Source organism: Anguilla anguilla, chromosome 3 (assembly GCF_013347855.1).
Source record: "Anguilla anguilla isolate fAngAng1 chromosome 3, fAngAng1.pri, whole genome shotgun sequence".
Classification (NCBI taxonomy): domain Eukaryota; kingdom Metazoa; phylum Chordata; class Actinopteri; order Anguilliformes; family Anguillidae; genus Anguilla; species Anguilla anguilla.
In genome coordinates this window covers 60,798,256-61,079,473 of record NC_049203.1, presented here as the reverse complement: position 1 = coordinate 61,079,473, position 281,218 = coordinate 60,798,256, and the positions used below count along the sequence as shown (strand labels likewise).

General features: G+C 42.4%; 24 protein-coding genes and 1 non-coding gene across 48 annotated transcripts; 11 read left to right on the top strand and 14 right to left on the bottom strand.

Annotated features, from left to right (window-relative positions):
- Positions 1-49,097: 49,097 nt before the first annotated feature.
- vimr2 (vimentin-related 2) lies at positions 49,098-60,505 on the bottom strand. Its single transcript, XM_035408767.1, has 10 exons — positions 60,371-60,505; positions 59,700-59,841; positions 58,908-59,057; positions 58,318-58,437; positions 56,239-56,334; positions 55,094-55,222; positions 53,277-53,402; positions 51,574-51,684; positions 51,351-51,475; positions 49,098-50,067 (listed from the first exon to the last, which is right to left on the bottom strand). The coding sequence occupies exons 1-10, from the start codon at positions 60,478-60,480 to the stop codon at positions 50,025-50,027; spliced, it is 1,152 nt and encodes a 383-aa protein (XP_035264658.1). The 5' UTR covers positions 60,481-60,505; the 3' UTR covers positions 49,098-50,024.
- Positions 60,506-61,384: 879 nt separating this feature from the next.
- On the bottom strand, positions 61,385-86,454 carry LOC118223511 (inositol polyphosphate 5-phosphatase OCRL-like). Of its 2 annotated transcripts, none has more exons than XM_035410152.1 (24): positions 85,202-86,454; positions 84,499-84,578; positions 82,513-82,604; positions 81,915-81,953; positions 80,702-80,815; positions 79,453-79,638; positions 78,485-78,737; positions 77,547-77,681; positions 76,844-76,945; positions 76,420-76,534; positions 75,865-75,981; positions 75,200-75,381; positions 74,899-75,010; positions 74,524-74,633; positions 73,964-74,099; positions 73,021-73,131; positions 71,195-71,360; positions 70,617-70,852; positions 69,845-69,868; positions 68,137-68,256; positions 66,742-66,826; positions 65,660-65,787; positions 65,163-65,274; positions 61,385-64,631 (listed from the first exon to the last, which is right to left on the bottom strand). In XM_035410152.1, the coding sequence occupies exons 1-24, from the start codon at positions 85,253-85,255 to the stop codon at positions 64,507-64,509; spliced, it is 2,934 nt and encodes a 977-aa protein (XP_035266043.1). In that variant the 5' UTR covers positions 85,256-86,454; the 3' UTR covers positions 61,385-64,506. The 2 variants fall into 2 exon arrangements, with proteins under 2 accessions (XP_035266043.1, XP_035266044.1); XM_035410153.1 differs by having other exon boundaries at positions 78,485-78,734; positions 85,202-86,453.
- Positions 86,455-87,209: 755 nt separating this feature from the next.
- On the bottom strand, positions 87,210-94,217 carry LOC118223512 (protein eva-1 homolog C-like). 4 transcript variants are annotated; one of them, XM_035410157.1, is made up of 8 exons: positions 93,975-94,217; positions 91,701-91,903; positions 91,248-91,374; positions 90,763-90,915; positions 90,242-90,385; positions 89,595-89,666; positions 89,111-89,200; positions 87,210-88,016 (listed from the first exon to the last, which is right to left on the bottom strand). In XM_035410157.1, exons 2-8 carry the CDS (start codon positions 91,869-91,871, stop codon positions 87,643-87,645), a joined length of 1,131 nt encoding a protein of 376 aa, XP_035266048.1. In that variant the 5' UTR covers positions 91,872-91,903; positions 93,975-94,217; the 3' UTR covers positions 87,210-87,642. The 4 variants fall into 4 exon arrangements, with proteins under 4 accessions (XP_035266048.1, XP_035266045.1, XP_035266046.1 ...); XM_035410154.1 differs by lacking the exon at positions 93,975-94,217 and adding an exon at positions 93,371-93,776; XM_035410155.1 differs by lacking the exon at positions 93,975-94,217 and adding an exon at positions 93,371-93,771 and having other exon boundaries at positions 91,248-91,371.
- A 3,695-nt stretch (positions 94,218-97,912) lies between these two features.
- On the top strand, positions 97,913-103,214 carry LOC118224005 (chloride intracellular channel protein 2-like). Its single transcript, XM_035411152.1, has 6 exons — positions 97,913-98,202; positions 99,477-99,586; positions 100,254-100,379; positions 100,697-100,797; positions 101,270-101,451; positions 101,788-103,214. Exons 1-6 carry the CDS (start codon positions 98,155-98,157, stop codon positions 101,947-101,949), a joined length of 729 nt encoding a protein of 242 aa, XP_035267043.1. The 5' UTR covers positions 97,913-98,154; the 3' UTR covers positions 101,950-103,214.
- A 48-nt stretch (positions 103,215-103,262) lies between these two features.
- Positions 103,263-106,785, bottom strand: urp1 (urotensin-related peptide 1). Its single transcript, XM_035411153.1, has 5 exons — positions 106,662-106,785; positions 104,806-104,934; positions 104,398-104,438; positions 103,870-103,972; positions 103,263-103,450 (listed from the first exon to the last, which is right to left on the bottom strand). The coding sequence occupies exons 1-5, from the start codon at positions 106,762-106,764 to the stop codon at positions 103,419-103,421; spliced, it is 408 nt and encodes a 135-aa protein (XP_035267044.1). The 5' UTR covers positions 106,765-106,785; the 3' UTR covers positions 103,263-103,418.
- A 2,182-nt stretch (positions 106,786-108,967) lies between these two features.
- Positions 108,968-113,950, top strand: c1galt1c1 (C1GALT1-specific chaperone 1). Its single transcript, XM_035408297.1, has 3 exons — positions 108,968-109,123; positions 110,475-110,829; positions 111,465-113,950. The coding sequence occupies exons 2-3, from the start codon at positions 110,488-110,490 to the stop codon at positions 112,074-112,076; spliced, it is 954 nt and encodes a 317-aa protein (XP_035264188.1). The 5' UTR covers positions 108,968-109,123; positions 110,475-110,487; the 3' UTR covers positions 112,077-113,950.
- A 789-nt stretch (positions 113,951-114,739) lies between these two features.
- mcts1 (MCTS1 re-initiation and release factor) lies at positions 114,740-118,517 on the bottom strand. Of its 2 annotated transcripts, none has more exons than XM_035408298.1 (6): positions 118,302-118,494; positions 117,758-117,910; positions 117,373-117,470; positions 115,598-115,731; positions 115,361-115,428; positions 114,740-114,955 (listed from the first exon to the last, which is right to left on the bottom strand). In XM_035408298.1, the coding sequence occupies exons 1-6, from the start codon at positions 118,310-118,312 to the stop codon at positions 114,874-114,876; spliced, it is 546 nt and encodes a 181-aa protein (XP_035264189.1). In that variant the 5' UTR covers positions 118,313-118,494; the 3' UTR covers positions 114,740-114,873. The 2 variants fall into 2 exon arrangements, with proteins under 2 accessions (XP_035264189.1, XP_035264190.1); XM_035408299.1 differs by having other exon boundaries at positions 114,743-114,955; positions 115,413-115,428; positions 118,302-118,517.
- Positions 118,489-133,530, top strand: LOC118222582 (cullin-4B). 2 transcript variants are annotated; one of them, XM_035408285.1, is made up of 21 exons: positions 118,489-118,618; positions 119,402-119,839; positions 120,489-120,604; positions 121,156-121,259; positions 121,722-121,791; positions 121,904-121,977; positions 122,281-122,443; positions 123,953-124,042; positions 124,475-124,557; positions 125,644-125,711; positions 126,054-126,172; positions 127,345-127,537; positions 128,287-128,391; positions 129,357-129,467; positions 129,593-129,678; positions 129,944-130,051; positions 130,168-130,281; positions 130,379-130,484; positions 130,920-131,092; positions 131,245-131,397; positions 131,551-133,530. In XM_035408285.1, exons 2-21 carry the CDS (start codon positions 119,668-119,670, stop codon positions 131,644-131,646), a joined length of 2,304 nt encoding a protein of 767 aa, XP_035264176.1. In that variant the 5' UTR covers positions 118,489-118,618; positions 119,402-119,667; the 3' UTR covers positions 131,647-133,530. The 2 variants fall into 2 exon arrangements, with proteins under 2 accessions (XP_035264176.1, XP_035264175.1); XM_035408284.1 differs by lacking the exon at positions 118,489-118,618 and adding an exon at positions 118,948-118,981.
- A 472-nt stretch (positions 133,531-134,002) lies between these two features.
- On the top strand, positions 134,003-147,218 carry lamp2 (lysosomal-associated membrane protein 2). Of its 3 annotated transcripts, none has more exons than XM_035408290.1 (9): positions 134,003-134,187; positions 136,069-136,184; positions 136,964-137,174; positions 137,317-137,478; positions 138,338-138,531; positions 139,405-139,530; positions 139,855-139,909; positions 140,078-140,245; positions 145,818-147,218. In XM_035408290.1, the coding sequence occupies exons 1-9, from the start codon at positions 134,142-134,144 to the stop codon at positions 145,958-145,960; spliced, it is 1,221 nt and encodes a 406-aa protein (XP_035264181.1). In that variant the 5' UTR covers positions 134,003-134,141; the 3' UTR covers positions 145,961-147,218. The 3 variants fall into 3 exon arrangements, with proteins under 3 accessions (XP_035264181.1, XP_035264182.1, XP_035264180.1); XM_035408291.1 differs by lacking the exon at positions 145,818-147,218 and adding an exon at positions 142,183-145,460 and having other exon boundaries at positions 134,005-134,187; XM_035408289.1 differs by lacking the exon at positions 145,818-147,218 and adding an exon at positions 144,905-145,460 and having other exon boundaries at positions 134,006-134,187.
- A 73-nt stretch (positions 147,219-147,291) lies between these two features.
- On the bottom strand, positions 147,292-155,556 carry atp1b4 (ATPase Na+/K+ transporting subunit beta 4). Its single transcript, XM_035408293.1, has 9 exons — positions 155,314-155,556; positions 155,026-155,096; positions 154,008-154,227; positions 151,535-151,663; positions 151,094-151,198; positions 150,568-150,767; positions 149,295-149,351; positions 149,107-149,199; positions 147,292-148,943 (listed from the first exon to the last, which is right to left on the bottom strand). The coding sequence occupies exons 2-9, from the start codon at positions 155,092-155,094 to the stop codon at positions 148,782-148,784; spliced, it is 1,035 nt and encodes a 344-aa protein (XP_035264184.1). The 5' UTR covers positions 155,095-155,096; positions 155,314-155,556; the 3' UTR covers positions 147,292-148,781.
- On the top strand, positions 154,202-167,762 carry LOC118222587 (transmembrane protein 255A-like). 3 transcript variants are annotated; one of them, XM_035408296.1, is made up of 10 exons: positions 154,202-154,324; positions 158,559-158,701; positions 159,783-159,845; positions 162,060-162,149; positions 162,335-162,400; positions 162,749-162,837; positions 163,106-163,177; positions 163,766-163,928; positions 164,729-164,869; positions 165,166-167,762. In XM_035408296.1, the coding sequence occupies exons 3-10, from the start codon at positions 159,843-159,845 to the stop codon at positions 165,307-165,309; spliced, it is 768 nt and encodes a 255-aa protein (XP_035264187.1). In that variant the 5' UTR covers positions 154,202-154,324; positions 158,559-158,701; positions 159,783-159,842; the 3' UTR covers positions 165,310-167,762. The 3 variants fall into 3 exon arrangements, with proteins under 3 accessions (XP_035264187.1, XP_035264185.1, XP_035264186.1); XM_035408294.1 differs by lacking the exon at positions 154,202-154,324 and adding an exon at positions 156,526-157,180; XM_035408295.1 differs by lacking the exons at positions 154,202-154,324; positions 163,106-163,177 and adding an exon at positions 156,528-157,180.
- A 406-nt stretch (positions 167,763-168,168) lies between these two features.
- On the bottom strand, positions 168,169-175,618 carry LOC118222580 (transcriptional regulator Kaiso-like). 5 transcript variants are annotated; one of them, XM_035408282.1, is made up of 3 exons: positions 175,481-175,618; positions 171,458-174,233; positions 168,169-171,421 (listed from the first exon to the last, which is right to left on the bottom strand). In XM_035408282.1, exons 2-3 carry the CDS (start codon positions 174,229-174,231, stop codon positions 171,145-171,147), a joined length of 3,051 nt encoding a protein of 1,016 aa, XP_035264173.1. In that variant the 5' UTR covers positions 174,232-174,233; positions 175,481-175,618; the 3' UTR covers positions 168,169-171,144. The 5 variants fall into 5 exon arrangements, with proteins under 5 accessions (XP_035264173.1, XP_035264170.1, XP_035264172.1 ...); XM_035408279.1 differs by having other exon boundaries at positions 168,169-174,233; XM_035408281.1 differs by lacking the exon at positions 175,481-175,618 and adding an exon at positions 175,158-175,453 and having other exon boundaries at positions 168,169-174,233.
- Positions 175,619-176,214: 596 nt separating this feature from the next.
- nkap (NFKB activating protein) lies at positions 176,215-180,332 on the top strand. Its single transcript, XM_035408292.1, has 8 exons — positions 176,215-176,679; positions 177,264-177,344; positions 177,513-177,577; positions 177,784-177,873; positions 178,073-178,115; positions 178,207-178,392; positions 178,674-178,823; positions 179,654-180,332. Exons 1-8 carry the CDS (start codon positions 176,327-176,329, stop codon positions 179,826-179,828), a joined length of 1,143 nt encoding a protein of 380 aa, XP_035264183.1. The 5' UTR covers positions 176,215-176,326; the 3' UTR covers positions 179,829-180,332.
- A 385-nt stretch (positions 180,333-180,717) lies between these two features.
- Positions 180,718-184,415, bottom strand: ndufa1 (NADH:ubiquinone oxidoreductase subunit A1). 2 transcript variants are annotated; one of them, XR_004764299.1, is made up of 4 exons: positions 184,174-184,415; positions 183,458-183,547; positions 181,789-183,324; positions 180,718-180,939 (listed from the first exon to the last, which is right to left on the bottom strand). XR_004764299.1 is itself a non-coding variant. In XM_035408300.1 (3 exons), the coding sequence occupies exons 1-3, from the start codon at positions 184,273-184,275 to the stop codon at positions 183,304-183,306; spliced, it is 213 nt and encodes a 70-aa protein (XP_035264191.1). In that variant the 5' UTR covers positions 184,276-184,407; the 3' UTR covers positions 183,219-183,303. The 2 variants fall into 2 exon arrangements, 1 of the variants encoding a protein (XP_035264191.1); XM_035408300.1 differs by lacking the exon at positions 180,718-180,939 and having other exon boundaries at positions 183,219-183,324; positions 184,174-184,407.
- A 429-nt stretch (positions 184,416-184,844) lies between these two features.
- Positions 184,845-189,314, top strand: upf3b (UPF3B regulator of nonsense mediated mRNA decay). Its single transcript, XM_035408288.1, has 10 exons — positions 184,845-185,066; positions 185,648-185,754; positions 185,880-185,986; positions 186,224-186,322; positions 186,424-186,534; positions 186,736-186,779; positions 186,862-187,050; positions 187,363-187,523; positions 187,631-187,976; positions 188,375-189,314. Exons 1-10 carry the CDS (start codon positions 184,953-184,955, stop codon positions 188,498-188,500), a joined length of 1,404 nt encoding a protein of 467 aa, XP_035264179.1. The 5' UTR covers positions 184,845-184,952; the 3' UTR covers positions 188,501-189,314.
- Positions 189,315-192,170: 2,856 nt separating this feature from the next.
- Positions 192,171-193,824, top strand: rpl39 (ribosomal protein L39). Its single transcript, XM_035407482.1, has 3 exons — positions 192,171-192,243; positions 192,658-192,761; positions 193,609-193,824. Exons 1-3 carry the CDS (start codon positions 192,241-192,243, stop codon positions 193,655-193,657), a joined length of 156 nt encoding a protein of 51 aa, XP_035263373.1. The 5' UTR covers positions 192,171-192,240; the 3' UTR covers positions 193,658-193,824.
- On the top strand, positions 192,963-193,096 carry LOC118224430. Its single transcript, XR_004764654.1, has one exon. It is a non-coding gene; the product is annotated as a small nucleolar RNA SNORA69 (small nucleolar RNA).
- A 106-nt stretch (positions 193,825-193,930) lies between the features above and the next one.
- On the bottom strand, positions 193,931-197,513 carry sowahd (sosondowah ankyrin repeat domain family d). Its single transcript, XM_035407481.1, has 2 exons — positions 197,147-197,513; positions 193,931-196,559 (listed from the first exon to the last, which is right to left on the bottom strand). Exon 2 carries the CDS (start codon positions 196,417-196,419, stop codon positions 195,286-195,288), a length of 1,134 nt encoding a protein of 377 aa, XP_035263372.1. The 5' UTR covers positions 196,420-196,559; positions 197,147-197,513; the 3' UTR covers positions 193,931-195,285.
- A 2,975-nt stretch (positions 197,514-200,488) lies between these two features.
- Positions 200,489-223,281, top strand: sept6 (septin 6). Of its 5 annotated transcripts, none has more exons than XR_004764388.1 (11): positions 200,489-200,634; positions 203,391-203,505; positions 206,224-206,419; positions 208,057-208,243; positions 211,258-211,419; positions 212,828-212,924; positions 214,508-214,676; positions 215,018-215,150; positions 215,292-215,482; positions 216,546-216,602; positions 218,524-219,542. XR_004764388.1 is itself a non-coding variant. In XM_035409135.1 (11 exons), exons 1-10 carry the CDS (start codon positions 200,605-200,607, stop codon positions 217,052-217,054), a joined length of 1,284 nt encoding a protein of 427 aa, XP_035265026.1. In that variant the 5' UTR covers positions 200,489-200,604; the 3' UTR covers positions 217,055-217,097; positions 218,524-219,542. The 5 variants fall into 5 exon arrangements, 4 of the variants coding, with proteins under 4 accessions (XP_035265026.1, XP_035265025.1, XP_035265023.1 ...); XM_035409135.1 differs by lacking the exon at positions 216,546-216,602 and adding an exon at positions 217,051-217,097; XM_035409134.1 differs by lacking the exons at positions 216,546-216,602; positions 218,524-219,542 and adding an exon at positions 221,607-223,281.
- A 1,555-nt stretch (positions 223,282-224,836) lies between these two features.
- Positions 224,837-231,439, top strand: nkrf (NFKB repressing factor). Of its 2 annotated transcripts, none has more exons than XM_035410982.1 (3): positions 224,837-225,454; positions 226,897-227,021; positions 228,146-231,439. In XM_035410982.1, exons 2-3 carry the CDS (start codon positions 226,931-226,933, stop codon positions 230,386-230,388), a joined length of 2,334 nt encoding a protein of 777 aa, XP_035266873.1. In that variant the 5' UTR covers positions 224,837-225,454; positions 226,897-226,930; the 3' UTR covers positions 230,389-231,439. The 2 variants fall into 2 exon arrangements, with proteins under 2 accessions (XP_035266873.1, XP_035266874.1); XM_035410983.1 differs by lacking the exon at positions 224,837-225,454 and adding an exon at positions 225,478-226,381.
- Positions 231,440-232,351: 912 nt separating this feature from the next.
- Positions 232,352-238,045, bottom strand: haus3 (HAUS augmin-like complex, subunit 3). 2 transcript variants are annotated; one of them, XM_035410984.1, is made up of 4 exons: positions 236,400-238,045; positions 235,641-236,089; positions 234,835-235,117; positions 232,352-233,801 (listed from the first exon to the last, which is right to left on the bottom strand). In XM_035410984.1, exons 1-4 carry the CDS (start codon positions 237,354-237,356, stop codon positions 233,574-233,576), a joined length of 1,917 nt encoding a protein of 638 aa, XP_035266875.1. In that variant the 5' UTR covers positions 237,357-238,045; the 3' UTR covers positions 232,352-233,573. The 2 variants fall into 2 exon arrangements, with proteins under 2 accessions (XP_035266875.1, XP_035266876.1); XM_035410985.1 differs by having other exon boundaries at positions 234,877-235,117; positions 236,400-237,997.
- A 943-nt stretch (positions 238,046-238,988) lies between these two features.
- ube2a (ubiquitin-conjugating enzyme E2A (RAD6 homolog)) lies at positions 238,989-245,154 on the bottom strand. The gene is made up of 6 exons (XM_035410986.1): positions 244,964-245,154; positions 244,617-244,697; positions 243,896-243,921; positions 241,203-241,292; positions 240,911-240,999; positions 238,989-240,314 (listed from the first exon to the last, which is right to left on the bottom strand). Exons 1-6 carry the CDS (start codon positions 245,005-245,007, stop codon positions 240,186-240,188), a joined length of 459 nt encoding a protein of 152 aa, XP_035266877.1. The 5' UTR covers positions 245,008-245,154; the 3' UTR covers positions 238,989-240,185.
- Positions 245,155-245,221: 67 nt separating this feature from the next.
- si:rp71-46j2.7 lies at positions 245,222-258,607 on the bottom strand. 2 transcript variants are annotated; one of them, XM_035410980.1, is made up of 16 exons: positions 258,175-258,606; positions 257,743-257,863; positions 256,466-256,679; positions 255,587-255,729; positions 255,262-255,421; positions 254,668-254,723; positions 253,530-253,705; positions 252,786-252,896; positions 252,140-252,265; positions 251,214-251,321; positions 250,882-251,040; positions 248,046-248,526; positions 247,842-247,905; positions 247,549-247,727; positions 246,620-246,705; positions 245,222-246,441 (listed from the first exon to the last, which is right to left on the bottom strand). In XM_035410980.1, exons 1-16 carry the CDS (start codon positions 258,355-258,357, stop codon positions 246,331-246,333), a joined length of 2,478 nt encoding a protein of 825 aa, XP_035266871.1. In that variant the 5' UTR covers positions 258,358-258,606; the 3' UTR covers positions 245,222-246,330. The 2 variants fall into 2 exon arrangements, with proteins under 2 accessions (XP_035266871.1, XP_035266872.1); XM_035410981.1 differs by having other exon boundaries at positions 245,451-246,441; positions 250,885-251,040; positions 258,175-258,607.
- Positions 258,608-263,113: 4,506 nt separating this feature from the next.
- slc25a5 (solute carrier family 25 member 5) lies at positions 263,114-266,367 on the bottom strand. Its single transcript, XM_035409786.1, has 4 exons — positions 266,115-266,367; positions 264,097-264,583; positions 263,721-263,861; positions 263,114-263,563 (listed from the first exon to the last, which is right to left on the bottom strand). The coding sequence occupies exons 1-4, from the start codon at positions 266,223-266,225 to the stop codon at positions 263,406-263,408; spliced, it is 897 nt and encodes a 298-aa protein (XP_035265677.1). The 5' UTR covers positions 266,226-266,367; the 3' UTR covers positions 263,114-263,405.
- A 628-nt stretch (positions 266,368-266,995) lies between these two features.
- slc25a43 (solute carrier family 25 member 43) lies at positions 266,996-276,128 on the bottom strand. Of its 2 annotated transcripts, none has more exons than XM_035409783.1 (5): positions 275,708-276,128; positions 274,117-274,358; positions 273,397-273,569; positions 269,869-270,003; positions 266,996-268,179 (listed from the first exon to the last, which is right to left on the bottom strand). In XM_035409783.1, exons 1-5 carry the CDS (start codon positions 275,977-275,979, stop codon positions 267,967-267,969), a joined length of 1,035 nt encoding a protein of 344 aa, XP_035265674.1. In that variant the 5' UTR covers positions 275,980-276,128; the 3' UTR covers positions 266,996-267,966. The 2 variants fall into 2 exon arrangements, with proteins under 2 accessions (XP_035265674.1, XP_035265676.1); XM_035409785.1 differs by lacking the exon at positions 275,708-276,128 and adding an exon at positions 274,664-275,219.
- Between the last annotated feature and the right edge of the window lie 5,090 nt (positions 276,129-281,218).

Sequence of the window (281,218 nt, the reverse complement as noted above, 5' to 3'; positions counted from 1 at the left end):
GTAAGAACCAAGCTATTTTTAGAAAGACAATATGAGAATAGAATGTGACAAAGATTTTTTCTTGCTAATTACAAGCATGTGAAAATTGTGCAGTCATTTACATTCCCTTATTGACATATCAAAAGTAGACAAAATGCTTAAATGTTTACAGTTTACTTGCTATAGGGATAGCTTAATTTAGTTTTGAATAAACGACAGTTGTGTTTCTCTAAATTAATTCAACTATATGTATTGTTTCATTATCATTTTATTTAGCTATGTGCTTAATTACAACGGACTACTAACTAAAATAGTACTGCCGCTAAACTTTGGCTATCGCATCTTCTGGCCTTTCTGGTTGCTTTTGTCCACTGTCCACTGCCCTTCATAGGTTAGTGAATTTAATCTGGTGTTACAGAGAAAAGCAGGATGTGTATCGCTGTTGTCAGAGAAAGCCGCCTAAGAAAACGTGTGACCCCCCCCCCCCCCCCCCACCCCTCCCTCTGCTCTCTGATGAACCCCTATTTCGAGAGGGACTCTGATTGACAGGCGGGCTGGATCCACAGCATGGCTCGTGGTGGGGGGAACGTGGGACGCTGCTCACCGAACACAGAATGAAAACGCTTTACGTACATACTGCACACGAGTGAGAGAGAGAGAGAGAGGGAGGGAGGGAGGGAGGGAGACAGAGAGAGAGAGGGAGGGAGGGAGGGAAGGAGAGAGACAGAGACACAGAAAGAGAGAGACAGAGAGAGAGAGAGAGAGAGAGAAAGACCATCCTTTTCGCTCTGATGCCAGCATGGGGTATTTCAGGCCTGTTATCAGAACTGATTTTTCTGCAGAAAGGAAGGTATTATAAAAGCACTCTGTATGAGTGTTCACTTAACTCAAACTGGGTTAAGTGAACAGCCATTTCTCTTTTTTTACCCCCGTATTCATCAAGTCTTTTTCATCTTTCCGATGAAAATCATTTTCTTTCTTGTATGTATATGCACTATAATCATTTTGATTATCAGAAGTATAATTTTCTTTCTCTCCTTCCAGATACATTATTCTTTTTGTCCCAGGTATAAAATTGGACAGCACCAACCTTTGCAAGTGAGAGAAAGGTCATTTTAAACAAGATTTGAATTTTTTTGTCATGAAACTTCAAAGTAGAAAAACTACTTTGGTGTCTGTTCAGGTGTTCTGGAAAACATCAAATGCATTGCATTGCAGATTTATTAATAAACTACAACTAAAATGCATATTACTGAATTCATTGTTTGTGTAATGCTGCAGGTAATTGGGTAAAATCTTTTGACTGCCATATTCAGGAGTAAGCCGGAGATCAGCGAGGTCAAAGTTCTCGGGCTGAGAGATGGTGTGAGAAAGCAGGTGTGCAAGGCTAGAGTGGAGGAGGTAGGCAGAGAAAAGTGGTTGAAACTACATTATGGTGATGGGGTAACAGATGCCACACAGTGAAATCAGTGTCCAGCTAACCAGGAGGAAAAAAATCAGAGGAACTAGTCATTAAGGACAGCTTTTTTAATGTCCCCTTTCAAGAGCACATGACCTTCAATTTTAAAGACATACGCGGATGTGTATGGATGGAATAGACACAAAGTCCCATTCCTGCCACCCAGGGGCTAGTTGCTATGCTACCAAAGAGGTGGGCAAGCTTACTGTGTGAGGGGAAAGGGCTTCACCAGGGAAGTCCATTTATCAAGTGCTGCCAACCTGCCAGACTCACAAAGGACAACACATCCTTCGCTGGCTTAATTTCCCCCTTTCTGTTTCTTTCTCCTTTCTTTTCCTCTTTTCAGACTTTACTCTGGGGTCTAGACCTTGTTTAACCCCCTACCAGCTCGCTGTCAAAATCAAGCTCTGCAATACTGCATATTTAATTTATCCCATGTTAAACACGGGTGCATCACTGTAACTTATTCATAAATACTCTAATTAGTTAACAGTGGAAAAATTGCTTTATCATATTAGTGGTGTGAAATGTGTAATGTGTTTTTGTAACGTGAAATGTATAATATGTGGACAACATGTGGCAATAAATGTAGGTATGGTTCCACTACAGTAACATGAATACACCTATTTACTTATTTTCACGGTCAGCAAATGAGATAGGAACAACGAGCGGTCAAGACAACACTCTCTTTGTAATTCTTTCCCCCATTTCCTTGTCCGGATTACATCAGCATAAATTAATCCCTTCAGCAAAATGACAGAACTTTTACCAAGAAAGAAGTTAGCAAGTAGTTTGTGCCAGTACTTACTGATTAATGAGGACCAAAATTATGATGATTTAAAAAAGGTCACACCACACCTGCCGACAATATTTTTTTTAAATGAAAGAGAAAATTCACGTAAAAAAACAAAACATATTTTTTACCTAGAAAAGTGAGATAAAATAATTCTAATTGATGTACTGTATTGTAGGTGGGACGAACTCCCATGTCATACAGTATGACATATGTACAGTATTACAATCATTTAAAAATGATCTTTCCACAAAGCCAAATTTGTATCTGGGTTCGTCTAGGGCAGTTGCAGGAATGGCCAATTAATTTCCCTTGGCCTCTCTCCAATTGCCAATAATTAGAAATCTGTGAAGAGGAAGAAGCCATTTTGAAAAGTTAAACAGACACGGTTGAGTGATCTGTGTACAGCATGCTAGGCTTCATTAAGCAGAAATATACAACCTGTCTGCAGAACCCATCTCCAGTCACAGAAAAAAAAACATAATTTTATCTTGCGTCTGTCAGGCGATATCGCCCTATCGCAGAATGTGGCAAAGAGACCAAGCTGTGGCATGCTCTGCCCCTGTACACTCCCTCACCCCCTGCACGCTATGCTCGCAGTGGGATCCATACAAAACTAGCCGGCCATGTGTAAGCTACGCAATGTGTGAACGAGCAAAGCGATCTGAAGCAGTGATAAGAACAAAAAAAATAAAGAAAACAATCCATGACATAGGACGCTGCATTTAGACTACCACCAATCTTGATTTGACTTCCTTTGATCTCCTGTGTTCTGTAGAGGAACTCCGGATAAACAGCACAGTGTCGCTAAGAGACCCCAAAAGGAGAAAAGGGGGGAACGAAACAAAGAATAGGGAGAGCTCAGCAACTACTGCAGCAGGACGGAGGAGTAACTGCCATTTTGATGAAGGATGAGTAAGGAAACATGGCTGCATCCACAGGTCCATGCATCATATGCACATACAATAAAACTGATGTAGAACCTGGCTTTAAAACCTCCATAAATTCCACAGCCATGTCAACTGCGTGTTCACCACAGCCGCTAATAGACACAGGTGACGCAGAGCATAAGACTCGTATCACCCAGGAGAGTTTGTGTCTGGTTGGAGGATAGCGGTAGAGGAATTCAAAGCTAAGCCTTTGTTTGTTGTTTTTAGACATCCAAGGAGAATCTTGTGTCTGAATGGCTTGTGAGGGCATGAAAGATGACATGGTCTATTTTCATGATGTATTCTCTAGGGGTTTGATGGTATCTTCATTGTATGACACAACAGGTACAAGCAACCAAGGAAAAAGAAAAACATTCTGAAATGTTCTACGCTGTAAAGTCTCAATCATTAAGAATTCAGCTCACACAAAAGGTTGTTAAGCAGTGGGAAATCCGGATAATATACCATTGGGACCTTGTGCTCCCAACACACAATGCATCCTTTATTCCACAGACTATAAAAGCAGGTACAGGTAGAGGTTACCTGACAGAAGCGCTGTGATGATTTATGGAGCCTAGATTTTTGCCATGATTTCCATTTAGTTTGATAGATCTGCTCCTGACCTGTTAGCCACTGTAACCTGTCATTCTCTAAATGTGAGACACAGTTAATTCTCTTCTAGCTGACAGTCTATAGCCTTGACAGTAGAGACAACTGGTGTGGAGTCACACAAGGCTGGGGTGAATGGGTGATAATTACGGGACCAAACCAGCTTAAAGATCTGGTTTTAAATTTAGTTGCAAGGTACTCAAAACAAGGTCAAATTGACATTTTCTGCGAGATGTAACAGTGAATATCTGTATATCTGTGCTAATAAGAAAACAGGGTGAAGGGGCTTGTGGCCAGTCGATTGATGGGGCCTGTGGCTTGGATTATGAGTGAGCACTCAAACTGAGCGAAGATGTTGGGATGATGTTCCTTTGACTGAAATTGGGTATTACCGACTAAGGAAGAAATGGGGTAAGAAGGCAATATGAGTGAACCTACCATGTGACATGGTAGATTTAGTCATTTCTTGCTCACATCTCACATCTCGCAAGAAGGGGGTTCCAAAGTCAAGTCCCAGCCAGCAAGATCCTCCCTTTGTGGACTCTGCACATTCTCCTCATGTTCACGTGGGTTTCCTCCAGATGACTCTGGTTTCCTCCCACACTGAAAGACATGCAGGTCAGGTATAGTCCTGCCATTGCCCTTGACCAAGGCACTGGCCTCAGAACTGGAGTTATTCTCCTGGGCACTGAACTGTGACTGCCCACTGCTCCAGAGTAGCCAGGATGGGTTACATGCACATGACAAATGACCCTGTGGGGTTAAATAAAGCTTTTCTTAAGTCTTAACAATCCACACTCTGGTTCATGCATCTGAAAAAAGGTGGGAATAGAAACTTTGCATTTTAGAATTCCTGAATGTTCCAGGCTAGCCCAAAAATCCAAGAACTCCCTCAGAAAGTTAGTGCAGATCTGAAGCTGTCTGTCATGTGTTCAGGTCATCGTCAGATATGGTCTATACAACTCAAGCAGCCCCTTTAAAGAGACTAACCTACATAGCACAATAAGAGCTCTGGTGTATACTGAGGCTGACCTTGTGATGAAAGTATGAATGCAATACTGAAGGGCCTGTAAATGCACTGGTGTGACAGGGAAAGAAAAGTCATAATTTCTGCTCTATCTCGGGGGAGGGGACTGCCGAAATGTGCACAGAGCTCATTTCTCAATTCAATCACAGCGATGATGATAATGTTGTGGTTCGAGGGAGATAAGCTAATCCACAGGCTCTCTGTTTCTTGCTGTGGGTGATGGGAAGCAGTACAAACGCTTGGAAGGGGACAACGGTCACTTCGAGCACCCCTGACCTGCGTGCGTACGGTTCCTCAGATCAAGAACGTCCGACGCACGCAACACAAAAACAGGAGTCTAAGTGAAGATACCACAATCCCTGTCATTTCTTCTTATCAGCCATCCTCAGAAGAACTTCATTTGTCTCCCATCCCCTCAAAAAATGCCCAAAGAACCAACGATCTTGTAAAGTACTCCTGGGTGGTGCTTGCATCTGCAGAACAGCTTTCTCCTACTCACTCATTCAAACATTTAATGAGTGATGAGTTTAACGGAAAAATTAAACATTGTCAGGCTTGAAGGTTAACGATAAGGTAATTTTGTCTTGGGCCTATGAGCTTTTACTTCAGATCTCGAGTGAAAATTTGGAGGGAAAATGATAAACAAAAAAACAAACAAAACTGATAAAGAGGGGGGAATTTTAGTTAGCACCCTTTTTTTAGGTTGACTGAAACAACACGCGCTTCCTTCACTTCCAGTTTTGATATATGAAATATGGACACATGAGAATAAAAATAACTTGTTTTCCAGAGAGAAATTACAATTGGCAGAATAATGACAGGACATATTTCATCTAACTAATAAAACATCCATTCAGGAAGACCTCACTGCGTGTGGGGATAAGCACCAGGTTCTCAATGGCGAAAGGATAGTGAATGTCGTCATTGTTGACCAAAAAAGAGACATAGATGGAATTCTTTTGCTCCTGACTTCCTGTAAACATCCGAGCACTTCCTGTGTCATGGCAGATGTCGAGGAAACGTGGCCGGTGCCCACTGTTAGCATCCTGAGTGACCCATCCCAAAAACTCCTCAGGAATTTGGTCATCAGGGCAGACAATCCAACACCTGACTGCCTGCTGAGAACTATGTAGTCATCTCACTTGCGGAACCATAAATATTCAACAGCCTGAAATGATTATTCAAAATAATTTGGCGCAAACTTTATTAGCTACTTAGTAACCTCTTGCATACCCTTGTCCTTCCCCTGGCATTTTAATGGCTCATGAAATCCATGGTTCTAAATTGAAATGGGCAAGCGTGCCACAGCATACTTTCCTAATCACTTTGAGCAGATTCTCTGCCACATTGGGATGCTTGTTGAAGTGACAAGCTCACATTTGACACAGGTAAGGCATGACTCAGCCATGGCATCAGTTTCTAAATTTTCTGGGTAGACTTGAGAAATATAGGTCTACTGCGTATTCACAGTAGGTCAGCCCAGTATATTAATGCTCAACAAAAGAGGACAAATACAATGCTCAAACACAGAATACCTGATAAAAGTGCAAAAACTGTTCTTCAAATATTTGCACTTTTGCTTGCTATTTCTATGTGTAGTACATATATGTACCTGTATGTAAGTTTTGTAAAGGTCACTTGGGGTCCTTTGATAAATTAATGTGCATTACTATTGTTTAGAATGCATTTTCACTTTGTTTTGGGGACATGGTCAGGAGGCTGGAAACGGAGCTATGGCTAAAGTATTTGAGCATGTTTGTTGAAGTGTTGGGCATACTGTATATAGTTAAAGCAGTAAAGTGTTTGGGCACAAGGGTAACAAGAACACACTGAGTTGTTTGAGCAGCTTATTTTCGGTGTATACGTTCCAAATCTCTCAGCGGTTTGTTTTCTCATGTGTACGTGCCCTGTTAGCTGTCCCGTAAGAATAACCACTGCTCAGTGTACTGTTCACTGCTCGGAGTGATAGTGAGAGAGGTGGCCGGGACGTGTCATTGACAGAGTCGTTTTAATGAGCTTTGGCAAATATCTGGGCTAAAAAAAGGACCCATGACCGATAAGCATCTTTAGATTACACCTCGGGCACCCCATAGGCGAGAGGATTACTTCACATACTGCGAAGGTCTGAAGTGGAAGAGGTATAAATGGAAAGGGGGGGTACTGTTTGTTGGTTCTCAAGTGGGTGACACAGACATGTTAGCCCCCCTCCCCCCCCTGCATGGAGCAATAGCTGGGCTGGAGGGTGGAGACAATGAAGTCAGATTGCCTCTGAACTTAAGTCCCTGCAAGCATTTTTTCAGCCTTACACAGGGAAGATTCTTTCAGCGTTACACAGAACAGATTCTTCATTGATTGATCTCACCATTGGGCTCTGGGGAGCTGTGACCAATAACATAAATAATGATTTAAAAAATAAATTGTAACTAAAAGTTGCATATCATTCATTGAACATAACTGGCCTCCATTCAGAATTTATCTTTTCAAGGGCACTTGACTGCAAAAAACCCTACAGGTGACAACTGTATCATAATGCCCACCGTTAGTTCACCTACACTGCAGAAGTTAAAATGCAGAAAATCAATTTCATATCAACTGAAGTTCTCTAATGAATGCTTCCACACTTTTTTCATTGTGGCAGCTATGCTTTGGCAGTCTGCATTGTCAGCCCTTATATTTTAAAGTGCACAGTCTCTAAGTGTGACAAATGCTAATTCTAATTTAATTTCAGCTCAGAACTAATGCGTGTGGATATTTTCAATCCTTCTGCATAAAGGTGGCATATAATTAAAATTCAGTAGAAAAGCCAAATTAATCTAAATCAGACATTTTTAATCATGCCATGATCTTTCACTAGGCTGTTACTCAATATGTTTGTATTCTGCTGGGAGAAAATGATTTCTCTGTGTCTTGTGATTGTCACTGCGTGTAGGTTTTGTCCACATATGTGGCCTGCCTAAAGGGACTGGTTGGGGGAAAAGTTAATCAGATGTAAAGAGTAAGAACATTTCTTACTGTATTTTAACGCAGGATATTTGACAAAAATATTTTTCGTACCTAATTTCATTTGACCGCTATTAATGGCCACAAGAGATAAGAGCATGTTATAGTTTTTCAGTTATGTGGGTAGATCTACATTTCTCATGAATCAGTTCAAGAAATTCAACCCTTTTCTGTTTGTTGTACAATAAATATATGAGAAATAACAGAATGAACCGGCTGGCCTTGGATATCTGAGAGCTTTGTTCATTGAAAGAATCAAAATTCCAAAACATCAGTTAAAGCAAACAGAACGAGGGATCCAATCACTTCCAGAGTCCGACAGCTTGTTTTCCTGAGTGTTCCAAATGAACTGAACAGGGGTTTGAATGTTTCAAAATGCTGCTTGCAGGGGGAATGCTGTTTGCAACTTGGGAATGTGTGTTGTAAAAAATAGTAAATGGGATATAGTTCTTTACAGTTGGGAATGACAAAAAAAGGAACACCATGCTTTTTCTCTTTTTTTATCTCTTTCCCTCTCCTCTTCTTTCTTCTCCTTCCCTGGCTTTCTCTACAAGAAGCTGACTTAATGCTCGGATTCCTGGCAAGGGTCCTGCAGGGAACTGAGACAAACTTTCGAACAGAATTCGGATTGGGTACTGTCCTAAACCTTGAACACCTTTTCCAAAGAATTTGGTGCCCGCAGGTCCCACCCCCCCCCCCCCCCCCCCAACACCTTTCCCCTTCAGCTTTTCCTGTCCCGGTCTTCTGTGGGAGGGTCGGTGTCTATGTGGGGGCTGCATGTGGGGGAGGCCCCCTTTCCGTGACAGAGGGAGTCAATGATACATAAGCCATGGCCACATGACAGACTGGGTTTAATATCCAAGGCACACAGCACACACAGAAACCTGCAGCAGGCTGCCTCCCAGCACATTTGCGGCTCTACTCAACTTGGCACAGCCTGCCTTTTTTTCGAAGAAAAAAAACCAAAACACACACTCTCTCTCTTTTTCTCACGCACGCACACACACAGCCACACACGCGCGCACATACGCACGCCTCACCGTGGGAGAGCTCAGATAAAGAGGTGCGTTCGGTCTCGGAGTGGCATTTGTCACTGACGCTTTTCTGATAAACGCAGAGTGCGCGCACAGGCACGCAGGCAGGAGTCACGCGCGCAGCCGACGCGCGTAAAAACACACGCACTCAGAAGCGTACACATAGACACGCGCACACACACACACACACACACGCGGGAGGAGCACTCCCTCACTCTCTCTCTCTCTCGCTCGCTCGCTCGCTCGCTCACTCACTCTCTCTCTCTCTCCCTCCCTCCCTCTAGTACACACACCACTATACCATATCAGCCAGTGACTAACGGGGAGCCAGAGGGGAGTGCAGAAATGAATGTGAAGATCCTGACGCTAGTGATTGTGCTGTTGCTGTCTCTGCTGTGTTCTGCTAGTGCCGGTAAGTCAGGGGGGCGCAGGCTGTTACTTGTAGCCTCCCTGTGATGCATTTTCTTTCTCCTTAGCAGCACTGGGTTCAGATAGACAGCTGTAGTTGATCAGTTACCCTGCGTGGTTAATGCTGTTATGTTTCTAAACTGAAGAGGATCAGCACCTGGCTGTGTTCTGTACTGCAGTGCAGTGTTTTTTTAAATGTTGTTGCTGCTGTTGATAGTTTAAAAAATTTTTTTTTTACAGTGATTAGTATTATTATTGAACTTTATTTCAGATGGTATTGATTGCTCAGTTTCGTAACTTGCTTCAGCTTGCAGGGAGGTCAGTGTCTGAGTGTGAAATGCAAAGATTGGCTGTTGCTTCCTCTGTTCTGTGCAGCAGTTCAATACCACAATAGCTTGAGCTGATTACTGCAATTTGCATTTATATAGAAAATTCAATGGTGGTGTTGGGCTCAGTGGCTAGTTGTATTTTTGGCATCATCTTGTGAAAAACAGTACTTAAAATCAGATCAATTTCTTAACTGGCCCTTCACCATATTTGTGCAGTGCATGCAGGCATTTGTCTTGATGTGATCTGATAGTGATATTATATTTGACAACGCTGTAATGATCGTGCTGCCATCTTCCTTGATGAATGTTACATCTTGCATTTCTTGTTGGACTACAAGAACAGCTATTCCTCACACAATGTCTGAATGGGAAATGCAGTTTCAATGCTTTGTCATAGTGAATCTTTGCACATTGCCACTGCACATCTAATACTAGACCAAGCTCAAGTACCATGTACTAAATTTATGGTTTGTCTGTTATAAAACTGCATTGAGTAAATGGTCAAACAGAGGGCAGAGGGCACCATATGTTAAACAGTGCTCACTGAAGCCTAGCAATATGTCAGAGAAAAGCATTCAAAGGAGATACAGGTGCAGTGCAGGTAGCAGCTTGGTGTAAAAAACAACAGTGGAGAGTCTGTGTAAATACCAACATCTCTACAAAGGCTGACACCCTTCTACCAATGAGCACGGTGTTGCATGTGTCTTTGGGGGTGCTGGTTCTCCGAGCGTATCCCAGGTCCAGCATCAAGCTGTGATGAACAAGATTTACTGGTACCCCACACTTCAGGAAGCAAAGGGGGGGGGGGAGGGGGGATGCATTCATTACAGACATGCTATTTTTGTCTCCTCACATGAGTAAATGGGAAACGATTATCGTCCTGCATTACGGTGTCGTTTTTCATGTCCTGCGTTTTCGTCTGGGCTGCGCGTGCCGCTCCAGAGATCAGCAGGGAGAGATCCTCCATAACCGCGGCTCGAGCCGTTACAGGATGTGATTTTTTTATTTATTTTTATAAATCATAACATCAGTCTTCTGCATCCATCCTCAGCTCTGGTTGTTGTTGCGCGAGCGTGCTTTTTCAGCTCATGCCTCCTGACGGCTGTACGGCTGTACAGCGCGTCCTCTCTCCGCTAGCACCAGCTAGCTCCATTGACGGAACTGGCAGCGGACGCTCGCCTGCCTGCCTGCCTGCCTGCCTGCCCGCCCGCTCTGTGCGAGCCCGCGCTCTGCGCCGTCGCGGGGAGGTGTCGGTGGCGGCTCGGCGTGTAGGCAGTGGGTGTGAAGCCTTTCATCTCGAGGACGAAACGCTTTTTTCCGGTTCACCGAGAGTTTGCTGGTTAAAAAATCGTGAGCACCTCTCAATCGTGTGTTGCGTGTGTGTGTGTGTGTGTGTGTGTGTGTGTGTGTGTGGTGTGCGCGTGTTTGTGTGTGTGCGTGTGCGTGCGTGCGTGTGTGCATCTGGCTTCAGTATTCTGGAGGCATGAGCGCTGGCTCTCCCATGCGGAGAGAGAGAGAGAGGAGGGTGGGGACGTGGAACTGAACTAATGGCGCAACAGGCGACGGCAGTCTAATTTAACACATCCTCAGGCAGGGGGATGGCATTTACAGTCGCACGAGCGAGATGAGATCGAACCGCGGCGTGGCCCTGTACATTTCTTATCAATGCTAGTGTCACAGTAGATTGAGAGAAAAGACACTCTAGGATTGATAAGAAATGTACAGGCTCTCAATCTCCTGTGGTAAGGTTTATTTATTTTTTCTCTGGTAGTGTAACCTGTAATGTGATTGATGTTCTCTGTAGGATTCAGAATGTATGAGCGCTTTTCAGAACCCATTTCAGAACCTCTCGGTAGCTCATAAAATAGGCAGACCCCAGCACAGGAATAATATCTTTTTCTACCAGCCTCAGAAAGATATGTGGGTCCTACCATTCATTGTCATGGAAAAAAACGGAAGCAAATCCCTTGATGCACTAAGACACAGAACAGGAAAACAACACACACACACACACACACACACACACTCAATGCTCTTGGGACGTCTAATTTTAGCTGCCTGGTTGACTTCTCACCACAGACCCCACTGAGCAGGTGAGACTATTCCGGTGCCTGGTGCTGTGGTTGTCTGATTGAGCCATTGTCTCTGGAAAAGATTCCCCCTGCGCAGATGGGCATTTCCACGCGGGCTGTCAGCGCCGCCATTGTTTAATGCTAAACTTTGATGCGTTGTGGAGCTGGATCTCGCACCGGCATGGCCGATCCAATCACGCAGCCGTGCATTCTGGGTCACCGCGAGCCACAGAGAGGCCAGCTAAATAAATACGGGGCTCATTAAGCAAACTGCAAGTGTGCAAAGTTCCTTTTCACGGAGGGCCAGGATGTTTTGTGAAATAACACCAATAGACCCGCGGCCAACAGCGTGCCGGATGCGTTAGATTATAATACCAGCACGCTGAGCCAACTCGGCGTTAAGAAGGTGCTTGTGTCCACCGCCATGCGTGTAGGGGCCGTAAAGAAGAGGAGAAAGGCCCGTGACTTTTTTTTCAGACGTCTTGCCGTAACATGATGATGGCAGGCAAACCACGCTGTTGGAAAGGATTGTATGGGATCAGTCAGCAAGTCCTCTGAGGCTGAGACTTTGTTTGATTGATAACAGCTCTCTCTCTCTCTCTCTCTCTCTCTCTCTCATTCTCTCTGATATGCTCTGTATGCAGTGTAGACAGTGATCATGCAGTAACTCCAACAGAAACAGAAGGTAGAGAGAGAGAATGATGCAGCTATAGCCATTGGTCGGATGGCCTGTTGTCTGATAGAGATGTATAAAATGAAGCTCGGAGGCCCAACCGTGTTTCAGCAGGATCAAAGAAGAGTACTAATAGTGTTCTATGGCACCCCTCAAAAATCAGGCATGCTTATAAAAGCCACTTGTTGCATCTGTTAAAATTTAAGGTGGATGATTAGTCATAATAACCCATTTTTCCATGGATACATGCAACTGCTGGTTTCATGTAGCTCTCCAGTGGATTCAGCTTTGTGAATATTTAGCCAATGAATAATCTCACCAACAGCCTTCAGTTCTGCCCAGATTTGTAGGGAGAAAATGTTAGAGAAAGAGAGTGAGGCAGAGACAATGAGAAAAAAAGAAGAAAGTCAGACAGACATAGAAAGGAGAGAGGGGCTGAGTGAGAGAGCGAGAGAGAAAGGGGATATTGTGAGAGGAGAGATAGTAAGACTGTGGGAGACCAGACAGAGAGAGGTGGAAAAAGAGAGGTAGAGAAAGACAGAGATTGAAGGAGTGAGAGAGGAGAGAGATAGAGGGAAAGAGACGGGGGGGGGGGGGGGGGGGGGGGTTGTACAGCAGGCGGTCTGAGAATATGCAGGTCCTAGAGGCTTTCAGTGGTGAAGGAGCGCACGGACACTGAAATATTAAAAAGCCTGTAAAAATTCACAGTTGGTGGTCTGGCTTGCCTAGCTAAATTTGCAGGTGGACAGAAGAGGGAAATATAAATAGGCTAGGAGCAATAATAAAAAACAGGCCTTCAAAGAGCGCTTCTCCGCCAAATCTACTTACATGCAGAGAGGCTCTCCTACGTCTGGTTGCGGCCGTTTTTCACCGGCTGGCAGACCCGCGAGATGCAGCCAGTCGCTGCGTTAGCTACCGTTCCATTCAACATCAAAATGCCTTCTTCTGAGCCAGAAAACTCAGCTCTTTTTCCTGCCAGGTTACAGAAACGAAACCCCCGGACGTATAAAATGTTTACCATACTAACCTAAGCCAAATAATATGATTATTTATTTTTCACTTATCGAACGCATGTGTTGAATGTGTTGCACAGAAATATATTCTCAATTTTATGTGAGTGCACCTGCGATGGACTGGCGAACTGTCCAGGGTGTATTCCTGCCTCTCGCCCAATGCATGCTGGGATAGGCTCCAGCACCCTGACCAGGGATAAGTGGGTATAGATAATGGATGGATGGATGGATGGATGGATGGATGGATGTGAGTGCGCACTTTATCAATGGCAGGGCTAAACTGCTTGCACAAAATATTTTAGGTTGCTGAATGCATGTGCTTCGGAGACTTGCAAGGTCAATTTGCTAAATATGGACCAATGGCATTATACACTTGAGCAGCGCAGACATCATTGACCAAAATTCCAGTTGGAAATGTTTTTTAAATTTTATCAGTCGGTATCTGATACTATCCGAAGATATATCCCTAGGCCTTGTTCATTTAAATGTGAGCTATATAATCAGGGGCCTTGTCAAATATATAGATATGTAAACAAGATACAAACACAAATTTGAAACTGAAATTCATGCCTACTTATGTCGACAGGTGCTGTTCTGCATGTTACGTTCAGCTTAATCTGTTAGGCGGTCTCTTGAGAATTGGAATTCATCTTCATCTACAGTCTTAATGAAACAACAACAATAAAAGTCTGGATTCAATTAACATTTGTCAACTTTGACTTACGCATAAATGGAAGTGTCAGAAATTTTCTTCAACGATTGCACTTTGGTGAGTTAATTCTAATGGCTACTGAACTGGCCAGACTATGCTTGTGAATAAAAAGCTAACACTTGCCTTTATTTGCAAAGCAGTGTTGATTGAATCCAAGCCAAAGGACAATATCTGAGGCCAAACTCATTAATGCCAACACAAGAGCATTTCACAATGATAGAGTGCACAGTAAAAAAAAGGCCTGACTTAAAAAGTGTCTGTCTTGTAATGTGACTTAAAATCGTTTCTCTGAAGTAGAAAATAGCTTGTTTTATGTTACTGTTTGCTAGACAAATGAAATTTTCTTATCCCACTGGCAAATCTTGAAATGCCTCACCCATTGGCAATATTTTTGTCACTAAAATATTTAGCCCAAAGATAAGACAAAAGCGCTTGTGTATTAGTCCATAATTTATTTTTCGTTCATTTTTGCTTCCTGGCCACAGCACAAACTGTGAAGAGGGTAATACTAAGGCAGCAAACATTAATCATTTGTCATCATTTGTATAAATTATATTGCTGTAAGAGTAATTACGAATTATGCAATTTTTGTTTACGATTTGGCATGTCGCTTGTTGTAGCTCTTAAAGAGGTAAATCATTTTTGTATATTTGTTATATTATATTTTTGCTGATAACGATCTTGAATTATTATGCTGGTTCCCTATGAGCGAACTCATTATGATGGCTTGGCAGATATGCGAGCCTAGGCTCACATTACAACACCTACAACACCTTGAAACCGCACTAGTACAGCTAACATTAACTATATTTTGAGATTACGCCTTGTCTCATTGCTAAGAACCACACTCACATCTCAAATCAACATTTAAATGAAACCAGGTAGATCTTTGGTAGATTTCACAGTGATATCAGGAAATAGTTTTTTGCACACTGATAATTTTTTATGCATGGGATAGCTTTTCCAGGGCATGCAGTGGAAGCAGGATTCCCTGGGGTGGTCAAGACCAGACTTGATGCAGTGCTGGATACCCTCTAGAGTATCCAGCTCTGTGTCCACAATACAACACCTGATTAAACTGACTAATTGTGGTCTTCAGTCAAGACACTCATAAGCTGAATCAGGGGTCTTAGCTTAGCGCTGGGCTAAAACAAAAACCCATGCCATCCCTTTACGAAAATGATTGGGGACTCCTGCTCTAGACAGTATTTAAAACAATGGGCCTTGATGGTCTGCCATCAAGGCTCAATACTCACAAGATTTTCTTAGGTTCTTACTGTGTGTGAAATCCATACCTTAAAATGATGAAATACATAAGCTTTTCAGAGTGGTACCCAAAAGAGCCACTGCAGCTATCTTCCCATCATATTTACCTATGCAAATGGTGCAGTGTCCCAGCAGATAAAGGTAATACTCTGCTTAGAAACAAGAACTTACAGTATGCAGTTGATATATATTTTTGCTGCTTCTTATGCAACCTTGCAACAGGTGTCTGATAACATTTTTGCCATTATGCAAAAGAGCTGGCCGCTGGCGTAAACACTCTGTGCGGTTGTTTAGAGCAACAACCATCCCTGGGCTGCAAAATTCATGTTTTTTATTGTTTTTTTAAATGTTGGACTGCTCTGGAGCCACAACAACATTCTTTTTAAGGTATCCAAAACCCTAGAAATACCATTTGCCAGTCTGTGGGCAGAATTATAATTTTGTAGCCTACAGTATCTTCAGCATAGAATGGTTTCACCATGGGCCAACACAGCACAGTACACTCTCAGAAGAAATGGTTCCAAAAGGCTCCTCTGCTTCTACACTGAGGAACCCTATCTACAGCAGTTCAAGGGTTCTTTGTTGAGCAAAATTGGTAAATCTGAGAGCTTTCACAATTTTCACACCTACCATAGAGGATTCTATGAAAAACTTGAAAGTTATCCCCTATGGATACTAGCCAATGAGCCTTTTTTCTGACAATGTAGATCTGAAGTGTACATTTATCTGTAGATATCTCTTCAGGTTAAGTAAAGAGTTTGGGGTACATGGTAAACATACTGGGGAGTGGAAGGTTAAGTCTGTGCTGGGACAGCGAGTGCAACTTTTCATGCACTTATCCTTCCTCTGCGGAGTCGCTGCAGACAATGATGGCCTTCATTTCCCCCACAGTCCCTGTATTATCTGAGCAGCACAATGCCGCATATCAAACAGGGGGAAGCGGCAATGAAAAATGCACTCATCACAACAAAAACAAACCGCGCTGAGCGCCTACGGGGGGTTGCCAGGGGCCAAACCTGTGAGACCCCGAAGGGGGGGGGGAAGGGTTAACTGGGTCCTGCTCTTAGAGAGCCCTAATCACAGATTCAGGGCTTCTGTGCTGAAATTTGTAAAGTGGGAAACCTGATCCATTCCGACTGACAATGTCATTCTTTTTTTTTTTTTTGCTCCTGACTGAGCGCCTTTCATGGCCGCTGCCATGGAAACGTGGGCTGAAAGTCGGCAAGAGATTGGTACCAGTTTCTGCCAAGGCCCCCGAGTTACTGGTGGGCATGCGATAAGCAGCGCTGACTCCAGCTTCAAAAGAAAGGGCAGAATATTTCAGAATGGAGGCTGTTGATTTCGGATGCTGAGAAGGGGAGGGGCTTCCTCGACCCTCTGAATGTATGGACGCTGATGTAATTGGGTAATGGTGACAGAAGCCAGTGCAGCATGACAGACGCTTATTCTGTCCTTTACAAACATTACAAACTGCACATTGGATTTGGATTTTAGAGGGGAATTACACCTCTTATTTCCGTGTAAAAGGCTTGTGATCCTCTTTATGTTGTTCCAGGAGCATCGCTCATTCTGGGTGTGTGGATTAGTGTGTCTGCCGGAGTGAAGTGGAGTCAGTGAAATTCAGCCCAGACTGCATTTTAAAAAATCATTAGCATATATACATACATAAAAAGACATGTGTGCATACTGACTCACACGCATGCACGCAGAAAAACACAGACTCGCCCTCAGAGATGCACGTAATCGTCACTGCCCATGTATGCATGGATACACACAGACAGTAATACTATATATAACTGAAATGGAGCCGGTTTTCTCACTCTTTCACACACACACAACACCATAAAACACACGAAACCACACACAGCTTGCCCATCCCTTATGGACCGTGCACCGCAGTGGTCTGGGCCCTGAGGACGGAGAGAGCTGATTGCAGGGGAAGACGGAAAGAAAAGACTGGAATCCAGGGATGCCCCTCCATTTCTCCCTCCCTTCCACACAGCAGCCTCTCAGCAGCATCACAGTCTCTAGAGCTCTCCCTTTGCGCCCGAGTGACGTGCTATACGCGCTAGCGAGGAGGTTTAGTATTACATTACATTATTTATTTGCGTGGCAGACATCCTCATCCACAGCAACGTATGCCGCTTACGTATTTACATACACTCCATTTAGACGGCTGGGTATTTACAAAGCAGTTCAGGTGACGTACCTTTCCAAGTTCCCTAACGGTTAGACAGTGATAAATATAATAAAAACAGGACACAAATGATAGCACCCGGTATGTCACTATATGATGATGCACCAGATTTGAGCTGTGCAAGGGACTGCTTATGAAACATGCAAGAATGGCTGGAGCAGCCACAAATTAGCAAAGCTTTATCATTTTAAAGGGCTAATCACCTCAGACTTTGACCCTCTTGAGACCCTCTTGAGTCAGAAATAGCCCCCTCTAAAAGTTAGGCTTCAAGCGCATTTAAGACGTCTTTGTTCTCTCGGATGTTCATTCTGCCGCTTTCATCTTTAGGGGGATAAACAAAATAAAAAAATGTGAAGCTCATTATCATGTGCTCTCCACCTCTGACACTGGGCACTTAACTGTTGCCAGGGGTAATAATGAGTCAGACAATGCCCTTGTGAAAGGGATGGCGGGGTTCGCATTTCAAGCTGTGGCCACCGGGGGCGCTAGTCGACAGGCTGCTCGCAGTGCGCTGTGAGTCTTCTCCCTTCGCCATGGTTACCACCAACCCCCCAGTCCCAGGCCACCACTCTCATTTCCACTGTGTGCGGCAGCTGCCTGTTTACGCATACACGGCCCTTCCAGCTTTCGCATTTTTTGCTGCATCATGGAAGAAAACGAAACAGATGGACAAAGTGAGGGAGGAGGAGGAGAAGAAGAAGGAGGGAAGATGAACAGGGGCAGAGAGGAAACGGAAGGAATGTTTTCTAAATGTTTTGTAAAATGACAACAAATCAATAAGTACAGATTGCACTGGAATGTCTCATCAGAAAGCCGTCTCAGGAACAAAACAATTTACCAAAGCCTACTGGAAGAAGAATACATGGAAATGAAAGAGTATAATTTCATACCATGTGTGGTCGGAAATTCTATAAATATACAGCGTATACAGCAAAAATACAATATATGGTATCATGCTTTGCTTACTTTGTTGAAATATATCCATATACAAGAATCTCAGTCCCATCACCTGTTGCTGGTTGAAATTTTCCTTCAATGTGACCTTTTAATATTTGACATCCTAGTGACTGTGTAGTATGAGGTATAACGGATGGGGGAGGGGGGGTCACAGATGTATTCTATTAGACTGAGATTTGTAGCTGTGTCTCTGCATCCTCTCGTGCTGGGCTAGGTAGCGGCAGCTCTGAGTCTATACCTGCCACTCCCAGTCCCATTTTCCCATGATCCCGTCTGCTCGTCTCAGCGACTCTCACACTTCCCTGTGATATACCGCTGCGCCTGCGACGGGGCACGCGATAAACTCTCATCCAGCCCGCAGGCACTCCATCACCCCCGACCCCCAGCTACCTCGCAGGGAAACAGCAGAAGAGGAGGCACGATTTTCCCCCATCTGCAGCAATTGAAAGAGGCCGGCTTGTCAAAGGTGCTGCCGCTTACGGACAGGGAGAAGAGGAGAGGAAAGTGCATGAGGGGAAAGACGAGAAAAATATAATGGATAGCACCTGAGTGGCACAGGGAAGCTGAACCCGGAAGCCGTGGACTGCTCATCATTAGCTTGGAGCCAGTCCAGCTCAAGGCCCACAGGATTTTTAATCTTCTCCTAAGCACATAAGAATACATGATGATGTGAACAGGCCATTTGGGCAGTCTAGAGAGTACCCAGCACTTGAAAACCCAGAGGATCTGTGCCTCTACTACATGATCTGGGAAGCTGTTTTACACATTTGACAACTCCCTGTGTTAAAAAAAAATACTTCTTTTCGTCGATGTAAAATTATAAAATAATTCCCATTTATGGCCACTTGTTCTGCTGAGAGAACTCAACCTGAAAATTCTTTCACAGGTTATTTTGATAATCCCTTTTTTGAATTAAAAAATCTCAATCAAATCCTTTTCCTTTCTTCTTTTTCTTCTTCAAGATGACTTGAAGGAATATCCAGGCATTCCTGAAATTCCCATTATGATTACTCTTCAATTATTGACTTATCGACAAATGAGAACTGGGCCTCTTTGGAGTGGACAACATACCGAATTACCCTCCAAGGTCAGATGGCATGATAGTCGGGACATAGGGATCGTGGGAAGTCATGTTATCCCGTTTTATCTGTGAGCCTCTCTCTTGCTTATCATGAATCCAATAACAAGGGGAGGCTGTTGGGATAGAAAACTTGAGATACTGCATCGTGACTGGTATCAATTAAAGTACAATAAGAGGGGAGAGGGGCCTTACTAGCCTTGTGTGTGTAGTAGTTGGAATCAGATGGATAAACATTAACAAATGGGATTTGCTCTCACGTGGGTCAACCTTTCAGCTATTAACAGCAACAAAAAAAAGAATCCTGTCTTTTATTAGAATTCCAGAAGGGTGTAGGTGGACTGCAAGTCTGGAACAGAGCAACCGGTTGCCAACAATTCGTTCTCTTCCCTAACAGCTAAAACAAGTCCACCTGCCCAAAATCCCGCCGGACAAGGGAAGCTATGCATCATCTCCAGCCTCGTCACCCTGACAGACCTAGCAGCTTTCATTACACTGTGCTTTTGCGAGGTCAGGCTGGCTGAGATTCTTCAGGAATCTCCACTCCCTGTCATGCCGAGGACAAAGCAAAATGACTGACAGCCCAGTCCAGCCCAAACATCTAATTCAGCTCATTAGGGACCAAGAGGTCTGATGGGGAGTTGAGTGGAAGGCGAGAGAAGAGAGTGATGTGGCCCAGTCCCCCTTCAGGCGTAATAAAAGGCATAGTTCATGGGCCTCAGATGCAGATCTTCCAGGCAGTGCTCGTTGAGGTTCTAGTTCCCTAAGCTGAGCTATACAGACTTACTGGGTGAGAATTCGCCCTGGTCAGACAGAGCTGGGTCAGGAACACCAGAGCAGGATACGCTACACGGCCCATGGTTCTCCTCAACTACAGAGGGACAAGCACAGAGAGAACTCCAGCCAGGGCCCTCATGAAAATTTCCTGTCAGTCAGTGAAAGCGTTCCAGAAACAGGGGGCTTTTTCATACATATTAAGCCGTCCAGATTAGAAAAAAATGGACTGAATGCAGACATATTGTGTAAACTACCTTAAATCCTTCGATATCTGGTATAATAACAAGGGGATAATACGAGGATTACATTGCCTTGAAGGAAAGACGGGCTTTCCTTTTTGTGAAACGCTGAAATATGCACAGCAGCCTTTCTCCCATATGGATGAATGAATTAACCCACTGTTCACAGCAAATGTGCAATATCTGCCCCCCAAAAAGAAGATTAATGTGGAAAATGGAATCTGAGATTTCTGGCATTTGGAAAAATGCAAACGCACACGATAAACATTTAAAGCCACGCAGACCAGCCTGGTTCAGAAAAAGGAAATGCACTATTCTTTAAAATCCTTAAAGGCTGATTTTGACAGCTACTCGATGATGCGGGTTCACTCTTTCTTTGCACATGCAAAGGTGAGGAGAGGCGTATGTGGAAATAGCATATTTCAATTATTTCTTCTCTTTCCTTCTGTAGACACAAGGGTTGGCCAGAACAAGAACCTGCTATTTGCTTTCATGATTGCATGCTTTTTACATTCCATTCGGGGGGAAATCCTTTCTTGGCTGGAACAGGGTCAGCTAAACTCGCTAGCATACTGTGGATCTGAGTGCTCCTGCCAGCAAATGTACAATTTCAGCCTCCGATTTTACGCATTGTTTTCAGTTTCAGACATATATTTTCTCTTTATGGTGTATTACAAAACTTTGACTTCTTTGCTAATGAAACACTAGCCATACGAATTACCGGAGAGAAATGCTCTAGACATCCTCCTATTAATGGATATACTGGGTTATGTCTGTCATTCTCCTACAGAGGAGGTTATGATTTAAGCATGTTTACTATTGTCATAAATAATGTCACCGCTCTCTTCTCACCGTTCTCAATGGTTTACTCGAAATTCTTGCGAAGGCGTCCCATCAGCTACCAGCTGTTCCCCTGAGTGCATTAAAACCAGTTCAGCCCAGAATGTTCTGACCCCGCGAGGGTGATATCATTCGGGGTTCTCATCGGGAAAAGCCACATGGAGTCCTCTGTTTTCTTTAAATGGGACGGTGTTTATTTGGCTGGCTGTGAAAGATGCCCCCTCTAATATTACTGAGTGAAGGCTGAGGGGTGGCAGATGGAGTCTGGGGGCTGGAGGGTGAGATAAGAAGAGGCTGCTTAATTGGTAGATGCAGGTACTGTGAGGAAGGTGGATGGATGGTGGCTTCTCCTCATGCAGGGCCACCCAACCCTGTCCCTGGAGATCTACTATCCTGTAGGTTTCCACTCCAACCCTAATAAAGCACACCTCATTCAACAGCTAGATATCTTGTTGAGCTGCTAATTAGTAGACACAGGTGTGCCAAATTAGAGTTGAAATGAAAACCAAACGCATGAACTTGCCACTGACTATTGATTTAACGGTTACTACATACATGACCCATGGCACATACAGCAGTGGCTCAATACAACAACGCAAAACAGTACCTGTACCTGAAAAAACAGGTATAGTTGAAATCAGGACTAGGAAGGTCTTTTACAAGCTCTTCCCAAGCTCTTTGCAAGCTGTAATGTTAAATACGTTACAGGTTTTAATACTGAATGACAAGCAATGATCTTGCTCCAGTAATTACTGAATATCAAAGTCTTGAATTCCCCAGTGCTCTATACTTCGCCCTTGTAATATAGATGAACAAGAATATTCCCAGGGTATAAAAGTTGAATCTAGGACATGAAAGACAACTTCTCCTTATAAAACATGTTACATGATCGAGACAACTTAGAGAGCCTGTTCTGCCATGTGGACCTCTTCAAGATCCCGAAGAGGTCACCAGGCCGTGAAATGGGGATCAAGCAGTTTGTAGGAGGGGAGCTTAAGGAGTCTGGGCACACTTATTGAATGATGACTGGAAACATCTGGCCACACTCAGGCATAACAAACACAGAGACAAACAGCTCCTCCATGTGTCCACATGCCCGAGGCGCACAGCTGCAAGCCTTTGAGCTGCAGCTCCAGTGCTATGGTGCGTCAGACATCTGTCCTCTTAGGCAGGGTGGCAGAGGACGCGACACGTTAGAGCTCGGGTTTCTTCTTTCTAATAAACAAATAAAACCTGAATCTCCGTCTGCTTCCCATTCCGTTCCTCAGCATTGAATGATGAACCTGAAAGCTCGAATCTGGGTGGCCACTGTCACAATAGGCCCACACACACACATTCTATTAAGCAGTTTGAGGTATCTACAGTAGCTAGCCAGCTATTTAGATCCTGAGTGTTTTCCCGCACTTTATGTGCTAGAACAATATGATCTGTTGATGATGCAAAGCACAAGTGCAAAATTCAATTAGTGAAGGACTGGTGTGTGTGCTGGCATGCTGTTCTATCTGGATTTTACACACAGCTGGACACAACGATATGGGATGTTGGTTGACTCCTTTATTGGAGCACTGTAAAAATTTTCATCAAGATTACTTGCAGGCTGCTGCTGTAGTTCATGGCTTTATAAAAAATTAAGATGTCTGATCTAATAAATGGGCAAATTAAATAATTAAGCATCTGGCATGAAAGCCTGAAAAAGATCGGTCCTCGTCTTGCGTGCCCTGCACGGGGCTAGCTTAAAACGGCAAGAACTTCAGAAAATGTTAACGGTTGAAAACCCCCCCAAAAAACATAAAGCATCTCTTTCCCCATGCAGGGCCCATGGCTTCCAGGGAGCAGGGCAGGGGAGCGGAGGAAGGGGGCACCGTGAGGAGGCTGGTGCAGCAGAACCCTGCCAGGGGCAGCCAGAGCCACCGGCCAGCCGGCTGGAAGCGGAGACGCCCCCGACCCCGCCTCTCTCACAAGGGGCCGATGCCGTTCTAGAGAAGGTGAGTTTTTAGCGCCTTACCCACGCCTCTGACATTGGTCATCTGGAGTCACTTCAGTTTTTTTTCTGAGCACTTTTTCAAGCTTTCGTGCCTTCAAAAAAAATCAATATGCTGTTTTTGTTTGCACATTATTAAGGTCTCGCTTTTCTCTTTTTCATTAATTTACCTTTTAAGCACTTTCAGTTTTTCCACCACCTGTTCTTTCTGTTCTTATCAGAGTCTAATGCAGTATCTCCCCATAAACACGGTCATAAGGTCTTCCTCTATGAAAAATCAATGTGCTTTATTTTTATATTTAATGAGGCAAACCACCCGACAGCTAAGTGCATGTTTGCGCTGTGGCAGCTATCCGATGTTCCAACATTTTTTGATATTGCTGACGCATGTGTCTAACTTAATGTGTGAGCAATTCATTAAATGCTCACAAATGTACAGGTTATCACAATGTGCACCAACAATCCCACCCTCTGCTAGAAGATGTTAGTCTGCCAATTCACATTTGTTGTTAGCTGATTATGTTAGCTGGTTATGTTTCTCTCATGAATATAATAAACAAACCCTTCTTAATTCATAAAATTAATATCAATATATTGACATAACACATGTGATTGTATAGCCTATAAACTCAAATACAATACTAATTTAAAATAAAAAGCGCACAGAACATGTTGTCAGTAAGATGGAAAAGTAATTTGTGGTCGAGTGAGTAACAGAATTATGTCTCATGCAGCTCCAAAGCTACTATTCAGCATCTCAGCTAATGGAAAGAATAAAGTGGGGGTGTATACACATCCAAAATAATTACATATGCAAGGTACAGTCTAAATAAATACTAAGGAGAAACAGCATCCTCACAGAGTCCACACAATCAAAGACAACATTTCTACCATGTGGGTCTTCGTCACAAGTGTGGTCGAAAACGTTACGCTTGATTGCACAATAAAACATCACTTTTGGGAGCAGCGGTGTGTGGGTATTGTTTCTCTAAATGAAAAGCAAATTCAGCATTTAACCTCAAGTTTCCAATTCACACAGAGGTCATTGTGACCTCAGTGTAGAACTTGAGAATCTGTGAAGTCTACCCATCCGGAATCCTTGTAGTATCTGGTGGCAGTGGGTAATGTGTGGCCACATGGTAATGATAAGAAGAAACTCTCTCATTGACCACGACTCAATTCTTCAGCACCTCTCTGCCACAACACAGGCAGATTACTGTTGACACAGCAAACCCACAGCTTTATTGGATTATTGGTCTTTCGCACCCCCATTATAATTCTTCTATCAACTCCCACAGATTTATTTACACAGAGAGAAACTCAATATGTTGCTATTGGTGGCAGGAACGACCGACTTTAGACACACTACCTGAATAGGTCATCTCTGCATGGATTAACATTCGTATTAATTTTGTCAGTTAAAACAGTCACTTAAAGACCATCACGAACAACACTTGTGGTGGGAAGGGTTTAATTGCCCTACAGCAATGGAAGGTTTTTATTGCATGATGTTTTGGCTGGGATAATATGAAGTTTGTCCACAACACCTTTTAAGCTGACACCTGAGAAAATATTACACTTACATTTTATGTTGACGTAGCCTGTATGAATTTGCCACAGCTGTTTGAAAGCAGCCGCTGTGTCATTTAATTAAACCTGAACTGGTTCACTGACAGAAACGAAGGACGCAACATGAAACCCTTGGAAAGATTTCTGGTCTATATCAGTTTCAGAACAGGATAATGGATGCAGGTTCTTAGACATCCTGGCAAGGATGATAATATCAACTGTCATGATACTCTCTCAGAGAGAGAGAGAAACGACCCTGGTTCTCCATTTCAGCCCTTAATTCATTCAGATTTCTTTCTCAAGACCAGCACAAGAGTACAATCCTACCAGGAGGTTCAGGGCGCACAACACCATCCTGCAGGGTCCCACCATAAATTAACCTCACGGGAGAAGCAGTTTTAATGAGAAGAACAGGGAATGTCATTCCCCGCTTGGCAGTTAATAGGCTTAAAGAGATGGGAGTGATTGTTTTTTTTCTATTTCTGTGGTCTGCCCTATGTTAGAACCTTCCATATGCTTAATCCAGCCAACTGACCCAAGCGGCGATGATTGAACCGCACAAGGGTGCAGGCTGTTCAGTATTACTGAGACAATGCTAGGCCCCCACTAACTTTGATGCGTTGCTTGACCAATAAAACGCAGGCGTGTTTCTCCAGGAGTCGAGCGGTCAATGCCTGTTTTCAGGGCAGGAATGCCTGTTGCACAATAAGGGACGCCGCGGGAAGCTGTGTAGCTCTATAAAAAGCAACGGCTCAGTGACTCACAATGCAGTCTCCATGAATACCATTTCAGCCTCCTAGAAGGCTTGGGCTTTCTTTTTTTTTTCTTTCTCGTCATGCGCCTCTCCAATAGTTCGTATGGCTCAGTTCATAGTTCACCTCATTCAGGGTTTTTTTTTAACACCAAATCTCACAGACCCAGGAACAAGGCCCAATTTACTCGAACAGATTGCCATGCAAATCCTGAGTGGCTGGATGATGAGCCATTTGGGGCACCCCTAGCATTTATGTCAAATCAACTGGGGACACTGCAGTACCCAAAACGTAGCAAAAAAAACAAGAAGTTGAGGTTTTTCCGTTTCCAGTTTTATATTACATGGTTCACTCTATTGTGTGCTGTGATATGATCTTCAAAGTTTGCTGGAAAAAAAAGATTAGGGGTGTTAACGCTGGTGTGCAGATTACATTCTCACAAAACTGGAAACCAAACCATGCCCCTACATGTCGCTATAGATGTTCTTAAAAACATCAATATAAAAACAGAGTTCTGTGCATGCATGATAATTTGGGCCCTTTATAGCTTCCAGTTTTAAACAAGAAGCTGTCTGTTTGAATGTTGACTAGCTTGCTAGAAATGAAATGCATCATGAAATGCGGTTCAATGTGTCAATATGTAACGTGTGTCAAACCTGGTAATACGATGTGTTGCGCCAGGTTAAATTCTGGACTGGATAAATCTTTGGACAAAGGAATGCTGGAAATGAATTAAACCCTTGTGTTAGGCTAATTTAAAGACCAATAGCAGCATTTTCTCATTTCTCAAGCTAGCTATGGAGTTAGCTCTCCTGAATATGTTTATCAAAACAACTGGATATGGGCCAGTGACATCAACCCTCAACTCATGAATTTTAATGTCTATACAATCCCTTCCATTTCCTACTTCCTGCAATTTCACTGGTTGTTACTGAAAATGAAAATTCTGGTGACACTTTGTAAAATAGAGATAAAAAGTACATCCAATATTAGCAAAGCTCTGCGGTGTGAAGCAAGCGCAGTATCAAGTGTAATTTGTTGTCTTACAGTACATACATGTTCTATGGTGAGATACTGTACAGTATAGCCCTAACCATACTTTTTCATGGAGGAAATGGATAGTGAGGCTGCGGGCCAGGGACATGTCGTGGTCGACCCAGAATAGTTTCCATTGTGTGAGAACCTTCACCCCACGGCTCCTCATTCCTGCTGTGGCAAAGCGATGCTGCTGTCTGGGGGAATTAACTCTTCAGAAGGCCTGGAAAGCTTCAGAGATCCAGGACACACTTCTTAAACCCCTTTATTTAAAAGGCTCTATCTCTCTCCCTCTCTCTCTCTCTTGTTCTCACCCTCTCTCTGTCTCCATCTTCTAACTGATACCGCTTCTTTCCCTCATCTTGAGAGCAAAGCTCGTTCCAACCCGAGAGGGAGGATCCGAGCTGAAGTTCAATGAAGAGCAGAATAAATATATCGAAGGAAAAAAATCTACCCATCTACAGAACCCAGACAATACTTGGAGGAGTACATGGGGAGGAACTATGCTGCCCTTGACCCCCCTCCCCCCCTCCAAAACACCACAGCAGTTGACATAAACAGTACAGTAACCGGGCCGGCAGCCCTTTGAGCCCGAACAGAGCAGAGACCCGGGAATGAGCCCAGATGTTTGAATGGCTGCAAATATTTATTACCTCAAAAAAACCCATTTGTGGGGAGAGCACATCTAAGGAATAAGGAAGAAAGCAACCAATTTCACCCTGCTCAGCGAGGCACGGCAAAAATATAGGCGGGCTATCGCCTTCCAGCAGATGGCCGCTTTCCCATAGATCGAGCCACCTCTGAGGGATTCGCTTTAAAGGGCAGCTTCGCCCAAAAAATTTCCATCGCAATAACAACATCAATATTTCATTAAATTTTCAACAAGGCAGAGAGTGATCCATTATTTTCCTTTCCACGCTGCCTCATTTTCCCAGGCTGCAATGCATGGTGTTTGCACTGTTGCAGGCTAAGAGGGGAAAAAATCCACCGTAAAGAGACTGCAGTTGCAGTAAGTCGAACACAATGTTGCAGAGGAAATGTCTTCTCCTTTATATTAGCTTGAAAAAATATTACAACTGCAAAACATCAATGTGTGCAGTTGCATTGCACCACAATAAAGACAAAGGACAACTGAAAACATCGAATATCGGAGCGTTTGTTGCAACACTTGATTCAGGAGCCAGAGAATGTTCGGTCAAGGTGCAATGAGAGAAGCCAGTAAATATTTTTTTACCTGCCCTAATTGTGAACATTCTGGAAAACTCCCACAAACCGAAACTCTACACTGTCTTTGCATGCAAACTCCCTCACCTGTATGGTTTTCCACTGTGAGATCACTTTGCAATGCAGAATAATGGGCACTGCGATACCCTTGTCGAACAATCATGTAGATACGCAGATATGTAGATCGCCATGCAGATACGCGGCAACATCCTGAAAATACGTAACCGTAGAAATATGCACAGATACATCAAGGCACAAAAGGGGACTCTTATCACACAGCGGGCTATGCTGTCATGTAACTGACCTTAATGGGAGCTGAGTCCAATGGTAACTGGTACAATGATGGGGATTGTGAATTTATCTTGTCTGGATAGAGGATCACCGTTTTTTTTTTCCAGAGTATGATTTTCACAAAAAGAAAAGAGAAAAAATATGATCTCCTGTTAGCAGGAACAAAGCGTAGTTCATGGACAGAAAAGCACCGTCATTGTATGTTAAAAGAAGGAGCCGATTGTTGCTCATTCTACATGATGCATTGTTGATTTATCTCTCTCTGGATTATTTATAAAGGTCGTTTCATATTTGCAAGTGATGGGTCCATTTCCCAAGATGATTTACCGTACGTACCCAAATTAAAAACAGTTCATCCAAGCTTATGAGATGGATCCAAACAGTTGATGGGGAGATCTGAGTGGTTCAATTGTAACATTTTTTTTCCTCTTTTCTTGCAGGCACTGCTGCGGCTGCCCTCCCCCAGGTCTTGATTTTCTGTGCTCTTCCTTTTGTCGATGGGGGAGCTTTGCAGTGGGGGCCTATTAAGCTACCCCAGCCCGAGGAGGGATGTCCACAACGGCCTCCTCCTTCTTCTAGCAACTCTTTGTCTGTCCAGCAAACAGGACAAGCCGCTCACCCACAGCTCAGCAAAGGATCGGAGGGTCGGGGAGGGGTTTCGTTTTGAACCCGGGCTGACAGATTCCCCCCTCCCTCTCTCTCTCTCCCTCTCTCTCTCTCTATATCTCTCTCTCTTACTGTCCCCCCTTACCTTCTCGCTGTGTTTTTCCACCTCGCTTCCTAGAGCCCTTACATCACCAGCCCCCTACGTCACACACTTTTTTGCATGACGTGTGGTCGCCGGGGAGCTCGGTCCCAAACAGTCTTAGTCTTAAAACGCCAGACAGTCTTCATAAGTGTGGTATTCCCATTCTCTCCGAATTCAAAAGCAGTCACGGCCGTGCGCCGTCCGCTTATCGCCGTGCGGCTAATTCTGGCTTAAGGAGTGGAAGAGGTGGTGGAAGCTTTGGGGTGGAACGGAGCAGGTCACCTGTAGGCAACTGTGAGGCTTGTCCGACACTTATTTTAATGTCTAAATACTGCATCTCATTCAAAGCCAGATCAACAGCTTTCAACGAAAAACGCTACTTGACATGCAAATGTCAATCTGAAATATATCTTTTAGAGGTATTTACCTATTAGAATTACTGCTGTTTTTAACTGTAGTCAGATGTCAGGTAAATTCACATTGATAGTCCTCATCAGTTCCACTGCGCCATCTGAACCAGTACATGTACAGTAATATAGGAGTAGAAATTCTGCTTTATTCTGTCATTGTTCATTTGTTCAGAACATGCTTTGATCCAAAGTGACTCACAAATCACAGAACCCATTAAACACCTGGGGGAGGGTTCCTCGTGCATACCTGTATCTTGCTGAAGGGTAAGGCAGCAGTTTCCCACCCGGGACAATGATTCCCAAAAACTTTACCCTCACCTCCTCTCCACACCCCAGCCCAGAGCAGCTGCTCTACACGACTGTTAACTGGCCAGGGTGGTCTGCCCTGACTGCAGACTTCCTCTCCTTTTAATGAAGTGCCAAATAACAATATACTCCACCATGCTGCCAGGAAAAAGACTGGTTACCTCTTATTTTAAGTCTCAAAACACTGACACATATGCATTAAGACACATGTTATAAATCTCCTTGAAAGGCAGTAGTAGCAATCTGCAAATGCACACACACACACACACACACACACACACAAAGGAGGACAGTTCGAAGGAATTAGACCAAAAAAAAAAAAACCCAATTTCAAGCAGTCACTTGAGACTAGCGCGATAACTAAGCCACTGGGTCCAGCCTTCCCACAGTGCACTCTTCTCTGAACAGCTGGCATGAGGCTGGAGTCAACCCTCAGTAGAATGGACAGAGACCTTTCATTGATGGATGCTATGCCTTTTACATTATACTGGAATATGTTACTGTTTTGTTGAGTTAAATTTTTTTTTTCCTCAGGGTGCTGTGATAGAAGCCTATACCAGAGCAAATGTCTACTCTGTGCATTTATTTAAGCAACACAAAAAAAATATATACCTGTACATATATATATATAAATATATATACCTATACTGTATATCTCCCTGCCTATGTATGCACCACTAGCTTTGTGCCCAGATACGGTCCTTGCTATCCAATCTTATTGCCTCTGTCAGGAGCGGTTTACATTTAGTTTGCAGCTTCCATTGTGGAGGTGGTCATGGCTTTGATTATTACGGTCATTAAATTCAACAGCATGATCTCTCTCTCTCGTTTGGGCCTCCCAGAAGGTGCCCAGGGGCATCCACGTTCTGAACTCATTGCAAAACTGACTTTACAATGGAGTCACGCCCTCTGTCTACCATTGGTTTATACAACCCGTTCGGCCTTTTTAAAACAAATGTTTCCAACCTGTAGATCAAATGCCACGCAATCAGCATTCTGGGTTGCGTTGTCTAGATAGGTGAGTTCAGCTCCACTCGACTTCTAACGGGGAGATCTTACGACACCCTACTTAATGGATCGTAGCCACAGGAAAGCTGTAGTTGTAGGAGAAGCTGGCTAAAATGTAGACTTTCCCATTTTCCTACTCCCATTTTGCTATTATATTTCTTTCTGTAAAAAAACACTCTCCAGCCCCTCAGCCCCCCAGCATGAGTGGCTCTTAATAAGAGTGGTAATGCACCCAGCCAAGCTCAACCTGATTAAAAATGTATTAAATCTTAGGGGCAAACTGAATACTAATAAATTCAGCTGCACTATCATTATTTAATTCATCTTCAGACAGAGATGTGGATTTCATTACTATTTTTTTATACAGTAGACAATTTTATTTTCCTCACCCTACCCAATAGTGGGGGAAATCTGGGGCAATATGGTGTAGTTGTCCCTTCACGGAGGATGATTGGGAAGAGGGTTTTGGTTCTGTGAGAGGTTTTCTGGAAGTAACTGGTCAAGTGTCGGCCAATTTTCTGTATCCACACTGTGCTTCATGAATGTATCTCCACCCCCTGCGTCGGTCAAGCTACCCATCCAGAGAGCTGAAGCCAGGCAATGGCATTGTTTAAAACAAAACGTCTTATCCTTCCAAAAAATGTCCCATTCAGTGTTACCAAACTCTGGCGATGGTTATCTTCAGAGCCACAATCCAAAGCCATATATATATATATATATATATATATTAACATCCAAAGCTTTGGCCAAACTTCAAAGCTTCCCCAACCTAATGTTCCTGAGTGGCACTAACTTAACACATTGATTTAGAGTGCGTATTCCTTGGGGTGTGTACTCCCCCAACCCAACCCCCCACCCCCCCCCACCCCACGCACCCCCAAAAAAACCATTTGGCTACTGCTGCAACATTTCTCTGAACGGGCCTGCAAGGCTGCACTTTCGCAATTCCATTATGCTGCTGAGAAAATATATCCTCAAAAACAAGAGTCTCTTGGTATGTGATGGGTTTCCATTGTATGGTGATTATTTCTGTCTGAAACGTGTTTAGCTGGTTGTTCAAAGCCACTCCAAATACAGAGTGGGCAGCTGTATTTTTTGTGATAGTAAAGGTGTGTAAATCAGCCTTTCACTGTTGTTCGATGCAACCCACAGTGCCCCCCGTCAGTGCTTCAGGTTAACGGGCCGTGGCATTAAAAGGACAAATGCGTCCAAACCTAAGATGGCAAGCCAATACATTACGCTCAAAAAAGCAGAGCCATTTTGTTGTGGCTTTTTTCACGATAAAAACCTACAACAGAGAAACAGCCTGCTGTTTTCTTCTCTCTTTTTCTTTTCATTTTGTTCTCTCGTCTTCATTAGATCAGAAGACCTGAGCAATGTTCCTATGCACTTGCAAGCTTGTCTCACTAGTATTACGTTATGTTATGTTTTTTGAAGAGCTGACGATTTCTGTCACTTAGCTCTCATTCGCTTTTGACCGTGCGTGCATCTGGCTGGACACGCGATGAGTGGGAATGAGAGAGGGGGAAAAAAAGACGCATAATTAGAATTGACTGGAGAGGGAAAGAGAGTTGTAGGCAAACACGAGTGACAGAGCGGTTTGGCAGAGGCGTGGGTCTGGGTTTGCTTAATGCAGCGGCCACAGATACATCACCCCCCGAGAGTCAATGAAAACAGCTTCTGCTTTTCATCTCGGGTTGAGCCGTCACCCGAAATTTGCTCCCCCGTCACTTACATTCCCCACTTCTTAAGCAACACCAGGGCTGCATTTAATCAATATATAAGGGAGGGGGGGGGAAAAAAGAAGAAAGTGGCGGTTAGTAATGCAATGCATTTGATTTATTCGTCTTTCCGGCGAGTCCCTCAGTCGGCCAGCCATGTGTGAGCGCTGTATCACGTCCTCTGGATCGAGCATCTGAAACCCAATCCTGCTAATTCACACAAATCCGCTGGCTGAGAAATCTAACAGGATAACTAGATTTCATCTCCCGGAGGAGTGACATAAGACTGAGACTCATCCGTCTCATCCGAGCCTTCAGAGTGAGATTCGGGCTAGTATAGACCGGTCCTCTCGTGTGCCCCAGCTGTGAGGCCAGTCCATCCATCCACACGAGTATAGAACAGACTAAAGATCAACCCTCTAGGCCAACCTATTAGTATTATTCTGTTACAGGCTAAATACCTTGAACATGTTGTATTACTCTCGTTTCTCCTGTTGAAGGTGTACGCTCATAATGCTCACCAGGCCAAATGTATAGTCTCTGTCTCTGTTTTGATGTTGAACTGGGCAAAAATAAATAAATGAAAAATAAATGAATGAATAAATAAATAAAACAAGTGTATCTGAAATGGTTGAAATACAGTGTACATAATTGAACTTTTGGTTTCTAATTTATAAAAGCTTTAGCTCTTGGAGTACTTTTTTTTTTTTTTTTTTTTTCCTTTCATGCGTAGCTTTGTGTTTTTATTTTCTATTTCTGTAAAGTGTGTAAATATATCTTTATGATAATAAGTAATATTAAAAAAATCTTATTTTAAGAAACTGATTCGCATTGTGTCCTTTTTGTCTGTGCAAATGGCTCCAGTATGGGAAAGAGACAGTCTCCTGTAATACTGTATTACTGTTGGCCGCACGTACCAGTTGTGTTTGGTCGCACGGACCACCGTGAGGGGGTGTGAGAGAAGATGCTGAACACTTATAAACCTAAGACAAACAAGCCCGTGAAGACCAAGGCCAAGAACTGTGAGATGAAAAGAATGCATTCATGGGTCTCCATGGAAAACATAGCATGATGGGGCTTTTATGTGCATGCAGGGGGCCAAGGAAGTGGAGGTTAATGAAGACTGCCCTGACACACTAATTACAATACATGCTAGGATTTTGTTTGTGCACATTCCAATTATCTTTAGCAAAGCACTATCTTTAGGATCAACATAAAAGTATTTGGAATATTATTTCTGCATTTATTGAACACCGGCTAAGCACTGACTCCAGCAGCTAGATGAACATACAGAGTATGTGTGTATACATTCTGTAGATCTCCCTGCCTAGAGGTCCTATGTTCCCATATGATTTCTGGGGGGCCTTAGACCACTGCACGCATTAACCAGCATTCGCTGATGCAGTGTGGTTGGCATGGTTTCACAGGCACTACATGTGAACATGAAGTGGAATATGGTACTGTAGCTGTGCTGTCGATATGCTGTAGAGATATGCAAACTCCCTCAGGGACTAAGCATCTCATTAATTACACATCAGAGTCCAAACCATGAACCTTTGTGTAAAATTCCAACCTGCACTCCCATTCAGGAGAAGTTTCCTATTTGATATATAATGGGCTGACTGCTGCCAAGTAGTGATGCTGTGCCTGGGAATCTGGGCTTTGATGTGTCTTGATGTGCTGATAACAAGCAAGACAATTTAGCCTTGTGCTCAACTGCTGATTTCCTGATATGTGACAAGGCATGTTTTTTCACTTACATTTATTATGCAAAACACAAGTCTGGTATCATAGCAAGTTACCAGGCACACCTGCCACCATACTATCGGATAAAGTACCAGAGAACTACTCAGAAAAGAGTATTTTTAATAACCAACCCATTTGTTGATTGCTGATGTGACTCTGATTGTTAGAAAAAAATGGAATAATGCAGCACACTGATTTGGGGTCAGCTCCATTTCAATTCAGCTGGCTCCTGAAATGAACTGAAATTTAATTGAATTAATACACTGAAAATGCCATATAGGATGTTATGGACATATCAGTTCAGCAAATGAGTTAATTCCAGAAATGACTCACTTGAAATGTAATTGGTCCCGGGCACTGATGTTAGCATTAAGAGGAATTCCCCTATAAGTTTAATCAGTCTTCCCTTATTCAATCTACTTTGAAAATGCATCGCACAGAATGTGTATACTTTCCTGGACCTAAAAAAATGATGCACATAAGTAACAAGAGCAAAGGTCCACCGCTCTCATCCCATAATATTCCAGCAGTTCTCACAGGTCAAATGTGCAACAGAAAGACAGAGCCAGAGGGAAAATCAAACATATCTGACAGTTCGTTTACCCAAGACAAATCTGAAAACCTTTGGGGCCCACACTTGTTTAAAGGGGGAAAAAGTTATTTAAGGTACCCGTCTGCCCCGAGTTTCACATGTAATTAAGGTGACACCAGAGCTCCACGCAAATCATTAAAAAAGAGAAGAAGGAAAATAAAATGCTGAGCCAGCCAGTGCCTTGGGAACAGTCGAGGGGTCTCCTGGTCACAGTAATGCAGGTCAGGGGCCGGTCCCTGCTTAGCATACACGGCTGACATGGAGAGACAGACAGGAAGGTACCCCAGAGAGTGACAGTACCCCCGCTCGTCTGGGACACTGGTGGGGAAATGGGCGGGGGGGGGGGGGGTTATGTCATCAAACTTGGGTCAGCTGTAAAATTAGGGCAGGGGGTTTGTTGGGTCTACACGAAGCGTGACGACAAGCGCTATAGAATTACAGTGCGACATTGAGCAGGCGGAGGGGACTAACAGCAGAAAACGTTGCACATGAAGGTGATTTCTTTCAACACATCCAGCATTTAAAAACACTGCTCCTGGCAGTGGTGGCATAGGAGACTCGGAGCCCAGACAATCAGATTTCAAGGCACGTTTGCTTCCCTGTCTGGGAACAGTACTCTCCACAGCAGTGCTAGGCGTGCCAGGGGGCAGCTAAAACCTCGATCGATTCTCACAAGACAGTTCACAAAAGCGAGTGATGTATCTGACAAATGCCTCCTTTCGCTGTTTAGCCACATCCCTCTGTCTCATTTTTGGGTTTGTCAATTTGAATTGTTGCCTTCATCGACTCAGGCTGGCCTTCGCTGAGTTTATGTGGCGTATCCTGAAAAGTGGACGGATTTATTGCCATGAACTGCACTGCCTTTCCCAGCCTTATGGCTATATGGAGGAATAAGTCTGTGCACAGGAGTACTGCCTTTGGTGTTAATGGACAGCAGCACAAAGCAGTGTGGTCCTGGGACCCACAGGCCCAGCAGTAGCTAGTCCTCAATTCTATAAAAATGAAAAAGGCACAGATTTTCCCTTAAACAAGTCTACCAGACAACAATGAAATCCCCTTAATTACTGTTGATGATGTCTTTACACAATGTCCACCATTTCATTTAAAAATGTGCTTGGATAGCTTCAGGCATCGTTCCTCTTCTACTCTGGACTGATCCAGGCCGCTAGAGGTAAAGAACAAGACCAATGGGTTTTCTCCCCCATTTCAAACAGAGCTATACTACAAAACACCATGGGTCAGAAACTGCATGTCAAACCCCCTGAATAAGAGTCTTTCCTACATGCACACATCTCCATAGATTAGGAGAGAAACCGTGGATCTTAAACAACACCAGGACTCAGTTAAGAGAACAGGCAGCCTAAATGTCCCCCAGCTGTGTTAAATCCAGTGACACTGTAAATGGTACAGACCACCAAAACGGTCAGGAAAAGCAGGTCCAGCACAAGCACAGCACATAGAGTGGGGTTATTAATGCAGGAGTAGGGATAGGGAGGAGAGGGTGAAAGCGCTGAACATGACACCCTATTTACAAACCAGGATGGACGTTTGCCTCCGAGATCAAAAGTGGGAAATTAAGTACAGTGCAGGATCCTCTTGCGAAATAATTTTCTCAATCTCGCAATACAGATTGGAGGTGTTCGCGTTTATCCTTGAACTTGTTTTACCTCCTTCGGCAAGCCAAAACTGTCCCCTAGGATTAATACATACAGCGAACAGCCAAATTACCCCTACCTCACAGACTGGGAACAAGGCGAGTGCACTGGCCCATAGTAAAACATATTCAAGGTCGCACCTTTCCCATGATTACATTGTCACCAGTTCAGGAATGGGAGGGAAGGCGAAGGGACGCCTCCCTCAAAAACACACACATATACTGGCTGTGGGAGAGAGATCGCTCAGTCTCACCATGTTTTTCTGCCATGTTCAGAGCCCCAGCGTGTTTCGAGAGGAGGACGGTCAACACTGAAGCAGTGGGGGGGGTGGGGGGCAGGGATGGGAATGGGGACGAGGACGGGGGGTGGGGGGTGTGCAGGGATGATAGCGGTACTGCAGTCTTTACTGTTGCGTGTCAGGCAGTAAAGCAGAACTCTCCAGGGCTCCCTGTGACATTGTAAATGGAATGCGGCCTTGTAACACGATGTCAAAAAAATAAAGGAGACTAAAAAGTGTGTGTGTATGTGTGTGTGTGGATCGGGGATGATTGGGGATTGTAGGACAGACAAAATTACTGTTGTTAATTCATCAAACTGTACAAGCGTTTCCTTTTTGAGAAAAGTTGTCATTGTAATTTCTTCTTCAAAGAGATATGACAAAAATACTTAAATGTAATAGGACAAAATGCAAGGCAGCATTTTCTCTGACATCCCATGTGGCCTTGCTGCAGTGTGCTGCAGTATGTAGCAAGTCTCCTGGGAAAAGACCCATCGCATTAAAGATGATGTTATCCTGCATGGTGCAAAGCAGATATTTAATACAACCTGAATACAAAGTCCAGCTTTTTTTTTTTAGATCACTAATGGATCAGGGTCATTCAGTTAAAAAAAAGAAAGAAAGAAAGAAAGAAAGCCATTTAAAGACATAAATTGCTGCTAATGACAGCAACCTTCAACTGTCATTATCTTGTTACGGGCAGTTGAGAGGGCAGGCCTCATGAGAACGAACGGGGGAGCTTAGCAATTTCAGGTCCCACAGAGCCTACGAGGCCAGAGAATGGCTAATGGCCGTGGCCCCGGACTGACATCACCACGGGCACGAGCCACTGCCCTCAAAGCGCTCTACTAATCCTTAAAGTTGTACGTTAATCGCTGCCTCTTAATTCAGAGAAGATTTGAGCTTGTTGTTTGTGCCAACTGGGGTTACTTACCTTATTTTGGAAGCTGTTCACATGAACAGGGGAATTGTAGGCGTTGGAGCATGAAAGGAAGTGAACTGGGACTGTTTTTTGTGTGGAGTTTTTGTTTTTTGCTTAGTTGGCTGGTTGAGAACAGGTGGCAGTTCTGAAGTTTTTAATGTGAAGCCTAACTTTGGACAGCATTAAAATTTACTGAATAATTTGCTGTTACTACCTGAAATCCTGACCCCCAATATCCCATATTAAACAATTCATGTAATATGAGGTAAACTACACTGAAAACACTGACGTTGAAAAACACAGAAACAGTATTTTAGAAACTCATCACTTGAATTTAATTTGTTAAAAGCTAAGAAGCTTCCTTCTTTTAAGTATTATAAATATAAGCACTATAAATAGAAATTCATGTTTATAACCATATGTAGCCATATACATACTTATAACCACAAATATAACTACTATAAACATGAAAGAAAATGTACTACTATTCATCATTAGAAACGAATATGAAAATCTAAAGAATCTTTCAATGGAGCAGAAGGTGGTGGTGGTGGTGGGGGGGCGCATTACAATGAAGACAATGTCCCCACGGCCTATGATGACCTATGACAGCCAGCAGCGATGGACTGCAGCTCCTGCAATCTGCCGGGATTCTGGGCCAGCGCCCTCTGAGGGTGGTAACCATCACGAAATTGCACATGATAGGAAAATTATTGTCAGATGGTGGCCGAGGTCTGGGCAACATGGGGAGCTCGGGGGCAGGGGGGGGGGGGGGTGGGGAGGGGTGGAGTTGAGGGTATGTTTAACTGCTCTGAAGGAGACCAATTTTCCCCATAAGTACCACTGAGTACATGATGACCACGAGGGAACTCTAATAGGCTGGGAAGGTTAGGCTGCAAATTTGCTGTGGCACATTAGACATGTCAGCTCAAAGATATAACACACAATTCAGTGGCTGAGCAAGCTAAATAAAAGACAGCCACAGCCAAAATGATCTTGGTGCGGTTTACCGCTCCACTTTAGCAAGAGGCTGTTTGGGTGGTAAGGAAGGAGATCTTCAGTTAAGATTCACTCATCCAATAAGACGTAAACAGGTTAGCGACCTTTGAGGGCGGCATACGCCTCATAAATGCTTAACTTTGACATGGAAATGTTATGAAGTGAAGCTGCTGAACCTCATGAAAGTAGCCCAGACAGCCCTAATCTGCCAAAGTGAATTATGTATAAGACAAGCAACTTCAATCCTGAAGTGCAAGAGTGTTACACATTTTACCTTGCAAGTTAACTTTCATGAGGGAACTGATTTGCAGCAGGGCAGGGGAAATATTTCTTCTAATCCAAATAAAGATTTAATTTAAATGTGTAAAAAAAAAATGGGGTAGAAGGACCGTTGCCAGACCTAAGCGGTACTGGAGAGCAGGAGCTGCCAAGACCTGGATTATAGGAACACTATTAAAATATAATAAATACTGTAAGGACGACTTCCTAAAACACTGCCAAAGCTCTGTGCCCTTTAACAAGCATTTGAGGATGTTCATCATTACAGAAAGAGTGTGTATATATATATGTGTGTGTGTGTGTGTGTGAGTGTGTGTGCATGCAGTGAGCTCTATGTATAAAAAGTGTTGTAATTTCTACATAGTGAAAGTGTATAAAAAATACCCTTAGATAGAAGCTGAGAATGTGCACTTTACCCACACCTGAATTGTTTGATCATACATCTAAATTTGTGCATTTTTGAGGAGGCTTATCAGCAGAGATGACAAATAGCTATAACAGCCAAAAAAAAACAAAAGATTATGTAACTAAAGAGGGTGGAGAGAAGGTGGGGTGGCCACAGGTTATAAGCGAGAGGACCAATGAAAGAGTTGGAGATTTGCCAATTAAAATCAAGGGTGTCATTATGAGGCTGAGAAAGAAGAAAAAACCGTCAGAGACATAGGCCAAACCTTAGGCTAACCAAAGCCAAGTGTTTGGAAGATCATTGAGAAGGAAGAGAGCCCTGGTGAGCCAAGGAAGAGTTCTGCTGCTATCAAAAGTTACATCATCAATGAAGACAAGTGAGCTGATACCTGTGGCAGCCATACATGCGCAAACTGTAACACCCCCTACAACCACGTTCCACAGATGAGAGGGGTACTTTGGATCGTCGGCAATTCCTATTGACCTCCATACTGACCGCCATCACTATCACACAAGTGAATCTTGGTCTCATTTATCCACAAGACCTTTTACCATAACTGTGTAGGCTCTTTTAGGTCTTAGCCTCTGAATTTCTGTTCATGAAGTCCTGTGGACAGTAGTCATTGACAGATCCACACCTGCCTCCCGAAGAGTGTGTATGATCTGTAGAGCAGCTGTTTGAGGGTTTTTCTTAATTATGGTGAAATGGGGGACTATTTATAAAAAGTGCTGTAATTTCTAATTTTGTACTTTTATTTGGCTGTTTTTAATTATTATTTGTCATCTTTCCTTATAAACCTCCGCAAAAATTTAAAATGCTAAATTGAGAGAGAGAGAACAAGCAGGGGTCTAGAAGCAGTAAGCTATTCAAAGCTGTCCTCCTTTAAAAAAAAACTCCTACATGCTTACAGCCTTAGCATTAGAACAGCCAGCTGAACCCCCACATTCTCAAACCCAGACACACTTTTTTACAACCTCTCCAGTGTAGTGGGATGTGTAAAAGAATCACAGCTACTCTTCTGTCAGAAGCTAAGCAGGGAGGCTAGAATAAGGATGGTCTTTGATCCAATATTCTTGCGTTGGCCACAGGTGACGGCTGCATCCGAGACGTCAGACCCAGATCTCAGAAACAGAGGAATGCAAAATGAGATGCAAATAAGCCAGGCCTTGTCCTTTCCTTCGGAATCCCACAAGGATACATCAGCATTCAATTTTTTTTATTTATTTATTTTTTAAACCTCAGCTTCCCAGTGTGTTAAATATTCAGCATATGGTAATACCCATGCATTGCAATCACGGCTGCGTATGGAGGCGATTTATAACATTTAAGTCCCTGAGGTAAATCACATCAGTGTGTGCTAATGATTTTTCACAGAATTGTTTATAAAACATGTACTCGGTTTCTTTGTGGGGTGAACCCCGAAGACAGCAGATTGTTCAGGATGGCGTCTATGGCTTACGTCCCATGAGCGGTTTCTAACGCAGAAGGATGGTATAAACAGATGAGACAGGCTGTTGGTGTTCAAGGGGTGCAGCACAATGAGTTCCAGAGGTCCAGATTAGTCCACTACACAAACTACAGCAGACAACGGGCGCATTCATATAAGAATAAGGTCGTTGCAGCAGCTGCTTTGGTTACGAAAATTCCATATTATTAACTTTTCGGTTGTTTGTGTAGTAACATGTTCACGTAAAGTAGTCTATCCACAGCATACATGATTCAAAAGCAAGCTTCACAAAAGCGCTCTCATTTTGAGACCACCAAGACATTCCTAATTTAGCTGTAGAAAATGGTGGAGTTTTCCACTGTGGACAGCATTTTTTATTTTCACCGAAGCTCTGCTACTTCTCAGTGATGTGTAGGTCCATATATTGCATTTACAGGAGCTCAATATTTTTCCTATGAATATTTGAAACACATTTCAAATTTCCATAGGAAAAGATATCATATCAGATCAGAGTTCTCCTTGTTCATATTGTGACCTGAGAGCTGTAGAGGCCTGAATGGAATAAAACAATGCTAAAATAAGATTAAAATGTTGTAATTGCAAAAGAGACGCCATAAATACTTTGTTTTAAATAACATTAATAGATTTACTCTGGTGGGTGTGGCCTATTGAAGATTGACTTTGCTGTCACAAACAAGAACTGTAGCATTCAAGCAACACTAAATTTTTTCTAATGCACTTCTCAAGTGCCAACATAATGGATTCTTTGGCAGGATATTTTTTCTCTTCCATCACAGCCTTTCTCATAATTCTCTCTTAACAAGGCAATTAGGTTCTTTCAAATAAATCTACAACACATCAAAAAAAAAATGCTATGTAAATTGACATACCGTCTTACCGTTTAGTTTCAGCTTTATCTAATCGGCCATAAGTAGCATTCTTGCGACGGTAACCGAGTTCAGGATGACAATGCAGTGAACCCAGAAACCCTGGCCGCTGTCCATGGGCCTAGCTTGGTGCCAAAAGCACCATTTAGCTGCAAAAGCAATGAGTGGAACAAATAATCAAGCCAGTGGCTAAGCACATTTTCGCTACTGCTTTTTAAAAACTGGACCAACATCTGCCAAAAAAACAGTGTGATTTTGGCCTGCCGGGTGGATTTAGCACGTTGTCCCAACATTTCAGGCACTTCCATTTGCTGGCTTCTAAACACATGTAAGGCAAGCGCAGAGGAACACCCTCATCTTTCATTTTTAGCCAAACACAGCTTGAACCGGTGGCTCCGCTCTCGTTTCTGTCATACAGAATTCAAAGCGAGGACGGTTATCTCCCGTCACCGCACTGATGCACCTCCACGGGACTGAACTCTGCTGCGGAGAGCGTGTTTACCGTGGCTGTTATTTTTTGAGTCATCTGCCCTTCGAGTAGAAAAAAGCAAGCTGTGGAAACAGGAAGTGGGAACATATGTTCAGGGGTCTTCTGGCTGCCTTGCCACAAAGAAGTTCATTCCCTTCCTCGAGAGCGCATCTATCACTGTAGCAGTCAGGCAGTGACCGGGTGACCGGGAGAAAGCTCTCCAGAATTTTGAATGCCGTGTCGACCAAGAAGCCGTTTGAAAGGGGTCACATAAACCCAAGTAAAATTCAAGTCAGCAGATCATGCATCTCTTAGCCACTACGCATACACAGAGTGACTGCAGTGAATGTTCATTTTCTTTCATCTTAATAATCCAGTTACTCCATTTGTGGACTACAATTATCGCTGGAAGATGTCCACCTCATGGCTAAAACTACAATGTGAGGTTTCATGCGCTAATGGTTTAAGAGACAATGGGTCTCATTCACGAAACGTGTACGATTTGTACACTGTTCGTAAGGATGTTTCCGAGAACATTTCGGCGTTCATCATTTTTTTCTTGTTTGTATTTATTCACAGCTGCTTCCTTATGCTAGTCACATGAACAGGATTGCGGAAAAATGTACAGTCAGCCTTCATCATCTCATACACCTGGGATATGGAGGTCTGGGCATGTGTCATGAACATTTTTAAGAACAAAAGTAAGAATAATAATTTAAGAAAAGTTTTGTGAATGAGGCCCAATATTTGTCTAAGGAAATTTAGATGACGTGAGGTAAATAGGGAGAGGAAGAGAGGGGAAGTGAATACAAGGCAACGCTTAATCAATGAATCATTGCTGGTGCAGGAACTGCTTCAATTTTGGAATCTGATGATTGCTCACTGCATTGCTCTCTCAAGACATCGACAATCAACAACAGAAGGACAAAAAACATTGCTAGTCAGTAACGTGCAGCTACATCAGCCACCACAGGCAACCATTGTATTTGATATACTGTACCTTGTATTTTACAGACCAGCCATTATTACCTATCAAGTGATCCTTGCAACCTGCTAGCTAATGATCAATTAAATTCTGAAATTATATCTGATATACGACTCCAAAATTGGCTTCCCTCTTCCAAAAGACAGAATCAGGTCTGTCCTACTTTACTGTGCAACAACGTTTATGAAACTCATCAAGTGTGCCTGCTTTCATTTCTTTCGGCATTTCCTTAACTTTTTTATTATCTAAAAAAGGGGGGACTCAGCAAATATAAACTTTAAAAAGAAATATATAAAAATGTAAAGATAAAAAAGCATGCATGTGTGCGTATGTTCATTTTTTATTAAAGTCTTTGATTTAAAGAAGTAGTCCAGTCTTGCATGTGTAAGTGAATTCCTATAAAGGATGCAATGCATCAAGTTCAATTATTCCTTAATGAGTAGCATAATATTTACTTTTAAACGCCCACATGAAAATAATTAAAAACACCACAAATAAATGTCAATAATGTTAATGCACCACCAAAAGGCATATACATATATGCTATATTTAGCCAAAGACGTTCAAAGAATCTACAGTGAGACAGCTTGTGTACATTGAACCGGGGACCTTTACTCTTAAGACATACAACTCAAAGTGCACTCTGTATTGGCTCCTTAATGGGCTTCTACGCATTCATCTTCATCTCTGACCACTGCTGAGATGCCCCTGGCCGTCCGAGAGCTCATCTCCCCTCCGCTTGATGATTAAAAAGGTTTTTATTATTTGCCCGGTCCGCCATTGTGTAAACATCCTGTGTGGCTTAGTGTCGGCGCGGTGATCTCCACTGTCTCTTCCGCGGGGCGGTTGGAAGAGAAGCCATTATTTTCCCTGCTAATCGGCTGGGTTAACCCGCCTCCCATCCAAGACGTGCTTTTTAACCCCCTAATTTTTCAGCGTCTGGGTTCTGGAGACAGGCCTCTTCACGGAGCCCTCCCTGGAAGTCCATACTCCAGGCCCTGGTGAATATTAAACAGCTGAAAACTGCTGGAATGTCCAGTGAATTACCAGCAGATGTTGGGGGTGAGGGAATTGTTTTGTCTGCAAACCCAATGCTGTGAAAACAATGCCGGTCTGATGTCCACAGAGAACGACCGCAGAGAGGTTCACCGAACTACACTCGGGTTTAGTGTTACCGTAGCTATGCATTGCTAATGTACATCTACATTAACTATTGGCTAAACCAAGCCTTATATTAAATTATAGGGTCAGTTGTCAGGAAACATTTCCAAAACATCCTCTTGTCCTCATTTAATCTTTATGTCAAACTTCACACCAGAGCCGCCTCAACCCAGTAAGTGGCATAAGCGGTTGCTTTGAGTCCCATGACTGCCAGGTGGCCCCCGAGTTATTCTAAAATGTAGATTAATGTTTCAAAATTGCTGGAATTTGCAGGAATCAAATCCCGCTTGGAGCCCCTCAAAGGTTAGGGCAGGCACTGCTTCGTACACCAACAGAGAACTAGTAGGAACCATGTTAAGCAGAGTATCTCCAGAAAAGCACGGTACAGTATTGGCCTTGATAATGGTTTGTGTGGCTTTGAGAGATACTATCAGCAGACAAGCCACGGAAAGAGAAAGTCAGTGTCAACAAGACACACAGACTGTGACAAACGTATATGTTTGACAGAAGCTGAAGGTGAGAAGTCACCTGAGTTTAGTAAGAATTATCTACAGAGCCCCAGCTAGCTATGGGGCCATGACAAACAGTAGTCACGATAAGTGTGAAGAAATAGCTGGTTAGCTTGGTAGATATGCTATGTTGGTGGTTTTGTGTCAGGTGTTTTGTGCTGTTAAACCTCTGAACAAGCTACTGAGACATTAGCATGTTTGGTATTAGGTTCACCCACTTTCAGTTTAAAAATGAATAAACATATTGTGTGCTCTAGGCATGAGCCTCTGTCAGGTTGCAGCTAGGATCAGACAACTGGTCTCTTCAACCGCCATATATGAGGGACTGCAAAGAATACAAGATGAATTTGTGTGGATAACCTCCATGCCATTGCAGAGTAATCTCTATTTGTTCCACATGTTGACCTCCCAAGTCATCACCCAGATAATGAAAGGCATACAGGGCCCTGACTTTGAAGCTTACATGTCACCATAACATCAGGTAACTGCCAGTTTCGTCTGAGCGATTAGGAGGATACCGAGTCCCACTTCCTTCCACCCTGGCCCACTTTCACCCCTAACCTGTCTGTTCATCGTGACATAACTGCATGTTTCAAGAGATAAATAAAAGTTCGGCTTTTTTCCTAACCCCAGGTTACCTGCGAGCTGTGTCATAACTGAGAGGAACCAGGCCTGTGTATGTGTTTGCATTGTCCCTGGGCCAAACCTAATCCGTCTGAAAAAATTATTACAGTTTCCATTTCAAACAATAAACATGCCCAAACTTTACATTAGCTCTACATGTAAATGCACCAAGGGATACACACTTAAATGTTCTCCCTGCTGAGCAAAATGTACAGAAGATCCAAGGGGATTCGTTGCCAGTGATTCAGGAATCAGCAGCACGTGGACTCGAGAAGAAACAATGAGCAGGCAGAGTAGAAGAGAGAGAGAGAGAGAAAAGAATAAGACATTAAAATAAGGGGGAACCATCCTTTTAAAATTATGCATGGCATTCTCCATGAACTAATATAATCTCTCTCTCGTCTTTTACTGTGAAACCTTTAAAAGAAACAATGAGAGATTTACGTTTTAATTCTTCGACAAGAACAAAAAAAGGCTTGTGGTGATGAAAGATGTGGCTTTGTGTGAGGGCAACACTTCAAGGGAACAGAGTTCCCTTTGGGGCTCCGCAGCCAAAGTTCAAGAATAAAAAAGGGACAAAACTGAAAGCCTTTTTTTTTTTTTCTGCCAAAGATGCTAGTACTGCTTCGCGTGAATAATTGCTATCGCTTCCGAGGAATACAAATTCTCCTGGCGTGCGTGCAAGAACTGTAGGCAGGACTTCAATCCTCATTACTTTATAACATGTGATGACAACGGTGTAAATCAGAATGGGGGCTAAACTCTCCTCACATATACAGACGAGGGCTGGCTTATCTTATGTTATTTCAAACCCAGAATTGGTAAAATAAATAACTTGATCAGTCTGCACAGCCGCCCAAGGCGAACACAAATCATTCCTTTTCGGATGGACAGAGAAAATGAAAATCGCTTCACAAAATTATTTGCAAAGCTTATGCAACGCTCCTACATGTAATTCAGTTTAAATCACCATGACCCATCACAGTATTCTGTTTAACATGTGTTTATATCATGAATGTGTCACAAAAACATATTTCCAGATGCAAAATATATCGTGAAATTACACTGATTATTTGTCTATTCACAAATGTTTCTATTCTTCACCTCATTGCCGTATTGGATAAAGTTGTTATTTCTTCCTATGGGAATATGTATTGGAGCCTGATCATTGTCAGTTGCAATCGCTTGGTGATTGGTCTGTCATCACCGTGGAGAACAGAACTGACAGCCTGGGCACTGCAATTTTAAGCCTGGATTGTACAGTATTCATTGGCTGAGTAAGACCAGGAGTCACAGCGGAACACAGTTGGCCTTGCCAGGGGGTAGAGTGGGTACAAGTCAGGGGCTCAGGGGGTCACATGACTACACGGCTGCCTCATTGTCACATGACCACACAGTTTCTTGGAGGGGGCGGAGGGGGGGGTAGATTGGTTGGAATTATTGCTGTTTTTTCAGGGAATTCCAGGACCACACGTAGTGAAGAGAGGCCCGTGACCCCTATAAAGACAGCAATGCAATGCCCCCCCCTCCCCCACCTCTGCCAGCACAACTTCAGGGGGGGCTCTCCTCATTAATTATTTCTTCTCCTCCGGTTAGGGAAACACTCTCTCAATTGCCACTCAGTTTTGTATGTTTTCACAGTAATTTTTTTTCTTAACTTGATTTCCTCCCTTTTCCCTTATTTATTTGGTGTGTAAACACACAGTCCATTTCCCCTGCTGTGAACAAGTCCTTACAAATTAGTCTGAATGATTCAAGTGATGCAAGTCATTAAAGCGAATGCATCTAATATATTCATTTTCTTTTTTTAGGGATGTGTTTATTTAGCCAATTATTTTGGTTGGGATACAGCCGTCCACCTCCTGGTGGGTGGGTGAAAGCAGAACTGGATCATACCAAGGTTGCCAAGGTTACCACTGCGTCATAGTTCCACAGTCACAGTTTCCCTGATATTTTCATCGATAAATATTCAAATACTCATATAAGGGCATAAAACCCTCATAATGCAAAAGAAGGAGTTAACGGTGAGGGAAGAGTGAGAACTATGGGAAACACTGCACAGTACATTAATTAATAAAACCCAGTAATTAACTAAACATACGCTACGGTGTTTTAATGCATTCCTGAGGACTAATGCATTCAGTAGCCAGCGCGGATGCCATTACTGAGCTTTGATAAGATTTTACAGCTGAGACAAGTGTTCAAATTTAGGGCTTTTTTTTTTTTTTAAGAGCCCTGGTTTTCATTACTCTCCCACATCCTGCGCTCAGCGCTTACTAAAGGCTGGATTAAAGAAAGGGCTGGCCGAGTCAGGGACCGATGACCTGTGACCCCCGCCCTTTGATGACCACCGGCCCAAATCAGGATGGCCAGGGGGTCAGAGGCGCACACCCCCCTTCCCGGGTCACCTCAAAGCCCCAGACGTGCTCCCGGGGTTAACAAACCATTACACCCCCGGCCCTCGAGGTCTTGCGATGAGGGCAACGGAAAACAGGAGAAGGCAACAGTTTCCACACTCCCAACACGCTCAAGATCTTTAACAAACACTCCAGTCCATTCTTCCATCAAAATGAGGGAGCGAGGGTATTTTCCATTGAACGTAGGGCATTTTTAGCACAGATGAACCTTTAGCTATCTGAGAATGGAATGTATGAATATGTTAATCACTGCTTGCCTTAGTGTGTTTTAGGCATTCTGGCGTCATGCAGATCATTTAGGTAAATGCCACTTATAATCTTTTTTATAATGTTTTTTTATTTTGTTTTAAAAGGCCTTAAAAGGTAGAAACGTATAAAGGTGTCTGGCCATCTACATGAGGTTTTTCCCAAATTTTGGCTGCAGTTTTAAGAACAAATAAATGCCTGTCTGTAACACTCTATGGCTGCCCTTGATGCCTGAAACATAAATCTTAATAAACCCAGTCCCCTGGGTCACCATCAGCCCTCTCTCCCCATCCAGGGGTCGCCACCTCCCCTCCCTTCTCCCTCTTCCCAAAATGACCAGTCTGGTATTCAGCCCTCAGGTGCTGGGGTGTGTAAAGAGGTGGGGTGGGGGGTGGGGGGTGGTTGGTAGCCAGGCAGGGGGGTGGGGGATTGGTGGGTTGAGAATCCGACCCTCCAAAAAAGAGGATATGACTGGGAGTACCGTGGCCCCCCAAAAAATGAAGGCTCTCAAAGACTGACTTCCCGCGCAACCTGCCGCCCTACCCCCCCCCCCCCCCCCCCCCCCAACACCATGTTTCATGTCCACACAATTTAACAAGTCACTTCATACCCCACGGCGTGCCATCAGATGGCCTGGGAGGAGGGACAGCGAGAGGCAAGAACACCGCAGGGGCTGACTGACTGTGGATAATCTCATCTGACCCATTATTAGCTGGGGTTTTTAATCTCTGTGGCAGGACTAACAAGGCTTTGATTGGCCTGCCAGCCCCCCTGAGCTTTCAGTTTATGAGGTTAGCCATGAGAATGAATGGGGAGGGGGGGGGCATTACAAGCAGTGGTGTATGAGGTGATGGAATTTCCCAACCACTCTCGGGCAATGCAATTGGACAAAAAAAATGATGGGGTTAAAAAAAAAAAAACTGTGTTTCATGCAAAAGGCTAATTTTATGTATGCAAGTTTAGGATGTACACTTTCAGAGTGTACATCCTAATGTGTAGCTTTCAGAGCAGCACAGGTTTTAGTAAAGAAATAACAAAACTTCACACAGATAAATTTATTGAATGCAAGTTGCTACTGTATGCCAGCCGACACTAATTAAGCCATGGCCATTCAGATTGCAGTTGGTTTGGTGTCACACTGATACATATGCGTGTGATGAAAATGAACTAGATGCGTGTTACCCTGATTTGGTCTGAGATCCTTTAGTTGCAGTGTACCCTATCTGTGAGCAAAGGATATCGGTTGGCCTCAGGGGCAGAGCAGAGGTTAAGAGTACGAGATATATCAGTGATGGCATTAGGGGGGTGATGACTATCCCTCTTTTCTCGATGGGCATGTCTTGCCACCACCGTACCACAAACAGGGGCTTGCAGTGGTACAGAAAATGCTATTGGTGACAAAGAAAAACAGGGTATTTCAGGCAGATAGAGAACACACAGAAAGAGTGCTGGGTTCATACTCATATTCAGAATAGGAGCAATTACCTAGGATCAGAATTCTCCTGTCCATCTCCTTTCCTTCATCTATTATGAGCTGAAAGGGTGAACTGAACCGAGATCAGTACTCCTACTTTGAGCTGATTTATTAACATAATCGCTGGTCCCTCTGAGAGCTCCAACTCACCCAAGAGAGATATCCCAAAAGCACTCCTGCACACCCTCTTATACTCCCACCTTAGCCACTGCACAATGGTGGTCCTTCTTTTTGCTCAAGTTAAAAGTTACCTGTCAGCAAGCTGTTATCAGAGGCCCAACCCAGACGGTCTTGGCTGTTGTAAATCTGTCAGAGTGAGGTTATATATGTGTTCAAGCTGGGCTTTTTTAAATTGAAAGCACTTATACAATGGATTTGGTGCTTTTTGTCCATTTTCTTTCTTTTTTTTGCATTTTTTCCTTCTGCGTTATCCCATGTAAGCTGAGGGCATCTCATTGTGGCTTCAGCGCCATTTCCTGCTTCCAGTTTCCTGTCACAGGAAACACAACCTGTCTTCTTCCTGTTCCACCAAGCCCCTATGAGGAGGAGAACATGAAAAAATTTTTTTACAGTTGGTTAGCCAAAAAAGTGGTCCAACAGTGAAGGGTCCTGGTGGTTCCATATCAATGTTTTTCTGGCATGGATCTGGCATACTCCTATCCTGAGAAGCTGATTTCAGTTGAATGACCATCATTTTCACAACATGTTAAAGCACCTCTCTCCTTCAGAGAGCAGTGTCCTTCAAGATAACAATCTCTCAGAACAGAGCCACACTTATCATCTTAACTAGTTTCACAACTGCACAACAACAGGGTACAGTAGGTCGCACGCAAGCCTGACTTAATGCATGTAATCATAATTCTGTATCCTACATTCAGAGACAGTCGGGGGGGAGAAGCCGCAGGGGACATCCGTCTGAAATGCACTCTTAGTGAATCCAAGAGTAAATGGCGCTCATAAATTCTATATCGTGCCAGGGTCGGCCATGGAGGAAGACCTCGGAAGCATACACGTAGACGAGCATTAACAAGCCCAGATTTCATTTCTTATTCATGCGTTTCACCTTGGATGACGATCTACAGTCAGGTTTTTTTGAGAAGTTGTTCCAGACAGTCTATGTTGTGTTGGGATCTTGGGAAATGTCTTTACATGGATGGGTGATTTGAAACTGTGGCACATCTGCGAATGCAGACGCTGGTCACGAAAACCGTGTTTGTGGGTAAAGGAGTTAGCGTCTTCTCGACATAAAAGGGTCTCTGGGCCATGTTATGTGTGAAAGTGTGCTCGGCCAATGGCATCCTAAGACTGGTGGGTCACATCAGGTCATCCTCTGAGATGAGCACTTGGAAAAGCTCAAAAAGCTTTTCGAAGTAAAGGATGAGAAGAGCAAAGTGGGTCATTCCGTATAACAGACTGCCAGACGGCTAAAGCACTCCCAGAACTAGGGAAGGTATGACACTAATGTGCTCAAGACCACAGGAAATGGAAGCATGTTTGCTGTAGGATCTGCTGGTCCTAGCTGACCACAGGAAATCCAGCTCTTTCCTTAGAAATATCATTAGTGCCTGTTGTTGCCCAGGTAACCAGGCTCTCTCTCTCATTCTTTTCTTTCCCATTCCCCTCTCTCCGTCTCTCACACACAGAGACGCACACAAACATGTACACACACGATGCACACATGCATTTCCCCGATCTCCAGCGTAATGTAATATCCGTTGTACGAACCCCACATTAGATGCTGAAGCTGACCTTTCATTTTATTTCTGCTCGTTCTATGCATCCCTTTGTGAGCAGTGGAGAAACGCAAGGCTTGGCTCACCTGTAAGCCGCGATCTCGATGTCCAGCGCCATCTTCTCACTGAGCAGCTCGTCGTAGTCCGCGCACTGCTCCCTCATCTGGGCATCCAGCTCGGCCTGGGCATTCTCAATCTCTTCCACACAGCACTGAGGGGCAGGGGAGGGGCATGGGTGTGTCACAGGAGCACATGCGGGTTCAGCCAATGGCAGGAGGGCTCTAGGAAATTGCCACAAGGCCTCCTCACCTCCAGATCTGCGATCTCCTCCAGGTAGACCTCCCTCCGCTCCTCAATCTCCACCTCCAGGTCCTCCCCACGCTGCTCCAGGTCTGCCAGCTCTCTCTGCAGCTCAGCAATCTTCACAGAAATATGAGCGCATACATACATGTATGAGCACACAGAAAACACACACACACACGCACACATACATATGCACACACACATGCTCACACTTACAGACACACAGAGCACACATACAAACGCACAGGGGGTGCACACAAACAAATACATACGTGGTACATACATATATAGCCCAGCACACAACCTACACTCATAATTATTATATCCATGTAAAACAAAATAAAAATCTAACCATAATAATACTATCACTATTGTGCCATTCTAATAGTTAATAAATTGAAACACACACATACATACAAATACACACACGCACGGACACATGCACGTACGCACGCACGCACACACACACACACACACACGCACACGCACACACTTCAACCGAGACATGGCACTGCTGTGAAAAACCACCACAATCAGGCAACTTAAACAATTAGCCGTCGGAGATAAATGGTGCTTCTGGGGGCCTCTGCTTTCCTTTCAGGTCGATCAGAGATTGGGCTTTTTTTCCCCACCAGCCAAGGTGGCCCGCTCCCTGTGCTGCAGTGCTCCGATTAGGCAGGTCTGGAGGCTCCGAGCCCACATGTACTTTGCGCTATTATATACAACGTGATCCAAGCTGTTTGTTTAGTTAAGCCGTGCCTCAGCGAGGACCCAGACCTGGGGCGCTAATCATGGACAGGGGGAGAGGACGGGAGAGGAGGAAACGGAACAGACAAAAGCCAAACCTCTCCGTCCATCAAGCTAAAGTCGTCGCGGTAGATAAAGGAAGAGGGTATTATGCCGTCGAAGCCTCTCTGTAGTTTATGAGGGAACCGTTTGTTTAAAGAGCACGGGGTGCGGCCGCAGCCACAATAATCAGATCTGAGCCACGTTTGTTGTTGCACGTGGGAACGTGTCAGCTGTGGTGACTTGGTTGAGTGTTTGACGAGTGCGGTTTCCAGTTCCAGCCCAGTTCGGTTTTGTGGCTCCTTGATGATCTTACATTTCTATGTCGGGCCATCTACTATACAGGCCCAGCTTTCAACAGTCCCTTTTTTTTTTTTACACTACAATAAGGTACAGGAGACGACAGGTGATTTAGGCTATTATTTATTACCAGCCTCTAGTCCAGCTTTGAACCCCCTAAAGATTTAACTGTGTATGCGTGAAGTTGCAGAACAATCAGAAAAGGAAAAAAGGCAGTGAAATTTGTGGCTTACAATGGGAAACCGAGGAAGATAAATCCTATAGGAAAGACACCGCAGCCTTACAACCTTGACGTCTCCCTGCTAAATCTCTCAGTGTAAACACTCGGGTCAGCAGGATCGGGCAGAGTTTATTACAGAAACGTCAATCATTCATTCGCCAAAGACTGAAGCGCCAATTTTTTTTTGGTGTTGAAAACGGTTTATTTTCACCATTAGGCGCAATTTAGCAACTGCTGCATGTGGCCATCCTGAGTCACCCTTCCTGTGAATTGCTATGATTTGTCTAGACGGTATATATCCAGGGATGCCAAGATTGGAGTATATATATATATTTTTTTTTTGTCAAAGCTTAAATTGTAGACTGGTGGTCAAACTGTTGTTCTGGAAGGAGAGTTCACTCACCATGTTCTTCAGCTCACCAACATCCCTCACTTTGGAGGCGTCGGCTACCCTCCCCTTCTCCACTTTGCCCACGGCAGCGTCCTTCTGGTCTCCCAGTGGGATGAGACATGTTGCTTTAAACTCAAACTGGCAACACAAGAGATGTTCACAGTCATGTTCTAAACCGGGGACGTGCAGCTTCAGTCCTGGAAAGCCTGCGTGTATGCTGCTTTTTGTTCCAACAAATTATTCTGCATAATGTTCTGAATGGCTGTATAACCCGTGCTGGTTTCTCTCGACATTGGACCATAGCGGACCATCTCTTCAGATCTGGAGAGGTTTTTTTTTTTGGTTTTTTTTTAGCTGGGGCTCATGAATTTATCAGAAATGCCAGATCAAACAAACGATTTGGCAAATTAGGTTAATTATAAGCAGAAATATGCATGAAAACCCAAAACAGATGGACCCTCATTGTGCACCCGTGCTCCAACTCTACCCTCATTCCGTTTTCCATGTGCATGGGTCAAACAGTTCCCGCTCTCTCTTCATACTGACTGAAAGTATCAATTAACAACAAATGACTTCACCCCCCCCCCCCCCCCCCATCCCCCATGGCTGCACTCCACAACAGCTGGAACTAGTAATTTGCCCAAAATATGAACCAAGGTATGCCAAGGTTTGTCTTACAGTTGTTTAGTCATTCCAATAACAACATTCAATTGGCTGCCTTTAAAACAGTGCTTTTCACATCATAATCTTATAATACTTTTACAGTGCGGAATATTTTTTTTACAGCTTCCCTGTTTGTCAGCCATTTTGTGAATAGCTGGGGGGGGGGGTTATTAAGGACACCATACTGGGGGATAATTATGCTGCCAGACTGAGGAAGATGCATAGGGAATATGGCCAGGTGGATGGGGAATCCCTTTACTCTTCACAAGAAGTGCCATGGGACACTGCAGTGTCGTTTACACTAAAAATGGTGCCCAGGATGAGTGATCGGCAGTGGTTAAAGCAGGGAGAGAGGGAAAGGGAATGAAACGGAGGGAGGGAAAAAGGGAGAGAGGAAGAGAGATGTCCATCATTCTCTCGCTCTGAGACAGAGATGGAGAGAAGAGGGGGGAAAAGAGAGGGAGGGAAGGATGGAGTGAAAGAGAGAGGGAGAATTATGGAAGGAGACAGACACAGACAGAGGGAGGGAGGTAGAGAGTATATCTGGGTCATGCAGTAGTAGACTTGATCCAGAGCCCAAGATTAAGCCCCATAAACAAAAAGAAACCCACAGGCCCCGCGGGAGGCTACTCAACCCACCCAGTCACTCTCTCCCCTAACCACAGCCCTCAGTTTTAGGAACTCTCCAGAGAGTCCTCCCTCCACCACTGCTCCCCACACTCCCCAAAGATCCCGGGAAGCCATCCAGGGCACAGCTTCTGGCCATGACTACACATGAGGAGTAACCGCTCTCTGCCCCAGCCCCCAGCCCCCCACCTCCCCCTCCCCGAGAACCTACTCTTCTCTCCTCCTCCTCAGAAAGACCGCTGAGATCAATGGTCTATGCTGCCCTGTGTTGATGCGTAGCACATTCTGGGCTCTGAGCATCTGTGCCTGTGTGTGGACACAGATTCTATAGACCCACCAGATGCTCCACTCCATGTTCTTAACATTGAATGCTCTAACATTGATACTGAAACATTTCACACTGAGAATCTGTTGCAACTGTGTAAGCTGTGGCATGGAGACACTGAGGAAATGAAGAAAAGTGGACCTTTGTCTCATGCAAGTTCATAAGTTCAAAGGTCACTTTGGCCACATGGATAGTGACAGGCTGCATTGATTACCTGCAGACTTTCTTCCAACTGGCAGTAGTATTCCTTGATGCCCAAGATGGCGGGGGTAACGTCAGGGGTTGGGAACTCCACGGTTACCGTGGCAACACCATCAGTGGGTTCGACAAGGGACTCAATGGTCTGCAAATGGATGGATTAATACTCTAAATATGTCTGTGTTCATAATCCAAATTTTAGCAATTAAAAACACACACAGACAGACACACACACACACACACACCACACACAAACACACACACACAAAATTCACCTCATGAGAACAAAGCACTTGAGGAAGCACACACTCTGCAATCCAGTACCCTGTCTGTTTCTTCCGTAATAACAGCACCTCCGTCAGGTTTATCACAAAGTACGTGGAGATGCTGATAATAAACGGCAGTTAATAAAAGCAAAAAGCAGGACTTCTGTTCTCAGGTCCTTTGCGGGGGGGGGGGGAGCGAGGAGGGGGGAGGTCAGTCGATGAGTCACCGGCCGCGTCCCCAGAAGGACGGCGGTAAACGGCCGAAACGTGCGGCGAACGCTCTGAAGGAAAACACTGAGTGATGGAGGCTCTCCTCCCGCACTCACGCCCTCGGCTCCTGAATCAGATATGAAGACATGTCTGTCAGCTCGGCACAGATAGCGGGAGGGGGAGGCGGAGGCGGGGGGGGGGGGGGGGGGGGGAGTCTGAGGGAAGTGTTTTTCCTTGGCCCTCAGCCCACAGCTCATGTCAGCCAGTTGTTTCATCTGAGCACCCCCCCCCTCCCCCCATCCTGTCTGGTGTCCTTTTTTGTTTGTACCTGTCCAGTGCCCCCGCTCTGCCCCCAACACCCCCCACCCCACCACAGTTGCCGTGCAACGGCTGACCGTAATGGCATCTGGTCAAAGTGTGGTGTGCCACACAACAGTTAACAAACTCATCTTGGCACCCCCCTCCCCCCGCCCCCCAGTCTGTCCCAACTGAGGCGGTAGCAGGGGTCACAGACTCTCATTTCCACAGAACAGAGAGCCAAGCCGGCCCGCTCCCGCCATCTGGGCTTCTTCAGTCCTCCAGCCGCTGGGTGTCTGTGAGCCGCCGCTGGGAGGGGGACTGGTGCTCTGTGGTTACTGCTCAGCGCGGGCTGTGAGGGGAACTTATGTGTCCAAAACCGCCTCACCGTCTGGTGTTCCTCCTGCAGCCTGTCCAGCTCACTCTCGTAGATGGCCACTTGGTCCCTCAGAGCCAGGCACTCGTTGCACAATGTGTCCACATCCTGCAGGGGGCGCAAGAAGGCAAGATTGGTACAGGCTCATTCATGTGCCCCCACCTATTCACACATGTTTGCATATACACACACAGACACGCACAAACCCATAAACATAAGCATACATACATCTGAAAGTGTGCACATACACATCCACCAAACGGATAAACACCATACATATATACACACACGTATGCAACACATTCATCAAACACATCCATAAACACATACACACCACCCATACACACCCACCCACCCACACAAACACAAACATGCATAAATACACGAACACATATACACCCATCTACCCAACCACAAACACATAGACACACACATAAATACACATAAATATATAAATGCATATACTCAGCACCATCCATCCACCAACAAACACAGCACATAAACAAATGTGCGCACACACACACACACTCCTCAACGTACAAGTAGTCATCAGAATCCAGAGGCCAACGCAGGGAATGAAACAGTTACTCCTTCCATGCTTTATTCAGATGCAGGGTTTTCTTTGTGTGGGATTAGCTGATGATGAATTAAATGACTCCGGATACCTGCGTCAGCACGTGAATGCTTGGGAAGGTCCAGAAGGCACGAAATGCACTGCACGGCAGCTGAACACATGGGTGCCTCATGTGCATACTGACACTGTACAGTACCAGTACCGGGCTGGAGGTCCGTGTCTGTTATCTCTGCGCAAACACAAGCCGGTAATTGGAGAGAGCCTGTGCTCTTTCTGCGCGCTGAAAATAAATCTCCCAAGATCCTCCTCTTTCTATACGCTACGGGCCACACTTAGTAATGGCGTGCCCCTTTGAGGATTTTTAAATCCAAACCAGCAGTGGCGGCATAGCCTCCACCCTGCTTCTCTCGTGCCCTCGGCCCAAGTAGCCGTTTCCTTGTTGTTGAACCATTGAAAACAGACGTCGGCCGCCGGAACCCAAGGATTATGCCCAACGGCGCCGTACTCAGACCGTCGAGATATGCGAGACCCACGAGCCGAGACCAACCTTCCGTTTCGTGCCCCAAAACGTCATCAAACCGCAGAATCGCAAAGTGAATGCTAAACGGCACATTTTTATTTATCTCATATGCGCACCACGCTTTTTAAGCCCCATCTATGCCACCGTGTTCAGAGAGCGGCAGCCGACCCGAGCCTTCCTGCTGGCTCTGTTCCTTCCACTCCGGTTTCACCTGGAGAGATACAGCTGCCTCTCGGTTAAGGACAGAGAGCCAGACCACTGCTGTGTTTCATACTATGACCATTATCGTATGAAAGAAACCCGTGAGAACATCTCAGATTTTGGCTTTAAAGGCAATGGGTTCAGAGGCGTTCGAGTTTGTAGATTTGGGAGTTTTTAAAAGATTCTGTAGCAGGTTGGGTTTCTGGTACATGGCGGACGGCCCAGAGTCTGCGGTACTAATAATCTTCTCCCTTCAGGCAGATCTGTAGATGAAAAGCTGTGTTGATGTGCTCCCAAAACATTAATTTACACATGGAGGCTAGGCTCAGGGAGCTGGCAACGCATGCCTGTGCTGACGGTGTTGGCCAGCAGTGCCATCTAGTGGAGAAAAACATTTTTGGAATCGCTCTTTTATTAAAAATCTGTTGTTTTTACAACATCGGTCTGCTGACTTTACCCATTGGTGCATTCACCAAGATAGCAAGCAGTGCCAATAGCAGCACTTTTAATCATATGAATATTTGAGATATATACCGTACTTGTATTTTGTTTTCTGTGAAGCACTATGAGCTGTAAATTAGTATAAATGGTGCTATATAAATTATTTTAATATTATTATAAGTTTATGTAACTGTACAAAGGGGTCTTATTTTCTGTCCCACAATATGTCTGTTCAGGTGCCAAAAATGGCAGACAGGGGAGCTGTGAATGAAGATGAATGTCTCACATCTGTAGCACAAACCACCATTAATGCAAACGCAGCAACAAGCAACGGTGCAGGTGTGAATGGCATTACCACGGCAACCTCCTCTTTCTCCAGCTGGATGAGGGTTGTCTGCTCAGCGGCCTGCTCGTGTCGCAACTGCAGCATCTCCAGCTCCTTCTGCAGCTTCTCTGTGTCACACAGGATCTGCTCCTACCACAGAGACCAGAAGAGTGAACACTGGCTCTCTTCTCCGCTGCCAGACAGGCCCAGGCCAAAACCTTTAGGCACCGGTAAAACACCGGTAAATCTTACCACCAGTAAGATTATAGATGCTTTAAAAAAAAAACATGTACAGTATTTTAACCAATAATAAACACTTATTTTGTATCATAATACGTTTTGGCTAATAATGTATTAAATACTAGCAAAAGTAAAAGTCGGAATGAAGCCACAAAGCAGACTGGCCCTCATTTTGAACTACTGATATTGTAGGCCTATGCCAGGGGTGGGCAACCCTGGTTCTGGAGGGCAACAGGGTCTGCTGGGTTTTGTTTTTGTCTTAAAATCAGTGACCAATTCAGATCCAAGACACGACAGCAAAACCCAGCACACCCCGGTGGCTGTCCAGGACCAGGGCCGGCAGTGTAGGTGTGTAGAGCCTGTGCCTCCGGTTCTGCTACCTTCTCCCTCTGCAGGCTCTCCACCACCGCTTGCAGGCCGCAGTCGGGCAGTGGGGCAGGGGTGGCGGAGGCGTCCAGGCCTCCCCGCCTCTCCTCCAGCTCGAGGATCTGGGCCTCCAGGGACTGGTTCTCCTCCTCCAGACATCGAGCCTTTCACCAGGGACACAGAGATCACACGTCTCCCAGGCTGACCCCAGAAGAGCTCCGTACGAGGAGCCGTGCACATCGCGCTGTGCCATGAAGCAGACGTGTATGCAAGTATACACTAAAACAGGTTCTGCACATCTGTAATTAGATACATGGAGATGATACACAGTGCAATGTCCAGTGTTAATTCAACTCTAATAGTGTTCATTCAAGTCTTAACAGATAACATGTGGTCCCACATTCCAGAGTGGGACCAAATGTTATCTGTTAAGAGTTGAATTAACACTGGACGTTTTACTGTGTACTACATTATTTGCAGTCTTTTCAATCATGTACATTTTTCGACAGTGTCTCTGTCATACAATATTAAAACTCATGTCAAAGGCAGATAGATTATTAACTGTAATTTAACTTCCTTTGACACAACGTACAGCAGGAACATCAGATTCAGTTATAAAAGCCAATGTTATAAAAATACAAAGAACAGGTCAGTTATGAGGCTGAAAGTCTCTCAAGATATATTCCTGAAAATAGTTTCTAAATGAAATGGATGAGAACAAGTCAAATACAAATACTTCACTTCTTCTGAATTTATGTTCTGAAAGTGAATGGTTGGTGTCTAGTTGCCTGGATCCCAGGCCTCACCGTCTCAATGAGACAAGCCAGTCGATCATTCAAGGCAGCGATCAGGGCCCTCTCTTTCCCAAACCGAGACATGGCGTCCCTGTTAACAACCCGAGCCGCCTCAAAGTCAGGCTCCACCCACTGAGTGCCTGCAGCTCTGCCTCTGCGGGACAGACACACAGACCACCAATCAGGACACCACGCAGCCAATGAAGAACACACAGTGTAAGAGAGGTGGACCAATAGGAAAGTTACTGAAACACAGATGCAAAGCAACCCTCCCATATTAATCATCAGTCAAATAATGTAGCTGGATAAGTGCTGATGTCAGGATTCCATGAACATGTAAAATGACATCATTAACATCTCAAAGCAGTCATTCAAGATACATTTGCTATTAATAGAATCAAACATCAGGCTTACATTTTCAAAAGCAAAACTGACTGCTGGAACAGTTGTTTACAGTACTGTACACTGTTAGTTCTGGCTAATTAAGTAATTACGGCCAGAAGTCGGCATGAAAACCAGAAACGGACACAGCCCTCGTTGCCCACCTCTGTTGTAGACCATGCCAGTAAGAATTTACCTGAGCAGTCTACCTGCAGCAGTGTTCACACCTGTGCCATCGCGCTCGGCTCCAGAGCTCCACACAGGCTAACTCTGGGACAGAGCGACCCCCCCCCCCCACTGACCTGGCCGAGGCGCGGTACTGTCCTCCGCACATTAGGGCGGCGCCACTCTCCCGGCCCCACCGTCCCTCCTCGAACAGCCGGCGGTAGGACGACACTCTCAGCATGGCCATTGGGTGGACTGGGCAACAGCCGGCAGGCAAACAGCGGCCGCGGGTGCAGGCGGTGCCTTATATACAGGCAGAAGGGCGGGAATCTCACACCGAGGCGCGAGATCTCGCGCCGACCACTGAGCGCACTAACTATAGAAGCGCGGTCAGCGACCAGGGATTTCACAGGGAGCAGAGATCAGAGCCACAATGGCAACCAGAGCTGATCTGCACCCGCTGTGTTTGTGCACGCTCTTATTGGCTGCTATAGAAGTCGATTCTCTCGATGCGTTCATCGTTCATCATCATCAAGTTGATTCCCTCGGTGAAGGAAATGCAAAATTATAAGGATGCCCAAAAAAGGATGAAATGTGAACATATCCCCTTGCTTATACTAACAGGATACTCAGTTTTTCAGAATAAAGGCCTCTATGGAAGACTATAGATACAGTTCTAATGCAAGAAAAAACAATGCATTCCCTAGCATTTTTTTAAAGTATGACTTGGTAAAAATGGCTAATATCACGTTAGGAGTGTATCCAAAATCCGAACACAAATTCTGTATTTGGTAATGCACAGACAATGCAGATATTTTTCATCTGTCAGTTGAACAAGGATATTTGGAAAATCAGATTAGTGGAAAAAGTGAACATTAAATGGAAAATGAGACAACAGTAATTTGCTGCGCACAATAAAGCATTTTATTTTTCAACACATTGGCAGATGCATTAAATAACAGTGCAAGATGAACAACAGAGCCCCCGCACCCCCACCACCACCAGTATGCAGCCCCACCCCTGTTCTGAATAGATACAGACACAGATAACTATGAAGGTTGAACACACGCAGCGTTGTGTCTGCACAACCTCTATTACATATCATCTCTCACAACTTGAGATTTGAGAGGTGAAAAAATTGCAACGAATGATTTTCAGGTTCACAGATTTATTTACGTTAAATAAATTAAAACGTACCAAAATCATACACTAAAAGGTGTGCAAATGGGTATTTCGTTTTTTTGCATATGTACAATAATCACAAGCCTTTACACAGCTCCAACACAAGAACAACAGAACACACACACACACTCAACATGGGTGATTAAAAATAACACCAACAGACACACATACATACATACAGAGACTGTACACATCGTATCTCTCCAGCAGCAACACCAGAGTGAACCTCCATGCTGAGGACAACGTATAGAAACTGTTGACTCATCAGCTTGGAGAACCAGGGCAGCAAGGGCAGGCCAGGAGCCCACACGCTCCCTGCGAGAACTCTCAGATAAACAAGACTCCCAAAATGGGCGGGGCTACAGTCAGCTGTCAGTTACCGACCCGTTTTAAACAACCAGAAGGCTTTTCCACTTTTTACCGCAATGTACGATTGCTTTAGTTCAGCGTCTCGCTGACAGAATGTGGTATCTCTGCCCATCTTTGGATACACGAAACCTTGACCGCCATTTATAAGGGTGAGGGAAAACCTCTGTGGCCGTGAAAACACGTTGCCAGGCCTTTCACGAGTCAGCAAACGGCCTGGCATTTGACTTTTCTCAGGAAGCGACTTTTCTCGATTTTCCGCATTAATCAGAAAATTTTATTTTTCAGATCCTTAATGTCTATGAGGTCACCAGTACTGGGCTTGAATCACTGAAGACTCTTTCCTGTGAGCTGTCAAAGCAAAAAAAAGTTCTTGTTCTTAATTAAGGGTATGAAGAACAGGACTTCCTGATTAAACCGGAAAATTCTGGAAACATCACATCCCTGATTGCAAGAGGGTGTCCTCCTCGCTCACTCGGGAGTCCGCTGGCATCCTGACGCTCCATCGCAGCGATTCAAAAAGAAGCTTTAGCGGGAAGCGGGGAGACGGTGAAGCCGAGTGTTCTACGGGTATTTTTAAAAGCAGACGACGGACAGGTGTCGTGAGGCACGGCTTCCTGTGTTTTACGGAGCGCCCGTGTTTAGGGAAGTCGTGCTGCGTGTTCTAAGAGCGGCGTGACATTCTTCTGCAGAGTAGGGAACGCGTTCCAAGGCGGCCTGGCCTGTAATTAAACTGGTACACCGAGGCCCATTACGCGAAACGTTCCTCTGACCTACGCACATGCCACTTCAGACACGGAGTACCGTTTAAATGGAGAGCAATGATCGAGCCAGGGATTCAATTCACAAGCAAGAGAAGTACCCCTGAGGGCAGTTAAAGCAAGTGTAGTACGGAGGTACAGTGTAGTATCCACAGGTAAAATGCTAGAGCAAGCATAAGAACAGTTCACGTTACAGTGACATTACAAGAACTGTAACATGTTAGTACAAACAAATTTAGGATGAGCAGTCAGTCTTGTAAAGCAAATAAATGCCAGGTATGGCCGCTATATGCTTATAGCTACATGCTATATGCACAAGGATCACAAGCAATTCATGCTTTGACCTACTGTAAGTAATGAGCTACTAACAGTAAGGTTTATGAAACTGGCTTTTTTCAGTTTCTCCATGCATGTCCGATGAATTTTCAGCAGCACAAAATTCTTTGAATACCTCAGTGTGATGTCACTGGAAAGTGCCACATTAATGAGTGACAGTTACCCTCTGAGAGAAAAGCATTGTATCATCATACCAATATCGTTGCAAATAGAAAACATAAAGAATAGCGTTTACCAAAAGTCTGTAAAGAACAGGCCACCACTTTTTGAACGTGTAACCTGCATGCCATATACAGTACTGTATGTCAACTCATTCTTGTACCATTATACTATGAAGTGAAGTATTATATCTACAGCAGACAATGATAGGTGAAACACTATTAACACCCACAAAGACATAATTGCAAGGGGCGCGTCTGAACACTTTCATTGCAATTATTATCGGTTATGATGAAGGGTACAGGGAATCCAGCCCTATTGTTCTTTGAAAGAAAGTGGGTGGGTTGTGGACGTTCTGAAACTGAACATTGGGCGAAGAGTACAATAAGTATCCAACATGAAGTCACCAGGAAAGGCACTTCACAGCTGCAGTTAAGGTCTACAAGATGGCAAAAATACGCTCCAGTCAACCAGGAGGAAAGCAAAAACAAATATTTACTTCAAGCATTCGTCATAAAATGACAAAACTTATTTTCTATCTTCCACTTCATTTTAAGTTCCCTATATCATATCGATAAAGGAAACGCAGGACGAGGAGGATCAAACAGTTGGTTTGCTAAAACGGAACTAAAAATAAATATACAATGTATACAACTACAGATGTAACTGCTGACAATTTTGAATCAATCAATTATCTTCAGACCTGGGCATCACATAAAGTCTTGCAGCTCAGTGGTAGAATTTCTGATCATTACAAAGTTCTGAATTGCCTGGAACAAAGTGCTTAACCGGAAAAATTCCCAGGTGTGTTTTTTTTGGTCCAATGAGAGAATCTGAGTCTGAATACTAGATTAAACTTGAGAAGAACATCTTGACCTTAGTCTTAGTCAAGAGAAACATTCAAGCAGCATCACTTAAAGTCTTAAAGTCAGTCCAATCACCCCCTCACTGTGGCCTGTCTTTAGTGCAATAAGCTGCACATTTCTTCGTACCCAGGACCAAAACACACAATGAGAGTCACAAGTTTACCACACGGGGATCCTTTTGGTGCAAAAAGCCAGCAAAGTGGATTTTATATAGAAAGGTAGGGTCAACATGTCCACTCAGGAAAGCAGTACCATGTACAACAGAGGAGGTTGTGTCCTTCTTGGTCCAGGAAGTAGCGGAGAGGAACTGCTTAGACGGCATGTATTGAGAGTTGTGCTTATTTAGGGGAGAAACCAGCACGGTGATGACTTTTTGCTTAAAGCGAAGGGAGAGGAATGGAGGGAGCCAATCAGCGGTGGAGGGGAGGAACCCTTCCCAGTAAACCCGCCGCCTCTTTCCACATTCGCCATTACCACCACCGCGGCGTCGAATGTGTCCCTGGCCCCGGGCCAAAGAGCACCTCCCTCCCTAAGCGCTCCGGTCCCCCCCGTGCAGGGCCGGGCCGTAGAGCGCAGCGGCGAGTGGCGAGCGTCCCGCCGGTCTCACTCCACGTCCCCGCCCATCAGGAACCCCAGGATGAAGTCGATGGCCTTCTGCCGGTCCTGGCCCGACTGCCGGCCCGCCACGTTGGGCGGCGGCCTGATGAGGAGGCTGGCGAACAGAGTGGCTGACGGAGAGGGGGAGAGAAAGAGCAGAAAAAAGGGGCACGCCCAGTCAGACGCACTTGCTAAGCCTGCGGACTATTTAATGGGTTCCAGAAAGTTGGGGTAGACGTTCTGAAAACGTACATTCCACATTCCAGGATCAAAGCAATCGTAAAACATTGCAAAATTTGAATCAAGCATCGATCCTCACATTATTTTACTACAAATGCCAGCAATGTACAACAAACGAGACACGTCAATGATCACAGCAATGTTCTTAAATTTTTATTGATTACCATGCTCCTTAATGCGTTTTCCATGACTAAATGATAACCATCAGGGGGTGGCACCAGAATATTTTCTAACCCTAACCTCGATTTATTTGAAACAATCAATGCATTTTAAAACTGTTTTAAGACATTCTCATAATAAGACTCTCTGGACACACAAACAAGAACCCAACCCATCCAGAATGTTCCTCAGTGTTCCTGGAACGTTCTGTATTGGATGAGATTGAGCTTGGGGGAGGAAGTGAACGCGAAGCACTGACTAACCTAAGAAGTTGGCGTTAAGGTTGTTGCTGTGGGAGTACTTGAGCAGCTCTCTCAGGAAACTCATGAGATAACGGAACACGTTGCGATGGACCCGGGGAAGCTGGGAAATGAGCTGCCGGTCAGAACAAGGGAAAAGCACAGGGGTCAAAGGTCAATACATGCCCAGGTCTAATAGAACAACACTATAAATAGTACATTAATTTCCAGTTAATAGTACCCACTTCATGTCCTATGCCAATACAATCAGTTACATACAGTGCGCTCCATAATGTTTGGGACTAATTAGCTGCAAAAACAGGCTGGCCAGGTTACAAGGCCAGTTCCTAAAGTACTATACTACACTGTCTCCCCAAAGAATGTATATTTCATTATGCAAAATAACATCTATCTGGAACCTACAATGCTTTTCAGGTGATAATAGCACATCATGGCGGTTAGGGTTATGTGGGGTTAGATGCAGAATACAGACAGTCATCCACAGGTGGGTGGCCAGTCACCTGTCTGCAGAGGCGGCTGTCATGGGAGGCCTCCAGGCAGCGCTGGTACAGTTCGTAACACACCACGGGCTCCGGCAGGGCCTCCAGCAGGATCAGCAGGGCCTCCGCCACTGAGTGGTTACAGCCAGCTGACACAGGCACCGTCAGGGAAGCAAAAAGAGAAACATGGAGCGACATTCTAGCACGACAGAGAGAGAGGGGGGGGAGAGCGAGAGAGACTGAGAGGGGGACAGAGAGAGAGGGGGAGGGGGAGAGAGAGAGAGAGAGAGAGAGAGAGAGAAGGGAAGAAGTAGGGAAAGAGAGAAGGAAGGGAGAGTAGGGTGATAAAGAGGGAGATGGAAAAACAGGGAAAAGTGAAAGGGAAATAGAGCCATAGGGAAAGATAAAGAGGGGGAAAACAATGCAGAGGTCAACATGGCATCAACAGCCAAACCCTCAAGGGGGGCAGTGGGGAAAAGGAGCGGGAAAAACAGAGAACGGGGGGTGAACAGAGGGGTAGGAAAGTAAGCCAAGCTCAGAATGGTAAGAGAAGGGGGTAGAGAGAAAATGTACAAGAACCTGGAGAAAGAGGACCAGAAAAGTGAAGGTTGATGCAGACCGATTAAGGCTGCAGCCATCTGCCCAAAGAGCTCTAGGGCACCCTGCCAAAACACTTCCACATGGCCGCAAGAAACACTGTTTATGGGACTCTAGTGGGGCTAATGGATCACGTATTTCTGCAACAGCAGACTGTCTTTGGGCTTACTTGTATTTTATTTACTTTCCTTCTTGGTTTTTGAGGGCTTGCCAGAAGCGTTAAAGGTCTCGAGCACACTTAAGAAAGAAATGGGTCGAGTAAAGTTACAACATCGAGCCCTGCGTCTTGTCACGGACCCATTTATCCACTTATCTGCGAAACCAGATGAACTATGATGGCTATTTTTACACAGCGACACCAACAGGGGTCTGCTGCCCCTAACAAAAATACGCCCTGTGGTTTTGTGCAACTAAAGAGGCAAACCAATCTGCAATTATGGGTTATGTAAACAGATCTATGAAAAACATGTGTACGTGTTGCCGTGGATCCAGAGGGGAAAGGATACGTATGGTTTCAGGAATGCTGGTGTCCAGGCAGTCAATGATATTCTGCAGCTCCTCCTCCAGGCCTGGTGTCTGGAAGAGGTCCTCCTAGAACCAACCAATCCCAGTCGAGAGAGAGAAATTAGGCCTTGGCCCCTGTTCAAGTTGTCAGGTCTGTGTTTCCCATGGAGCTTGGCAAGGTTTTGGTTGTGCAGCGTCTCATTCGAAAAACTACAAATTATTTCGGCTTTTCTTGTCTATTCCAGTTTGCTGATTTCAGGAGCACATACAGTACTGGGTAAAAGTCACAGACCACCCATTCTCTTGTTTACTTTCCAGTGAAAACAGCCATTAAGAGAAAGTTATTTATTTCACTGTCAGACTATAATGCAGCAAATATATATATATAATGCAAAATTACACAAAAAACTTCACAGATATTTAAAATATCAAATCTTGTTCATCTCTTCTGATTATTTTCTTTCCTCAGTAGGGGCTTTTTGACAGCTACACATTCTTTCAGACCCATAGCAATGAGTTGTCTTCTCACAGTGGAAGGAATGACAGAAACACCTGTGAACTCCTTCAGATCTGATGCAAAAGTGGAGCTTGATCTTTTTTTCCTAGCTCGAAGATAAAATCTTTAAAAACAGTCTTTGAGATGGCGATAGTTTCAGTGCTCTACCAGTTCTTGCACGGTTGTTAGGAGTCCTAAAATTTCTGTCTTGCAATATTCTTTTGAACTCCATTTTTGGAAACTCCTATCTTCTCCACTTATTCTCCTTTCACTTTCACCTTCCTTATGCATTATCTTATATCTAATCTTAGAAACATCTCCTTTAGCCTTTAGATACACATGACAAAGAAATCTACAAGACAGCTAAGGTGTGTTTGGGTAGTTGTTTGCTTGACTGTTGGAGTCACTTTCGAAGGCAAAGGCTTCTAACATAACGTCATAGACACTTTCTGTAACAACTTTTGTTGGGAAGACATAGCTGTAACTTGTTTGTTGATTGGAAGGATAGGATGGAAGACAAACTGGTATTAGGGTGCATGAAAGGAAGTGGACACATACTGATAGGTCTGATACTATATGTAGTGGTGGAGGATTATTATCTATTATTATCTGTTAAATATATGTGTCCTACATTACTGTCTGACACTGAAAAATTTTTTTGTACTGAATGGCTGATTTCACTGGAAACCGAATAAATAAATGGGTGGCCCTGACTGACTGTACAGCAACCAATTTAGAGAAAAAGACTTAAAAGTGATACGGTCAGCCTTACTTTTTATTTATTTATTTATTTTTAAACATCTTACAAAAAATCTGTGACCTCAGCGAGGTGGAGTCGACCTACGCCTGTTTGGGCTACACACATTGGAAAGAGGGTGTTGTGCCGCCCGCTAAGCCTCACCTGTTGGCAGGACTTGGTGAAGAGGTGGTTTACCAGAAGCCACACCTCCTTGGGGATCTTCAAGGGCCTATCTTCAGTTCCGGGAGAGTCCGCCAGGAGGAAGCTTATCTGGGACTTTTCCTGGGTGGCGAGAAATGAATGGCCAAGATTAGACACAAACTGGGACACAGATAGCATGCGCAGGAGACACAAGCACAGAAGGGAATTTGAATTATGTCGTTCTTTTAGAGTTGCACAGTCTGTGTTAAATTTCTGCCCGACTACTTTTTCACCATGAGGACCAACCAATAAATAGCAATAAACAATAAGAAAATATACAATGTAAGCACGCGGGAGTACTGTTTTAACTCACACTGGTAGAATCTGACACATTACATTGTGGCCTGGATTCACTCAACATTTGTCCTTAACCTTTGAATTTCATATCCACTTTCAACAATAAATAAAAATTGGACAGGTTTTGTTAAGTCTCAGAGAAATGTATGGTTCAAAGTTGGAATGATTTTTACATTAATAATTTGGTAGACAGACTGATTTAAGGGTGTACTTACAGATTAAAAGAGAATATACTGTATGCATTCAACCCACATTCTACAGCCCTCTCTAAATGGACATCATCACCACGGATGATAAACAAGCAAATATTTAATCAGTGATTTGGACGAGGGCCACTTTACATTCCTCCGGACGCGTGAAACGGATCCCTGGGAGCACAGAGCAGGAGCCCAAAATAACCGCAGAGGAAACTTGAGAAGGAAACTCTGACAGAGAACACGGCCTGGATGCTGCGACGGGGCGGGGCTTAACAGTCAGAGAATCCGCTCACTTTCAGTCATCGACAGGGAGCGTACAGTACTGTGTGCGACTTCCTTCCCTGGAAAGCAGCGCGCCTGCACACTTGAGGGGGTGGGGTGGCAGGTGACAGGATGACAAGTCGATGACAGATGACAACAGCCCCAACGTGGGCCCATCGTTAAAGGTTCCTATGGAACACCAGCATCAAGGAAAATTCCTCTGGGCGCAGACAGCAGTTTGCAGCACTGCTGCGAACAGGCCGAACCCACCGAGATATATTGCGTACAGCGTCCGGAGCCTTACATCACAGATTACTGTAATTAAACCGTCAGCCATGTTGATTAACTGACGCCGCTCCAGGAGCTGATAGTCAGCTCGGCTCACAGGATTTAAATGCAGCTCCATGCAAGCGCTGCTGGGATATGCCGGGCCAGCCCCTGCATTCTCTGGAAAGACCCATTCGTCTTAACCCTTGTGTTGTCTTCATATTATGTATCCACCCTGAGTCCGCAGGGTCAAATATGACCCACCATTGCCGGACTCCATGCGATCAATAAGCACTCACCAATCAATGCTTTTGAAGAAAAACTTAACAGTCACATTTAACTATAAGTCAGATGCTTTGTCAGTTAAAGGACATTGTGTAATGAATTCAGGCCACTGTTACAGTACAAAGCCAGACAAGAGTATGCTAGAGTAAGCAATTCCAGTCCTTGATGGTAGAAAGGGCGTTAATTTCACATTAATTCTTAAGCATTTGAATAAAAGACTTGTGTATACACTGTGGGGATACATGGAATCTGGATTTAACATATGCTCTCAAAATCAGTCACAAATTATCGCAAAAACAAGTTATGTAGATATAAAGGACTCTTATTGGATGCCCTTGCTGTAAACATTGCTCTATTTTTACCTGGTCCATGAAGCCTTCTTCTCCCTGAGCAGCAACCAGCCCAAACAGAGTGTGATCGGAAGAGAGGGATTAAGGGGAGAGGAAGAAGAAAAGAAAGAAGAAAAACAACACAGTGACTGAAGATTCACAGCATGCTATCCGTTTGTTTTTTGAAAACGTTCTCAAAAACCAGCACCGGGGCCTGTACTCAGTGTAAACTGAATACACTGAATAAACTGGGCCTATATTCAGTATAAAGGGCTACAGGCTACAGACTCATACCTTGAGTAACAGAGAAATATTTATCGTGGAAAGCACTGAAGGATCATCACTGAAAATCAGGGCAGAAGCAGAAATAAAATGGATTTTAGCAATGCCAGCCCTAGAACTGCTTAGCTTTTATCAATCCCTCCATCAAGCCCCGCGCAAAAGCAGCACTCATTTCATTACCGCTCTTCAGAAAACCCTTTCTTACATATGTCTTCTTAGCACAACAGCAGTTACTCAGTGCTCTTCATCGCTGTTCACAGGGACTCTAAATAAAACCCCGGCAGCAGCCACACAACACCCACGGCCAACTCGCACTCAAAAGACCACACCCATCCCCACTCCCACTCAAAAGATTACACCTATTCCCACTCCCATTCAAAAGACGACACCCATCCCCACTCCCACTCAAAAGACCACGCCTATCCCTACTCCCTCACAAAAGGTCACACTCATGCCAACTCCCACTCAAAAGCCATGCCTAAGGCCACACCCACCCCCGCCGCCAGGGCGGCCATAGCCTCACCAGGTCGATGAGCTTGGTGATGGGGATCTCGCGGATGGGCTTCTTCATGCGGCACAGCGCCTCCAGCGACGTGCCGAAGCAGCTGGGCAGGTAGTTGCCACTGACGGTGAGGAAGTAGTCCTTGCCCTGGTCCAGGTGCAGCACCAGGATGTCCTGGATGGAGTCCTCCCCCGAGTTGAGCAGGGTCACGGAGTCCTTGTTCACGAGCACCTCCAGGCAGATCTCCTGCGTCTCGTCTGAGTGGGAGAAACCGACTGATCACGAGCCGAAACCGGGGCAGTTCAGAGAGATAAAGGCCTGGATTTGTCTGTAACTTCGACACACACTTTCAGAGTTTAGCTTGACTGTTGTAAATGCCGATAGAAACTGTACAATACATAAAGTATGTTTTTGTATTTACATATTCTTCCCCAAAATATTTCTCTCACACCCCACCAACACCAACAAGACTGGGAACCATTTTTCTACATTATGAAGCAAGAACCACTGTACGAAAAGCTAAATAAATAAGCTATATAAACTATTATGATTATGATGATTATTGTTATTATTATTCTGCAGCAGTGAGGCGGACTCACTGGGCTCCAGGAAGCCGTGGCAGGGCTCGGCCTTCAGCCAGGGCTTGCAGTACTGGGTGTCGTTGAGCTTGGGGATGAAGCTGAAGTGGCAGGGGGCCTGGCCGTCGTTGGTGATCTGAAAGCGCTCCCTCTGAACCTGGCAGAACTTCACGTTCTCAAAGTGGAACTGCGGGAGGAAATACCAGGTATCCCGGGGATGAGGGCGAAGCACGAACACGCAGATGAGCAAATACCCGTACGTTTGCACACACAACCACATGCACACATACACGCACACATCCACTAACAATTACACATGCATGCACAGGCACATCCGCCTACACAAACACACAGGCCACACGCACAAGCACACAGGGATCACATGGCACAGGGCGCTCGGGGGTCTCATCCAAACACAGGAAAGCATTAAGCCTATAAATTCCAAACCAGCAGCAGCAGCAGCAACAGTCAGTCCAGGAAGAAAGAACATTCTCAGTGGGAAACAGAAAAGGTACACCTCCCTCCATATTTAATGTGGACCGAAAACGAATCCACTACTGCTGCCGGCGCTCAAATGGAAGTGGCTGGCATGGCACAGTCATTTCCCTCTCCAATAATGGCTAATGAAGTTCTGCTTAACCAGATTAATGTGGTCACATGTCCCCGGTGCAACTGTACATCTTGTTACGAACATTAACGGGTAAGCACCACATATTATGAAACATATAATACACCAGCAAAATTGTCCTATTTTATTATTCACAACATTAAATAGATAGTTTTATTGAAATAAAGGCAGGAAATAAACTCTAAAAGATCTGATGAGCTTACTTTTATGCCCAGCCTCACTGTCCAGCGTCACATTTTGTGAGGTTGAAGGTGGAGGAAGTCAAGTCAGATACTGTTAAATTAGCTATAGCTCCTTTTCCATTAAAAAATTAGCAATTAGCATAAAAAACATATCACTACAACTTGATCCGCATCAGAAAGTTATTGCAACAACACTAATGGAAGATGAGTTAAATCAACATATGATGCTAGACCAATGTGCTGTCTAGAGGCGGATTAGAGTAGATCCTAATTCGATTAAGACCTGAAACATACCTTACGTAAATATGCAAACGCAAATGACTCCAGGCCAACGCACTGCAAAAGAACAGCCCAGTTGTACATACTAAACGTGCATCATGTCCTTGTGGAGCTAAAAAAAAAAAAAAACCCAAGTCTACAAGGGTGTGATCCAGGACAGTGGTAAAAAGATTGAAGGGAAGAGAGGACAAACTGAATGGAGCTTTGCCCGCCATAGCTCCCATTGTGGCAATGCGTGACACTACCTCAGCTTTGGAGATACTAGATGGTACACTTCACAGAGCTAAGGTAGGAGTTAAGCTAGTATAGTCCATCTGCAACCCTTATTGTCTAAAATCCTTGTATTGGACACACAGGTATGAAATTTGTATCAATCTTCCCAAATAAATCTGGGTAAGAATTGGGTGAATTTCCCAAAAAGTCAGAGTATTCCTTTAAATCTTGGCCTGATTGTTGGCTTTGGGAAAAATCCTCCAGCTTCGATCCCTGCACCTCAGGTTCAACCCCTGACCAGCTGTACTGCGGCATCAGGATCTGCAATTTTGTCTTCTACACACTACTCAGAGTCAGAGTAATGCGAGTCACTGACAATGTCCTTTGATTCGGAATCAAATATTTCAATGCTTTCTATTTCTGTCATCCTTTCAAACAACTGATGTCCATTTCTGACTGGCCAAACTGATCCTAGGTCAGCTGTTCTGCTCTGAGACACTGTACTAACACGGACTCTGGGCCCTTTGCTCCTTCGCTCTGCTCACCTCCCTTCGAGTCAGCACCAGGGACGGCAGGAACTCGTTCTCCATCCTGTCCATCATGCGCACGATCTCCTCGAAGACCTTCATGTGCCTCTGCTCGTTCACGACCTTCACCTGTCACACACAGAGAAACGTCAGCCCCCCTCCCAGTACCCAACCTACCCCCTTAGCAACAGGAAGTGACAGTACCCAACCAACCCCCTCAGCAATAGACCCATTCAAGGACATTCAAAGAATTTCACTAAATTCCATCATTTCTCCATGCTTTGTGAAGTAGGTTTTTTAGAATGTTTTTTCAAAATTGTAAGTTAGTGTTTCAGAACTGCATAGCTTTGAATAACCAGAAGGGATTGTTACAGTTGAGAACATCCTAATCTCATATTTGTGATTTCACACCTTAAAGGGTTTAAGACACACCACACAAGAATGTTCAGCAAAGACTGCAGCTACAATACAGGTACACGACTACGGTCTCCCAGATTTATTTTCACTACGTTACATTAGGATGAACTCACAGACAGTTATTATACTATAGCCACATGGTATAGTCCAATGGTTAATGGTTGTATACGAGTACAGGAACACTGTCTGTGGCTCATTAAGGAGATATTTAAGGCACCTCCCACTGCCACCCTCATCTCATTGCTCTGAAGTAATTTCCTCTAGACTTATTGGTTCCAAGAGAAGCTAGACGATCTCATGCAATTTTAAATATTCACTTAATACTCCTTGAGGTTGCAGACTCGAAACTCTTACTAATGTACTACCCTTCATCTTGCAAGGCTTCATTTTTTTGTTTGTTTCAGGTTAAAACAAAGAAATGCTGAAAATACTGTCAATTACATTTTTAAAGTTTTAAAGCTATCAGGCTTTAGTGCCACACACTGATGACTACCCATATAAGTGACAGTGGACCAATGACAGGCCATGTGGGCGTGTGTCTCACCCCGATGCTGAAGAGGGCGCTGACGGGCTTGTGGTCGCTGGTCTGCAGCGCCATGTGGCTCCGGTACTGCAGCTGTTTCACTCCGGTGCCCCTCCACAGGATCCGGTCGCACCAGGCCGGGACACGGCACTTCCCACTGCAGAGAGATCCCTCCAGCACTCAGTCAACGGAGAATGCACCCTGCCTCCTGTGCCCTCCACCCTCATCCCCTCCATCCTCCACCCTCAACCCTCCACCGTCCACCATCCACCCACATCCTCCACCCTCCACCCTCATCCCCTCCATCCACATGCTCTCCATCCTCCACCCTCAATCCTCTACCCTCCACCCACATCCCCTCCATCCTCCACCCTCAATCCTCCACAGTCCACCCACATCCTCCATCCTCCACCCTCAACCCTCCACTGTCCACCCACATCCTCCATCCTCCACCCTCATCCGCTCCATCCTCCACCCTCATCTCATCCAGAGTATCTGCTCCATTCGACACTTTCACAGGTAATGCTGTAGGGTCACACAATGACAAACGAACAGAGAGAGGCAAGGGTCGGGTTGTCTACCTGGAGTCCCAGCGGTCTGTTCTGGGGTCATACTTGTATGTGGGTATAAACTTGATCTCTCCCTCCATGAAGTCAGTGAAGGCCTGATGTGTCTGCCTTTGGACATTGAGCTTAAAATATGAGGGGAAAAAAACACCCACTTATAGACACATATGCTATTTAAAGCTATAGAGGAACTACTCCACTTGGTGGAATAACTTGTGGTCACAAGCATCTTTACCAATAGAGGAAGCTAATGTCTACCAGAGTAAAACTGGGGTTTCAGAATTATTACCTCTTTGGTTTCATATGTGATACAGGTGCTGTTATGAGGTAATGGGAACAGTTTGAATAAAGACGAGAGAAGAGAGACACCAAGACTTAAACACAACCCACCTGGTCACATTCCAGAAGCTTCTTCAGATCATTTTTGGAGATGAGGCATTTGACTTCAGTTGCATCGTACATGAACAGCCGGTAGTTCAGATCTCCCAGCCAAATGACTACACTGTAAAAAAAAAAAAAAAAAAAAAAAAAAGGGTCATAAAAGCATTGAGTACCTCCAGCGTCCCATGAGAAGTATATATAAGCAGTACATAAGCACTGTTTAACCAGAAAATCAAACGGAGATTAGAGCCATGGTAATGAAATGCTGCAGCCTCGAGGCCTGCTCTCTGGGGCTGGGTGGGGGGCTCACTCGTGCTTGACGATGCTGAGCGGGGGGTAGTCCAGCAGGTGGAAGGTCATTCGGGCGCAGATGTCCTTGTAGTCCTGGTTACGGCGCTCAAAGTGTTCCACGTGGGCCGCCAGGTGAGAGTTGACGATGCAGAAGCTGGTGTTGTGGAACACGAACCGCACCCCCACACCACCCTTATTTCCCTGAAAATGCATATTTTTATTTCATTATTTATTTTCTCTACTATTTTTTTTTGTTTTATTTATTTATTTCGCCTATCTAAGCTGGTCTCACTACTGCACTCCTCCTCCGTATACTCAGGAGAGCACAGACAAGCAGCGTTTTCCTCTGAGAAACATGCTGCCGCCAGCCGCCATTTTCTTTTCGAGAGCACTTAGAAACAAGAAGTATATTCTAATAGTGCAAATAAAAAGGACAAACAAAGAGTAAATACCTCGCTGCAAGAACAAATTGTACGTGCAAAAAATGCATGCGCCTGCTAAATGCCTAAAATAAAAGCCTGCAATAAACTGAAGTGAAATTAAAGTGCACGCTCAAAACATACAGTAAATCTTGTCTTATAGCACAAGGAACAGCACAAACCGCACTGACCATATTACTTCTATACAATGAGGAAGGTCAAAGTGAGTCATGGAAGTGAGCACGTCACTGTACTTCATCCGCACCATTTTACCCATGATGCCCGTACCCACGGACCCGACTGCCACCTCTTTGATGTGGTTCCTGTGCTCACTGTTGACGAACACCACCAGCATCATGCCCACCAGGCGAATGGTGCGGACCTGAAGAACAAACAAGCCCAGAACTTAGCTCAGACTTTGCGGCTATCCATCACTGCGGACAGAAAAGTATGTTTGTTTTTAAAAAAAAACTGAAGAATCTTGTTCTACAGCATCTTAAAAATTCTTTACTTTCAAAGGCATTCTCCATCCCATTAGCAAAGCTTTCAAAGCAGCAAAGAAAAGGCATTCGGGACCAAATCAAATCTGTACGGTTTTCCGTAACCAAGAAAGTGAAATACAAATCATTACAGCTTTGTAAATTGTTAATCTTCAGGTGAACCAATGCTATTTAAATAGCTAAGATATTATAACCATTAACTACAATGGGAGCATAAAATTAATCTTCTAGGCAGAAAAAAAGTCCACACCAGTTCCAGTTATCACACACCAAATAGGAAGTCCTGATTCTGGGCAGGTGCTATTGAGCCTCTGACTCACATGGCTATACTTGGCTTTAGAGTGCAGGTTCCTCTCCACAGCCTCCACCCACAGCTGCTCTTTGGATGAGTCCAGGTAGAAGAAGGCCTCAGTGCTCAGGTCCAGCTCCTGGAACCTTTGGAAATCAAAGGAGCCACACATATGGTGGAAGATGCCACAGCACAGCACATTCAAATAAAGCACTGCATCTCCATAAAGCATGAATCTACCATTTACACTTCACAGAAAACAAACAGAATAAACATTCTTAATAAATCCAGTATAACTACAGCAGAAGGTAATTATAAATTCTAAGCCAGGCATACCAGAACTCAATAGGATATACTGACTACATTAAATGCCCTCACAAGCAGGGCAGTTGGCAGTGACGTTAAAGGTAATAAAATGGCGCGTGACCCTGACTGATCCTGGTCCCCATACTGACCCCAAAGCGTAAACGTCTGGAGGCTCAGGGTCACAGCAAAGCCAAGGCCTCAGACTGCCCTCAGGAGGCTGGCCATTCACATTCCACGTCCCTGTGAAGAACCTGCAGCACAGAGCAGGACGCTGTCTTTCACAGAGCAGGACACAGTCTTTCACAGAGCAGGACACGGTCATTCACAGAGCAGGACACGGTCATTCACAGAGCAGGACGCTGTCATTCACAGAGCAGGACATGGTCTTTCACAGAGCAGGACACGGTCTTTCACAGAGCAGGACACAGTCTTTCACAAAGCAGGACACAGTCATTCACAGAGCAGGACACGGTCATTCACAGAGCAGGGCACGGTCATGCACAGAGCAGAACACTGTCATTCACAGAGCAGGATGCTGTCATTCACAGAGCAGGACACAGTCATTCACAGAGCAGGACACAGTCATTCACAGAGCAGGACGCTGTCATTCACAGAGCAGGACACTGTCATTCACAGAGCAGGGCACGGTCATGCACAGAGCAGGACACTGTCATTCACAGAGCAGGATGCTGTCATTCACAGAGAAAGACACAGTCACTCACAGTGCAGGACACTGTGACACACACACACACATACAGACACATATATACACATATATACACATACACACATACACACATAGACACACACAGCTTTCATCTGCTCTCTGGAGTAAGACCACCGGACTCTCACCTGAAGTTGTGTATGTCCACATACTCCTTCTCCTTTTTGGCCAGGCGGTGTTTGATGAGCCCCTCCCGCTGGCTGGACTGAGGGGGGAACATGGCGTGCCTCATGGTGGTGGAGCGTTCAGCAGAGGTCATGCGCCTGTGAAGGCATTACATCATCACTATGTGCCCGGGAAGTTATTACATCAGTACTATGCGCCTGTGAGGCAACTACATTATCACAGACAGCACTGCTTATGCAAATTAATAGTGGCCCAGTGGTCCCCCACAGCACCGACCTCACTCTCTTATTTTAAAAAGTATAAAGTTCTATTTTTTTAAAAACCTCAAGGAAAGTTGGTTTGAATTTACACGTACAGCATGTACGTGTTACAATGTAACAGCCGTTTATGTATGATGTAACAGACCATAGGTTTAGAGAAGCACATGCTCAGAAGTGGGGTGGACTTTGCTCACAACCTTGTCAAGTTTATAGTAAGTAATAAGTGAGCGTGGCTAACCTTAAAGGAAAGAAAACTCTGTTTGAAGGTTTCAGTTAGGCATCACATATGCAAATAAATTAAAATACTAATAAAACCTATACTCCTAAAATTCATTTAAAAAACAGAGTCTTGCGTCCATAGAGTACAATAGCTGCAGCAAGGGGAACCTCATAATGAGCAAAGCCCCTGTTCCTCTTACAAGCGTCAAATTCTATACAACACTAAAAAATAATCTAAAAACCATTGAGCCACTGGCAAGCTTTCTCAGCAACTTGGCTGATTCTTCTAACAGCACTTCCTTGAAGACTAATACTCTTTTTTTAATTTAGGTTAGCATAAAAAGCCAAGACAAAACTACTTTTACATTAGACTTAAAACAAGAAAACAAAATAAACGTATAAGAAGCACGCAGAAATTATTGTATTCAGAAATGAATGATGTGTCCTGTAAGGATACTCACTCTCTGCTGGTGGGGGTGTTGACAGGCCCATCCCTGCTCGGCAGGGACGGTGCTCTGTTCCTGGGGGGAAGCCCAGGAGGAGGGGCGCAGGGGGGCGGCTTTCGGGGGGGCAACGGGGGTGGTGGAGGAGCCCCACGAGGAGCGACGATGCGGTTCTGCTGGTTCTTCTTCTCCTCCACCTTCAGGGCGTGGTTGAAATGGTTCTCGAAGCCGAAGTCCATAGCCAGGGACAGAGCTGGATCTCGAGCATCTGCTGAAGGCAGATGTGGGACATTTATCACTGACAAAACCAGTTCAGCATCCTAATCTTTACTGCTCACTCCGATCAAAAGACACAGGTTTGAGGTAAGAGACAAGACATTTTCTCTGGCCTGCCCACACTTCACCAGGATCACATATGTACTGGAAATACTTCAAGTAACAGAAAAAATCTGATGTGCAGGTCTTCGAGACTTATAAACAAAACAGTGTACAATTTATGTGAAAGAATAATTTTGTTCTGATGGTGAATCTAAACTGCCTGCACCATAAATTTTTGTTGTGCATGAGATGCTTTGCATAAATTAACCGAGAATAACATCTTGCATGCTTTACATGCTTGCGTTTTATGCTGCTATTTATTTGTCAGTGCCTACTGCTGCTACTGAACGTTGTAAACAGGGAGTGGCTTGGTGACGTAGTAAAGTTACAGCAGTGTCTGCCTTAAGCAACAATTGAAAACCAAACAGATTTCTCTCTCTATTCTCTTGGCACATTGTTGTTCTGTACATTCAGTAATAATGGAATGAGACCAATGGAGATGTATTTGTGTCTTTATTTCACCCACTCCGCTTGTGAAAGGTGAAAAAAAATGGAAATTTTTTTAAATGATTATTTTACAATAACCTATCAGTAATCTGCAGCATTGACTGGTCTCTAAAGAGTTAAAGTACTTCAAATAAAGTATTTTGTCCAGGTCTGGTCCACACCTGTGCTGAGTGGGACTGTCCCGTTGCTAGGGTTGATGGGCAGGGCAGTCACAGAGGGTTTGGTGCTGGGCAGCACCATGGCCGCTGGTTTGGAGACAACCTTCTGTGGGGCAGCAGGGACTGGCTTCAAATTGGGTACTGGGGCAAGAGGGACCATCCTTTTGGGTGGGGGTGTTTTTGACACGGCTGAAAAAGAAAAGAAAAGCAGGCTTTATTGAAATGGCTGGATCGAATGACTCACTGAAGAAGGAAACACCGCTGGAAGCTGGAAAACCCTTGTCTAATCAGTATTGTGCTCTGGCGTATAGAATTACAAATTTTCCACTGGTTCCTATGAGAATCCAAGTCAAATGCATATCCCTCCATAAGTCAGGGGTGGAAACAATGGTGTATCTGCTCACTTCCCCACAGCCACAGCATCAGACAGAAATGTGCACATCTTCCCGTCTAAAAACCAACACGTGAAAGATGGAAGGATCATAAAATAAACCCGAGGAAACAGCCTCTGCTAGTGGCAGCCTCAAACAACGGACTCGGTTTCATAAGATCCCTGGTGTGCACGTCCAATTTTTTTAACATTCGAAAGAAGACATTTGGTGTAGTATCACTATGCGTCATCCGCGGATGGATTTCATATGTCCTCACGTTTACAAACAATTAAAATAATACAATCAGTAATGAGGAATTCATGTCATGGACGCCACGCCTCACTACAGCACAACCCTTCAGCACACCAGACCACACAAACCTCATAATGGAAATGTTAAGGGCTGAGTAACACTCAGGAAGAACAGCAGAGACAGAACAGCCCGTGACACAAGACGACTGGCTGAGAAACTTTACACCTGCTGTGACGTCATAACAACGGCCTAGTTTAAATCATTGACTGGACGTGCCAGACAAAAGTAGAATGACATAAGTAGAACCGGATGGCATAGTTGTTGAGGAACTAAAAAAAAACCAGTACAGCAGGTTAAGCCTCCTTACGATTTACATTGAGATACACATAATTCATTGTGAAAATATCCACAAGGGATTTTTTTTTCCCCTTCTGTTGTCATCTACGGACAAAGCCTTGCGACAGAATAGCTAAAACACTGAGGAATTTCAACTCATAGTTCCTCATACAAATATTGTTAGACGGCCAGGACAGGAAATTCTTGAGCACATTCCTGCTGGTTTGGGAAGACGTGTAGAAACTTCCTGCTGGCGTACAGCAGCCTGGCACGCAGTACGTGAAGCTCCTCACCTTGATGTTTGGCCTTCTTCACCTGCGCAAAGAAAGCCTGACTGCGCTCATCGTCCAGCAACTCCAGCAGCAGCTCCGGGGATCGTTCGCCTTGCACGCGCACGCGCAAAGGAGCTGGGAAGCACACACATGTGCGTGTTTGGTGAGCACGCAAGCACACATGCGCACGCGTGTGCACATGCAAACACATATACAAGAATCAAATACCTATACAAATGCACACACGCATGGACACAAACTCACAGGTATGCATATACACAGCATATGCACGTGCACACACACACATACACAACTCTCTCATGTACACAGGGAACCCCATACAGTATCTGCACCTGCTTACTAAGGTATTCAAACCTGCAGCTGGTTATACTCTTTGCTGCAGATATATAGAAACTATATATGACTGGCTCATATCCATAAAAATTGGACAGCCAAGGTACACCATTGCATGTTGCAAAAATGCTGCAAGCTTGGATTAACAGCTGTCAAAATAACAACCGCCTGCTTTTATCTTTACACTGTAGCTGAAATACTGTTCTCAGGGTACAATATAATAACTCTCCTTATCTGTTATAGACATAAAACTGATTTACTTTGCCCGTTCTAAACACTCATTAAAGCAACACTGAGCCATAAAACAAACGTATTTAAAGCTATTCCTTAGGTTTCCACATTAAGGACAGAAAAGAATCCTGGGACAGGATGAGACTTCCTCTCATTTAGTAGATTTTACTTGCACTTACAACAGAACATTAAATTTCCTTTTCTAGGGAATTAAAGGTGAAAACATACTTATTTTGAACTCCATGCCACAAGGCAGGTTTTAACAATCTCACAATGAACTCTAAAGTGGTATTCACTTATATTTTTACAATACATTATTATTTAAGCCAATTATCAGCTGGGATTAAGTGAATACCCAATATTCCAGTATGTACAAGGATTTCATTCACACTACTACTATTATGGAATATATTTCCTTTCTTTACTGAGCAGTTGGTTCCAGAAAGAAAAAAATTCAGATCTATTAATTTTATTTCTTCATTTAAAAACAATGACTCCATTGTGAATTCTTAAGACAATAAATACCTGCAATAAATACATAACTGCATTTATAGAACTTTCATAAGTGCAGCTGAACATTTCACAAAATGTCCAGTATTTTGTCCTATTGCCCTACACATCGTATGACCTTCAGCATGGCATTACTCACAGTTAATGGGGAAATCAATGAGTAGTGCCTCCTCAGCCTCTGAAAAAGAAGAAAATTTAAGAAAAAAGGGGTTTATAACATAAAGTGATACTCAGTATCCATTTGGTACCTTGTAGGTTAATCATGCAATACTTTTTATGAATGTATACTACTGGTTGTGTTTAACTGGTCTGTGTGTATGTACTAATCTGTTAAATTGAGGCCTAAAAAGACATGTAAATAAACACAACTCACTTCTAAGTACTGGAAATTTACTAACACTGCTATTTAATGGAGGAATAGTGCATTTTGTATTAATGTGTTTAAATAAATATTTGCACACAGGGTTTTTATTGTATACAGACATGCCCATATCATACTGGCACTTAGAACATGTTTTCTACTGATCATGCCTGCAGATGTAAAGTGCATTATGGAGTGAGTGAAATTCAATGTTTCCTTTTAATGTCAATGCACTGTTTATGAGGGGACACTAAAGGCTAATTTCACAGTCCACTAGAGACTAAAGTCAATCTATTCTACTACTTACTTGGTTGTAAATGGCTTAGAGAGAGTAAGCCTATTAAAGACAGGAGCTCCGTAACTCTATGATACTTACCCCGCACAAGGTGGAAATGGCTGTTGATGGGTATAGACAACTGAGGCACTGGACTCGTCACTACAGCATCAGGATTGGCTAAAACACCCAACCTACAAGACAGGGCCAGTATAAGCCATAATATACCCATTTACAGTGCCTTTATGAGCCTCTCTGTAATGACACTAGGTCTCATCTTTACACAAGCACAGACGCCACTAGACAAGAATGCAGTTTCTTCTCAGACCGTGTTGTCCTCTGTATGCAGTAAGAATTCCCATTCAAATTTTTGACCCAACACTTTTTGCATTGCTTTTCTGCACGTCACACAATGACAAAGTATTTACTTATTCAGCACTAAATTATCACTTCTGATTTGTGAGATTGTGAGATTAGACTCATCACTAATAATTTTGGCAATCAGTTTAATGGGGCAAAGGGGCATGCACTAATCAGATAGTGAGGGAACAGCACAACGGCCAAACAGCAGCCCACACGCTAATCCCGAGTGATTTATTTAATTCAACCCATGAGCAGAGACACCGTGAGCTCCATCACCTGACCAAGACCAAATGGCTGAAACGTCACTGCTGGAGGATTGAATTAACTAAGTCACTTGGGAGCATAACTTATTTTCTTGAATTTGATTATTCTTTCTCACTGAAAAACATTTAATCGTCTTATATTTTATGAAATTACCAACAGCACTGTTGGAGGACCGATGGTAAAGAAACAGCGTGATGCACCAAGATGTTTAAACCTACAGCCTGAAGCCCCAGTGACAGTCCCTGAACATTCTGGAAATCTGGAGCTTTCAATGCCCAGGCTTCTGGCCTGCCACATTAGACTAAAAAGGGATTCCCGTCTCTTTGAGGGCTGATCAAAAAAGGCGACAGTAGTCTTCTGCTTGTAGCACTTTCCACATTACTTTCACTGCCCTGGGACTCCGCACTAAAGATAGTGACCTAATTTAGTGGTTGAGCACACCGTGGAGACCGCAGGAAGCTTAGGAGAGTACAGCTTTAATGCAGTTAGAGGGGCTGCAGGCATGTGAGTCCCATTAGGCCCTGGGACATGGCAGAGGAATGCAGGCGGACAGGCATCCCGCTAGCCGGTACCGAAGCTGAACGCACACACGGTCTCCTTCGATGGCAGCACTCACACCGCAGTCCCGAAGACACGGGTCATATAACACCCTCCCATTATACCACTCCCATGTCCTGGACTTCGCCACCAAGCTGATGTGCAAATGCTGATGACCTCTGGGGCTGGGAGGAGACCCTGGCGGTGCTAAGCACAATACTAGCAGGTTTCGTTTTCCCATTCACAGGAAGCTAACATGAGAGAACCAAATACTGGTATGGCTTTGTCTTATTTTGTAACACAAGGAGGTCCTTGTTTTACGTTGTGTAACTTTGCAGGGTCACCATTATAAAACGTGTTGTGTTACACATGCTGAGTTTAGCTGCTCTGATGCCCATAAAGGCCCGTGTTTAATCCGTTTTAAGCAATGTGTGAAAGGCCTCCTCTGTGCAATTTGAGACAAGTCTTCTTAAGGAGCCAACAATATCCTGCTGGTCACTTGAAAAGGAAAGCATCCAGTAGCATGAACAGTAAAGTACAAGCTCATATTTCACACAGATTTCCTGATAATTATTTTGGGCACAGAGTGTAATGGATGAATAGAAATCCATGAAACTCAATTGAAATATTCTGCTTAATGCCACAGATAAACGTTTTCGTCTTGCCTGTGGGATGACCATGCAATTCAGTTTTATGGCAAATCCTTATGAAGCATGAAGTCCAGAAAAAATATAAAAGAATCCATTAATGCATACAGATGGCTCCGGTTCAAAGTGCGTACCCTTAAACAGAAGCAAAAGAGCAACACACTGCGACAAATGGCAAAATGTAGTTTTCAATAAGGGAAAAATGTTTGTAATTTTAACAGATTTCAACAGATTACCACAATAACGTCACTGTCCGGGTGAACAGCTACGCACTCACATGTAGTCTCCAGATCGCTCGATCAGTGACAGGAGCCTCGGTTCCTTGTTGCCATCTCTGAGCTCTTGTCCCTTCACGGTTTGGTCATGTCGGTTAAGAAATCGTGACTGTGATAAGACGGTGATGGAGTACGTGCAAATCACAAGGCTAACTTGAGTAAAAAAGTTAAATGTCTTGGCAAGCCCTCCTGTTCAAAATTGCATGCAACGGACACTTTTTTTTTTTTTTACAAAAAGCACTGATGTTTTTTAGTTCAATTTCCACACTTCACGGACATCCTTTTGCAATCTGAACACTAAATTGACAATGGAAACAAATATTTATGCTTAAACCATATGAAAACAACTACACAGACAACATTACAGACAAGCATCAGATGTGGAGCAATCTTTTTTATCACCGGTCTAGTAGTCGCTGCTACCCATCCTTATTTCGTTAATTGCTGACATTTGATGATGGAAAAAATACCTACCTGATTAACTGGTGTTTCGAGTCGCTACAAACACACAAACGAAATAACATGCTGGCAAAATAAGCGTGGAACAGACAAATACACGGAAAATCAATGGCAAGCTAATGTGTGCTAGCTCGCTAATACTGACCAGCACTATAGAGCCTTCACACAGCTAGCTTGGTATTAGCAACAATTATCCATGTTGTATTTATTGAATGATTTTATAAATCGCCATTTTTGAAAGGATATTGCTAAACATTTGTCTTCACAAAATCCAAAGCCCAACAGCTTGTCCATCGTCATCGAATTATTGATATGGTTGACTGTGTTCCAGTCCGTCTTCTTCCAGACGCTTTTGACAAGCTAGCCTAGCTAGCTAGCCATCTTCAGAACCAAAACAAGCAATATACGGCCTTCTTGGGAGACAGCTGCCAGAGGATTACTGGATCTACCCGTATTTTCGCTACTTCATCAGCTACGCGTGAACAGCAAGCCTCCAGTTGCAGTTTCCAGTATTGCAGCCTCGCTAGATGGGTACAGTATAGCTAGCCATGTTCCCCACCCAAGAAAACGACTTTCTCCCGAAGCCGGACCGGAGACAGCTTAGGCTATATATAATTTAGTTTGCTATCCTAATCCGGTTCGACTGAATGAGTGAAACGCCGCCCAATGTGCGTTCTTAAACCGGATAACTTTAGCTAACGTTAGCGGTTGTTTTCTAGTGAGAAAGGATGTGATTTTCAAGAAGCTAGTCTAAATAGCCTAGTATTAGCGAGAAAGATCTCGAGTCGTCACATTTTCATTTTGACAACCTATCCCTTCACAATGGTTTTCTTGCCGGTTGATACACCTGGTAGCAATGCGATATCGTCCCCGCCCATTCACGGAGGACACCTGTGTTGTTGGCAACTTCTTTCTCCGCGCTACTGGTACAATGAGGCGGACCGTCCGACCTGAAATACGACATAAGCCTGCAATTGTAATAAAACCTTTTCTTTTGAAGCGAAAACGGACTGACTCTAGAACGACTGGTCAATAACTGTCGTTTGTTTTAGCGTAGGTATTTTTCTCGGACAAAATAATTTCGTTTCTTGGACGGAAAGTAGCCTACCCCTGTAGGCTATCCCTTGTAATGGGCCCTGGCGAAAAACATCGCTTACTAATAATACTAATTGTTGGAAATGGAACCACAATTGGAATTCTAATAGACTAGTGTAATTATTTATTTCGGCGGCATGCTGCTAGTCTATATGAAAAAAGACAAGCAGTATTATGACATTACGTTCATTTAGCAGACGCTCTTCCGAGCGCCTTACAACACAGATCTTGTACCTGAATAATGGGCAGTGCCAGACCGAGTCACTAAAGTAGCAAGTGAAAGTTAATGATGCTAACCAAGAAATTAAATACACATTCTGAATAGAACACATACAGATTACATAAGATCTAATAAATTATACATATTGCCATAAAATAAAACCACCTTAAAATAGCATAACCTCAATTTAGTGAAAAAGGTTGGTGTGCTAGGAGGAGGTGGGGTGGGGACATGTATGGGAGTGGAACCAATATATAGTGTAGAAGTAGTCTGCGTCGAAAGATGGCCAATGAGCTGCTGCCCTGACCACTGTGAAGTTAGTTCTGCCACTAGGGGGCAGGCACAGACAGTCATCCTGATTGGGAGATGCGACCGCGCAAGAAGTGTACAGCTATGAGCGGTTTGGTTTACTTCACACCCCTAATAATGTGTAGACGCAAGATCACCTGAGCATGAGTGCAAGTTGATTATATGAACAAGAACCGAAATTCAAATGCTGAATACATATATTGTTTACAAGTAGTGTATTGTTGTAAACACTCTAAACACTAAACATAATGAACATACTTTGCGCTGCGCACCTTTTTCCTTTCGTGTTGAATCTCCGTGTTTTAGAGCATTCCAATTTGGGAGAAATAAAAAATAATAATAGTTTAATAGAATGTCGTATTTTGTTTACTGTTCACGCTAGGAGAAGTGTTTTCTACAGCCTTCTGATTTACAACCGCATTTCCAAATTTGTTCAGACTAAGGAAGATGGCAAACAGAATATAGAGGGAAAACTAGCACTTCCTAGCGAAGAGCATGAGATAAACATGTGAAGCCATCTGTTCATTATTCTTTAAAAAAAAATCTTTTCACCTTTGGCTCGTCATAAGAATGTTGACTACTGTCGCAAAGGATATGTATATGTATGTACAAAAGAGTTCGGAGAACACATTATTTTAACACAAGAGCTGATCATTTAATTTAACTTTTTTTCTGAAGAGGCAAAACCATCAAATCTTTTTTTATGTTTCATGGGGATGTAATGCAAAATTACATGGATGACATTTACTTCAAGCCTTTGTATAATTATCTTTTCAATGTGGGCTAAGCAAAAGATGATTATTATGTGCATGGTTGAATACGTCTGTAGTCGTAATTTATTTTGGGAAGACACGTTCAGAATTTTCTCATTGAATTGAACTTTGCCTTGTGGAACTTGGTCCATATTAATAAATCACATTAGTCACTGCTTCACAGTTTCTTTGACATGTTATGAAATCAGTGCAGCATAAATATGTACATCACATGCTCTGCTCTTGAATTTAGGCAAATTAGATGAATTCACATTTACAGCGTCACCTTGCTAAGAGCAAGGGTTCCTTCCTCAGGCGGTGGCCGCCTTGATCCTGTGAGCCGCGTAGGGGCTGGAGTCCCTGTGCAGGAAGATAGTCCCGTTCGGCAGTTCCTTCTCCTCCCAGTGCTCCTCCATCTCTACCATCAGCTCTGGGCTGAAAATTTCAGCCAAGCAGTAGGAGCGTTCGAGGCGGTGCAAGGAGGAGTCCGAGGAGGTGTCATTGCTAATGTCCTCCATCAGCTCGGTGCCAGGGTCTTGGGTGTCCTTCAGGTCTTCCCGCAGCTCGTAGATCAGGTCTTTGACGTCGCGTCCCAGAGTGGACTTTAGGCCGAACAGACACAGCAGGAAGAGCAAGCCAGCGCAGATCCCTGAGACAAAGTACAGGGCCACCTTCTCCGGAAGACCTGGCAGGAGAGAGACAGCTTTGTGTGGGCAGAGTGTCCGCAAGTCCGATCCGCATGAGGGGGAGGTAGTGGATGGGATGCTGACTGGAGAAACCAGTGCGAAGGCACAGCTGTCGCCGGTAGATGGCACTACTATAGTCAGGACAATGGCACAGTTATAGCGTAGTTGTTGATGGCCAAGTATCAATTTATTTTTATTTTTTTGGTAAACCACAAGGGAAAAATACCATGGCACATATATTTCATGGGCATATATATATATATATATATATATATAAAATATATATATATATATAGCTTATAAACATACACTACATGTACAAAAGTATGTGGACACCCGAACAGCACACCCATATGTGCTTGCTCAACATTTCATTTCAAAACCATGGGCATTAATGCGGAGTTGGTCCCCCCTTTGCTGCTGTAACAGCCTAAACTCTTCTGGGAAGGCTTTCCACTAGATCATGAAACATGGCTGCGGGGGATTTGCTGCCATTCAGACAGAAGAGCAGTAAGGTCAGGAACGCAGTCGGCATTCCAATTCATTCCAAAGGTGTTTGTTGGGGTTGAGGTCAGGGCTCTGTGCAGGCCAATCCAGTTCTTCCACACCAAACTCAGCATGCCATTTTTTTATGGACCTCGCTTTGTGCATGGGGGAATTGTCCTGCTGAAACAGGAAAGCGCCTTCCCCCAAACTGTTGCCACAAAGTTGGAAGTACACAATTATCGAGAAGCTACAGTCATTGTTTGTTGTAGCTTTAAGATTTCCCTTCACTGGAACTAAGGGGCCTAGCCCAAACCAGTATTCCTCCTTCCCCACGCTTTACAGTTGGCACTATGCATTTGGGTAGGTAGCATTGGAGCGTCTATGGAGATTGCATGTCTGTATGCTTGATTTCATGCACCTGTTGGCAATGGGTGTGGCTGAAGTTGCTGAACCCACTCATTAGAAAGGGTGTCCACATACTTTTGGCCATGTAGTGTATATCTCAACAACCCGTATGGGATTCGGGCACTCTGGCACTGTTGTCGGGCTCCAGACTCAGCTGCCACCAAGCACCCCACAATGTGAACACAGCAAGTGGCACACGTACCCCATATTTGGGCAAAGATTTCCAGAGAGTTGGTGATGAGCACCATTTTTCGAGGGGGTCGTGGTACGCCAGGGCCGGTGTACCAGCCGCCTGCAGAGGAGAGGAGACTGAGCTTAGCAGCCATTGTGTCTCTCCCAGCAGTCAGCGTGCCCCTCTGCTGACTGCGCACAGTTTCGCTATCTGAGCCCTGCTTGTCTAATTACTCCCCCTGCAACCACCAAACCACAACCTTTGCTCCAAGTAAGAGTTTTGGTCTTCATTTTTATCTTAATAATTTTTCACCAAAGAGTAAAATTATTAAGACGGTGGAGTGACCAAAAGCTTGGAGCACTTCAGGCAAATGAAAGTAACACATTTCTGCTTGCTTTCTGCTTGTACAAACATCATGCTATGAGAAGGGTGAGGGCGGAACTGTAATGAAAGAATGTAAGCCCCAACAAGATACCTCTGTAACCAAAGGAAAAAAGAAGTGAGCAGATCTTACCATGTGTGTAGTCTGTGATCAAGAAAGGGTCAGAGGACCCACGTCCAACATCCTCCAGAAGGTATCTGGGTACTTGACAAAGAGAGAAAAAAATATGTCCAAATGGAAAATATCTCATTTCTGTCTAGTTTGCAGTATAAATAACTGTTGCTTATCAGTCATTAGAAAAATATTTCAAAGTGATAAAACTTTAAAACCACATTTTCCCTTTTTTCTCTGATGATAGTAATTTAAACCCCATTTTTGGAATCTTCGGATCAAAACCAAATCCCGTATCTTCATGAATTAATTACTGCCGTGACTGTTCGTGTAACTGCAGTAACTGCAGAGTTTTTTCTTTACAAGCACAGTTTGGCAAGTTCAACAATTATCAAATCTCATTAAACTTGGTACTTGGCTCTATTACTTGTCAAAGTCAAAGTTTAGGACAATCTTGGTTGAGGCCTTAGCCTGAGTGCCAGTGTAAGCCTTAAATACACCCCTTAAACTTACCCAGTGGTTATCCATCTTCATCTACTGTACTTATAATAGCTAGCACCTGTGCCCCCAAGATAATAGCCTTGTGTTTGCTGGCAGATCAGCCTTCCGTTGCCCCCCCCCCCCCCCCCCACCATCCCCAAAATAATCATGAAAACAACATCACTCACCACACACAAAGGACACCTGCAGGTGCTTCTTCACCCCTGGGAGACAGGGGTCCCCAAAGTTCTGTGCATCAGCCAGCACAGAGCAGTTAGTCCTGCCTTGACACCTGCGTGACACTTTCCTCAGTGCCGTGGGGGACAGGCACTCTGTTATGCACACAGGCACAGGAAGTTTTACTGCAGATTTACTGTTTGGTCTTTAATGTCTGTTATGATAAATATGATGCAGTTGTTTTCCAAAACAAGTTGAATAACCAAATTACATTCCATGGGGTGTCTCTGATTTACAATCTCTGTACATTTTCTAATAAAATCTTTATCTGTATTAATGTATAAATAAATTTGTTTTTTTGGTTTAATGTTATAAGTTTTTTCCTATTGCTATTTGTTTGACATTTCTGCCGCAATGACATTTTTTATCCTTTAGGGGGCTCTATCATCTTGTCCGTAATGCGATGAAACAGGCGATGCCATTTTGTGAGTCACAGTCATTATATTTCCCGTCCTGACGGAAGACCACTGACCCATGTCAGGGGCAGCTCCACTCTCCTGGGGACACTCTGCGTTCCCGTGTGGCAGATGTCCGAATGTAGCCGTGTAGATTGCCAGCACTGTGTCGTTCCCGCACACCAGCTGTAGTCTCTCATTCTCGCATGCCAGCTTAGTGCTGTGATTCTCTGTCACACAAAAACGTCTGCGGTTAGCAAGGTCAGCACAGCACAGTAGCATGAATTTTGTTTTCCACCACAAGCCATTTTTGTCTTGCAACTCTAATAACTGTTAATAATATAAAAAAATTAAAAAAAATTAAAAATAAAAAAAAAGAATTTGTACTGAACTTAAAGTGTGACCTTTTGTTTTCACAAGCACCATTTTGCAACACTGCCTTCCTGTCTTTGTTTTCTTAATAACTCTGTCTACAGTCTTCAAAATATCTGCCATGAAAGGCAATGACAGTATTTACTGTGGGACACATGTATGTATATATGTCACATTTTTGCACTCTGACCTGGACGGCACTTGTAAGATACGATGAGGTACTTGCTAGTGCCTGGGCAGGGATCCAGGCCAAACACACGACTGATGACCGGGATCTGGCAGGACGATCGATCCTGACATTCATCCATAACTTTCTGCTGGCACACAAAAAAAACACACTTATTTTTGTCTTCTTTTCAAGGACTAGTACACTTATGTAAGACTTCATAAAGCCTTGCTTTGAGATTTTGTTAAAGTTACATTCATTACTTTTAAAAGTGTTCCAGGCTGGAACTGCCAACATCAACACCCGCCATGTCCTGTTAATTCAGCCCATCTGGGTTTTTTTTTATTTTAAACAGGACTGCTTGCCCTCTTGTCCTGTTGATATAATTCACGTGCCCGCACACACAAACTTCCAAAAGTACCATAAAGTGTTCGACAGTTTCATCCGAGCAGAACACTGCGGAGCACAGAACCGTACCTGGGTAGCCACAGAGGACGTGCAGTCTGTGTTCTCCTCGGTGCTGTTCCCATTCGCAGCGGGACACAAGTTCTCGCTCGAGATGCGACGTCCGTAGAACGAGGACAAGACCGTTACGGTGGTTTTGGTGGGACACGTGATCGAGAGGGTCTCCCCGTCACACGCGTGCATGGTGTGATTCCTCAGGATCGAATGCAGGTATGCTAAAAGCATGGGGAGGTGGAGCAGATATGTGTAACTGTATGGACACTTGAACTTCCGCTCTTCAGTCTGTTGACTTATTAAGCTTTATTATCCGTCTACAATCACAGGCCACAAAAATAAATGCTGTGGTAATAACAGGCATACTTTTACAGTCAAGCTGGGCGACCGTTACATTTTACAGCCGTTTATAATCCAATGTAAGGCCATTGACTCCTGAACCTGCCGCTCCATCAAGTATAATCTTGAGGGAGTGTGTTAAATAGGCTTGACATATGGGCCGCTGTGTAGAGGCATAAAAATGAATCATGATATCTCTTCTTAAGCGAGGTCTCAGGACCTTGGTCCCTGCTGCATCTGCTGACAGAACACATCAAAAGCCTTCATGTAAAATTAATCTACAAGACAAAAAAACTTGCCAAAAGTGTACCAGTAAAGAAAACAAAGTATTCACGAGACTGGACAATTCAAGGAAACTATTATGCGGATGTATCCAAAAAGCCTTTGGAACCAAAACTTCCCCCCATCATTTCCTAATTTGTCTATCATTTGTCGCTAGTCTGTTACAGCTGCTGCTGGTAGAGTCTCGGGGCTCCTCTGTCGCTGCTTTCAAATTCGTATCACCGCTGCACCTGTTTCTGGGAGGGCTACAGAATGCTCTTGCGATGCTATGCTAATGCTATGCTAATTCTAATAAAGAGCTCATGCACTGCTCATTCTGGTTTTTCAGAGGGGTATGAAGTGCTCTTGCACGTGGTCCTCTGGTACGAGGCTGCATGCCGTGGCCTGCGATAAGACTGGCCCCTGTGGATCCAAGGCAGCTTGTTCAGATTGCTGGCAGGCCTTGGCCTCTCTCTATCAGGGTAACGCCTGCTTTGTGTCCCCGGAGAGGCAGCCCCAGACAGACAGCCTTCAGGGCAAGCAGTGCCAGGCACTCATTCACAGTCGACTATTATTAGCCTGATATGACATTCCAATGGCATGGCAGTATTTCTGTAGTGCTGTAATGCAGCAAATGCAGCAATAATTACATCTCTACATGAGACAGATATTTGGCATATTATATGAAGTCCTGTAATACTAGAAATAAAATCAGTACAGCACCAAATATATATGTACCACACTTTTTTTTTTTTACCACACATAGTTTAACAAGATCACAACTGATCTACTGAATCAGCAAATTGGTCTGCTATTATACATAGTTTTTCAATATAATTTGAGAGTATAAATTTGAAAGTATTTTTCTTGGCATCAGCAATTTATAATGCAAACAACGAGAAAAAAAGAAAAGAAAATAGCCTTCAACCCCGACACCCGGCTTTCCGCAGGAGTCCCCGCAGCTGTTTTGCACAGGATGCACAGGCGATAAATCGTGGAGCGTAGTTTCCAACCGGGAAAAAAACACACTTCACTCGCTCGCGCGCGCGCATGTACACAGTGGCAGGAGTAATGCACCGTTCACTCACCCGAGAAATCTGGAGTCACCCATGTTGGACACACGGCGAGGCAGAGGTAGAACGGCACCAAACACCAGGACCCGCTTGAGCTCCGCAAAACCATTGCGCCGACCTTGCGTAACCCCCCAGATAGGTTTCAATGCTTTATGGTCTTGTTTGGCTATTTACTGTGTGCGGCCAACTGTCAATGACAGCTATTGTCTGCGCCCAGCAACAGTGCTCCTCTTCACAGGAGAAGAAGCAGCTGACTGCTTTTGGCTGTCCACCCACACATTTCCAAATGTTTGAGGCAGACAGAGCATTCTGTCATTTTGTTTATATAGAGACTGACAGCGATGTCTTGGAAATATGGTCAGCACCATTTTCATTCTAAAGGTCTGATGGCAAATGGTTGAGTGATATCTCTGAACTCGTCAGACTCTGAAGACAACTGCTACTCGGAGACCTGGGGTCCATTAGCATTTAGAGGAAGACAGCTGTTTACCTTTGGTTTAATGCTTTCTTGTTTGTCCTTTAACTAATTTGTGACTAATGTGACAGAAGCAAGTACAACGTCAACAGAGAGCTGTTGAACTTCCAGAAACCTATTGATAGAGATAAAGAGGATGTTTACCGGCTGTATCCCATCTGCCGTGTGTCCCGTGGAGATAGGGTCATCCATCTCCACATGATAACAGCTTCCTCCTCCATTGTAGGCAGAACGGTGGAGTTCAGAGGTAAAGGAATGATTCACCACATTTATTGCAGTTCCAGTAACAAACTAATCTAATTTCTCTCTCACTTTCCCCACACATGAAATAACACTGAGATTTCTGATAGCCTGTTGTGGGCTCAAGTCATGTTTTTCTCTTTCTTCTGTACATCTCGTGCTAGTTTCTACGGGATACTTGCCATGTCCTCATCTCACTACCTCCCTTTGCAGTCTTTATTGAAATCAAAACAGTTGTCATAGCAACCAAAACACAAGTAATCTGATAACTGAGGGGGTCGAGTCGGCACGTTGTCTTCAGCGTTGAGGTGGGAGTGACTTCAGCGCACGCTGATACTTCAACCTGAGCAAACAGTGTGAGGTGAGCCAGCTGTCAAAGTTGAATGACGCAGAATGTGAACCTACAGTAAACGACAGTCTTGGGCTGTACTGAGGTATGCAAACACAAGCCTCTCTCCTGTGACCTGGAGGTGAACTATTGCAGAAAAGAGTCACACCCCCACATGCGCAGCTGGTCAGCTGGAGGGATGCACCAGAGCCAAAATGGATACTATAGAGACAGTGGATCCTGATAGGTTGAAAATGTTTCTCACATTGATAATTCCTTTAAGTATTATTGGAGCTACATAAGCCATTCAAGGCATCCTCACAGCCAAAACCAAGTCCAGGCCAGACCTGGGTTAAATAAATATTTGAAATTAACCCAATAGACATATTCCTAATAAGGCATACAGCAGAATTGATAGTTAAACATGGTCCCCTGAAGGGGAAATTTCTAATTTCAAAATTCTTCACTTCTTCACTCATACGATGTACACTTAGGCTAGAAACATGTTGCATCGAAAATTCTCCAGGATCTTCATGTGTTCTTAAAATTTTACCAGTATCTAATTCAAACAGTGATATGCAACAATGCAGACAAGTTGCAGAAAGTAAATAGAGGAAACATAAACACGAAGCCGTGTCATAGTTAAACATTTGTCTAAAGCCCTTTCACTTCTTCAGAAAATGAAAGAGAGAAACGGACAGCACTCACGAGAATATTATAAACTATTGTTTTATTGCAATAATGTATGGAGGCAAAGCATGCACAAATGTTTCAGCCTAAGCCTTCCTCGGTGTGTTGAATGTGCCAAAAAATAATTATAATATAATATTTTTTGGCACATTCAGCAGCACAGTCCCACTGACGCGGATGTGCATCCTGAATGATACTAAACGGTTTGTTTTGCCCAGTGTAGAGGTCGTCTATTGAGTATGGGCTCATCGCCTCGGAGTACAGTTGGTGTAAGTGCTGAAGTATTGAAGAAGAAAGAGGAAGTGGATGAATCTGGCCCGGTCTGGGCCTCAGTTTCTTGCAGAGGGGAGGGGCTGCAGTCGCAATCAGTTTCCTGTGCCAGTGTGAGTGTTATTCACTTGATTTCCAGCATTTGTTGGGAGTTTCCATTTCAAGCTTTTGTTTTTAATCTTCTCTATTGGCTAATGGAAAATCCCAGCCCCTGTGGTCTGGCACTGGAGATGCGTACGGATTTAGTGGACTCCTCACTCTGAGGGTTCAAACAGTCCTCTGGTCATGAAACAGGCTATTTCTTAATCTTATCTTCATTTTATTTTTTTCCACCATATTTTGTTTATGCTTCACGCTCTGCTTCATGAAGTCACCAGGCCGTCTGAATTCCCCCAAAATTATGAAATAAATTCCCCCTCAAATGTGCACTGTAGAAAAAAGCAGAATTGAAATTTCCCCTTCAGGGAACCATGTAGTGAAGTTTAACAGTCAATTCGGCAGTATGCCTTATTGCCAATTTTTTTTATACAAAAGCATTTAGAGGCTGTCTCTGAAATAAGTAAGCGTTGAGAAAGAGTATGGCAAAAATTAATAAATCTATCTTTTGAGGACAATCTACCGTAACTTCAGGTTCAGCAAACATTTCCCTGGGTTGTGTGTTGTTGTGTATTAAATTGTTCTTGGGTAGATAAAAGAAGTATATTCTACTGAAATATGAATTTAAGCTACTATCAGCACTGTGAACTCTAGATCATTATTTTGAAAAATACTGCTTGTGTAGTTTAATTAATATTACTTCGTGTAATTCAAAGAATTTTATTTTCTACACGAACAAGAAAATAAAATAGGACAAAGCACACTAATATCATATCAGCACACATGTGCAGGGGGAGACAGATAAGGCTTATCAAGACAAATATTATTCATAGATTAGAGAGAGATATTGAGGCAAAGAAAATGAAAAACAATTAAAATTAAAAGTGAGTATACAGGCTGAATAAGTCTGTAAAAAAATGAAATGTAAAGAAAGTAATAGGTAATAGATTAATTAATTAGACCATTTAAAATTGATCACAGGCTTGGGCAGGGAATTATCAGTTATAAAGATTTCCAAAGCCATGAACCTCTATGCTTCAGAAAGGAATGTGCTTCAACGAGGAGGGGTTGCCGAGGCCACTTCCCTACACAGTGGTTTCAGAAAGTTTTTTTTTTTTAAATGTAAAAATTAAAAACACAGAAAGCATACTATTAACGCAGTGTGTGAAGTGTGCCATGTTTTTACTTTGGTGGTCTTCATCCATCCTGCCAGTGTATTGTTTTTCAGTCAAAGGACTCCTTCTATATTAGGGTGGAGGCCATTATGACACAAAAAAAAAAAAAAATCGGAGTAGTGCTTAACGGACATGGAATTGCTCCCTTATTCAAGGTTATTTTTGGAATATGCAGCCCAGCCCTTCCGTCCTACAGAGTTTCTATAACATGCCAGCTCATTAACGTAAACCTCTCCTCATCTCATCACCCCGTCTAGCTCATAGGGGTTTCCTAATATAGCACAGAGAAGTAACCCACTATGACTCAACAGAGAGCAACGCCCACAACCAAAATATCTTGTGATTTCACAGAAATCAGCAATTCCCTCATAGCGAAGAACAATAATCAGTGCATTCCTCTAGTATTTCATAAGCCAGAAAGCAAACAGGGATGTGGAATTGCTTTTACAGGTTATCATTGTATGGGAGAAGATAATGTGAACAGAGAATTTTCTTTAATTTCCTGTGAATTAAGCGCTGAGAATTACTTTAAAATGAGCTAAAGTCAAAAGGCATAAACTGTCTAACAATATGTATCACATGCTCAACAACCACCCTACTTATTTCCATGATGACTCAACATCCACTAACCTAAAAATAAAAAACCACAACTTGAGGCAGAATCACTGCTTTTGAAAAAAAAAACAGTCTGTCTTTATTTCACCCTAAAATAAGATGCAAAAGAACAGCAGTATCCTATACAGCAGACTTAAGACAAATACATATTTGAGATATCTTAAATCTTCAGATTCTGGTCAAATTGAAACATACTCATGCATAGATCCCTGAGATATTCTCAGAAAACTGGAGAAAACTGGTGTTTCTTTGAACATTTTCAGTTGTAAGCATTTTCAGTTCCGCAGGTCTGCTGTACAGTTAGTGTGTTGAGGGATTGGTGACAGAGCCTTATGTGTGTTGTGACTGCAGTGTACCACTAACAATACAGCAGCTTTCACCGACCGGAGCAGAGACGCTGTGGTACAGTGAGCAGTCTGTCTGTCAGCTGCTGACAATGAGAGGCAAAACTGATGTCAAAGGGATGCTTATAGTCATTACACAATAAACCATATATTTGTCTTGATTACAATAATCAACTCTGGAATCTATTTTCAGGCAACCCGGTCAGAAGCTGCTGGTGTGTTCATACGAGTGACCCCCCCCCCCCCCCCTGGCCCCCACCACCAGCCCCCCCATGTCACGCCCCTCTTCTCTCCCCACCCTCTGGCTTTTTAAGCAAGTGTGCACTGGAGATACTGAAAGATCAAGGAGGAGTGCTTACATACACTGCTTCCTGGAATCCCCCCTCTGTCACGTAGTCAAAAGAAAAGAAGAACCCTGTGTTACATACCCAGCACAAGCTCTGTGTATTCCTGCCATGTGGAGCCTGGATTGTCAGTGAGCTTCCATCTTGTAGTGCACTTGCGAGACCGCCTCTTCTTTACTGGAACTGGGATCTCCAGGAGGATCACACTCACTGTGGGACAGCATGGCTTTCAGACCCAGCAAAGAACCAAATATTGAACTTTTTATAAAGGTCAGTTCTTTCTTCTTCATTTTACTTTGAAACTGAAGGTGAAACTGAATATATATATATGTGTGTGTGTGTGTATGTGTGTGTGTGTCGTTTACATGTGAATAAAAATAAATATGAATGTCTTTATGCAGGAGAGGGAATTGGTTTCAGATTCAAAATCAAAATCATTTTTCCCCCACAGTAAAGCAAAAGTGCTGTTTCAAGGCATATAAATTCATCTTTATCAGGGTCAAAAATTTTAACTGGAGAATGTATGACTCCGAAGAACATTAATTCGGAGCGGAATATACAATCGGGACCGTAACCCAGATTTTTTCGCACGTGGGACTTATCGGCTGCCACATTGTCACGGGGCAGGAACCCCTGGAGGAGACAGCATGAATCACAGGGTTTCTGCTCGTTGGGCGTTAGCAGGCTGGCTGGGTAAGAGGTCAGAAAAAGCGGTTTGCGGGCGCGGTGCACAGTCCCTTTGAGCAGTAGCGGGTGTGACTGGGGCTGCCGAGAGTCTCCTGCAGGGGGCGCAGTCCCCACGTTATCGCCTCAGACAGACAGACAGACAGGGACTCGAGGCCCTCACCCCTTATCATGGCACAGACAGGAGGTGATGGTGGAATGGCTGCTGCAGACCCCCCCCCTCCACTGTGCCACTCTCACAAACGAACATGCTGCAGTACCCTTGAGCTCAGCGCAGGGCTGTCTTCCTTTTCTCTACAGCTCAGTCATGGAAACCTTTCCCTATCAGGCTGGCTGTCAGAACTAATATAATGGTCTGGTATGGATCTGTTGTCAAGGCGTGCTGTTGCACAAAATAGCTCTGTGCTCCAGGGAATGAATGGATCCTATATCTCATATTATCAGTTTGGCACTGTCTCCACCTGAAATACCCCAGCCCTCGATACCCCAGTGCTGCTGTTGAGTGCTTAAGGATGAAAGGTACAGAAGACAGGTGAATAAAATACAACTGGGTAGGCAGAAGAACTACAATAGTGTTTTGGTTGCAGGACTGATCCGATAATAGTATTCTGATCAGTATTTGCCCACTCTGGTAATCAACCGGAAAAATATTTTCACGCAACAATAACAATCCTTTGCGATAACTGTAATTGTTCGGTTCTCTTTTTTAAAATTATTTTTAGAAATGATTAGGAAGTGGAATGCCTGTAGAAACAATGCTATAAAGAGTTTAGTAGCAGCACAGAATTTAGATGTGAAGAGTGAGCTGTGCCCTGTGTGTGGTCTCTACGGTGTGTAACCGTGTGTGTGTTTGTCATCAGGCTGGGGCAGATGGCGAAAATGTGGGTAACTGCCCCTTCTGTCAGAGACTCTTCATGGTGCTGTGGTTAAAAGGAGTCAAGTTCACTGTGACCACCGTCGACATGAAAAAGTAAGCTTCCTGGCAGTCAACCAGCGGAATGTTCAGGAAAATTACAATTAGATTCCCATTTGCGTGTGAGATGCCACTATGATAACGACATTCTCTAAACCAGGGCTGCCCAACCCTGCTCCTGGAGATGCAGTGTCCTGTAGGTCCTCACTCCAACCCTAATAAAGCACACCTCATTCAATGACTAGAGATCTCATTGAGCTGCTAATTAGTAGAATCAAGGGAGCCAAATTTGGGTTGAAGTGAAAAGCTACAGGACAGTAGGTTGCCAGGAGAAGGATTTAGCAGCACTGCCCTAAACAGAGTTAGAATTTTTTTTTTGTTGAAAATAAGTTCTGTAAAAGTTACAGAAAAATGTTCTTGTCACATACAAACTTTCTAGAAACCTTGAAGGGCCATCCAGGAAACTGAACAAATATACACACTGGGAATGTTTACCCAAACTTTCCAACCTAATAAGATCAGGAATCTTTTACACACAGCAGTGATATTTCCACCCTCCCCCCTCCAAAGCAAATAATGAAGTGACAAATCAGCATTAACAGTGCACTGTAAATCTCCCAGGACACATGAAGGGACATTGTGCAATTCCACCCCCCACCCCCCACTCCCCTCCCCACTCCTCCCACAACCTCCACCACTCACATCCCCTCCCCTTGTTCTGTAGGAAACCAGCAGAACTCAAAGACCTGGCCCCTGGGACCAACCCTCCTTTCCTGCTGTACAATGGGGAACTCAAGACTGACTTCATCAAGATAGAGGAGTTCCTGGAGCAGACTCTGGCCCCACCCAGGTATGAGGTCATATAATCACATGCTGCCCAGCTGTGGCTGTGGCTGATCACTGCTGTTAAAGCTGATTGGACATGTGTGTTTGTGGTAAAGCAAGGTGGCTGCCCGCCTAGTGAAAATCGAGCTGAAATAAAACAATTAAATTGCACAAGATTTTTCATTCACCTTTGTTGCCACAACACATTTTATGCATTGTTGTAAATGCTCTTTGACATACAGAAACTACGCAGATTGAAGTGTGAGTCATAGGCACCGCCTACTCAATGACACACCTCACTGCACATGACTGCAACTGAGGTCTGCCTCCCCATCCCCACAGGTACCCCAGCCTCAGTCCACTGAACAAGGACTCTTTCAATGTCGGAGCTGATATTTTTGCCAAGTTCTCTGCTTTCATCAAAAACAGCCCCACCAACAGCTGTGAGTAAGCCTGAATTGGAAACGCATGGGGTAAATTATGGGATAGATTTTAATGCTCGACCATTTCGGTATTATGAACGAGTGGAACACTGGTGGAAACTTTATTACTCCTCTTAAATGTATTATGGCATATAATGGGCTGGCAGCCACTGAGTCAGCCCTATTCGTCGGGCAACCAGGTGTCTCGAGCCCAATGAGAACATAATAAAAAAATCTAACAGTACTGTCCTGGAGGTCAGCGGGGAATTTGGGAATTTTTTTTTTTTTTTTTTTTTTGACCCACGTAATAATGATGATGAGGACGTATGTTAACATGATTATGAGAACCATGAATGAGGTGTAGACCCCCAGTAGTCTACAGGTCACTTAATGCAATATATGGATTATGCTGGAGTTTCTAAAAAATGCACTATACACAGTAATTACATACTCCCCAGTCAGCAGTAGCATCTGTTCTTTCCCTGCTGCTCAGTTCATGAGAAGGCCCTGCTACGAGAGTTCCACCGGTTGGACAAGTACCTGAACTCCCCACTCCCAGAGGAGATAGACCACAACTCCACAGAGGACATCCTCGTCTCCAGCAGGAAGTATCTGGATGGAAATCGCCTTACACTGGCCGACTGTAACCTGCTGCCCAAGCTTCACGTCATCAAGGTAGGTCACCAAAGCGCCAGTGCTGACTCAACTCCTTCTTCCACGGCCTACATTCAAACAAACATGACCAGAGGTGGACAATCCAGGTTCAGAAAGTAAAAGTTCATCCCAGGATTTTGTTCCAATCACCTGGATTTGCTAATGAGTACCATTCTTCAGCCAGGAGGTAGAGCTAAATCAGCTGGCCAAGTTCAGGGGTGGATGAAATACAATACTTTTACTTTCTGACCCCTGGAATGTCCACCTCTGAATGTGACCATTATTGAGTGGCAACGTGATAAGAAGCAAAGAGTCTGTTCAAACAGAAAAGTTAAGACACCTGTTCATTTTTATTAGGTCGCAGCCAAGAAGTACTGTGACTTTGACATCCCTGAGCAATTCACGGGCGTATGGAGGTACCTGCGGAATGCACATGAGAGGGAGGAGTTCAGCCACACCTGTCCGGCCAACGTGGAGATTGAGAGGGCTTATCTGGATGTGGCCAGCCAGAGGAAATGAATAACCTGCACCTGCCAGTCAACTCGGACCCCTGAACAGGAAGGATGCTCAATGAACCAGCCTGAATCTGAACTTTGAATCCTTAATGAAGGACTTTTTAAATGGTTTTGAATCATATGTCTTTAAAAGTGCTTTCTGTCACCACAGTGCTTCTTCTCCCCACTGGTAAAGGAACACCCGGCGAAGCTCATTTTGAGAGCTAGTGCCTTAGGAACCACAATAACCCATAACCATAATCACAAGAGTCAATGACTCCCAGAATTTAATTGCCTTGTGTCTGGGCAAAGTAAAAAAAAATATTGTTCATGGAATACACTATATGCAGAATTTGGTCATTGAGAAATTATATCTCAGTTTGATTAATAATCTTACAAGTGAACCAGCCTTACATTTCACACTAAAGGCATTTACGACTAAAGTGTGCATTTAACAATATACCTATTTTAGGAGCATCATGTCCATAGTGTAAATACACAGAATTATATATTTTTCGTATACTCTTTAGAATGAGTTGAAAACATACATGTAAAATGTACCAGTATATTTATTTTATATTTCTTATAGTGTGACTGAAAATTAGATCATGTAAATCGGATACTGCAAGTAAACAATAAAGCACCCTTATAATATTCTCACACTTATCAGATTGCACTAATCTTATGCTAAAAACAGGATTAGGAGCAAAATGTCAAAACATAAATGGCACATTTCCCCCATTTTATTGGATAGCCTTATAAGTATTTTTTTTTTACATGTGAAAATAATTTAAGCTTTAATGTAATTCATCACACCATATTTTCCCATTTACTTAAATCTTTAATTACCTTACAGCACAATAATTTCATGATCTCTGTTTGTGTATACACTCATTAGCCTGCTTGCGATGGAAACTCGTGAATTTCAGTATTTATATTGACTATTTTTTATATAAACTCTATTGCCCCCTTGTGGAGAAAGAACCTTCAGTGTTTGTTTCCCCAAACAGAATTGCATTATTACTCTTTTAATGACCAAAGACTCCAGAGATTCCACAACCATTTTATAAACTGTTGCATTGACATCTGTTTTCAAGGTATTACAGCCTCTGTTTGCCATTTTCTTTAATGATCTGCTCATTAAGTTTTTTCTTTGTTTTCATGTGTGACACATGCAGCATGTCACAGGACTGGTCTGGCACACACACTCAGTCATTTAACCACAATGTTTAAGCAGATCTCTTTATTGTCGGCCACTGCTTTCATCCAAATAAAAAATATAGATTTTTATTTGATATATAGTTTTATTCCTATGTACAAAATGATGTACGCATTGCCTTGGAGCTGAGTGATGAGTCTTTTAATGTCGAACACATGGGTGGGGCTAGGGGAAGGGGTGTTCTGTGGGTGGATTTGAGAGGGGTAGAGTGGACACACAGTGCCTGTCCAGGCTGGACTGGTTGGTTTTCTTGTCTTTCGTGAAGTAGACTGCCGTCAGTTTGTTACACAGTACTTCCAGAAGCAAGCTGTGCGGGGACAGAACATTTTTTTTTAATTACTGCATAGTAATACCCTTGAATCATATAGAGATTTAATACAGTGGTTTTTCCTATATAGGGATGGAACTAGGGTGGCTCCTGGAGCAGCAGTTGCATAACTATGTTGCTTTCGTCAGTACTCTGAGTAGATAAAATTACTCATATCACTTATGCAAACAATTACCAACAGGTTCTTAGGAAATGTTACACAATAGACATCTGCTCCACAATCAGCAAACGAGTCATCTTTCAAGATTTTGAGATTTAAAAAAAGGTTCCATATGGGAAGCTGTCTAGCAATGAAGTTTTAGTTAAGAGTGCATAAATCTCAATGGGCTTTCTCTGTGAGTAAAAATGATGGTGCCATAATTATTTAGCCAGTGCAATGGGCAGATGCAAGTTCTCACCCCTTTTGTTGGTCTTCGGTGAGCCGTCGGACCGACGAAGGCCCTGGGAGCGTAGGTTGTCGGCGGCAGCCATCTTCAGCACAGCTGTCTTAATATAATCCACCTATAATCCACAGATTACAGAGCAGAGCCACCAATTATGCACTTGTCAATCACATTAAACAAGATGCGCGCCAAATGGAAGATGTAAATATTTGAAGAAGAGGTAATGACAAGCCAGAGCAGATAGGATTAACATGTTGTATTAGAGTTCAAAGTAAAACTGGTGGATGGAAATATTCATTTGTTTGCCGTCATTAATCTGTTGCAAACAAATAATCTATTTACAGTGTGAAATTGTATTCAGTGATATTTATTGTGTGACGTATTTTCTTGTAATCCAGTATTTCACACTGCACTGTGGCAAGCAGAGACTATTGAAATTGCTACTACCTAATCTCAGTAGGACAAGCTTGTTAAATAAAAAAAAACAAAAAACAAACAGCGTGCCAGTCAATGCAAACATCAAGCTTGTCAGCGCTGTCTTACCATGTTGCTCATTTTCTCCTGCTGTGAAGGATCTTTAACATCTGGAACAACATGGGAAATAACCATTTAAATGAGATATTTACACTCATATGTGTGTATTGTATGTACGTGTAGGGTAAACAACAACTTGTATGTTTCAATCATAAAGATTTAAAGCAACTGAGTAAAATAATATGCACTGCGAGTAAATAAGGTGCAGATTATCAGGCTAAAGAACTAGAATTGCAAATTCCTGCTAACTCCAAGAATATGCTGTTGTTATTAAAAATATCGTCATATACATTGGAATGTTGGTTTTGAAATAAGAGAGGAGGTACACTCTCGTTTTTTGGAGCTATCAAGAGTATGAAACCTCAGTTTAAGTTTCTCAATGAAAGAGATTACCAGACTAATGCCTTCTCTCCTCACCTTTAGTCCAGTTGTCTCTGTCTCTCTCCAGCTGTAGCAGGTAGGGGGACATGTCTTTCACCACCCTCTGGTCCCCTGCTTCAGCATTCCCCCTCTCTTCCATTTCCACCTCCAGCAGCTGGTTCACATCTGCCAGTGAATTATAAATCTTTTCTTATCAGACCAGATTGTTGAACTCACCTCTGCTACTCACTCCTAGGATATATGATGACCACCAGGAGTCATCATATACATATAGGAGCAGTTAGCCTCACTAGTCCGGCTCATTACCTAAATAGTGTCTGGGTTCGACTGATCCATTATGACATGAACTGAATTTTCATCATGAGGGAAAAAACAGACCAAAAAATAAATAACTGGTGGATGTAACATTGTCTTATTGTTCGATGCTTATTGGTCTTTAATTTTTAAATTCTTTGTAATAGTTTGTCTCCATGGGTAAAATGTTTAAGTGCTTTACGGAACCCGCTATTGTAGGTGTGAAAAAACTGAAAGCTCTGAGATGAAACCATTTTGCCAGACATAGAATCCTTGAACTGTATCGGGTTGTTCTGTTCCTCGTTACAAAGCAGAAAATGGCTGTTTTAGTCAAGCTTCCAATGGCAGCAGTAACGCAGTGAAAACACCAGAAAGGCAAGAATCTGTTCACGTAAAGTTCCAGTCGATCACTTCTGCATAATAAAATAATCTTTTTAATCACCCGTTTGAAGGACATTGATGGACTCAGAAAGCCTCTGCCTTGAATTTACCCTACAATTTCTTTCTTAAATCAAAGTCGCAATTCACAGTTCTGGTTATTTAATTTCCCTTGTCTTACCATGTTTTATATATTCAATTTCAGAATTTCACACTTATAAAGTTAAATAAGGCTCACATTTAAGTACAATCTTTACATCTTATATGCACCTGACATATTTGATTCCACAAGTTAGAATTGCTTCTCTTAGCTACTTTATTGTGCTTCCTGGTATTTAACTCAAAAAGTACAGATGAAATATAAATACTAAATGCAACCTGCATGGTAGTGGTTACTGGGTATTAATTCCAGACTAATCAGACGTGTTCTGGGCCATTCAGTCCCTCTTTGAATGTGGCCAGAAATCAGTCCCAGAAGACCTACATACCCTTCAGAAATCAGTTCCAGTAGACCAGTATACCACCAGAAATCAGTCCCAGTAGACTTACATAGCCCCAGAAATCAGTTCCAGTAGACCAGTATACCACCAGAAATCAGTCCCAGTAGACCTACATAGCCCCAGAAATCAGTCCCAGGAGACCTATTAATCCAAATGATTAAATGGCTCAAACCTTTCGACACTCAAAATCACCATTGCCAAGTGGCAAAAAAGTACATCTTCCATTTACGTTTTAATGCAGATGAATTAATGTCAATACACTTGGCTCTTTAGGTTTCTTGATATTGTTGCTCTTTATAATAAATTACAGCTGCCTTTAACAAAGCACACCCTACCACTGTACAGGCATGGGCAGGGATTTTATCTGACATTAAGGAATTAATCACACCAAAAAATTAACTTTACTCCTTTCCGTCCTTCGTTTGTATATCTTTCTTTCTGTTGTTTTAGGTGTCTTAGGCTAGATTATGTGACTGCTGCTACAAACATTTCTGTCATGTTTCACATATTATTTCTTATTTTATTTTATGTGTGTTTAATTTGTTATTCGTTATTGTGATACAAGGACTGATTGTGTGCAAATCTGTTTTTCTAACTGCAGTGGAAAAATGAGTAAAACTCATTCACAAAAAAACAAAAAGCATTTCTGATTCCACGAAGAGCCTCAGCCTACCCATACATGGCAAGTAAAAAAACAGTCATACGAGTGAATTTTCCTACCTTCCTGCGGCACTAAGTTTGTGCCAGTGTACAGCGGTAAAGCATGGGTTCTCCTTGCAGTGCAGACCACGGCCAAAAGGTAGAGCAGGGCACAGGACAGCATGGTGACAGTACCTTGGGCTATTCAGATTATCTCTGCTCCACCCTGACTGGAGGATGACTTTTATATGTTCCGCGGCCATCCGCATTGACAGGATCGATGCATTATCGTGTCATCTCTCCCCGATGTTAATGGCTGTGACGTGATGGCAACTTCGTCACAGATGTGATTCGGGGTGCGCTGTCAATTTAAGAGAACACTATCTGTGCTTACACAGAGAGACCCTAACAAATGTTTACTCCCTACCATACCAATCAGGACCCAGTCAGTCAGCTCAGATTCTTCATGTCTGACAGCCCATTGTCGTGCCCAGTGCTGTACGTCCAGACAATGGAACACTGTGATTGTACACACGTGCGGCCCACTCATCTCCACATACGCCACGTGTGCACCTCAACTGCTCGTTTCCTTTGCTCTCCCTCCTGTTGCAAGAGACAACATTGTGTACCCAACAATGTTCTCTACCTGATAGACAAGGTTGTAGAAGGCGCTTGCGTGGATCTATGCAAAAAAAATGGAACCCAGGGAGAGTGCTTCTTTGGGCCATGTAAATCTAGGTAAAAATCTACTTTGCATTTACCCTGGGATTTGTTTTCAAGTACTTAACAGAGTTTTGTTCCAGAATACAGAAAATTGTTTTCAAGTAGGTAATTAAATTAATATTATATAATTCCATGGCAAAATACTGATAATTTATCAAAGAATTGTGTTAAGAATAAGGCTTTGCAACAATGGCCCTGTGTAAATGTTCTTGTCCTCATACTTTTTTTTTTTAACTTGAAATAAAATTGATGGAGAAAACACTTTTGACAGACCTCAACAGACAGATTTTAACAAACAGTGTAAATGTATTTTTATTAAACTTTATAGGCACTGAAATGTATAACATTAAAAGTGTGGCATGAATTTATTTTCTTTCTTTTTTTTTAATGCACAGAAAAGTGTATGAATTTGGTGACAGTCTTGTTGAGTTTTAAATGACATGGTACAGGCCGCTCTGTCAAAATGAAAGGTTTCTAATACAACAGGATGAGAACATTACCAAAAGACCTGGAGCTCTGTACATTGATGGATGATGGCGTCTACAGTGTCTATTGGCACTGCTTCTTCAAGCTCATGTCCTGCCACTATTCTTCATTTACCCAGTCTCAGATGAAAAATAAGGTCTAAATATAGAAGCGATGGTGCACAGGTCTGAGGGGATTGGTACTCATTCCTGTTCCAACAAGGGACTGGCATGCAGTGTTTCAACATCTACTTGGAACAGTTTTACTCACTTTCAGTTTCTAACTGAGTTTTTGCATTCTTGTGTCAATCATTTTGTCCACCATGAAAACACATTAACTGTAACATGGAATACAATTGCGGGGAGCATTGCCATATACTTTAATCTAATGAATATGGATATTGTGTATTGATATCGGTACAATATTAGTTAGCCTCTACAGCATAGAAAATGGCTAGAGCACGATCTGAAAGACTGCATAAGATTGCCACGAAAGAGTGGTTTCGGTTTAATTAGACACATGACAGTTTTTTTTACTTTTTTTTTATCCCGTGAAATTAAAAAAATAATTTTACATTTTTATTTTATGCATTCAAAACTAAGAGTGAGGTTGATCGTGAAATATTTCAAATAGCTCACTTTGTTTCATGTTGAGATAAAAACATAATAAAATATAATCAGGTAAAAACAAGCATGCATAATTCATATGTCACGATAGACCAATGTCTTACACAGAGAAACAAAAGTAAATAATGATTTCAGTAAGACAAAGTCAGCCACTTCAACTACTTCATAGAGGCTAGGATTTTATGTATTTATGCACCAACATGGCTGGTTACAAGCTTACTAACCATACAAAAGCTTAAAGCAATTCGGCATTTAATAAGGAAACACTGATCCATATCCAGCAGTGGAGTCTTTGTTTCAACACATGTAGCCTATGTTTACCTATAGCATTTATTTGCGTTTTCACTAAATTAATGAAAAGCAATAAAATATTTCTGAAAGAAACATGAAATATCCTATTATTATAAGCAACACGATGGTAGATGGTATTCGTGAAAAAGAAAATATCACTGGGGAAGTTTATTTCATTTATTTCTTAGTACAATTTCAAGAGGAAGTACGTTTGGGGCATTGGACAGGGGCATGCGCAGTGCGCGCTTTACTATTACATTTCCTGGAGTTGAAGCACTGTGGTATGCTAATGATTTGCCTTCAGTTATTGTGTACGGTGTCTATGGCCGCGGGTAGCGCTAAGTGGCTGTCGCTCGTCGAATGGCTGAAATGAGAGGATCACGTACGGTTGACTGAAAAGCGAAACTGTTAAACCAGTCATTATAGCTGTGTGTGCTGGTAAGTAGCTAGTTAAGTCATAACTACATTTAATTTTTTTTATTTGATGTTTATAATATCAGGTCCGCTATTTGCCTGAAGTCTAACTACAGTGAGTGCGGTGTAACGTTCGTGGAACAGCCAAGTTATTTTATCAGACATGATTGTGGTGCTCATGGTCGTTTAAACGGATGTCACTATCAGCTACCTACCTTATATTTAATAACGTTAATTCACTCCACACTAATCGCAAAGGCACTGCGATCAACGCATGAATGGGGTTTTCTAGAAAACTGTCTAGCTACGTAGACTAACGTTAGTTTAACGTTATGCTAGCCAAGTATTAGTCTAAGCTGAGTTTAATGTCGTAACAGCTAGACTAGCTAAAACATAGTTCGCTAGCTAGGTGACGACGTTAACTTAATGATATTGATTAATCAGGAATAAAAAATAGTCGCTAGCTAGCTGTACGAAAAATGCAACATTAACGAGAGGAAGGCAAGTCACATTATGCCATCAGCCTGACGCAAATGCCATGGCAGCTAGCTTGGCAAGTATGATACTGTTAGTGTTAACGTATCTAGCTCGTTGCTTTTGCTATGTGAAGTCAAAGTTTTGTTTCGTTAGTTAACAGGCTAATTTACTGGAGTAGTTTTGAAACCACATTAGTGCACATTATTATCTGTATTTTAGCTTTTTCTACCGAACTAACAAAGATTCTGTTCAGTAAAGTGTTTTAAATACGTTTTGTTTGTCAGCAACCCTTGGCAAACCATTATTACTAGCTACTATTAATTAATATTACTTCCCTCTCAAATCAAAACGGTGTTGTTTTTATCGTTAGTTGTAGTCTGCTACATTGCCATGGTTTCCTTAAAGGTTAAATGTTACAATTTCTGTTTAAATGTGTCGTTTCACGTAATTCAGTGAATCGTGCATCTCAAATGTAATGCGCTCCCTAGTATACCAATGGAATGATGTATAATTCTCATTATAACGGATCCTATAATTTAAAATCGCTTTTCTGAACAGATTAGGCTAACCTCTTGACTTTTGGTAAGGTATTTAGTCACTAAAGCGATACGTTTTGTATCTCCACAAATCTTAGTTCATTATAGAGGGTGCTTGCTACATAACTGTTATACGTTTCCAAATATACATTTGGAATACATAATATGCATACCCAGCCACCATCACGGAATGTGGAATATGGGTATTTGGAACTTGTAGTTGCAACGTTGGGTCCCATTTCACCTGAAGTACAGTTCTGTAAATCGAGAAACTGAAACATATAACTAGATTTAGAAATGTCTTTTTCGCTCAGACTATGTGGGAGGAAATCCTTCTGTTAACTCATTTTTTGTTTTCCCAGTTTTCTGCTGAATATGCTGTCGGAGGGCAGTTCCTTCATGAAGGGGATGGCGATGGGGGGCTTGTTTTGTTTGGTGGTGTCCCTCATTGGGAGTTTCAGCTTGGGGGGTCAGCCCAGCGTGGAGCTCCACCTCCACCACCACCTCAAGGCCCCCAGCAAGGAGGAGCTGCAGAGGCTGCCAGAAGCCCACAAGCTGGAGTTGAGCCAGAAGGTACGCGTTTACTGCATAATCATGGTCCAGCCCAAGGGGCTTCTTCACTGGGCCACTGCCAAGGACACCTGGAGTAAGCACTGTGACCGGGCCGCTTTCTACTCTTCCGAATCGGCCAAAGCCCTGGAGGCCGTGGACCTGAAGGTAAGCAGTTTGCTGGCTTTAAATATTTTCATTCATACTTTTCCAATAGGTACTTATATATATCTAATGCAAACCATTTACTTATTGGACAAAAATATTTTAAGATAGCTTTTTAATCATTTGAAGTTTTAAGTAGTCATGTCCACTGGGTGCGGAAACGCTTCCCGTAACAAACAGTGTAAAATTTTGAGTGACGTGACAACTTTACAAGGAAGTTGGTGTACAAGGAAATGTAACCGTCATGCCTGTGGTGGGGTGGGCGTTAAGTCACAGCAAATTCCACCTCTTTGTAAAAACGACCGAGGTGGTTTAAATATTTTTGTCTGTAGCCGGCTAAACACGTTAGACATTGGAAACTGTCACTGAAGACTCCTACCCCAGTCTTCAGTCACAAGTCTGTTGACTTCAGCAGAAGATCCACCAGCTTCACTCAGCTTGATGCAGCTACATGTCTGGTAGTTCCAAAAAAAAAAAAACTTATTTTTCACGCTAAAACTCAAAACCCTCAAGTGCAAATGTTTAATATGGGGGCATTTGTTCTACAGGTACAGTTAATGGTTAAATGTAAATTTGTGAGGACTAAGAGAATTCAGTGAGAGAAATTTCACGCTCCACTTTGCGTTCCCTTACGGCAGGAGCAAGACGAGTGGGCCAAGCTTCGGAAGGCCCTGAAGCACGCCTACGACAATGCCGGCGACCTGCGCTGGTTCTTCGTGGCGCGACCCACCACCTTCGCCATCATCGAGAACCTGAAGTACCTGGTGCTGAACAAGGACCCCGGTCAACCCTTCTACATCGGCAACGCACTCAAGTCCGGCGAGCTGGAATATGTGGAGTACGAGAGTGGCATAGTGCTCAGCCTGGAGGCCCTGAGGCGGCTGGTGGGCATCTTCCACGATGAGGACAAGTGCCCGGAGCGCGGCCGCGCGATCTGGAAGCTGAGCGAGGAGAAGCAGCTGGCCGTGTGCCTGAAGTACACTGGAGTGTACGCCGAGAACGGGGAGGACTCGCGGGGCAAGGGGCTCTTCAACAGCAAGGCCGTGGGCTCCCTCATCTCCGCCAGCCTGGCCCGCAACCCGCCGGACGTGATCGAGGGCTGCTGCTCCGACATGGCCGTCACGTTCAGCGGGATGACCCCCAACCAGATGCAGGTCATGATGTACGGGGTGTACAGGCTGCGCCCGTACGGGCACGATTTCCACGACTCGTTAATGTTTCTGCCCCCGGAGGGTTCGGACAACGACTGAGCCCGCGCCAGGAACCAGTGACGGCAACGCTCGAAGAAGGACGCTGTTATGTGGGGACTGTTTTGCACAAGGTGGTAATCATTTTAGTCTTAGTTTTTGAACACTTTTTAGGTTTTATCACCAACACTCACACTGACACAGACATATTCAGAGGAATTAATTTTCAGCCTGGAGTCATTCACTCCCCAAGTGCTGCTAAGGGAATTTTAATCCATTTTTAATCCATTACAAAACTGTGTATGTGTGTGTATGGGTGTGCCTGTGCAATACCAAATATTGACAGTAGTAACCACCTGGTACAGTTGGGAACCAGGTGTGACCTGGTTTACAACTGGTGTCGGAAGGAATCGTTATCGACTTCCAATTTATTTGTTTTCAAATTTTTCTACTTTTTGACGTCCCAAAATGTAGTTGTTTCCACTCTGTTGGTTGTCACTGGGTTATGAAGACATCAGTGAGGCACATGGATACAAGCAATTATTATTATTTTAACCTGTGGAGCTTGAAATCTAATAGCTCAGTGCTGTTAAGTTTGAATGTTTGAGTTGGTGACTGATTATTTTAAAAAGGAAATGGCTCTTTTTTTGTAATGTTGCTTTGCCAGACTTGATGGCCAGACTGCATAATGAGCTTTTTACAGAATTATTGACTGAATCATTGAATGAACAATAACCTATTAAAAACATTAATTTATAGCATTTTGTAAAAATTGTGAAACCGAAGGGATATGTACTTATTTTAATCTAAGCAAACGTATGTGGGAATGTGGAAACTGCAGTGCCCTCATCAGGACAAAGAAAGCCATGTCCCCAAAATACACCCACACTGTTACTTTGTCTGAAATGGTGAAAACTGTCAGGTTACTGAGTGCTCATCTGGTGTAGAAAGCTGGGGTATAATGTCCCTTCCCAGTTTTCCACTTTACTGTCTGCCAAAATCAGGGTGACTCTTGCTGCAGAAGAATGTACAGTGTGGGTATCTTTAGAACATGAGACATTTAGTGTTGTCTATGGCAGACATGGGTTAGCCAAGTCTTAACTAGAGTACCAGTAAGGCTGTTTTGCTCATAATATCCTATCAAGAAGGAAGTTTTTTCCCCCGAAGTGAATTGAAGAAGTTGAGAGAGGATGTTGATATTCAAACAAGAAGTAAAAAAGAAAGTGATGGAGTGATAATTCATACCATCTTGGGTAAATCTGGGAGGCACTGTGTACCTTATAAATTAATCTGGTCATGAATGAAGATGCATCTGGTCAGTACATTGATCACATTGGTGCTAATCAAGATGGTCATTTTTTTCCTGAGAAAATGAAGGTTTCCAATTAATGTAGAAACTGTATTTGTATCTGTTTTCTGTATGACATTTCTTTCAGAAATGTGAAATAGGATTTTTAAAATGATTATTTCTGTGAGAATTCCCAGCCTAACTAGTGCAATAAGATTTACGACCTTCGCTCCTTCCACTGGTAAAACCGCCAGTGTTGCTCCCGTTTCAGATCGATAAAAATTCAGCACCCTTAGAATGAGGGAAATACAAATATCTCTGAGCTGTAGTTATTTTTTAAAATTATTGTAGTCACATCCAATCATATTAAATTTTCTACAGTACAACTTCTTTTGTCCCATTTTCACCAGCTATTATATTTTTACAAACATACCAGAAGAGATACATTGAAGGTAATATGTTTTGTCAAAAACCTAAATGATGTAAATTATAACTGCTTTAATTGTGCAAATATTTTTGAATGACTTTTCTATGCTTTTTCGTAAATGTAGGAGCTAATAAATGGTATACGATTATGTTTTATGGTGTCGACATGGTTGCTAAATGTTATTTTGAATCAATTTTGATATTAAACGCAAGACAAATACTATGTGGCATTTTTTTAACTTGTATTTATTTTTACACTGAATTAACTGCATGACCCTGAGAATTACAGATGTTTTCCATTATCTACTTCAGTCACAAATAATTTTAGCCTTATTTTGTTTAATGGCTTCTAGCCCTTGAGGAAGGAAATGTAAGCCTATGTATATTGGAAGCCATGCAAATGCCAAGGAATACAATGCTGCAAAAACCAATGAATAAGAAGCAATGTGAGACCATTCAGCATTTAGAAGCGGTGTGATGCCCCAAATTCCCAAAGACAGCTTTTGCTCGTTTGAATATCATATTCATCAGCGCTTATTGCCGCAACCTCTGCCATCGATTCAGGAGAACGCAGACAAGCATGTTCCCCTCTGAAGCATGTGATGCCAGCAGCTGCTTATCAGATGGCAGTTTGCATGTTCAGCTTGCCGAGACAGAGCAAGGTGCTTCACGTGCAGCTCAACAGGCAAACTGCAAGCCCCCGACTGATTGGCAGGTGTCATTAGAGCGCGATGAGACGCTGTTATCCCAACCACTTGAACCCGTCTCATACTTGGGTGATTCTAGAGCCAATTGTGCACCTCCCTGTGGGGCTGGTGGCTAGTCAGCACTGGTACCTTCTGTATTTGATACCAGACTGTGGGGCCCATCAATGCATTAGAACAGTGCCACAGCAGGATGAGCCGCCAGCTTTCGCTAGTTTTACACGAAATATGCAGGTCCTCGGTCAATAAGCAGGGAGTGTATTCTTTCTTAATCAGTCTGCGGCTAAGTGAAGGAACGTGAAAAGTGAGAATGCCGTAAATGCAAGGTTTTATTGTGCATCATAATTAAAGCCTCCGCCAGTTAGTTACACGGTTGAGTCCATTGATGTAAACAGTAGACAGCCAGCTCTGAGGCCTCGGTCCGGGAGTTCCATGCCTTCGGTCACTTGTACGTTTTCATGTGCCACAGTCCGTCGTTCAGGTAGTGGACATTTTCGATCCCAATGCCCTTGTTGACCTTCTCTCTGTTTCCCAGAGGAAAATGGTAAAGAAATTATTCAGAAATGTAATCGTCGGAAACGAAAGAGAAGACTGTCATTCTTGAAGCTATCGACTGTACTTCAGCTCATTTTTTTCAAACCACACTTTTTCCAATATATATTTTACCCTCCCAGTTTTAGGTTTTTGTTTCCTAATTAAGAAAGTATAATCACATACAAAGTCCCCATCCCATCACTGCAGGGTCCTCTGTCAATCCAGGGCATACCGCTACAGTGAAAACTACTGCTTAACAGGACACACAATCTGGCATTTTTACTGCACATCTCCCAACCAAGAAGCACTGCCCCTTTTCATTAAAAAAAAAACACATCTCCAAATTTTCAAAAAATCTCAAAGCAGCAATAAATTCCAAACAACAGAACACTTACATGTTTTCTGCTGACATTTTCATAACCCCAACACAGAGTGCATGTTGCTTACCCTCAGCCATGATGGCCTGTGACAGAAATGTTAAAGAGGCCAACAACTTTGAAATATGTGCAAAGACTCTGAGCATTGTGAATACAGTGGAATTGAAACCTTCTTTCTAAACAAATAACTGTTATCGCACGTATAACATGAATTGCTTTCCACAGCGGAGTACATCTGATATCTGTAAAGGATACGACCACTGTATCTGTGGCAGCTGGGTATAGTTTGGCACCAGGAGATGTCAGTCCCGGACACATGATATTGGCTCCACTGAGGACAAATTTGATGGCTCCTTTATCTACCTGCTGATGTGGAAGAATGAAGGGGTCTGGGGAAAAGGTTTTAAAAATAAATCTCTGCAGTTTATTCAAAAATGGAGTAGGTAAGCTAGAGAGAGTGCACACTGAAACAGGACCAGGTTAAAAACTAGTATATGGCTGGACCTAACACACGTGATCCAGCCGACCAATGGTGTAACTTTATAACTCGGCCAACCAATGGTGTAACTTCATCACTCACTCAGTCACTCAGTCAGTCACAGACATTCGCGTTTGTAGGGCTGGCCCTGGTGGTGCGGTCCAGCCAAAAAACATTTGTTTTTACTCACTGTGTATGCACACATTATGGTGGGACATTTCAATAATTTGCAGAGGTCAAATACAACAGTAAAAATATTTTAGTTTACCACTGGCCCTATGTAATGTATATCCCATGTAGTGAATTAAAATTAATAATAAAAATAACATATTAAAAGTAACCTAAACAAAGGACCCCTCACTTGGTGGATTTAAAATGGGCTCGGTGGATTTAAAATGGGCTCAGTGTCAAATAGTTCATGTTATTTTTTCCAACTGGTTCTCACATTACAGTACAATACACTGATAGGTAAGTATGACAAACAGCAATAGTGCAGACTTATGAAAAAGACTTTCAAAGAGTGCTATGGATAAAAACAAATAAGAACTGTGATTATTTCATCTAATTTGAATTTAGTTTCAGACATAAGACTATCAAGGATAAATGTCAGCTTTTAACAGACAGTTGGGTCTTTAACATTAAGGTGATGACCTCTTTCTCTTGTCTGGCATAGGTGTTCTAACATGAAGTAAGACTCCTAATGAAGCCAGGTAACATAGGGTAAGCCTGCATTTCTTAAACCAGTTTTGTGGAATACCCTCCATGGACATTAAATGTCTGGACATTATATTTTTCAAAAATATATAGCATATATTCTGTAATTTTGGAGTCGATTTTACTGCAATATGACTATACATTTGTATGTAAAATTTGTATGCAAGGCGGAAGTGTAGTTTAATGGGTAAGAAGTTCTTCATAGGTTTGATTCCCCGGTAGGACACTGCCATAATTACAAGGTACTTAACCTGCATTGCTTCAGTATATATGCAGCTGTATAATTGGATGCAATATAAATGCTATGTAAAAAGACGCTCTGGATAAGAGCAACCGCTAAATGGCTGTAATGTAAGTGTATGTGGGGGAAAAAACTCAGTATTCGGCATTTCAAAATGCATTTCATAACATTTAAAATTTTCTGGGGTACTCCCTCTCCATCTTTGCTAATGTGTGGTGAGTTTTCTGAAGCAAAATGGCTGCTGTGCATCACCCAGGTGGGTCCTACACATTGGTGGTGGGTAAGGTGAGTTCCCCCTGACTGTAAAGCACTTTGAGCATTCGGAAAGGTGCTATATAAATGCAAGGATATTATTATTATATTATTATTACTGTATACATACAGCTACATAACAGAACTGCTCACTTGCTAACAGCCCATGTCTGATTTGTTAGATACCAAATAATCCGCATAGAGTAGGCTATTTGATAACTGACTGCATTTGTACATGGTACCATGACATTCCTATGACAATAATCAATTTACCTACTTTACTATTACAGAATATATTAATGAGACAGTGCAGAATTAAGTTAACACAATAATGAGAGGCCTTACATTTATGCAGCAATCTGAGTGTGGGGTAGAATGGACCTTCCCTCTGTCTGAAGAACAGCAGCTCGCCATTTACTGTCAGAATTTCAATGTGTTCATGGCTGCAATCAAGACAGACCGAGGAGAAGCACACTTAATTCAAACCCTTCAAAAGTTGCAATGACCGCAAATCCTAATACAGTGATATTCCTAAACTCAACAAAAACCAAGTCATTTAGGTCACAAGTGTAATGAACGTAAAACCTTGTTGCAACATTACGATACAATTTTGATAATCGTAATAGCTGAATGAATGTAAAGCACATCAACATAACGGTGCACACAGCAAATACAATTATGCCGTTCTGTAAAAATTACTTAAATAAAATATTGGACATGTTGGGCTTACCATCGCACTATTTTGACAGGATCCTTTTTTGGCATTATATGGTTTAACCATGATTCGATATCTGGGAATTGGTCCAGCAGTTGGTTTTTGATGCCCTTGATCACGGAAGTCTTCAGCTGAATGCAGTTGGAAACATTCTCTTTTTCATCAAATCTAAAACGAAACCATGGACAAATGTCTGAAATTAAATCTAACAAGAGCAGACAACCTAAACAGATTCTTAGCCATCTAACAGACAGCTATAAAGTTAACCCACGTTACTGAATCCATACTACCAAGCAAGGCGATTATCTGTATTTGGTTAGCTTTCTAAATTAGCTAGCTGCAATCACGCTGAAAAGCTTTATGAACAATTCAAATGCATTTTACTAGCCAGACAGAGCAGTTGAGAACGTTTAACAGTAGTGTTTAAGAAGCAACTAGGTTGCTGGCAGAATTCCCATATCTAGTGTTAGGTAGCTTGCTTAACTAGACTTGAATGGAATGTCTCTTGTGTTGCTAACTGACTAGCCGTACTATGTAGTAAGATAAAAACAAATCCTACTTTTTAAACATCCTTGTTCGTCGATCCCCGGGAAAATTCTCAATTGGTTTATTCTTTCAAGCTCGTATATGCCAATACCAATATATGTTAATAGCAAATAAAAACGTTTAATCGTGCGTCTCAGAACATCCACGCTTCAGTTCTGACACACAGCTTTACAGCAGATGGCGTTTGATATTTTCAGTACGGCAGTGTTGATTCGTTTACGTTAAAACGGTTACCATAGAGTGGCAGAGTATCTAGATTACCAAAATAACATCAGATGGAAAACATCCACAGAACATCCCTTGCTAACTGCTAGTTAGCTAACGGAAGAGGTAAGTCAAGAATGGAAAAACGTAATGTGCTTTTAAGCATGACGTACATAGCAAACACTGGCAGTTAAGAAAAGTTTATTAATGTCGATAAATCCAAGTTAAATGTTTGGTTATTTAAAAATTTACATAAAATACGTTTGTTGAAATTTCAGTGAACTTCAAGTTACAAGTTTGGCACGGCGCCATCTCGCGGCAAAATTATACCATAGTCAAAGAATCATTAATACTTGTAAAGTACCTATGTAGCGACATTGCTAACATTTGCTAACAGCAAATAAAGTAGCTAACTTTAGCTTGCAAGCTATCTGTTTGCTAGTCAGCTATTACTTTTGCTGCATTTACGCATGGAGCCAAGTACTTCCGGTGGGTCAATTTAGTCTTATTTGAAAGTTAAACTTATTTTGGGGCTTTTCACAATAGGTACATTGATTTTTCTAATTCATGTTTATTACGGAACTTAAATTGGATAAACGTTATGTATTGTTGCTTGCTAACTGAAAGATGATCTCACCATTTTGGGGGAATACGAGAGCGTGCAAGAGGAAGCAGTAACCAGCCATCTTTCTTCTGCCAATAACAAGAAAGAGAGGGGGTCTAAGTGGAGCAGTAGTTTCAATATAATACATGTTTCCAACTAAAAAGAGACGTAGCAGATCATTTTAAATTTCTGGAAGCAAGGTTCTAGAAAGTACAACGCTTTAACGGTATATTCAGAGGCTCTTAGGGTTAGCTAATAGACTGCCTGTTTGAATTTATAATTTCTTTTTTTCATGTTTCCAACAGGTTTATCTTCCCCTAATCCCCTACCGCCAACTCAGGAGGCTAGAATAGCAGCTTCTGATGGTAATAACGGCACGGGCAACATTTTAACATCCAAGAAGAGAAAACTGAATAGCTCCGAGAGGGAAGACATTGATTCGATTTCTCCGCCTCCCTCTAAAAGCAATAGCCATTCTTCCTCATCGCCTTCGGACTGTTCCACTTCTCATCACATCAAAAAGAAGTTAAGATTCGAGGACTCGGTAGATTTCATTGGACTGGATGTGAAAATGGCTGAGGAGTCTACTTCGTCTGCATCATGTTCGAACAAGACTAAAAACGTACTTCTGGCTGCTGGTATCGGGCATCATGCAAATGGACTGACGAAGACCACAGGTTCTACTACCTTTTCCAACAGCAAACCTGGAGCCGCAAAGAAATTAGTTATCAAGAATTTCAAAGGTAGCAACCCAACAATCTGACTTTCTTAGTATTGTTTTTTTTTTTTTTATTATCTAACGAAAGGTTCTGATTATTCACTCATTTCAACTGTCAATTCCTATAGAGCTACGCATTTAGTATTTAACAGTGTTAAATTGTGATTGTTTCTATACCGCGGTACATTTTAATAACATTCTTTCATTGTTCGCTGTTTATCGACCTGTATTACCTGGCATTTCTGAATGACAGTACTGTCAAAATACTTAAGCGAATTAACCTCGGACCGGAACTTGTTTTGTAGATTTATAAAGGAACTAACTGTCGTCGGAAGTTCGTCTCTCATTTTTGTATTCTTAACCTTTTTACGATTCACAGTTAATGACGTTGTATGTGTAGGCATGTACAGGCATCACTACAGTTATAACTTTCAGAACCTTTAGAATTGCCCCTGATTATAACGCAACTTTCTTTTAGACCTGCATGCCATACATTTGTGTTTTCAAGAAAACTGAAATTGCTTGTAGTGTAAGGAGCCCAGCATGGTCAGACTTGATTAGTTTCTTGATATATGCCCTTTTCTAAAAAAAAAAAACCTGTTCTGCTACACAGAATGACAATGGAGAGTGCCTTTTTTGTAAACAAAGGCCTCACTGCCACATTTTGATTGCAGATAAACCAAAATTGCCAGAAAACTACACAGATGAAACCTGGCAGAAACTAAAGGAGGCCGTGGAGGCCATTCAGAACAGCACTTCTATCAAGTACAATCTTGAAGAGCTCTACCAGGTAGGATAGGGACACTTCACCTTTCCACAGTGGCACCTCAATTTCCTTTTGGTGGTGATGACAGCCATACCCTTCGTGCTTTCTCTCTCATTAACCTTTGCGGCCCTCCAGTGAGGTCTTGATGAAATGTGCACTTCGTATTTGTGGTTTTATAACTTTCGTATTATTATGTAAACTAAAAGATTTTGTTTCCTGTCAGTAAACCTGTTGGACCCAACAGCAATTTAACCATTTAAAACATTTCGTAGGGCAGACGGAGGGGGAGGGAGGGTGGCATGAAATTCTGCTGTTATGTGCATCATTATAGCAGTCAGCCGTGTAATAGTGCTTTTCTTTATTCATGTGAGAATAGGTACAGGGAAGTACATTGGGTTTTTGTGTGAAACATTTTAGGACCTTTGAATACTGTGAGTACTCGAATATGTCTGTAGTGGATTTTGCTAAAAATGTGCTGTGTTGTGTTGAATCGGAGGGAATATGTGTGTATTATGCTGTAGTTTTAGTTTTACTGATATTACTAATGCTCTGTTTTTTCCCTCCCAATTCCTCAGGCTGTTGAGAATCTCTGCTCCCATAAAATATCTGCAAAACTCTATAAACAGCTACGGATGGTGTGTGAAGACCACATAAAAGCACAAATTCATCAGTTCAGGGAATATCCTTGTGTGTTTCGGGATAAGGGTGTTGGAAATGCAGTTTTGCACATGCAGCAAAGTTGTGTTTATGCAAGTTATTTACATTATACTTAAATTGGCGAACTATGTCTTTCAACAGATCTGTGCAAAGATGATTTATGTACATGTCATACTGTATTGTTATGATGTAACTACAACTTTTGAAATGAAATATTTATAAGGATACTGTGTAATACAGGGCAAGAGAGTGGAGAATTTGTTTGAGCACCTGAGATTTGTGGAGAGATGAAACTATTCATTGTCATACTTTAAGTGATCAGGGGGGAAAAAAAAAAACTTTAATCATTCTGAGATCACTTTGGACAAGGGCTTTGATTACCAGATAATTACTTTATTGTAATCTTATAATGGCATTGGCAGAAGATTTACTATTGAGAATAGATGCAGTGCTACAGTATTTCTTTCTTTAACTCCACTTCCACGGATGCTCTGGACAGTGTTCTTTTCCTGAAGAAGATAGACAAGTGTTGGCAAGATCACTGCAGACAAATGGTAATTACATTTTTCTGATTCAGTTTTTATGATAGTAAACTGCTTAATGAATTAACTTAAACCCCAGATATAAATTTTATGTAATTAAACCTTTTTTTGTTTTTTTGAACAGATCATGATTAGAAGTATTTTTTTGTTTCTGGATCGAACATACGTTTTGCAAAACTCAATGCTGCCCTCAATTTGGTAAGTACACTCACAGATATCTGTTTCACCATGAGTGTAACTTCAGGATATTCTATGAATTATAAGACCATTTTTGTTTGCAGTTGTATGTATCTGTGCACAAAAACAAGCTACCTTTTCACTCGTCTCACTGATTAATGAAATGTGTGTGGAGAGTTGTAGTTTAATGCTGTAATTTTATAAACTGTCTTAAAGTGCCCCCCCCCCCCCCTCCACTGTTCAGTAGAATGTTTTTGCTTGCTACCTCTGTACTGTGTTCCGCCTGCTTGTGACTAGCATTAACTTGAGTGCACACCTTTCCAGGGACATGGGGCTGGAGTTGTTCAGGTTCTACATAATCAGTGACCAAAAGGTCCAGTGCAAGACAATCGATGGCATTCTGCTGCTGATCGAGAGGGAGCGGAGTGGGGAAGCCATCGACCGAAGCCTTCTGCGCAGTCTACTGAGCATGCTCTCTGACCTACAGGTGAGGCATGTGGGGCCAGGACTTCACCTGGGTTCAGCAGGATGCATAGTCACAATGTCTCTACGGCCATTTTGTTATCAGTAATTTCAGAAGCTCACACTTCAAGAAAGCACTTTAATTGCTTTTTTCATTTTCTTACATTACATCTCCCAAGAACTGAAATTACTTATAGAGGTCTATGAACAGATTTCTTTTTTGCGTGCTTTTTGGCAGACCTCCAAAGTTTAGTTTGTACAACAGCACTATGCCTCCTGGGGTTGTATGTATATTGCCTTATTATCCTTCTAAAAATAATGTTTATATTATTTTCTGTTGAAATTGTTTTGTATGGCGAATGCAACTAAGAACAAATACCCCTGTGCTCAATGAAATAAGTACCAGCATGATGTAAATACTTGATATTTATGGGGCCCATAATTTTTGTTTAAGGCACCGCGCTGTGGTGCAAGGATGAGCCCCACATTCTCATATTGAATTTAGGCCATGGATGGTAGCTACATAGGGCAATGCTCAGTTGGCAATTGAGTCACCCAGGTGTGGGAGGAATTGGTCCCACATTTTATCACTCTCTTGCAACCAACCCCCCCCCCCCCCCCCCCCCCACACACACACTACCACATATGGATAGTCGCGACTCTGACTGCACTCTCTGTGAGCTTAGCTGTAGTCAAAGTTAAAAGAAGCAAGCTAGCGACACGTCTTTTAGAGGTGAACCACAGATGTTTACATTCTCCCGAATCTGCTGTGGGGTTCGTGCATGAACCCAGCTGTTGTCGCAGATAGTTGGACACTCCAAATTAGGGTGAGAGAATTGGACATGTTAAACTGTTTGAGTGCCAAATTTATATTTAAAAAAAACACAGATATTTCTGTTTATAATTGGAAATAAACACTGAAATTAATATGTTCACATGTATAGCCTCTGGAAAAAGAACATCTCTGTGAACGATGCTTTGAGTTACTTGAAGTGTATTTTTTTTGCTTTGGACCATAAACCTCCAAAAGCTCTGTACCTGTAAATTTTATATTTTCAGGAACTCCTCTTCATATTGCTGTATCTAAAGATCTGGGCCAATCAAAAACATAAGCAGAAAGTGAAATGATGTCAGAAACCCCAGAAATTGAACAATTTGTTTAAATGACATGGTGCAGAGAGAATAAATTCTACCAATTCAATGGTTTCTGGTGAATTAACTGGTTTGTACATAGTATGCTGATCCTTGACTTCAAAAAGTCTTTATCTCAAAGATTGTTAATGAATGATGCTTTACATTTACGAATATGATGATTGGGCATTTCATTGCTGAATAAGACCAATAAGCTACGAGTTACTCTAAACACACACACACACACACACACACACACACACACACACTCAAACACACAAAGCCAGGTCAGTTGGATTTGTAATTAATGATTATGTTCTGGGTCTCGGTGTACGGTTTTTTTTTTTTGTTTTTTTTTTTTTAAACAGTTGAACTAATTCCAGCAATCTCCTGCCCCTGACAGATTTATCAGGACTCGTTCGAGCAGCGCTTCTTGGAGGAGACGAACCGCCTGTACGCTGCAGAGGGACAGAGGCTGATGCAGGAGAGAGAGGTGATTTATTCTCCATCAGGGAAAATGGCCGAATATCACTGCAGAGTGCAGACCGTGCAGCCTTCTACTTCACTCCCAGACATTGTGTCCCCAAACAATTTTGCGCATATTGACAGTTTCTTATGCTTTTTTTTTTTGGGGTGGTTGATTCATACTGTTGGGTTGTTTTAAACTTGGTCTATGACAACAGTACTCTATGAATGGTTTTAAAGGACGATGGCACCCTGCTTTCAAAATGTTGGTGTTCACATTATTACGGAGTATAATTGATTATCCCTTTTTCTCCACCTCTATTTGTATAATAAAAGTGAGAATAATTGTTTTGATCAAACCAGGCTTTTAGACCCCCAAGTTTCTAACATTGAATTCTGCTCAGTGCTGCCTTTACCCTTCTGCCTCATTTTAATTCAAAGTCTGTATCATTTTCTTCAGGTTCCTGAGTACCTCCACCATGTTAATAAACGTTTGGAAGAGGAAGCAGATCGAGTCATCACATACTTAGACCAGAGCACACAGTAAGTGTGGTTGTTTTCTTTATTGTATTTTTTGCATTTTATTGTTCAAAAATTAAATTAAGGATGTTTTCACCCAGAGTAGTATCTGTCCATCCAGATAGTTTTGCTGAAATGTGACAAGTTTTCTAGATAGTACGCACCTCACCTTTATCTTTGTGTGGCCTCAGAGGTGCAGAAATTTACATTGCACTATATACACCAAATACACTATATGTCCAAAAGTATCTGGACTCCCCTTGGTCTGGGGCTGTTTTTCATGGTTTGGGCTAGGCCACGTGGTTCCAGTGAAGGCAAATCTTAATGCAATGACATTCTAGATGATTCTGTGCTTTTAATTTTGTGGCAAAAGTTTGGGGAAGGTCCTTTACTGTTTCAGCATGACTGTGACCCTGGGCACACAGCGAGGTCCATATAGAAATGGTTTTGTCGAGATCGGTGTGGAAGAACTTGGCTGGCCTGTGCAGAGCCCTGACCTCAACACAATCCAACACCTTTGGGATCAATTGGAAAGCCAACTGTGAGCCAGGCCTAATCGCCCAATCAGTGCCCGACCTCTCTAATGCTCTTCTGGCTGAATGGAGCCAAATCCCTGCAGCAATGCTCAAACATTTAGGATAAAGTCTGAGTGGTGGTTGTTACAGCAGCAAAGGGTGGACCAACTCTATATTAATGGCCGTAATTTTGGATGAGGTGTTGGATGAGCAGGTGTCCACATACTTTGGCCATGTAGTGTATAATCCCGCTATTACTCACGAACATCCACAGCATAATTTGTGCTCAGTTTTATCTAGAACTACTACTACCAAAATACGCTAAAATTATTATCAGTATAATAACTTAATGTAAATTTTGGGTGCTTTGTGGCAACACAAGCATGGACCTGTGAGGTGCATTTTATCAGATTGAGCTGCAGTAAATTTCTAGAAAACTCATCACATTTCAGTGAAACTGTCTGGATGGACAGATACTATCCCAGGTAAGTGGAAACATACCTTTAGTTTCCTTTGTGGGTGAACTGCCCTTTTAAGCGTTGTATTCTGTCACTGAACTGATTAGAATTTAATCTGTGTCTCCGTCCTCTTGCAGAAAACCCCTCATTGCTACTGTGGAAAAGCAACTGCTCGGTGAACATCTAACCGCAATTCTCCAGAAAGGTATGACCAAAATCAAATCAGTGCCTGCATCCTGATCCAGAAGCTGGATATTACAGTGCTGTTGGTTGTGGTGCTTTTTATTTGCATGTGCTATTTTACCCAGTTAAACAAGGACATGCTGGTTAGGTTAATTTGGGGGGCGTTCACAGGGCATTGCTGCAAAAGAGCATGTGTGCTCGGTCAGCCTGCCCTGTATAAATAAAGGTTGATAAATAAATGCATTTGTATGTAGTGTGGGCTGACACAGAGCACACATCAAGGAAATGTGTCTTTTTTTGGGAGGGAGAGGAGCAGAGTGTAGAAGGGAAATCCCCACCCATTTTCTTTTGAAATGTTCTTAAGGTTTAAACCACCTGCTGGACGGTAACAGAATCCAGGACCTTTCTCTGCTGTACCAGCTCTTCAGTCGAGTCCGGGGGGGTGTGCAGGCCCTCCTGCAGCAATGGATCGAGTACATTAAGGTAGGCATGGAAACGCAGCTCCAACCTGACACGAGACTCTGACATGAGATTTTTACACTCGCATGTTGTACCCCTCAGTCATGAGTGGAGTCTGCTCTGCCTCAGTATCTGGGGAAAACTCGTTCAGCTAAGCCCTGTAGATGGCAGCAGTGTCTAAAAGGGAAGTGAGCAAAAGTGTTGTGTTGTAGTGGGGCTTCTGGGTTTGCTATCGCGGAAGTTCAGATGCTGCTGGGAACCAATTTTTGTCCAGCATGTGTCACTGCAGGAGCCATGATGAAATTTACACTTAGGAAGATAAACTTTAGAAGGTGCAATTAGAAATATCAGCTCCATTGGTGAAGTTATAGTGTTCTGTACCAGGAAGTCTTTATCAGGGTATGAAAAGAAGGTATTGAATTTATTCATTTTCAAAGGAGAGGTAATATGAGCAAGAAAGGCCTTGTTAATCATTCTAACTGAAACCTGTGCCATACGGGCCTAAATCAGGAAGTTCCACCCCCATCAGTGTCATTAAAATATAGTAGTGTGCCTGTCTTTCCCCTGTTGCCCCTTAAGCAAAATAATTTAGACACCCAGGTGTGCAGCAAATGATGTTGTCTATTCATTTTGGACAAGTTCATTTGAGGCATTGAAATAATAAATTATTTTATTTATACAGTGCTTTTATTATGTGACACCAAAGCATAGCATTACAATGGAATTGAATGACATAATAAAACTGAAAAAATAAAGTCTTGACTCATGTCAGAAATGCAGTTGGAATATCCAGTGGCCTAGTGATATGACTTCATTTCCACAAGAAAGTTGACTCGCACTTAGTTGATGAAAGTGGAAAATGCTGTCTCAGGTGTCATTTCAGAATATCCCATAAATGCTCAAATGGGTACAGATATGGTAACCTAGGTAACATCAGTGTCAGGCTCCTCAGTCCATTGGGCAACGACGCTAGCTCTGTGAATGGGGTCATTGCAGAAACCTTCACTTTTAAAACACTGTTATGTTTCTGTGTTATGTATACTGTCTGTACCCACCAAGTGGAAAAATAAGAGCCTTTGGACTGTCATTGACTTGAACTTTAACTTGTTGAGCAAGTCTTTAGTGATCCTTAGATTTATTTGAGTGAGAGCAGTCTAATGAATATGGATCATGTTGGGTGCGTTGACATTTCACAGGCCTTTGGAAGTACAATAGTCATCAACCCTGAGAAGGATAAAACCATGGTGCAAGAGCTGCTGGACTTCAAGGATAAGGTGGATCACATCATCGACGTCTGTTTCCTGAAGAACGAGAAATTTGTCAATGCCATGAAAGAGGCATTTGAAACCTTTATCAACAAAAGGCCAAATAAACCTGCTGAGCTCATTGGCAAGTATTTCCACTTGAACGGTCTTAGACCCACTTCCCCCGCATCCAATCAGCAACAGCAAAAAAGCTTGTGCAAGTCTTGTGATCTACAATTGGCAGCTGTAAACTGTGTTGAACTGTTTGGTGCAATAGAGCCATTAGAATTCTCACACACTCAGTAGTTCTATACAGTTTATAGCTGCTGTACTTTGCGCATTGCCAAATTATGGCAGTGTGTAGCATTGCATTAAGTGTCAGTGGTATGTCTACCATAGGCAATTGTGTATGTTGTGGTGGGCAACTCATAAGGGCCGCTGTTTCATAGTGGTTTATTTGCAGGCAATATTCAATCAGTTTGGGCTTCTGGGAAATGGTTGCTAATTGAAAGGTAATTTTAGGGGCTGCCAGGGTAGATTTGCCAATGGATCGGGCATGAGTAAAATATTAAGAAATGTCCAGTGATCCTGATTGGCTTGGGAAGTAAAGATGAATCCCATGAGCACATGGTGAACGTTGACTGTTCAAGTCAGGGGAATGTCATTAAATTGCACTGATCAGGAGAGTCCCCAATAGCAGACACTATGGGATCCCTCATCTTCTTGGGGAAGGCTGAGCTCTAGTTGGCCCGAATCCCTAAAGTGTTCTGTTGCATTGGTCTCTCCCAACAGTGTGCCCGGTACTCACAGACTGTCAAAGAAAATTAAAAACGGAATTGGCATTAAAAAAAGAAATTGAATGCTGTCTAAAATATGTATTTATTTGTTTTGCAGCTAAATATGTGGATTCAAAGCTGAGGGCTGGAAATAAGGAGGCAACTGATGAAGAGCTGGAGAAGATGCTGGACAAAATCATGATCATTTTCAGATTCATATATGGTGAGGTACTCGGGCTGTATTCACTATGCTGCTTGCTTGTTGCCATGTATTGCTGCTCACACAGTGCTACACAGTAATATGTCCACCATGTTTTGATGAACTTTGGATCGTGGTCTGTTCTCTTACCGATACCCCAGTGCAGTGACTGATGCAGTGTTCTGCACAAGTCTCTCTTGCGGGTGAGAAGTTTAATTAGTCCTTTCTCACTGTTGTCATCAAATCTAGGGAAATTGTCAGCCTAGAAGTAAGCTGTTCTTTCAAAGGATGGGGTAGAGGTGCGCAGGACAGTCAAGTTTTTCCTACACTTTCTATATGCCTGGACTGGAAATAAGGGTCCTAGTCCCAACCATGAAAAATGGCCCCAGACCCAAGGGGGTGTCCTGATACTTTTGGTTATATAGAGTATTTTGAAAGAGTTCCAGTTTATGAATACCTGCATGCTTCTTCTCAAAAACATATAAGCTGGGCCGTCTGGGTAGTGTAGAGGTAAAAGTACTCGCCTACCACTGCAGAGACCCAGGTTCAATCCCCGGCAGCGTTACTTCCGGCTTGGTCAGATGTTCCTACGAACACAGTTGGCAGTGTTCGCGAGTGGGAAGCCGGTGAGGGTATGAGTCCTGATCGTTGCATTATCGACTTCTACTGGTTGGTCGGGGCGCCTGTTCAGCGGGGAGGGGATCTGGGGGAGATAGCGTGAACCTCCGCACACGCTACGCTCTCCCAGTGAAACTCCTCACTGTTAGGTGAAAAGAAGCAGCTGGCAACTCCACATGTATTGGAGGAGGCATGTGGTATTCTACACCCTCCCCAGACCAACAGAAGGATAGCGCATCGACCAGGACTGTGATACACAGGGAATTGGCATAACGACTAAATTGGGGATGAAATGGGAGAAAAATGGCAATAAAAAAAAAACATATAAGCTAACAAGTATTTCTTCATCCGTTTTGTCTTTTTACTAACAGGCAAAGATGTTTTTGAGGCCTTCTACAAGAAGGACCTGGCCAAGAGGCTGCTTGTTGGAAAGAGCGCTTCTGTGGATGCAGAGAAGTCCATGTTGTCCAAGCTGAAGCACGGTTAGTGAACACTACTTGGCGCAGTGCATCTCTGCATGTCCATGGCACTTCCTCTGCAGTGCTTGGAAAGTTAGTTTGTGTGCACTTCTAGTGTGGACCATGATGAATGGCCTTGTCTTTGTTAGAATGCGGAGCAGCCTTCACCAGCAAGCTGGAAGGTATGTTCAAGGACATGGAGCTTTCTAAGGACATCATGGTTCAGTTTAAACAGGTAAGAAAAGGAAACCTTTAAAAAAAAAAAAGAAAGGTCTCTCACGTGTTTGTATTCAATTAGGGAAATAAATATTTGAGATATGAAACATTTTATGGGCTTTCTAAATGTGAATATACATGGGTATATGGTAAATGTGATAAACTTCATTTCAATTTATAGACTAGATTATTTCAGTCACGTCATGTGCGTTGACATTCACACTACAAATATTCAGAATACTTTGTTTAGTTGTTCAACTAAAGTCATTTTTCTCTCTCCTTAGTATATGCAATGTCAGAACATCCCCGGTAACATTGAGCTGACAGTTAACATCCTCACTATGGGTTACTGGCCAACCTACGTGCCTATGGAAGTTCATTTGCCTCCAGAGGTTAGTGCTTCATTAATAATGGACCACTCGGAACTGATGTCTTCATGACCTCAGGCTTGCAATATGGCTTAAAACCTGTCGCCATTTTTTCAAGTGCTGCCATTTTCTTTTTCCAGATGGTCAAACTGCAAGAGATTTTCAAAACATTTTACCTAGGGAAGCACAGCGGCAGGAAACTCCAGTGGCAATCAACACTAGGACACTGTGTGTTGAAAGCTGAATTCAAGGAGGTAACACAATGTAAAACATAGACAACTGCAATAAAAAACATACAGAGCAATAAGTTGCATGCGTTTACCTTTTCTATTTTTGTTTGTTTCCTCACAGGGCAGAAAAGAGCTTCAGGTTTCACTCTTCCAGACGCTTGTGCTGCTCATGTTTAATGAAGGCGAGGAATTCAGCTTGGAGGACATAAAACTGGCTACTGGAATAGGTTTGTGTGTTTTCTGTTTAGCATGAATGGTCGGAATGCTAATCTGACAAGGGAGATGTTTAATTGATTCAAAAAATCCCATCTTCACATCCAGATCCCACTTTTGTGATGCAAATGGATTTATGTTCACAACTTTTTGTTTCATTTACGGCTGCATTGGGTTTGTTTTTTTGTTTGTTTTTTTTAATATTATTTTATTACAGCATCTTTGACCTGAACTTGAGTAGACAGAACACAGAAGATGCGAATAGCTTTACACTTTTTCAATGTGGGTGGTTTATAGCATAAAGTACTGTGCGACTGAACACAAATTTAACACAGCAGTCCCTTAGCAGTTTCACACAAATGATTAAAGACGGTGGGTTTGATATTATCTTGTTTTCGTGAAGACGCCCGCGCACATGGGCAAATTTGCATGATCATCTGTCTGTGCAGAGGACAGTGAGCTTCGGAGGACCTTGCAGTCTCTGGCCTGTGGGAAGGCTCGAGTACTCTCCAAAACACCCAAGAGTAAGGATGTGGAGGATGGGGACAAGTTCTCCTGCAACGATGACTTCAGGCACAAGCTCTTCAGGATAAAAATAAACCAGATCCAGATGAAAGAAACGGTACAGTGGAAAAATGTGTACAGGCACACACACGCATACAAAAGATCACTCTAGCACACAAAATGAAAAATGAGACTGCAAACACAAAGACGTTCTACAATACTTGTCAAAGCTCCTTAAGATTGTTTTGATTGTCAATGCCTTCCTCTCAGGTGGAAGAACAAGCCAGCACGACAGAACGAGTGTTCCAGGACCGACAGTACCAGATTGATGCAGCCATTGTCCGAATCATGAAAATGAGAAAGACACTTAGCCATAATCTCCTGGTGTCTGAGGTGTACAACCAGCTCAAATTCCCCGTCAAGGTGAGTGAGGCACGCTTGCCCTCTGTTAATTTGTAAAGGTACGGTAACTGGAAAGTCCAAATCAGTGCTTTGCTTAAACTTGAGTGGGTTTACTTTTCAACGGCGTTGTTGGTGTAAGTGGCTGACATGACCTATTTCACTTTCCCATTTCAGCCTGCTGACCTGAAGAAGAGAATAGAGTCGCTTATCGACAGGGACTACATGGAGCGTGATAAGGAGAACCCCAATCAGTATAACTACGTGGCTTAGACATAGAGTGGGGCTGTCGGCTTCTCCAAGTACCCGGTCTCTTATCCCAAGCCTCAGTGGATGTCAGCATTATAGTGTCTAACCCAGCAACTGGCAACTGAACGGATGTGGCTCCCACAGAATGAGACTTTCTTAGGGGGGGTGGGGTGGGGGGTCAGTTTTCCTGTGGACTGCATGCCCATTAAAGAGAATATTGCCCGTTTTCAGATTGTTGGTCTGTGAAACAAGAGTACCCTGGACAAAACAACAAACCAAGCTTTTTTTAAGAAAAGAAAAACTATTTATTTTGAAACATTGATCTTTGTCCATTGTATGTTTATGGCAATCTGCTCCTTGTTTTTTTTTTTTTTTTTTTTTTTTTTTTTTTAAGTCACCTTTATTTTAAATCACTGTATACCCCATACAAAAGATCTTTCTAACACTGCTCTTACCACATGTAAAAAGAAGAAAAAAAAGCATTCTAATAAACCTAAGTTCATCTGTTCTTCTTAGTAGTGTTTTAGAAACCTGTTGGATGAATGTTGACAGTAGGATTTAAAATATTTCTGACTCTTGCACAACTACTGAGGTCTGACGATTACAACGACTGCAATCTAGCATCACGTGACCAGGCCACTCACTTTCTTGCGAAATAATGGGATCATTATTCAATAGGAAACTATTCACTTCGTGCCAAATAAGACAGCACATTATTAGGATCTGTTTATGCTGCTAAGTTTTAAAATCTTTATTCACGTTGCTTATTTTTAATGTTCTCATCTATATCAGTTCTTTGCGTGATCTGAAATTTAGTGATGTCAAATCACTTGCATCTCAAGTATAGATTAGTTTATTGACTCTTCCGTTGTATTAAAAAAGTTAACGCCTTCTTCCCCTTTTTTGTCTCTCCCAAGCCACTTATTCATTGTTATTGGCACATTGCATATTATGCATATAAAAATGTTTATAAATATGTAGCGGGTTTGACTCAGTTCATTACAAATACATAGAGAATTTTTCCCTGTGTGATTCCATACCAATTCAGGTGTCTGACAAGCACTGCATCTCTGCAGATTTAGGATTTCTGAGGTTGTTTGTGTGACTGTCATGCTGTCATTGAACTACTGTCTTTGTGTTTGAATGCATAAGCATTTATTTTTATTTGCCACATATTAAAGAAAGTGTGAATCTGCTTTTTTCCCCATTATATATTTTGTATTCCAGAAAGTAAAGTTTTCTTTTGCCATGTGATTTTATTTTTTTATTTTTTTTCAAAGCTGCAGCCAAATTGGGTGTTCTGTTTTGGCAAGAAATATTGTGCAGTTAGCTCTGAAGGCCCGATGCTAAAATTATTTGTTTTATGGATTTTAGTGTGTAGACAATCGTTTGGTCCACATTTGAAACCAAATTTTCTTGTAAAGCTGTGCAATACTAAATAAGTTTTCAAAATTACAATAATGTCTGTAAAGATGCGAGAAGCAGCGGTAAACACCAGTTCGTGGCTGAGCAAATGTCAAGCATTTCCAAATGGTCTTGGAGGCTACGGGAAAAAATATTAAAATGTGGCCACAGAATATATGTTCACGTGATCTATACAATTATACCAACAACACTTATTTTATAATGCTTTTTTATTTTTAACTAGTGCGGAGCTCAGCCAAACATTTTAAGTTTCAAGGATATTTTTTACAGCCTCTGCAAATCTGCTTCCCTGGCGATTTCGGTACGTGGTGCTCTGTTACCACGTATCTTTACGGGAAATGTGCCAAAATAGTTCGCAAAATTGGCATAGGTTACATTATGTGTGAATGCTAATATTGCTCTGAGGAATGACTGCTGGTGAGAACAAAATACAGAAAATGAAACTGTGCTCTCTGAGATGAATAAAGTAGTTTACAAATTCTGCGCCAGAGCGTCTAGTGATATTTTCTTTTTTGTGAAAGCCAGTTTTTCTGGTGGGGAATTGTTTTCGTTTCAAACTAACCTGGCGATCGCATGATGAGGTGAATAATGTTAAAATAAACGAATTAGCCTACAAACCACTTTATAAGTCACGATATATCGTGTCTGAAAGTCACGATATAGGCTAAATATATTTCCCATTCGGATCGGCGGAAGGTTCCCTCTATCGTGAATACAGATGGACAGCTGTACTGGTCAGTATAAAACGGTGTCGGTATTCAAGATACCATTGATGTATGTTGTGTTAAGTAAATAGCTAAGGTTACTGACTCAAGGCAGGTATTTAGGAGCATCCACGCAGTCTGTATCCGAAATAACGACCATCACCGGTAGCTAGACTATATTTATGTGGGCGATAATGTCCGCTGAACAGAGCATGCGTATGCACGTTGTAAAGCTGATCATATGACTTAATTTCCTGCTGATCTGTGGTGGATGTCTGTCTGAGTGCATTCGAGCTCAAGCTGGCAAACGTTACCTGAAGTGAACACTGATTACAGGCTACTGTAGCCACTGCTGCTCCCTTTCTGTTTGGTTTAATCGACCGATGCACCATGTTTCGTTACGCTTGCATGATATTATTCCTGGTTCTAGGGAGTGGTAAGTATTTATATGGAAGAAGAAATTTCCATTTATTTTATTTATGATAAACATAAGGAAACTTTTCTTGTGTTGTCACCGAAGGCCTATCTGTGTAGCGACCTAAAGGGTTTAATGTAGCTGGCAAGGTTACGTTACTGTATAGGTTGGTTTTTGTGTTGTCATTTTCATACTTTTGCCTGTGACATGGGTGTCGTTAATTAACGTGAGCTATGCTTTCCATTTTGTCGCGTCGTCTTTGTATTTCAGTATCTACCGGTAGCTTGCGCTGCCTAAATCTCTTTATCTTGATTGTTACCTTGCAGTAAAAATGCGCAAGTAAACTCAAATGGATATATATTGGGCACTGGTGATATATAGTAAGTCGGTAGAAACTTAGTGAGCTGTATGTCACTGTCAAAAGAAGATGAAACAACCGAGTCAGTGGACTGGCGTTTTATCTAGTCAATGTTAAATAAAGACAACTAGAACAATCGACTTAGCTAGGTATATCCAACGTAGATAATGTTGCGAGTTGGTGCAAGTCACTCGGTTTGCTTGTTAATTCGCTAGTTAATTGTATTTAACGTTGATATTCGTCATTGTTAGACAAAATAGATGATGGTCGTTTTTCAGTAAATTCGCTTAGTCTAGATTCTAAAATGTCAGCTAACGTTCGTTACTCTGTTGGTTGCTGGTTTTATTTTCAGTTTGCCTTAGTGCGCCCTGGAAATGAGTGCTTGTTGCGGTTTGTCGGGGACATTAGAAAAAAGAAGTAGCCTATTTTCCCAGGCTGTCAGCAAGTAGTTAACCTATATAACGTTAGCGAGCGACGTTTCACTAGTCATGTGACAAGGGAAGTCTGAAACGGAGTTTTGCAGTTATTCATTCAGGTAAACACTGTAGGTAAAGTTAGCTTAGTAACGTTACTTTTTAACCTGTAGCGATAGTTCTCCATTAAGACAGAAAACAGACAGATCGTGTTAATATATCTCACCATCGGTTTGCGAAATGAGTGAGTTCGTCTGTGTGACTTCTGGTTTCTGCTTCGCGTCGTTTCATTTTCTGGCGCTTGCAAGTCACACAGGAAGTTGAGCCATACGTGAGAGGGGGTTATGGATATTTGCTGATACCATGTGCACATTATTGCTCAAAAGACCCAAATACTCCGAAGTCATATGCTGTAATACTGGCAATCAGTCTTCCCTCTTTCCAATGATGAAGGGAGTAAATGAAAGCCAGTGGTGTCAGTGAGGTTTCAGCAATGTGAAGAAAAGCATTCAGTCCAAACAAAAGCAGTACAGAGTAAAAAAAGTAGTATAGGCTTGGACAGAACTTACGGCGGACAGCAGTTGGGTGCTGTTTGTATTACACCGACATTGTGTGGTGGCTCTGCATGCAGATAAATCCGGGTTTAAGCAGTAGTGATAAACTTCTACATGCATTCCTTCAACAGAAATGCTGTCTCTTCAAGGTCGCGCTAAATAACCACAAATGTGCCCCTTCCGGTGATTGTAGGCCTGATTTTGTTGCGGCCCAGTTTCGCTTTGATGGATTACACGCATAATTACTTCGTTCTACTTATTACGTACTATTCATGATAACAGTGCTACAACTTCGCCATAAGAGGTCACACTTGAGTACATTTCTTTATGTTTTTTATTTACCAGTGTTAAAATTCTGGGAATTAAATATTGGGGCTGTAGTTGTGTCACCTTTGTGTGAAATGTTTGTTCTCCTTTTTTGTTTGTTTGTTTGTTTTTTGGTATGAGTAACCAAGGGCATGGCATGCACAAGGGAAAAGTCACTATTTAGTATTTCAATCTTAAATCTTCTATAAAATGTCAATTCGTTAGAAACGGTACTAATGAAATGTTTTTTTTGTTTGTTTTTCTATTTCAGAAATCCAGCTTTCGTGCAGCACAGAAGTGTCTGTGAATGACACGGCCCATAAATTGTGTCTATATGCTAACTTAAATGTTAACTTTACTGTCACATATGAAGCAATCGGAAAAGTTGTAAGTAGATTGTCTGTGTGTTTGCCTATGCAGCATATAACGTTTATTTGTGAGATATGTTCTGTTTTAACTGTTCATAAAAAGTTTTGAATATTTATATTCAAATATTGTAGATATATATGTGATAATGTGAATTTAAGCATAATGGTCTACATGAGAAATTCTCTGTGATTTCTGTACATTTGGCCAGGTGTGAAGTAAATGTACAAATCCAGCATTTGGTTGAATTAAATATTTGTTTACCACAGAGAAGGATGGTAATAGCATCCCGTTTGTATGCAATATCCTGCCATAAGACAAGAGAAGACATGTAGAGATTGTGAATGCTGAAGGAAACAAAATTTGTTCAGTTTCTCCGTGTTTCTGTCCTCAGCCTGTAGTATTATCTGCATTCTCGCTATTTAGTTTACACTTATAGTTGTGGCTATTTAAAATGACATGACTGGATTTTTTTAAAGTCTACATTGCTTAGTAAATGATTTTGAGTCAGATTTTTCCATGTCACTTGTTAACACCATAATGGTTGTAGTCGCTTATCATTGAAAAATTTGAAAATTATATAAAAAAACAACATTTTGCTATCTTTCAAAAATTTAAATGGATGTATCACATATTCAACTTGTTGTGTTTTCGCAGTAAAAAAAAAAAAGATCAGTGTTACTTTTTAAAAATGTTGGTAGAAAGAAAGAGTAGCATACAATTTTCTGAATTATGTCCTACTGTTTTCCCACAAATGGCATGTTTATGACATTGTGCTAACTGGATTATCCCCCTGCCAGAACCACACTGCTGAATTTATTCTGCCTGCGATCGTGAATGCCTCTGGGAGCACCTGTGACAAGGACACATCAACACTGGAGCTTAGATTTGGAAAAGGCCACTCCTGGACAATCAAATTCACAAATGAAAGTAAAACCTACAATGCACACGACATTGTTTTCACCTATAATCTTGCAGATGACAGTATCTTCAAGAATGCTTCTTCAAATGGTGTGTATATACCTTGTGTTCGTACGACATGAATATTAAAAAGCCCTCTCTGCCAGTCTAATGTTTTTGAAATGTGAAGAATTGAAGAAAGCCTATTAGCCTATGCCAACTGATGCATTTTTGTTTTCTTTCTTCTGTACAGAAACAAAATCTGTGACATTCACTCAGTCCATTTCTGATGTGTCAATGGACACATATTACTCCTGCAAGAGTGAAGATACCATGGAAAAGGGTTCGGTTGTGCAGACCCTGTGGAATGTGTCTATGCAGGCATTTATAATCAATGGGACTAAGAGTGACAAAGGTAGGTGTATGTGACTGCCCTGTAGGATGAAGTTACTCTGATTTATCTCTGGATTTATTGCAGATGTAATAATTTATTTATTACAGTTTTGTGTAGTAGTTGACTTCTACCATCCAAAGCCAGGTAAGAATTTTCAACCAGATTGTGATGGTTTCAGCGGTTGATTTCACTTCCTAGCAGAGGCAGTGCTTTATTTTTGAATATTTTTTAAAACAATATTTGCTTTACTGCGCAGCCAGCTTCAATGCATTGGTGTAGCTAACACGTAGAAAGTCGTGTATAAAATGTATAAGAAAGAATGTATAAACTTAGAATTGAACATACCGTACCTTCCATCCTGTTAAGTGATTTGACGGCCCTATGGTCATCTAGATAATGAATGTAAAGTCTGTTGTATAGACAAATTATTTGATATTGTATACAGAATGTTAAATGTTTTGTTGATGACTGAGTGTGGCCGTGCTCACTGAATTAGTCTGAAATCATTTATGCGTATCTGCCTGTCCTGCGCTCACAAAGAGGTGGGGTCAGTTATGAAAGCAGAGCTATATTTTGCAGCATGTACATTCAGGAAAGTTTTCCTGTCACACAATCCATATTCTGGCCTGAGAGAAACATTTTTTCCCCCGCTTCCTTTTATCCATTAATGCCGTTATGAAAATAGTATCAATGCATCAACTTTCATTGGTGTCAGAACAGTTCGCATTTCTGTCCTGGACTGTAATAGGCTGTAAGCTTGTAAGTCTCAGTAACAACCACTTATGCGTGTGTGTGTGTGCGTTTGTGTGCGCGCACACGCGTCTTAGTGCGCCTGTGCTGTTTTCCTCCTTTTTTACGGTTGCTGTTCCTTGCTTCACAGACACCGTGTGTGCCATGGATAGAACCACCACCCCAATGCCGACCACTCATATTACCAACGCCACCACACCACCAGCACCAACTACTCCCTCACCCCTGCCCACACCCAAGACAGGAAATTACAGCGTCAGTGGGAATCACAGTGTCTGTCTATTGGCCTCCATGGGCCTGCAGATCAGCTTTAAGCATGGCCTGGTACGTATTTTGCTGAACGTATCCGAGGAAGTGCATCCTTTGCGGTGTGCAAAATGCAATTTGGATCTATATATTACTCAATAAGACATTTGCTGTTGATTCATTTTTTGATTAAAATACATCTACAGTGGCTTTCTCGCTCTTGGGTGTATTAGCCATGTCTGCTGGCTTTGGGACAAAATTTGAAAGCCATAACAGCTAAGTTTTAGCTGGTACAGAATCACTGGTAGTAATGACATGTGCAGGTCATTATGCTGGGAGAATGTGTTGTGCAAGCCTTGGTCTAAAATGTATTTAATACTTTTGGTGTTTGGCCTACAAATATATTCCTTTAACATTTTGTATTTAACACCTGTCTATATTGTCTGAGAGCATGTGTGTGCAAGCATATAGTGAAAGTCTTTGGAAATACCTGTAATCAGTGAATGCATTGACATTTTTTTAAATGAGTTGTACTGCCCCTGAGTAGAATGGGTCCTATAACCTTGCTCTTAGGCATTTGGCAGACATTCTTATGCAGGGCAACTTGGTGATAACTTTTTAAACATACAGTCCAGTACAGCTGGATATTTAATGAACTAATTCAGTTTAAGTACTTTGAAAGTGCCTCACCGAGGAAGCAAACTGGCAAACTCTTAAGTGGTGATGGTGCCCTTACTATTGTACTACACTCTAACCTGCAATGTTATCGTTGTGGAGAGTGGATTACCCCCTACATGGTCCTGTCTTTACACAGGAAAAAGAAATGCCCTTTTTGTCATGGGAAGATGTGGGTGGTGTGTGCTCAGGATTTCCTGTATACTTCCTGCTCTTGGAATCTTTCACAAGGCGGGTGTTGATTTCTGCTTTTTTTTTCTTTTTTCTTTCGTCCAGGATTTTAAGAAAATGAACATTGATCCAGAACACCTTAATGTGAATGGGAACTGTAGTGTAAACAAGAGCGATGCCACCCTCGTACTGAGATCTGACCAAATGGACCTCACATTCACCTTTCAAGAGGTACACTGTTCAAACTGTGCAGCTGAATCCAGCACCCCTGGAGAATGCATTCAATGAATGCTTTCATTTAAACGCTAAATATGCACACTGTATAAAATAGAATGCCCTTTCAAATTAATACATGCAGGTTAGGTGACTTAGAGGGGCATACATGTTTTTTAGGGCAAATGAGTCAAACTACCCTGTGTAAATTAAGGTTTATAAAATAAAATAATACATTTTGAATCATTTAACTCCTTTACAATTCAGTTTTGAATAACATGTATTCTTTTTCAGTGCCTAATCATTTTTAATCGTTTTTTTTTTCTTCAATATATTTTTCAGGATGGGAAGAAATTCCGCCTGCATGCAGTCAATTTCATGATAAAACTCACTAACGGTAAGTGTTATGGGCTGTCCTCTGAAACGATTGTGCTTGCACGTATGAGCGAAGCATGTGGTGATGTGCAGGCTGCCCTCCACAGTACTGCCCTCAGAAGGGCCAAGGCCTGGAATGGGACCGGACATGTGCGAATGCTTAAGCTGGTTTCCCCCCTGTGTGTTCCAGGCACTTTCACGGCGTCCAACACCAACCTGTCTATCTGGGAGGCGGCTGTGGGGAGCTCCTACATGTGCAACAAGGAGCAGAGCTACAACATCACAGACACCTTCTCGGTCAACACCTTCAGCCTGCAGGTGCAGCCCTTTGAGGTCAACGGAAACGCATTTGCCACAGGTTTGTTGTCTCCCATTGCTTAACATTTAGGAATTTATTATAGGCTATTTTCAGGGCTGTCACGATCGCTGTGTGACTGCCATTTCGACAATGATAAAAATTAGCAGAATTTAATTTTTTTGCCTATTAAAAAGCAGACTCATTAGTTAGTATTTTCAGTTATAGAATTAGGAACACCTGTAGGCTAATGCTATGGGCTTCAGTCAGTGCATCTTCTCCTGAAATGTGTACTTTTCCATGTGCACTTCTCCCCTGCTGAACTGGAGTTGTAGTGTGCACTTTGAACCTAGGGAATTGGCCGGGACTAGTAGGGAATGGGAGGCAGGGAGTGGGGAAAGAGCTTCACAGTTCTCAGTGTGATCTAACAGCTTTGAGACTGAAAGTAGGCCTCCTTTTCTGCGGTGATACAAAGACAAGTAATGTCAATTTAAAGTCAGCTTGTTTAGATAATGTGACGGGAAAACCACCCTCACTTTCCTTTATTGGAAAAAAAGAAGTAAGGAAATACACATCTGCCCAACAAGCACTCTCAGAATGGTATTCAGTGCCACAGGAAACAGAAGTCAGGAAACGGCATTGCCCTGTGCGTGTATTCTTTGCATGGAACCTCTAAAAAGACGCCTTAAACAGTGTGCTGATGGACCATACAACAGATAGCACATCTTTCCTTTTGCTGAAAGCTCAGGCCTTTATTGATTTATTAATATTATTTGCGTGTGGAGTAATTTATTTATTTCACAGTGACCAAGAACTTTAGTCTATGGCTGTACTTTCTTGTTGTGTTCTGTTTTTTAATTCAATAATAAAAGTTATTGAATGAAAGGTGTGCGGTTTGTTCAAGGAGTAGCCTAATGAGTAATACCAAGGGTGTAATGAGGATTAAAATATCTTGCCATTAGTAGTCTATGTAGCCAAAAAAAATGGCTCCAAGAAGCAGGTGTTAGGAGCACCCCCCTCCCCCCCGAGAAAATATTGTTGACCATGGTGACTTGCCATATAATTACTGGTTAACCCAAATTGTATAATCATGACAACTTGGCTCTTATCTAGAGTGGCGTATTCAAGCGCATACAAATAGGTCAATGTATGTCACAACAGATAACATTAGCTATTTCACCAACTTGCACGTAACATGAAGTGCAAGAAGAAATGGGTCAGGACAGATGGGAAATCAGAACTGGTGTGGCAGTATGGCAATGATATCAATGCACTGGCAGTCAATTGCCTCTCTTACATGTGGGAGGCCACGAAAAATTGAGCAGGGTCACTCCACTGGTCCCCTTGGAGAGAATTCCCATTTCCAGAGGAACTTCCCATTCCATTAAGCAGGAATTCCTGCCCGATGCTGGGAATGCTGTCCAATGGAACTGCGTGCAGCATTGTCGGGCAAATTGACTTTACTCACGGAGCGATTTACGGAAGTGTGAAGTGATTGATGCGTTTGGTCCCGATTATTGCATGGGAATTTCACAGTTATCAGGGGCATGACACCACCACCTGGCAGTGACTTGTGTAAATATGCACACTTGATGTATTTTGGCAACCATACGGAGGTTTTTAAACTGGAGATGATGTAAATTCTCCTACAGGGAATATTGGTATGAACGCCTCAAAATCACAATGTGTGTGCTTTCCCCTTTAACTGTCCGTTTGAAAGGAAACCTTTTTTTTCTCGTTTTATGCTTTTGTTCTAAATTTAAAAGATTAAATGGGCATGCAGTTTATTTTTTTGTGATCTTGGAAAAATCAAAACCACACTGATTTCAGATGCTGAATGCAGTTGTGATGGGAGCATGGATTGCAAAATTGCATGCATGCATAGCAGAATTAATTGTTTGCATTTGTACATTTTCTTTCAATTTCCATCTCATTTTGCTTTTGAACAATGAAAAAGGAATCATGTTCTGTGTATTTATTCATTTTCTTTCTATCTGCAGCTCATGAATGTGGAATGGATGACGCCGGCTTCTTAATCCCAGTCATTGTTGGCGCAGTTTTGGCGGTCTTGATTGTCGCTGTACTGATTGTTTATGCGATTGGTAGACGAAGGACCACCGTTGGATATCAGACCCTCTGAAACCAACCGCGATTGGCTTATTCAGTCGATCAAGTCTGATTTGTGTGTTTCTTCCCTTTTTGATTTTTCTGTTCAGGGGCACGTGCAGGTTCTTACTTTCTTCCTCCTGTTTGTCAGTTTTGCACATGCCCACACTCCCAGATCCACCATGGCCGACGCACAGATGCGTGGTGGCTGGGATTTTGTGTCACCAAGGATGTGCCCAATGTATTATACTATAATCTAATTAGTCCTTCATTTATTAATCTATTCATTTATTCATTCATCTCAGATATTTCAGTGGTTGGACACCAGTCACATTTTTGTCATTTTTTTATTCCGAGACCAATTTAGAGTAGAACCTGCGCTTGCTTTCCCTGCACCAGATTCTTGCACAATTTTTTTTTTTTTTTTTTTTTTCCTTATGCCTTCTGTTAAATCTTTGTATGCCTTTGCTCTCCTGGTTTCACACCCCCCCCCCCCCCCCCCCCCCCCGCCACCCCCCCCACCCCTAAAAAGTAGTGCTGTGAGAATTTGTGTCCCAGTTCAGATTGGAGTAAAGGTTGAGTCCCATACTTCTTGAAACGCATGCACACACACACACATGCACACACCCTTCCTGAACTCATTTCTGAGCCAATTTCTTGTATGTAGAAGCAGATTGGGAGATATCCACAATCTGTTTCTAAGTGAATGGCCTGGATTCACACAAATTGTCTTTTAAGCTATGTTTTTATAATAATAGCTCAAATATGCCACATAATTTATAGTGTTAGTGAAATTTGTCCAGACAGCTATCTCTAATACCCAGGGGCTCAGGAACATACAGTATGTGGATGTATAAGCCTGTGTGGTTATTGTGAGTCTTAAGAGATACTTCACTGATTTGTAACAAGGGGACATAAATCCCCGGGGTGGAGACTGAGCCCAAATGCTGCTCCAGTGTTAGAGGCTAGGGGGTTAGGATTGAGAAACCTAAAAGCAAAGGTTGACAGCTTTTTTTTTTTTCTTTCCAATTGTTGGCATTAGATTTAAAAAGGGATAGCTTTACCATTTAAATTATTATTCCCTTCATTATTGCACTCGATTCATGATTGCAGTCACTCTTAAAAATTCACCTTAATTGGAGACTTTTGCTGCTTATTTTAACATTTGAATAGGATCTTTGATTCTGAAACCTGCATTGAACATTTATGAAATTGCACTTAAGAGTTTTTTTTAGTGTGTGAATGCGCAATATTTAAGTTGAAGTGCACTTCTGTTCATAGAGTACTGTTAAGAATCAGTGTGATGTTAACTTTGCACTACCGTCTTATTTTTAATCTGTGTGTAATTTTTTTTTGCCAGAACTTTTAATTCTCTAGTTGCTCTACATCTGGTGTTGAGACCTTTGATTAGATTCTTCCCATCAGAGAAAGGTTCTCTCCACAATTCTCAGGCTGCAGGTCTTATGACCTGGACCAGGCCCAGTCTTATCAAAAAGGGCCTATGTGGGTGCAGGTTTTTGTTTTAGGCCAACGCTACTCTTGATTGATAACCATGATTAATTCATTCGTTCCATCAGTTGTTGTAGTGCTGGGCTAAAATGAAAATCTCCACCCACACGGACACTTTTCAGATAAAACTGGATACCCCTGACGTTAACGATGCTTGTTAAATCTGGGACTTGTCAGTAGCTTACTGTGTCCAGGACTCTGAATCAGTGGGATGCACTGTATTCATTCTGCCAGGGGAAGGTGGGTCCAAGTTAGTCAAGATGACTTGGATTACCACTGCATTAGCGCCCTCTAGCTTCTTACCACACGCCTACAAGTTGCCAGAGGGTAAAGCTCTTTTCCAGTTGGTGTTACGTCTCCTGCTGCACATTTTGTGGCTTGTAGTTCCTGGCTCCTGGTCGAGTGCATTGTATTAAGAGTTAGAAAACTTAAGATGTGGAACAGTGTCTTTTGGTCTGTGGTTGTTGCACGGGTCTTGCATAAGAACATGCTCGTAATTAAGGATAAATGTCTTATCACCAGTTTGTGCCTTGCTTACTGTAGTCTTGTTTTATATCTCTGTCCCTTCATGTTACTGAGATTCAGTGCAGGGTAAGTTAATATTTAACCTTAATTTGACCAGAATTGCCCTTGAAAGACAAATGTTACACAGAGACTCCCAACTCATGTATTGTAAAAGTGCATTCTGGGAATCCCAGTTGTACATAATTCAAATAATTATGTTACAAATGCTTTTTTTTCAGAAAGGATTTCATACAATATATTTTAAATATTTGGAACATTCAATCTTGAATATAACTACCATACAAAATGTGTAATTTTAATCGCATGTAACATTTTGTATACTTGTCTGATAGAGGATTTTTTTTTGTTAGGGTTATAATTTTGCGGGCCATTTTAATTTAAAGAATTAATGTGTATATTGATCCTCTAAAAGATCTTGAATATTATATGAAATGTTTTACCCAGTATTTTCTATGACTAAAATGCACTATGAAAATAATGCATTCCTTTGAAAATGCCATTTTATTGTTCTATGTTTTTTATCCATTTATTTGATCCATTTTTAGATTCCTTCACCCTTAACTGTCTTCTTTTCTCACTCAGCTGAGGAATGCCAAGCTGATATGGGTGATGCGAACTTCGTTGTCCCCATAGCTGTGGGAGTTGCCCTTGGAGTTCTGATTATTATTGTGTTGGTGGCCTATTTCATTGGACGACGACGAAACCTTGGCAGTGGTTATGAGTCATTCTAAATTGCTCCACTTTTTCAGTTTTGCCTGCTCAGCTGATTCATCTGTTGTGGCAGACTGTTGTGAAAGTTCTTTCAATGTCTGTATGTGAGGTGTTCATAGCAATCAGATTTTTTTTGCTATATAACTCAATTTCTAAAGATATTTTCGTGAGCAAATAACATACATTTTAATAAGCAGCCAATGTTTTTCTAAACCACTCCATTATTGATTTAGCACATTATTGATTTGGAAAACCCCATTTCACTGTCTTTTTTTTATGTGTTTTAAGTTTTAATAGTGGCTTTCCCTTCAGCATTGTGTTCATAACTATGGCATTGCATGTAATTTGGTCTGTTTGTATTTTGTTTTTTCAGCTTTTCAAAAAAATTCATTGTGCACTACTATATTGAGAATAAATGATTTTTTTTATTTGTGCAGTGATTTATTGGGCTATTTCAGTGGGTGAAAAGTTATGGGAATGCCAGATTCATTCCACACTGACGGTCTTGAACAGGACCCCTCCTTTCACTGAAAGAAGCATTTTTATCTCCACCCACACAGGAGATGAATTGTTCTGGATACAGGGTGGATCTAGGCTGAAGCGCTGCTTGACTGCTGTTCTGCGCACTGGCTTTCTCTTTCTAGCATGTCTCTTAATGGGTGTAAACTCACTTTGGGATCGAACGTCAGTTTTCCTGTTAAGAATAACACTCTATTTCTGTGCGTCCCTTTCCTTTCTCTCTCTCCTCTTTCTCCTCCCCTCCTCTTCCCCTCTCTGCTCTCAGCTGAAGAGTGCTTCCTGGATGCTGATTTGAGCTTTCTCGTGCCTGTTGCTGTGGGTGTAGCTTTGAGCTTCCTAATTATACTCGTGCTCCTCTCTTACCTTATTGGGAGAAGAAAGAGTCGCACTGGGTACCAGTCTGTGTAGCTCCTCCCACCTCCTTCTGCTTTTCAACCCAGCACAACAGGCCTAGTTCTTTCTTTCTCTGTCCTCCCTCTACTGTTAAACACGGAGGGATTATTCCACATTATGACCTTCTGCTTTACGTTGCTGCATCTCAGCTGTAATTTAATATTGCCAGCTAATGGCTGTTTCTATGGTAATTTAGAAATGATCAAATTGGGAAAATTGTAAATGGCATACAATTTGAAAACACAGCCTTGTGGTGGCAACCAATATTTAAAGCCTACAAATAGAGATGTAGGTGAAGCTTAAATTTAATAGCACAGTGGTTTGGAGCCTGCACCAGCAATCTTCATAAACAATGTTCTTGAGAAAATCTGCATAAATTTGAAATGTTAAATGCATGAAGTATTTCTTGTCCATTCCAATGAACAGATCTTTTTGTCCCAACAAATGAGCTTTTATGAAACTACTCATTTAAATGCACTATTCTTTGTTTAATCTGTGCTCAATTGGCTTTTTGTTGTATGAATTGCTTTATTATAAAGAGTGATTGAAAAGTAATTTAAATGAATGGGGACCATTTCAGAGACTTCAGTATTTTGTTTCGGAGTTCATAAAGTAATGAATGCTTGCAGATATTCAGAGATGTTTTCAAACACCCTAAACAAGACTAACTTTTAGTGCAATCATGGACATTGTCATTAGTTTGGGTCTATAGTGAAGCACACAATTTATCTAAACTCTTTTAATTGTTTATGAATCACTTCTCAGGGAAAGAATAGTAGTATACACATGAATGTTAACACAAAGGCCCAAATTTAATACACTTTCAGTTTTAACTAAAACTACAGTCCAGTTTAATCAAATGTCATCAGTCTTATATGGTTTGAAAATAAGTTGGAGGTTTGACCAAGAAGAATGGACTTTTGTTAGTCCTGTTATCAGGGCAATTGCACTTTTTTTGGTGGATGAACAGATGTGTAACCAAGGCTTTGGGAGGAGACTCATTTTAGCAAAACGGCACAAAATTGAATTACTTCAGCGCACTGCATCTGGACAGGAGCCGTATTTTTATTCCTGATTTCTATTTATTCCCTGGCACTTCCAGGGCACTCCAGAATAAATCCAGAATAAGGTCAGGAAGTTCGTGTCCATTGTTCTGTGCATGTTCCTGCTTTCATTATCAGTTTGCTCTCAGTCTATTAAAGGATGTCAAGGAATGTACTGTACATTTGATGGAAGTGAGAAACGTAATAAATATGCTTTCCTGTTTTGTAAAGCTGTGTTGACATTTATGCTGCCTTATTCAGAAAAACTTTCTACAGTGAAATCTGATGCTCAAGTCAGTCTAGTGTAGTTATTCCCTGTGGGTGTCTGGGCTTTGCACAGTAACCAGCTGTTTCAAAACATTTTTTTAAAATAATCAGTCCTATTAAAGGAAGTTTCCATCTAATGCCCTGTAGGACTTTGGTCAAAAACAAAGTCATAAAGCAGTTCTCGAAAATGTAATCAGGTCAGTCAGCAGGTGCAGCAAAGGTTCACGAGTAAACAACCTAGTTTTGTTTCAAGTCACAGGTTCTGATAACAGTCTAGGGCTAGGCTTATCTTATCACCATGACCATAAATATATTTAGAAAACCTTAAATCTCAACTCATATATAACATGGAAGAGGTTAACAATGAGGGCTGATGTATGCTTCAGGTAGTCAAGCCAACTTCCGGTTTTAATAATGTAATTTGCCCAATTTTACTGTGTCCGACACAGTAGTGAAACAGCATTGTTATACACAGCTGTGTAGAATATCAAGGCAGAATAATTGGTTGGAACAAAAACCAGCACACATACTGGCCCTCCAGGACTGGAGTTGTGCACCCCTGTAATGTGCTGGTGCCTGTAGCACACTGGTCCCTGTAGTGTGCTGGTCCCTGTAGCATACTGGTCCCTGTAGTGTGCTGGTCCCTGTAGCAGACTGCTCCCTAATTGTATAAAATCAACAAACAAATAAACTCTATGGTTGTAACAACATGAGAAAACAACATCTCAAGGGTTTCTGTTTTAACAGAGAATTTATGTTTATAAAATTAAGTACATCTTAGAGGCATGATAAAACAGTGCAGAAGAATGACTATTAATAAATGGATGCAGGTATATGGTAGACAAGCACATTTTGCTGCCATTGTATTACTCATTTTGTTGGAAAAATTAAGGGAATGGATTGTAAGTGAATGAAATCTAAAATAGAATTCTAGTTTTACTGTATAGCTATGTAAAGTAAAACAAAACAAGTGTCACCTCTTGTTTACAGATGCTTTGTAAATTTTTTTTTTTTAAACTCCATGTTGCTAATGAGCATCATCATTTGGGTCCCAGGACTGGACAAGACAAAAACTTTTAAAAGGTGTTGGCAATATACAATAATTAATTATACAATTAACTATAAAACAGTGCATAGGTTGATATGCTTATTTCCATCTTTTAAAATATAACTGCTGTATTGAGATTCCCTTTTTTAAGTTGTTTGTTTGAAACAGCATTTTGTTCATATTAAAAGTTCTATCAGACTAAGTACGACAGTGTGATAAATGTTCTGTGGTCGTTTTCCCTAATTCTGTGGGTCTATAAAGTATGTGGGTCTGTGTATGCTGCTTACTAACAGTAAACGTGGTCTCGCCCATCAGAGGAAGTGGAGCTAGGTGAGGAGGCATGATATGAAAACCAGCTTGTATCCATGGCAACAGCTCCAGCTGTCATGGCCTCCCCAGGTACCAGGTTTTCTCCAGCTTTGTGGCGGGCAGAGCAGGCAGTGTGTTGGCCATGGGTCAGGAGGCGGCAGCTTTCCCCCTACGCACCCACCTCCAGGGAGAAGGACACGCCGCCCAAGAAGGGGTCAGTGGGCGAGTCGTTGACGATGCCCTTACCATGGAGCTGGCATCGCACCCGGAGGTGTGTGTCGAGCTGCACTCCTTCAAAACGTACGGCTATCACCGGGGAGGTGTAATTCACCTGGAGAGACAGGTGGGCATAGCACATCCCTCTTTCAGTCACCACTCTGCACTGGCCTGCTGACCAACTGAAGAACAAGGATGACTCTACAAAGACACAAGCCATCTGGGAGAATCAGTTATAGCACCAATAGCAAACACTGCAATCCTCAAGCCATACTTACATGTTTCAGTTTTCCATAGTAAGGATAATACATCAGGCTAAAATAGTTTTTTGGGTAGAACTCAATGTCTCCAAGAATCTCTGGCCCTCCTCTCTGAAAATGTAAAAGTGAATATGTTGGTAAGCTTCCTGATATTTACGTTGTGCCTAAGTCATGACAGGGACAGAGAGAGGCTCAAACACAGTTACCTTAAGGGCACAGCTCACGTTGACTGGAGTACCGTAACCGGGTAAATACCCAAGAATCTACAGGAAAAAGGCAATTAATCAGTTGTTATTATTATGAAACAACATGATAAAAATATTGCGCCAGTGATACAGGCTGTCATGTCAGCTGATGCAAGCAGACATTGCTGACTGTGGCATATCTGACCTTTAAGGATGCCACAAAAAGCCAAATGCAATAAGTCCCAAGCAGAATGGCTCTCTTGTCTGTCTGTCTGACATTCATGGATGCAATTTTAAAACTAAGGTCTTGGGACTCACTGTGTCATTAAATATCCTGTGGCAAATACAGGATCACCGCTGAAATACACTCAGGATGTTTGTCAAGGTCCTTTTATTGGGTGTGAACGCAGAGCAGAATATAAAATGCAATATTCACAACAGCCACAAGGTGTCACAGAATCCTCTTAATCATAATCATGTTTATTCTCACATACTGTATATTCAGACCCATCTTTACAGTTAAATCTGCAAAAACAAATGATCTCTCTATCTCTTTTTAGATAGTAAATAGTTTACCATTAAGCGTAGGAACACAAGAAAAATTCCACTTTGGACAGAATGGATGGTTTGTGACAAGACAAATGCACTCTGTTACAATAAAATAGTGGTATGTAGTGTCATAAGGCTGGGAAATTATGGTTCTGAATTATCTTCAAGTGCAAAACCCTACCTCATGGAAATGTTTTTGTTTTTTGGTACAGCTACAAAATTTAGTTTTTAAGCATGAATCTGTGTATGTGTATTTTTGTGTATTAGGATTAATTATTAGCATTACCTTCAAACTCATAACTGGACACCCTTTAATGCAGGGGGTGCAACATTTCATTGTTACTCGGCAGCTGATTACATAGTCAACTCATCTCACCTGGTTTCATGGGTCTGAACCAGACCTGGATCAAATATGCCTTTAAAATAATGTTATCTAAGCTGATCACCTGCAGATGTAGAATTGCGCTCAGACGTAGTAGAACACTCCTGCAGATCCCTGGGATGTTTCAGTGAAACGCCATCATCACATGAAAACATATTGCAGACAAAATATGCTTCCTGTTAAACTATGAGCAATTTGCAGGAGTGTTACTGGTCTCTAAATAATAATTTGACCCAGGTCTGGTTAGACTGGGTTGTTGAGGATTCTACGGTGAAAACAAAAAGCAGAGCCCTGTAGCCTGCCAGGACTCAGGGCTGGGGACCCGCAGCCTTAAGACCTGCCGTTTGCACCCCTGTCTCTCACCCGGTTCATCTGCAGGACGATGCAGGGCTTTCCCTGAGAGTAGCCGAAGTCGGGGTCCTGCAGCCCGGAGCAGTCCCCCAGCCAGGACCTCTTGAACTGGCATGCTTTCACCTCCGCATCCTCCTCTTTTTCGTGCTGCAGGAAGTACGCGTCCTGTGTGCAGGCGATGTTCCGCAGCTCCTGGGTGGAGTCGTTGTAAGCTGTGGGGGGGGGGGGGGCAACAGCACAAAACCCCATAGAGAACCCCTAACAAGATGGTAGTCTCTGGGCCTGCTCGCCCAAAATGGACCTCACATGGATCATCTGACACACAAAACCTTGTTGTATTTGGTGTACTTCAAAGGGGGAGGGAGTGTTGGTTAAGACAGGTAGATTTCCATCACTTATACTGAAGATAGACCGCTTGCATGGGAAATTATATCAGGGATCACAAATTCTAATTCTAGAGGGCTGCAGCGTTTGCTGGTTTCAGTGTGTTTCTGGCTCGACGTAATCATAGAGGCCACTTAATCATGAGCCCACTCACGTTCCAGGTAGTTCTCCAGGGCCTCAACATAGCTTTCCCAGGAGCTGCGGTCAGAGGCGTTGAAGGTAATGTGGAACCCATCACCACGCGGTGACATCGTCATGCCTACCAACATGGAAATAAAACACAGCAAAAACTGCCATCAGCTGTCTGCCTTAACCTGTGTTCACACAGTAGAGGGAAAAAAAAAAACATTTTCAATTCAGTGAGCCAGCACAGCACGCTTTGAATAGACCATATCTAAAACCTTTCCACTCCTACAGTACACCGCTACAGGTTTTAACTCACACAAATGCTCTAAGTGGTAACAGTCATTTTTCTAATATTCCCAACTGACAAGTTCAATAAAAATTATGTTTTCTGCTCCTGTCTGAACACAGGGTTACAGAGATCGCAAGCGGACCAGAAAAAAGGTGTGGGGGGGAAAGGGGGGGCTCTTACCTGGTGGCACCACCCTATCATTGTAGGTGGGGTTATAAGGGCTGATGGACCACATCAGGCCCCACATGCAGGCTGCAAACATGGCTGCCAGGAAGACGTACAGCGAGGCATAGAAAAGGAGGATGAGACCTGAGAAGTAAGAGAGAGGAGATGTCACAGAGGCTGGGGCTCTAATTAATGACGTGTTCTACAATTCGTCCTCTACCAGCATTTCCTCCCTAGCCCACAGTTTGGAAAAAATGTCTTGGCCCTGTTGCCTAGTTACAAATGCCATTGCTGTGTCTCTTCAGTTATACAGACTATCACTACAGAAATGGATAACCACTGCCAATTAATTAACAGATGCTTTATGAAGGCTTTCCAGAAGTTCCCCTATCATAAAAGAGCATGTTTCTGAGCATCTAACAAACTCTCATGTAGTAGAAAAAAAGCTCTTGGTACTGAGCTATAGCTGCTTTTGCACACAGGAATTTAAAAAACTGCCAAACCTGGGTTGTGTTTAGAACTGTCACTGCCAACTTAACATAAAAAATGTAATATTATTGCATGGAGCCCGTCTGTAAAAATACCCAGAGAGGACACCGATTGCTCAAACTGCAACATCAACCACCCAAGTCACAAAAAAGTGTTATTTCCAGAAACAACGATCCTAGCTATTAAAACATAATCTTAATTGCCTGTTGCATAACTTAATTTAGCTGCTTTTGACAACCGAATTACACCTATCATTAAAAAAAGAAAAACAAGAAAGAACAGATACTGGTCCTTAAATCATTAGTTAACAGTCCATTGGCTCCTGATAAAGTGTCTCCACGTTGAATGGCTTTTGGCCACGCAGGGGAATTTACTGGGACCGGTCTCAGCCAGCGCCACATCCCTCAGATCACAAAGGGCCTTTCTGTTTGGGATCGATGGGAATTCTCCCAGCTGCCCTTCCACTGGGGAGCCCTGTGAACCGCTGGCTACCTTCAAAGCGGCCATCTGACGCAGCTGCACAGACGAGCCTCCAGCTCCCAGGGGCCCAGTCACCCCACTCTGGGCATCGTGTCACCTATCTCCGCACTCCTTTCACAGGACGCATATTACAGGGCCCTGGCGACTTCACACCCCATTTCTTAACACAGACACATGAGTTGTCCTCTTCTCACCCCTCCCCCCCACCCTCACCCCCCCCCCCCCCAATCCGCCCAGCTAAGAGTGATGTGTGTGAAACAGTGCCCTGCTTAGTAGCTCTGCCCTTCCACTGCTGCCAGCTGTAGGCTGCCACTTCATAACGATATTAATTTGGCAGCTAAAACAACTGAGCGCGAAGCAAGAACAAGCCAGTGATTGTGGTCTTGTCGTGTGTTGGAATTCACTCCGTGGGTTCTTTCAAGGACATTGGTTTGTTTAGCATGCTAATTCTGAGGGAAGACTGCATCACTAGGCAGCAAGCTGTGGCCAAATGTATGCCCCACAATCAGAGATTCAGGACTCCAGAATCTCTCCCGCAGAGAATTTCCACACTGGTTTGCCTAATGTAATCTTACATTTTAAAATCTGATAGTTGTCTTGCATTGGCTTACGTCACGGGGTGGGACAGTTTCACCATGTTAAATACTCAGCTTAACAGTTGTGTTCCCTGGTCTCTAAGAGAAATGTTTTAGTGAGGTCTAACCAACAAGACACCTTGTGTTGGGGTGTGCAGCTAAATTAGCCAAATGAGCCAGGAGTACAGGTGCAAAGAAAGTCCAGAAACAGGCCCTCTAGGGACGGGGTTCCCTACACCTGCTCTACGTGTCCTCTTTCACTGCGGATCTGTGACAGGTCACTGAGTCCTGCAGGGCAGAACTACAGGCCCTTAGCTTGTCAGACAGGGGGAAAAGAGTTAAGCTCCATGAGGAATGAGATTCCAGACCAGCACGCAGCTCGTCACAGCAGCTTCCCTCTGGGGATCATTCCCAAGACACTTCCATATTCTGCAATGGCTGCTCCGATGTTTCCCTGCACCTATGTAAACACTGGACTTTGAGAAAAAACAGGCTGGAATGACGGGAGGAATGATAAGAAAAAACCACCGCATAATGCAACACAGAACCAATTATTATGAGCGGTCAAATTGCCACACGTTTTAAAAGGCCAACTTTGGTGATTCTGTAAGCCTTGAAGACGCATATTTAAGTCTGATGATAAGAATGTATATTCTTGTGAAAACTATTCTGTGATGTTAAAGATCGAGCCACCGTCGAACACCATGACTGGACTCTGATGGGCACTGCTGACACAGGGAAATCACAGCTTAAATCCCAAACTCTTTCTGGGGAAAGCTGGGTCTTCGTTGCTGTGGTGCGTAAATGTAAAGAATGACAAGCAACCATTTCTAGATACTAGTCGGAATGGACAACCATTTCTAAGTCCAAACTGCTTTGAAGATTGTGTGTGTGTGAACGTACTTAAGTTCCCCAGCAACACCAGCTGCCTGTTGTTGACTTACTCCAGCTCCTTCCAGATCGTCCCATGAACTCCTGTGACTCGGGGTTCCACAGAAACTTCTTAACGTCAGCCATAATCTGCCTGCAGGTCCTCTTGGGCTTTGGTTTTGGTTTCCACTTATCAAAGTTCAGATCTTCTGTCTCCAAGGGATTGTGTTCTATGGCCTCTTCCACCTCTTCCTCCTCCTGTGTGACTTCCTGTTTGCGTTCAGTCTCACCATCCTGGCACATGGACAGCGAAAGGGGCAGTGAAGAGACATTGGAACCTTCTCTTGTCCGATTCTTATACCCCACATCAACAAAGGATGCTGAAGATTACGTGAGGGATACTATTTTATTCTTTAGCAGACTTGAAATAAATGCAGCAAATAAATTATTTTAACTGCATTTGTACAGTGCATGTAAAAAAATATATTTTATCTACTTTTTAAAAGTTATTTCAGCAACACATACTTAGTGTCTGGTATTTTGAAAAGATGATTATGGAAACAAAACTTTAGTTTCCCACTCGGTTATTCTTTATAAATGTCCGCCATCTCGTAGAATATGCTAGCAATTTGACACTGTTGTCCCTGCCCTTTGGGGTTTCACGCTACTCCCCGTGGCTCGCTTCCATGCGAGCGGGGATCATACATTGACCTGCAATAAAGGCCAGCTGTTAGAAACTGGCTCCCAGCATCTGGACTACACTCATGATTCTTTAAAACGATCGCCCGCTGCCGTCTTCAGGCTGATCGCTGCCCTTTGGAAACTAATGTTGGGTGTATGGCGCGTTTGCGTGTACATTTTCAAATCTTTAGAATTGAATGTGAACTACTTTCTGTGGCATCAATATGTACACTGTATTAAGCGAGGTTGAGCTCAGCACTTCTTTTAACACTTGGATGCAAAATGTTTTAGCGACAAGGCAGTGGAACTTCGCCGTTTTTATATCGTTATTATAAGCATGACGTCTCTGAAAGTTTTATAGCACGAATAATCTCTAGATAAACAACCACTTCCCCCCCACAGATCACTCACTGCATTCGGCAAACAGTATGCGTGCAGTTGGTCCTCAGCAAGGTCCCTGGTTAAATTCGACTCCATCATTCCTAAGGGAATAATTTATAAAATCATGTATGACAATCCACAAGCAATTTTGTCAGTTGCAATTGATCAGTTGTACTTCGCATCACGCAATAAATGAAAAATATATACTATTGACCACAAAGGTTGCAACTAAATAAATCTTGAAACCATGCAGAAATGCGAATAAATGTCTTAAGTAATGGGTAGAAGTGCTTACATTTCCATTCCGAAATAGCCTACCTCTTTTACTGGAAAAGCCGGATGGGTGTCTGGAGTCTTGACTTTAGCAGAAAAAGTTCAATGTTGGTCAAAAATATTTTTTATGTCATCAGAATATCGGATGCACTCCACGGCAGCTTCTGTATATACAGTAAGAAGGATGTTTCCCCAGCTACGCGAACATCACTGTGAACACATACTTGTAGTAAGCGAGAACCTTACTACAGGGGGGGGTGGGACAGAGAGTGTGAGAACCCTTTTTAAAATGGGAAAAATCCCTGTGGAACTTTTGGCAGCGATGCAGATATCAATCATACAGTATTCTGCACACGCGTGCGCCAGATGTAGTTTCATCGTCTACCGAGATAAGGCTGGAGAAAACCAGCGGCGTATTCTTCGTTCACTCATTTATTTAACCTTCAACCGACATTTTCTTGAAAATCATCAAGCTAAAGAGACCGTATGTTTGAATCCTACACGGTTTCTATTAATTATAAAATACTTGCTGCCCTTTTTTCTGGGTATGAAATAATAAATGACACAGAGATTTAATTAAGCGCCTTACATTGACATGACTGCCGTTACCCTCAAATATTGACAGATAGCATCAGTCTATTTTCAATGTGTTAAAATGTGATGCATTGGGCATCGGGCTTTTTTTTTCATTTTAAATGAATAGGGGCTATATACGAAGCGCATTTAGATCGGTTAAAGCTGGATCTATTGTTCGATATAATGTGCGGGTACCCAAAGTAGCCTACAGTCTCTATACATCATACATCGTCAGAGTTGATGAAGCATATTTTGGGCAACCTTCTATGCAAATCATTATTTTTATGGTGCAATATTTATTCCATTATTAATATTATTATTATTATTAGTAGTAGTAGTAGTAGTAGTACGCAGTTTTTTGTTTGTTCGTTCGTCTGGGTTTTTTTTTTTTTTTTTGCGGGATGAGTCGTACTTGGCCAGTGGTTCCCAAACTCGGTCCATGGGCCCCCCTGTGTATGCTGGCTTTCGTTCCAACCACAATCGCAATCCCATAATTTTAACAAGCAGCAGATTTTTCTTAATTGTTGTTTTTCGTGTTTGGAGGGATTATTTACCCTCTTAAATCGTTGGAGTTTGGGAAAATGGAACATTGTATTGGGCTATTCACGTTCAAATCACAATCCTTCGGTATTATTTCCATACTCTATTGTGCCACAAGGTAGCGCTCTTTCCACAAATTCATGACCCAGATGTGTGAATTCTCGTCCTCACCAGTCTATCTCTCCTTTCATTTTTTCTCCGTATTTCCCGGGCGGTGAAAACAATTTAATCACAATTTTGAAAAAGCAAAAAGAAAACAGTGAATATACTAGGGAGGACATTGTACATGTCAGAGTAACTCGATGAAAACCATTATTGACATAGTACTACTAGTTGCGTATTTTCTTACATGTGTTCTGACAATCTAAAAATTGTGATTTATTGTGAGTTAAGCGACACAGGTCCGGGAATTCAAAGCCTGTCATCCATTCGGATTTTCTCTGTTTTGTGTTCATGGAGTGTATGTGTAATTGTAGAGATGGTGGTACATGCGCAGAACAGAGTTTTCGGATAGTGCGCCGCGGATGAGGGGCAGAGAATAGGATGAGAACGGCGGACATGGCAGTAGACGCAGATTAAAATGAGACCGCCGCGCACCAGCAGGGAGGATTGCTATCAGCGAATACACCACCGAGCAAAGATTTCTTTGCACTGACCACTAAGTTCTTATTTGTGCCGCTGAATGGATGTTATGTTTATCAAACATCCCTTATCATAATCCTGTACACACATGCGATAAAAATGCCTACCGGACTAAACCAACAAGCCAATGGAATAAGCCTCTCCGATTCTATGGGTATGTGCAAGGTCAATGCAGTGGTTGAAGTGTGTGGATGAAAGACTGCTTATTGTGTGTGAGGTTTCTTGTAAAAAATTCGAACTGCTACTGTTCAAACAAAACGAGTGTAAAAATACAACAAAATAGAGAGGGATTTCTAATTTACTTATCGAAGATCGGTGTATTTTCTTTGTTGTTCATTATGTTGCTCAGTATTTCACATATTGGGTAGCCAAATAAAGGATTCTTTCCACAACTATTGAATCGTGGGTGATCCTGCAGGGTGCAGTGGCCAAGCACGAGGAGACTGAAAGAGTTCATTAAATAGGCTAATTAAAAATATTCCAATGAGAGAATTCGAATTTGTATCTGATAATGGCTTTGGTGAGAACAGGGCGTTCTATGAATAGATCTGTCAATTGGAACGTCTGGGTTGTTGTTATCACCTGATTTTGTTCCAATGTTGCTGTGGTATATTGTGTAGCGGCCTCGGTTTTTGTCTTTTCTTTTCTTTTCTTTTCTTTTTTGTCTTACGATGCAGGTGCAGCTAATCTTTTTTAGACGTAAGCTAATACACGTCCATGATGTTAGCATTCCTGGGAATTTCTTGCACGTAGACAGTCTGTTACAAACGTCTGGTAGTGTAGCGCAGCTTTGTGAGCTTCTATAAATGATAATTTAAATTTACATTTAGGCACTTGGCGCACGCCCTTAATCCAGAGTGATTTAAAAGTGCGTATTGCAAGGCCAAAATAACGGTACTGTACCGAGAAAAAGGATCAAGTTCTCAAAATATTAGCCACCATAAATATTATGTAGGCTACAGTGTTTCCCCAACCTGTACACGTCTTGTTTATCTGAAGAGTTCGACGTATTGTTTTGTTACAAAGAAAACATTTATGCCCTAATCAGTTTTATTATAATTTGTCTTCAGGTTTCGTAGCTACTCTTCTCGTCCTTTTAGAGAGCTGTTGAATGGACTGTTTTGGAATAATGATTCTGTGTAATCAATCGTGTCATTGAGCAAATATGGGACTGTAACGAAGAAGCGGAGGTTTTCACTCACAAAAAGGGTTCAGTGGTTGTTTTCTTCCCCATTCACATTGCCCTTTGGTAGCTACAGCAATATGTTGCATTGAGACATGCTTGCAGGAGTAGAGCTGGTGTCAGGTGTGGTCTGGTTTTTCTCTGTGCACTGTTGTGAAGTATGGGCGGCGGCATGGTCATGTAACTTGGAGGCTGCAGGTTTGATTCTCAGGTGGGAGGCTGCTTTGCTAAGGGTAAAGTCCAGCTGTTTTTTAAAATCTTTCATTATTTAAACAAGTAAGCTATGTTATTCATTCTGAATAAGAGCATGTACTAAATACATAAATGCAAATTACTTTTCTACCTCAAGGATCATTCAAACGGAGGAAAAGGAAGTCCATCGTGGTGACAGCGTCTCTATTCGTTGTCTCCGTTCTCATTCTCACCATCGGACTGGCGGCCACAACAAGGACACAGAACATCACAGTGGGAGGCTACTACCCCGGGGTCATAGTGAGTTTCAGTCCTGGAATGAACGCGGGACGAGGACAGCCGATTGGTCCCCTTTTGTACCATAAATCAGTACTTAGTGCAGCATTAACAGTGACGTGGGACGAAGGTTCACCACAGCGGGTGTCATTTCAACACTTTCCCTGTAGTAATGGCGGGAGGTCCAAGGGCGAGGAGCACTTGGCGGTTGTCACACTATGTTCTGTGTTGTCACACTAGCAGCCAGTCCCATGTCCTTAGCCTATTAAAAGACCCTGTCCGTAGACCCTCGGTGCCCTGCTCTTGGAATGCAGTAGGTATCCTTGTTCCTGGCAGGTTGTCCAAGATCCTCTACATTAGAGGTGTCCAGTCTTATATACGAAGGCCCGTGTGGCTGCAGAGTTTTGTTCTGACCCACCAATAAGCCACCTGAGTGAACTATTGAACTAATGGTAGTCTTCAGTCAAGACTCTGATTATAATAATCACATATTTAATACACTTTTCTGGGTAAGGGTGCTCTAAATATACATCTTGATAGGTCCAATGCTATAATTAAATTTAAATAATGTGGCTGTGCCATTCCTGGTGTTGCTTTCTTGGAGGCCATTGGCTGTGAAGTGCAGTTGCATTTGGGATTTGTGCATGACTGTTATCACTGTATCTGTACCTAGATACATTTATGCAATTGGAATATATTGCTTGTATATATATATGGATTTGTGAAACTATAATGATGAATATATTTCACAGCAATGTAATATATTGTGATATCTGAAACCAGTGATGATTTGTATATTTATGCTTTTGTGGTCATTCCTGCAATATTTTGATAATATTTTACTTCACTATATCTTCAATATATTCCTTCTCCATAAGATTATTCACATAGGAAGACAATGTCTATTAGAGCAAAATATCTGCGATAAACAACGGGCAGTAAAAATGGTCAGTTCTAACTGTCAAGAGAGAAAGCTGTCAGAGCAAGCTGTTGATTTGATGCTGATGAAAGTTAGGTGATTTCCTCCATTTTATATTTGCTCATTTTGATACCTTGTTACAACTGACACTTATTGCTTCATAAACTGGTGTGGTTTTTTTCACAGTTGGGGTTTGGCTCCTTTCTCGGAATCATTGGAGCACATTTGATAGAGAACAAGAGGCAGATGGTAAGCGGTTTTAGGTTACCCTCTCCTTTCATATCAATTTCTCAGCTAAACTGTAGCCCCATCAATTTTACCGCTTTTCAAATTCTCAACATGACGTTTGCAAACACAGCTTCAGTCTTTTGGCGTTTTTTGCTAATTTTTTTTTTTAAAGATTTGCAAATGTCTGTTTTTCTATTAGCATTTGCCAGCCTCGCCCTTTTTTTCCCCCCGTGAGCGAAAATGCTTTTGGGTTTGTGGTGTTTTGGATGCATCTTGGTCATTGGAAACATGTTCTCAGGCCACTCGTGAGATGCACCCAGAAATAGCCCCAGTGTAAGAGGAGGAGGACAGAGTGCCAGGCAGGAATGCAGGGAAGGAGCTGCAGTAGTCCAGGGGTGGGGAGTGCAGACAGGGACTGTCTCTCAGCCTGAGGAATAGGCGTGCTGTGGGCACACGGGATAGCACTGACTGCTTTTTCAAAACAGGGTCACTTTCCCCGTACCCAGAGTTCCCTGTAGAGAGAGAGAGGGGTGCAGTGTGCCACACATAGTCCAGAGCAGTCATACTCAGAACTGCTAAAGCCTCTTAAGATGTTTTTTGTCACCATCCACGTCCTTCTAAGATGCCACTGACATGCACAGGGGAGCAGACACTGGGGACAGCCGTGGATGGTGTCTTTCGTGTTTCAAAGGAAAGCAGTGCCAGCTTCAAGTAGTGATATTTGCTCCTTGCCTTGGAGGGCCACAGGATGTGCAGGTTTTTCCTCACTCAGCACATAACGGATCGATTAAAGCAGTTGATTACAGTTAACTCGCCTCATCTTCTCGAGCCTGATTTGTTTCCTCATTTTAAGGTGAAAGGAAAAAACTGCCTTACAGTAATTGATTTGGCATTTAAAGCTACAAGCACAGATATGTTCTCATTGCCCTTTTTTTAATTAACTGGCCATAGGAACTTAATTATTCTCTCTTAGAGGAGTGGGGTGGTCCTGGCAAAGCCCTTGATCTGCGGTGCTTCAATAGGAATTGGAATGGCATTGGCAGTGTGCAGAGTTCCCTCCTTAGGCCACCATCACTTCTGTGATTCTGCAGACAGAGCAAGCAGAAGTGTAACTGAATCTCGATGTATCCATCCATCCATTTTCTAAACCGCTTATTCCTGGTCAGAGCCACAGGGTGGCTGGAGCCAGTCCCAGCATGTGGTGGGTGAGAGGCTGGAATTAGACCCTGGACAAGGTCACCGATCTATCGCAGGGCTCACAGAATCTCCCCTGTATTTATTTAGAGAGGATGTAGCCAGGTATATGGAGTAAGCTCCCTCAAAAATGCTAGGCTCAGGGTCTTCCGTAGGTTAATAATGGAGGGAGCTGGTGCTGTGTGTGTCCTGAATGATAGTCCTTTAACCCATGGCTGTCCATCCCTGGTACTGGAGAGCCGCAGGTTTTAGCTTTACCTTAAAATCAGCCACCAGCTCAGACCACATGAGGTGAGTGAACTGTGTAACAGACTGTCACAGTTAAGCTGTGTGCAAAGGCATCCTCCACAGCAGTCCCTGTGGCTCTGAGGGACCAGGACTGTAACACACGTCCTCATTGTTCAAATAGATATTCCTGGAAACAGCATCCTAACTGGCACACACACAGATGTGCATGGTGAGACACATTCCCATGCATAAAGTGCATATGCAGTTATAAATACAAATTTACAAAGTCAACCTGATAATCTTATCAACTAAGTCAACTAAGTTATCAGTTAAGTTTGTCCAAAGCCATTTTATTTTTAGATATCAAAAAATCATTATTAAAAAAATCAATAAGCTGTTTGGTTCAGTAGACACGTTATGGCATGGTTTTTAACATTAATCAGTTATCAGTGGATGGTTAATCTGCCTTACTGGGGCACTGGAATTTCATATAGCTACATCAGAAATAGACAGTGTTGCACAGTAGGAAGTTAACAAAATTGTGTGACACAGATATGACAGGAGAACATTCAGTATGTTCACAAGGCCTTCTGGAATATTTTTCGTAATGTACATACAGAATGCGTTATATTTGAAAGGATCTAAGGATTTTTAAACTGGAGAAAAAAAAACATTTAGAATTTTAGCCCAATATGGCAAAATGTGCTGACTAAGAGGGACAGCGTCAGTCTCATAACAGCCCAGTTGACAAGAGGCTAATAGGATGTGCAGAGACTGAAGTCTATTCTTTTCTGTTCTCTGCTCCTCTGACAGCTGGTGGCCTCCATTGTGTTCATCAGCTTCGGGGTGGTGGCGGCGTTTTGTTGCGCCATTGTGGATGGCGTGTTTGCCGCGCGACATATAGTGAGTACTGACCGACTCTGCTCATCAGGGTCAACCTCTGCTCGTCTCTTTATTTCTAATTTATTGTTATCTTTCATATGCTGTACCGTGTCTCATTTTACTGTGAAGATTTTCAGTTTGAATTGGCATGTATTCTTTGACCTTTGACCTTTAACCTGTGAGTGACTTTGTGTTTCATCCTGCAGGACCTCAGACCTGTGTATGCAGGTCGGTGTGAGTACTACACGAGTGTGTCCGCATTTGACCGGGACGTGAGTCCAGCTGCCCCCTTGCTAGTCTAAAATCCCTTTATAACATAATTTAAGTTAGTGTACAAATGCACCTTCATCTAGTTATTTTCAGTGGCCTGACAGAATGCACAAAAAATAAAACAACTGGCACTTGGGCATGTTTCCTTTTCCCCATCTGAATTGTACTGTAGTGAATTATCCTTGTTTTATACATCGAATGTTTCTGTTATGAATAAATCATTAGCTGAATTAGAGTTATGAAGGACAGTATATCTTTGGAGTTTATATATAGGCCTTAAAGAATGATGTCACAATATATGTTGAGCCTCTTTGTCTATGTGTTTGTCTGTCCGTCTGTCTGACTCCCAGGTTCACTGTCAAACAGCCCCTCGTGTGTCCTGTAGTCTGCGTGTTAAGAGCAACACCTGTTACTGCTGTGAACTCTACAACTGCGGCAAGTACGTGTAACGCTACTGTCTCCCACAGGGAAGGTCCTCAAAGGGACATCCACCTGAAAGGGGGAACTCACAACTGAATGACTAACTGCTTGTGTTCTGTTCTGTACTGCTAGTGTTTACAGTTCAATCTCATCTCTCCTGCTCCACCCGACTGTCCCAAGTTGTAATCTGTGAACTAGAGTTTTTTCTGTCTGTTTGGGTTTTTTCCATTAGGGGAATGCTGCTGGGGGAAAAATCTAAAGTTTTTTTTTGTTTACCTATGTTTCAGACCACATCCTCTTTTGGGACGTCAAAATAAAGATGTTTTGAAAAAAATTAGGCAATCATCCTTTATTTGGAAGTAGGTCCAGCTTTTGTCCCCCTGTCCCTTCCCACCAAATAATAAGTCTGTGCTGTGGTGTTGTGGTTGAACTAACCGTCCATGCTGTTTTTGCCGTGGTTGTGAAGAGTTAACTTCCTGTGTGGAACACAGACAAGGGAATGAGTGATTTAGATGCCCCTTAATGCATGTCCTGGTTCCTCTTCATGGGATCAGAGTAGACCTGGCCTCATTTCTGGGGATTTTGGGTTTCTGTTGCACCACAATTTGCAATCATTTTGGGTTTTGCAAGCCGAATGGTGATGCACAAATCACGGATTGTGGGTTGTATGCTTGTAACAATGAAATTGAAACAAACTAAAAAGTGCATTGAACATAAGTGGGCATGCTTTTTTGTGCAACAGTGACAGTTTCTTGCCAGAGCTTGCCGGTGGGTGAAGTGAAGCTACTGGGTTGGATTTGAAGGCTGTGATTTGGAGTTCCTCCCTGTCCGTTCTCTCTCAATCTCTCTTGCTCTCCTCTACCGCTCTCTCTTCCTTCCTACCCTATTGCCGTGTGTTGTTCATTCCTTTCCCTCTGTGTGTTGTCCCTTCGCTCTCTCGCGCACAGCCGCGTGGAACTGATGGGCGGGTACCACGAGTACACGGAGGTGGGAAGCTGCCAGGACGTGGTGCACCTGTACCACCTGCTGTGGTCGGCCACCATCCTCAACATCGTGGCCCTCTTCCTGGGCATTGTCACTGCCGCAGTGCTGGGCGGCTTCAAGGACATGGTAAGAATACTCTGTAGCTCTAGACTTTCTGGGAAGGGAAGTTTTGTGAGCTTGGCATGCACTAAGCATTATGCGCCGTCATTGGTGCCAGCAAGTAAAACACAAGTCTTTGAGTTGAGCACCGATGCACCGCAAGGGGATTTTTGTAGTTTGAAGCACTACTTCCAGTTGGATCTGCACCTACGCAAGATCACGATTCATCAGTTACTTCTGACAAATCATCAGGCTCACACTACCCTACGTAATTATATGGTAATGTGCCAGAATGCCGGGCTAGACAACGGTCTGAAGTGTGAATGGCAACCACATGCAGTGTTAGGGTAGTGTTTCTCTTCACTCTTCGCAGAATTAAATGCTGTGCAACTGAGATCCAAGATTATTGATTTTTAGCCTCGTGAACAGTCGTGGAGAGCTGATTCGTACATACACTTCCTTGTTTGTTTATGTGGATGTCTGCACATATCAGTATGGCTGTCCTGAAAGTCACAGCAACAGCTCATGAAACATGTGCGTCTTTCCTTGATCATTTAGTTGCCATTTTCCACCCCACCTATTTTGAAAATTCAGGCAAATTCATGAAAGACAAACCAGGTGCACCTTCCTCTCATTGTATTTGAAACTTGACAGAAAGGGGAGAATGGCTCTGTATGCAATGTTACATCATTGATTAAGTGAGATGCCATTTTTTAAATAACGCGTGATTATGTGCATGCTGGTTATTGCTGTGCAGGTACATCTGCATAGGCTACATAAGTTGGCTTGGCAGTGTCATTCAACACAGCTGTGCATATTTTGGGCAGACTCCCACCTCCGCCCCAGACAGCTGTGATCCAGACCCTCTGCCCATCTCTGTTCCTCCCGAGGCTCCGCCTCCTACCACCTCCTACAACTATTACAACAGCACCCCCTGCCTGCCTCCTTACACTGCCTATGACCTTCAGGTAACAATCATACCAACAAACGTTGTCATCATTGCACAGTATGCTGTGGCAAAAATAAATATACAAAAATATCAGTCCATTTAGTGTGAATCTAGTGTTTTAATGCTGGAATAATGAGATAATTTTAACGGTTTCTCTAGTTAGGGCTAATATGTGTTACTGGCAAGTCATAATGCTCTGTGACACTCATAGAGCTCACTAAGGATAAATGTGCCCTAAGGGGGGAAATAATTCAAATTAAAATCAGCATTTTAACTGATTTGCTGGGCCTGTTTTCCTCTTGTCTGTCCCTGTAGGCGTCCAGCATGTTCCCAGACTCGTCAGGGTTGTCTGATGACTCCCAGTCTGGGGCAAGCTCTCTGTGGCCTACCCAGATCCCTCCCAGCTACTCCCCCCCATACTATCCCCCTGATGACAAGCCCCCGCCATACAGCCCCTAATTAACCTGCTGTTGGGAAGAGGAGAACCTTCTCCCTACTGACCATTTGTAAAAATCCACCCACCCCCCTCTCCTTTGAGTGACTTACCTGGCCAAGGCAATGGGCCCATCAGGATCCAGGGTCCTCCGAGTCTGGCTAGTCCTGAAATATGAACCACAACCCTGACCCTCTACCCCCCACCACCTCCACCACTCACTGTCAACATCATACTGAGGACATTTGTGGACCTTTAGTAACTTTCACTGTATCCAGGCTGTGTGGGGCCTCCTCCCTGCACTGTGACTCTGCTGAACCAGCGTAGTCTGAGTTTCTCTGTGTATCACGGGGTTTGAAGGGGGAGAGGGAAAGGCTGTGACTGTGTGCAGCTGCAGGGGAGATTTTTTTGCAGGAAAAGGTGGAAGTGGTGAAAGATCACTTTCTGAGGTGGGATTTCCAACGGCACGCTGGCGATGGACACCGTGATCTGCAGCTTGGGGAGGGAGGGGGGGGGAGCAGCAGCCTTTCAACAGTCTGCAGCCTCCCCAAGCCATGCTGGAAGCACCTATGAGGCCTCTCGGTGACACCCAAGACTGTTCACAGATCTGCCTTAACATCCGTCAGCTTCCACGGCAGCGTCACCCGAGCTGGACCGGACCGGACCAGACCGGACCGCAGTTCGGCTGGAGAGCCTCGGATGCCTCTCTGCGACTGTCACTTCCTTTCTGCCTAAACTTCATATCTGAAGGCTTTCTGTGCAAAGGGCCTGTCTCCTGCGTACTGTTTGTACTGTCTTTTCATAAACACTGGTGCAAACACAAGTCTTGTTCCTTGTTGTAACAAATGCCTTTAGATTCCCCCTCTGTAGTTTCTCCATACCAAGACTATTTAAATAGTTCAAGATTACTTTTGGTTTTTTGATATTATTTCAGTTTTGATGTGTGTGTTCGATTGGTCCAGACAGTTTTTGTTTGTGATGCAGGATATTTTCAGATACTTACAAAAATTGCTGATGACATGCAGGCTTTACGTTTGCAAGGATCGGGGCATTCATGGATCATGGTAAAAAGAAAAAAAATACACTTCAGCTTGTACACTGACGTTTCCAGAAGCTGTACCTAGCAGTGGATAAAGTTTTAGCATTCGCAATTATAACCTCCTAGGACCCAGCAATTCATTGTTGTCCCCTACAGGGGACATTAGTCTCTGGTCGTAATCCCAAGAACCATACATTCCACATACTGTGCTGAAACCTGCACTGCAAGGGACATTCAATAAAAAAGAAAATGATATTTGTGAAAATATTTTCACTACATGTTCTTGTCATCCAAGATGTGTTGTAAAAAAATGAAATGCTTTTTTTCTGCCAGGTCTTAGGGGGATAAACAGTAAAGTAAAAATGAGTTTTTTATATTGTGCCAATACCTCTCAGTTCTCAAGCAATGCCATGCTCTCCTCTCCCCAGGCCTCCTGTAGTAATGCTGATATAAAAACGCTGTGCCACAGTTTCTTGAGTGCAAGTGGGGTTACCATAGAATATAGGTCATCGTAGACCACTAGATACAAAAGTAGAACATCCCTCAAAAAAGAAAGAATTGCCAAGATATTTAGAAAACATAATATTGTGAAGAATACTTGAATAATATGCACACATACAAATTCTGGAGGCACAACATGACTGTGTTAGCAGCTGTAAAATGTATTTTCTTACATAGGAACCCCTGAAGACCCCAATGGCTGTAAGTGTAAAGCTGACACATTGCCAGAGTAAACTTAATCACACCTAAAAACTGTCTGGGTCTATAAAAATCATGCATTAAAGCAAATAATATTCAAAACTCAAGAAAATTAACTATCCCTTTAATATTAGTAGTTGAATACCTGCCTTCTCTATTAACCTCCAAAGCAGGTAGTTTTATGGTGCATAGCACAGACTTTTCAACTCAAATGATTCTGTGTCCTTCCTTTGAAGAACCCAATCACTGTACTCTAATTTATTGTATTCACTTGACAGTTAATCAAAATACAGAGTTCATGTGTTCATGCTGCCACACACTCTTCACAAAATTATATTTTAATTGTAATAAAAATGTGAGTCGTCATTGAGGCATATTTATACCTATCAAATATACCTATCAAATACTTTTTGCACTTCAGGTACCACAGATATATGTTTTATTGTAATTTCTTCTGAAAGCTATGGCAATGGTATTCTCTGAATTATAATCTTTTGTTATAATTGTTAGTTGGGTAGCAACAATATGGAAGCATGAATTCATTTTGGTAGAAGGCCATTTTGTGCTGATCAATGTTAGTTACCCATGTTATATTGTACTGCCATACCAAACCACTGGAATCTGATGGAATGTAAAGTCTTCCTGAATTATACTGCAGACACTAGGATTTCCTAGTCAGATCATCTGATACACAATGATGTAATGTACTGGTGTTTCATAAATTAAAGCAAAACAAAATAATTCAATTTTCTTAAAGAAATTATTAACGAAGGTTTTAACAGTATATAGGCTAAGTGCAATGTGATGTCACTTCCCTAATGGGTGAAGTATGGTGATACAACCCCCAGACTGTATAAACATTTAATCAAATTAAAACCTATGTAAAAATTTATAACAAATGCTGGCAGGATAATTAGCTGTCAATTTTTCTTTATTAACATGGCTTACAAATGTAAGCCATTTTATTTAAACAGGAAGATTTTGTGCACAATTTTTCATAGAAATAAGTTTGTATTTTTTCTGCAATTCTTTTTAAAAATCAGTCTGGTAATTCAGGAAGAGGTTTTTGCGTATTCTAAGTTCGAAAGAGAAAACCAAGTCTCGTTACCATTGATGATAAAAAATGTAAACCTCAGTTTGAAGAGAAGGATCTGGAAATATGTTTAATTTCAACAGTGTATACAATGAAATGCGAGCACAGAAAGGTTGATTAAAAATCAAACATGGTACCAAACCATGTTAAGATAGCACCATTGATATAATAGCTCTTGACACCCAGCCCACCTCAGCAGTGTGACTTTTAGCCAAATGAATAAAAATATGGCTGTTTTAATCATCCGTACTTCAACTATGAACAAAATTAGATGATTTCACTGAATTGTGGCAGCCATCTTGTTTACAATTTTTTTAACAGGTCTTGCAAGTCATCTGTGACTAACTGACCAAGCAGTTGGTGAAGCACATCTAAAATGTTGCTTTTTTATAATCAAAAACAATGGAGCATGGAGAAGAATTACTTCAAGATTTCATTCTTTTAATGCTTTTTCAAAGCAGTGTTCATCTCACTATTGTGGAGCAAAATACCAGCACTGCAAAACCCAAGTGAGTGGGTGATGCAGCCCCCAATATATTTCTGGGTACTTACCAGAGCTTTCTATTTGTTGAGTCTGTTTACTTTCTAGGTTTATAGGCATAATGTGACGGAACTGCAATAATCCTAACACTAACAAGTGTTTACTTCTGCATTGCCCAAAAAGTAAAGCTATAAAAGACTGGATCTCAATTTTTCTAAAACATACCTGGCCTCTTAATGACCAGCAAAAAGCGAGTATTGTGTTCTGCGTGTCCCAATCACGCACAATCATGGCTATATATTAACTTATAAACATTATAGCTTTGAAACATATTCAGTAAAAAAACCCAAATATAATGGTTGGTTCCTGTGGCATATGCTAAATATTATGCTGGGACCTAAATGCGCATTCCTCTTTAGTTGCCCATGTCTCTAGTCTAGTGTTCATCCTTACCTGGCCAATTTCTTCTCAGCTTTCCTTGGCTAAAGTCACACCATGGCTTGGTGAATGAAAAAAAAGCATATATATACGTTTTAATGTTCTATTAAAAAAGGAGGGTCAATATACTCCTTACCTTGTTGCAAAGGCCTGATGCAAATAATTAATCCCATAAAACAGTTTTCAGTTTCAGAAACAGAAACATTAGCGCCATAAACTTTTATTTCCATTTTGTATAGCACTAAGACCTAATAAATAAGTTTTAAAACAAAGTAAACAAATGTTAAAATGAAAAAGAGGTCTTTAGTACAATTATTTACACAACACGCAGTTGTTAATGTCTTCAAAAACCATAAAAGCTAAAACTGCTTTTATTCTCCAACATATTGAGACAGAGAATGACTACCTGCATAATATATATATTTTTAAAAAAACAGTCAAATATGCCTTCTACTGAAAAAATGCAAAGCAGCTACACACAGACAAGACAAAATTAGAAAAAAAAAACAAAAAGAACATTAAAATCACAATTCCTGCACTAGGTGCTGCCCCAAAACAGCACTGACATTCTGAATACAGACATAAAAGTTATTTGAATGACAGATTTCCTGTTTTGCACTATGAGGCAAAAGGTCTAACACTCAGCACCACCTAAGTACAGTACAGTAAGTACAGTAAGTGTATTTTAGCATCTTGGAACAGTACAAACGGGAGTCATTTAAAAAGAGAGGATGATATATGGCCAGCATATAAAAAACAGTAATATTCCATACATCTAGAGGTGTTCAGTCATGGTTTAGTTGTTTCAAGAAAGGCAGCATTTTTCAATTGCCCATTTTATATGCAATATCCCACCACTATGTTTTGCCAAGTACAGCTATAGAGGACTACTGCTGAATATAAAATTAAATATTTACTTTTCAATGGATGAAGTTCAATTTTTTTCCATCAAAAATGACAAATGCAGCAATTGCAGTTCCTCTCTTGGAAATTGCACCATGTGCCATTCAAACTTTAAGTGTGGTGAAAATGTAATAATGATTAGCTTATAAAGCACCTCTGACAAAGAACCTGGTGTTTGGACCTTTGAACAAAACCTTTGGACCTTTGTATTAACCAGTTCTGTAACACTGAAAATAATAGTTAATTCATGGACAGCATGACTGGATATCACTAGTGATATTGTTCACATCAGGTCATTAGTTAGTAGCACCTCCTTCTTGCCTATGAATCTTTTCTCTAAAATGTTTTCAGGTCTTGCTCTGCACAATACTATGAAAATGTGCTATTTAGCCATGTCTGTCAATCATCATACAATCAGTACAAATTCAGTACCAACACTTACTTAATAAGCTTGATTTTACAAAGTAATTCTGAAATCTGTATAGTGCTCATACACTATACACTGTAGTTCTATATACACTGAATCTCATGTACAGCTTGAGGTTGTGTTCTGCAAAATGACACAATAATTCATAATAGGTCCTTTGTATCATAACAATACAAAGTCATGACCACTCACAGAAAAATAAAATAGGTATACAACAGTCTATTCATGGCCAATATCAGGTGAGCATTTCTCCCATGTCTTTGGTGGAGGTTTGTGTTTCTGTAATCATTTCATTCTTTCTACAGATACCCTACCACATCTCAGACCAATCTTCACTCTAAATTGTGTAAAAAACAGAATAAATGGGATTCTAAGTACTTTAATGTCCATCTTCAGTGATTTAAATGGAACACAGTGTTGTGGATGCTCTGAGAGGGTCTTACCTAAGTGCTGATAATTCGTTTATATTTTTTTTTTTCTGTATGCTATGTGTCCAGAAATATGATGATATATGATATTACGGGACAGCAAGCAACTTTCAAACATATAGAGACAATACATCACCGAATGACAAGATTTTACTAAAAATTTGTAAAAGCCAACCAATGCCAAGGACCACTAAGTTTGTGCTGATGTACATGGGAGCTTCCTACATACACACAACTAGTTTAAAACAACAGCTACACTGTAAGGTATAGAAATCCATCCTGGACCCTTGAACACCACACAAAGGGGAAACCCTGCTTAGAAGGCACAATTCCCAGCAGTTAACCCTCAAAATTCAATAGGTCTCTCGTACACCAAACTCAAACTTTGATGAGCCCTTGGCAGGATTCACACTGTTCTCTGGGTGCTGGGTGAGTGCCTCTGGCTGGCTGTGCACCCCAGGCAGGCTGCGTGAAACGGGTGAGCCGTGCGCCCTTGGTGGGCCATGTGCTCCTGGCGAGCCCTGTACAATCGGCGGGCAGTGGGCGACAGGCGGGCCATGGGCACCAGGTGAGCCACGTGCTCCTTGTGAGCCGTGTGTAATTGGCGGGCCGTGTGCAACAGGGGAGCCAAGTGCAACCGGTGGGCCGTGTGCAACGGGCGAGCCATGTGCTCCTGGTGGGCCATGCATGATCGGTGGGCCGTGTGCAACAGGTGAACCATGCGCTCCAGGTGGGCCGTGTGCAACAGGCGAACCATGCGCTCCAGGGGGGCCGTGTGCAACAGGCGAACCATGCGCTCCAGATGGGCCGTGTGCAACAGGCGAACCATGCGCTCCAGGTGGGCCATGTGCAACAGGCGAACCATGCACACCAGGGGGGCCGTGTGCAACAGGCGAACCATGCACACCAGGGGGGCCGTGTGCAACAGGCGAACCATGCGCTCCAGGTGGGCCATGTGCAACAGGTGAACCATGCACACCAGGGGGGCCATGTGCAACAGGCGAACCATGCACACCAGGGGGGCCGTGTGCAACAGGCGAACTATGAGCTCCAGGTGGGCCGTGTGCAACAGGTGAACCATGCGATCCAGGAGGACCGTGTACAACAGGTGAACCATGAGCTCCAGGTGGGCCGTGTGCAACAGGCGAACCATGCGCTCCTGGGGGGCCGTGTGCAATAGGCGACCCATGCACTCCAGGGGGGCCGTGTGCAACAGGTGAGCCAAGCACTCCAGGTGGGCCGTGTGCAACAGGTGAGCCATGCACTCCAGGTGGGCCGTGTGCAACAGGTGAGCCATGCACTCCAGGTGGGCCATGTGCAACAGGTGAGCTAAGCACTCTAGGTGGGCCGTGTGCAACAGGCGAACCATGCGCTCCAGGTGCGCCGTGTGCAACAGGCGACCCCTGTGCAAGCGGTTGGGCATGTGCTCCTAGTGGACCATGTGGAACTGGCTGGCTATGCCCAACAGGCTGGCCACGTGTTCCTGTAGAGCCATGCGCAACAGGCTGGGCACATGGTCCCTGAGGGCCATGTGCAACTGGTTGGCCACGTACTCCTGGCTCTACAAAAAGATCATCCCAGTTGACCGGCTTGCCCTGGCTGGAAGGGTGAGGCCCCTGACCCGCCATGGGCCCCTTTGAAGGGTCCACATGGTAGACCATCCCATCCTCCTTGATGATCGGGATTCCCCCAGAGCCATCGGTGACGTACGAGTATGGCTTGAACTGCAGGGTCTTACAGGGCAGGAGGCGGTACAGGTTGTTGTTGGTGTCATCTTTCTCCTTCCTGCCAGAGGGGTCCTGGTTGTGGACCTGCTTGCAGTGGGAGGAGAGCAGCTGGTAGTTGATAAAAAACTCATTGCACAGCAGGCACTGATAACGGCGCTCACCCGTGTGGTAAACCTCGTGCTTGGTCCTGTACTCTGCAAGGGCGAAGACTTTGTCACAGTAATGGCAGGGATACTTCTTCTCCCAGGAGTGGGTGTTGAAGTGACGCCTCAGGCTAGTCAAGCACACATAGGGACGCTTGCAGATGATGCACACATAAAAGGTCTTCCCATCCATGATCAGCTCGTAGTGGTCGTCTTGTTCAACCTTCGCCTTCTTCTTGCTCGAAGCCCCCCGGGGTGAGTGTGGAGACGCATCTGGACTGAAAGAAGGGGGCACTTGGGCCTTCCTCGCCCTGCTGGCTTTTGAATCACCTTCACCTGGGTCCTCTTTTACAGGAACAATATCATAGGTGTTCTCCCCAATGTTGGCATAGACCTTGCAGCCAGTAGACAAGGAATCAATTTCTGATGCCTTGTCTAATGTTATTGTCTTTTTTAGCCCAGTGAGAGATTGAGGGCTGCCAAGGCTTGCCCCATTGTTGCTGCTGCTAACTGACCCAACATCCGATTGATTGTTTTTGAAATCCACTGATTGGGTTGTTGCCTTTTCCAAAACTGCCATCTCCTTCTTCTGGACCGCCAACATCTGTTGATTTTCTTTTGGCAGGGAGCTGCTGGGGGATTTGGTGGGGGAAAGGTTAAGCTGCGCTGGGGTAGCTGGTGTGTTGCACAGGGAGGAATGCGCAGGTGACTGGTGCATACTGGCATTAGCAACTGGAGACTCTGCAGGGGTGGGCAGTGAGCTTGAGTCAAGCTGGGCATCTGAGGACCTACTGTGGAGAGGTTGATTATTTCCCTCCACTTTTTTAGAGGAACATGCATTGCTGTCATCCTTCTCTTTTATTACACCTTCACTGGGTTCAGAACTTTTAATTTTCTTTTCATTGGATGCAACCGCCCCTGAAGATCCATCCTCATCAATCACTTCACAGGACCTGGAGATTTGGGGTGTGTTGCCAGGATCTCTTTTGTTTTGGGATGCTTGTTTGGAGATGAATAGAACATCACCTTTGTCCAGGTCATTGCCCTGATCAAACTCTTCTGCATACAGTGAAAATGCTTCAGTTATAATAGACGTGCACCCTGATCCAGGCACCTGGCTGATGACATCATTATTTTGTAGGGCATCCTTGCATTTCACACGCTCCTCCCCGGACTCTTTTGATAAACCAGGCAGTCCCTTGACTTGGGAGAGCGGCACATGCAGATTAGCGAAGAATTTCACACCCAAGGCCTGGCCTGCAGTAATGAGCTCTTCAAGCAAGTCAGAGGGAATGCGGACGATCTTAGAACTGTAGATGTAATTCAGGATTACATCAAAGATCTCCGCCCTGACAAAATCCAGCTCTATCACCTGTCCAGCAGCACAGAACACCTGGTGAAAATAAGAGCTGGATCCTGACAGGATGTTCCTGTGGGCTCTGAATTTGCGGTCATTTATAATTATGGTGACATCACAGAACAATCCAACATTCCGCTGTTCGTTTATAGACTTCAGTAATGACCCTGAATACAGTGCATCAGTCGCAGAAATCAGCTTTAAGCTCGACATCCCTACAGAAAAAAAGCAAAAGAAACATAAGAATTTATTGACAAAAAATCCATTCAATATTTTTAAATCATGCAAGAATAAGGCACAGTTTACCTTTAAACAAATTGAGATGGCGAGCTAAAAAAAAAAAAACTAGATGAACGTATAAATGAAGGCAGATGCACAATTACATAATACCTGCCATAAATGTTCGTTGTTAAACGAAAATAGACAATGCACAATAAATCTTAAAGGGAGTAAATGCATTCTGGCATGGGTGACATCGCGACAGTAACCTAATGATGGATTGTTAAGTAAAATATAGCATTTCTAGAATGCACTGCAGTATTTCCGCGTTAACGCAACCACCTAATTTCAGTGTTAACACAAACAGTGGGAAAGCTTCTTTCTGCCTCGTATTAAAATACAAATACCCTGTGCTGCACAACAGAATTGGTCAACTTCAGCTGCAGTAATGCTATCTACCGAACAGGTGGTCATTCGGAAACCATAAATAAATAAATAATTCCCAGGAAAACCTTCGAACAAATATTATTTAAAATGCAGGTCGTGTGCCCAAGTTAGTCCTTACTTTATATCTACGTTATCGAGGCAGGGGATAAATTCTTTTGTTTTGTTTATGATGTCGGTAGCTAGCGAGCTAACGTTAGCTCACTTGCTACAGATGCAAGTGCTACCTTTCTAATATTAATCAATTAGATTATCAGGGCAATCGAAAATCTTTTCTATATTTTTATCAAAACACACCTTAACACAACCTGTGAACGTTTGTGTCGGCCACTAAAAAATCATGCCTGAAAAACGACAATTCTCAAGTTAGTAAGAGGCCTACGGTATAAAGCCTCGTAAGCTAACTGGCTAGCGTGTCTTCAACCCGTCAGGGTTTGCTTGCTGGCAACACAAAGTTCAGCAACCAAGCGATCTACCTTGTCAGTTCTTTGAAAGTGTATATGGACGCCTGAGGCAGCTGTGCTGCAAAGTACTGCTTTTATATATAGGTAGCTAGCTAAAAAAATATATATTTAAAATAATTACTAAGAGTGACGAGCAACAGCAGTGCGAATATACTGGCTAGCTAACTAGCCATGTAAACGGAAAAAAGAAAACCGTTTTCTCAATGAACCCTCCTTCCTGGTCCACGGAGGGTTGTGGCCTTATTTGCAGCGAACTGATCTTTTAAATTAAGGCTAATCAATACACCAAATCAATTTGTGCAAATGATGATATAAACCGCGAATGCGTTATTTACCTGCAAAGCCAAGCAGTATGCCCTTGCTTTATATTTCCAATATATCGCCAGACAACAAAACGCCGCACTCCCTTTTCCTGCTGAAACGACCTGCTAGTTAATCGCATGACCAACAGGAGTCGCAACCCGATAATTTCCTTTGAATCGCGTGTTTTCAGTGTACTCGCCCCTTGCATTGTACCGTTAGCTTAGCGTGAACAGTGTAGTTTTGGCTAACTAGCAGTGCTCCATTGCGAATTTGTACGTTTTAATCTATCTAATATCAATACCTACCGCGCTACACAATCGGCTGCATACTACTTCACTAATCGCTGGCTAACACGTTAACTAAGCCATTTCAACCAGCTAGTTTAGACTAACCTTAGCTGTCAAAACGGCGTATGGCAAAAAATTCTAGCTAGCAAGCTTGGTGAAAATGTGAGTTAGCTATATATAGCGTCAAGTTAGGTAACAACTGGTGAATATTTCATTGCTGTTCTAATGAACGGATTTTTTGTTGTTGAAATTTTGAGATGTTACATAACACGTAACGTTATGTAATATAACCACTGAAATTAATTGTTCAAAACGTACACGTTTTATATTCGACAAGGAACTACTGAAAAGTTGCTTGATGCTCGGAGGTCCGTTTACGTCAGCCCACACACGCAAGAGGAAGTATGTGCAGTTCTGGAAATCCCACTTGTCTTTTTAGAGCGGCCTTGTTTTTCCAAAACAAATATCCTTACTGAGTGAAAAGATCGAGTCGCTAATTTGCCACGACGGATTGTATGTGCCTAAAGTGTCTGCGTTCTTCATCCAGCAGTAGCTAAGTTAGCTAGCTACATAACTAAACAAACACAAATCATGCCTTCCGTCGATCGGTCAATGAGTCGGAGCCCCGAGCCTAGACATGTCCACAGACGAAGTGGTCGATCCCGGAGTCGTGACTTGAGTCCAGCGGACCGACCAAACAAAAAACACGATGGAAGTTCCATCAACGATCGACTTCTGCGATTATGCGATTCCAAGGCGGGACAAGGCACTGGTGTTTATAGGAGGAATAACCAGAGTCGTTCTAGGTCCAGATCCAGGTCCAGGGATAGAGCAACCAGCACGAGCCGAAGGAATGAGAGACACGGCCATGCATCTCGTTTTGCGCAATATGACAGACAGGATAATTCCTACTGGCATGCGAGAGAAGATCCCTTTATGGCCAGGTAAGAAGCTAGCAAAATAGACTGACACGAAGTACAAACGAGAACTGGCTGACTAATCAAATATTGACAGATCACTATTTAAAAGTCTGAATATGTTTTCATCCACCCTTATTCACGGTCAACTTGCTGGAACGGCAGAATGCACACGCATTTGTTACCAGCACAGATCCGTTGTTCTCTTCATCTAGCACTTATGCTCTGCCTGTATTGTCATCTTGCTGTTGTAGCTCTTTATCATGTCTCTTGAAATCCTGCCTCACTTTTAGTTTGACTTGCTATAACTCTACTGAGGTAGCGTATGCTAACTCTGTGAACTTGACTTGATGTGCTTGGCTATGGATAACTGATAATATAATGGGATTTGTACCTCATCGGACCTGTGTATGTAGTATTTCCAATGACCTTCGATATGCACTTGCTGTACGGCGATTTGGATAAAAGCGTCTGCCAAATAAAATGTAATGTAAAATCCAGATTACTCCCTGTTTAATCCATCGTAATCACAATTTCCGCATTTTCCTGCTTGTCCTGTGCAATATAATAAAATGTATCCATAAACTGTATCTATTTGTTCTCAACTTAAGACGGCTACAAGAACGAGAGAAAATTGGGGAATTGGGCTCACCTGAAGTGTGGAGCTATTCGCCAAGAGTAAGAGATCCAGAGTAAGTGAATTTCAATGTTGAATCGTAACGCTACCATATACATGAATAAAGTGGTCAGTGTTGGTCTGCTCTTTTTCTCTGACCTGTTGCATACAGTGCAGTGTCACTAAGGTGTGTAACAAAGGTTTGACAAATACTTGTTTATAACATCACTCTCATTTCTTTAAGTTCTGATGAGCATACCCCTGTGGAGGAAGATGTGAATAAAGGCAAATCAAGTTCAAGTTCTGAAGGTAAAATCCCTTGACTGCAATAGTGATACATTTTTGACAAACCTTAATTCATGGGACGGCCATTGTTTGCCCAGTCTTCACTACAAATGAGAGGGGTGTGAATTAGCAGTATGAACATGGTGCTGCTAAAACATAAAGGTATAATGTAACATGTATAAACACTTTGACTAGCATTTGAACACACATGAGTTTGATCTTATGTGCAGAAGAAAAGAAGAAGAAACACAAGAAGAAAAAACGTAAGAAGAAGCACAGAAAGCATTCAGAGGACAGTGAATCTGACAGCGACTCTGAGGGTAAGGATATCCCAGCATACATCACTTTAGAGGCACAAACGTAACGTAGTGATAACAAAAAGAATGGGTTGGATTTGTTTATCACCTTTCATATGATCACAGAGCACTTTACACTGAAGAGAGCAAACTCACTTCATCCACCCATCTGTGCTTGTGTCTAGCTAATATCATTTCTGTTTTTTGTGTTTTTGTTTTATAGAGGAAGAAGTTAAGAAGAAGGAAAAGAAGAAGAAGAAAAAAAAGTAACTTGTGGTCATGTTCCCTCTTACCGCCTGTCTCTCAAATTCCTGTAAAGACATTTAGATCACTGATGGCCTAACTCATGTCCTGTAGGAAGAAGTCAAAGAAGAAGAAGAGCAAGAAGAACCGTAAACAGTCCAGTGATTCAAGCAGTGACCAAAGTGAGCAGGAGGAGGACCCAAGTGGAGAGCTGTGGGTAGAGAGAGTGTGTGATGGTCCACAGATTGTGGGCCCCGAGGTTCCCCTCACCCATCTGTCCCAGGAAGGCAGGCTTACAGAGTGGGTACATTTCTGGTCTTTATTCACTGTGTGTGTGTGTGTGTGTGTGTGATAGCAAGTAATCCATTATGAGTTCATGGTCTTATTTTTTCATTTTTACTGCTTCTAGATATGAGAGCTATTCCTGACATCACTTTCTACCACATTAGCCCAAGAGTTGGGTTGGACTGATGCGGTGGAAAATTCAGTGCCACTTGCAAACAAAGTGTAACCGGTTTTTGGTACTGTTGGCCTTTGCATTACACAGTGATAAATGCTGATGTGTTGCTTCTTTATTTCAGTTTTGGACATGCACTGTTGCCAGGTGAAGGTGCAGCCATGGCTGAGTATGTGAAAGCTGGCAAACGTATCCCTAGAAGAGGTGAAATTGGGCTGACCAGCGATGAGATTGCTGACTTTGAGAAGTCTGGCTTTGTGATGAGTGGTAGCAGGTAAGAAGGCAAAACCACAAACAGTGGGGTGTCAGATTTGGTTCTGTTAGGGATCACTTAATTAACTTAAGGTGTACTGCTCTGACACATTTTGTGTTACTGTGAATTAATAAGTGATGTAAATGATGAATTAACCCTTTAAGGTGTAAGATCACATGTGATTAGAATGTTCTTTTGAAATTCTAATGCTGATGTAACATTTATTACTGGTAATGGAGAGCAATGTTCTAAAAAGAGTTCTAAAACACTAACTTAGAATTTTGAAAAAGCATTCCAAAACCGTACTCGTCAAAGGGTTAAAATGGCTGATTTCTCTAGCCTTTATTGACTACCCTTTGTAGACATAGCCAGGCAGATTTTTGCACTCAGCTTTGCTTCTCTCAACTGCAAATGTTCAAGGCTTAATATTTACTTTAGTATTTCTCTTATGCATGATGTTTAATCTGTCTTTTAGAAAATTAATATATCCCCTCCATTCAGAGCACGTGCAACAATTCACTGATCTACACACTTTTTGGGTGGAATGGTAGTGTACAATGATGATGAGATTGTCACGCCCATCTCATCTGCTCTAAAGATTTGTGAATATGACAGTTACTCTGAACTGATGCCTGTGATCAGAGCGGTCTCCTTGTTGTGCCGTTTCTTGAATCTGCAACCATCGCTTGTGGGAGTTCAAACATGCTGTGTTTAAACATTTGCATTTGGAGAATTAACAGTGGGAGAGACAACTGCTCATAGTTTATTGAGTAGACATCTCTCTGGAGTCTGTTTAAAACCCATTTGTAATCCTTCACATTATTTATGATTCTTGATTCTCTCCCCCTTAGGCACCGGCGCATGGAGGCTGTGCGTCTGAGGAAGGAAAACCAGATCTATAGTGCAGACGAGAAGAGAGCGTTGGCGTCTTTTAATCTGGAGGAGCGCAGGAAGAGGGAGACCAAGATCCTGTCCAGTTTCCGTGAGATGGTGTACAGGAAAACTAAAGGCGGTGACAAGCCATAGACCATACAACCCAACTTTAAATATTAAATATGTGAATTTGGGATTCAAGGTTTTGACAAAAATATTTTTTGGACATGGAATATATGTTTTTTAAGCTTTGTTCATGTTATGAAATTTCTGAAGTATCTTGATACTTTTGTAAACTTTTTTTGTGAACTAAGGTGTTAGGTTTGTATTACATTTGTAATTTTAATGACAATAATCCAATTCTAAACTTGGTAAATGAGGTCAAATTAAAATTGTGTAAACTGCTTAAGCTATTTCAAAATCGCATGGAGACCATTGTATATAATTCTGCTTATTAAAATGATTAAAAGCAAGCTTCTGTAATTATCACTTTGCACCAATGGGCTGTTTGAACACATCTCAGTATTGTTCCTTTATTTTGAAGAACATTCAGGCTTTTAAGTGTTTTAGTCTTCAGTAGTGTTAAAATTGGCACACGCCGAGCTCTGTATCTGTAGTTTTTTCAAAAATAAATTTTCCAAATGAGTTCTAAAAATACATGTTACAAAACTGCCCATTATTTATACATTTCTTTGAAAGCAAACTATTCAATATTAGGTGAGGCATGGTTGATTTTTGGTAGTTTTAAGCAACATCTTTTTTAAATTCATGGGGATACGATTTATAATCTGGCTCAGAAATTGTGATACTTGGGTCAGTCAAAAGGGGTCATGAGGGGTCAAAGAAGTTCGATAGGAAATTTCAAAATAAAACTGAAAAATAAAATGTAGCCAAGCATATGATTAAGTGTCATTAACCATACTTGGACTCATACTATCACTGGCAACTTGTGAAAAAGCTGTTCCAAATACTAATATGAATTGAAATCTCAATTGCTGTTTACTATCTTATTACATACAAAACATGGGGTTTGAAACCTGAATAAATAAATCATGTCCATTTTTATTTTGTAGGCCTATGATCATACAGAAACCAATCCATGGTTTTCATGAAACAGAGTTTACTTCATCCTGTATTTTATATCCTCATTTGGGATATGGATCTCTGTTGGCTCTGCTCTGATTCTGCTCTGTCAGCTGATCCCTTCCTGGGTCAAGTGTCAAAGGTGGAAGCAGACGGCAGCCATGGTGGTCATTGCTAGGAACTAAGGTGAGAAATAGACCATACATATCAAGGAACAGGAATGATCTTTTAAAGTATACCAGTTTAATTTTAATCGTTATGGGTTAAATCTAGCAAAGATGAAATAGATAATATCGTCAGTTGACAATAAACTATCCCTTCAATATAAATTTTGTATCTGAACCTAGAACTATTATCTTATAATGTCTTGGAGAAATTAAATAATTTTGAAAGCATGACTAAAGTCCACCCATTCACATGGATGGCCATATGAAGCATACAGGCAGAGGTAATACTTATTGCAAACAAAGAGAAGCACAATGCACCTGTCTGTCCTTTTCAAGCCATGTAAACATGCTGTGGCTACACACCATGTTTTTTGTATACTTACTGTAATATGTGGATATTCACAATGCTATATATTTACAGTAATCCTTCAATATTATTTTGTCCATAGTTTGTAAATTTTCTGATTTCTCTAAGCATGTTAAGATAAAAATCTTTTTAGCTTGTTAATGAATCTCGTTTTACTGTATGGCTGGAAAATAAAAATCTAAATGCCTTTAGCCTGTTGTAAAAGCTAAATTAATATTGACATTGCCACATTGGCCATGTGGCTGCGAACTTCATTTAATTTACTGCATGGTCACGGTTCCACTGCTGCACAAAGAGAAAGCCCCTAGAGTTAGACCAGGGCTGCCCAACCTTGTTCCCGGAGATCTACTTTCCTGTAGGTTTACACTCCAACCCTAACTATGTGCACAGAGCTGCTCAGTAGAATCAGGCATGAAAAATTTGTGTTGAAATGAAAATCTACAGGACAGTAGATATCCAGGAACAGGGCTGGGCAGCCCTGAGTTAAGATGCTTACCTGTGACAAAGACTGACCCATGCATTGTCATCTCAGGGGTGCAAGAGGAGCTCTTCCGGCTAGACAGGAAACTGGAGCAAGTGTCCATGTCAGAGCTGTCCCTGGGAAATCGAGCTGCAGGGTTCATGCTAGGGGATTTGGAGGGTGCGCAGCCCATTATGCCTGTCGTTGCTGTTCTGCATTTGAGGCTACAGAGCTTATGTCTCCTCCCACAGCAGACCTCTGAAGCAAATGTTAAAGCACGTGCATGTGTTTGCACTTGGATGTTTTGCCTACATCACGTTTGATCTCTCCACCTGTTGGAGCTTAACCAAATGCATTTGGTCGTTCTGCAGTACATGCCACTTCAAATACCCGGACTGTGAATCCACTGGAATGGCTGGTCGGTTTTAAGGCTGTGACATCGTCTGCCAATTCAGGAGAGCAGCCCAGCAGACACACCCGCCATAATGCATACACCTAAATTTAATTTAAACCCCTTAAGTAAGGCAAAACTGGGGGCCCACACTTTCTTTGTATTTTGGAAATCCAGAGATGACATGAATCATGGTGAAGACAGTGTTTTTATCATGGCAAGGATCTAGTGAACAAAATCCACAGTAATTTTAGTCCAGAAAACATACTAACTCAGATAAGTGTCAATAGAATATCCATTGTTTACTTAGCAATTCTCCAGAGGAATTAGCACTTGTCCGTTTCGCCATTACAAACACGCCGAAAGTATTGTGTTGGGGACAGCAGGGCAAAATGTAACATACTTTTTAAGTGGTTGCATCGATCTTGAACAACGTACTTCAGGTTAAACCACTGAACTGTATAAGGTCATCGGGTTAAATGAGCAGAATTACCCCTTTTTGTTACCAACGGAGGAAGATTTATATTTTGAGAGACACTGCCAAAAGTCTGTATGTAATTGTAAACAGTCTTTTAGTGACTGATAGATCGCATAGCTTTGATATAGCATGCTAGCGTGCTGGGATTGCTAGCCAGGCAGAAGTGCAGACACTTCTGCACGGTTAAACCTAACGGGGTGTTTCATTCATGCCCCAAATGACCAAAAGCAGTATGCAACTAGGGGAGACCTGGGCGGGTTAGCACAGGGTTTGGTGTAACACACGGCTATTTTCTGGTCATTTGATGGTCAGTCATAAAAATTTAACATCAAAATATTTGTTTTCTTGAACTCCAGTCATGTATCATGTTAAAACATCTGAAGAAATTACTCTTTTTTTGTGGGGCAAACATGAGGCCCTTGCGATTTCTATAATTACTTCAGACGTTTGCAAGATTTTATTCTTACAGATGTACTGCATCTCTGCTTTTGAGCTGCATTACCATGTGCAAAATAGTTGTGTAGCTAAAACAGGTATGTATTCAACTATGAATATTTATTTTCAGTGACTTGAAATTGAATGAACTTAAAACAAATATAAACAATTCTCAATCCTTTAATACATTTAATGTAAAATAAATCATCAATTCAAGGTCCAAATCTTGACAGGAAGTCTGGTATCTTCAGTTTATGTTTTCTAATCCCTAAAAAGAACAGAAAAAGTTCTAATGTTAGACCAGTCTCATAACAACAACCTTCAGGATCCAATTCACTCAAGGACAATTATTTTTAGACATTAAAGAATAAAACCTTTTTGTATATGCGTTGGATTTTTACCTTGGGTGCGGAATGTTTTCCATCTCCAAACAGTCGTCTGTCTCTATCCAGCAGGTAATAGTGGTACGGAACCCGTGCAATGCTGTTTGACTGAAAATAAACGGATGGTTAGTGGATTTTCAACGTTTTGGCCATCTGGCTAGCTGTATCCCATACCATTGCAACAGATGCAGCTCGTTATCAACTCTCAACTAGTTAACCTAAGAAATTCTGCGTTAGCTAGCTAACCAACGGGGTTAACAACAGTAGGACAGTGGTTAAAGTCTGACATTTGCTAGTCACTTCGCTGCAGCCTCCTGCTTTTACAGACCAATATTAATAGCCAGTCCTAACCAGACAGTTACGGTGATGAAAATAAACCATTAATCGGCGTTCATGACCCTTCACATAACACAACAGAGCGAAACATACGCTACGTTAGCTTTATAGTTAGCCGATAAACGTGATATGAACTATAACTAGTGTCCATACCCTGTCTTATTAGAAACCCAACTATTACGGTAGAATTTGGTCTATTTAGAAGCTTGCTTATAATGGTCTGTACACAGTTTCAAAGAAGCCATACACAGCTTAACAGCATATCTAAATTAACGTCAGACAGATAATCAACGTTAAACACTGTTTACAACAGTTAAACGATTTGCTAGCTAGCTAGCCTAAGCCTCCAGTTAAAAGAAGAGGTCACTACAGTCGGCTCCCTCTACCAAGGTACTCACACTTTTTTTATTTGTAAATTTCTGGATGTGAATCGTGGCGATACCAGGAATCATAAGACAGACAGCCATTACAGCAAAACCGGGCAATATTTCATACCACATGGTCGTCGGCCACGGGTATTTTCAAAGTAATAAAGGCAAGTTTTTATCAAAAATTCGATTTATCCTCCGTCCTAAAAGCTTTGACGGTCATTCGCCTACTTCCGGTGAAAAGAGTAGTGTTTTCGAAGCAACGAGAACACCAAAAGGCTGATATAACCAAATAGCGCCATCTATCTAGTTTTGATGTTCTGCATTGTGATTACAATATTGTCGTTTTTACTCCTGTTTTTACTACAATATGACAATGCATATAGTAGTTTGTTAGGTGTGTTATTAGTCTAATAGCAATTATTCTGCAATTAATGATGCTGGGTTATGGTATTACCATATGCTCCATATAAAGCAAACTGCAGCACTCTTAAAATGTAGAAATTTTGAAATATAACACTAGATTTATTTAGGGAAGAGCAGATATTCTACTATAGTTCTACAATTATTTTGCGTACTTACAACTACGAAGACGTGCTGCTAGATTGTCTAGGCCTGCGTATTCCAAATAAACATTAGCTGTTTCACAGCTCTCGTTTTTTATCGCGTTATCTTATGACACACTAATAACCAATCAACGATTACCCTCGGTGTTGCTCGACTAACAGAAAAGAAACCCTGAATATACAAAAAAAAGTTCAGAGCTGCGTTCGTACTTCGGATGATCTTACTAAAAACATCATTTTAAAATGAAAGAGGACAAGGAGAATGCCCGTCCGAGGGAGAAGAAAGTGGAGATAAAATGTGAAGAAAACGAGAAGCAAGAAAAGCCTAGTAAAGAGAAGAAGGAAGCGATGACAAAGGTAACGAGCTGTGCGAGCGAGAAGGGGATGGGCAGGCCTGTCTCGGATTCATCACGATAGCACACTTGCTAAAATAGCTAGCCGTCTAATGTAGCCGTAAATTAAGCCTGTATTTTTAAAATTCAGACAGTGCAGTTAAACTATCCGAGATAGGCATGTAGTTCATAGAACAATTCGTCATTTTAAGTGACATTTAACAGAAAATGTAGGGCGACATTTAGCTGACGTTAGCTTATTACGAAAATTATCAGCAGCTAGTTGACTATCAAGCTAAAAAAGAAACATCGATGTTGGCTTTAAGGTGGTTTGATAGAGAAGTTGATCACATTAACAACAACGTTAATATGTACAGTTTTGAAGTACGCCTGACGTTACACGGAGGAACAACAATATTTAATAATATTGAAGAAACCTACTCCGATCACTGACACTGGTGTAACTTATAAATAGAGTTAGTACATTTTGTTATGTTCAAGAACACAATAGAACCACATTTAATGAAGTCAGTGAGATTAAAAGTGCACTTGTTACAATTTTCTTGTCTGAGATATTTTCCATCTTCAATAATTCATCCATTACAGATAGTGGTCCGCCGTCTCCCACCCAGTCTAACTAAAGAGGAGCTAGAGGAGCAACTTCAGCCCCTTCCCGAGGTTGACTACCTGGAATTCTTCTCGAATGATACCAGGTGACTTAAAGCACAGTTACACAAACTGTAAAATCAGTCTTTTTTGGGGGAAAATGAATGCTACAAAAAAAAAAAAAAAAACAGGATGCACTGTAGACAACTGATAATTTTTTTTACCTTCACAGCCTGTTCCCCCACCTGTTCTCCAGGGCTTATATAAATTTCAAGAACCAAGAGGATATTGTCCTTTTCAGAGACCGGTTTGATGGATATGTTTTCATAGATAACAGAGGTATGTCCTGCTCTATTGGTTGTGACGTTCGTGGTCTGCCTGTTTCATGCTGTGGAAAATTAACAGCAGATTTGTTTTATGAATGTTCTTTGTCGATTACCTGATATGGTGGGAACAGTGCCTACAGACGGTGCAAATGTCAAAGAAATCTGTGCAGAATTGTTTGTTGCTTGGCAAAGTTAGGTTTTAATTTCTGTCTAATAAATAGTATATTAACCCAAATTATTTTTGGACCAGGGCAGGAATATCCAGCCATTGTTGAGTTTGCACCTTTTCAAAAGATTGCCAAAAAGAAGAGTAAGAAGAAAGATGCGAAAGCTGGCACTATTGACGAAGGTAATTACAAAGGCACAGTTCTGTTTTGTTTTTATTGCTAACCTAGAGCAAATTACTGTGATTAAAATACAAGTATGTATTTTTTTCCTTGTGTTTGTAAGATGCTGACTACAAGAAATTTTTGGAACATTATAATGGAGATGACGAAAAATTGACATCTACTCCTGAAACGCTGCTGGAAGAAATCGAGGCTAAAACAAAAGAGTTAGTTGGTATGTAAATGACAGAATGTTTTACTTTTGTACCTTAGAAGTAATGTATTCATCTGCTATTTGTGTGTGTATCAAAGTAAGTCAAGTTTGAGGTACTGGTATAGGGAAGTATGTATCATATATATATATATATATATATATATATAAGAGGTAATTTGTTTCATTTTTAACTTGTTGGTTTTATTTTTATTTTTTTTCCAGCAAAAAAAACAACTCCTCTCTTGGACTTCCTTAAAAACAAACAGGTAAATGTTTATCCTCTGGTGGGGGTTGCTTTTTTTAGCTGTACATACTGTGTGTACTCATACTGTGCGTTTGGTCTTTCAGCGAATCAGAGAGGAGAAAAAAGAGGAGAGGAGACGAAGGGAATTGGAGCGTAAGCGACTGAGGGACGAGGAGCGCCGCAAGTGGCGGGAGGAGGACAGGAGGAAGCGCAAGGAGGCAGAGAAGCTGAAAAAAGGAGAGAAAAACCACGAGAAAGACGGAGAAAAATCTAAGGAAGAGCCAAAGATTAAGGTATTGGTCTGTGACAGGTTTGGAATCCCAGCCAGAGATTGTTTGATGTCTGTGTACAGGATTCTTATTCAACTTCACTGAAATGTCAATGCACATTTTAAGACTTTTAAACCTGGTCATATTGGTTAACAATAAACTTTTTCTCTATCTACTTTTTTCTGAATTTTGATTTTGCACCAAATTTGAGGGACCTCAAATTTAGCTCAGTGGAGTGGAATCCTACTTTTTCATCATTCAGTGTTCACGTATTTAAAAATAATTCAACTCAACTACACTTTGCAAAATGGTGCTTCTTGTTCTGCCTGTGTTCAGCTCTTGAAGAAGCCAGAGAAAGGGGATGATGTGGACTCCGATAAGCCCAAAGATAAGGCGAAGAAAACCGAAAAGGACAAGCTGAAGGATGACAAGGCTCTGGGCGGTACCGACTCAAAGAAGCGGCAGAACAACGAAAACCGTGAGGATAGGGGAAGGAAGTGAGTTTCTTGATTTGGTTTGTTTCTAACTGATTTTTAAGCTGAGATGGGAAACAGACCTGCTCAAAAATGGTACTCATTCATTGGTTATTGTTTGCTTGGAGCAGGATTGAGGACGATGGCCGGAAGGAGCACAGAGATCGGGACGTGGAACGGGAGAGGGATCGGGATCGGGATCGCGACCGGGACAGGGACAGGGACAGGGAGCGGCGTCAGAAAGAGAAGGAGCGCCTGAGGAGACAGGACGATGAACGACGGAGGAGGAGGGATCGTCACGATGGGGAGAACTACCGGAAACGAGACGAGGATGGAAAGAAGGAGAAAGACCGTGTCTGGGAGAAGAGAAAGAATGAGAATGTGGGAGACCCCCCCGGTCATGGTGATAAACCCGAGAAGCCCACCAAAGACGAGAAGAAGGAAGATAGTGCCAAAAGAGACCGTGTACGAAACAAGGTCAGCTTTCTTAATCCTGGTTCAGGCCAAATCTGCGGCAGCAGACAAGATCTTTAATTGTTAATTTAAAATATTACAATGTTGCGGGGTAAAGACAGTCCGCATCAAACAACCACTTTACAAATGGACTGTTTCCATAACAGCAGATTATCTGTTGGTAGAGTTAGTAACTGAACCTGAGATTTGACATATTATATTGAATCCTTAAGACCCCAGCAGCAAGTCGACATTTTAAAACTCACACACTGATTTCTCCTTAAAAAGTTGTAAAACCTTCAGCCGATGTTTCTTTATCTGAATCGGCCTTCAGCCGGTCTTGTGTAGAGTGTTAATTTTGCACTATACGTTTTGTAGCTTTAACTTGTTTGACTTCACATGGGTGTGTTTGTGCATATTAGGATCGCCCCGCCATCCAGCTGTACCAGCCAGGAGCCAGAAGCCGCAACCGAGGAGGAGACCTTCCGGCCGCAGAAAGGAAGCCGGAGAGCGAGGCCAAGTGTCCGCGAGAGAAAGCAGAGGACTGATTTAAACAAACGAGAGGAAGTAGACGAGAGATGAGCGAGGACCGTGGGGGGTCAGCGCAAACTCGCAAGAGGATGTGCCTCAGGTCGGCCGGGGCCGGGCCACGCCTCACTCTCCCTCTTCTCCCTCCACGACATACGTGCCTGTGTCTCCCTCCAGTGCCTGTACCAGCCCCAGTTTTAGCCCCTGCTTCTGAGAGAAGCAAGGGAAATGTTTCACTATCCAAATGTCAGCTCAGAAATGGGGCTCGCTATGAGAGGCCAAAGCTCATTGGACCAAGTGAACCGAAAGTGACCTTACAGAGGACACGGAGCCAAACATATGCTGTACTATGCAGTAGAGTAGCTGTGGTTCATGTAATGCATTTGGAAGGCCTGCTCCTTCGTAAGTAATGCCTACACACTGTGCCCAAAGGAGGTACATATATAAAGCTCCTCTGCCTTTTTCGAGTGTGAAGGCTCCCTACGGCGATATCCTGTTCTTCCTTACCTGGTCTGTTTCTTCAGTCTTTCAAAAGCAGTGTATATGTGAGTTAAGTTCACCTTTACTGTCATGTATGTTGTTCATTTCTGTGGTCCCAAAGCATGTCTGCGTAGTTCCGTTCCTATCAAAAGGAGCATTTCTTTGGTCAAGCTGTTTGGTTCTGGTTCTGATGTAGAGCGAATGTAGCGCTAATGATGTGCACGAGGCTGAATTGTGTGCTACTGCAGCTTACAAGCTTAATAATGTACATTGTAGGGGACATCTTCTGCTCCCCAAAACTGCTTGTGTGAAATGAAAGATGTGTGAAATAAAGTACGTTTGTATAACCTGTTTCGCCATTGGAAACATGCTGTCCATTCTGTAAACTAAACTGAAAAGATATCAACAAGATACAATATCAGAGAAGATGCAAGTTGCACAGGGGGCAGTGGCAAGATTGAATTTGGTCTTCTGTTGGAGGCTATGGTTCTGTGCCTTTTTTTCACTGCAAGGTTGGTTCAAGTATTCCCTGATGTTCAGTTTGTACATTTCCACACATGGAATGATTCAGAAATGACTGCTTTTCTGATCACCCTGACCACTCTTTTTACATGACCAAGCTGCACATAAGCTGTCATTGTGTAGTGCAACCACATAGAAGCAGAATTTGCAATTGAATTAAGCCTAAATAGATTGTGTGGGATACTGTATTAAGTAATGGTACTGTTCACATTGATTGACTAAGCACAGCCTTACTTTACATTCAGTTGTGTACATTGAACATTGAATATATTTCTTTAATGTAGCAACCATATAAATGGATTCAGCGGTATACAAGGAATTGTGTAATAAAAATGTCAGTGTTTTAAACAGTTTTTCAACACTTTCCAATGTTATTGATACAATATGATGTTTTGGAGGCATCTGACATTTACCTGTTTAAGAAAATGCATTAAAATGGCTGCACATGCCAGCTGAAGAGCTGAAGCAGTATGGTGTTCTCCAGCCTGATGGGCATGAAGTTAAATGTCACAGCCTGGCCACAATCACTCGCACTAATTGTTCAGTTAATTAACTGGTGGGGAAAGAAAGCCAGGGATGGATTTGGATTTGAGTCATGTCCTAGGATCTTAGCACTTTGACACAATCATGCAGCTTGTGGGGAAGCAGCTGTCAGGTCTGCAATTCATACATGCTTACAGGTTAATGAATAGCCAGGAAAGTTTTAACTGGGAGTATATAAGTGAGTACATGCTGTAGCCAAGACAACAAAATGAATGTCGTAAAGTGTTATGATGTATATATATCAAAGGCCAGTTGATGTGGTTTATGAGTGTTGAGGCTAAATGTGTCACAGTAGTTTACTGTATTATCTGTTGGCTTTATTAAATAATGAATACATTTTTCCTTTGGTTCAATGCAAGCTCCATTTATAGTAATCTGTTAAATTTCATGTTATTTGTTTTAAAATAAACAGAATACATATATAAATAACATAAAATTGTTTTGAACTGTACATCTCTGTATCATCTCAACCTATCTCTTACCAGGTTAATTTGCTTACAGTGTCACCTGCTATACTCTGTAATATCTAGATGTTTCACTGTCTACGTTTGTCTGGCTGTTCATATGTAGCTACAGACAGATCTTGAGTAAATGTTGATCTATTTATCTGCATTATCTGTCTACCCTTACAACAATAAAGCAGATATAGCCTGCTTTAACTTGTTTGCCAAGAAGAGCCTTCTTTTCACTGCTGACAATGTGCATTCCCATTAAATTGATTGTAAATAGATACTGTAGGCTTCTGTGATGTCCATAGAACTATGAGTCACAAGTGGCCTCTGAGCCAGAGGATGGTCTGTGGGCTGTGAGGTCACACATGATGTCACAATAATGCACAGGTGATATATATTATGTGCTGACATACTTTAATCATTACCCTCAATTCTATGAAAGAAGGTTGGATCCCTTTGAAGAAAATAATTTGCAGGATATTTTTGAACTTCTGACTATGGTACTTACAGTATAGTGAGTTCTTTTAGTAATCCATATTCTTGTTATTTTTAATTAATCAGAAACAACATTCTATCTATTTATATTTATCTCTTGTCTATCAAATCTATCTCTTATAGAGCATGGGCAACTAGTTAGGTAATTTAATGTGGTACTCCTCTCAATGCTGGCTATAAGGATCCAGAGACTGTGGATTTTCTAATATGTATCCTATTTACTTGAACCTATGCATATCAATGAGTTATCAAATTGTTAACAAATTTTTTACCTTCTCTTTTTTTTGACTGGCTCAGAAATGTGTCTCTGTTTTGATCAATCACAAGTCTACTTAAGTGTTGTTGCCAGTGATGTACATTGCATTAATATCATATTATCATAGATGTTCTGTAATGTATTTCTAGTCTAGGCCATTCATCTTGAAAATATATCCAAAGAACACATCTTAATAAAGAAATGTTAATTGATCTATGGTATGAGTGGCCACTTTGGCCTAGCTAGTTATTTTCAAGTGTGTATTACAGGTGATATGTATTGATATATGTCATGTGCATTACTCTCAGGACCATTATGAAAGCAAGTTATCAGAGCTGTTTGCAGAAATTTCCAGGATATGTTCGAAATTCTGGGTGTGGTACTGCAGTTTGGTAAGTTCCATTGGCATCCATTATGCTTATGATATTTTGTCAGTGTTTACAGTTAATTGTTTTCATCTAACTCACTGTCCACACCCCTTTAAACACAAGCAAAACATGAGATATAGAACATAGAATATCTACCTCTTGGAGGCCTATCATACATGCATGGGCTCCCTCTTCCACTTCCTCACTCCTCTCTCCTTTGTCTTAATTTATCTAATTTCCTTACTTTTACCATCTTCTTTCCTGCTAATCCCTTATCTTTTTCATCCCCCTTCTCCTCACTTTAGCCTCCCCCCACCCCATTGTGTTTAAAATGACATAAGTCTCAAGCTTTGTTGTTGAATTTCCTTCTGTAGTATCATAAAACAACTCTCGGCTCTTATTCCAGTACTCCTCTATACAACTACCCCCTCTTTCTATCATCGCTTACCTTTCGCTTATTTCTTACACTTGTTCATGCCTGTCCTTATCCATTTAAACCTCGGCGTCTCTACCTGATCGTGTCTGTGGTACTTTTTGCGTCCACTGGGTGGCGTGAACGTAATCTCACAATTTCAACCATACCATTTCCCAGAGTTCTCTCTTTTCAACTACCGCCATTGTGGAGACAGGACGGTAAATTCATAATGGTGAGAAAATATCGTTTATCATCCTCGTGTATACATATTTAAGTCCTTGAATTGATTGTATTAACAGCAAAATTAGTTGTTAACTCAAATTTTGCTGCAAGAATTGAATGGCTTGGACGTACTTATCAAAAAGAAATATATTCCCGGTGCTGCTAACCAGATAGTAGCCGCTTTGCTGCGAGTTGATGCAGACTTTTTGGGGACGATTTGGTGTTCTTCGATATATAAATGAGTAACGTGGTGGAAATGCTTGTCTTTGACAGTCCTTGGATTGTCGCAATGTATTACCTGTTCAGATTGTGGATACATAACTAACGTTGTAATTCGATGTGGATCTGTAAGTACGTGCGAGCTAGCTATACCAGTTAAGGTTTATGAATCAAGCGCGAATTACATGTATTCTTGCTCTTCCAGTCTTCCCACAAGACTTTCAGGATCAAACGCTTTCTAGCGAAGAAGCAGAAACAGAACCGACCTATCCCACAGTGGATCAGAATGAAGACTGGCAACAAAATCAGGTATCTAGTTTAAAGCTGGTTAGTTTACGGAAAGCCATGTTCTGCTACTAGCTGGTTAGCTAACTTATTGTTTAACTATTTAGGGACCGTGGAAACCTAAATAATTTAGCCGACTAGGTTAGCTACCTTGTGAGCTCGCGCACCTGATTGTCTTGAGCTTGCGCCTGGTCGGTTTAAATGGTTTAGTTTCTATGCTTTGGTCCAGCAGGTTGCAATTACAGTGCTTCATTCTGTGGGAGTACTGCCATTATCCTGCTAACAGTAACCTGCTGCCGTGGAGTAACAACCTCCTCAGAGTTCCCATATGATGAGGATGCTCTGTGGCAGTGACATAAGGATACGCATGCTATTTTATTTAACCTTATAGACCGCTACCTTTATTTCTGGGTGCAGAGCACCATGTCTGTTTTCTGTTTTGGGAGAGGTGCATATGCATCCCTGTCTAGTTTCCATTCTTTATGGGAAAGGCTGGTAATATGTCCAGGCAGATATTCAGGCCTGTTATTTTTGTGTGCTTTATTGGCCAATTTTTCCAAACTGCTCAAATTTCATGTACAATATATACATTTTTTCATCATATATCATTTGCTTATTTCTTATCGCACTGTAAATGGTTAAATATGCACTTCCCTGGTTCTATTCCTATATTCTGGAATTTCAAGAACTTTCTCAAATTGGAAACTGAAGAGTGGATGCATTTTTTTTTACCTGCTCAAAATATACTCCATAAGGAAGAAACATGTAACAATGTGTCTATCACTCTTAGTGGTTATTTCAACATAATTTAAAGAGCTGAGGGGGTGTGGACAGGAAAAAAGTATACTGGAGTATATTTCTTAACTCACAGGTACAACTCCAAGAGAAGGCACTGGAGGAGGACCAAACTGGGCTTGTAACTGCTTCCCTTCTATCCTCACAAGCTCCCACAGTCTTAGCCTTATTCATGATGACATCCTCTGGGCCCAGACTAGAAGAGACCATGACATGGACTGGCAGTCTCTCCTTTTTTGTACAGATACTCTGCTCATCTCTGTATGTGAACAATAAAAATGGGTGAAATGAAGTGGTGAAATTGGAATTTTTTTTTTCTTCTGGCTATGGTAATAGTTTTTAAATATAGCTTCATGCACTGTTAATACGGAAATCCACTTTGATTTTAGAAAGCAAGCTCAGTTTCTTTCATAGAAATTTAATGGATTCATCTACAGATGAGTGCATCACCAGTGTAACACATAAAAAATTTATACAAGAACCATTACTGGCCCTCAGCTTGTCTGATTGTTTGGCTTGGACTGCAGCTTTCGGAGTCAAAACTGGCTTGTGCTTGGAGGCCTGTTTCTTGCAGATGTCTGCATCATTCAAGCTTTATAAAATGTACCTTAAAGTTTAATTTTCATGCTTTTCGCACTCAAGATTATCCAGAATCAATTATTATATTGTGTTTGGAGTCACTTTATTTGCCTCACTGTTGTAACAGAATCTAGAGTACTTTCAGAATGATACTATCATTCTTTGCTTGATTTAAAGAACAGTGTAGTGATGTGAAATCACTTGGACAGTGGCCTGGGGGTTCTTCACAAGATCTGATTCACAGAAGTACTGAGAGAAGCAGAAGTGTTGTAGATCTGAAAAATGAAAGTTTATTTAGGATAGGTCACAGGACTTGTCCTCCCCCCCTGCAGTCAAGTAGTCCTGTTGAGCCTGATTGTGAGCGACTCAAGAGCTGATCTCACCTTGTTCTACCTTTGATTAAAGTGCTGTGCCTCAGGTTTGGGCTTGCTGGTATAAAGTGGTCTTGCTAAGCAGGTAATGTCAAAACTTAAAGCCTGATTAAATTAAGAAATCTTCCTTGTGTATGAATTTCTTAAGAATGATGATGTATTTGTTATTCTTTTGAAAGCAGGATTCAGAACAGGCCAGACACCAGAGATTATCAATCGTAATCGAAGGACATCGTCGGCAATACATTTCACTACAGTGGCTTTCACTTAATTCAATGGTTGTCTACACTTCGCAGTTGCCTTCGTGTTTGTTTAGGTGTGGTTATGGTGTTGTTTGAATTCCCCCTTTGAAAACCTGTCTTGCAGGGTGTTCAGATTTGAATAGAGTGTGTTTTGAGTTTCAGTATTGGACTACAAACTTGAGATCCAAAGTAGACCTACAGTGAATAGTTAAAATAGGTTTTCACTGATATTTTCAAAAAAATAAAAATAAAAAAAGCAGTAGCCAAATGAAGAAAAAAAACTGGATAATTATAATATACAAAACGTTTTGTTACAATAAAGTGCATATTCTACCATTAAAAAAGGAATAACAACGTGGTTGTTTGGGATAAAACCACGAACACAGTGATCTGGCGTTTACAAAACACCCAACAGGCAAACTACTCTCACAAATGCGGTATTGAAGGAAACCCACACGTTTTCGCGTAGCTTGTTAGACTTGTCTATAGGCCTATTCAAATATATTTTAATGTCTTAATTGGCTACCTCCAATCTGACCAAGCATCGGTGTTCGTATCCTCTTAGGAGTCAGTGCCCATAGGGTTTCTCATGCTGCTGTTGACAAAATGTATTACCGGTGACAGGAACTTTCTGAAAGACCCAAACATCGAACGGTTATTTCTCCTTACAAACGAGTCTACCTCGACCTCCTCTCCTTTAGCGTCACTGTTGGAGTTTTGTGCAGCACTCCCGCTGTTGGCATTGTGATACCCAACTGTCCCATGCTCATACTCGTCCTTCCCGTCCAATAGCTCCCTCATCTCCGCAGGGGCGTTGGTCTTCAGGTACTGCCACGCTCTTCTGCCACTGTAATCCATGACCTCCACATCGGCACCAAACGCGCCGACCAAAATTTTAATCACCATGTACTGACCGTGCATCGCAGCCACGTGAAGGGGGGTGAGGCCTCCGCTTGCTTTTAAGTTTACATTCACTGGGAACCCCTCCCTTTCAGCGTACTTGAACAGCTTTACCAGTGTTTCATCCCTGCCGTTCTTTGCTAGCCAGTGGACCACGGTGAAACCACTGACGAAATCCTTTCTAGTCAACAAACTGAAATCCTCTGAGAGATAATCCACTATGGTGTCAAAATTTCCATCCACAATCGACAGCATCCACGCATGCTCCATGGGGTCCAAAACCCAGAATGCGCTGCTGGTGTTGCTTTCTTCTGTGCTATAAGGTGCGTCGTGATCACAGTCTTTAGAAGATGCGCTGGATGAGAGTAATAGGCTTCCGAGACCACTGTGCAAACCGTTGTTTACAAGAAGGTCCTTTAAGTATTTCTTTCGCATGGCGGGAGTAATGGAGCCCTTCTCTGTTACTTCCCCTAATAGTTTTTGCGAAACACTGTAAGTGTTCAGCGCACCGATGGAGCAGGGCTCACTTATCTCCGGTTGCCTTCGCAGCCTCGACCGGCGTATCGAAGCTTGATGAGTCCCAACCCTAGACATACGGTCAGCGAGACTGACATAGTCTCCAGACGCCCTGCAGATTTCTGAAACGTGGGAGTCTTTTCCACTGGCATTCGCTGTATCGCGTCCAGATTCCTCCTCCTCAACCATCGGCGATGCTGCTCCGCCCAAATGGGAATTCAAATGAGCGGTAGAGCTGATCCTATCTGACAGCTCTGGGATGCTAGAGCTGTCATACATGTTTGGTCGTTTCCTTTGTAGTCTTCTCCTCGTTTCCCTACTGATGTTGTCCTGCTGATAACGCGTGCCTAATTTTGTAGGCTATCGCACACAAAGAAGTTGTTCCAAGAGCGCAAATCGTTAGGATCCCGTTTGTTTCACTTTGGAGAGAAACAAAGCCCAGTCAGAGATTATAGGTAGCCCCACATTTGACTAAATTTATCATATTCAAATCAGTAGCCTAGCCTATCAAACTTTTAACAAAAACGACTGTCTCCATTCAGGCCTATCATAAACAGCTGTACAAGACTGCATATAAAATATCCTGGGACATTTAAATTCGTTTCTTTCCCAACAGCTTTTTGCCATTTTCCAGTATAGGCTATTAACACTTTAAATCGTACCCAACTGTCTTTCCGACGTCTGTAATCTCAGTTTTCAAGACTCTGATTTAACATTTAAGCAACAGGTCTATGGCTAGCTCTCAATAATAAGTTGATAGCCCTACCATATTTTAATTGTTCGATCTTGTCAACTGTAATGATATTCCACTTTGAGTCTCTATCTTACATTACCACTGTGTGTTCCACGAAGAGAATAAAATTAGACAAACTCGTTCATTCTACATTAAAACACCACCAACTCGCAGAAACATAATCTTCTACAGCTCGAGCTGTAGATAAGTTTATAAACAGAAGAAAATGTTTTCCCCCACGTCATACCTAAGGGTATGATTTTTTATTCTCACCTGTAAAGCTGTGCGACGTTCCGTGATGAGCGTATAACGCACATTCCTTTGCATTCGTCGGTAGTTTGCCATAGAGACTAGATTACACTACAATCCGGCTTTTAAAAATAGTATTCCATCTGATGAAATGGTGTATAAAAGACACATATGTAAATGTTTTAAAAATAGACTGAAAACTAATTTCCGCTCTAAAATGCGACCGTCTCTGGCAGTTCAGTTTCTCTTTTCTCTTCTTCCCTCCTCCTTGCCCCCACTCAAGTTACTAATACAAAGTTCAACTTTAATCCCTATCAACTGTATGAAAACCCGCGGGACATGTGATTGCATTATACTCATTGTTAAAGGAAACGTGTAGGAGTGAGAAAAAAAACACCTCAACAGTACCTACTCAGGGTCTCTTTTAATATGTAATGTATTAACGAAGATTCCGTTGTGCCAGCTGGAGCGAAAATATATTTGGCCCAGCAGACAGAAGTAATGCAACTTCCTCCCTCTAGAGCAAATATTTATTTTATGTTTCAAGCTGCTTGTAACTAGTTCACATGGAAAACAGGGTTTGATTTTTCGTTTCCTGGTTGCAAAGCTTGACTTTATTATGATAGGCTGAATTGGATAAGTTATAGACAGAATTAGAAAACTGTATTATAATTTAGTATTCTTCTATCAGATTGTGTAATCTTTGTACCATGGAATACTCTGTCCCACAAGTACAACAGGGGTGCAAGTGTTGTTGCAAGAGCAAAATTATGAACATCTGGGCTGAGTTAAACTTTTATTACCAGAATAGTAACTGAGTGGTAAATGGATATTGCATCATTTGCCTATACTATTTTAGACACACACACAGGGCTGTGCAGAGACCTTTTGAGGAGAAAGTGCTCAAAGTGAGAAAAAGGCAAACCAACCTAGAAAAACAGTTTTATGGAACTCATTTATTATACAGAATATGTATACTGTATACACTGAACAAGTATATAAACATGTAAAGTTTTGGTCCCATGTTTCATGAGCTGAAATAAAAGATCACTGAACTTTTCCATGTGCACAAAAAGTTTATTTCTCTATAGTTCTGTGCACAAGTTTGTTTAAATCCCTGTTAGAGAGCAATTCTCCTTTGCCAAGACAATCCGTCTACCTGACAGGTGTGGCCTACGAAGACACTGATTAAACAGCAAGATTGCTACACGGGTGCACCTTGTCCTGGGGACAATAAAAGGCTACTGTAAAATGTGCAGTTTTGTCACACAACACAGTGCCTCAAGCTTTGAGGTAGCACACATTAGGCATGCTGACCGCAGGAATGTCCACCGGAGCTGTTGCCCGAGAATTGAGTGTTAACTTCTCTAACACAAGCCGCCTCCAACGTTGTTTCTGTGATTTTGGCAGTACGTCCAACCAGCCTTACAGCTGCAAGACCATGTGTAACTAGCTTCTTCACCTGCAAGACTGTCTGAGACCAGCCACTCAAACAGCTGAGCAAACTGTTGATTTGCACATCCCAAGAATTTCTGCACAAACTGTCAGAAACCATCTCAGGGAAGCTCATCCATGTGCTCGTCATTCTCGCTATGGTCTTGACCTGACTGCAGCTTGCCGTCGTAACTGACATGAGTGCGCAAATGCTCACCTTCGATGGCCATTGGCATGCTGGAGAAGTATCCTTTTCACGGATTAATTCTGATTTCAACTTCACCAGGCAGATGGCCGACAATGTGTATGCCGTTGAGTGGGTGAGCTGTCTGCTGATGTCAGTGTTGTGAACAGAGTGCTCCATGGTGGCAGTGGTATGGTATGAGCATAAACAACAGACAACGAGCTAGTACAATTTATTGATGGCATTTTGAATGCACATAGATACCATGATAACATCCTGAGGTCCATTGTCATGCCATTCATTCACCAATATCACATGTTTCAGCATGATAATGGCAGGGCCCATGTTGTAAGGCTCTGTACACTATTCCTGGATGCTGAAAACATCCCTGTTCTCCCTGTGGCCTGCATACTCACCTGACATGTCACTCACTGAGCATGTTTGGGGTGCTCCGGATTGGTATGTACAACAGCACGTTCCAGTTTTTGCCATAACCAGCAACTTCGTACATTCCACCAGCCAAGCTAAACAACCTGATTAACTCTATGCAAGGGAGACGTGTCACATTGAACGAGGCAAAGGGTGGCCACTCCAGACACTGACTGATTTTTCACTTGCAGTTTTTTATATATATTACTGTATTTCTTCTGAAATGACCAATTACTTGTATCATTTTTGGAATGAATCAACCTGCTATTACAACATTTAACAAGAACTAAAAGTCTGTAGATAAGCTCGTCTTGGAATTGTATTCATCAAAATGTATGATAACATGCACAGCACAATAAATTAGCTATCCAAATGACCCATAGGTCAAATAATTTGGACAGGTTTGTCTCCAGCAAACAGAAACACTGTGGGCAAGTCTGTTCCACTGGCAGTGGTTTCAGCGTAAGAGAAAAATGTCCTGTTAGTATCAGCATTCTTATGTTCTTTTGACCATGTGACCAGTCTGTTATGTTCTGACATGTATTGCTGCTTTTGGGAGTTCTATTGGAGCACTTTATTTCACTTGCAAGGTTTTGGGGATGGTAAATGTGTGCTGAATATCAATATGTCTTTCTGTATTTACTATTTAAGTTATTTATTGTTTCTAATTCAGCATTTTCCCAAACAGACGGAATTCAAACTTATTTCTGGGGTGTCTGATTTCTCAGGCCAAAAAATTGGTTGGGTTCATTTCATTCATTTATTTAAGACAGATGCGCTAAAATTTCAGCTAGCCTAGATAATTATCAGAACCCTTGAAAAAAGAATACAATTGTCTATTCATGCTTTAATTAAAATTGTTTGACATTAGTTTAAGCAAATGGGAAGTAAAAAAAACAAAAAAACGAATTAGCCTATGCCATGAATGTGAACATAAAGATATGGTTTCCAATTTTTTTTTCTTTTGAAAATCTGTTTATCGTAAGAATATCATCATAATTACCTTTAAATACAAAGATAGATCCCATTGAATCGAACATGTTACGTAACATGTAGGCTATTTATTCCCTATGCTAAATTGCTGTCGGCGAGCGCTACTTTATCTTCGTATTTGTACAAATGAGCTTTTCTTGCTCTTTTACTTATAGAATGAACCATATGGCAAAACACGAGGGGTGAGATAGTGTAAAACTGCCTAATTAAATGTTAACCTTCAATCACTTCTTGAATTAGAAAGATGACACATAATACTAGAAGTAGAACATTAGATTTTATTGATTCGTGTAATTACATCGATATTCTTTCACGTGGACCTACGTCTTTTTCACATGACATGGTACAATCCCCGGTGTACGGTTTTTTCTCTGTTCCCCTCGATGCGGAGAGCTGTGCCTGTCTTCTGTTTCCTGTTTAGGTCTCGATTGAGAAGCTGACCATGGCGGCCACTGAGATAGCACGGCAAGCGGTGAGTAGGCTACTTGGTCGTTTTATGAGAAGAACCGAGTCCGAACAATGTACGCGACTATAATTTGTGCGTGGATGTATGTAATACTAGAAATAGCTCCAACGGTTTTGTTCTGTATTCGTAAAATCTCCTCAGCACCTTAAATGAATGCACAATATTACAGATTTTTAAAAACAACATCAAAAAACAACAGTAACCATTTGGTTTGGGAAAATCTATATTTATTTTGATTTTATGTATTTGTTGGGACCATTTATTTTCACGGTTTCGAGTCAACATGCTAGCCACACTTGGAGTAGGCTTGCTACATCATTTTAGCTTTGTAACGGATTCAATTTTTCTGCTATAGCTGCCATTAAACAGCAGATATTCGGTTTAGCGCTAGCGAATTTTCAGGAATGGTGCAGTGCGCGTTTTAGTGCGTATACCCTTCTAAATGCCATCTGTGACTAGCTAACTGCATGATAATGTGTTTATGGTCGTCGGGACGGCCGGTGTTAGATTCCGTTATTGCATTGTTCTGGTCCTGTCAGTCAGTTCCGTTAGCCTACTGGGCGTTGTCTATATAGAATTGGGCAAGAACACTGTCATAAAGAATATCAAACGCGACTGTTTCTGTGAAATTAATATGTATATGTGCTTTTGTTCATACTTCCATAAAGTATAATATTTTGTTTGGTCATCATGATCTGGTATACCCGTGCAGGACATCTGCCCCTATGCGTCTGCCTTGAGAACAGTGGCACATTGTTGCAGTTCGTAAATGAAGTGTAGAATGCAGTGAAGTTTTGATGGACGTAGTCCAAACTTATGCTGTTGAGAATGTACCCAATGGGGATAAGTGGTGGAGCAACTCAAAATAATGTTCCTCCTGGGGCAGATGTGCCTTTGATCTCATGTAGGCAGAGCATTCGGTTCTGGAATGTTGCACACGCAGGCAGTCGAAGACGATGTTTGTGCGGTCAACACAAGTATTCCATCTGTTTGGCATGGCGCATTTTTTCTAATTAAACTCCGCTGTAAGTGCGTTTGTTCTCCAACAGGGTGCTATTGAAAGGCTTCCTCTCCCCCAGTTTTAAATTGCGGACTTGTTGGTTTGGCCGCCTGGGCTGTTTGCCTCACAAACATGGTTTCAGATACACACTCACTCCCACAGGCAAGGCTACTTACATGGCCACAGGGCTACCGCACAAAATTAATGTTCTTTCAGCGTATATGTTTGCTTAACTCTCTCTTTGCTTAACTTTACCAAAAATTGTGCAGTATATGGGTATTAACATAATTGTTTGATTATCACTTCCCTTAAAGTATGATCCTGTACCAACATATATTTACAGAAGAGAGTAACATGAAAACTCACGTAAAAACTGAGTTGTTTTTTTCCCTGAAGATTGTCAGTGAGGATTCCAAAGCACTAAATCAAGGATTGTATTTGTGGCGATGGGTATATTGCACGTCCTTCCCACAATATTTAAGGCTTCTTCACCTTTGGGTTGTTGTAGGCCTCTTTTGTTGGAAATCATGGCTTTGATTTTGCTAGTGTTGCTGCTGTTTTGTAGAAAGGATAACTTTGTTCTTCTGGGAATATGAAGGCACAGTGCATGAAACTTGTGATCTAAATTCCTTGATTTCCTACACAATTCCTCTTGTGACTTCCTAAAGACAGGCATTAATTCATTTCTTCTGTTGGTGTCATTATTTGATCTGATTTATTTTAATGAATGAGTAGATAATTAACTTTGGTGTTTTACGGCCAACAATAAGTGTGTAGATGTAGCATAACATTTAACTCAGAGCTCTGGTGAGTAGATTTAATATTTGCTCAGCTTTTTGTCCCTTGTCTTATGCAGTATGATTAGCAATGGTTGCTGTGTGGGAGGTGTTCCAAGCACAGGAAAAAAAGTGAATTGCATAATTTTATATTTCTGCTATGATAGTACAATGGTTTCCTCCCAGATGTACACCCAGACATTCACACACACACACAAACACACACATGTAGACCACAGTGATTATGGCATTGTAATTTTCTGTGTACAAAATCAGGGTTTAAGCAGAGTGCCTATTCAGCTGCAAATTTAAGAACTCAAACAGGAAACAGGAAGTCAGTTAAACAGATACTTGACCATTTTGTAGATTGTTGGATTGAATCACACTGAACGTAGAACTAAGAAAAATAAAGAAAACCATGTACTAAATAACAAATAGCCTATTATGCAGAATGGGCTAAAACATTGGGACTGTATATTTTCCAACCTGTCCAGGAACTACAAATGGACATGATCTGCTTAGCTATACCTAACACAGATCTTGTTTATTACTGTGATTGTACTAGTCAACTGAATGCTGCGAAACATAAATTAGGCCTAATGAATGAAAATGGAAAATAAAAATGGTAAAACATTGATTTTGGATTTGCTTTCCTTTACCCTATATTAGGCTATATCAGAATATTATCCTCGGAGAACAAAAATAACGTAGGCCTAGTTGGCATTGTAATCATCAAATTATGATCTGCTATGTTGTCATTATTTCATTCATACTGTACATTACCTAATGACAGTAGTGGCTGTGGATATTTGCAGTTAAGCTTTTAACTGATTGAACCTCTGATCCTGTTATAATCTGAATTAATGTCTTAATTGAGGGAGATTTATTTTTTTTCATTCTGGACAATTGAAACAGGATTTGGTGGAGAGCCAATGAGAAGTGGCCAGGATTGTGGGTAACAGTGACTGTGTTCTCTGCTTTTACAGGGAGAAGGCGCACGCTCAGTCCCGCTGTCAGGCCATGTGGGTTTTGACAGCATGCCTGACCAGCTGGTCAACAAATCTGTCAATCATGGCTTCTGCTTCAACATCCTCTGTGTGGGTGAGTCAGACGCCTCGCGTCAGAAGTCTTTTATCCGCTTTTATTCAGTTCCTAAAATTTCATTACATTTTCAGCTCTCATTCATTGTATTCAGCTCCTTTTACCCCACTCCCCATCCCCCACATCTCCCATTTCACAATTATTTAGTGTATTTGTTCAACCTGAATGGACAATCTCACCGTTAAATTTGAACAATCAGCTCTCTTTGTTATCTGTCTTGTAAGGTCAGGTTAGGGTTGGTCTTCTAGCCCTTTGCTTGGCCAGTGCAGTGTAAACACAGTTGCTGTGACGTCTGACACTGCTCTTCCCCTAAGTGGAATGCGTGTCATTCCCTGGGGGAGGCAGTGGGGGTGAGACCCAGCACAGACGCGACCCAGCACAGACGCGAGGCCTGTGCTGTGCGTGAGAAAGCCGGCACACACGGGTTCTGGGAACAGCGATCTGGCCACTTCCTCTTCCAAATCGCCCCAATAACTGTGATGAGACACAGCGGCCAGCGACGCTGACGTCGCCTTTTCACAATGAGCCCTGTGTCTTTGATCTCTGGAAATGAGTTGTTTGGTTTGTGTAAAATTAGGTCCTCATGTATTTCTTTGTGTCCGTTGCAAAGTGATTGAGTTTGGTAATGAGTAATTAATGGTCAGTTGATGGTTATGGTGAGCTTGCCTTTTTTTTGCTGATCCAAGTTTTTCACTACACTAAAAATTAAATCTGACTGGATTAATTCTAACAGTTTATCCCTGTATTTGGTGTGTAATTAGGCGGAGGTTTTGCCAGTGATTTTGACCAAATGTGAATACGTCTGTCTAGATCTCAAATAGTAAGATGTTGTCACTCAGTCTGTTTGAAAACCTTGCAATGGCAGATTATCAATTTGCTGGGTCAAGTAAAAAGGCAGTTGTTGCCAGTACTGTACGGAAGTGAAGCCTAAATATAATTCTAATTACAGTATTATTTCAAAAATGCTGTATGTTGGAGTCCTGTGAGTTGCTCTGCAGTTTCATAAGCTGCTTTCCAGTTGCTGCCAGGCAAGAATTCTCTTTATGTGCTTATTGAATAATTACATATTATTTAAATAGAATTTGAATTGGCAAGTAAATTGAGGAATCCAATAGCTGTATTATTACTTGTGGTTTGCAGCAGTGATCTGTGGGAAATCTGCACAGCTACACATTTCCCAGAAATTAAAAGTCATATCCAGATCAATTTCAGACAAGCCTCTAAGATCTGTGTGGTTGTGGTACAAACTGGATTAAAATGTTGTGTAAGCAAATATCATGTTTTTAATTGGATTCTCATAATGATTGTGTTTTTAAGTCCTTTATCTGCATGACTTTTAGCTCGTATGATTTGTTAAGAGCGCATTAATCCCGACTGTAGCCCCCCCGCTTGAGTCGGTTTGGACTTCTGCCAAAAATTAAAAGTCTCTTCCTGCCAAGCTAAAGCAGAGTGGTTTCTGTGGGGACCAGTGAGAGGAGGCTGTTCTGACCTGAGTTGGACTCAGGAAATGGGAGGCGAGGTGCCGAATTTTGGCCTCTCAGACTCTGGCCTCTCGGTGGAGGCGGATCTTCTCACTCACTTTTTCTGGGGAAAGAGGATTCTGACTCACTCTTTCAGTTTCTGCCGGTGGTGTGTGGTCGTCAGAACTGCATCCGTTCATCAGTGTGTCAGCTCGATTTCTCTTTTTTTCCCCTTTCCTCTTTATTTCACTGTCCCCTTTCAAATTAGCCTCCATACTATTCAGTTGCTCTTGTATTTTTCTTACTGCTCATTTGATCTTGTATTCTACAGAATGTCGTAGTTCATCCCAGCAATCTTAGGAGCACAGTAATTACTGAATCGCTAGATTTCTGTGGAAGATCAGCTGCTAATCTCTTTTTGGCTTTTAGGCAGTGCCGTGTGCTCTTGCCAAAAGACACGTTAAAGAGCGGGGGGGTCCCATGGGGATCTGATTTGCCCAGTATCTGTATTCTGAAAAGTAACGAATGTAAAATTAGCATATAATTAACATTCTCTTGGTGTAATGGTTTTGTCTGTATGCTTGTTGTGTAAGCAGGCAGTCAAAAAAGGCGCACAGTTGTATACTTCACATCAGACCCTCTTGAAATGGGTTCAAAATGTAGAGAAACTGGTTGGTGCAAGTTGTACTGCCTTGGTTACAAGGCATTCAAACTACAGATGTTACAAATGTACACAAAATTACAAAGCTTTAGGAATTGAACATTTGTTTTATAAACTTAAATCATAACTTATACTAGGTATACATAATTTATATACACTGCATGGCTGAAAGTATGTGGACACCTGACATCCAACATCTCATCCAAAATGATGGGCATTAATATGGAGATGCTCCACCCTTTGCTGCTGTAATAACCACTGTTCTGGGAAGGCTTCATACTAGATGTTGGAGCTGTGCTGCAGGGATTTCTTTCCATTCAGCCCGAAGAGCATTCAGGCCCTGAGTGGGCGATTAGGCCTGGCTCGCAGTTGGCTTTCAAATTGATCCCAAAGGTGTTGGATGGGGTTGAGGTCAGGGCTCTGTGCAGGCCAGTCAAGTTCTTTCACATCAACAAAACTATTTCCCCTTGCTGTGTTCCCGGGGGGCATTGTCATGCCGATATAGGAAGGGGCCTTCCCCAAACTATTGGGAAAGCACAGAATCATGGGTTGTGTGTATATATATATATATATATATATAATGCATGTGTTTCACAGGGGAGACCGGTCTGGGGAAGTCCACTCTCATGGACACCTTGTTCAACACCAAATTCGAAGGGGAGCCCACACAGCACAACCAGCCCGGCGTCCAGCTCAAGTCCAATACCTACGAGCTGCAGGAGAGCAACGTGCGCCTCAAGCTGACCGTGGTGAACACCGTGGGTTTCGGGGACCAGATCAACAAAGAGGACAGGTGAGGGTCGAACTGCCGCCGTTCAGGCAAATCCAATGTGGGTGGAAGAACACAGTTGGGCTATATATTCGGATAACTTTTGTGTTGGAAGTTGATGTTTTTATTTTTTATCTCTATTTGTCGAGTATAATGCGAAAAAAAACGCATTGATGATCACCACTGCCTGTCATAACTTTTATTCTTCAAAATTAAGAATACAAGTTTTACGCAAAGCGTTAGTCAGAACACTTCAGGACGAAACTGGTAATCTTGTGTCAAGCCAGCTGCGGTCATGTGTTTGCACTGCTCTGTTCCAATAAACATCTGTGTCTCAATGAGTCCTCTGTCCAGAATGATTGGAAAACAGCCTTCGGTCAAAAACATTACGGCTGTCTTTAAACCGTAGCCTCGTGTTTAAGATAAATCTCAGGGTCTTCCAGTGGAATTGAGATCTGTGGTCCTTGTCTCCCTTGTCATCTGATCTCCAGTATTCTCTTCGTGGGAGATGAAAAGGGTGATGTCATCCCTTCTGTCTCTTTATGAGCCCTGTCACAGGCTGGTAATGCCTGAGGATAAGGCAGAGTCATGTTGTGTGAACAGTCATGTAGGCCCCCGTGGGCAGAGTTTTCATCGTTGTACTTTTTTTCGTGTGACTGCCCAGAAAGGGTTGTATTTCCATGATTAATTCTGTGCTTCTTTTGTTCTGTTAAACATTTTGGGTGTATGAAGAGTCTTTGTTAAATTGTTATTATTATTATTATTATTATTATTTCAAGGAACAGACATGAGTGTTTAACAGTATCAACAGAGACACCAAGTCAGTTTCTGGTGGGATGGCATGAAGCTTCCTTGTTTCTGCATTTGGTTCAAGGCGCTCTTACATCCTGCGGTTGTTAGGACCGAATGGTCGGTCCCAGATCTCCCTTTGTTCCATCTGGCGCCTCTCCTCTAACGAGTCTCGTTCGTTCCGTCTGCCACCTCTCCTCTAACGAGTTGTTGCTCCTCCCTCGTTGATGTTCTCTTGCTTTTGTCCCAAACCTCCTTGAGACGCGAGTCATCTCTCATCTCACATTTTGCGAGGTCTTTACCACGTTCAGTTTTAAGAGCGTCAGCAGTCGAGTGCGGATTTAAAACAGTGGTAGATGGGCTACTGCTGTTCAGTACGGACGGAGAGAAACGGGGGAATGTCACCTCTGAAACAAGATATTCCGCTTTTCCGGTTCAGGCCATCTGCTTTGATTATATGATTATATGATTCGATAATATAGACAATGTGAGTGTTTCACTGAAGTAAGTCATCCGCGTGCATGTCTTCCTGTTTATCGCCCAGGATCGGGCATAAAGATGCAGATTGAGCCAGGGGTGAGGTTAAAATGCTAATTCCTCGTACCTGCAGCTCCATGTTTAATTAACAGGTTGCATTTATTCAGCACCTTTCGTCTCATCGTTTGAAGGCTCTTTACAGGTGAAGGGGAGGAGCTCGCCTCAGCCAGGCGCTAATCATGTGGCACTCACCTGGGTGATGCACGGCAGCCGTTTCGCGCCAGAATGCTCACCAGATATCAGTGTTGAAGCGGAGAGCGAGGCATTTGTTAGGCCTGTTAAGCCAGTCGAGCCGTTGAGAGTTTAATGAAGTGTCGTCCCCCCTGTCTCCGCAGCTATAAATCCATTGTGGAGTTCATTGACGCCCAGTTTGAGGCCTACCTCCAGGAGGAGCTGAAGATCAAGCGCACACTGCACAGCTACCACGACACGCGCATCCACGCCTGCCTCTACTTCATCGCCCCCACGGGACACTCGCTCAAGTCCCTGGACCTGGTCACCATGAAGAAACTGGACAGCAAGGTGAGGAGGAGGAAACGGTGATCAAACGCGCATCAGCCCGTGCTCAGTCTGAGGTTTTTATGTTGAGAAGGTTTTAATGAGTAAATCACCACAGATTCGCCTCTCAGGTGGAGGCAGGTTCAACTGGTATGGAAGATTGTGGTGGTATAGTATATTGTCATGTAAACATATTGAGCAGTACAGAGCAGTGAGTTGTAAAATCAGACAGGTTGTCCTTTGTTTCTGGCTGGTCATTGTTCGCCATTTTCTCGACCGTGCACAGATGGGATTCTGTGTTGCGCAAGACTGGCCAGTTGGGGCGGATATGGCCGTGGCTGTTGGCGTCTGTGTAGGATCTGTTGCGTAAAAACCTGCAATGGAGGCCGTTGTCTCGGTGACCGTTCAGTGTTTTTCGAGCAGCTCAAAGGCCTGTATTTGCATAGGCTCCCTTGGCCCTCTGTTGGGGAACAAAGACCCACTCACTGAAGCCACACACTGCCAGAACAGCTGTGCCCACCAACAGGCCTCTCAGTATGGCCCATTGCGGAGACTGCCCTGTGTAAACAACATTATGCTGGTTTATCCTCACTGTCTAAACAACAGCTAGGCTCTGAGGAGGGCTCCCTGAGATTGGGGGTGGGGAACCCCGTTCCCGCAGGGCCTTTCTGCTTCTATATCTTATGTCAACTTCTGCTCCTAATCGTGTAATTACACCTGAGGACTAGCATTAGACCACAGGGAACGGTTTCAAATAGGGACACTAGAGCAGTCTTCGGCTGTCATTCATGAAGGTTTCACCTTCAACTGAGCTGAACATCATAGGTAATGTAAATGATTAGACCAAGTGGGTCGTGAAATCCAGAAACTGATCTGGTGCTACAGGAGTATGTTTTCTCACCACTGCCGTAGGTAAATGGTATATTAGAAGTCTGTTCTGTCTGAGAATACATTAACGCTGTTATAACTGAATGCTCTTATTCAGATCGATCTATATATTTATGTACACGTACAATCCAGTTATATGGCTGGGTATTTACTGGGGCAGTTCCAGTTAAATGCACTTTGATCGAGGGTAAAGTATGGGATCTGCGCTCTCTGATTGGCCCTGAGTGGTGAGTGGGCAGCTGCCAGCATCTGATGGAGCTGAAGCCTTCTTACTCCCACTTGTAGTACGCCCACCTTGGCTCCTGTGCTTCTGGCTCCCACGCTAAGAGCCCTAAAAATGCCCTGGCCTCGGATCAAAAAGCAAACGCAGGTTTCAGAGTCACTCTGGGCTATTTTTAAAGCAGCCAGCACTAGGGCGCAAAAATTATGAAAGCACCCAGTTGCTTTCATCACATCGTGTTTGGTTTGGAATGGACAGTGAGAAAAACAGCGGGGTTAAAAATACATCATGAAGCATTTCCGTCGTTATTTACAGTTCATTTTTATTTGGTGGTGCCTTCCCTTTAGCTGGAATTCACCTAAACATTTAAATGTCATCAGACTAAATACCAAGCTAATTTCTCATCCGCCCATCCTGACTAATATGGGTGACTACTAGTCCTGCTATTGCATGACTATTACTATATACCACAGAAGTGTATCTTCAGTCATCTGTATAGCACTTTATTCTTCATTAATAAAGCAACCTAAAATTAGTTTCCTTTTTTGTTGTGGTTTTTCTTCTTTTTTTCGTTTAAATTTATAGGTCAGTGCACCATTCTTTTATAAGTATGCTGTGTGTTGGGTTCAGTTTATTGTTATCTTAATGATTATTGAGGTACTAACGACAGCGGTATTGATTTAACTTGTGGAAACTGTAATGTAAAAGTGACAGGGACGTGATGCTATTCTCTCCATACACAACGCACACTTGTCTGGTGCAATGGTGTCAACTGAGGTCTATGAAAGCACAATTTTTTAACCTTCTCTCAGATTGGTTAGCTTCAAGACATACATCTTGAATCATTCAGCTCATCTTTGATCTGATTATGGTGCTGTTGTTGCAGTGCCAGATTGGCCCAACTGCACTGCCAATACCGAGCCCATTCTCCCCTTTCTTCCCTGGCCTTGGTTCTGTTCCCTTTCCGGTGTGTGCAGGATCAGCGGTTACATGCGGAATATTATGAGTTCCGTTAGTGTGGTACTCCCTCCAGCATGTGCTAGTGCTTATACCATATGGCAGTCTCGCATCAACCTGTCAGCATCACTGAAATGCCGCAGCATTAGGTTTGAGTTTTTAGAAAATGCCCATCAGATGAACTGCCACAGATTTGTTACTTTTTATTTCATATATGTATCCTTTGTCTTCTCAGAAAAAGCTTCCTATTTTAAGCCAAACCTTCCCAATCGGGGCCCAAAGGACTGGGAGACTGGGAGATCTCTGAGGTTATTTTTTATCTGGTCCTGGTTGCTTTGTGAGGCTGACTCTAGCTTGAGAGAGTGCCCGGGTCCTGATGTGGTCGCAGAAGGCTGAGGTCTGGTCTGAGACTGTGGGCTGTTTGTTGCATTGTGAGCTGGCTCCTCATTGCACTGACTATTGTGAGCTGGCTCCTCATTGCACTGACTATCATGAGCTGTCTCCTCTTTGCATTGGTAGTGTTCATTCTATGGATTTATTTCTGTCGAGTTAGCGTTTAGAGGAGACCTTCATTATTTAGGCTAAATAATTTTCCTATTTTGCAGCTTTGAGTTTTCACGTCGGACAGCACTCCTTAATTATAATATTAATAATTAATAATTATACTTAGTGTAATGTGTTCCTTTTTGCTATGCAATTTCAATTTCTGATTTTTGAAAATAATATACAGTTTGCCCTCCCCAAACCAAATGCCCAAACTTTCCACCTCTTATATGGCATTGCTGAAACTTCCTTGTTTCCTTGAAACGTCCTGAAGCATCTCTTTTTTAGTATTTTTCCCTCACACGGTATTTCCTGATGTTTCTTTATTGCGTTATGAAGCCGGTATGTATGAATTGTAGTTGGTGCAATGTGCAGTATGTCATCGTTGCTTCACCTCTCTCATAACCTCGGTGTAAATCCTCCCCTCCAGGTGAACATCATCCCCATCATCGCCAAATCAGATGCCATCTCCAAGAGCGAGCTCACCAAGTTCAAGATCAAAATCACCAGCGAGCTGGTCAGCAACGGCGTGCAGATCTACCAGTTCCCCACCGATGACGAGACGGTCGCGGAGATAAACTCCACCATGAACGTAAGGAGAGCTGCTCTCTTCTCTGCAGCTGCTTCGTGCAGCTCTTCAGTTACACCCGCTGCACAGTAGCTTTTGCGCTAATTAGCGCAGTTAATTATGAGCATGCTAATTGGGGCTGTGATTGCTAAATTGCACAGTATTAGCAGAGGCCTAATGTGTAATGGTGTTAACAGTGCTGCTTGTGAGACAGAAGGGAGTGTGAGAGCAGGATTTTTTAAAGAGGTTTGTGCTGTGTGTTCATATCAAAAGCTGTTCCACTGGTCCAGAGAGAAATGCTGGCTATTTACTTTAGTTACAGCATAACAAGATGGATGTTAATTATGTCTTCTTCCAAGATTATTATATCTGTGTCATAATCCATTCCATGATCCATTTTTGGGGGCAAGGGAGCTAACGAGGAAGCCTGCATTCTCAAGAAATAGAAAATAATATCTATATATAGATATACATCTTGGGTACTGCATCCCTCTGTCTGGAGCAGGAAAGCCCAGCACCAGAGGAGCAGAATGGCTGATCAGGATGGAGATGCTGCAGGGAGCATGCACTCACCGCAGGGAAAATGCAAATAAGGAGGATGGGGGGAGAGAGCTGAGCAGGGGGAGTGCACGTTTGCAGCGGAGGCCAGCTGATTTAAATGAGTCATTTTCTCCACGCGTCCAATTACTCTTCCCCCCTCTTAGCGCAAGGTCACGAACCGCGGCCAGCCCCCGCGGGCTCCTCTCTCTCTGCAGGCCCCGGTGCGGGTCGGATGCGCGCCCCCGGATCACGGGTGTCAGAACACATCTGGGGTTACGACGTGACGCACGCAAGGTCCTGATGGGCCGCTGCCGTCACGTCTGCCCCAGAGCTGTCCTGCGATGTCACTTCCTGCCACGACGCTCCGAAGTGGGGAATGTCTGTTCCTCAGATGAACGCTGTGGAATCCGTTTAAGCGATGAAATGGCCGTCGCCAGACGCTGCCCGCAGTAACCGAGCGAAGGCTGAAAGCTCTGGTGTGCTCACCAGCTGGTGTGAGACTCGGCACTTCGAATTTCAGAGCGGCCATTTAGAAACAGAAACAGACGCAGCTGTGCTATTTTCCAAATACTTTTCCTGATGAACCGAGTTTCTGTGGTCCTGTCGTGGCTGCTTGGATTCCTCGGCAAATTTATGCCTCGTTTTGTCGCTGGAAATATATAGCTGTGGTTAAAAAGCAATGTTAACAATGCTGGCTTTCAGGAAGTACTCAATAATTTATGTTGGACGATATTGGTATGAAGTGCGTTTTAAACTGTCCCACATGCTCTTATGTGTGGTGGATGTAGCTAATCTGTAAGTGGAGAGTCCAATGAGATGACGAGTTAATGAGTGGGAGGGGCCATGGGCCTCAGACCTTGACAGGAAGTGTCTCTTTGCCTTGGCTCCGCAGAGCCATTTGCCCTTTGCAGTCGTGGGCAGCACAGAGGAGGTGAAGATCGGGAACAAGATGGTGAAGGCACGGCAGTACCCCTGGGGCACGGTTCAGGGTAAGCCGGGCTCACGTCCCACAGAGGAAATGAGAGAGAGAGAGAGAGAGAATTCAGTCCCGCCTGCTGCCCACTTCTGTTATCCAGACCCACAGTACTGGTGAACACACCCATGCGCATGGGCACACACATATACTCTCACACACACACACTCACACTCAGGCACACATATACACAAACCCTTATACATACCATAACACACAGAGGAACACATGTACACAAACAGGCACACACAGGGAGCAACTTTAAAGCTGGATATTCTTGTAAGATGAGAAAAAATTTGGGGCAGTATGCACACATTAATGTACATTTTAGAGAACACACTGCTCTTTTTTGCCTAGTACATCAATCAAATGGAATCATCCAGGGAAACCGTGTCATAAATTGTATTTGTTCTGCCGTGATTGATTTATTGGCACTGACCCAGCCCTGATCCAGCAGACATGGGACAAGAGTGGACTGATTGGTGACACACTTTATTTAAATCGCTTCTAATTAATCGCGCCTCATTGCATTGTTTCTAACATATACTGCAGATAGTCTAAACGTGTGGAAAATTAGATGAATATATGTTCATTTAAAAACGCGTTTGCGTCTGTTGTGTTTTATTGTGTGTGTGTGTGTGTGTGTGTGTGTGTGTGTGTGCGCGTGCATTTAAGTTTGTGTCTGTGTGTTCACATGCATGTGTGATCGACGGTTTGACTTTCCAGAAATACAATAGAGCCTGAAGCTTGCGCTGACATTGTGTGTCACCTCCTTGCTCCTGACTGCACATGACCCTGTGGCTCGTTGGGAGGCTGCACACAGGTCACTGCTGTGGGCTCTGTGCTAATGGGAGTGAAATTGACCAGCTACAGGAAGTTAAAGGAATCCCATGTTTAGTGTATATTTTGTGAAACCACTGTGAAACCACTGCTTGGGAGGGTGAAGCCACTGGGCATTTTGAATGGGGGTTTTGGATGCCTTTGGGATTAGTGTCACATTTGTCTCCCAAGTTACACACGTGTGTACACGCACGCACACGTGCACACACACGCACACATGCATGCACACACACACAATCACACATGCACGCACACACACGTACACACACATGCATATAGGCACACACGCACCTTTACTGTTTTATTTTGGGTTGCCTGCCACAGTGTCATTATATAGCCAGCTGCAGTCCCTCCCAAAGGGATAAAAGTGGACTCTTCCACCAGAAGAAAAAATGGGGAAAACACTAAATTACATGTTTGGCCATGAAGTTACAGGATTTCTACTGGCTTGTGGAGAAGCAGAGTCGCTGATATTGTGAAGCTGATTGGTGTTTGATTGATGTGTGACTGATGACTGAGTATTCAGTATTAGATCTAAAAATAAGATGGTACAAATGGGATATAGCATGAGGACAAAGAGGACACTTAGCTCTTTTATAATAGTATCCAGAGATGAATCTGTTGTTTGCAGTAGAGAAAGAAAGTCACTGTGACTTTGAGAGGTTGATAGATGTGACTTATGGGTCTGTTGCTGGCAGTGGAGAACCAGCGCCTCTGTGAATTTGAGAGGTTGAGAGATGTGATTGATGTTGTTGGCAGTGGAGAACGAGAGCCACTGTGACTTTGTGAAGCTGAGGGAGATGCTGATCCGGGTGAACATGGAGGACCTGCGGGAGCAGACGCACACCCGTCACTACGAGCTCTACCGCCGCTGCAAGCTGGAGGAGATGGGCTTCAAGGACACCGACCCCGACAGCAAGCCCTTCAGGTGAGGAGGCGACCATCTCTTTTGGTGGAATTATTCTCATTCACTTTCACACATTTAAACGCCCCAACGATAACGCTTTGCTCCCCCACAGCATCCAAAGAGCCCACCCCCCCACCCCCCCACACACAAACCCAAACCACCTCCCATCCCACAGCACCACCCCCAGAGCGCCCCTCTCCCAGGACTCACACCCCATCCCGGAGACTTTGGTTTAAACCACAGAGCTCCCCATGTTCCAATGTGGTGCCTGCAAATGAAGGGTCCAGTGCAGTCCCACAGTGCTTCCTTTACCACATCTATCCTTACCCTCCACTGTGTGCCTCTGTGTGTGCCCCCCTCAGTCTGCAGGAGACGTACGAGGCCAAGAGGAACGAGTTCATGGGAGAGCTGCAGAAGAAGGAGGAGGAGATGAGGCAGATGTTTGTTCAGAGAGTGAAGGAGAAGGAATCTGAACTGAAGGAGGCCGAGAAAGAGGTGTGTGTGTATGTGAGTGAGTGTGTGAGGGTGGGGCGGGGGAGAGAGAGAGACACCTGCAGCTCAGCTGTACTCCAGGAGCTCATGTTGAGTACAGCTGACTGAGTCTTGGCCGTTGTGCCCATATGTTATCCCCCACAGCTGCATGAGAAGTTTGACCGTCTGAAAAAGCTGCACCAGGATGAGAAGAAGAAACTGGAGGACAAGAGAAAGGGCCTGGACGACGAGCTCAACGCCTTCAAGCAGAGGAAGACTGCTGCAGAGCTGCTGCAGTCCCAGGCACAGCAGGCAGGGGGCTCCACCACGCTTAAGAGAGAAAAGGAGAGGAAAAAGTAAGTATTGCTCTCCACATCGTCCAGCCTAGTTTACACAAACGCATAGGCCCTAATGTGACTGTCTGCATAAACACTACCAGACTCACTGGACCAGGGAGAAGGATCGTACCTTTTCAATACTGTTATGATCACTTTCCCATTTTTTCAGCTGCCTAGGGCAATTATATGAAGAAGTTGCCCAGCATAGGGTTTAATATGTTGAGTAGGACCTTTAAATTGATTTTAAGTTAATAGGAAAGTCTATTTAATTTTATTGTGCTCAGCTGTAGCTGGCCCTAATATATGCGATTCCTGGGTTAGAACAGGTTGCTTTCATATATCCGTGCGAGAATGTAATCTTCATTTTGTTTTAACTGTGAACCCCTTTTACGGAGCATGTAGAAACACGTGTTAGATTTGCAGGCTCAGCTCACTATCGTTCACTTGTGTATCTTTTCTTTAATCTTTTTTTCGTGTATTGAAGGTATTTTGTGCACAGTTTTCATTTTGCTCCACTCACACCAGAAAGCACTGTCGTTGTTGTTGTTTTTTCTTTCCTCGTATTGTTTTTTTGTTCTGAATTGATGCGCCGCATTGGTGGCTGGCACTAATGGCGTTGACGTGTCACAGTAAAAGTGAGCAATGGAGTCACCATCATCACAGGACTGTTACGTGTAGGTTTTTTTTTCTAGTGGCTGAATTACAAATGCTCTTGTTTGACACAAGAAGTATTTAACCTTATTCACGTTTGTGTTTGTCTCCACACATAAGCGTGAACATCTCTTAGGTGTAGCGGTGAGAATCACTGCTTCTGTAAGTCTGTTAGCATTACTGTACGGTTGGTAGGTTGATAGACGCAGTAATGTTGAAGTAGAGTACAAGGATGTCTGAGGACTTGGACCCAATAATAGTCCTTTCTAGGCCGCTGCATTTAGTCTGGTTGGAAGCCCAGTGCATTTACACAGGCCTGGAGCGGCATTTACACAGGCCTGAGGTCTCCATTGCCATGAAGGGGAACTGTGTTCACATTGCCACGTTGTTTCCCACTCTGTCGGTAACCACTCCTGGTTGTGTATTCAAGCTGATTTGACCACATCACCAAGGCATTAGAAAGGATGAAGACACTTGCACTGAGAAGGTTCTCTTTGATTTATTTTAAATTGAAAATACCTTTCTGCCTGTGTACCGCATAAGCTTCAGAGCTGATAACCGGATCCTGCTTCTTTTTTTTTTTCCTTTTCAACACGCAATTCTCATTTTGCCTTCCACACAAACCCTCGTTTTCATCTCCAATAACCATGTGTCAATGGGTTACTGATCTAGCATTGCAAGTTCTCAATATGTACTCATATACTACCTAAGTTCTGTGGTACCACTTGTAAATGCACTACATATTTCATTCACTGCACTTGCATTTCTACCATATAAATAAACATCTAGTCAGTGTATTTAGCAAAATGCAGTGCTTTCCCAGTATCCCAGAGGCCTATGCATGAAACGTCTTGTGAAGGTATGAACATGTGACGTTGCATGCAGTGCTTGTGTTACATGCATTGTGTTGCGTGTGTGTGTGTACTCTCTTACAGTTAACCCTTCCCTGCATGCTGCATGCTGCATGAGACTCCTTGGCCTGGTAAGGCTCCTTCACTAAATCTGTCCCTATCAGACCCTGGTAAAGGGAGAGAACGGGTGACCAATCAACAGATAAACTGGAGATTTCACTGAGTATCCGATCCTGAATTCCCCTTTAGAGAAGTTTTTTTAAAAATTTAAGTTAAGATATAATTGTGTTTTCAAATGATATTTAAGCCTCAGTGTGTGGCTTGGAATGTGAAAACAAGCCATTTTGTTGAAATCCAGAGCTCTGAAGAAGCACGTGGAATAAAGGAACATCTCTGTAGGCATGACCGTACATGGACATGCTGTGACTGAGAAACCAACTCCTCTTGCATTTGTGAAAGTTGTAAAATGCCCGTTGACCAGCACGCCTGTGGGCGAGGTCCGTGCTCTGAGCGGAAGTAAATCACAGCACTGGAGCCGCAGTCCCAGTGTCTGGCACAGAGTTTATTACTCTCTCTCGCTCTCTCTCTCTGATGCGCTGTCCTGGCCTCCCTCTGGATCTACAACAGCCTGCCATTGTGACGCCCCTCTGCCCACCGATTAGCGCGACATAAAAGACCATTCAGATAGGAGCTCCCTTAATAAAACTCCACTGACGCAGTGCGGGCCCTGAAGACAGATCTTTGTTCTGTTGGCTTTTTAAACAATATTTTGTCCAGGATCCCTTCCCTCTGCGCCAACAAATTAGTGAACTCCGCGGAGGGCGATGATCGTTCTCATCGATTCCTCTGTGGAGGAGAGGGAGCAGAAGATGGGCTTTTCAGCATCTCGGCTGCTCGGGCCGGCGCGGGCTTGTGCCTCCTTATAAACACGGGGGCCAATAGCAGTCTGTTAGGCCCTGATGGAGCGCAGGTCGTGGGAGAGTCTGTGTTTTCAGGAAACAGTTGAGTGGGAGAATGTCCTGAAACAAAGCAGAGGCGAGCCTGTTATCTCACTGCTGTTTCCTTTCAGTCCTTCAGGGGAGGCGGGAGTGTCATATTTCCGCGTGTAAAAGAGAGAGCAGTTTCATAAATCTTTCTGAACGTTAATTAGAGCTCAACTCTCTGTCCAGTGTAGCATTTATTTGAGAGGGTTTTCTAATTAAGGAAACTGCCGATATATTGTGTACCCTCTCCTTCAGGCTTATTATGCTTAAAAGAGTTAGATATAATTAAGAAAATTAATAATAAAAATAGAAAAGTTTATCCCTTGGGAGACCTGAAGGTGGTGGGTGATTGGTCTTGTATACAAATATCACATAGGAAGGACACAGATGAGAGCAATAGCACCCAAGTTACTTCTCAAAGGCACAATTCAAAAACTGTTTGCATGATAACCTATTACTAACACTAATTATGAACCTTTTTTATTAATAATTTATGGTTATTGAGTATTACATGTTTGTGAGTGTTGGTGGTAACCCATAGGAAACATTAATCATCCCTTTCTTTCGTTTCCAGTTCAGGCTTCCTGTAGACAGTGCTCCCTCTGCCAGCTGTGAATGAGTGTTCACCCCTGTCCTCCTGAGCCATTGCTGTTCTCTGTGTCCTCCCCCTTCCCCCATTACACAACCCAAACATTCCCATGCTCTGTGGACCAAGCCGAGCACAACTGTGAATGGAACTGTTAACTCAAAAACACATTTTCCCCTAAAAGACTCCATTTTGTTTGTTTTGTTTTTTTATTTAAAAAAAAAAAAAAAAAAATTAAAAATATTTTTTCCCCTCTTAGATTCTTATTTTAATGAACTCCTTACTGTTTTTTGTCTTACGTGTCTTGGTTCTGCACAAGCTAAAGAGTGTGCTGTTAACATTAACACGCGCGAGTACAGTTTGTGTGGAGGCGGGAGTTTGCGGACGGGTTGAAACGAAACGAACATTGGCTGTGATCTGAGAGCCTGGGGGTACTGCTAGCCCGCTAGTCAGCGCATCAGACCAATGTTATTCTACCCTTTCTGAAGGTGCCAGTCACTCCATTTTCCAAGATTAATGAAGGTTTACAGTAGTATAATGTGAATTAGCATTCTTGTTTAATGTGTTGGTAATGATATGTTACATCTTAATTTATTATTATTATGTTTTTAAAAAAATAGAATTTAGTACATTTGCGTAAATTGGAATAAAGTACCTTCAGGAATGTACTAATAACTGGCAGTGTTCGGTTTTGTTTCGACTCTGCATGTGCAGAAACAGTATTAATGCTCACTAGTCATCTTCAGCCATACCTCGTTGTCTTTTTAAAACAAAACTGTTAGATAGGGAAGCTGTCGGCATGGCAACGGTTTAGCTAAATGTATTTTCTTTGTGTTTTCAGTGCTTTTTAAACCAATTGTGATTTTTTACTTTTTTTATACACGTATGAGCACACTCAGCTAAATATAAGACCAAATAACTTGAAGGGACCAGGATTGCACCTGTATCATTGTTCACACAAATACTTACCTACTTAAAAGAAAATAAACTCCATTATACACCAACCATTTGGACAGAATCATTGCGTTTTCACCAACATGTGACACACACATGTATTCCCAAGAGTTGTATAAATACATTGCCTTAGAGTTAAACTGCAGCTAAAGTAGCAATACAGTATAGAATACCATTACAGGACCCTGGAAATATGGAAGTTTTGCTTTGTTTTACTGTGTGAATATGTTGCAGAATCTTCATTCTTTATTGGGATTCATTTGACAGAAATCGGCCTTTGTTTTTAAAGGTCACCATTTGGATTATTTGAATGCTTATTACGCCTTATTTATAAAGTTGTGGCTCTCAGAAATAGGCTGTTCTTGAGAGGGACAGTGTACAGTGTTCTTGTCTGCAACATGTCATGGTGGTGATTGGAGCAGATCAGCTATTTCAGGTTCTGACCCACTGCTGCCTGGACAGACTGGGCTTTCAGTTTCTCCTCCTGTCTCAAAATGCTACGTGTGCACTCTTCATACTCTGTCAATATGACTTATTTAAAGGAGGAAGGACTGTACAAGTGACATGTGGTGTTAAATCTCACTCTTTCTCTCCCTCTCCCTCTCCTTCTTCCACCTCTGTGCCCTGGAGAAAGGGTTATGTTTATTACAAAACTAAGATGTGAGATAATGTGTGCATCGTGCTTAGTATATTGAATTATGTATTTCTCTGCTTGCAACAACTGTGACAGATGGTTATGAAAGCCAGGAAACCCGTGTCTGTCTTTGCCTGTTGGTTGTTGGTGCTCTTGGTACACTTGGTACTTCTAAGCTTTTCTGTGCACCTCCTGGATCCTTAGGCTGCTGGGGTTTTGCTGGTAGTGGGATTTTGGAGCTTTTTGCCACCCCCCTCCCCCTCCCCCCACCCACACACACAGATAGTTTTGCTTTGTGAGTTTTGCGAGGGTTGGAACCTGGTGTGTAACCTTCCTCTTGCCTCTAACCTCCCTGCTCACTGCCCTGTGTGTATTTACTTTCCTTTGCAGTAATCCCTGGCTCTGCACTGAGTAGTTGCTCCTCTACCAGGCTTTACTAAGGGACCAAGCCCTTGGCATTGTGGGTAATGTGACCCACTGCCCGAGGAAAGGGAGAGAGAGAGAGAGAGAAAGAGATTGTGGACCTTGCCCCTGTGGGATAGCGATAAATCTACACCGCACGCGTGCTTTGTGGAGGATACTGTGTTATCTGGATATATTTAACCCACAGCACTAACAGTGTCGTCTGCCTATTGTGTGACTAAAGCATGTTTCTTGCTTAACTGTTTATGTTTTCCCCCCTCAGATATCAAGGCACTTAATTGCTGTGACCTCTCTCACCTTTCTGAAGTGAACTAATATGCTCCATTCTACTGGCAGCTTCAGTGCGATAGAGCTTTTGCTTTGTTGTTATGCACTTAACTGTGGTGCTTCCCTACCAGGGCAAATTTAATTCCTTTTTGACATACTTGCCATTTACTAAGTCATCACTCTATACGTAGATTGAATCGGTAACATTCAGCTTTTGCCAAGAAAATATGATCCAACTTGCCCTGGTAAAAGGGTATTAAAAAGACTTACACTTGAGAGAACATTTAATCTCTTAATTGTATGCCATTTTGCTCTGCTGTATATAAGCAGCTCAAACGGCAAGGCTACAGTGGCATTGCATAATTTAATTCTGAATATTTAAGTCTTTTCTTGATCCATCTACTTTAGTTGAGGCCCTTTAAATGTGTTAATTTTTGAGGACAGCTTACATCCCTCTTATCAGAAACAATATCCAGTTGATTGGCATTGCTAAGCTACATAATTAATTATGTTTACATTAATTCCAAATGATGTGAAGATTTCTCCTGTTCCTCCATAGTCTGTAGAATAATTATTTAAAATTAAAATGCAACATGGCTACCCCATAGAGAAGCCAAATACTGAAATTTAGGGCAAATAGCATGTGAAGGGTTTCATTTTGCCCTATGCCCTCTGACCCTTGACCTTTCACAGGCGCTTTCACAGGCTGCTCTCTTTGGCTGCTTTGTTCCTTCTGGTAACCCGCACTTCTCTCTGTGTCTCCCTCTCTCTCTTCCCCCCCCTCCTCCTCCAGCTTCTTTTAATCTGTCTCGGGCACCTGTATGAAGAGGAGACTGCAGCTTCCACAAGAACTAGGCACCCGTTTCCTCTTCATTCCTTCCTCATTCTCATCAGCCTTTTGAATTTTCTTTTTATATTCATCTCATCCCCAAGCCCCACCCCTCGCTCCCAAACACCCTCTTCCCCTGTCAAGCACACACATATGTAGGCCTTACATGGTATTTTTTTCCAATAAACTAGAAAAGGAAAGATGGTAAGATCAGCTAATCACCAGAGAAGGTGGAACCTTTGGAAGCTTGACCCTTCACCATGTTCCTCTGTGTGATTGTTATGATATGTTATGTGAGACTTTTACATTTCAGTGATCATTCCCATCAAGGAAGGCATTTGTGGGGTGGAATGAAAGACCTAGCCAGGTTTACCATTTATATAAAAAAAACTCCTAAACAAATTACATCTCTAAATAGTAGACACTAATCCTTGGGAGAAGCTCTTTGTCAAAACTAAGAGCTGCTCCCAGAGAGTTATTTCTATGATAAGGAACTCCCTGTGCAGCTCTTGTAAGATTTCAAATGTTTTAATTGTTTTTTTCTCTATACAACATAAACAAATTTGTCACAATGGCACACATGGTAATGCTGTCTAATTTGACCTCAATGCCATGTATTCCCTCGTGAAGTTCAGAAAACATAATTTTGACCTACTATATATTAATTTATAAATTAAGAGTTAATTCTAAAGTTTGCTAATATAGCAGCTAATGCCTAATGTCAGACAGCTATTTTATTTTAAACTTGCCCCAATTTTTATCAAAAGGCTGTGGTTTTAAACCAGGTCAATATTCTAACTGCGATTTTTGCTAAAAATCCAAAGACTGCTATTAAAACAATTTTAAAAGACTAGTAAAAGCAAAAAGGTAGTATCTAAACAAAGATTACTCTAGATTGGTTTTGATCATACATTTGTAGAAATGGAAATAGATGGGGTTAGATGGTACATGTACGTTCTTTAGGATTTAAAAAATATTTAATTTTTGTTTTCCCTTTTTCGGCCACAAAATATATTTTCCAAATGCCATGTAGGCCACATACAGTGCCTCTGATGCATTGTGCTTTGTGTATCTGCTGACTAATCCATATTTTGCGTCTTCCAAGGTATTTTGTTTTACCCTGATTCTTGCAGTTATTTTTATTACCAGCAATGTCGTTTTCTTTGGGAATATTTCAGTGCTACTTTCAGCTGTTCGATATTGAGTTCTTTACTCTTGTGAGGTCACTCCATTTGTAACTTGTGCTTCAGTAATACTTCTTACAAATGGTCCAGCCCCATTTGCCAAATAGCAAAATGAGTGCTATCATTTTTTTCAGTTATAGAATTGGTCATAGTGCATGACCTAAATACCAGATAATAGGAATACATTTATATACATGATTTATAAGGATCTATTTTGTGTAATTAATTATGAAGTATGAAGTGGAGACATGTCTTATGATAACTGATAGTGTTTAAAAATCTTTTCCCCCCTTCCTATGTAAAATTTGTGGTGTCATAAAGTTAGACAGCATCGGTGTCCGTCATGGCCCTTCCTGCCGATGGCCTTGCCATGCCTCAGATTTACATGTGAGATATTTTACTGTTGTATTATTCCATTGGTGTCCATTTTCAATAAAATGTTAAAAACAACAAAACGTGCATGTTTAAAATTTTAACCATACATCCAGCATGTAATGTTTGTTTCAGTTATCACCACAGCTTGCCATTAACAACATAAATCAATAACTTCCAATGAAATGCAAAATTATTAAGCACTGGAAGAATTATAATAATAAAGGAGCCGATTGATATTCTAAGTCTTTATTGTTCCTTGTGGCGTAATAATTTTTGCAGCTGATATATCCTGACACAACAATAATGCATAATGTCATTTAGGCTTAGATAATTAAAGGTATAGTTCACTTTCTCAGTATCTTTAATATTATATACTATCCATTGTTTCGGATTGACCCAAGCAGCTTTTGGCTGGTATTGTGGCATTTGGGGGTTTGTGGTCTAAAGCAAGAAAATACACTTCAAGTAACTACAGAGCTACAGATACAGCAATGTGATATGTCCAGGGATTACATATGAACAGATTTCTAGTATTTACGGTACTTCTTTCCTTGAGTGCAGCAGACTCAGGTTGTATGCACCAGAGGAAATGGTTCCAACCAAAAATAACACTAAACATAATTTTTGAAGAATAACTGGGTAATATACAGTACACACATACATCTCTGGAGGAATAGCATTGTGGTGCAAGCTGCTTAGGAGATATTTGAAGTGTATTTTCTTGCTTTGGACTACAAAACTCTGATTGCCCCAGTACCATTTGTCGTAAAACTGGCAAGTCATCAGAACCTTCAGTAAATATAGAAAATGTCCTTTATTGCACACAAAACGCATACTATCAATTTAAATGCTTTAATGCCACAATTCTGCCACAAATCTTCTAGTCCTTTATCATCTTTTCCCAGCTCTTCCTATTGTACACATTACTTAGCTTGTTATATTGGTACGTGAACATGTGAATACAATCCTGATGGAAAATTGTAAAAGATAACCATAGACCTCTAAATGCAAGTTAAAAATCATTCAATACCACCTGCACCTCCTAAAAATAAAGGACTTCTTTGTGTTTTCAATTACCTAAACTGAATCCACTAGTGTTGTATGTCAGCCAGTCATAATCTGTCAAATACATTATCTGTGTACTGAATTCAACACACCCAGATAAGATCTCAAGTGTTTTTATTGTATAAATGTATCCCTTGAAATGGAAGACAATACAATATGAACCAATAAAATCAGGTACACCATATATTTTTAAACTAGGTAAGTTGAATCAAATATGGGATTTGACCAAATGCAATTACTCAAAAATACAATTACACAAATTACTAAAAGTGATTAAATAAATAATAAGCAATGGCGTTGCAATATTCAGTTACTGACGTGAATAAAGTAGGCTTCGTAAACTTGTAGCCTACTTATTCATAGCCTTAATTTGTAGTAAAGTACAGTCAGTACAGTTTTGGGGGATTCTGTCAGACCAGAATGCAGCTTTTCCGCATAAATTCAAGGGACGCATTTAGAGATTTATAGGATCTTTTGAATTGTTTGTCTATATGTGTGTGTGTGTGTGTGTGTGTGTGTGTGTGTGTGTGTCTACGTCCACAAGAGGGCGCCTGTAATTGATCTAGCACTCTCCGAGTTGACTTCAAGAGACTGTATTGCTGCAAAACTGAGAGAGAATTTCAGATTATGAGATTGTAAACCTCTTGGTAGATGAATACAGATGCGAACTAGACAACACATCAACATCTACTTGTCGACATTATCCGCTGGTAGATAAATTATCCTTTATCATAAACCGCGAAAATAATATAGACATTGCTTAGCGTAAACTGTATAAACTGTATACTTGGAGAAAACAAGTAAATTTCATCCCGTTACGCATTCAGGAAAACGACAGACCTGTCCTGTAACGTTAAGATCCATCAAAAGTGACGCAATGTCAGCTAGGAAGAAGTTGCTTTTCTTTGAAAATCAGTAAATCATACCTGCTTAGTAATAGAAATTTAGGGGCTAGAATTATACGCGATGACGTCTGCACAGTTATCTCCAGGCCCGCAAAGGATGAGGAAGAGACGGATGGAGGAGGGGAGGAGAGCATGCTGCTGAGAGCACGAGTGGCGGGAGGTCGTGTAAGAGCTAACTTGTTAGTTAGCAAAATCTCTAGAAGATATCAGCAAATGTTCGTCTCGGCATCCTGCGTTGTGAATTGACTCCTCAGACAAGGGCATCGGTGCTGCACCCTAACAGGTAAAGAGGGCATTTAGCGAGCTAGTTCGCCAACAAGCAAATGTTAGATAGCAAGTAATGTTGTAGAATTGACGTGTCTACACGCAAGGGAAATCTTGAGTTCACGGGGCGATGGAATTCATAGCTAATTAATCAGCTCGTTGACACAATATTTAGGTGGGCGACTTAACGATTTGATCGTTTTTCTAGCTAACGTTAGCAGTAAAGAGCAGTCGCTAGCCAACGTTAGCTTGTCGCGACTGCGTCATTTGTGCATATCGTGATGCGTTCTGCAGATTATTGGATTTATGTACGATTTAGCTCATTTGTAGGTGCCCCCTTTTTAAAAATGCAAACTATTTACTGATTCGAAGTTTTCTAGATGTTTGGCCAGCTAGATATTGCAACGTAATAACGTAATGAAATAATATGAACCAAGGTTGGCAAGCTAGCTAAATAATAATCAGCTAACGTTAGCTATAGCTAACTAACCTTTTGTTGACATGATTAATAACCGATTGCGCACAAGGTAGCATACGATAGCTAACATTAGCTATCATCAATGAACATTCCATTACTATACATGCTTTACATTGGCTCTTAAATTTGTTGTTTAAAAAAGCAGGATCTGACAAAAAAAATCAACGTGATAATTGTTATTAGCCAATTCCTCCATAGCGTTCCCACAATCCTCTAGCGGAACTCGGAAGCCATGTTGTAGATGGCCCTGGGATAGCTAACGACGTTAGCCTGTTCACTGTTCGCGCATTTGTGCACCGCATACCCATTAAGCTGAAAGCCAGCGGCCTAGTGGCTTTCTCTGTATTTCTCTATTTCAAACGGGTCCACCAGAGACCGTTCGTAATTTATCTTCAAGTATAATACAGACGAAGTAACAGTTAGCCTGTGAGTTGTTGGCCACGTCTTAACTTCGTGGGATGCACGCAGGTAGGAAAACTACAATGGAAACCTTAGACTGCCAGCTAGATAGCTATAGTCAGTTTCAAAATGCTTTCAGTATACTTTAAACCGTGTAGTAATTTAATCAGTAATACTATTACAATTATGAGGAGTAAGTTACTGAAATATGTTGTTTATATAGAATACGTATTTTGACTGTAGTGGTTGAAATCTATAAGCCAGGGTGGAATTTGCCAGTGTACATAAACTAACCGGTGCCTCCGCATGAAGTTACGTGATACTTGCTATCTTCGTTGGTAAGATCTCCCCAACTCACCATCTTGGGTGGGAACTACCCACGGCGATATAACCAACGTAGCCATCTGACTACCCTTTAGCAAGATTGGTTAGTTATGTATTTGTCAGCTAGCAGTATTTTGAGTTGTGTAGTGAAACTGCTGTTTACTCTGATGTTTCATAGTATCTAACTGAAGGCTAAACATCATTGTATTGATACAGTTTATTTTTGGTGGTCCCTGATGAACCGCTGCTTTTATCTGAAGGTATGGCCCTCAACTGATGTGAAAGGTGCTGGACATGGCAGAAGGGATTGATGTTGGCGAGATGCCCTCTTTCCAGCTGGTTCCCAGTTCTGAAGCAAAAAAGAGGCCGATTTCATCTGATGGCAGTGAGTTTGGACTCTTGTTTACCTGTTCTGGCTCTTGTCATAGTCAAATTTTCTTTGTTTTCTGTTATCAGTAATCAGTGTTGTTGTCCACTTAATTCTAAAGTATGTTGATATGAGCATAGTTCTTGATGGTGTCCATAGCTCATTTGGTGTTTTGAATCATATAACAACCACTCACTCTGCACTGGGAGGTAGTCAAATGGCATTGACTACTTCACACTACTGTAGATTTATTGCTACCCATATGATGAGGGCAGATTATATCAGGACTGCCAAACCCTGTTCCTGGAGATCTACCATCCTGTAGGTTTTCACTCCAACCATAAGAAATTGCACCTCATTCAATCTCCTTGAGCTGCTAAGTAGTGAAGTCAGGAGTTACAGTTGAAATAAAAACCTACAGGACGATAGATCTCCAGGAACACGGTTGGGCTGCCCTGGATTAGAATTTTTTTCTTCAAATGATAAACCCAACACATCTAAGTGTTTTCGCCAAATAAGATGTGGATTAAGCACAAATTAAGACACGCATTGATAGGATGTGAAAACATCAGAGTTGACATCTAAGGGGGATTCAAAATGTCTGTTGGTGGTGTTGAGTCTAACTGGGTAATTAAATGTTTCATGTTAAATGCTCCAATATATACAATAAAATGTTCAATGTTAAATCAATTCTTAGAGTACATATGGCCCCTGTTGGACTCATATGTACTCTAACACTTATGTATCCTTTTTTTCTTGCACATTTTTTTTGCACGTGAAAATAGATGTAGAACTTCCTTACACGTTCATGACTTGTATATGTATCAGATCATTCTAAATACAAGTTAACATTGTGTTGTTTCCCCAAATATATAGAGAGCTATAGAGATTTAATTTTAGTAAATAGAATCTAATAGGAATAGGATTTAAAAACACAGTTAATTTGCAAATTTGTTTGCTATGCACATTGAAGGACTGTTTGATTCTGCATTGAAGGACATAAAAATGCCCTGTTTTGTTGGACTTCACTAGGGGATATTGATTTTTGAAACTCCTCAGGGGGGTTTTGATGTTTTGTGGAGAGCTCTTGGATCCTACGTGACTCCACGGTGACTCTGGCTCTGCTTCTTTCCTTAACACAGGGGAAGAGCCTATGAGGAAGATGCCTGTGTCCAAGTTTGGTCCTCGTCCCCGGTTTGAGCCTGTGCACTTTGTGAGCAGCGGCACCACTGGTGGCGGGGGTGGCGGCGGCACGGATGAGAAGGAGAACGAAAAGGAGCGCAGGAGGGGCGAGATGAACAGCATGCGACAGAGGGACTTTGAGAGCCTGTCGTCATATGGCAGCAGACCGTACAGCTCCCCCGGGTCGTCCTCTTTTTCCCAGAGCGCCACACCGTACTCGTCCGACTCCTGGGCCCGCAGGAGGGACAGGGACAGGGACCGAGACATGGCCGCCAGCACCTCCAGCGGCCTGGGATTCGGGAGCCGAGGGTGCTCCTCAAACTTCATGGCGAGAACGCAGCAGGACTACTCTGCCAGATATGAAGCGCATGGCGCCAGGCAGTCAGACTCCTCTTTTCAGGCCCGTAGGTTTGAGGATTTTCGGGGAGGCAGCCGTTCCGGAGGCAGCTGGGATTCGGGGCGTCAGGGCATAGGCTTCGGGCACCAGGACAGGCCTCCTTCCAGCAGGCCTTTTAGCAGGGTCTACAGCAGCCCTGGGGACAGCAGCCCATCTTCCCAGTTTGGGTCTGGCTCTTCTCAGCCTGCTCCCATCTCCCATGCTACGCTGGACGAGAAGCAGAGGCTTATTGCCCGGGTGTCGGCAGCCATGGCCATCACTTTCAAAGACCCTACGTCCATGAGCGGCCCTGACACGCCAAACTACAACTTCATCCTGAGTCGCAGTATCCAGGCCTGCAAAACCAATCCAGAGTACATCTATGTCAACCTGAAGGACATCCAACCTTCAGACCTGCCCAAGAACAGGAAGGTCCCCTCAGACGGTTATGCCTGTGAGCTGAGATGCCAGTGTGTGTACCTGTCCACTGGGTACTCTGGCAGTAAAAATGGGGCCCGGGACCGGGCATCTGAGCAGGCGGTTAAGCTCTTCCTAAAGCCTGTGGAGGTGCGGGTCGTGCAGCGTAAGTACAGGCACACGTACGTCAATGACATAGTGGTGTGCCAGATGCACTCCCCAACCCCGGCCTTCCTGCCTGCACTACGCAACCCTGAGGACAAGCCACCACCCAGCTCCAAGGGCCAGTATGAGCACGACCGTCGCAAGCACTGGACCGAGTTCGTTATCGTGGACAACGCCCACGATGCCATCTGCATCCTCAACAACTCGGCCGCCTTCAACCGGATGAAGATCGACTACCGGTTCGATCCGGTACCTAACAGCAGCGTCTGGCAGTGCAGTGTGTACTTGCAAGACGAGCTGGTGGCACAGGCTAACGGGAACAAGAAAACCTCCAAGCACGCAGCTGCGGAGGAGGCCCTGAGGAAGCTTCGCCTCAACCAGGCAGCCAAGCAGCAGGAGCAGCAGATCTCCAGGGGGAATCACCACTACTCTGAGCCCTCAGGCAGCCGCTACGGCCACCATGGCGGCAGGAAGAAGCACCTCAGCGAGCTGGTCATCCTGGAGAACTCGGACAACGCCATTTGTATCATCAACGACACGGCGCAGTTCAACAAGGTGTCCGCTGACTACAAGTTCATGGTGCTGCCAGACCACCGCTGGAGGTGCGAGGTGTACCTGGAGGGCCAGTATGTGGCGGCCGGCGTCGGACCCAAGAAGACGGTGAAGCACATTGCTGCAGAGGAGGCCTTAGCCACTCTCAGGCAGACTCAGGCTGTGGTCAAGTCCAATTTGAGGAAGGAGGGCAACGTTGATGCCATCTCCCGAAACCAGATCCTGGCCCGGTCTGGGGAGGAGGCCACCCGCCAGGAGATCAAGGAAGACAACATCGGGAACCAGCTGCTGCGCAAGATGGGCTGGAAGGGCGGCGGGCTTGGCCGGGAGGGGGATGGTATCTCGGAGCCCATCAAGGTCAAAGAGCAGTTCTCCAGGGAGGGGCTCGGACTGGACGCGGACAAGCCCATGAACCAGCTCAGCAAGCGCGACATAGAGGACATCATCCGCAACTACGCCAGCTCGGAACGGCAGGACGAGCTGCGCTTCTCCACGGAGCTGAACAACGACGAGCGCAAGCAGATCCACCAGATATCCCAGAAGTACGGCCTGCGCAGCAAGTCCTACGGCCAGGGCCGGCAGCGCTTCCTCATTGTCAGTCGCAAGGTCCACAAGGACCAGCTCATTGGCCAGCTCCTGCAGGAGGGTCAGGTGGGCCGATACGAATTGGTAAAACCGCAGGCCTCGCACTGACTGAGCTGCCAGGACCTGTGCAGTGGAACTTTGCAGTACTCCATTGTTATGGGGTAATAAATGCACTTCATAAAGGTCCTATCTTTATTTGTTTTTGTTTTCTTTCCTTTTCCTTCAGAAGCGAAGTTAAACGCATATTTCAAATTGGCAGTTTTTCCCCCCTGGAATCATTCATGTTGCACTGTGTTCCTTATCTTTTCAACGAGTGAAGACTTGATGTGTGTCATGATTGAGAAGAGGTTATTGGACTTAAAGGTTTGCATTTGTTGGATCAAATTTCTCTCTACTCCTCTGCTTCTCCTAAATGTCATTCCACGATTCCTTTTAGTGTAACCTACTGTAGCTTGCACCCTTTGTCTATGTATTTAGATTAACTTAAGCACCATGTACTGTATTGTACATAAACTACCGTCATGATTTTTCTCCTAACTTGTGAATCAAATACTGGAGTTAAATAAGATGCATACTACAAAGGGAGCCATTTAAAAAAAAAAAAAAGAAAAGAAGCATTTGCAACATTTGACCTCTGGAAACATTGCATAAGTGTCATTTAGGTTGTATGTCATGTGAGTATGGTATACTAGGATTGTAATAAATCCTTTTCTCTGATGGCATATTAATCTATATTGTATTAAAATGCATTGCTCGTGGTCATTAACTTACTACATTGTGAAAAACCTTGCAAGGAGCCAGACACTTTCCAAGCATTTTTTGGGACCTAAAATGTTTCTGCTTTAACGTAAAAGGATTTCACTATTCAGAGTGAAATATCAGGTCACGTCTTTTCGCTTATTTTAGGAACACTGATGTTGCTGCAAAAGAAAAAAGAAAATCTGTAGTATTTCTTGGGTGATAGTGAAGGTTTAGAGATCCAAGCTGTGCTTGAGTTGGAAATTTGGATTTCCTTGACCAGGTAAATGCAGACTTTACTGTCCAGCAGTAATTTCTTCTTGACATGTTGCATAAAGTTTATGTGGATACAGTTGACTTGTCTGCCTGTTTTTACAGCTGTAATAACCATGAATAACAAATAAATTAAATCTGAAAGGAACTTTCCTATTTAATTTCACATCTGTCTGGAGTTTACAGAGGTTTTGATTTCTGCAGAGAAGTAAATGGTTATTCTGTGATTTTATGATGTCCTCCTTGGCTTTTGGGTAGGCATGTTACAGGGTTGTGGAATATGAGAATTTAGAACCCCTAAAGAAATGGCGGGAGAGGTGTGAAAGGAAAGACAGGTCAGGTTTGATATTTTTTATTGGCAACTAGCTGGCTACATAATAGACCAAAACCCCTCTTCACCCCGTCTGCGAGGAAACCCCCAATTGTTTTTCATTTTACTGTGTTGGAAAGTCATAATATATTCAAATTGGATTTTTATTTCCTATTTCTGTTTAAGGAAATAATGTTAGAAAAGAAATTTCAGTTTTAAGATGAATTATTTTAACAAATACCTGAAACTGAATCAAGAATTCACCCCTTTAAATTAACAACCTAAATTGGGCCAGATATATTGTTTTCTTCACCATGCTAACTTTAAGGTCCACCTATGTGGATTTCAAATCCAGGTGTGTTCAATTGCATGACTGTAGATTAAAATCAGTTCTTGCTGCAGGTCAGAGCAGTTGTACGGTCATGAAGACCAACCCAGACACTACGAAGATCTACTTACAGTACTGTGCAAGTATAGCGTTAATGTAAACATGACAATGTGGAAAAAGTTCAAGATGGGGCGAATACTTTCTGAAGGTGCTGTAAATGGATGTGTGGTTCAGCTTGGACCTTCCAATTATAGGAAACGGTGAAGTTTAATTTTTGCCTACCTGTTTTACGTTCCAGTGCGTTTTCACACTAATGCAGCTTTCCTTTTACGTTTGGTCCATTTCACTGCCACAGAATTACAGGGAAAGTAAGTGACACCAGAATCACTTGAAATTCAAAGATGTTTCTGGGGTCAGTGGGACTTGAACTGTAGGTGAGTGTAAAACTGGCCTCCATATTCACTCGCATTTGAAGGGCAGATGCAGAGCTAGGGCATGTCTGCTCATTGTCCAAGATAGGTTGGCAAAGGGCAAACACCAGACTTGTTCCTTTTACTGTGGGAGTAGTCAGGCAAACATGTAAACAGGAGAAGTAAACATTTTGGTTAGTCCTTTCCACGGATGTCCTTATGGCCATAGGCAGGTTGCCAATGACCCATCTTAGCTCTGTGTGTATGTCAGTCATTCACGTTTGACGGATGGTTGATATGGTAGACTAAAATACATTGGCATCAGGAATACATCAGGAGGCAAATCGTTTTCTAGCATGAAATTTAACTGATGTGCAGAAGCCATGGTACTTGGGGGGATGTGACAAAAAATGCCCATATACAAAGGCTGTAATTGTAATGCGAATCAAAGAGCACTTGGTGTTGTTACATACATTAGTACAGGACCAAATTAATTTCATGAGCTACTTAAGGGCGAAGTATCCTTTGAAGCCGGTTATTGGTCAGAAATTCAAACATGCATCAATAGGCTAAGAACACGAAGACGAATATTGTACAAAGAAAGAACAGCATGACAACTGCCATCAGTGAGGGGAAATAAGTGCGATATCCAATCTCAAGACTAGTATCTGAACAACAGATCTCCACTGAATATCCTCAGGAAATATGCGATAAGAGCCACAGAAACTCTCCCCTTTGCTTTACATATCAACCGTCAGTCAATCAGTCAACTCGATCCATCGAGTTGTAGATGAGCTTTGCGGGCAAAAATACGTCTAGATGCGCACAAGTTAAACTCTGTAGCGGCATACACTGCACTCCAGTCAGACCAGTTGGATTTTCATTAAAACTGCTTGAAATATTTGGGTGTTGCACAATCCCTCATCCACCTGACTATCAGCTATCCAGCTGAAGGTCTTCAAGCAGTCACATAGGTTTGGATTTAACAAGAAACAAACATGCACACCTAGCCTCAGCCGATGTCTGGCAGCCCAGTGGAGGCGAGGTGTGTGGTGTGTGTGTGAAAGGAAGCAGTCTGTGTCACTCCTGCAGAAGAGCTGATGTCCAACAGTCAAAATGGACTCCCCCGCCTCCCCTATGGTCCCCTCTGAACAGTGATAAAAGGGACCCCCTCCAAAAATATGTATACGAGCCTGCCTGCCTGCCTTCCCCCCCCCCCCCCATCGCAAGGCCTCTACGAGCGCTCCCCCTTCCCACAGACGCTGCTCTCCAGGTCCTGCACCACCCTCTTCAGCAGCCTGTCGTCCAGGTGGAAGTAGATGTAGAGATCGCGCTCCTTCTTCAGGGTGCGGCTCCGCTCCAGCTGGGCCCTCTTGCCCCGGATCTCCCCCACGATGTCTTTCATCAGATTATTCAGGCTGCTGAGCTCGGCCTCCAGGTCCTGCAAATGCCCTCTCAGCTCCTACAGACAGACAGACAGACAAAGGGATAGTAAGAAAGAGAGAGACCAGTCTAAGGCATCTTCATTCAGGCAAATTTACTGGATAGTTCCCTCATTTCCATGCATTTTTTTTATACAAATGCAATTTTATTTTGAGCACACTGGAGAAAAGCACACGCATACTAGTGTATGCATTGGCAAGCAACACTAGTGGTGCAATAGGCTTTCAAAGCCCCTTCTCTGGTGACCACTATTACACATTCTCATATTTGTATATTAAAATCCTCATTGCAACCCGACAGCTTCTTACAAGTCAGGCTCCACACGTGCAAAAAACAGCAAACACAAGGACATGACACATATTACCCGAACAAATGCGGAGATACCTGTTTGAAATGAAACAGTTAAAGACAGATGGCTCCACAGAGAATGAGAAATTTTGAGAACGATGGGGGGGAAAAAAGTGCATTATACAATATAAAGCATCTTCCTTGCATCCAACCTGGAAAGAAACCAATGTGCTGGCAGACCCCAGGCACCCAAGATGCAGTCAACACCAACTCATAGTGCAGTCAACACCATCTCATATTTCAAGAACCCAGCATGCCTGAACTGGGAAAAGGGTCAGTGTTAATCTGGAATAGGGGACAGCTAGCAGCGTGGATACCTTACAAGCGCCACATGGGAGATTACTATGTATAGCTAAAAGGAGCAGAATAGTCCTAATAGACACTGAAAATTATATTAAGGACACGTGAATGCACACTAAATGACCGTTTGGCCAGATCAAACATCTGAAAAAATGGGAAACAAGACTAGAGAATTAACTTGGTTCACCCTAAATGAAAACAAACAGACCCATTTTAAAACAAAGCACTTTTTAACACCACTAAGTGTGCAGGTGAGTGCTGTCGCTCTGACATAAATAAACCCAGAACAGTGCAACCACTTTACCCATGAGTGAAGGTGGCTGGTATGAAACTGTTCACAGTACCTTGGGTCAGAGACGCAGAGACGTACAGAGCGGGACGAGGGAGAGGAGACGGTGACGTACCTGTGAGTTTGGGCAGAGCTCCCGATTGGGCGTGGCACATACCTGAGGCGTCAGCACCAGCTGCTGCAGCCCAGAGTACGCCGCCCCGCGGAGCAAGTCGCAGTCGGCCTCCAGACTGGCCGCCTCGAAGGCCTGTTCCCGGATCGCCCCGCCCAGAGCCTCCCGGACGGACCGCAGCTCCTCCTGCAGGGCCTGCGCCGCCCGCTCCAGCCCCTCAAACGTCCTGAAGGGCTCGTCCCGCGCCCCTGCGGCCTCACTGTCCCGCTCCAGGGCTTTATACAGCCTGGAGGAGCAAATAACACAGTCAACCCAGCCCCTTACCCTGCCTGCAAAGGGCTGTAAGGACTCAGCGTTGGTATCATACATAGAGAACCAAGAATCAATCGCATTTTTCTTTTTTAAAGTCATGATTTGTTTCTGAAAGGCACTTTTACAGTTACCCACCTGTGAATTAATACTGTATCTAAAATTCTCACCTCTGCAGACATACACCATAGCTACACCATGACCCTCTTTAGCCATCCTCTACGTGCCTTCTGGGATAGTAATGTTGCAGGTATAGTCGTGTAAATACAGGTTAGCTGTGTAGCAGCATTTACTTTTGGTTGTACTACTAACCGTTTGGCTAATTGTTTTTGCCTTCTCAGTGTTGTCACACTTTTTTACTCTTAAAACCAGAGCTGCAGCCCTTTTGAAAGATCCTCTGGCACTTATATGAGTGAATCTGCTAAGTGAAGGCACTGACCATGCAGAGGTGAGCAGGTAAAGGTGGGCGGAGTCTACAGTAGGGCGTGGTCGCTCGCTACCTGCTGAAGGCCGTGTCCTTGGTGCCGATGACGGTGCAGGGCTGGCTGGCGTGGGCGAGGCCGAGCTCGGGCTGGGAGAAGACGTGCAGGCGCTGCCTGAGGGAGGCGCTGGCGCTCTCCAGCCTCCCGCTCAGCTCCTCCAGCAGGCCCAGCAGCGTTCTCCCCTGCCGCAGCTCCAGCTCCTGGGCCAGGCGCAGCAGCTCGAAGGAGGCCTTCTGCCGCAGCAGGCAGGCGCACACGCGATCCTGCCGGGACGTGTAGTACTCCTGCCGCGCCAGCTGCAGCTCGAAGTCGCCGCGCACCACCGGCACGTTGAGCAGCCGCGCGCTCCCCCTGAGGGCTGCTGGGACGGCCTCGCGCAGCAGGGCCTCCAGCTCGCCCCCAACCGCCTGCAGCTCCTGCTGAAAGCCCACCTCCCGGGCCTGAAGAGCCTGTGCCGACCCACACGGCTAACGGGAGAGAAAGGGGGGATTAGAGGCATTATTGCCAAGTTTATTTAACCTATACACTGCTGTACCAGAAAATGAAACGAGAGAGAACAGGAAAATCCAATTACACAGAAAAACACTGCATTCCACAGTAATGGCATGGCAAATTGCTCCTTATCATTCACTTTGTTGTCTATTCTGGATGTGTCCACTGCCTAGCTCGTACCAGGGAAAGAAACGAGGCATGACACCGTGATAGGTGGGAGTTTGGGGGGTGGGGGATGGAGGATGAGTGACGTACAGACACAGACAGCAGCAGCTGGATCCTCACCTTGGCCTTCCCACGCAGGGTCTGGGTGATCCACTGCATGCCGGCCCTGGTCCCGTGCTCCTCAGCCTGGGCCAGGAGCAGCTGATGCTGGGTCACAATGTGGGCCCACTGCAGCCGGGCCATCTCGGACCGCCGGGCCTCCACCGCCGCCGCCTCGTCCTGCTCCGCGCAGCTGCTGAGGTCCAGCAGCTGGAAGTTCTCCCGGCTGGAGGTCTCGAGCATGCCCGCGATGCCTGTGAAGAACTGCTTCTGCGTGTAGAGGGCCAGGGTCTTGGTGTTGAGCTCCTCCTGGTGCAGGTAGGGCTCCAGGGAGAGCTGGGAGAGGAAGACGGGAGGGCCCTGTGCTAGGGGCGGGGCCGGGGTGGGCGCGGCCCCATCGCTCTCCTGCAGAGGGCACTCCACGCGGAGGAAGGAGGCCAGCCGCTTCACCTCGTCCGTCAGCGCCTGCAGCGCACCGTTGGTCTCGGCGTTCTCGGCCCCCAGGGCGGAGAGGTCGTCCCTCAGCCTGTGGGCAGTGTCCTCCTGCCGGGACGCCAGCCGGAGGGCGGTGTCGGAGCGGCCGATGGCCAGGACCTGAAGCCTCTTCAGCCTCTGCGTCTTCAGCTTCTTCTCCGCGCGCAGGGCCTGGAGCTCCTCCTCCAACTGCTCCACGTCCACCTCCTCCAGCTGAGAGCAGGACGAGGCGGCCTGTGTCGAGGTTGCCTGGCAGGCCTTGAGCGCCTCCCCGAGCTCGGCCTCGTCCAGGAGGGGTTTCCCGGAGTCCCGTAGAGCCCGGAAGGAGCGCACCTCCTCCGGGGAGAGCACATTGCTCTTGTTCACGCTGCTGCAGAAGAAGCGCAGGAACTGCTGGTGCTCAGGCGTGTCGAACAGCCAGTCAAAATCCTCGCCCTTTAGCGCAGCGGCGCCCGGGTAGCCCAGTCTTGCCACAGCCTCCACAAACCGACCCCCGTCCAACATTTCTGAGATCCGATCCCACACACAGGAGTGAAGTTATAATAATTACATGTAAGTAACACTATATCCTGTATGTGTGAGGAATACACCAAGTGGAAAGTGTCCAGTCAGTCACACATATCCGAAGTTTTCAGACGTTCCCAATCAGTTCCCATGAAGTCATTGTGCGACACAAACGACCATTAAACCAAATAGCTAAGCTAGCTACCGCTAACTACTTCGTCCTGATCTTTGCACTCATTGATGCTTCGCCAACTTTAACTAGTGAAAAGACCCACCTGAACTGTAACGTTAGCTAGCTAGCCAAGCTAAGATAACTGATTAGTTAGAACTAACGTTATTGCAGCTGGGCTTAGCTGGCTAACCCAAAAGCTAAGTTAAAGCCACCTGCGAACAGTCAACGAAGGACGTCTCCTACTTTAATATGCGGTATTACCTATGGCGTATCCCTCCAGACCTGGTGTACACAGCGTCTTTACTGCCAATTTTCAACCGTCGACCTGCTTCTTGTCCGTAATTTCGCGCTCTGACTCCTCAAACTTGCCATAAGCCGAGTTCCGCTGCTGATGCGCAGGCGCTGGTTCTTACAACTCATTGGTTCGATACAGTCGCGTGACTTGTCCGCTATGAGCAACATAATTTGATTTTGTTGCGGGGTGAATACTTGTCGGAACGCGTTACATTAACAGAATTAAGGGGTGTAAATTCACGAACCGTATGTGAAATAGATCATTTGTTTACTATCAGTAAATGCTACAACAGTCTGGGGCTAGAGGACAGGTCACATGCGGTAAAATCGAGCAGGCGAAGTTTCAGCCAATCAGACAACTGGTAGTCCTGCTGTTGCCATTTTTCCCGAAAAGTTGCCTGCAGTTGTTGGCAACAGCAATCCATTGGAATGCTTTATTTACTAGATTACATTCAAATGTGCTCTAGTATGATACATCCATAAATATTTTTTAAAATCCCAATACTCAAATGAAGAGACGATACACAAAGATTAAAAACTGTTGCACCAGAAAATACAGTAAATCATGCATCATGAAACCAGCATGAGGTTTGAATTCACAGCTTATCATGTTAGTGAAACTAGTGCTTTTCCTAAGAAGTTGTACTGGGGATGCAGCAAGTTAAACATTAAACGAATGGCTGCTGTACCATACCAGCCTCCAAAATTGTTTATTAATCTGTAAGATATAAACACCTACCTCAGTTCGACTCATCGCAGAAGGTTCATGCATAACTCATATTCACTCAAGAGAATAGAAAAAAAATCTGTTGTCTGTGATTTCCAAGGCTTACTCATATCTCATGCTATAGGACATGCTGGAGCTCAATCACTTAATTGGTTTAGCTTTTTTCCCCCGTAATTTCTAGGAATCCTTGTGCTTTCAGTTTTCTGTAGACACACACTGAGCAACTTTAGCACCACCTGATCATGACTGTGCTGCCATTTTGGCACTGCACTGAAGATGTCTGGAGATCTCCGGATAAGAGAGCCTTTATGAAAGAAAATAACACACAGAACTGTTTGCAACCACTTAAACACTTAACAGGAATACACGATAAATAATAATTAAAAATAATAACAATAATCTCCAACTCCCCCCCCCCCCATTGTCAAAGACAGCAAGATTTCGAACTTTTAAAATTTATTTACAAGAAGTGAGAAAATGTAGTTTTTTAACACCGGTTACTAGTGCAAAGTTATACTGTCACTCTGGAACTCAATGTGCATTAGAAAAAGGACTACCCAAAAGATTTAGCAGACAATACTTCTGCCCCAGAACAAGCACATGAGCATCACACTCAGGCAGTTGGGACAGACTTTCCAGCTCTTCGAATGGGGGTGACGCGGGTGTGGAACAGCACAGATGGAACTGAAGAAAATGAGCAAGCTAGGTAACCATGCACCTTGGCTGTAACAAAGATGGAGCATGTGATGCAAAAATGTTAACTGCAAACACAACCTTCAATTCTATTCAATTTCTATTTATTTTCATACATTCTTCTGAACCCGAGTTTCACGACCAGATATCAGGGGGAGAAGGCTGATTCACAAAGCACCCTTCCAAAGATTTGTAAAAACCGCCACATCAATGGGCTTGTGTTAACCAGAATCTTTCCTTCAAATAAAGGACATGATGCAGTATTTAAATGGATTCATATAACCATAAATAAAGCAAACTGGTTCATGGTACTGCACTTCCTTCCTTAGAAACAGTGATCAGTTGAATGTATGTTGAGAACTTCAAAAAAACAGATAAGAAATGAAGCAGTTGTGTCTTGTGAACCACAATAAAAACACAAATGCAAATATGATTTGATTCACAATGACAGGAAATCAGTAGTCTGGCAACGGCCACATAGGGGCTGAGCAGTCTCGCCAAAAAAATAAAATAAAATCCAGAATCCAGTCAGCCCTCTTGAAGCAGCTACTTCAAACTGTTCAAATTAAAAATAGACTAATGATATGTCAAACTCCTGCCTGGAGAGAAAAAAAATTAATCTAATTTTAAGGTCATGTGAGAGACACCCATTGTAAAAAAAAACTGGGCACAACCAGGTACATTTACTTAGATAAATGTGCAATCTTTCCAGGAGGAAAATTCAGTGAAAAGGATAGGAGGGGTGAGGAGGCCACAACATCACAACAGCACTCTACCTTGCAAGGATCACAGAACAAATGTCTTTATACGAGTAGGAGGATGATGACAATTCAAAACATGATGTGTATTTTCACTTTTTGTTGTCTTCTTGAGAGATATCACTTTTCTTCTCTGTGTTGTCTCTTGACTGGATACAGTTCGTACTTTTAGAACTGGCTCGAGGTCAACAATCACGCCAGCTCTGTTCCACAATGGCAGATACCCTCTTCTCGTATTCCCTCTTGTTCTCCTGGTACAGCTGGGCCGCTTGGCTGTTAGCCGGGCTGTTTGGGTTCGGCTCGTCCAGCAAAGACTAACACGATGAAAGACATTAAAAAAAAATTAATTAATCAAAAAATGTTAAATTATAAATAGCAAGCATGAAAACATACTCTGACACCCTATCACCATGGGGTCCCAGTGGAGCATTATGAACCACTTTTAACATGAGAACATCAAGAGTCCTTTGAATTTAGTATCTGATATGTACTCGGTGCTTGTTTTAGTAACCTTCCAAAAATTTTAGCGACTTTTCTAGAAGACAGGAAATATCTATTTTAAAATGTAAGTTAAAAATAGCACGTACAGGCATAACTGGTTCCTAGGTTCAGCGATGCACCCGCTGTTTGATACAGACTGCCTCGTTAAAACTGGTGTGCAAATTAGGCTGCAGTAGAGGACAGGGAACTGAGCTGGTACTTCAGAGGTATTGCAAGTTCAAATCCCAGGTTGGGCACTGCCACTACACCCTTGAACAAGGTGTTAAATCTGCAAATATCCAACTGTGCAAATGGACTATATGAAAGATTGTAAGCTCTAGAATAATCTGAATATGGTGCTAAGCAAACAATTCCATTATAAATAAAGCAAATGTAATGTTTAAATCAAAGATGTTAAAAGATACACTACCTGTATAGAAGTTAAGATTGAAGAAACATCATAGGTTGGACTCCAGCGGTTCTGAAGAATATCCAAACATATACTACCATCTGCATAGACTGATATTAAGAGAGGGGGATGCAATTACCATTTACCACCAAAATAATTTGAAGAGATTTTCTGTATTACATCATCTTGTGAATACATATGCGTAAGGGAGGGAGTCAATCTATACACACTGCACAATATTTATACCTACATTTCCATGAAGAATTTAAATGAGGGGAAAAAAACAGAAATTAAGATTACAAGAGGTCCTTACCATTTGGATGAAACATTTTGGAAACAAAACGAACTGTAGGAGGTTTATTTGGATATTCTTCTGTGAATTCTATTGTGAGCTTGAAGGTTCCTTGGAAAACAAAAACAAAACAAGGAAAGGGTAAGAAATACATAAAAACAGAAGAAAAAAAGTCATGCAGCACAATAACGAATTTGTAGTCGCTATAAAAAACAATGTCAGGCCTTCCGGGTAGGCACTTGAAATCTGGGCCACTGTTAGTGCCATCAGTTTGCTACGGAGGTAGGTTCTGTACACAAATAACACCATGCAGCAGGTAACCAAGCATGCAAACCAACTTCTATTTCCAGATGTTCTAGAGATAGACCAACATTGGATTGCAGCCAACTTCATAAGAGGGTGACACCAAGAAACACCACAGCTGATGGTGGTCCTACACACTTCATCAGCATAAGACATTCTCAAATATAATGGGAGCTTTTGATTATTCAAACAGCACAGGTCCCAGGATATTCAGACCTGTCCAGAGGTCGTGATCACAGGAGTAAGCATGGGTTCCACAAGGCTGCTGACTGTGCAGACACTCTAGGTTCGAGTCTCTCCTCACCACCTACCCAATATGACAATTCATCCCAAGTAGTAGCTGACTATTGGCTTACCACAGCATGCCCCTGTAATCTGGGTTGTTTATTCACATCAGTGTAACAGCCTGGTCAGGTTCACAGTACAGGCTATAAGCCTCACCAGGAAGGTAAGTTTTCACAGACCGAATTGAAACTGAATGGTCCCTATGCAAGTCTTTTTACATGGGATATTAATTCGCCAAACAGAGCTCATTGTAAATGCATGATTCCTTGATGACAATACCTTGGTGTGCAGATCCATGTGCATTTGAACTACATGGCTGAATTTACATAACCCTCCCTGCCCAAAGATCTGAAAATAAAGGCCAGGGTCTGGCAATCGCACTGCAATCCTAAGATTTCATTTTTATCAGTAATATCAGAACAGTGTCTTGCTTATTTCTGCACAATGATAATGCCTCAGGCACGATGCAGACCACACTCCTATAACTATTTTTGGCAAATGCTCGGTTGCATGGAACAGCACGTTCACACCTTGGTGTCAACTTCAGAATCTAATTTATAATATTTCTTTATTTTACATATTTCTGGCCAAATAATTATTGTGGGTTCATCCCACTGATGCACCATTCCCCTGACAGTTTGTGAGGTTCTCTACAACTTCTGACATGTGTCAGTCAGCCAATTTTAACTGTAATCCACCAACTCGTCTGCCACGCTTGGGCCAGGGTTTTGCAGGTGACCCAGCTTGAGCCAACAGATCAAAGACTCCTAACCAAACAGCATTTCTGTTCAGCAGACTCAGCAACTAAAATCCTCCCTCTATGGTTCAATATTACACCAATTACGCATCCACTGCCCCGTGGGACACTGCCCCGTGGTCACAGAAGCATATGAACTTTGTTCAGGAGACATGGCAGCCATACCAAAAGGGCTCAAGGTGAGTGCATTTTTCAGTCCTTGCCAAGCATACAGTTTCCATCTCCCCCCCCCACAATTTCCAATGCGATTGCCTTGGTGCCTGCTGCGTGTGTGCCTGTGTGTGTATAACATCATCCCAGCCAGCTGCCACAAAATTCAAATTCAGGGCAGTCCACCAGCTCTGTTCCCAAGCCAAATACAAACCCACACCGGTCTTCAGTAAACTAATACTAATCACCTCACCAGGGGGGGCCCTATCAGCTCAGAGCACTCCAAGGCACAGGTTGCACTTCCGCGCATACAATACATCCTCAATGTGTACCGAGACTCAGAACATTCCGCAGCGTAGCTGCTGTACAGAGAACACACCCACAGCACTAGGCATACAAGTCCCAGGGCAGCTCAGTATTTTTATGTTCTTTGTTCTAGTTCCCAGTGTTAACACCCACGGCATGGCATGAATGGTGTGGGCTGGAGAAAATGTTTAAATGCACAGACGTGCAAAACTGAAAAAACAGCAGCAACACACTGACTTCTCCCATCACCGACCAAATCCTTAGATAAATACATCCATCCATACATCAAAACTTAAAGACAATTAATACAATGTGTGGATGCATTTATTTTTTACAGTAATCAATTCCAGACTTCCTAACCGTTCTGAAAAGTGGTCATAAATGATTGCCAGTAATTTAGGAATAACAGGACAGGAACTCTTAAGATTGTTAGATAACTGTTAGATAAGGAGATAGGAAATGGCCTATTGCTTTTGGCCTTAAAACCCAGCAGTGACCCAATTCTAAACCATGCCCCAGACGACCCACTCATGCTGGCAACCCGCTTAATCTGAACACAACCATGCAGCAGATTAAAGGTCACTTGGTAGCATAGTGGATCTTTTTTTTTTTTTTTTTTTTACAATGCAGAGCTCCACCTGGACACAATAACTGACAATACTCTCAGTTTCTTCCAGAGCAGCTAGGCTTGTTCTCACGGAAACCTCCAGTGTTTTTCCATCATCTCGCAGTACAGAAGAACACCAGTGGTTAACCTGTCTAGCAGAGGATCAGTGAACTATTTGTGTAACTTTTTGCTATACATACAATGTATGAATCAAAATCACAAAACTACAACCACAGATGGCCATGGCAAGTTGTGTGGTCTTTACTTGATTTTGTATAAAACTACACCCCGTATTTTTAAACTTACCATCTTCAAATGGCGTTCCCTCTGGGCTGCAAATGTAAGAAAAAAAGTTAATACTCATGAGTAAGATCTACATTTAACTGTAGCTAGCTAGACACTTCCTTCATATTACTTGGTTCCATTAACGTTAATAGTTCCAGTGTCAATTCGAATATGCTACTGTAAATTCACCCTGAAGTTTAAGCATATACATTAAGCATAAATGCATCCTGATGGTAAATTCCATTTAAAATTAAGGTTAAAACGTTTCATTTGTAGCCGCTATTTGAAAAATAAGAATTCCAATTACATTCCTAGTCAAATTACTGTTATAAGAACTTTACATTACCAACTTGAGAGAATAGTAGTCTAATGCCTTCGTAAGAAAAACATGTTTGACGTAGAGTTTATAATGATGGCCAAAATGAAGTCGTCATACAATTAAGTACGTCGTATTAGCGTTTGTTCCTTCTAAGTAATTCAGTCTGAAAAACAAAATTCACTAATGGTGTAGGACATCTGTCTGACTAGTTTATGTCAGCTACAAGCTAATGTTAGTAGCTAGTCTAGCGTTACACCATATTATTTGTCACATTGAGATTGCTTAATAGATAGCTGCACGCCAACATATGCCAACTAGCTAGCTAGCTAGCTAACTAGCTCCCAACACAATGAGGGGAAAAAACAACTTGCTTTCTTTAGCTTGGTATGTGTTGCTAGCAATTGATAGCAAGCTACTACTTACCCAAATATTACTGCATTCCAGACCATAATATTGTTTTCAGATGGGGCTCCACTAACTCCAGCTGGAGGGTCTTCTTGAAGCCTAGTAAAATAACGTAATACGTTCCTGGAATTTAGATACTTTTTTGCCAACTTTTTGCCATTTGCCAACATCTAAGTCAGACTACTTTTTAAACACAGCCTTTGTAGTAGCGGCCTTCGCATTCCCGGCGTTAGCACATAGCGTTCTGTCAAGCATAGCTAACGTTAGCTAGCTAACGCGTTAGCAACAATATTTAAAAAGTCGCCATGTTAGTTCTACATGTACAAAATGCCCGAGTAGAGACTTGGTTCTTTTCCACCGCTTACCTTTTAAAATCTCTCATCAAACGCCGTCTAGCTGGTGTTGACATCTTGTTGTAATTAAAAATCTAAACTGAAACAAAGTTCTCACTTCCTGACTTATAGACAATACCACTTCTTAGTATCTTCGGCGAACCAAGCACCCAACCGTAGCTTCGTATTTCTGTCAAGACTGCCGATTTCCTAAGCCAGGATATCAGAACACTTAGGATCGTACCATGTTTAATGCAGGGGAGACGCGGATGACGTGAATCGAGCAATTTGTTTGATTCGGTAAAATTTTATTAATCCGAAAAATTGTACAGCGTTTACTCCTTCGTACAGTCAATATAAAACCGTTTTGTGCTCCACAATAGCCATATCCAGCATTTGATTTTGATCACCGTTTTACACGAACACTCTTCTTGTTTCTTACGTAAAGATGCTCATTCTGCTGTTGCTTTTGCAATCATTGCGTCACACGTTAAACAAACTCACCAGGAGTTTTTGCTTATTGCACGATTCTTATGTGAGGCTAAATGGTGCCAATGTTTTTTTTTTTTTAGTGAAGCAAGATAGTTAATGTTAAGCAATTAAATAATTCCAAACCAAAGCATGATAACTGAGCAAAAAGCAAAACAATTGTTAGCAACAATTAGAACATTTTTAGAATATAGAAATTTAGAAAATTATGTTAAATGTCTTATTAAATAATGAAAACACAAAACATCAATTACAAAAGGCAGCAAAACAACACTAAAGTGTGGAAAGACATTTGTACAAAGTTTATGCATAATTTAGTAAAAAATCAAGTGTGTCCACAGCTATGCCACAGAGGTTTAGTCACCTTCTGCTTTCATTTATCCAGTCAATAGGACGTGATTGTCTTTTGCATATCAAGTGTTGTCTTCATATGGAAAAAAATACAATACATCAAAATTCATATAATTAGTTAATAACTCCAGAATTCTCTGGTTAGTTCCAACTATATTTTTAAAAAGTATACCGCATATTTATTTCAGCGCCTGAGATACTTGTTTGTTGCATGAAGGTAACACTATATGTCAAAGGTTTCCCTTTTTACTGCTCCATGAGAAAATCACTGCATTATCATCCAATAACCTTCACATTAAAAAACCCAGAACACAATTTGCAGTGGTTTTTATGCATCAGAGGTATGACTGTGAACTTCTACAAATGACAAAAACTCATTCAGTTTAAGACCGTTATAGTTACTGTTTACACACCTGAAGAAAATGTATGTACAAAGATCATCATTTGCTCATTTCACCCCCCCCCCCCCCCGCAAAAAAGGCATATATATTGCAATTGTCCCAGCTGTTTTTAAATGTAAGTCCAAAAGTTATTCCGCCAAAAATCGCTCTGACATCATATTATTTCTTGTCAGATTGACTCAAGACAGGACTGTTCAAAAATGCAATGGCTTTAACATTCAGAGCTGATTCTCCAGGCATTAGCTCCCTCAACAAAAATGACAGCAACATCTAAAAGAAAGTGAAAAATAACAACAACATAAAAGTCAAACATATTGATCCATGTCTACATCCAAATCTATACTTTCAATATTTTGACACTTAATGTTTGTTCATTTAACAGAGATAAAAACTAGTTTTGAATGAATATATAGCTGTCAGCAAAAGTTTTTTTTCTGGTGATACTCACATAAACCAGCTTCTTGTTCTCTTCAGTGTCCTGGAAGGCCTTAAAAACTGCCTGAACATCATTCTTCTTTAAGAAGAAACTTGAACCTGAAGAGAGACCATTGATGTACGTCTGTCAGCATATGGTTATTGGTGACCATTAGGCACAGTATGCTAAGAATTATCTACAACTTCCCATTATCTATCAACTTCCCATTCAGGGATAGCATTTTTCATTTCATGTAGACCTAACATACAGTAAGCCTACTACACCTGCCCAAACTGTCCAAATGGAACAGAACAGAGGGAGTGGTTTTCTAAATTAATTAGAGATTATCCCTTCATTTTTGAACAGTAGACAAGGACAGATATAATTGCCATTCATTATTTCAAGTTAACACCTAAACACCTACAGTGCTTCTGTGTGTTCTGTTTCTGTATACAAAGGGGCTTGGCTTTATAGTCATGTCTATAATGTCTTTCAATATCTTAGAAAACATTACAATGCATTACATTACAGGCATTTAGCAGACGCTCTTATCCAGAGCGACTTATATTGTATCAAATTATACAGCTGGATATATACAGGAGCAATGCAGGTTAAGTACCATGCTCAAGGGTATAACGGCAGTGTCCTACCAGGGAATCGAACCTGTGACCTTTAATGTTGCAAGACCAACTGCTTAGCCATTATACTACAATGCTGCCCCATAACATAGATTTTGAGTGCCCCAGCACTGTTGTTCTCTTTGGGAAAGTGCGATGCATGGGGTGCACATGAAGGTCGCTGTGTTGTGCATGTTTCAAATTCCATCAGTTGGGGAAATTAATTGAAATTCTGTTGAATTGGAAAAAAAATTCCCAAAATGTAGGTTTTGAATTGACTGAATTGACATTGGGAGTGGACCTGGAACCAGTTTGAACTGGCCCAGAATCTGGTGCTACACATACATTTGGTGTTGATGAGCTGATGGGCTCTCTCTTTGGTTTGACTCTTCTGCTCCTTGGTTCGGGCAGGCTCTGAGACCACTGGCACGCCGCCAGGCCACTGCTTCTCCCTCAGCAAATCAATGTAGGAGGCCATTTGAGGCTCAGTGGGGTTCATCTGATTCAAAAAGCTGTTCACCTTCCTAGGGTAACAAAAGACAAATGTTTAAGGAAGACCACATGAGCTGCATGACAGCTGCAAAACTACAGACATATGTACAGAATATAGGAAGGGTTGTCTTTTTTACAGCTCTTACTTTTTCAATAATGGCATGACAGGCTTCAAGATAACATCAAAGATGTTCCACATCATGGAATTACCTGACGAAGACAAAAATTATATATCCTATCAGTACAAGAGACAGATTTAAATACTGTGGTGAGCGATTACTATTCATTAACTCCTCCTCATTTAGTAATCAGAATCTGGCACCCTGAAGATAAGAAAAGTTGGTACAAACCTGTTATTTCTTTCAACAAATCAATAATGGCTTTGGTGGCTTCCTGCTGCTCCTTGCCAGACTGGTTAACTCCTCTCTTGTTTGGCTCCGGAGCTCTGTGCTCATCTACCCTACCTACAATCAATTGGCCCTTCTCTCGCCTGTTCTGGGGTCCAGCAGATAATTCTATGAATGCCTTTTCCCTTTTGCCTGCCCCTCTCTTTAAGCGGGAGCAGCGGTCATCAGTGGAGTCATTCTGCATTCTGCTCGTCAAAGCAACATCCTCTGACAGGTCTGTGATTGGCTGACTTGCTGCCAGGAAATCAGGTGCCTTCTCCAGGCTTTTGCTGCTGTCTCCAGAGACCACGGGAAGTAATCTGCAAAGGGCGTCACAGCTTCCCTTCAAGTCTGCTTCCTCATCCTCTGTCTCAACCAGGCCTTCAGGCCCCGCCCCCTCTGTGCCAGGGTCATCGGACTTGGCTGGACCTAGTGCGCAGACATCCTGAAAATAACACACAAGGCATCTGCTCGTGTCAGCTCAACTTCTTGTTGCGTCCCACTTCCATTATTGATGCTAGTGACGCTATGCACTTGACCAAATTCATTCAGAGCAAGGGACAAGGATTTGTGCTGGTATGGTGTTTGTGGCCTTTGTTATGCTATTATGAGTTCAACATCAAAACTGGTTATCATTTAAAGTGTTCCTTCAACATGTTATAACAAAAATCTGATACTATGCTCCCTAATATGGAGACCGGGCAATAGAAAGTGAGCAACATACAGTGCCAGAGATCAGATCTCTCTGTAAATTATCTCTTTGGATGAATTATTAGGCCGCACATTTTCCAGATATTCAGTTTACCCTGTACTTTATTGTTTAGACTGCAAGAAAATCAGAATCTCTGTGAGATAATGCAGTGTAGAGATTCCAGCCCTTTGTTCACATAAACCTCCGCAGCCACTGTAGATGGTGCTGCTGTGTTGTGTCTGCACTCAATTATGTGACTGGAGCAACAATGCTCCCTGTGTGTATAAAAGACAACCAACACAGCAGCACTAAGGTGAGACAACAGACAACAGTAATGCAAGAGCCATGTACACAAGATTGTTTTTCACTGCCATTGATGATCAATGAGGAATATTACAATTAAAAACAATAACTGCCAATCTTCATGAACTTTATAATAAGAACAAAACGATATATGATGATGAAAACAGGCAATTCAGACCTTCTAGACAAGTCATTTACCTACCGGCAAGAGAGCACTGAGTCAATGATAACTTAATTGACCTCTTTGTGGCCAATATTAATATTAATGTTACACAGTGTCAGAGATTGTCAAGACACATTTTTCCCTTAAAGTTTGTTCGCATGATAAGGTTTTTCCATTTCAGGCCTCAATAAACTGGCACCATTGGTTGTTAGCAAGCTGGTAAGCTAGTTTTACATTGTTGGCAAAGAGGTTTACTGGACATCTACTCTGGTAGGTCAACTACATTCTTTGGTTACAAACACCTAGATGATTGGCTATAAGAAATGGAAAAAGAAAACCACAACCTCACCATGGTTACACCTCAATAAGACGTATAGAACAAAGATCACTGTAATGTGCAGGCCCTGCCAATCTTTGAAACACCAACAGAGGGCAGCATTGCCACTATCGGGACGTGATCATGAACAGGCACAACACTCACAGGAAACATATTTAAATTTATTCAATCCATTTCTATTAAAAAAACATTGATGTTTCGGCCATAGTCTCAGGCCTTCATCAGAATTCTGATGAAAGCCTGACACTATGGCTGAAACGTCAATGGTTTTTATAGAAATGGATTAAATAAGATCACAAAATATTTACTGAGAGCAAGAGTTGCACCTGTTCATTCATCATTTTTTTTGCATATTTTCTGGCTGCACCTGTTCACAGCCGGTTTGACATGATCAAGCTTGCCTTTGTCATACAGCAACAGGTGGAATTCTGAGGCATTGTTAGCCGTCATCCAGCACGGTGTATTTGCAAAACAAATTCTTCCGGAACTGCATTCTTGGAAGAGAGTACTATACTCTACGGTCTCCATGAAAAGTGTCAAGTTAAATCTGATCCTGTGATAAATCTGTCAAAAGGACACAGATTGAAAACACTGGCACTTTCTAATTTATCTACACATTTTCCAGATGATGTTTCTTTCAAAATGGTCTGTGTCAGAAAAATTATAATTGCTAATATCTTTAAAATATTCAGTTGGATTCTTTTTAAAAGGTTGAATGAAAAGGCAGTCACAAACCCATGAGTCTGTACCTTCAGCTGCCAGCCTCACACCGAGGGCCACACACCAGAAAGTGCGTGAACGGGAAGACAAAGTATTTAGTGAACATGGAACAAAAGAATGTTTCACACTTTGTGTCACACCTTAGTGACACATTGTTAAGCCATAGGACAGAATCTGAATACCATATGTGAAAGGGCACTGCGTATAACTCATATTTAAAAAAACCGACCTTTGTCTTTATACTTGCTATTGCGTGCTCACATTCTATAATAGCAGGCCTTTTTATTACAGTCCAGTGGTCATGTTTTACTATTTCTTCACTGATTGGTAAAATTGTAGAAGAATAGTTAAATCTTCAGCATCAACCTGAGGGCCACTCCTCAACTGAGGGAGAAAAGGCTGGCTGATGTCTTGCAAACTGCAAACAGCTTCATCAAAAGTACTATTTGTAATACTTATGTACTGTAAAGCCCAAGTGACCAACTCTGGCCCCACCAGAGAGCTCCACTTGGTTTCTTGGGGGGTCATACTGGCTGCTGATGTTAGGTTGAAGCCAAAATCTTGCGCACGCCCCAAACCTACTCACCTCCTCCTCCTCTATTTCTGGGGTCAGGAGGTACGCTAGGTTGCTCAGCAGGCTCCACACTCCACCGTTAGCCTCCTCCTCAGTTAACAGCTGCTCTAGAGGGCACAGAAACTGAAACACTTCTGGGCTGTGGCCCAGCTGGCTGTCTTTAACCAGCTCCTGAGGGAGAGAGAGGGATGAACTAAAACACTCAAACAGACAAGAGACATTTACCTTAAGATTCACTGTGATTCTTCTTTTCGGTGCGGGTGAATTCAATTAATTTTTCCAGTGGATACACACATATATTGATGGTACACGTCATGGTGTTTGGGGATGATAGAAATCTGTACCTGTAAGAAGGTCTCCAGTGTGACTCTGGCTTGTTCTTTAAACTCATCGTTCATGGTGTACTCTGTGCTTTCCAACAGCTCTGCTATAGAGGGCAAGTTAGGACAGTCCTGGGAAAGACACACAGCAGCAAGAGTCCATAAAAATGGGGTGAGCTTTACCATTTAACAAGCACATTCAAGTTCCCTTTAATGTTTGACCATCTGACATAGACACATTATTGTGATTTGTGTAAACCTGATTTTTGCCTCTTTAACTGGATCACCCTGATCAGTAGCTAATTTAAGATAAGATAGTATTTTTATTAATCCCCAACATGGAAACTGATTTGTCAGCAGCAGTGTACAATTAATACAGCATACCATTAGATAAATTAACATTAAAAACAGAACAAGAACATATAGAATAGAGACAATATAATAAACGTAAAAACATGAATTTCATTGCAACATTCAGTTCTAGTTAAACATTTTTACATTACATGAGCATAACCCTGCAAGATTTCAAGCACCACACTTCGATCCACACAGTAATGTGGTGGTACCTTTTTAGTGCTAAAACTGTACTTAAGGTTTGGTTAGAAAGCTCAGCATGACTTTATGGTGTCTCTATGTGGGGGAAGTAATTTGTCGCTAGCCTATGTTATTTCTTCCACTACCCATATGCAGTTTCTAAGCCTCAAGGATTAGTTAATAACCATGCTGTGTTCAACACCACAGGAGTGATACTGAATTATAGTCATAGTCTAAAAATGTATAAATGTTTGTATATTTTAATGCCCCTTAGGCAGCACAGATCAACCGAAGACAAAACAGAACAAAAACAAATTCAAAAAGTCTGGAAACAGACTGAACAGGAGATGTCTCAGACACTACACTCAGACCTCTATAGTACCTGTGCCTCTCTCTCTTGTACATCGGTCCCTTACCTGCAGACTGCTGTGGAACAGACGGATGTCCTTCTGGGATTTACGCACATCCCAGTGCAGCTTTTCAGGGTTACTGGCTTCCTCCAGACGAATGGTGAAGTTTAATTCCCCATCTTCCTCCTGCACCTACAAGCCAGGTTCACACAAAAAACTGAACCACATGATCTCATCCCATTCTTCTATTATCACTGTCCTGTTCAAACTGTACAGGGCATGTCCATATAGGTTAGTTATACGTGTCTCTTGAAAAATCAATATAAAAATTTTGATCACAAAAAAAAAAACTGTACAGGACGACTGAGGAATTGGACTGAGAATATACACATTGCCTAATGACACTGTTATGCTTTTCCCACTCCTGTCCTTTCTTCACCCTCCACTGACACCATCTCCACCTCACTCCTTCAGGCCACCCTTTGAATGATCAGTTGTAACACTTCCTGTTTATGAACTGCTCATCACTTCTTCTCATCTATTGTTCCGTTTGTCTGCACACATCTTGTTTTCATTGCGTATTAAGTATTATCTATTCATTATCATTATTAGACAGACACAAATGCAATTGTACCGCACTGACCAGTGGCAATAAGGGAGACATCAACATATCCTGCGTGAGGACCAATAAGAGGGCCTGTAATAGGCTCACCTGCTTTACAGACACTACCCAGCTACTGAGGCGCCACATTTCATATGACAGCTTGAACTCCATCATTTCCTCCTGGATAGCAGGAGGGCAGCTCTCCAGGTCACTGTCATCCTGAACACCACATAGAAAGCAGGTAGAAAAAGATGCCAACAAACAAGGTCCGTCTCCATAGCTGGATTGAGGTTAAATTAATTATAAATTAGCTAATTTTACCCAAATCGAATGGAGGAGGGTTGTCTCTGTACATCATAAGGTTGTGTACACCTAAAGCAAGATTATAATGTTGAAGCTGAAATGTTTATTAGAACATGGTGTATTGAAGGTGCAATTGTGTAGCTGAAGGGAAGCACTGTGAAATTAGATTATGAAGAAAGGTTGACTGCTGTCACATGACCATGTTTATTTTGTGTGACTATATCATGATTTTATTTTGTTGTTCACATTAATTGATTCAATGGTTTACATTTACATTTTAGGCACTTAACAGAAACTCTTATCCAGAGTGACTTACACAGCTTATATTTTTTGTACATACAGTCCACTTATGGATATTTACTGAAGCAATTCAGGCTAAGGACCTCGCTACGAGGCTTGCTTGGAGTTACAAGCCCAGTTCCTCAGCCATAATGCTACACTGCTACCTGGTTCAAGAACGAAGCATCAAAAATCAAACAGCTTTACTTATCTAGCCACTGTAATAAAGATAAAGGTGGAAAAAAAATTAATAGAATAAGATTCACTTACACTGTCAGATTCTTGGAGATACAAAGCAGAGCAGGCCGCGAAGCTCCTCAGAAGCAACTCATCCTCAGGCCTCCTAGTCGCACGTTCCTCTTTCTTTACCGCCTTTCGCTTTTTTTTGGTCTCTTTCCTTTTCATTTTGTCAATAAATCTGGAGAACTTTTCTTTCAACTTGGCACCTTAAAGGAGTAACGTGGTGGTTGGACTTGACACTTCTCAGTTGTCTTTAGGCAACAACAAATGTGCATAATTTTTTTATTATTCAGTCATTTCAATGTACTTTAAAACGTATTTTTCTAAGCCTAAATTTCCCACTATAAAAGTTCACCCGAACCGTCTGGGCGTGGTAATAAGAACTGTCAGTTAGCTATGATTGACAGACCATGCCCCGTTACCATAGTTACCCCCATGATACGCACTCTTTTTGGGAGACTGAATTATCACAAGCTAGCTAGTTTAGTAGTATATCAAGTATCGATAGATAGCTAAGGTAAGGACGTTGACTTATATCCAGTTATAATTTTTGCTATCTAGCTAGCCAAGTTAAGATAAAAGCACAACTATAACGTCCTCATAAAAGCAAACTAGCTAGCTAACGTTATCGATAACATTGCCTTATGAAAGCAAACTACCTAGCTAGCTAACGTTAGCTAGCTAGCTAAATGAATATAGTCAGAAATAATCTAATAGTCCTTAAAAGGCACTCTAATTTAAGTGAACCTAACGTTAGTCAAATATATGCATTGTCTTGCCTGTAAGCCAGCGGCACAAACTATGGGTCTCGAGTTACCCATGGGTTTACGGGGCGTGGAAAGGGGAGTGGTTACTGTATTCGTGACGCACCAAGTTGACAACTTTCTCAACCGGTTGAAAATAGGACGATAAATTTAAAACGCATATTTCTCCAAAATTACAGAACGGACATATTTAATACTTTACTCATTGTGTTTCTTCAATGCCTCTTGTACAAATAGTACATAAAACCGTGAAAGTGTGAAAATCACCATGGTACTCCTTTAAAAAATTTAAATCAATACATTATACAGGCAAACAAATACTGAATTCTGCTGACATTGGCCTCCCACTTTACACAAAATGTGTTCTGAGCAATGCTTTCAGTTCCAGAACAGCTTTTGCACACCTTTCTTTTTGGGCTTGACATCATTGGTCAGGAGATCTCCAGTACCCTCTGCTATGCTGCAAAGATAATAAAATAAGAAAAGGGGCTAATATAAATACAAACACGAAAAGCATCTACTACAGGTAGACAAAAGCAAGTGATGGAGCTGTCATTCATGTATCAAAACCACTGCTTCTTTCCAGTCAGTAAGTGAAGGCCTAGAACAGGGGTCCCCAACCGTGGTCCTGGAGAGCCATTGGCTCAACTGGTTTTTGTTTTCACCTGAAAATCAACAATCAGTCCAAAACCAGGTTGTATCCAAGAAACCAGCTGAGGCAAGATAACCGTAATACAGCCTCTGTGTACCTTATGTAATGTACTTTTTGCATTTGCTGTTTACTGCTGACAACCAAATTTCCCTCCATGGGTGGATGGATGGATGGATACATAGATACTACCTATTAAACAGCTTCGCTTGACCAATCAAATCTTAATGAAAACCTTGTGTACCTCAAGCACCAGGGTGAAGGAACCCCAGGTCCGGAGATTTCAGTGTGACAGTGCTGTATTTAGGTGAGGCAGGTAGATGGTGGGAGGGTTTAGCATGTCACTCACACTCCTTTGCCCTCACTGTCCAGTGAGGAGGGTGTATCCTCTCTCTTCGGCCCCTGCAGCTCATCCTCACCCCCTTTCAGTATCATGATGTCCAGGCTACTCACAAGTAGTTGATTCAGGCTGTCCGGGTCAGACAGCCAATTCACCAACAGCTCCAACACTAGAAAGGTTAAATTCTACATCTCAGTAAGTTTTCCTGGTTAAATAAATGTAAAACAAAATATTTTAAAAAAGAGAGAGATGACGAAGAACAAACCATCCTCAGAGTTGTTTTTCTGTGGGGAGTGGCTTGTCAGAGAAGCGGCGGTCGTGCGACCATGCTTACCATTCAAAGTCACGATCTCGTTAAGGGCAGAGCAAGTGAGGTCCTGGGCCGTGAGGGACTCCGGGAAGAGGTTGCGCACCAGAGCCTCAGAAAACACCCTGAGGACCGCAAACTCATCCGCCCTGGAGTTGAACAGCTGGCCTCTGACACACGTGTGTGTACACACAAGACGCATGCAAACACGCCCAAACAAGGACACAAACACACAAACACACCCAAACAAGGACACACACACACACACACACACGGAAACACTTGCATTAGCACATGCACATACAGTATGTATACACACACAGACTTCCTACACCCACCCCTGTTCACTACAGTAAGGGACGTGAAATTGAAGGAAATGTAATGCTTGTGTTAATTAATATCAACACTTCACACATAAGGGATGTTTAACTTTCATAAACATTTTAAATGCTTTTACATCACACTGACTGCAGACTTTGCAACAAAATCCCCACAAAAGCAGCAGTGCATTCTGAACCACTAAGAAACTGCCACTTGTTCAGTGGTGACATCTGTCTTCTGACTTTGACAAAAAAAAAAAATGTTGTCGTTGATGGAGAGGAAGTGTTGTGGGAGAACACACATAGCGCAATGTCATGTAGGTCTACAGTGCTGCTTGGAAACATTTGCACATGTCAACAAGTGCTTAGCGAGAGTCAACATAAAACATGATTTTGGACATAGACTTGCAGGGACGGCAGAAAAAGCTCATATGTAGCATGATCTCATGCAGGTGGGAAAACTCACTGATCTATAACTTAATGCTAGCAAAAGCTAGCAGGACCCAAACTGATCGCAGGACTGTTAGAGGAAACCAAATGCACAAACTGTAAACACCCTCAGAAAGAAGTCAATACTCGGTCTCACCTGTTTGGCTGCTTGACATTGCGTAGGTGCTGGGTGAGGATTCGGACATAATCCACAGTAATAGCAGAGATGTTGATGTCACTGGCTCTCCCAATGACCCGGTCAACAATCATGTTAAACTCCCTCCCCAGGGCATTATACAGTGGCTGGTTGTCCCTGGGCTCTGGGACACTGTACCAGGTCAGGATGAGCTGGGAGTATGCACACTCAAACACTGTGGAAATATCATGCACTGTCACCAATACACACAGAGTCACCTTAGACTTTCAGTGGTAAACACCACACCTGACCTATTTTAGCTCAAACTACTCAAAGCCAGAAAAGGACTCTACAATGTGAAGTATTTTCTTGAAAGAGGAAACTACAGTTAAACCACAGCCTTGAGGAAGTAGTGTGTCTTCTTTTTTCTTCGTTTTTTTTTGTGGTCTGCTGCAGTGTGGTTTAATTTTAGAAGCATGCATTATCATCAATTATTAATTCTCAAGGCTTTGTCACCATCCACTTTTCCCCTAATTCCTCCCTTTGCTTGAAAACCAGTACGTAAGGCTCAAAGCACTTACACTGATGAATAGTCCTATTCAGCTAGCATGCTCAGAATGAAACACATTCATCACATCACTATGGCACCCTGTAGAGTCTTGTGTATCAAAAAAATGAAAATTCTGCCCTAGGGAATTCACTTTTATTCTAGAGAAATAGCACAGAATAGCACACACATCCGTGTCATGTTTCCGTTGCCATGTCTCCGTTTTGCCACCTATGGACGCTTGGCACCTCCCCCTCTTCGTGTCTGTACTTCCCGCTCGCGTCTGCTGTCTGTCCTGGCCCCACGCTGGTGGAATGACCTCCCCGTGGCGGTCAGAACAGCAGAGAATCTGACTACCTTCAAACGCACACTAAAGACTCATCTCTTCAGGCTGCACCTCTCCCCACCCCTCCCTAGCCTATAGTTTAGCTCAATGTACCTAGTTAGGCTAATACGATCACGTTAGTTTTTATTTGGCAGGATTGTTTTTGTCTGATTCTGATTAGGAAAATGTGATTTCAGTGCTAGTTTGTACTTGGCAGGATTGTTTGTTTGTTTGCTGAACAGGTTACCCTACAGGGTTGGAGTCCTGATCTATGTGGTCACTTCTGGCACTACGATCCTTATTTCACTCTGGTGTGTTTATTTTGCACCTCTGCACCTTGCACTAATGCACTTGTACGTCGCTCTGGATAAGAGTGTCTGCTAAATGCCTGTAATGTAATGTTGCTGACCAAAACTGCATATTTACCCTGCTGAAGAGACTTCTTCACATTTGGGCACTGTAGGCCAACTTCATGGGCCAACCCCTTTTTTTTGTTGGGAGCATCTATTTCATCACCACTGCAAGAATATTTGTCTTTACCGGCATCCTGTTGAGGAAAAAAAGGAACACACGGAGGAATACAGGAAACGCTCCATGTCATTGATACGGTGATGTGTGGCATTACGTGAGCAACCCAACTTAGAATTGTTGTATTAATACGATATAATTACCTATGCTAAAGACTTGCACTTCATATATGGCCAAAGTTACGGAGCTTTCAATTAGTCTTGGTAGCCTGCACTGTTTTAAAGTTAGATGGGAAATCGTTCCACTAGCTAGCTCATCCTGTAAAGTTTCAATATTTCTAAAACGCGGTTAATGTGCACATTACAAAAAAATCGGTTTTGGACCACGTACCTGAGATAGCGTTTCCGCATGGGATAGATCCGTTTGAGTGCTTATTTCGTTAAATATTTTTGTAATAACATGCGTAGGTGTCAGAACCCATAGTTTATTCCACCCTAATTGGATTATAAACCATCCATAGTTATAAATAAACAAAACTAACCCAATGGTTAAGACGATATAGCTGATACACATTTTTATCGAAGGACAAAGCGAGTCTCAAAGTGCTTCCTCCTGCTTTTCCTTATATCATCACATTCGTGTGACGTGTTTCGGTTTTGCTGCTTGGCATTTCTCTCATTTCACATAACTTCTGTACCATATCCAAATGTCTCTTATCAGAAGAAAGTTAGAAAGCAATGGTATCCCGGAAGGAAACCTTAAAAAGAAGAAATCACCAAAGAACCTGATTGGTTGGGTTAAGCGGGATCAGTTCTCAATTCTCTTGGTCGCCTGAAACTGGTTATGATTTTGTATGCGGAAACCCAGACTTCAGGGCAGCAGGTGTATTTACAATAGAGATATTCAATTGTTTATTTAGCTGTAGAGTGCTGATAAAATTTAGGCTAACGAAGATATTTGGATCGCTCTGAGCGTGTAGCAACGGGCCTGATGCAGTTTTGTGGAAGAACTATAATTATTTTGATATATCAATTTAATTCCTATGATGTAATAGTTCAATATTTGTTCTTTTTAAGTGGGCGTATACAAATTACTACTGAATTATTTCGGGCTGAAAATGAATATTGAGTGATATAAAGTAAAGGGATACAATTCTGAAATATTAGAATATGCCAAATAACGCTCAGCACGTTTAATTTCTTTGAAGATAACACCTGACCATTAACAATGAATTACATTTATTCCATCTTTTTTATTCGATTATCAACACAGATGGTATGAAGACAGAGTTGCACACAATTCTTTTTTACACACTTCCTATATGAGTAAAAAACGGAACAAACAGTCATTTCCCACGGCAATACCGATAGGTTTGAAGTTCACTATGGTATTAGCCGAAGACCCATGCACACCAATGGCCTCATCTCAGTGGTTCAACCTCCGGTTTAAGTTGTTCCATGCGGTTTACTAGTAAAGGAGTCAAAAACAAAGGATGAGCCTGGGACAGTTGTGGTCAGTGAGGAGTGTGTCTCTCCTTTGATCAGCACAAGCTCTGTCCAGTAGTATTGTAGGACATTAAGGCTGTGACACAGTCATTGGCTCCTGGTGTGCAGGTGCTGGTGGCATAGTGGTGACCCAAGAAACAAATTACAAACCATGTAAAAGGGGAGAAAAGAGGGGGAAGCCTGTCTCTCGATATTCAACTAATCTCTTGAGCTCATTAATTAAGTGCCATACCTTCCACACATCAAACAAGCAGTTTTTAAAGTATGCAAAAGCATTATATGGTTTAAGATAGCCCTTCCTAAAGGCAGTCTCAAATGCCGTTTTATATCTGGTAGGATTAACTGATCATTTTGGAAAAGTGAAGAAAGGTTTCTGAACACTATGTACAAGGAATTGGCTGTTCTGGGACTGGGCCTGAATATATAACTCAATGTGTTTGGTGGTACTCCCATCTGCAAACAATTCATGGATAAAACTGGGTTCTAGAAATATGAATAGGATAAATAATCCCAAACTGGATTAAGGCACATTGAGGAGTTTACTCTGAATAGAATTCCATACGTTGTCCGTAAGAGTTCTGGCATGGCTCTTCTCCTTGACAATCTTTTTAATGAAGACAGAAGACAGTATGACCACATTTCAATAACAAACGTGGTCATATTGCATTGAAATGACTCCTGTGCTTATAAAATAAATGAAAATGTTTTTGTATTACACATTTTATTTAATAATATGATATTTGGTGATTTAGTACCCTTAGAGATGTCCTATTGTGGATAATATGAAGATTAAATCTTAATGAAAGTACATCATATCGTCAAAACTCTTTACTTGTTTTTTTCCTGGTAACTTCACTGTAATTGTCTGCACAATGCCACCACAAATCTGCAACCATTTCAAGGCAAGAAATCAGGCGAGGTGAAATATGTAATCAACTGCTTCATTGAATCAATTAAGTGATTCAAAACTAAATCCAGCAGCTCTCCAGGACCAGGTTTACAGACCGCTTGCATAGAGCTTTTGCAATAGGACTTTCTCCTGCAATAGGTTTTTTTAATTACACTATTTGTTTCCACCACACGATGGCATCAGAAACCATATTTTAATCTACAGTCATGTGGGACAGGTGACAGACAAAACCTAAACAATTTGTGAACTTAGGGAGCAGACTAACACCTCCCATTTCTTCTTGGATAATCTGCACCCCAATACTAGAAGGGTGCACATGCCCACATCACCAGATTAGAAGAGCACATAATTTTACATCGAGACTGGTACATTTATTTTTTTTAAATAATTAAATCTTACTGCAGGATTTGATGGCCATGAAAACCAACAGAATTTGAAAATGAACGAAGCCTGAGAACTAGAAGATCTATATATTTCCAATTTAAAAAATCTGTGGTGGTGGATTTATGAACTGGGCTTAGGATATAGAAGACAAATAGTGAGACTAAATATCTTTTAAATGTATAAATATTTATCTGCAAGTATATATTCACAAAGACTGTTTGGTAGGGTGCATATTTGCACCACATTATATTGTGAAAGTTTGCAAACTCCCCTTTGAACATGAATGTTCAAAGATGAACAAATTACATTACGTAGATGGAAAATAGCCATCGCAAGGCTGAGAAACGTCAGTCTCCAGGGTCAAGGGCAGGGGTGGGAAATTCCGGTCCAGGAGGCCTGGTGTGTATGCAGGCTTTTGTTTCCACCAATAACCTTGGCTAAACGAGCCAACGGTCTGTATACATAAACACTGGTTCATTCACAGATTAAATCACAGTAAAACATTTCATATAGACACACAGGAAGCCTTCAGCTGTCATTCTTGAGGAAACAAGAAACAGGTAAAATGTCAGATGGTGCAAACGTTAGGGCTAATTAAGTAATGCCAGAAGTTGACACGAAAATCAGAGACAGGGCCCTTGTTGTCCACCTCCGGTCTCAGACCTCTAGGCATTTTTGTGGGTCATTATTCCAAGTCGTGAAAAGAATGAATGTTCGCCAATCTGTTAGTATAAAGACTACACCACATATCCCACTAGCAATAACAAAGGCACATTATTTTGTGACACTTGCACTTAATGTGGCGCTAATCTGTATGATCTGGACTGAATTCAGTCGGCAGAGCCACTCGGGCACCATCTTAGAAGGCGGCATGTTATCCTTTATATCGTGGCACAGGGAGGGTGAGGTTCAGTCATCACGCTTCTCTGGTTCGTTAGGTGCCAGTTCAGATCAGTCATGTTTGCAAACTCCAATCTATTCAGTTTGCACTCGTGGAACAGAAATCTTGATTCTCATGCACCTTAACTGATATTGACACAAGAACACATGAATATAAAGAAAAGTTCATTATTCATTGTTAAGGACCACAAGGCTCCATCGCTCCACTTGTGCACAAACAAGAAAAAAAAAGTTTTGACCATCTGACACACGACCACACTATTTTTGGATGAAAAATAATAAAGGCAGCAAACAAATGGAAAATGGTTTGATACTTTACATTTCTACTATAGTTTGTTTCTCAGGGTAAGGTCAGTCTTGCATAGCCTGCAATCCTTTGAGTTGTAGAACACCAGTGAAGTGTAAAGAACCAAACACAATGGCAGTTTGTGCACAAATACAGTCCCACACACACTAGCAGCAGTCTATTGTGGGACTACATTCAAGCACAAACTGACATTGTGTTTGGTTTGTACCAACAGAAACGGTAGATGCGCTTTTTTTCCCCCCTGTGCCGCCCCAGGTTTTTAATGGAACTTTAATGGAAATCTCAAAATTAAAGAACTCTGTTTCAAGATTTGCATTTTGCTTATGAACACAGGCCTTGCCTGCTGTATAACCATAATGCAATGCAGTACGCAGAGAATCAAAACATAAAAACATTGCTCCAACTCTGCACAGCCAGCAACCGATTGAAAGGTTAGAGGACAACAGCGCAAAATGAAGGAACTTTCAGATCGATGAATCGTTGAACCATCAGCAAGTGCATAAACATAGCCTAGAGCAGTGGAATGTCCACAAAATCCACTTAGGCACAATAACATTGAACTAGCAGACTTGTTTCAAGGTTAAAGTCCCCGTAGAGCACTTACACATCACACATTACCTTACCAGTCACAGAAGGCTGCACAGGAGATAAGGCAAGTATTTTTAGAATAGAGTATAATCCACGTCATGCAACTGCTAATCCAACTTGGCTTTCATAGCCACCAGGGGATGTTACAACCCAGGGGACTCAATTTCTTAAAGTATGATTCAGAATTTGTGAACACCAACATCTGAAACTTAACTGGGACCCTGCCCATAGAAGGGGTGGGGGGCGGAAGGGGAGAACTTTTTTTTTTTTCCAGGGCTAGGACAAACCCGCTTCCCTTCAACAGACCACATAGTAAAGTGTGATCTGGTTAGGAGCATTTTACACAGACACACGCGTCTCATGACTACGTAATAAGACTTGTCACTTCCAATCAGCTCTCAGGCATTTCAGGTAAAGACATTTTACAAGCAGCATGGATGAGCTTTAGACCCGAGCACACCAGTCATGTGACAGATGACAGTAGCCCAGCCTTAGACCTTCACAGCTTACTTTGGCTGAGGCCCAGTGCCAACCGAGCAGGACAAGCACGCTCTCAATTTACATCTCCAACATTCCACACACCAGCTGGGCCTCCAGTGTAAATCAAACCAAGAGACTTAAGCAAGTCAGCATACTTAATGGTGAACCCCTCTTCATTCACAGCCTGGAAGCTTATTGCCACACCCCATTGATGCATTGGTGCAAAAATAATGACAGCTCGCCACACAACTGAAAGTAGGTTCAATCAGAAGGGTAAATTTATTAAAGTATGGACTAAAACAGACTGGCAGGATGAAAGGTAGACGCTTTTGTTCCCAAAAGGGTTGTGGGAATGACATTCTGATGGAAGAAAACCGACCGAAAGTAGGGCAAAAGAAAAATACATGACATTCCCCCTGTGCAACTAGTAGTGAACACTAGTTGGTCCCTATAAATAAGGCGGAATTTTGACAGTCCTTCCAAATGTACAAGATATGTTACAGTTAACACCATTCGACAACATTAATGGCGGACATACAAAACGGTTTTACATGACCTTCTTGAGTTCGTCATACAAGACCAACACAAAGGCACCACCCATGCCTCTGAGAACATTAGACCAGGCTCCCTTGAAGAAGGCCTTGCCACCCTCATCACGGGCAATTTTCTTCCAGCAGTCAATTGTGCCGGTGTACATGATGTCAGCTGGTAGAGAGGGGGGAGAAAACAAACACATTGGTCAATTTACAACACCAGTCAAAAAGGTGTAACTGTACAGAGTAAGCGTGCCGGGCACTTCCAGAGCTACACACAAGGAATACAAGAGATGGAACAGTTCCCGTAGCTTTAGGATTGTGCTCACCTCCTTTGCGGCCGGACTGCATCATCATACGACGACGAACGGTGTCGAAGGGGTAGGACGTGAGGCCAGCGACTGCAGTGACCGTCTGAGCGATCATCCAGCTTACTACGATGTGAGTGTTCTTGGGATCTGGCATCATACCTGAATTGAAAAACGGATAAAATTTCAACCAACTGCATGGAAACGGAAAAGGAAAGCTTGACAATTTTCATACAAATGGTTTCTCAACACATGCACTGAATGGATTACTTTAGAAAGAGAATCTAGACATGCGATTCCCGTGAGGGCCATAAGAGATCCACCGATAACGCTATCTACCATGGGATTACAAGGCTGTGGCAATGCTGTAATCAACGGGTCAACAGTTGAAAAGTACCTTTAGCGGTGTCATAGATGCCGAAGTAGGCAGCCCTGTAGATGATAATGCCCTGGACTGAAACATTGAAGCCCTGGTACAGGCCCTTCAAACCGTCAGACCTGAACACTTTCACCAAACAGTTGCCCAAACCGGAGAACTCCCTCTCGGCGCCGCTTTTGCCAACGTCGGCAGCCAGCCTGGTTCTGGCGAAGTCGAGGGGGTAGACGAAGCACAGAGAGGTGGCACCAGCAGCACCGCCGGAGGCCAGGTTACCAGCAAAGTACCGCCAGAACTGGGTATGCTTGTCAACGCCATCTAGGAAGACCTTCTTGTACTTGTCTTTGAAGGCGAAGTTGAGGGCCTGGGTGGGGAAGTATCTGATGACGTTGGCCAGGTTTCCTCTCCAGAATGACAGGAAACCCTGTTCCTTAGGAATGCGGACCACACAGTCCATAATTCCCTTGTACTGCATGTCCACGGTGATCTGTTTGCTGGCATGCTGTACCTGTATTCCAAAAAGAAAACAAGATGACGTGAATCCATAAAGACCTAGGCTACGTGGTTGATTAAACAAGCAATGCATTTTCACAGAGATGTGCCAATGTATCCAATCAGCCTTTTAGTTCAATTTTAGATTTAAATTTACACAGACCACCTGCTCTGCATTTGAAGCTATATGTAAACGTTCAGAACAAGTCTGCGGGGGACAAATTATCTGAGAAGTGGCATGGGATAAAGGTCTGGCAGGCCGAGTCCCGGAGAATCTTCGAAAAAACAAACGAGATACTAGCAAGTAGTTTATATTTCTCATCATAACAGTAACGCAAATCTGCAAACCTAGAACATGTCAAATTGAAAGGCCATAACTGAATGGCAAGAAAACCAAATGTCACAACCTTCAAAAACGACCATCAACACAGTTCGCTAGCATTGCTGTATCCAAAACTATAAACCCAAATCAATTTATTTCAATTTTATCCATACTGAAATGCAGCCATTCCATTCAGGCAAATCACTAATGGCCGCAACCACTTTGAAACTTCATTTCCGATTTTACCGCTAATGCTAGCCAATCCTCGCTAGGCCCTAGCGCGGCGAGGCCTACCCTTGTCGCGACCTTGGCACCGCAGACGGAAGATATTGCCACATTTCTGATTGCTTGTTCTCCGAACCGCCCCCGAACACTTATTCTCACAATGATACTGTATTGATAAAGTCAGATTTCTTCAAAGCGTGCTACTAACGTTAGCTAGCTAGTTTCTAAAGTTGCGTTGCCGGCCAACCAGAGCCAAGTCAACCAATGTCAATGAACCTTCGAAAGTACGCATACAAGCACGGTCAGATTTATTGGCAACTACCAACCCCTCTGTGATAAAGCTAGAGTAATTAATAAGGTTAACATTACTTACCTAATTGGTAATGATTAGGATATGTTAATAAGAGCCCCGCTGCACAAGGTAACGAATACACTTTCTAAAAAAATTGACTGCCTTCAAAAAAGGACCGAAACAAAACGGCCGTAGATAAGTAATGTTAACTTATCCAGTGAGAATATAGCTAGCACATTAGCATCAGCCAACGTTACACGTGCAGTCATGAAAAGGATAACGTAAGCCAGCTAGATAAAGACTTGATAATGGGAAATCCAAGACATTGCCAACCAATCGACAACAAACAATAGATTAATACAAAAGATAGTTAAAGTAGTTGAAGTGGCCAATCATCTTCATTTTGTGCCAAGCCCAATCGCCTTGGCACCAACAATGGATCGTGTAATGTTAGCTTCGTAGCTAACCTCTTATATAACAAGACCTAGCTTGCTGTCTTCAATCATTTCCAGTGAATGATCGTTGACTTTGCTCTGCCGACGAAAATTAAACGCAGAATTAACCATTTGGCCAAATTTTTAAAACACAAATGTAGCAAACTAGATTTATTCCGCGAAAGATAGCCAATTATTGAGATAATGAATCTAGATGCCACTAAACTCCATCGTTAGTCCAAGTCAGATAAAGTTACTAGAGATATCGCGTTACCTGAAGAAGAAGCTTGACTCTCTCGATGGGGGCAACAGCTGTTTTGGAAATGGCAGCAGCAATACCACCGGCCAAGAAGTCCTTGGCAAATGAAACCACGGCGTCACTCATCTTCTACTGTGGGCAAGGTGGCGTTGTTTCTGGCGGACAATGCTGAGCAGCCGTGACACTCGGGTACTACGGCGGTGCAGTCGAAATGGCCGATTGTTTCGAGGAGTACGGCTTTAATGCGAACATGCTCGCGAGACAAAACGGGAATTCGGTGGATGACGTTAAATTTTGGACTACGTCATATGACGCCAAGAAGATCTATTGTTCCTGTAAGGTATGAAGGAGGTTTTGAATGATTAGATATGAATAATACTTTCAAGGTGAAATGGCTAAATAATTGTTTTAAAATGTCCGGATTTGGTATTTTATATTTAAGAAAGAGGGAGGTCTACGATATGTATTAAGTTGTAATTACTCAATTGCTTAATTACCTCTAAACTTACCAATATGAAACACAGAGCATATTAATGTAAAGAATAAATCCACCTACAATCTACTATTGTAAATGGCTTTAAGTTTATTAACACATCTAAAGACAGTGCTCATCTGTGAATGAATATAAGGGAGAGAAGAGAAAAGAGCTTATGTAGATATTGAAGTCTGGCCCAGGTGAGCCACAGTGCGGCATTTGTTTTTCCCCATAAAATCAGCAATTAATTCAGACTCTAAAAATGAGCTAAACAATGTAATCAACTGGTTTAATGTATCTATTAAGAGCCGAGTAACAATGGAAACCAGACCCTGAAATTCTCCAGGACCTGGGGTAGGGACTCCTGTAATACAACCTACTTTAGCAGTGCACATTAAATGACTGGGAAACATACAAGAAATCATTCAATGCACATTTGTTTTTAATACACATATGGAAAGACACCTTTCTTCCTAAACGTAAATACATAAAAACATCACATGACAAACAGTAATTGTATTTTCCTTAAAATTTCAATGGAGTGGTCTCTCACATTGCCACATGTCTAGGTTTCTAGACATGTGGCAAAGTGCTTTTGGCATCTGATTGGCACTGCATTTCAGGAATGAAAAAAAACCTTCTCTTGAATAAACACTAACTAAATCATGAGATAATTATCTTGTTTCTAAATGCATATGATCAAGATAAAGATTTACCACACAAATTTGCTTGTAAAGATTTAAATGACAAGGCACATAGATGTGTGCATCAAACAAAATACTGTTTGCTATTTGCAGCAAGGATTTGCATTAAGGCATTCAACATAATTCCAGCAATGATTCTGCAGACAATCTATCTCTAGCAGCATAGGTCAGTGCTTCATTTTCCTGTATCTTATCCTTCATTTTGGATGTGCTTGGAACCTAACCATGCCATAATACTATGCATTATGCACTCCCTGTAGTTGAATGAATAAAGATAATTCATACAAATGTTTCATCAAGTTTAGAGAATGGTACTGCAAGTTATTGTCTGATCACAAACTTACTTCAAAGTATGTACTGCTGAGTATGTCAAGTTGCTGTGTAATGCTTTGCCACTTGCAAATACAATATGGCATGAGGAACACAAATTTCTTAACAACTGTACCAATTGCATCATGTACTGCCCAACGTAATCCATGGACACAAGGTGTGCAAGTAAACATCTGCACCAAAAATGGCTTCTCAATCAAGAAGCAGTATCCTCCCCCAAGTTGTCCAACAGGGATTTCTGTTCCATTTGGGGAGTCATAGGTAGGCTGAGCTGATGATTCCTTCTGCTGGCATTCAGCAGTTCCTTGTAGGTGTAGTTCAGGGTGTAGTTCAGGGCCTCAGGGGCTGGAGGCCTGTGTCACCACCGGTTGTCAATGGTTGACTGTTTTGCACAGAAGTTCCTGTTCCTCAGGTACCTCTTCACTTCCTCTAACTCTGACGGGCCCAGGCTCTGGTCCACTCCCGGGGTGAGCTGGTAGCTCAGCGGAGACACGATGTAGCCATTGCGATACAGGCAGACTTGCTTGCACATCTCAAAGCAGCTAAAGAGCAGGCCAAAGTAGGGGACAATCTGAAGAGACAAAAACATCCAGATATTCATCTGTTATGTGTAACTGGTGACTTGACTTTTTTTCTATTAGTTTAGTTTATGATTTTTGACAAGTATTAATGACTTTTAGCATTCACATCCTTGTTTTTTCACACTTAAGATATGAACTGTACATGTCCTGCCTTGATGGACCTGTAAGTCACTCTAGAAAGTATCTGTCAATGAATAAATCATAAAATTGTAGTATAATTTTATATGCAAGTCAAAGCATCTGCTCTAGTTTCTATTTGATGGTCTACATGAGGGAAGACAGTCCAATTATATTTCCTGTAAAGAAGATTTTTGAGACTGGTACCATTACAGTGAGAAAATCCCACCCAAAGGTAAAAATGAAACACTACAGAATTTATGTTAATATTTTTGAGCCAACTAAAAAATTTAATTTAACAAACAATGTTCTTTCTAGAGGGACACAGCATACTAACAGACTTGCAAAGAATGTGGTCTCGCGTTATTACATAGAACGCCGCAAGGTGACATGTTGTCAGTGTAAAGCAGTTTGAACAGTCCAAAACTTTGAAATTCTTCTGACGGAATCAGAATACATATGCAGTGCATTAGGCCAGAATTAATTCAAAAGTTTATTTAATCAATCTCTATGATAAAGAACAAACAAATTTATGTACCTCTGACATAAATACAAAAATGATTACACATATTCCTTTTTTTTTTTTTTTTTTACTATATCCGGATTCTTGTAACTATGTTTGCATAATAAAACAAGATAGGACACAGGGCATAAAGTATTTGGACCTAGTTAAAAGGGATACCTTTTTGGCATTGTTTACCATCAAGCACTGTGTAAACCTTTTCCCAAACAATGCAAAACTGGATTCATGCACACAATATCCATGAGCAAAAAAACGTCTTCAACCATTCCATTCAAGGGCGAGGCCAGTAATGTCTTTACTCTGGTAGGTTGCACGGTAACCAAGATACACCTACAAGGAAACCTGTTTAGCTTCATCTGAGAGAATTGTGGGGTTTCTGGGTGCGGCTGTGTCTGCCTCGCTTACATTCCACTGCGCTCTGAACCGGCTACAGCCTCAGGGGAACAGGGTGAGCCATTTTCCCAGTTCCACTTATCTACTTGCCCAGTTTGGGAGCATTAGTGTAAATAAAAATATATTTATCACTTCAGTGACATTTTGTTTTAGAATGAAATATTTTCCATTCAGTGGTGCATCTTGGCAGTGGAATGGAATTTTGCCTGCTTACAAGACTTTTATGAAATTACTCTTAAGTTTTTGTGCATATCCCAGGTGTATGAAATGATGAATTCTAACTGTTTGGAAATTTAATTCGCAATCATGTTCATATGATTAGCATAAGGAAACAGCCATGAACAAATACAGATAAGAAAAAAATGATGAATTCTGAAATGTTTGTGGAAACGTTCTTACACACACAGTTCACGATCAAATGTGATCTCATGCATGTTTTGTGAATGAGGCCAAATATACAAAAAAATTAAAAAATGATAAAATCTGTGGATGTGACAGTTCCTATTGCTAACATGTTTTAGGGCCATGAGAGCATGCTGTAAAATACTGTAGAATACAACCAAAAACTGACTGAAGCTTTATATATCAGATATTGAAATATCACCAGTGAATGGTACCTAAGAGACGAGACAACTCCAAGCCATACCTTGATCATGTTGGCAGTAAGGCCACTCCACAGAGACAGAATGCCCTTGTTTTTGATGACCTGTCGGAAGCAGTCGAGCGTGCCGCTAAAATGGACATCAGCCCCGCCACAGTGTGGCAGCAGAGCATTCTGGGCCTGGAGGACAGAGGAAAATTGCCCATCAGTGTGCGACAGGCTTGGAACTTCACCTTAAAGCAGTGGTTCCCAAGCCTGTCCTTGGGTACCACCAACCAAATCTAGGTATTTACATGACATTACAGGCATTTAGTGGACACTCTTATCCAGAATGACTTACATAGCTTTTTACATATTATCCATCTATACAGCTGGATATTTACTAAAGCAATTCAGGTCAAGTACCTTGCTCAAGGTTACAATGGCAGTGTCCTACCTAGGAATCAAATCTGCAACCTTTGGATCACAAGCCCAGTTCCTTTACCATTGTACTACATTGCCACCCAAGCCCTTGATTAGTTTCATCAGGTGAGCTTGAGGTGGAACTTCAAATACTTGGATCTGGTTGGGGGTACCTGAAGGGTAGCAGCTGTAAGGTACTATCATGGCCTATGGTACTTTGGAAGGATGAACACACTCCAATAATCAAAAAGGCTCAGGAACTGACACAAGGAGTGCCATAAACCTAATTACATATATTTGCATGTGTTGTACCTAATTGTCTTTCCATTATAGAAAAGTGACTTAACAACAGCTTTGTGTAATACTGATTAGTACTTTCGCTTGAGCATGTTAAAGCATTAAATAATGTACAATTCTTCAAATATTGGAAGACTTGCATGACCAAACAGTTGCAATCTGTCAGATTAAAAACAGAAATGGTTTTTGAATGAGCAATAGAATGAATACCTGGCATCATTGTACTACGAGCCTGCACTACTGGTCTTCAGGGAGATTTAATTCTGCAATATAGCCTACTCTTTACTTTCTTCCATTCACAATGCAAATTGGGTGTAGAGTATCGTAATCACCCTCCCTTAGAGGCATTGTCAACACAATGATTCACTGCTCACCCTGACTCACTGTTGGTACAAGTAATGATGCCTATTGTCCTTCACAGAACATTTGGATTGCTTCAGCAGAATGTACTTAAAGACTGGTTCCTTCCACAGCATCTTCTGCTAAAACAACCAAAGCAATTCTGTAATTAGCAGGTGGGGCTTGTCAGACAGTTGTTGGTGTGTGATGATAATAGTCCAATTGCGCTAAACACAGGGTAACTGTCATTGGCTGTAACAGTGCTGTCGTTACTGGGAAGGGGGGGCACAACTGTGAATCTTGAGTGTCTACATAGTGAATGTTCATGCTGAGAACCATTCTTGTATTTAAATGCTATTTTTATACACTGCAGCTCAGATGTTTTCTCTTTCCCTTTTTTGACAAGGGTAACAAATGGGCAGACATGTGACAAACACACGAGGGGGGGGGGGTCTATTCTTTATCATTCCCTTTTATGGTTCAAGTCCACTGGGCAGTGCAGGTTTTGAGAAGTACTTCCAAGTCACGAGCTTGTCTAACCACGCTACACTAATTCCAGTGCCACCAATTGTGACTGCTGGCAAGTGCCCCTCCCCCATGGAAAATGGCCCCCTATCTCACAAGGACTGCAGTGTCTGTTTAGGAAACACAAAACTAGCCCAAGAGTCACACTCACAGGCAGAGCCTTCCACATCACATACTGTACTATATATAGGGCCAGCTGAAACAACCTTCGTAAGAAACATTTAGAAAACCACCTATCAACCTCAAGAAGAATTAAATATTCATTCACTTATTCAAATAATTTAAAAAAATAAATGTTCTTTACCACCACTGTGCTATGTAAGGAATAGCTATGGTTAAACATTATTTTTGTAGATATAGGCTAATAATTATGTGAGGCAAAATGAACAAAAACACCTTTCTCTGCAAATTCTGTTTAACTTTTTGAAATTAAAATCCCCCAAAATGTCTTCCCTACAACAATGCAAAGCAAATCATGCATAGTACATTGCAACAAACCCAATATGAATTTGTAATATAGAATGCACACTTTGTCTAGTGAGTTTTTTGTCATGCAAGATTGTCGAACGTTGGACAAAACTTTTTTTGGAGAATACGGCTTTCTACGACAGGAACAGACCTACATATTTGAAATTAGTTCAATTTCTAACTGCTTTCAGTAGTTCATATGCTTTCTAGTCATATGATCTACAGTTTTGAACTTCTGCTATGGTTGCTGCATTTGGTCCCTCAGAGTTCCTTCTGCTGGATAGGAGTGTGTTTCTGTCTAATGTCTCCTGTTGTGTCAGCTCCAGTGTGATTATTGTTTCAAAACAGTATCCAGGTCCACACGGTTGCAGATGCATTTCATTGTACTGTTTTTCATCTCTAATTGTGACAATTTTTTTTTACAAATACTGCCATAAGATTTTATTGTCATCAGATTTGACCATAACCAAGGCGCTAGTGTGCCACTTGTGTGGTTTGTTGAACGTTAGGGATGGTATCCATATTACTGAATGTCAGCACTGGACCCTGAGCAAGGTCCACATTCTCAGCTGCCCCAGCACCTTCAGGCCTATGAATAGACCACCGAATGCAGGCAAAGTATTCTTCATTCACACCTGCCATTCACAATCCTGTTGTTCCTCCACTAACGGTTTTCACTGCTGATGTTGATAAGGACCCCTACCACACATGTTCCATCATTACAGTAAGGTATTGTTGCGTGTACTCCTGTAAGGCTTAATTATAATACTGCACAGTTGTGGTAGCAATCAATTATTTTGTTGATGCATACAAATTCTATATTAATTTAATTTCATAGACTAACCTCTATAGTTAATTGAACAACTATATATTTCTTGTCTATTCGTCTTTTTTATTCCCTTAGTTCCAACTCTATTGTTGTTTATCCTATGCATTCTTGTGTAACTATTTATGAATTAGCGCCAGCTCATAAGAGATGATCGACTGAACATAATCAGGCAATAACCAGATGAAAATGAGCATGCCAAAGAAGAACAAGTGGCTGGAGAATTAAAAGCAAATAAATACTTCTGAAATAAAGAAACTGCATGCAACAAACTGGCATTATGTACTGGTTTTTGACAGTTCTAAATCATCTAAAAGGTGCCCCTGGTATGAGAGTCACCCTTGCTATTATGATTGCTGCAGTAATAAGCTGGTGCTAGTGTGCCCTCTCCTGGACTGATCTTGTATATTAATCAATTCCCACGTAAAACATTCACAACATGAGTTTTCCAGCATTCCCATATAATAAACTCAACCCTTTGAATAATAGGTCTTTTTGGAATGCTTTTTCCAACATTCTAAATCAGTGTTCTCCATTGAACCCCATTGCTTTCGATTACTAGTAGTGATTGTGACATCAGCATTACAATGCTCCGTTAAGAACATTCTGATTTGTGATGTTACACCTTAAAGGGTTAAACCGGCAGGCAGAATACATAATGCTGAACAAAATATACCCTAAACGAAAGTGAACATGTACATGTAAAATGCTCTGACCTGCAGCTTCCTCTTAACTGTCTCAAAGGGGAAAGAGAGGGTCTGGGCCAGCCCTGCGGCCACACAACCGTTGATGAAGTTCTGCAGGGGTGTGAAACGAAAGCTGGGCTCCTGCCACAGATTGTCCAAATTGATGTACACTGCGTAACAGCCCAGGGAGAAAGGAACAGCGCCTGCAGGAACACAATAAAAATCACAGGCTCTGCATTACATTCAGTTATTACAGCCATTACAGGAATACTTTAAATAGTTTAGGGTCAGTTTTACCACTCTACTATCAACATTTACAAAAATAGCAGACCAATGTTTGATTTACACACAGGTGTGAGCACATAGCAGGCATCTACTCAAAGAAATGGGACTGACTTACCCAAATGGCTACAATGTAAATTTGGCTTGGTACACATTCTGTCCCCACCCCCTTCATTAAAACTTAAAATGCCATATCGACTTATATGGTTATGTCAATAAATAATTTATTAATATATCGACCTTCATTTAACCAAGTAGGTTAACTGTGAACTCGGGTCACATTTGCAGTGATGACCCTGGGAATCTAATTGGTCAGCAATAAATAACATTGTGCAGCCAACCAGATGCGGGATGTTAATAAGGTGGCCAGATGCAGAAAGCCAGTTTAAAGAAATTCCCGCCACGTACATATTTATGTATTATTAATAACATAAGGCTTATGATGTTCCACTCAAATGTGAAGCGTACCGATGACTGTCAAAGAGAATCCCCGGTAAAGGGCCTTCAGTCCTTCGCTGTGGACGATGTTGGAGAGGCTGTGCAGAATTCCTCTGTATGTTGGCTGCCGGCAGTTCTGAGCGATGAACCGCGTTTCCACCACTTCCAGCGGGTACGTCACCAGAGCAGCTGCGATTCCGGCCAGCCCACCAGCAGCGATGGCCCTCCACTGCGAGATGTGGCCCAATTCGTCCATGTGCAAGTGGACAATCCTGACCGAACAAATGCATTTTTAAAAGGCGCCAGCACATGGACTTCTTAGAATACCACATCCTGTAGTTTATGCATCCTCCAAAGCCATTGTTTTGAAGTTGTCAAAACGGTTGATGACAACTAAATTGAACAAAACAAGAAACAGGAAATAAAAATCCAAAACCTCTTGAATAACAAAAAACTTAACTGATTAAGTAACAGTCATTAATACAGTACAAAAACAATATTAAAAAAATTCTGAGACCTTTTAACATGGCGAAAGCCGGCCATTATTACACCTTACACAGTAAAAGAATGCATGTACCGATGCTTTCAGAAGTATAACCCCGTACAACCCTTTTCGTTGAATATACGTTCTACTTGGAGTGTCTGCAGTATTTTTAATTCCGGAGAAGTTACAGTCTTCTTCAATGTCCACTGTTCTAAGTGTAGGCCTACAATTATTAACGAAAACGGAATGACTGCAAACAGGATTATTATGTCACGCTGCACTGGCGTGACTTTCAAGATGTTTTCTCTGGCGTTAAAGATAAGTTTCACGTGTTTCGTAACGTGAGCAGTTTTATGGATGGAAGACATTGGTAGGAGATCACATTTTTCTCACAATTTATGCAATGGAAAAATGACGTTTACTCAGCCATAACTATACCCCCCCCAAAACTAATAATTGATATATGAGTTTTAAATAAATCCACGGTAGGTCTGTCCTGTTATTTGCTGACGCACTTATCTGCTGAGCTATTTTACGCCATTTCATTGGACGAGAATGGAAGGTGTGAGTATTTCGTCACGGAACATGAACTACAGTGAACTTAAGAGGAAGTCCGTTTCAAAACACACAGCAGCAACGAATCTAATAATAATAGGAATAAAACGCAAAATTGAACACATACGGAAAAACTCGACTAAAAACTATTTTTTTTATTAGAAACAATACATTTCGCAAGCTACGGGCCAACATTACCGTTAGTTCACGACAGCCATCAGCAAGCCATTTTGCTAGCTAAAAGAAATGTTAACATTAAAATGGTTAGCAGTCTGTTGATACAGGCTAGCGGACAAACACTATCCACGTAAGCCATACATAAACTATTGTTGTTTGACATTTCTAATGCAACTACTGAAATAGCAAACCAGCTTGATAACTCTGAAATGAATGTAGCCAAGCCGAAAGTCTGCAGGCGTGCTAACTAATTTAGCTAGTGGATCTAATACGTTTTCTTAAACGCTTTAAGTTCTTACACGTTTTCACTTCCAAACATCCAGCGATATTTAGCTAGGGCTGGTTTATAAATGAAGCCAATGAATCTGTTTACAAAGCATTGAACTTTATCAACACTATACTTACTTTTTGTAGGTTGTCAGGTGTATCGCACTGTAAGGGAACAACCGAAGGCATGAAACCATATTTCCTTTCCACAGTGCTCGCAGGCCTTCATTTTGATAAACTAAAAGAAAAGTGTTTAAAAACCCTCTTTTGGAGTGAAATGTCCCAATCTGACTTTTAATCTTCACAACCTCCAAGGGAGACGTGGCTGTTTTGCTGAAGATTCCGGCAAAACCCACGCATAGAAAGCTTTGTGAATTTGTCAGTCTGTCATCCTTTTTGACGGTTGCCATTATTCGGTAACTCAGTTCGAGTGAATAGCCTACAGTAATTTCATCGGAATTTATTGTCTGTAATGAAGTAAATCCAACAAAGTGAATGTTTATCTCGACATCATCTTCTCAGCAGACAACCAGTCATGTTGTCTAAAGAGTTCTTCGAAAGGGGGTGGAGCATGGGGTGGAGGAGGGATTCGGTTGCAAACAAAACACAGAACTCATGGTCAGAAAATACCTGGAAAATACCTAAGAGTTTGCATTGAGGCCACTCTTTCATACGGTCTGAGTATATCGCCTCTTTTGAAAATGTATGACTATCATATTGTGTCATTTAAAAAAGAACCTTAAAAAGTGACTGAGGCTTATTGTAGGCGTAATTTGACAAATGCGTGTCTGAACTCTTTTGAAATCTATTTTCATTATGGATAGGTTCCATACAAACTAGGTTACAATGGAATAAACATTTAATGTTTTGTTCACACTAGGCCTGCAAAGACCGGCTGGAAAAGGACAATGGAGCATAACGTGAAACCTGTGTGGACCTGTGAAGCCTGAACGCACTTTGCATATCTCAGAACAGTTGCAAATTGGAGGCAGCGCAGTTCCCAGGCAGTTTCGATGTCTCTAAACGATTTTGTGAAAAAAGCATTACGTGTTTGACCACCAAAATATATGTAAAAAAAAAAAAAAAATCTTGGAAACATTTATTTTTATTATTTAGGGAACACGCTTGGTTAGCAGGCCATATCACCATACAAAATAGGTCATCACAAGTCTCTAAACAAACAAACAAACAAATCGGTAGGAGATGCAATTTTATGGGTTATATGTGAAAACTGAGGTCATGACTCACTGTAGTCATTAAAAATCCCATGGCAAAATTGAAAAAAAATTTTTGGTTGCTAGGTGGTTTTGTGCCCTGGACATATTCCCAATCTGGACTGTCTCAATCTGGCCATTTAACCATTCCCCAGTGTGATTGGTTTTCTAATCACTCATTCTCAAATTCCACTTATGTGTGGTGAGCATCTTGTACTATCTGCTGCACCAGCCTGATGGGTGATACATGTTGGTGGTAACATGAGTTTACCCCCTTGACTATTTGCTTTGATATACAAAAAGATGTGTTGTCAATTGAATTAATTGTGGAATGAACGTAATAATATATGTATTTAACAACTTTTTTAATGCAGCTTATGTTATGTGCTTTCTGTGTGAGATATGTGGTGCAAATGTTAGCCATTATTTATCTTTTCTGTCACCCTTAATATTTGACTTGTGCTGGCTGTGATGAATTATTATGGGGTGACATAGCTCAGGAGGTAAGAGCGGTTGTCTGGCAGTCAGAGGGTTGCAGGTTCGATCCCCGCCCTGGGCGTGTCAAAGTGTCCCTGACCCCTAACTGCTCTGGTGAATGAGAGGCATCAATTGTAAAGCGCTTTGGATAAAAGCACTATATAAATGCAGAGGGATTTTAATCCTGCTAGGCAAGGAGTGGCCAAGTATTCCAACCAGGAAATCAGTCCAGGCTGGTTTGTCCTCCAGAGGGAGACAGGGAGGTGGATTTGGAATAACCAAATGTGTGTACATTGCAAGATTAACTATCAGCTGAATATATTTTACTTGATGTAAAACTTAATGAGTTAGGTCTTGTCATTGCCATTTCTGTGTAATATTCTGTATATTGTGCTGTAACTGATGACAGTTTTTGAAAATGGCCCCTTTTCCCAAAGGAGGAAATTAAATATTGTGCTGAGGGAAACGGGATAAAAGAACACAATACACCCTGTGACTAATGGTGTACTCTATAGAATGGGCAACAGGGGGAGCTCTGCACACACTTTTAAGATTTGTGTATGGTGGCCAGGTAGGGTCTCTGACTAGACCTGCCAGGCTGAAGACACAGGTTACTGTGCATGCATTACCCAGAACCCAGGTATTCTCAAACTCAATATTTGGTGATCTCTTTCTATGCTATGGTAAATGGTAAATGGACTGCATTTATATAGTGCTTTTATCCAAAGCGCTTTACAATTGATGCCTCTCATTCGCCAGAGCAGTTAGAGGTTAGGGGTCTTGCTCAAGGACACTTCGACATGCCCAGGGCGGGGTTTGAACCGGCAATCCTCTGACTGCCAGACAATTGGTCTTACCTCCTGAGCTATATCGCCCCTTGGTATGCTGTCTTTAGATACAGCCAAGTTCTTGGTCAAAGAAGCCTGCAGAGAACATGTTTTTGAGTTCTTTCATTATTATTTATTTAAATCTATTAACACAATGCAGGCTTGACTTGTTGCCATTTTCTGTATTTGTGAATGGTTCTTTTCCAAAAAATGGCTTAATTTCCGTGGTGAGGTGTTCACAGTTTCAGCAGATGACACCCCACCAATTTCACCTGTCAGTCTATGAAGTTATGAGGCAGGCTATGCCTTGAGGAATCAACATGACTTTAAGCTTCAAGCATCCAGCCTGACTGCAGGGACCCATTGTCTTGCTTGTGCAGTTTTTAACCACCAGGTGGAGCTTTTGACTCAGAAAACCAGTGGTATGACTACTCAACGAAATCAACCATTCATGATCAAAGGTTCAATGGACAATTTCATTTTATGATTATACAGAAAGTATATTAAGGAGTTAATCTATGGATCTGTGCATATTATTTTTTTGAAACATAAACTTAAAGCAGATTTTTATCAAATTATTGTTTACTGCAAAAATCATAGTCATGAAAGAGTTTCTACCTCTTCTCACTTATAGTACCCACAGAGCCTTTCCTCTTGATCAGCTAGCTTTTTGTGGTGAAATGTTTCAATTATAAGGCTGTGTCAGCACTTTGTTTAGGTCTGAGTTCATTTAGGATCCTGTACTGGGACTATGAAGAGATATCATACCAGGATGCAATCCCTATTCAAATTGTAATAGTACTTTAATGTGTTGATTTAGATCATAACATTGTGCCAATGCTTGATAGATTCCTTTTAGTTATAGAGGCGAGTTCCTTCGCATTTGGAGCTAGTGGTGTTGACACTGTTGCCAAGCTAATGCTTGAGGGCTGCTAGTTCCACCGTTTTATTTCTGGACACAGATGGTTTTTCTGAAATATTTTGCGCTGGTTCAAGTGTGGATCAGACTAGCTCAGCTAAACCCACAATTTTGCTCTTTAATATGGTTAGCATTAAGGATAAACAGTTTGTGTCTGCATGTACAGTTCGGGGACATTTTCGTAAATTAATTGATCATTTTTAAGAACAAAACTGCATTTGGAAACAATTTTTAAAAATGTCCTATGTCCAGGCCTTAAATGTGGGAGTGGGGCCCATATGTCATATCTTATGGAAGGAATGGCTGGAACACCCTCAAATATTTTATCCAGATCCTTATTAGAAGGTTGGGATCAATTTCATTTCCATTCCAAAATGAATTCATTTCAGGAAATTAGCTTCCATTCAAAAAATTTCCATAATGTTCTATAAGTACTTTTCAATTAATGAAAAGAATTTGAAGTCGCTCCAGCCTTTTTTGACTGTTCTAATTTTATATCCACTTATTTCATCGGAACTAATCCTTAACATGCTCCACGTGCTTTTTCTATTTATGCAGTCATGGCCATTTTGAGGCTCCCCGAGACAGTGATGTTTAAACCTTGGATTTAGCATCGCTAAAGGTCTGCTGCAGAATACTGCCTTCGACCGAAAAGTGGCACTCAGTTCACTGAGATCTGGGGTTTTTTTTTCTTCTTTTTCTGGAAAATCACGACACTGCTCTTGTTCAGATTTACTGTCAATGCCCAGGTGGCCTGACGGTGTCTGTGTTTCTCTCTCGCTCAGTGCCTCTCAGCAGGCTCTTGTTGGTCCTTTCCTGTCAGGGGCAGTGTTTGTTTTCTGCTTGTGTCTGCCTGGCGGGGACGCCTCCCTCCCCTGCTGAGCTGACGACCGCGGCTCTCTGTGAAGGGCCTACCTCCTGTCTGCGGCTCAGCCACTTGGCCCATTCACAAAGGCTACTGGAATAACAGAGCCCCTTGGAGGAAATGACAGCCTGTTCAAAAGAGAGCTCCTCACTCTGCCCCTCGGTTGGGGGTGGGGTGGGGTGGGGTGGGGTGTTGGGTGGCAAGAGTATACTGTCCCATGAAATTACTTTTTGACTTTTGGTATATATTTTTTGTTTACTTTATAGGAAGGCATCATTAAAATAGGAATTATAACAGTTAACAGTGACTCAAAGTCACCACAATAAACTATTGGATCAAAGGCAGTGGTCTTTAAATCTCCTGTCATTTATCATGATAAAAGTGTCTCAATGATCCATGTTTTACAGTGAAGAAAAAGTGGGATTTCCTTTTTCACCTCTTACAGTTTTACTTTATCAACTCTCTATGAAATGATAAAGAGAAGTTAATATCACTTTTACAACAAGAACCAAAACAAGACACTTAGCCGTGGGGGTGGATATAGATCGTATTAAGTCTCAAATCTGGAGGAGGGACATCAAAGTAAATGACAAAGATGGCGGCTCCTGGAAATAGGAAGGAGTGTTTCATATCATAGGGCTTCTGACAGTGTCAATTCGCTCTGAGTGAAGGATGTCAGAGTGGGAATGAGAAATTTCTCTGGTCCCAGGAGTCATAAAAGACTCAGCACTTCCTTTGAAAGTGCCATGAAGGGCCCGCTTTGATCTCGGGCCTCACACGCATGTGGCTCCTAATGCAAGATAATGGGGTGACGTCGGCGGGAGATAAGTGGCGTGAAGTGTGCACGCGTGCTGCATCGTCTCGTCAGTTAGTGCCAGGCCGACCCGAGAAGCGGCCCCAGGTGCGGTCCTGCGTGAATCGCCTGACAGACAGAGCCAGGCGCAAAAAAACGAAAGACCTTGATATCTTTAACATCATCTTCCCTGGCACCTTCCAGTCAAGTCAGCCATTGGGCATGATAGAGCCCCAGCCCTTACCCATGAGCTGCATAGTACTGTCCTGTGACTGAGTGTCTTCCTCCTGAATGCTGGAGCAGGGGCCTGTCTTTGGGAGTGTGTGTGTGTGTCTCAGGGTTGAGCACTGTAGCAGCAGGAGGAGGCTGACTGGGACATTGTCATGCACCATATGCCATAGTTTGGGCCCATGCGCATGCCTGCTCTTGATCTCACACTTTGAAGTGGATTGCCAGAGGAACTGGGCTGTCTCCGACTGGCTGGGGAAATGGCTGCCGACTCATGCCACTGCAGTGCCTGTCCCACACCCACTCAGGTGAGGGGAGACAGGAGT

Coding starts and splice junctions, on each gene's coding strand:
- upf3b (XM_035408288.1), top strand. CDS start 184,953: ATGAAAGAGGACAAGGAGAATGCCCGTCCGAGGGAGAAGAAAGTGGAG. Junction 185,067..185,647: donor AGAAGGAAGCGATGACAAAG/GTAACGAGCTGT, acceptor CATCCATTACAG/ATAGTGGTCCGCCGTCTCCC. Junction 186,323..186,423: donor AGCTGGCACTATTGACGAAG/GTAATTACAAAG, acceptor TGTGTTTGTAAG/ATGCTGACTACAAGAAATTT.
- sowahd (XM_035407481.1), bottom strand. CDS start 196,419: ATGTATGACAGCTCTAGCATCCCAGAGCTGTCAGATAGGATCAGCTCT.
- sept6 (XM_035409132.1), top strand. CDS start 200,605: ATGGCGGCCACTGAGATAGCACGGCAAGCG. Junction 215,151..215,291: donor TGAAGGAGGCCGAGAAAGAG/GTGTGTGTGTAT, acceptor TATCCCCCACAG/CTGCATGAGAAGTTTGACCG. Junction 215,483..220,513: donor AGAGAAAAGGAGAGGAAAAA/GTAAGTATTGCT, acceptor TTTCCTTTGCAG/TAATCCCTGGCTCTGCACTG.
- slc25a43 (XM_035409783.1), bottom strand. CDS start 275,979: ATGGCAACCGTCAAAAAGGATGACAGACTGACAAATTCACAAAGCTTT. Junction 273,570..274,116: donor ATTCTCTTTGACAGTCATCG/GTACGCTTCACA, acceptor GTGTTCCTGCAG/GCGCTGTTCCTTTCTCCCTG. Junction 268,180..269,868: donor TTACTGCCAACATGATCAAG/GTATGGCTTGGA, acceptor TTGTCTCTTCAG/ATTGTCCCCTACTTTGGCCT.
- LOC118222580 (XM_035408279.1), bottom strand. CDS start 174,231: ATGTCGAGCTTAAAGCTGATTTCTGCGACTGATGCACTGTATTCAGGG.
- lamp2 (XM_035408289.1), top strand. CDS start 134,142: ATGTTTCGTTACGCTTGCATGATATTATTCCTGGTTCTAGGGAGTG. Junction 139,531..139,854: donor TCACATTCACCTTTCAAGAG/GTACACTGTTCA, acceptor TATATTTTTCAG/GATGGGAAGAAATTCCGCCT. Junction 139,910..140,077: donor CATGATAAAACTCACTAACG/GTAAGTGTTATG, acceptor TGTGTGTTCCAG/GCACTTTCACGGCGTCCAAC.
- mcts1 (XM_035408298.1), bottom strand. Junction 117,471..117,757: donor CCTGTCAAAATAGTGCGATG/GTAAGCCCAACA, acceptor TCTTGATTGCAG/CCATGAACACATTGAAATTC. Junction 114,956..115,360: donor AAAATGTCAGCAGAAAACAT/GTAAGTGTTCTG, acceptor TCTGGGAAACAG/AGAGAAGGTCAACAAGGGCA.
- ndufa1 (XM_035408300.1), bottom strand. CDS start 184,275: ATGTGGTATGAAATATTGCCCGGTTTTGCTGTAATGGCTGTCTGTCTT. Junction 183,548..184,173: donor AATTTACAAATAAAAAAAGT/GTGAGTACCTTG, acceptor GTTTATTTTCAG/TCAAACAGCATTGCACGGGT. Junction 183,325..183,457: donor GAAAACATTCCGCACCCAAG/GTAAAAATCCAA, acceptor TGTTCTTTTTAG/GGATTAGAAAACATAAACTG.
- rpl39 (XM_035407482.1), top strand. Junction 192,762..193,608: donor AAGACTGGCAACAAAATCAG/GTATCTAGTTTA, acceptor CTTAACTCACAG/GTACAACTCCAAGAGAAGGC.
- slc25a5 (XM_035409786.1), bottom strand. CDS start 266,225: ATGAGTGACGCCGTGGTTTCATTTGCCAAGGACTTCTTGGCCGGTGGT. Junction 263,862..264,096: donor CATCTATGACACCGCTAAAG/GTACTTTTCAAC, acceptor TTTTCAATTCAG/GTATGATGCCAGATCCCAAG. Junction 263,564..263,720: donor GCAGTCCGGCCGCAAAGGAG/GTGAGCACAATC, acceptor CCTCTCTACCAG/CTGACATCATGTACACCGGC.
- haus3 (XM_035410984.1), bottom strand. CDS start 237,356: ATGTTGGACGGGGGTCGGTTTGTGGAGGCTGTGGCAAGACTGGGCTAC. Junction 236,090..236,399: donor CCCTGCGTGGGAAGGCCAAG/GTGAGGATCCAG, acceptor CTCTCCCGTTAG/CCGTGTGGGTCGGCACAGGC. Junction 233,802..234,834: donor AGCTCTGCCCAAACTCACAG/GTACGTCACCGT, acceptor GTCTGTCTGTAG/GAGCTGAGAGGGCATTTGCA.
- nkap (XM_035408292.1), top strand. CDS start 176,327: ATGCCTTCCGTCGATCGGTCAATGAGTCGGAGCCCCGAGCCTAGACAT. Junction 178,116..178,206: donor AAGAAGAAGAAGAAAAAAAA/GTAACTTGTGGT, acceptor CATGTCCTGTAG/GAAGAAGTCAAAGAAGAAGA. Junction 178,393..178,673: donor CAGGAAGGCAGGCTTACAGA/GTGGGTACATTT, acceptor TCTTTATTTCAG/TTTTGGACATGCACTGTTGC.
- LOC118224005 (XM_035411152.1), top strand. CDS start 98,155: ATGGCTTTCAGACCCAGCAAAGAACCAAATATTGAACTTTTTATAAAG. Junction 100,798..101,269: donor AAACAGCCCCACCAACAGCT/GTGAGTAAGCCT, acceptor CCTGCTGCTCAG/TTCATGAGAAGGCCCTGCTA. Junction 101,452..101,787: donor CCAAGCTTCACGTCATCAAG/GTAGGTCACCAA, acceptor CATTTTTATTAG/GTCGCAGCCAAGAAGTACTG.
- atp1b4 (XM_035408293.1), bottom strand. CDS start 155,094: ATGATGGAGTCGAATTTAACCAGGGACCTTGCTGAGGACCAACTGCAC. Junction 151,664..154,007: donor ACGATCTGGAAGGAGCTGGA/GTAAGTCAACAA, acceptor CTTACTTCTCAG/GTCTCATCCTCCTTTTCTAT. Junction 151,199..151,534: donor TGATAGGGTGGTGCCACCAG/GTAAGAGCCCCC, acceptor CCATGTTGGTAG/GCATGACGATGTCACCGCGT.
- c1galt1c1 (XM_035408297.1), top strand. CDS start 110,488: ATGCTGTCGGAGGGCAGTTCCTTCATGAAGGGGATGGCGATGGGGGGC. Junction 110,830..111,464: donor TGGAGGCCGTGGACCTGAAG/GTAAGCAGTTTG, acceptor CCCTTACGGCAG/GAGCAAGACGAGTGGGCCAA.
- LOC118223512 (XM_035410154.1), bottom strand. CDS start 93,464: ATGGTTTTGCGGAGCTCAAGCGGGTCCTGGTGTTTGGTGCCGTTCTAC. Junction 91,375..91,700: donor CGTCCTCTGTGGCTACCCAG/GTACGGTTCTGT, acceptor TTTGTGTGCCAG/CAGAAAGTTATGGATGAATG. Junction 88,017..89,110: donor AATCTTTGCCCAAATATGGG/GTACGTGTGCCA, acceptor CTCTCCTGCCAG/GTCTTCCGGAGAAGGTGGCC.
- LOC118222587 (XM_035408294.1), top strand. CDS start 157,126: ATGCCTACCGGACTAAACCAACAAGCCAATGGAATAAGCCTCTCCGAT. Junction 162,838..163,105: donor GAACTCTACAACTGCGGCAA/GTACGTGTAACG, acceptor CCTATGTTTCAG/ACCACATCCTCTTTTGGGAC. Junction 164,870..165,165: donor ACACTGCCTATGACCTTCAG/GTAACAATCATA, acceptor CTGTCCCTGTAG/GCGTCCAGCATGTTCCCAGA.
- si:rp71-46j2.7 (XM_035410980.1), bottom strand. CDS start 258,357: ATGTGTATCAGCTATATCGTCTTAACCATTGGGTTAGTTTTGTTTATT. Junction 257,864..258,174: donor ATGCGGAAACGCTATCTCAG/GTACGTGGTCCA, acceptor TTTCCTCAACAG/GATGCCGGTAAAGACAAATA. Junction 252,266..252,785: donor GGGTAGTGTCTGTAAAGCAG/GTGAGCCTATTA, acceptor CCTGGCTTGTAG/GTGCAGGAGGAAGATGGGGA.
- ube2a (XM_035410986.1), bottom strand. CDS start 245,007: ATGTCAACACCAGCTAGACGGCGTTTGATGAGAGATTTTAAAAG. Junction 241,293..243,895: donor GGGAACGCCATTTGAAGATG/GTAAGTTTAAAA, acceptor TTGTTTTCCAAG/GAACCTTCAAGCTCACAATA. Junction 240,315..240,910: donor CAATCTTAACTTCTATACAG/GTAGTGTATCTT, acceptor TCATCGTGTTAG/TCTTTGCTGGACGAGCCGAA.
- LOC118223511 (XM_035410152.1), bottom strand. CDS start 85,255: ATGACGATGGACAAGCTGTTGGGCTTTGGATTTTGTGAAGACAAATGT. Junction 82,605..84,498: donor GAGCGATCTGGAGACTACAT/GTGAGTGCGTAG, acceptor CCTGTCTTGTAG/GTTGGGTGTTTTAGCCAATC. Junction 64,632..65,162: donor CCTTAACGCCAACTTCTTAG/GTTAGTCAGTGC, acceptor CCTCTCCGTCAG/CCACTCTGTTCGCCAGCCTC.
- nkrf (XM_035410982.1), top strand. CDS start 226,931: ATGGCAGAAGGGATTGATGTTGGCGAGATGCCCTCTTTCCAGCTGGTT. Junction 227,022..228,145: donor GCCGATTTCATCTGATGGCA/GTGAGTTTGGAC, acceptor TCCTTAACACAG/GGGAAGAGCCTATGAGGAAG.
- urp1 (XM_035411153.1), bottom strand. CDS start 106,764: ATGCTGTCCTGTGCCCTGCTCTACCTTTTGGCCGTGGTCTGCACTGCA. Junction 104,439..104,805: donor CAGAGACAACTGGACTAAAG/GTGAGGAGAGAA, acceptor ATGTTGTTCCAG/ATGTTAAAGATCCTTCACAG. Junction 103,451..103,869: donor ACCGAAGACCAACAAAAGGG/GTGAGAACTTGC, acceptor GTCCCCGCACAG/CTTGCTTCTGGAAGTACTGT.
- vimr2 (XM_035408767.1), bottom strand. CDS start 60,480: ATGGCCATGCTGAGAGTGTCGTCCTACCGCCGGCTGTTCGAGGAGGGA. Junction 55,223..56,238: donor TGCAGGAGGAACACCAGACG/GTGAGGCGGTTT, acceptor ATCCATTTGCAG/ACCATTGAGTCCCTTGTCGA. Junction 51,476..51,573: donor AGGAGATCGCAGATCTGGAG/GTGAGGAGGCCT, acceptor CCTGCCCCTCAG/TGCTGTGTGGAAGAGATTGA.
- LOC118222582 (XM_035408284.1), top strand. Junction 128,392..129,356: donor CATTTTCAGATTCATATATG/GTGAGGTACTCG, acceptor TTTTACTAACAG/GCAAAGATGTTTTTGAGGCC. Junction 131,093..131,244: donor AGATCCAGATGAAAGAAACG/GTACAGTGGAAA, acceptor CCTTCCTCTCAG/GTGGAAGAACAAGCCAGCAC.